Here is a 288,358-nt window from a genome sequence, read left to right as displayed (position 1 = left end):
AATTACTCTGTAGTAAGATTGAAGTTTCTCTAGCTATTCTTTCATGTCCGTAGCTGTCACTGAAGTTTATCAAGATTTTTTTATCTAGAACGATGTATATATTAAAAAATACCATTGTTCAATAGCTGTAAGTCTGTAGAATGAAATAGTTGCAAGGACTCAGCATCCACAGTGCCTGTGTTTTGGAGGTTTTATGTCAGACTACGGTTACTCTGGTCACATGAACTAAATGTCCATTAGAAGTTCAAGTGCACCAAGGCACCCCTGGAGTGCCTTTCCTGGTTTAATTTCACTTGAAAGAAATCCGGTTTCTGTCATCTAAGACCACTCTATGATGCCAGCCTATGCATGATAATCAAAACATTCACTTTAGAATCACATTCCTGACCCAAATGACAATGTTCATGTAGATGCACCCTGGATCTGCTTACTGACTTATTTACATTGATTAAGGGCAACTATCATAACTCCTATGCTGATTCTCTCAATTATCTTCATTTACACAATGAACTATGTCAAGATAGATTCATTCTCCTGCATCTAGTGATGATTCACTGAGGAAGAAGAAAGCCTCCTTCTTTCCGTGGTGATAATTTGCATTATTGCTATAATGAAGAGCCATGGCCGCGTAGCAGGCCTGCATTCTGATAGAAATTATGCAAACCCAGAACAAAAACCTGTCTTCTTCCCCAAAGGCAACTGAGAGTAGTTGAAAACAAGCAATTGAGGCAGAAGAAGGAGACAATATTGATCAGCAGGACAGACTTTAGTCTCAGCACAATGGCAAGTTAACCATTGTCATGCCTTTTTTTATAATTTACAAGAACAATGGAAAGGAGAAAAATGAAATCATGTTGTGCATTCTTATCAGGAGCCCATGTTAGTAATGAAGGGAGCCACTGCAGATTCTCATTTAAATAGTCCATAAATTAGTAAAACAAGCCATGTTTCATAACCTTTCTGCCCTTAGATGTCACCTTCTGCAGACTAACCACCACTTGACTTTACTCACCCTTCATTAGGTCTCATACTAACTATGGTTAATAGGTTTTGGTGGGGGGGAGGTTGTGCAAGAAATTAAGGTGAGAAGGCAAGTGAGAGAAGCTCTATAAATCTATTTTCTAGTATTTGAAATGCTTCCAGTACTTCATAGAGCAAAAGCGACAAGTAGATGTAGATTTGGATCATCTGTTCTAGTCAATGCATTATAAACAATTCAGGTTAATTTAAACTACTTAAAGTTAAATTAAATGGATTATTCAGTATAGCCATGCTTTAAAACACATAATTGTATCAGGCTTTTATGCAAAGGCAATAGTATTTTTTTATTCTTAAGGGTTTACAGTCTTGTTAGCAGTGAGAAGGAAGAAGGAGGTAACAGGCTTCACAAGCTCTTATCACATAGATAATAATGGTTAGTATACGTGATATTTGCTAATAGAGCTAAGTTTTGATGAATTAAAAATATGAAGCACTAAAGTCACACAAAATAAGATCCAGAACTGTGGATATATGATGATCTACCTCATTTGTGAACAGCCTCTAGTCAACTGGCTTCACAAATTACCACATACAACTGAGTCTACAGTTTTCATTTCATACCCAGAAATTCCTCCCATCCACTTCTCTGAGGGTGAAAATTCATACCTTTATTAAAAATAATAACTATATTTCTTCATTTGAACACAAGAAATTTGGAAGATGCCCAATTCTTAGAGTCTGGGGCAAGGCCCTAGAGGAAGTATCCATATGAAAGCTTTCTGCCAATCATCCTACGCCCTTTGTGTAGCACCTTGGGTTCCTCTCAATAACAAACAAAACAAAAAAAAAGCCCAAACAAAAGAAAAAGCAATACTTTCCTGGGGTGGGAGAGGGAAAGAAATGCTGTCATTTAATGGTAATTTCCACTTTCCACCCATGTTGTCTAAAATTACAGGGAGATATCGAACACAAGGAAAAGTTTACAGCATCCTTATGTGACTCAAATGTGTTGCTCAGAAAGCACAGTATGTATCCCAGAAGGGTAGTGTTTGCCTAGCTTTGCCTGGTGTTTGCACTGACAGAACACATCAGTGATCTGCATTTTCTGGAAAACAGTTTTAGAAGCATTTTGTATTTTTCACATATTTAAGTAAAACTTCAGAGATGAACTTCATCATCTGAAGTAAATAACTGCTGTAAAACTTCAAATTCTCTCTTTTAAATTGTATTTCAGAAAATAAATTACATCACTTAAATACTAATAGTTTGCAATTAACTGCTTAAAGCAGTAACTCTTATTTCTCCATTACAGTCTCATAGTATTCATACAACAAAGATTTTGATCAGCAGTATTTTTGCTGCAGATTGATTCTGTGCATATGTTTGGGCGTGCATATAAGTACACAGTGTAATTATACACCCCTAGTGTGATTTCTGTAGATTATCAGTAATCCCAACTATTTATGTCATAAATAGTCATTCCCACAACTTGTTGTTTGCAGAGGTGGTGTTTGCTCTGGGCTGATTAACGCACTTGTGTTCTCAGAACACCCTTTCACTTAAATGCCCTTATCTGCACCACTGGCAGCATTTTATGAATGCCCCAAGAACTGCTCCGGCACCCATGTGTCATTTTAGTAAGATTCAAAGAACCCTTTGGGGAAGGACATCTGGGATTTTTGCTGGGGACTTGCTTTGTTCATGACCCTGCCAGACACCATGACATTTTTGCATAGCCAGACTGTTTACACTGAACAGCGTGTTTAAGGAACCAATCAATGTGCTTTTCCCAATCTATATGGATATTTGACACTGTTTATTCACCAGATATTTATTATATCTACTTTGACAGCATTTTTCTCCCACTTCCTTTTTCCAGGCTGAAGAAAACAAATCTCTCATAACTATCCTTTATGATTCTTCAAAACATTGGAAGACTAGTCACAAGGGAAGTAGGTGTTTTTGAATTGTCTATCATTTACACTGACTTTTTTAAGGGGTTTTTTTGCTTGTTTGTTTGTTTTGGTTTACTTAATAATACTTTCTCTCTCGTCTAAATAAAATTTTCTTCCAAAATCTCTGATTAATTTTTTTACACTGTGCATTTCCTGATAAACGCATTGCTTTCTCAGAAGACCATGAAACTTTTGCACTGTAGATTGAACCTCAGATTGGAACATTGTAAAAAATTTTGAAATTCAATAGCCTAAAAATGCTGATTTTCCCCATGTGCTGACAAGTGCTGCCTATTTGCATATGTTCAGAGCCTTATGCCTGCATTTTAAGATTACTTTGCACAATGGCAGTGTTGAAAAAGGACTTTTTTGTAAAGGGGAATCAATCTTCCATTTTAGGGCCAGCTGGAATGAAGATGATCATTTAGCATGACTATAGAAAAAATCATAGACTTCAGTTATGAAATCTCTGAATTGGACCTGCTGTTCCTAATTAAACTAGAGCACTTCTTTATGGACAGGTATTCAATCACAAAGATTTCAAATGAAGTTTACATCCTTTGGGAAGATGTACCAATGTTTATTTACTCTCATTGTAAAATTACTGTCATTGTTAAAATGCATATCATATTTTCACTTTAAATTTTGCTGACGTCGTACTAATTCCTCTCAAGAGAGCAGTCTTGGCCAAGTGAGAAGGAAACTGGAACAGTTAGAGAATGACAACAAGTACTCACTGACACATTTTCCAATGAAGGGATTCTGTGGCAGGTTTGGACCACTAAGTTTATGTGTCTTAGGCTAACTAGATTCAATGGATGCTGTCTCATATGCCACTACCAAGAAATAAGTACCCTTCAAGTAGCTGTTGGCTCCTTAGCCTTGTCTTCACCTGACTAGACATGTGCAGCTCCCCCAGCCTGGTAGGTCACATTCCAGTAGACTCCCAGATCAACCTCACTTTCCTGGACTCTTCCCTTTTTCTCCAAGGCACTCCTGAACTGGGGTGACCAGAAACTGGACATAGATTTCCAGGTGTGACTTCACCAACACTTTGTGGCATACAATAACTTCTCCTGCCTTACTTGCCATGATCTTCCTAGTAAATCCCAATATGTAGTTTGACTTATTTGTGGTGAAAGCACACTGCTGGCTCATGCTGAGCTTCACTGTAACCTCCAGGTGCCTTTCAGCAGGGTGCTACCCATCCAGTCAGTTCCTAATGTATGCAGCTATTCCTCCACAGGTGAAAAACTTACTTCTCCCTCTTGAACTTTATAGCCCACTCCCCAAGTTTCTCAAGGAACCTCTGAACTGAAGCTCTACTCTCTGGGGTGCCAGCCACCCTCTGTAATCTGCTGAGGGATATTCTGTCTCATCATCCTGGCCATTTATGAAGCTATTGAACAACATCAGCCCCAGTACAGACCATTGTGTTGCTCCTCTTGTTAGCAACTTCCAAAGAGATGTCGAGTAATTAATATCCTTTGAGTCCAGCTGTTTAGACAACTTTAAACCTATCTATCAATCCAGCCACTTCCTCAGCTTCCAAATGTGAATACAGTGGGGGGGAGGGTGTCAAAAGCACTACTAAAGTTTAGTCTTCCCTTGTCCTTTTCACAGCCCTCAAGGGACTTCCCTCAGACTCAATGATTTTGCACAGATTACAGTCAGAGGCTGCACAATCATGTCAGACAGTGCTTTCAGCACCCTTGGGAAATCCCCTACAGTCCCATGGATTTCAACACAAACAGCTTCTCTAGGTGGTCCCTAAACTGCTGTTCCTCAGTTGTTGGTTCTGTCCCTCTTTTCCACCTTCTCCTGGTATATATAGGGATCTGGGAAAAATTAATTTGTCCGCCTGAAATACATTTGATTGGAAAAGTTGTGATCAGCATTAGCAAGTACTATCATTTTTTTCTCCTGCTAAAAGCATTTTTCCCTTGTCAACCCAAAAGGTATATCAAACAAACAGTGATTGCACTTGCAGCTTAATAGTCTTGTAAACAATATAACTCAAGTAGATGATCCAAGTTGCCATCACTTGGTACATTCAAATCAAACAAATTATACAATTTGTCCTTTGCAGAATGATCTTACTGGTTGATACACTCTCTTAGGTAATGTAGTGTACTATATTTAAGGACTACAAGTTTCCATTTTTTTTCCCCAGGATGTTAGTGAATACAGATTATACCTCTTGGTCTACAGATGTGACAGATGAGGTATTCACAAAGAGCTTCAATAGGTGAAGAGTTTTCTAGAAGAGCCTAGGACACAATTTTTTTATATATATAATTTTTGTTTCCTGCCAATACTCCTGCATCTAGAAAAAACAACAACAACAAAATTTTAAAATGCTTGGGTATTGTTTACCTAGCTTCATGAGATTCAGAAAATCTGCCCCATTCTTAAATAGAAAAATGGATATTTAATATACGCTTGTATGACAACAGTGTCTAAGGGAACCAGTGAACTACTCAATACCTGGATACCATTGTGTTAAGTATGGAGTACACAGAAAATCAAAGATTGTCTTTGAGATGAAGACTGTGCAGTCTGCAGGAAAAATTCAGATTCCTGAACATGGTCCTCTAGTGCCATCCCCCCAGTGACACCCCAACATACCTACCAGGCCTCCAGCTGCTGCTCCAGAAGAGCGCAGGTCTCCATAGCTTCTGCCTTAGCCAGACTCACGCCCTAGTGTATCCTTGATGGTATTAACACCTACGTTTACGCTCCTGCTTCCTACACTACATACAGCACATGACATAAGACACACAGCAGAATTCAGCTCAAACGTAATCTAAATTTATGTTATATGCTGTGGCAGTAACAATCCCAGCTCCCATTAGAGTCTGCAGAGATCTAGACAATACATTTAACAAAATTAGGCAGCTGTTCAGTTCAGCCTGTTAGATAAAAGGGCCTCATCCAGTTGTCCACAGGTAAGATCCTGCTGACTTTTGAGGCACCCTTGGGATAGCTGCCACAGGGTTTGCAGAGAGGACACAGCCTGCAGTAGCTCTGTGCCTCTCTAGAGAGACAGCTGCAGGCCATGTCAAAGCATCCACAGCACCTGAAAAAACACTGAAAAACAATGTTTAGGTAACCGTGTCCTTTCCATCATAGGTAAAGCTTGTGAAATACTTCCTTGGGTTAATTTTTTCTGAGTAAGTAGGGATATTTTTAAATATCTCTCTTTTATTGTCGTCATTCTCATTCGATTGGTGCATTAGGCTTCCATTATGTGATGTTATTCTATATTGTATTTTAGCTCTCCATCAACTTGGTTATTCATAAACTCCTACACACAGAAGGAACTAATATTAGTAAATCATTCAGAAGTAATAATGGAATTTGTCAGATTTTGCTAAGCTATTCATGCCACCACAATAAGATGAACATTTATTACTTTTGTAAGGGAGGCATTATGTTAAGTATTGATTAAAAAACAATTGTTGAAAATTTTTTTAAAATAAGAAATCTTAAAACTAGTCTGGTTCCAATTATTGTTACGTGGAACGGATCTAACTTAGGTAAAATATGCTTTCTAATTTTTTTTATTACTGTTTCTTTAGTTACATATTTAATTGAAAGCAAAATACAATCGTTATTTTTGGAGATGAAATTTGTTTATGAAAGTTATTTCATCTAAACTCAGTGAACATAAATCTTACATTGCTGTCTAACTGATTTGATATTGTGTGAGCAGTTGACAGAGTCATTGCCAAAGCCATACAGAAATTCAATTGTGAAAGGCAGCTTTCCTCTTTTGACCTTTATACCCCTCTATATGACAATTTCAGCTTTGCCTTTAACTAATATACTGCACAGTACAATAAAAATAATCAGTTCAAGACACAAGATGACTGCAGGTCATTCCACAAAAGTTTAATGACATTATTTTTCAGGTTGGCTGAGATAACGATCACAATAAAAATTCACCATTTTTATTGGAAAAGCCAAGATATAATTATAACAACATCTATTACAGTTTTTTTATACTGCTTTTCACTTAAAGAGATTTGTGATTTATTAGTTGCAGTACATTAGTTCTTTGTATATCTACAAAGATGTGGCTTGAGCCCCAGTTCGGCTGGATTTTATTAGGAATTAAACTGGTTTTCAGGCTACATATGCAGTCTGCAAAATTTACTAAAGTGAAAATTTTCCTCATCAACTTTGTTTTGAATAAAAGTCTTCTAATCAGTATTTTTGTTTACATGTTTCAAAATATACATTTCAAGACAAAGTTGTATTATGACTTAAACTACACTTTGCTTTGATAGTGGTATTTCCTTGCTTTTCCCGAGAAGTACCAGTAAAGGGTGATTTTAAACAATGTTGTGTAAATACTTTTTAGTATTGCTTATGGCTTTTAATTCATTCACAGAACAGCTCTTAAACTTTCAGCCTGACACATGAAAACATAAACTACTTGGCTTGTGTACTTCCTATCTAATTTCCTAAAATTGCTGTTTTAATTTGTGTTCCCACAATAAGATTTCCTGCTGGAATGTTGAGCTCTATCTATATGTAAATTGAATAATCTTTCAAAGACAGGGAAGAGGAAGCACTATTAAACATGAAACTTCATTTCTGTATGAAATTAAGCACTATGACTTTCTACAATAATAAATTATGACTGTAGAAGGTCATTAAGAAAGAACATGATGCTGTTAAACTGTTTATCAGCAGTAAATAGGTTGTCTTATATTTAATGGAGTCATAAACATGGGAAAAACTTATCTTCATTATCTTCTTTGTTTGTCTTTTACAGAAAATACCATGTAAAAATACCATACCTACTTTAATTCTCCCATTTTAATCTCTTGTATCAATAACTGATTCAAGTTATTGCATACAGTTTGAAATAGTAGATAGCTAATGTCAAAGGCTGTTAAGAAGCACCCTTACTGAATCAAATATACCTATTATGTATAAATATTGGTTATTTCTCTAGCAAAAATGTCCTAACAATATTCAGGAAAAAAAAAAACAGCATACATACATCATATCACAGAAACCCAAGATGATATAAGGTACAGTTAGAAGGAAACACATGCTTACGGTTTAATACTGCAGCAATATTAAGCTTTCCAATACACAACTTTTCTGAAAAAATATAGCCATAACCTGTCTTTCGAGTGCCTGATCATGCAAAAAATTAGTATGCAGATTCCTCTCTGTGAAATAATCTAATTTTGGATATAGATTTGCTATTATTTCCCCTATGTCAAAGAATATAGATGTCTAAAGGAAAAATACAGGCAACGTGACAGGCAACGTCATGAGACCATATGGTCTGCACAAACTATGAAAGTTAAACTGAGATTTGTTTCAGTAATTTAGGCTAAAAACAAGCTATGTACTAAGATTTCCAGCTATTTTCAAAATTATATCAGATTTCAGTAAATGGAATTATTTTGTGAATAAAGTGATCAATCTGACTACACCATGAAAATCTGTGTAGGTGTGCAGGAAATTATGTACTGTGCCCCAATTTACAGTGGGGCAACTTCTTTTCTCAGTTCTGGAGTCAATGAAGCTCTATTATACATTCCCTAGCATACTTCATTTGTCCTTTAATGAGGTTCAGATTTTTTGAACAAAAGTAAAATGGTACGTTCTTTGTAGCCTGAGACATCTTTTTCCAGGGATGAATTGGATGAGATTCACTGGATCTAATATAAATGTCTCTAACGTAAACCTCTGTGTCTGAGCTGCATAGGAAATGAATGGGCTTCTAGAGGATGGCTTATCTCATGCTAAGATAGGTATTTAAATAGATCAGATGAATTGCAGAAAGGCTTAGGTGTGCAGAGAAGTGACTTCCTCTCTTGGTTAATTATAAAGACAACCTAGATGATGGCTCACCTTTAAACATTTTACATGCTTATTGTACCAGACAGATGAGTGGAATTGCATCCATAGCGCCTGGCACCTTAGTATAATCATGAATGGAATTCTCAAATTGAGCTCTTTGAAGATGTTTACTGTGTATTGACCTATATATAAACGTGTTGCATTGCATATAAAACTAGACTCCATTTTAAGGCCAGGCAGTAATGTTCCTCTTCTGTCCCGTAAGACCTCTTTATCCTATTGATTGCTCCTGTATAGTCAGTCTTCTGTATAATATGTATTCCTGGACTTTCTGCACACTTCCACCAATTGTATACCTACATTCAGATAAGTTGTCCCTCTGTGGGTCTTGAAGAAGTGTCAAATACAACTATTACTTTCAGTTTACTATACAAGGAATTAGACACTTACCTTTGGCAAACCAGCTCATTAGGAGTGGGACCCCCATTATGGTCAGTGCAGAAATAAATACACCAAATAAATGATTCATATCATCTGTTCTTGCTGTCTGAGCTAGGATGAGATGGATTGTTCTACGGAACTACCTATTTCTCTCCATTGCCAATAAAAGAGTATAGAATGACTAGGACAGATTAAAATAAATCTACATTTTAAACATCCAGAATTAAGTGGGACAAATCCAAGAAAACTAAAATTTGGTAAAATTCTTAAATTAGGCAAATTAAATCCCAGCCTTAATATGCAATTAAGCACCCAAAAATTGCTGGAGATGAAAGTGTAACTAAAATGTAAGCCTCTATGTAAGGACAGTATCGTAGGTGTATATCCAGCTATCACAACATCTTACTCCAAGTTTGATAATATCAACTTTTTTCTTGCAAAAACCAGGAAGAATTCAAGTTTGCCCATTACTCTCTATAGAAAAACACTGCATGGACATACTGAATTGTGCATTATAGTCCAGAGAACAGACATTTCATATTTCATATTTAAATAATAGGATCATTGTGGATCATTTGAAATAATAGCAATAATAAATAGCACTATGAATTCTTATTATGAAACAGACAGTGCGGTTTCTGGTTTTACTCTTATCTAGACTAAGGTGCATCCTTGATATGACTCCATTGGCTTTATTCATCCATTTGAGTGCCTGTTAATGTAATTTAGCAGTGGAAGCAAAAAGGTGCAACAGCTACTATATAGCTAATAGAATTCACACAAGCCACCAGCTGCCGGCCAATGGATCAAAATATGTTGCTCAACTTGCTAGATGAAAGGCAATTAAAACACAAGTACATATACATTTACATATACACACAAATTAATGGCACTATTTTAAAAGTGCACAACTCAGAAATGAATAGATATATCGTAAAATATCAGAAAATTAAACATGTTTTTAAGAGTACATCTGTAAGATCTGGGAGAAGATTTCTAGTGTTCACTAAAACTGGTTTTGGGACATATGTTGCAAGTGGGATCACTTACAGTGGTACAAACACCAAATAATGTTAATTCTTTGGATTATTTGCTCTGGATGAATAGATGGACAGTGCTAGCAAAAAATTGTAATTGCACAGATTTGTGAGGAATTGTCAAAAGATTAAAGAATCAAAATATCTGAGAAGAATTACATGGCAGCAAAGAAAAAATGCAGTTAAAAGGGATGCGACATACAAAATTAATCAATTTACCTGCAAATTAGTTGAGGGTGCAATAGATCTCACCAAATATAGACATGTACAGTGTTGTATCTATATCAGATCTCAACTACTAAGCTCTCTTAAAGAACTGGAGAAGCAGAGAGAAATAAGCATTTCTGGAGCAAATCTGTCTTGTTTTAAAGTAGACATCCAAAACAGGTCAAAGGAATCATTCCCTGAAAGGCTGATTAGCTCGGATAAAGGCATCCACATTGTTGATAACTAATGTTAAGCAAGATGAATTGAACCTTTTAGTATTTCTTTAAACCTTACGTATGATCAAAAGGTTGGGTAAAGAATAATATCTTCTTTCTAAATGCTATGCATCTTTTATGCTATGACCCATTCCCTTGGGTCCTGGTGTGCTTTATCTGTCAGTGAAGAGAATATTTGAACTTACAAACCTGCATTTTTTTGAAAAGTGGTCATTTTTTGGTTTTGTTTTTGGTTTGGGGTTTTGTTTTGTTTGGATTTGGGGGGATTGCAAGGGGTTTTTGCTTTTCAAGGAAGGTTTTAAAAAAATAACAGTTTCATAATGTGGAGCTATCAGTGTCACAATTAATCTGGAGTGAACAGATGGGCATTCAAATTCACATAACGGATGTTATGTGGATCAGTGCTCATATAATTAGTTGTGTATCAGTGACAGGACATTAGGTCACTGGGTAATTTTTCTCTCCTCCACATGATTTGCCTGCATTCAGAATGAGCATCAATCAAAAAACCACGCATCATATTCTGCTAAAAGGTATAGACAGGCTCCAACAGTCATCACCTAATCTCTGAGTTGCAGCAATAATACTACTTTTTTGGTCTCAAACAGTAGTAGCAGAGAAATGAGATGTTAGCTCTGCAAGGTTTTGGATGCTGATATATGGCTGGGACAGAAAACTCCCTTTACCAGGGACACCAGTGATGTCTTCACAAACACTAATTATAGGAACTGTGCTCTTCTCACCTTCAGATGTCTGTCATCATCTTTTCTCATGTATGCAACAACTGTAAGAAACAAATCACAAAGTGGTGGTTTCCCCTAGTATCAAACATGGAGCTCTATGAGAATAAAGGAAAACAGACTGTTGTGAACTTTTCTTCTTTCCTTTCGCAAGGTTCTTCTTGAGCCACTCTTTTCATTCTGATCAAAAAAATAATCAGCAAATATATTTCCTACAACCTCTTCTGGTCTTCCTTTATTAAAAAAGATTCAATCTGAGTTAATATTACTAGTGTAATTTCTGGGCAAATTGTTGCTTAGAGGAAAGACATTAGGTTCCCTTATCTCACTCTGGCAATAGGCCTTGGGAATGTCAGAATCCAGGTCAGTAAGGTTCAGATGAGTCCACAAGCATTAGCAGCATTTTCTAAATAGAGGTGTCCCAGCAGGCAGGTCTCCAGCCTTACCACAGAAGAAAGGAAGTCAGACAGGAGATGGACAGAGGAATGACATGAGCTTTAAGCAAGGGAAGGTGACCTGGTGCAGGTCCTGGAAAGCAGAAGCTCTGTCTCGTGGACTGGCAGGTACTCTGCTCTTCCATTACGGTCAGCAAGGAACAAATGTACTGTTGTGGAAACCCAGTAGGTGAGAATGTATCCAAACTCCAGTGTTCATGCAAATTGACTTTTCTTCCTCTGACCATTCCTCTTTGCTGCACCAGTGGATAAATCCCCACCTTCCACTTTCACCCAGACTGGGCCAACTGTTGTCTGAAAGTTGAATTTTGCCCAGATACATTTTATGAATGGTCAAATTACAAGATGGGTACTGATTTTCAGTAGGCTTAGGGTTTCTCCTAACTATGGCTACCAAATCACTTAATTAGCCAGGAGAGTTAGGATTCAACCCCTTAAAACTTAGTTTGAATTTAGGTATTTGCAAATATGATATTAACACTGCAATTTCAATATTGTGGAATTGACAAGCCAAATACCTTCACAAAAAGTAAAGTACAAAGCCTAGGAAACAGACCCCTGCTCTCTTCTCAGAGGTTCTTGGGAACATTTACTCAATATATAAATGTCTATTCTGTGTGTTTCCTGTCACCGTGCAGACTGTAGCCATCTCATGCTGTCCTTTTCTTCCATCGGCTACATTTCTTCCAAGGACTCTCAGAGTTTGCAGCATCATATTTAAAGGCGAATGACTTCTTAGCAAACCTTCATCTGTTTGCAGCCCTGGGCTTTCAGTACCTCTTTAATTGTCTTGCAGGTTTGAAAGCTCGGAGTAGCATCTAAGCTCTAATGTTAGTACCCAGAGGTAGCTCAAATAATGTGCAGCTATTTCAGATACTTCTACTGAAAACTCTTAGTTACTAGGTGATCTTTAAACAAAGTACTCCTCTTCATACTTCTAATAAGTAATATACTCTGTCAATAAAGGGCACTTTACAAAGTCCACATGGTCTCTCACATCATGCAGTCATAACAGCATGCCTGTTCTTACAGAACAGCTCCTTCAGAGGTAAAATCCTCATTTTTATTTTGCCGTTCTTCTGCCATCAAGCTGCATAGTCTCCATCTTATTGATGATAAAATTAAATAGAACATAATTTGACTTTTGCTGCTTTGTGTTAAGTTTCTAGCAGTACCAAATTTGATGACGTGCTCTATCTACTCCCTATAGGGTTACCCAGTCACTGTGGGGATCCAATGACTGCTGGGTTATCAAACCACGTGTCTGACGAAGGATTAAATTTTGGTATCGTTTTCATATCTTATTGACTTTGGTTTGAAATTATTCAACGTCTGAAAACGGTACATGGAAACACTGAAGAGTCACAGAAAGCTCAAATTCTTCTCAAACTGAAAACCAGGACTTAAGGACAAAACTCTTCCCTTCATCTAATAAAGCTGCTCACTTTCACTTCCAAACCAGCCTTGACCCTGCGTGACCCAAGTTCCATATCTACAGAAACACACATTTCTTTACAAACACTGAGTGGGAATCTCTGCATCAGTCACTGGTCTAGATGTCTGAAGGTTTAATGTGGATAATGTCTACTGAATTCAGTGGGAGGCTGATGCTTTAAATACTTACAATATCTGGGCTTCTTTCTTTTTATCCTCACTATCCAAGCTTTCAATTGCATACCTGTAAAAACTTGCTAATCCACAGATCAGATTAGAGACAAGAGCTCTGAAAGAATAACACCTTCTCACACTTTGGTCTTTAAGCTTATTCTTTTTCACAAGCCTGGACCTGATAACACTGTGTTTCGACCAAGAAGTGACAAATGAACACACTGTAAATAAAGCGTACAGGCTAAACTGGGAATGAATAAAGGCTTCCTGAGCGTGACAGCCAACAAATCTGAAGAAGCAGAGGTCTCAACACAACAGATAACTTTCTTGCTATCACATTCTGAATATGATTTCTCTTTTAAATCAAGAAGTAAAGCTTAAGCAGAGATAGGTAGAGATGGAAAAGATAGAGCTGAGCAATGGAAGAACAGCAACTATGGACCAAGACCTCCTCTTTTTCTAGCAAAATGAAAATGGAAAGACAATAATATTTTTTAGTATTTTTCTTTGATCCAAGGTGTATAAATTCCATCTCAAAGTAAGCCTGTTTTTCTGAGATTCAGAAAGGAAAAAAGAAGCTAAAATAATTTGTGGACTTTGGATCAGATATTTGGCTGCTTTCCACTCCTGAGAAAGCCTTAGCTTGTCAGAATGAGATCTCCTGATTCCTGTGAGGTCTGCTGCTTTGCCCACACAGGGAAGCAAGCATGCTGCTTACACATCCAAATGTATTACCTGGATCTCTGTTCTGATTGCTGTTACGGCTTGCCAGGAACAGACCCCTAAAGCAGAAAGCAAGTATAGGCTGGACAAGTGCAATTTAGTAAGTGTTTCATGGGAATTGTTGTTTAACAATTTTTCTGTTATTACAAGTATAACATTACCCCTTGAAAGCAAGAAGGAACTCACAGAAAAATACTATTACATATAATGTCACATATTGTCTGAGTTAGGCTTCCCAGGAGTATTCTTGAGCATGTGTGATTTATGCTCATGGCTGTATTTAAAGTGTTCAGCAGAGCTACCTGCAGTGCAAAGCTCCCCTTATTCACTTGCCATCTTATGCAGCTCTGTAAGTAATAACACCATGGTCCCTAAGGACATCGAGACTCCTGAAACTTTTCAGGAGCTTCACCTCACACAGGGGTCTGAAGAATATCATAAACAGCTGTCTGAGAGAAGGAAATTGGTGACAGTTTAAGCACTGCTATGGGCAAAGAGGAAAGCTATTGGCCTTTTCAGACATCTAGTCTGCATGTCTTACATTGGTCAAGACATCTTTGTCTCTTTCATCAAATTTTGTGCGTCTTTCCATGTAACAGTTGTGGATGCCTCCCATGCCTAGCAGAATGAGGCTGAATTGTTCAACATTACCTGCAGGAGCACTGGGGAAACTGCAAACTAGGCAGAAAAGGGTACTGTGTTGTGAAGGCAATTTGCTTCAAAGTTTGTTTATTTGAGAATTTTCATCCATGAGTGGAGCAGGATAGAGTGTAACTAGTTACTCACATTCCTTAGGAGATGACTCAATGTAAAGTGATAAAATAAAATCCCTGGGTGGTGTAAGACCATCATCTGTAAATGGGTATTTTCTGGATTCACCCTCTGCCTTTCATTAAGTGTTACTGCTCATCAGTTCACTCCCTGTCCCCCCATCCAAGGGGCTGTTCCCCTGCCATCTCCTGACACAACTGCTTATACTACTGCTGCTTCATGGAGTGCTGGCAGGAGGATGCCAAGAGCTTTATGTTTCTAGCCCAGATCTTTTTCACAGACTACATCTACTAGAAGATTTGAAATGGCAACAATCAGTCAAAGGGGAAGAAGGGTAAAGGAAGCAGAAAACTCTTATGCCCTTCATCTGCAACCAGAGGGGCTTGTCTGATCAAAAAAAACATGTGCCATGAGCATTACATAGATGTATTAATCTTGAAGTAAGAAAAATCATCAAATTGTTTGTTAACTTTGTCAGTTTTCTTCTACAGATTGGTTATTACCGATTTGCTGCTTCAGCTACATGGCAAAATTAATTGGAAAAGTTGGCATATGCTTTCCAGTGTGACTCCTGAGACTTTTCCTGGTGGAACCTAAACCACTTCTCAAAATAACTTTGTGATTTATGACTGCGATTGTGCTGGTGACCACTGGATACCTGTGCAAATGGGTTCCTGGAGGGAGATCAAGACCACACACAGGCAGCTGTCTGTACCACACGTTACCTGCCCCAAAGCTTTCCTTTGGCTGTGTCACACCTGCACATGCTCCATCATCGCTCAGGTGAAATGCTGCTAACTTGCTGCTAACTTGCAATGCCATGCAATGCTAAGATTATCAGAATTTTATTTAAAAAAAAAAAAAGTTTCCAGTGGAGCCCAACCCCCAAACTTTCCCAAACTGATAGTTTTCTTACATTTTGAAGAACACGCAAACAAAAACATTATTTTTGCTTCCATATCACACGCTCTCAGTTTGCTCAGACACTTCATGATCATTCATTCTGCATTTTTGTCACTGTATTTGTTGTGTTAGAATAATGTTTTCAGAGATTAATATTAACCAAAACACATATGTTAAGTGTGCGTTTTCAACACAGTGGCTAACATTGCATGCAAAAGGGTCATGATACTAGATGACTCCAGTAATAAAGGTGCGTAGTGCGATTTGTTGACAGGTGACATTTCTGCAACCTTTCTTGCACTGGCATATTGTTACATGCCCTGTGCCATAATGTTCTCTGTGCTGCAATTCATCATTCAAACAGGTCAATGCAGTTCCTGACATTTGGAGCTACCTTCCTTTATCCCACAGGTTCATTGATTTGTTAGCTCTCTTCTAACCTCAGAAAACCATCCTTCTCTCTTCTGTACATCTTCATTTCTCTGCCTTACATTGCGTCCCTCCTTTGATATTTTAATTCCTTAATATGCTTAGTAATACTTTTTACATAAAAGGCAATAAAAGCAAGAATAAGTAAATGCTCTGTTGTATTGATTCTATTTTTAATTTTTCATTAGACCATCAGTTTTGTTCCGCTGATAGACACCAATGCTGTTATGTTATCCTGTGCACAACCGGCACCAGCTAATGTATATTGTTTTAAAAATATTAAGAGTGGAAAATTAGTCCTCACCTGGTTCATATCGTCAGTTAATCAGTATAAACTCAGCACCTGAGACAAGGCAGAATTAGAGATAGTCAGGTCAAACTGTGTAGATAATGCTCCCAAAGAACAAGGATTTTTTAGGAAACAGAAGTAGTCTGTGAAAGCTTAGAAACAGGTGGGTTATGAGATGGAGTTCTGGCGTTAACTTGTATTATCCTTACTTACATAATTCACACGGATGTTGAATCACAGGTAACCTGCTATTATGCACCTAAAAATACAGCAATTTATTAAATCTGGTTACTCAGAAGGCACTGCAAAGATAGCACTGGAAATAATTAAGGCCTGACGCCGTGAGAGTTTGAGCAGAGAATGTTGAAAATTTTCCATCAAGTTACAGGTCTTTTCCAACCAAACTTTTCAAGAAAAGAAAGAAAATTAATTTTATTTTTAAAATGAAAAATGTGATGAAAATTGAATGAGGTTAGTTCTAACATTGTTCTGGTACCTCTGTGCAGTTTAGCTCAGGTCTGTTCCCTCCACATACCCTGGCTGGGCAGGGGCGGTGAAGCTGCCACCACATGCAGTTTCTGCACCCCACCAGGCCTGGTCAGGGCACAACTTAGTGCACCTTGAAGTAAATAACTCCTGAAGAGGTCAACAGTGACAGCTACAGTGTCTCCGAAACATCACAGCAACATTTCAGAAAGTAAATATTTAAAGTTTGAGGACAGGAAAAGGAGATTCCCTCCGCAAGCCTTAATGGGAAACTGAGGCACAGGAAAAAACATTTAAGCATTTTCTTAAACTGCTCTCACACTGATTGTCCTCAGCTTTCCCTAAAGATGGTAGAAGCTCACTATTCAGTTCTCCTTGTAGGAAGTGCCCCAAATACTGGTAGATATTAGGGCTTCAATAGTTTGATGAATTTCTAGCCTCTGTACATACAGAGTTGTGCATCAGTCTGGGCACCATCTAGGCATGTGGAGTGAAAACTGCAACAAGTTATGATTGTTTACTACCTGGCATTTTTTCAACCCAATTAACCACATATTCAAATGCATGCTGCCCACCATATTCAAAGATTTTGTAACACACAGAAAGACACTCCTCTCGGTTTCAGATGAACTCATCTTCACACTTAGACTACAAACCTGTAATAGGAACTTTTCCTGTGAATTACAGTAGCATGAAGGATTAAATTTAGAATGATTCCCAATGTTTTCCAACAAAGACAGTAAATTTTTTGCCTTTAGATTCGGGAATAATGGAAGGAGAACTCCATCTCACAAGTGCACTTCTCATTTTGATGTATGTGAGCAGAGAATGAGAATTAATGGGCCATAACATAGTGCTCATTCCAAAGATCCTGCCAAATAAATAATCCTCGATTCTTCTGGATTGCCCCCAATATAAGGCAGCAAGCAGTGAGGTTGAAGCTGCTAGCATAAAGATATGTGCCAAGGAACAAACATGTTAATGAGACAAGTGCCTTCTTCAAGTCCCGGCCTCAGAAAGGGAGCAGCATGTAACCTCGTGTACCCTCACCTCCTTGGTACAGTCACAATTAGCAGCCCAAAGACAGCAGATGAACAAATCAATCAAAGTTGTATTAGATTTCTTCCTTGCTGTAATAAATAAAATTGCTGTGTCTCTGTTTTGGAAAATGAAGTAAATATAACTATTTTACAGAATGAGTTCAGAGCAAGGTGGTGAAGCCTCCCAAGAACTGGGTAGAAAGTGCTGAATGAAGTTATATGTTCATTCTCACAGTTTAATCCCAAAGTCACTTCTGCACAGTCTTGGCCATTTCTGGTGCATCTGGCTTGGTGCTGCCTCAACTCCTGCTTCTTTTTAGAAATATTAGATTGCCAATGATGCTGCTCTGTCACTGTTGTTGTCTTCTACTTTCTCCTTCCCTGTATTTTCCTGTTCTATAATAAACCATGGCAGGAGGGATTAAGAAGTCAAATCTTAGCCATCTGAGGTAATAATAACTAATTACGCTATAATGGTATTTTATTACTTGCCATTTGTATAGCAGCTATCATCTCCAAGGACATTTTACAAACAAACCATGGCAGGAATAACCTTTTCAGTGCTGAGGGTCACACACAAGCTTTGGTCTGTGGCCAGCCTCCAAGCTGCCACAAGTTGCTCTCAAGGTTCCCCAGGCCCTTCTCCCTCACAGGCAGGGTGGCACCTTGCTGGAGCCAAGCTCCCCAGTGAAGACCAGCATTTTAAGAAATGCTGGACCTCCATGGGACCCACAGCTGCTGCTCGATGCTCTCTTTCCCCTGCTGTTCCCATGCAAAGACAACCAAGAGGATGTCATGGGCCAGAACAGAAGCCTCCCCTGAAGCAGAGCTGGCGGAGACGCCACCAGTTGGAGCACACTGAACCAGAGTAAAAGAGGTGGGTTGTCAGAAACTGAGAAGTTGTGTAATCTTCACAGCTATGACAGTCAGCTCTTCAAAGAAGGATGCTGCTATTGACTCTTGCAGACAACACTGAGTACCCCACATCAGGTTTCATATGTAGCTACAGGAGTAATGACCGACAGATGCCTGATGCATAAGGGCAGTCCATAACAACTACCAAAACACAGCTGTCCTTTCCCAGCACTGGGGACGTCTGCATCTCAGAGACAAAGGGCAAGATTTCAGTTCCAAGTCTGGAGCTGAATGTAAGATCTGTGGGCACACTGGTGCCTAAGCTGCCATTGCAGTCAGTGGAGATCTAGTCAAGATTAAATTCACCTAGCACTGCAGGTGAATAAACAGCTTACATGTGAACTCCTACATGTTGACTGCTGTATTTAACTGTCTGAATCTGGAACTGAATCTCACCCAAACTGTTCTGCAAGCACGCAACAGAAAGACAATGATGCACTTGCGTATCCCCTTATAGGTCACTGCTCATTTAACCCCTCCGCCTCACTTGGACATTTATCTGACTTCTGGCACACTCTTTCCTCCTTCTCCATCAGCTGTTACCTTGAATCCGCAGAAAAGTAGCACAAGTCTTTCTAACCTCTTCTGAATGTGAAGGCTTTCACCTGGCCTTCATTAAACCATTTTCCGTGGGTGACTAAAATTCAAAAGATCCTTGCATGTTCTGGGTGGCTGGGAGGAGTGTTTGCTCTACCCATCGAAGGTGTCACATCCAGGTCCACTCAGAAGTGTGCTTTCAAACCCAAGCAAACTGGCAAGACTTTACAAGAGGAAGGCCAAACTGTCATCTCTCCAAGAAGTTCTGTGTAAAGTGGCTCTTTTAGATAGCTATCTGGCATAGCCCACAAATGTTTTGCTGTTTTATTACATTGTATATTAGCCATGTCCAATTAATTGAGTATGACAGTTCTTATTCAAATAATTTTCTGTTTCATCAGTTGTCTAGATATAACTGGGAACCTGGAGGTTTCTCAGATGGCTCTTTAGCATTTATGAAATAACAAGTAACAGTAAAGCAAAACAAGTGCATGGTGCTTAATTATTCGAAGTATTATTGAGACTTACTTCTCCATTTTATCAGAGGATAAATCTGATAAAATAATAGTATTAATGATGAATAGTTAATCACAAATCTGATAACCCTATTTGTCAGAGTAATGATATATAAAATAACCCTATTTTACTCTTGATGCTAAGTGTAAATTTCCTTTTGCCCTAGGTATAAGCTGCTGTAGCTCAAACCAAAGGTCAAGATATAGGCATCATGCATAATTAATTTCCCTAGCAAATAATTAAACCACCTTTTTGTTATTATTACACTTGACCTATCAAGAAAACGGATTTTTCATGCTATGAAAAAAGCCAGCGATGCACTGGCAGGAAATTCACGGAATCACAGAATGGTTGAGGTTGGAAGGGACCTTTGGAGGTCATCTTGTCCAAACTCCTTGCTCAAGTGGGGCCACCTAGGGCCAGTTGCCCAGGACAACGTCTAGACAGTTTTTTAATATCACTAAGGAGGGAGATTCACTCAGCTAATCACGGGGCAAAGACACTACATCAGCTTGCATGTTGCTGAGCAAGATTCAGCAAGAATGTCTTAAGGCTCACGGGCTTATTCTTCTTCTGGTTCCCTCCTGCTGACTAGTCAAAGGCTGTGGCTGCATTAGTGGGGTGCAAAACCCCTCAGATAAAACAAATCCTGCTGAGACATGGGGTTTGTTAGCTCCAGTTCAGCATAACACTATTGCTGTTTCACAGCAATAGACTCTGGTTGGCTCAAAAAATGAGCAAAGCAGCTAACTTTGACCTGGAAAATACTGCTGGAGCCAAAGAGAATAAGCTGGGAAGAGCTGTCTGCAAGGCACAAATCTAATTAAGTCTAGGGGAATGGGACTTGGATTCAGCCATTTCCATGAAATGCTGTGTACATAGAGAAAAGTGGAAGATGGAAGAAATATGTGTAAATTAAAAAAAAACCAAACAACAAACTCTACAACAAAAATCCAGGCAAATCCACATTCATATGCAGCAAATGAAAGGGAAGCAATATTTGTAGAGGAAAGATTTTATTTTTTAATAAATACCCTATTCAGTGGTAAAAGAAAAAGTTACTATTTCTCTGATTCTTCACCACAGTCATATTAATGACTTGTCTATATTGTGGAAAGTTTTTGTAGCTGTAACACTAAGTAAATAGTGTCAGGCCAATCCTTTTCAACTTTACTAATTTTTTTTTTAGTTTTTGCACATTTTCAGTCGGTACACACATATTGGAAATATAAATTAAGAAAAATATGTTTTCTATTAGCACTTACAAAAAGGGCTAAACCTTCCAAACAAACCTGCAGACAGAGAAGCTATACTCATTTCTAATATTAAAACATAAACCTAATAATTAATTTCAAAGATGAAAGTTTCATGCTAAAAGTTGCAAACTATGAGCGCACATGTGTACCTGTTTGTGTGTAATGCAAATTCTACTTCCAAAGTAAACTGACAGGAAAAGGTACAGGAAAGATCTTATTACCGCACACTTCAGAATAACCCAGGAAACGAACATATACCACACACTTCAATTGCCATTCCATACAGTCTACAGACAATGGAGAATACTGACACCACCTCTGCAAGCACCTACCTTTGGTGCCCAGGTTCCCTCTACAGTCAGTAGAGAGAAGTGTGCTCTTCCACACAGCAATTAGAGCTCCTAAATTAGAAACCTAACTCCTTTCACATTTAGGCACCCTGATTTGCCTTCCAGAGACATCTCTTAACCGTACAGACAGCTTCAGCTTCCACCTTAATATCCTCTAAATTTAGGTATTTGGTATTACATGAACTTAATGGTTGGATGTGAAAAAAAAATAATTCAGCAGCAAAAAAAGGACATAGGCAAAATTTGGTTACTTCTGTCCACAGTTGTGATCCAGAAAACACCTGCTCAGTTCTTGCATAATTTCGAGGAGACTTAAATACACCAGGTAAAACCCAGTCTAATTTGAAATGTCCCTCAGCAATGATTGTTTCAGTCCTGCTCACGTCTAGGACTACCAAACCCAAAGAAGACAAAAAATTAAGCACTCCAAAGAAAGCAATGTGACACATGAAATAAACACTGTTCATGGCACATGAGGATTTTCAAGAACGCTATTGTAGCTGAATTAACTTTTTTCAACAAGTCCATAGAAGATACCTATTCTTCTCACATAATATCTGAATGCATGCAGTAGACAATCCAGACATAAAGAGAGATTTGTACTCAAATTCCTCCTTAAAGAGGGAAATGCAGTCTCCAAGCAGCTGCCCTAACCACTAAGTTGCCACCTTGTTAGCTACCATCCCTCCCCTTTTGTTTTTTTTTTCCCTCTCAAGTTCCTTCAGAAAAGTATCATACATAGAAAAGCAGGTAGTTACAAATATAATAATATAATAATAAAAATATTAAAAAAATATAATAATTAAAAATAGAAGATATATTCACCACTGTTTTTGAAAGGTATCTTACATTCAGTTAGTATATTTGAAATAGTAGCTTCTCATAGACATGATGTGAAGGAATCTCTCTGGGAATAATTGTGTGGAAATAATAACATGTATTTAAAAAAGGGAATTGAAATTCCAAGCAAACCATCTTCTATTGATTTTTAGAGCTTTACTTGCATACCAGCTTCCTCAAAGAAATGTTATTCTTCAAGAATTAGTTCTGAATTAATGCCCTTGCATTTCATTTGGGAGAGAATTTGCTCCAGAATAATGTGAATTAAGAAGTATAAGTTGACAACGAATTAGAATTTTTTTTCTAAAATGAGGCCAGAGTCTTTCCAGAACTGATTAAACATGAGATCCTTGGGAAGAAAAGGGTCACATAGGTACACATATAGGAAACCCAGGAATGCTGCGTTCTGTTAAGATCATTTTCCATGTGGCTAGAAGCAAAATATTTGTTGCTCATATTTTCCACCTCCATGCATCTGTTTTCTGTAGGGGATACTGTTGAAAATGTTGCTACAAAAATATATTAACAATAAATCATTAGCTATTATTATAGTTATTAGAAATGTGCCTTTGCATATTAGCAAGTTAAATAAATACTCAATATTTCATGTAACAATGTTGCCATTTGGAGAATGAAATATTACAATTATACAATAAATATTCACTCAGGTGTCACTTAAGATATTTTCCTAAGTATTTAGACTTTTTTGAGAGCAAAATGAGCTTTCTTTTATCTCAACACATTTTGTTTCATTGACTTTTAGTCACATTTAAAACAGAATTTCAGTTCCTATTTCTTCCCTCAAGGACTGAGAAGACACCTGAGAAAAAGGACTGTAAGAAAAAAAATTGAAACTAACCTTAAAGATACTGGTGGAGGGTTTCCTATCACAAGGGCAAAGGCAATTATAACTCTGCTCTATATGCATTAGCAAATTGAATATTCAGCCCACAAATACACAAAAGAACATCCCACGGAGGTGCTTATTCAACTACAGTTGACAGCAGCCAGTATGTCAAACCAAACCACTGAAAGAGATGAGTCCCTGTAATCAGTGTGATCACAGAGAGCCATATGCAGCTCTTCAAGCAAAGAACTAGGAGCAGCAGTAACCAGCCTGCTCAGCCTGTGCTCCTATCACCTCTACTAAAAAAATCCAATAATGTTACAAAACCAGCTAACATCAGCAACACGACAGTAAGAACAAGCTATAAAACTAGATACAAAGAAGCGGTATTACAGCTCAGCACTACCTCTGTGGCTTTATATCAATGAGACTTTAACCTTGGTAAATGGATTTTGCAAAAGCACTACTAGCAGTCCAGATTTCATTTTTTTCTGCAATAATATTAATGAGTTATTGAAATGCTACTGACATTTAAAATACCAACAGCTTTCCTTGTTAGCACCAGATTGGGTGGTTTCTATGTTCCTGGAAAGAGGACATAGATTAATCATGATAAATAGAAGGAAATAGCAGTGTAGCGGTGTTTAATTTAAATTTAAGATGGTTAATCTTCATTATTTTCCCTGTCTCAAGGCCTCTTTTGAAAAGGTTTCCTTTATATTATAGGCTAAAAAGGATTCTTCAGTTTCCAAAGATCTAAGCTCAATAGTTGTTCCCTTTTCATAGGTATTGAAGGTATTTATAATAAAGAATACGGATTTTTTAATAATTCATAAGAAATTTTTATAATTCCATATAAGAATCTCACTTTTACATGTTTTTGATCTATGATGTCCTGAGGTAGGATTCTTCCTCTCATTTTGGAAATAATTTGCTTTTTCTTTTGTTCTGCTTACCCAGCGTTCAGTATGACAGATCCATTCCCAGAGTGAATCCTTTTGAAAGTCATCCAGAGAAATACAGAAGATAGGATTCCCTCTGCCCATATCTTACACTTCAGGGTCAGATATCTTCTTAGCAATTTCCCTAAAGTGAGTGTCCCCTGGTAGTCAATGAAGAGTTGTTGTTCTTTTGTAATAGAGGAAGATTTTCCCGACTAAGTTTAGCTACCCCTGAAAAGACTTTCCCTGTCTACACAAGAAAGTGAGGTGCTTCAGAAGGATTATTTCACCAGGCATATAAGAATTAGGAATAAATTAGGTGCTTCAGTGAAGTAGTCTGAAGCCCACCATATAAAAAAGTGTGACTGGTCTAACTTCTCTTTTCCTTAATCCTCGATCTCTGCATTAATCGGAGATGTAACAAAAATGTCTTTGGTTTCCCTTGTATAACAAATTAAAGAGAAATTTAAAAATAGCAGAAATTAAACAGCACTGGAGGGGTTGAGGTACATTTATCTCTAATGCTATCTGGGGATTTTCTCACTAAACTCCGCAAAAGGTGCTATTTCTCCAGAAACACTGCAAGAAATCAGGATAGTGGGCAGCTAACAGGTACTAGGGAGAAAATCCGTAGCAAAGCAGGGAAAGAAACTCTAAAGATTTTACTGTTTTCCTGTAGCTCCTTTTTCTGTGTTAGACGGAAATGATTTTCTGTGTTTCTTTTTCTTCCAGTAAAATGCTGGGAGGAAGAAAACAGCTCCTTTCTCTGAACTATAGTACTGTGCATAATGTATGTTGTACTGCAGAAAACATACTTCTGGAAAAGAGAAGAAAAGTACAAGAAGTGAGTGCTCACAAAGCCATATAACTAGACCAAGACATGGCTTGGTTTTTTGCCAAGAAATTTCAGTACATTGAAATGTTTGCAGCATGCTCATCCTGCAGTCATGTTCATATAAATCTCTACCCGCCACTTGAACAGCCACAGTGATGCATGGGCCCCACCATGGCAGGTGGGCATGGTGCTGTGGGAGTGGAGCTGTTGCAAGCCAAACAATTTTTGAAGCTTTTCAGGAATTCCACAAATGATATTGGAGAGGTAGATTTGCATCTAGCATTGTGGCAGTGCCAGGGGGAGACAGAGAGATGCCAGTTCTTTCTCAGGTAGGTATAATAAAATTTCTCAGGTAGATATAAAAAGAGATGCAGGGATAAAGACACGGCCAGTAATTATAGGGAGGAAGAAATAGCTATCTTAGCTACTCCCAGAAATTAAGATCTAGTTCCTGAGATTTTTATTTCCCAGGAAAACAATGAGTGGAAGCCTAATGAATGGAGCTCTAACCTGTCAGCTTTGCACGTTCCCCATACACGTACATCCACATAAATTCCCCTTTAGCTAAACACCTTCTTATTTCAGGAGATTCAGCTGAAGTCCCAAGGATCCTAGTGAGTCCACAGCCATAGGACAATCTACATAACCTTTCTTCTCAAAAATGTATTTCTTTTGTGAAAAATAAAAGAGATTTTAAAGAAATCTCAGGCAAACAAAACCTCAAGCAAGAATTTTCCTGTGAAAGAGAGAACTGCCAGATATTGTCAGATGCTCCCTAAAGTCTGCTGTTGCCAGATTTAAAAAAAAAAAAAATATTCAAGAAGCTTGAATGGACAGTGGTAAAAATTCTCAGAGAAGAATAATCATGAACTCTTTCCTCCTGGCTCTATCATGGTCCCATTTCTGACCAGCAGGATAATAGGATTCCATTACCCAGGAAGGCAGGGACTGGTTTTCCTCTGTAAAGGCTGTGTCATACACCCATGCAAATTACCCATACAGCACATTTTTAATTATTTAATGTCTGGATGCTATAACCTCTCTTTTCTCCAAGATACCCCTGGAACTGAGTGGGTACAGTGTAGGCGAACAAAGTGGTAAAGCCAAAAAGTACCAGTGGTGGCAAAGATAATCAAAGCTGCCTTCAGGTTTGATATTGCTAATTTATTTTCCATTCAAAATGTGGAACCTGTGGCTGACTTTGATATCTTAGTCACTCCAGGCACAGAGCTGAATGGAGTCTGAAGTTAAAAGGAAGAGATGTGTAAAACGTAAATTGTTACCGACTGGGGAAATTACTTAGAGTGATATATGGGGCTATAATTAGGATGAAAGGAAAATGTAGGCTGTCTATTAGGAAACAAGTTGAGAAGTGGTAGGCCAGAATATTCTACCCACAAATCAGATTGGAAAACCCTGGAAAACACTCTGCACATAGCGTTACCGTTCACAAGACTCTCTTGTTCATGTCATTATATGTGTTGTGTTTCTCACAGCATCAGCTCCTGGATCCCTATCAGGAGATCACAGGAGATCTAAGTGTTCATTTCCAAAATTGGCTTAACATACCAGAGCACTGAGGGTTAATCAAATAGACTGTACGGGCAGAACAAATGAATGATTTGAACTCAAAAACAAGCAGGCACAAATATTATTTTTAAATATGATTTTTTAAAAGCCAGCTATAATTGGTTTTTGTGCTGACTCACCAGTGTGAGAACACGAGGTTGGCAGTGCAGTATAAGCAATCATGCTGGGAGGACAATCTCTAAGAAGGTGGTAAAATCCATCCTCATCATCATGAGGGCAAACTGCTCATGTCACCTGCCTCCCTGGGCAGAGGAAACTGAGTGAAGCAGGCGGCGGATTACAGTGAAGGAGAGGATGCAGAATGCTCGGCCTACAGCATTATCCATGTTTGTAGAAGTCACAAATGATACAGAATTGCTGATGGTTTAAAGAGTTAAATGATTTGAATTATCATGTTTATACACAGATAACTGCAAGTTGCACATAGAGTTTCCAGTAAGACAACAGATGGTTAGAGCTGATTGAACTCTTCCAAAATTGATTTTTAATAAAAATTTTCCTGGACATTTCAATGGAGATGAAGTTGCACAGAAAAGATTTCCAATATAGGCAGTTATTTTTGTTCATTTTCATTTCATCTCAGTTCTAATAGATCTGTAAAGTTCAGCTTGTATTAATTAGCTGCTGAAACAATTGTATAAAAACATTATATTTTTTTTCTTCATGATGTTTCTCACCAGTGGGTGAGAACCCCTCAGCTTCCAAAACACACAAATGCCAGGTCAATGCAGCTGCACTGCATTTTGTTATGGACCCAGGCAGCTCATCAGTCTCAATGGAAGAAAAGATTTTTTTCTATTTATCCAATACCCATCTTATCCAATGAGGTCTCAGTCCCTAAATACATGTAGATTGTTACCATGATTAAATGTTCTTTCCCTTTCCTCAGCAGGAAGGTCCAGATTTCAGTTGCAATTTATCATGATTCTAAGCATAATTAAGATGTGGAACAGACTAATAAGTCAGGTTATAGAATACTATTATGGTTAATTTTTAAGTAGAGTTTTGATAAGCATCCAGTGAGAATAGCTTCAGTACCCCTCCATCCTGGAAGCTGAACTAGATGATCTCTTGAGGTCTGTGATAGCCCCAAAGTCTAGAGTACTATTAGCTGTCATTTGTTACTGAAAAGGAAAAGCTCAGAATAGAATTACTGAGAGTAAAGAGAATTCTTCTCTGTTTTAACATTTTGTTATACTCCAGTTCATAGCACTTCCTGTATACTCAAGGTCATTTATACCACTGAAACAAACTTCTGTTGATATGGGAGATCTTTCACCCCAGGAAAAGGGAAAGGGACATTTCTAAAATAAGAAATTAATTTTAAAGTGGCAAGAAAATGGAAGTTGTTTTCAGGGACTAGAATAGTACTTACAGATACTTTGATTTCACTGTTTGCAAATTATTAGATTTTTCTCTGAAGTCACTCATTGAGAATGTTTCAAAATGTTTGCATTGGCTTTTTTTGTTTGCTTGTCCTTTTTGTACAGAAAATGTCCACATATGAAAGGCAAAATTTTCTATGGTCAATATTTAACAAAGTTTCATTTTTAAAGGAATGGATGGCTGGAGAGAAGCTTCCCTAAATATCCAACTGCATAATCAAAATATAAGAAGAAAAATCTGCTTCTACACAGTACTAACTGAAAGTCTCCCTTTATATTAACTCATTTACAGTGGTTATCAATGTTAAAAGAGACTAACATTAGTTAAAAATCAGCAGAAGAATTTTAGACTGAAAAATATGTTTAACAAAAATAAAAGATTTTTTAGACCTATAATAACTGTTCTGATGTTTTCAATGGACGTATTTCAACATTTCTGTTTCATCTCATAACATCAAAACACTTTAGAGAGGACTCAATTCTTCTAGTTTTAGCTTTATAGAAGCTAAACATCTAGTCAAAGTTAATTATCTTGGGCAGATATTTGTCTATGTGGGTTTGAACATCTGAAAAAGTAAGCCAAGGTTAACATTATAATTCCCTGTGTGGAAATAAATACTTTCAGAATAAGATCAATCTCTATTCATACAGTAATGAAACAGTTTATTTCCAAAATCAGAACTTTCCAGGATTTCTGTCACATGTTAAAAATGTGTCTAAAAATAAGGCATTTGCTCAAAGTCAAAAAGTATTTTGTTGGTGGTGGTTTTTAAGTATCAATTTTACCTGGGGGATAGGAATTCAGCTTTTAAAACTGGCTCTGATACAGTCTACCAGGTGCTTAATACATTTTACCATGCTCACATATTATTCTTACATTTTTCAACATTTTATTACTCAATTTTACCCTCACTACACAGTGCATGAGATTCAGCTTTGAGAGAATAGAGCCACGTTCTTGTTTTCCTATAAAATACAGCATATGCACCCAGTTGAAAGGCAAGTTACGGATTTGGGAGAGAGAGGAGAGTTTTTCTCCTAAACACAAAAAGACAAACAGAATAATATAACCTACTAATATAATGAATGTGCTAGAAGGAGTTAATAGATTATGTGGCTTAAAATATGAAGTCTTTATGACTGTTTTGACAGGCAAAGCTCAAGAGCAGACTGGACTTAATTTCCTACACAGCAAAATACTCATCCATCTGAAAGCCAAAAGAATTTCTATCTTTCTTCTAAAGTCATTATGGCAGACTTAGTACTGGAGTTAAGTTGAGGCTGATATTTCCACAAGTTCAGCATAAAATTAGCTCCAAGTTGGATGTCATACATAAAATCTCAAGACATATTATTTAAAAAAATCACTTTGCTTCTTTAAATTTTCTAGATATTAAATAAATGTTCCTATATGATATTTTTTGCCTTTAATCTTCTTCAATAATAGCTTCAATTTACTAGGTCTTTTCATATCCTCTTCCTTGCCTCTCCATCCCTTTCTCTGATCTGACCTCACATTTTCAGTCTCCTGACTCACAAAATTGGCTCTTTCAACTCTGAATGGGAAGTTAAGCATGAGCATGTCTGCTTGGTGTGCCATGTTGCGCAAAAGGCATGTTAAACACTCGCATTGGCCACAGACATCTGTGAACTTCAGTGCATTCAATAACAGTCCCATTTTGTTATGTTTGTGAGGAACAATTTAACTTTTCTAGCATTGCATTGTGGGATCAATGTGTAGAGGAGCTTCTGTGCTACCAGTCTTAGTATTTTTAGTATCCATGAGTTCGGTGATTTTGTGTAATAAATTAGAACTAATGTAAAATATGGCAACCTCATTAATTTCTCATGAAGTCATCTTCCTCCTTAAATGAATTTCCATCTGAGAAACCACTTTTCAACAAATACTTCAAATGGGAGAAGGTACAGTATATTATCTATATGTCATTAATGAATAAATCAGGACTCACAACCCACTCATCACTCATCATATGCCTGGCTCAAGGGTGCCCCATATTTGTGTCTTTATTTTAGCACTTGAAAGTTGTTGCATTCATGTCTGTTGTGCCACGAAAGGGAATCAGTCATGAGGAGTTATTCTTAATTTCTGTTTCAATCCCAGATGCCTTTAATCTTGTTACATGGCAAGTTGGCCAGATGGCCTGGGACCAGACTACTTCAGAAAAGCAGGTGGTTTCTAACCCATGGTCTTGGCAGAGATTTAGATAGATATAAATAAAATATATCCTAGATGTTAATAAAGAATCAAAATAACATATTACAAGGGTATCGAGAAGTGTTTGACAATGTGTTGTACATACAGACACATGTTATTGTGCCTTAGTTATATGTGCTTAAAGCTACTTTTTAAAATGCTTGTTAGGAAAAGTGATCTTTTCCTAATGATGAATGGACATCTCAGAATTAGTGATTCTGCCTTACTTTTGTGGGAAGAGAAAGTAGAAGAAAGTAGTAAGTTTGAAATTCTTCCATAATATGAGGCACAGCTGCTGGCAGAGCTTTCTGAAGACAGTAGTTAAAGTGTGGATGTACTTTACAGGGACTTTACTTTGATCCCAGCCCTATCTGTGGTACGGCTGCCATCCAGATGATGGTGTAAGCCAGGGTTCAGATAATATAGCTGGGCATAAGTGTGATGCTCACAGATGCATTCTCGAATGTGTTGGAGTTGCAAGTTCTTCAAAAAAACTTTGTATCAGAGTAAGAATTGAGAAGGAGCTTCAACATGCCAACTTAGGAAATATATTTAGAGATCAGCAGAAACCTCTGAGGTCTGGAGATGAAGGCAACCCAAGTGCAAGGGTTTGACGTTTCTCTCTGCTGGTGGTAGAACAGTAAGTATAGCTTAGAGCAAGGGACCACTTCAAAGCCTTGGGCTTTCAAGTCAGACATGGATGGGGACCAGACTCCCTGCTTATATGAAAGTCAGGAAGGTGAGCCAGTTGGAAACTATCTTTCGAGGTAACCTCTGCAGTCCTCTGTATTATCATTAATGTTGAAGGATTTCACTAGATGCTACAGTAGAAAAGAGTAGCCCAGTGTGTTTCATTCATAGTCTCCTTTGAAGAGTGTGAGAAATACAAAACGAATGCACTTTTAAAGCTGTGCTGAAGATTTGCTGCCAAAGAGAGCTGGGCCAGTTTTCTAGTGTATGTGCTAGGATTTAATTTCTGTAAGACAGGAATGCTATGCTGAGGTGGAGTGCTTCAACCACTGATCTCCTCCTGGAGTTAGTTGCCTGAGTTAAATCAGGCCCTTCTTATGAAAATAGGAAGAAAGGCTCTCTTAAGCCAGTGCAGCAGCAGCAGGTTGTGAAATAAGATTCAAGTCCAAGCATAGGGATGTAAAAAACAGCTTCCCAAACCTGAAGCCTCAGCCCTTCAACCTTTGCACTTACAGAAAACCTCAAAAATCTTATTTCCACCTGTTTGGTTGGCTGTTCGCCAGCTGGGGCCTGAAGATACCTATTATAGAGAGCCTCACAGGTGAAATGAGAGCAGAAGGCCTGGTCTGAGAAACTGCTGAGGTTTAAGGTCAAGCTTCAGGTAGTGTTTGGACACTGCCAAGAATAAGAAGCCACTGTAAATGGGATTTAAAGACTACAGTAGTGTTTAAATGTTCTGCACAGGTGTTTAATGTAGCAGTTTGGACTGGATAAACAAAGAAACTTTCCTTCCTTTGGGTCCTACATCCTTATTTACAGCAAAGACTCCAAAAGCCATAGATTTTAAAGTTCAAAGATGATAGGTTTCCCATTTCCCTTTGAAGAAGGTTGTTAATTCAGCTCTACATACTTACGTAGTTTAGCCAGGCTGCATCAATGAAGACTGGGGATAAATAATGTATTACACTGATCTGACAACTCATATTTCCCTTCAAAATAAAGAAATAAGTTGTGTTTCCTCAGTCTCAAACTACTGTTTCGATTTCATTATAAATAATACAATACTTACGTAAAACACACACTTTTTTTTTTAAAGCTTCCAGGAAGAAACAGTCAGAAGGCAAATCAATAGCATTTTCTACTTTCAAAATGCCAAATTTAATAAATATGCTTCCAGTGGACACACCTGTAAACCCTATTCTGCTCCCTTGCTCCTCATTTCAGTGCCTGTACAGACATTTTGTCAGATTCAAGCAAAGACATAACCCATTGTGATATACACTTTCTGTGTATATCAACAGATTATTCCACCCTAAAAGCCTAAAAAATTAACAAGGTAGACAAGCAAAGGAGATAATGAAATCTTCGTTTTAAGCTGGAAAACTGTGGCAGGGAGCAACATTAAAAGATTGTGCACAAACCTTGTAATAGTTAGGAAATGAATCCATGTTTCTTGAATCCAGCACCCTTAATCATAATACTATATACAGCCCCAAGAAAAGTCAAAAATTTTTCTGCAACTGGGAGCAAATATACACTTCATACTTTGTTAAAAAATAGCAATTGTTATTAATTATATACATACATAAATATATACACATATACACATCAGTTTATTCATACATATTAGCATTCATGTATATTCATTTATATACATAAAAATTGGAATCACAGCAAAAAGTAATTTGTAAAAACAGAAAATGGAGCTATGCCAAATATACATAATGATGATGTCCTACTTTGGGTCATGAAAGAGCTTTGGCAAATGTGAGCAAACAGTTCTAAAGGTTGTGCCTTTATGTTCAAATTAATTTTCAATAATAAAATTAAGTCAATTTAAAATGCATCTTGGGAGGTAGAGCAGGATAGCCAAACCCATATCAACAGCACAACAACACAACTCTAGCAACAGCTGAGTGGCTGCCAAGCTGTATGCCAGTGTGAAACACAACAGAAATGTGTGAACAACAGATTTGGAAAGAAAGGTAGAGAAAAAGACACCTGTGATTACTGTTCTAGCAAGAAGACAACAGAACAAGATATATGGGAATACCTTGGTTGACCTATTTCATTATGTATGGAACACAGCTTTAATGATATCCACAGGCTGTGTAAAACCAGAAAGGATTTCCTCTTCTTTCAGAAAAAATCAGCAAGTTTTGGAACTGAGAACTAAGCAGGTATCCTTTTATTTTATTTTCTTCTTTTGGCAGCAAATCCTCTGCCTTTCACAGTGAACCAGCAAGGATCTCTTAATCTTTCCATTGCAACTGGGACTAATTTAACACACCACAGAAAGCACAAGAGAAATAAACTTTATTTAGAAATCAAGGAGGAGCTGCCATGGAACTTTTGCTTTTCCAGTGCTCGGATCTCCTTGCTCCTGCGCTCCAATGTGCATAGATCCTGTGGGTCCAGCAGAGTCCCAGCACACATTCCAATGCTCTGGAAGCTGTTGAATAGGAGAGGTTTGTATTCCTCTAGACTCAACCTGGCTGGGAGGCTTCCTCTTTTCCTCACTCCTTTCCCTCATCCATGAAGGTCATCTACTTTTGAGTGCTTGATAAATAACATGATTTCTTCCATTGTACCGCTACTGGCTAACACCAAGTGAGAAATACATTTGAATTATTGCACAAGGGAAATAGTCTTGCCATGGATGAGTTTGCCTTACATAACTGGCACTAAGCCACTGGCTTCAGGAGAACGTCAGGTGGAGGTCAAATTGATACTGCTATGTTTTACGACAGTCTCTCTTGTGGATTTCAGTGCTCTCTGCCAAGGCATGGGAACACAACAAGAACCACATTTGCTTCTGTGACTGCAAAACATTTTCAGAGTGCTGGAGATGGCTCAGACACTGGCAGTAGTGTAGTTCAGTATTTACCTGCTTGCCAGACAGCCTCCACTAAATGATATCTGAACAAGCTAATTTGAAGCTAGGTCTAGTGTAGCTTTGTGGCAGTGCCCTAGCAATAGATACAGACAGCTAGACTGGAACCATCTGCAATAAGCATTGGAGTACAACGCAGAGACAACCAAACAAGAAATGTTCACAGTAGTGTGAGAACTGGAATTAAGATAGTCAGTCTATTACAGATATGCTATATTCTGTATGTAATATACAGCTGACTGGAAGATTGGGCCAAAAGAATTGCGTGAGGTTCAACAAAAATAAATGTTAAGTCCTTTATCTGGGACAGAATAATCCCCAGATGGGATTATCAGACTGGGGACTGACTGCCTGGGGAGCAGCTCTGCTCAAAAGGCCCTCAGGGACCTGGGCAACAGCAAACTCAATATGAATCAGCTGTGTGCCCTGGCAGCAGCAGTGAACACAAAGTGTGTCCTGGGCTGCACCACCAAAAGTACAGGCAACAGACTGAGGGGTGTGATTCTCACTCTTTATTTAGCACTTGTCAGGCCACACCTTTGGTCCCCTGGGTTCCAAAAAGACACAGAAAAACTGGAAAGAGTCCAGGGGAAGACTACCAAAATGATCAGGGGGTTGGAGAGCTTGACATGTGAACAATGGCTGATGGAATAGGGTTGTTCAGCCTGGAGAAGACAAGGATCAGGGTGATCTAGTTATAGCTTTCCAAAATAAAAGAAGAGGCAGGTAGGCTCTTCATATGGCTGCATGGTGAGAGGACAAGAGGCAATCAGCACAAGTTGCTGCAGGGGACATTCTGCCTGGATATAGGAAAGAAAACTTTCATTCATCCAGAGTTATCAGCTTCTGTGGGAGGCAGCATACTCCTCGCTTGTGTGATAGAAACTCCCCCAGACCAAGCCCTGTCTCTGCCACTGTCCTGCTGGCATTTTCCTCCTTGTGACTCAGTTTTTCACATCCAAACTATGACTATGAGAGGAAGACAGGCTAAAGTATTACTGTCCTGTGCAAAGTACTTTGAGATCTAAAGATTAAAAATACTGTGCTGGAAATAGGTATGGGGTTTATTGTTATTTATTATTAATGAACAACTTATATCTAAAATTTGAATGTTTCTATCCTCAACAAATATCTATTTAAGAAGCGAGTCAGTAAATTGCTTTAAGTGACATCTATTGTAAGTGGTAACACCCACTACATAAGCATTTGTCCAGCTCAGTCCCAGATGGTTATTCATTTGCACCATTTGTGGGTAACAAGTAGATGTGATTTGGTCATGACCTTGAAACAGCTGGCACCTTTTCCTTTTGCTTTGATACTACTGGCACTGAGAAACACCACAGAACTTGCAACACGTGTACGAAAATGCCAAATATGTATTTATGGCTCTTTATTGAAAAGCACTAAAAATAATACCTATGAACTGGGGAGAGGGAAGGCACCAGTACACTATGGTTTAATACTTCTGAAAAATTTTATTATTGTGTCTAGAGGGATTGAGTTTAATTAAACACTTAGGTTTTGTTTTTTTTCAGAATTTTGAAACTTTTTGCTTAATTTTTCTTGGCTTAAACATAATAGGGAACTAAGATCCCCAAATGACTATGTAAAGTGAGAGCAGGGAAGAACTGAAGCAGCTGTTCTGGGGCTGCCTAGGGCTAAATAACAATTGTGGAAAAGGTACTTGCAATGTAAATTCCACCCCATTTCTGTCTACCTACAATCCTTGATTCAAAGCTCAGCAAAAGCTATATAATTCTACAAGCTTCACCCATTGCATTTATAGTGAAGATCTCATTCTTCAAGCAGATCTGTTTTGAAGACAAGTTTTGCCACTCTACTAAAAGATTTCATCCTTATTGAATGGGTATGTCTTTATACTAAGGAAATTGTTTTCCAGTATTTTGGTACTTTTGATCTTGTTTGTGAATTATTTATTTAAAACGTCCTTAATTTCTTCTGAGTTTTGGATTCACACAGTCTTAGTTTTCTTTGATCATTTGTCCCCAAACACTTCAGTTTCCATCTAGATTACATTAGCAAATCCCACTATATTCCCATAGCTAAACCTCTTTGCTATTTCTTCCAATTGGCTAGGAAGTCAGATAACTTTCCACTTTGTCCTCTGCACATCCTCCCTGCCCTTCAGAGTAGAGGCCCAGATTCAACAGGACAGGTGGAGAACATTCATATTTCAGCTTAGCTTAGACCCCTATAGCTTTGCTTATGGCCCTATACAGGGCACTGTTTTTGTTTTTCTAAATAAAAATATGTGAGTTCGAGTCCTTTGAAGCTAAGACCTAAAACTCAGTTTCCATACTTCCTGGGCTAGTGCTTTACCCCCTGTGAAGTGCAGGAGAGAGAAGCGCTTTCAGAAACACTTCTCCCTTTTTAATCTACCATTTGCAGTCTTAAATATCCTCCTGCTCTACAGTTGTGTATCGCCACGCAGGGCACCTAGATAGACCTATTTTCCATATGTGGATTTTAGGCATTTAACAAGAGCATCTGAATTTCCAGTCTGGTGCAGGGAAGTGTCTGGTAACTCTGAGTATTGTCACACTTAATCCTAGATCCACAAAAGGTTCTTTAAAAATATCCCATAACCCACATGGGACCTCTCCAGTAGAGCAGAGGAATCAGCCCAGCGTAGCAGCTTAACCATGGCTACCTTTACCTCCTTTTCAGTCTTTTCCCTATAGACATGCTTGAATTTGAGTGTGAGGGGCGATAACCATGTCTTCACCTGTGACTGCTATTGTTTGGGAAAAAAATGAAGAAAGAAAAATTGACACAAATCTTCAGATCTGAGGTGACATGTTGCATAAGTAAAGAACAATCATTTCTCCTTCCATTTTGATCTCTGTTAAACAGCAGAGAGTAGGACAAAGAGAATTACATTTAATAACATCAGATTGATGTCTCTTCATGAATGGTAATACACCACTACTTAACAGTCTAGCTTTGCCACAGCATTGCAAATACATTTTTATGCCCATATAATGTCATAAATGCTTTCTATTCTAGTTGATCTTTCTATAACATTTGTTTAATCACGAAGCTCCACTTAGCTGAAACTTTTTCAATAGCTGCTCCTAACTGTGGCTGTTTTGTACTAAATAATGTTGATGATATATGATAAATATAATTTTCTTATGAAATTTCACAGCAAGAATGGTAATTGCTTCCCTTTTTGTTTTTCAGTACAGCAGATCAAGAGTTGTTAGGAATAAAAATCATAGTAATTATATCTGTGGATACTAGCCATGAATGCAAAATTCAGCTTTAGAGAACATTGATCTTTTAGAAATTTTAATTATTTCCAAATTCCCCATAAAAATTCTCTTCAGAGGGTATTTCATATACTTTATACTCTGTCTTGGATGTTTTGGTTCAGATCACAGCTCCCAGTACTGGTAAATTAGCCATCCATATACATTCATCTTTGCTTCAAAGACAAAGGATTGATATCTAATGTGAAAAAATAAGGGTAATTAATAGCAACAGAAGCATCACTACTTTACAGTAGGTCCGTAGCAAAGGGAAAATAATCAGAAGTGGGTAACAATGGCAGCTCTAATCTGTACATTTCTCTAAAAAACTTCCCGCCAGTACAGTGACAGAAGTATCTATTCAGTGTGATCCTAGGGAAATGCAGAAACCTCCGCTCCCGTGGCTCCAGTCGTAACAACATTTAAGGAAGATGCAGATGCAGCTGATGCGGGTGCTGCTTTCACATGCCCTGAAGCTGCACTGTGGCTGTTGTTGCAGCAGTAACAGTGTGCTGTGGGCACTCCGGCTGCATCTGCTGGTGAAATCCGCAGGGACCTGCAGAAAAGCAGACACGTAGAAAAATCTGCCAGTGGTTCAGAATCGCTGCCATGCAACTAAGAAAGAGGGCTATTGCACAAGCACTGAACCCCCATGTTGGAGGTTTTGTACCAATGGATCTCTCTCTTTCCATACTAGAATGTATGATACCTGTCGGGAATCATCCAGCTGCTGCTAATTGCACAGGTTTTGTAGAAAACAGAGAAACAAATGGAGGAGTAATAACTATGCTCAGCCCCACACGTAAAGAAATGCGTGTAATTTCCCTCAGAGTGAATTAGCAGCATTTTGAAGACTCTTTCTTTCTGTTTGTTTTATTAAATGACTTTTTTCCCAGGTATGCTTATACTGCACAGCTCTGGTAGTGTTCACTTTCCTGTAAATCTAAAGCCAATTAGGCAGACTGTTTTAAGCTGCATGTCAGCCCTTCTCTTTTCCCCTCTTCCACTTTCCTCTAGGGTCTTCATTTCCCTGCCTGCTGCCCACTACAGCTCACAAGCTGCAGGCTACCAGAGCCCATTTATTTACACTGCACCTGTGCTTAGTGCTGGTCCTTAGCACAATTTCTCCCTAAAGTGTTAACACTTATACCATGTATAAAAGCTCAGATTTGTCATGTTTAACGTGTCAAGTCTTTACTTCCACTAGCTGCCATTGGCCATGGTTCCCTGGAGGAGAGTGTAAGAAAGAATATCAGGTGTTAGTCAAGTCCTTGAAAACAGTACTAGGAAGTGCTTAGATACTACAGGGCTGAAGCATAATATAAGAACCTGTACAGACTAAGCAAAGCATGAACACATATTCATCAGAAGCAGTAGTATGCACTCCATCCTCCACATACAAGGCCAGAGAACTGGTTTACTCTCACACCATCCATGCAATGCTCATTACAGGTGGTGATGAGGTGACACACGAGTTTCTCATAGAAGATTTGTGTGGTATTGTAATTACCTTAAATATTTGGGAGCTGGTTAAATCTTTGGGGTAAACAGTGCACATTAAAAAACACTAATTGCATAATATACATTTAAAATACATTGTAATTTAAAAATAGCCTAGTTATTAGCATATCTAAATTATGCACATTTATGAACTCTAAGTAGATAATATGAATTTTAATTAGGGCAATTTTTCTGTAATAAAAGGGAAAAGACTTTAAAAAGGACATAACTTTTTACTAATTTGTTTCCTTCATTCTGATTTCTCAGCTAAATAATGAACTATAATAGAAAAATGCTTTATTACATATTTGCCCAAGAGACCTGAATGGCTCAATAGGAACCGCTTGCTCTTTCAAAGAATAGGCAAGTCAAGTTAATTAAATTCCAGGCTAAACTAGCTCGTCCAGGTCAACTCCAGCTGAATTTCTTCTCAGAAGAGAAAGTTCATTAACTCTACTCATTCATGAATAATTCCCATAAATATCATTACTTATACAATGACATTATGCTGTTCCTTAAAAGTGCTATGAAGAATATGAGTGCTGAGGGTCTGCTGATCATTTAGCAACAGATAATGCATCAAGAAAATTAGGTCCATCTGACAGGTCCCACTGCTTGATCTGGTCCAGGTCAACCCCACGCTGATTGTGGAAAAAACCCTAGATATCTCATAAGTTGCCTCCATGATGCAAGTGAGCAGAGCAGAGAAAAGCTTCTGGGAGGCTGAAGCGAAATAAGCAGTGACTCAAGCTCTGATCTCACACTAGGTGAGAGCAACACCATTTAGCACAGATGCTCTCCCACTCTTTTTGATTCCCCCCTGGGAAAAAATTATTATTGGAACTCCTGACTGCCCTGTTCCCAAATAATAATCTTTCAGAAGTTGGTTAAATACACAGCATGTGACAGTTCAAGGAATTGTGTGCCAGGATGCAAATAGCTCCAAAATGGCTATGCCTAAACTCTGAAATATTTCCATTCCTGTGTGTGGCTGGGGTAAGTCCTGACTACCAACTCCTGTAACATCCTTTCCTTTCTCCTCCTTACACCCTGGGAAGAAAGCTCACTGTGTTAGCCAGAGGGAGTTCATCCAGGAAGGAGCCAGTGGGATGAGAAGATGTCCAGGACTCCAAGTAATAACATAGCACAAATTCACAGAACAGCATAGCCAATTGTGTTTAAGCCAATGTTTAAAGCTTTTTTGAACAAGGCTTCTTAATTTGTTGAGAAGTATTGCTAAGGGGCAAAATCATTTTCTGCCTTCAAACTAACTTACTAAAAGGCAAATTCACAAAAACACAACTGGGCTAAGGTAACAAAGCGTCCATTCCTGCAAACTCACTTCATACAGCATAAAGTGAGTTCTTATACTCAAAATAGGGATGAACAACTTTATAAAGATAGCAATAGTAGACTTAATGATCAGGATGGCATTGGAGGTTTTGAGGAACTAGTCCTGTGAAAGAGGGACTTCCAGAACACTGCCCCTTGTTTTACCGCTTCTGATTTCTGAGCAATATATTTGTATCCTTCTGCATCATTACTGTGATATAAATATCTCTTGAATCGGCCTGTGAGATTATCTGCTGTGAGGACATATGTCATTTAGTACAGCAACTGCAAGTGTGAATGTTTTGACCAGACTTAAGCAAAAATAAAATAAAACAAAACAAAATGACACTTTGCCTTTACTATTTAAATTCAGGACCTGGGACAATAGTCTATGTCAATGACAAAGCCCCTATTATCTTCTATCATGAAGAATCAAAATGTTAAATTGTAGAAATTGTGTTAAGAACAGGGTAGAAGAATCATCATGTCATGGTCAACATGGGCTATATCAGGCAATACATCTCTCTGTCTAAGTCCAATGCTGCAGAGTTTTTACCTTTTCAAAGTGTAAAATTCATAATACCCAAGTTAAGTCATTTCTGGATAGATAATTAGTTCCATAAGTGATTAATTGTGGCCTGAAAAGTCTTTCAGGAGAGAAGTACAGCACTCTGAGCAGGACAACAGTAAAGAACTGTGTATGAAGACCAAACATGTTTAGACCTTATAATTGTCTTCTGATGTGTGAATCAAAAATACCATCCTTCTAATCTGACGCTACTACATGGAGTAGCATGGAGTCTCTCTGAGTTAGTTTTTATAGATTTAACGTTCTTATTACTACTTTATCCCATTGGTTCAATTCCTTTTTGTTTTCTCACACCAGAAAGAAAATTGGCCAGTTCTTGCAGCCTGATAAATGTAACTTCTTACATCATAATCACAAGTCATTAGGGCAACAGTGTTGATTATAATTACATTGCCTAGTCTGAGCATCTAAACATTTCTAGATAAGATTTTTAGATATTCCAATAACACTTAAAATAAAGTTGGTAAACCTGTTTTTGTGATTAAAATGGGATGAGATAAGAATTAATCCTTGATTAATATACAGGTAGAAGGAGAAAGGCAATTGGATGAACTCACAATTCAACATAAAACATTGCTCTTAAACTATATATTTTTCTAAAAGGACTTGTGTCCTCAAACATCTCCTAATGCATCCTATTCTCAGAGAGTAACCAGTTATTGACATACAACATAAGTAATTTGACAAAACAGTCTGGAGAAGGTGCAGGGCCAGTTAGAACAACCTTTTTCCCTCTTAGCCGTGCAGTCAAATCTCAGTCATAAACTGCTGGAAAACTTCAACGGTGATACTACTTTTAATTTAATAAATTACTAGACTCATTCTTAGCAAAACTTGCCATTGATCTTCTCATTCACCTGTGTTGGTATGCTTTCATTTAATAGCTCCTCATCCTGAGCACTGTGTTATCGTTGGCTTGATCCAAGGTCCCATGGATTTCTGGCTGAGGTTCTCAAAGCAGTTCCACTGAATTCAGCAAGAAAGGTTGCAGAGCCAGGATATCAGAATTGGGCCACAGAAAGAATAACAGTGAAATTAGCAGAACTACAGATAAAAGTAACACCTTAGAAATTAAAATATCAGAGCTATGACCTCAGTCTGTAATCTCGCTACAGATAGCTGTAAGAAATTATTTCTACAACTTGCTAACGTGGTATGTTATGCTATAGGATGTGCATTCACCATGTTCCTTGAAGGGTACTATTTTTAGTAGATGATGGCACATGTTGTACAAGGACCACCCTGAGCAGCGAGCAATAGCTGGCAGCAGGTGAGACTCATGCTTAGAAAAGCCATCTGTTCCTGTAACCTGCATCAGCACTCACCAAGTGGCATCCTTCTGACTCTGCAGGCAAACGCATGTGAGGTCCAATCCTTCACCAGCACATCTCTCTGTGGAGAGGCCTTACCACCCACTTGCTTAATGATATCAGATTGTTCTTCCAAACTCACCAATGTTTTGTTGTTCTTTTAGTTCTCTGAAGGATGAAAATAGACTAAAGGTGTTTTAGTTCAGGAAGAAAAAACCTGTTGGTAAAAAACTGATGCAACTTCACTGAAATAAGTTAATTTACTGATATGGATGTGACTTTCATTGAGGATTAATTTCAAAAAGAGAGCTGCAGAATACAAATGAAGTGGTGAGAAAGAATAATGAACATTTGCACCATCGCTGGTATCAGAATGATGTAAGAGATCATACCTACATGTCAGGTCCTACCTTGGAAAATGTGAGTTGCTGACTTGGTTTCATCTATTATTCACCAGTAACAACAATTGTATATGACAGTCGTAAGCATCTTAATTGAAACTAATTACTTAAACTCAGGAATGTTTGAAGAACCCATGTTCGCCAATTATCAAGACCATTCAAGATAAAAGGAGTCCTGTACATTACTAATTCTTTTAAGAAGGTAGTTTTAATTAAAGTTGATTCAGGGACTAATTAGGAAACATCCTCACACAATCTCTAAAAATCTATTGTGTGTTCAAAGAATAAGAGCAGTAATTTGGAGGATGTTATTGCAACTCTATGTGAATAGCAAAGACATTGAATCCTGCTCTTGGATCAAAAATCAGAGCAACCCTGTATATGGGGAAGCAAACTCACCATAATAATAAACACATCACAGAGACTGCGTAATATTTGACCCAATAAATAGATGTGTGCTACAATCCAACAGCATTACAATTACTGGAACACAGCAAAGCTGTCGCTTCGTATCACTTGATCATTTTGAAGCCCTGGAGCTTGTGTTGTCTTTATCCATTCTTTTTCCTTACCTTTTTGCTGCAAAAAACACATGAAATCACCACGGTTACACCATATTCCTGTCTCTGTGCTGTATTACAAATGTCAAGCAGGAAATCTGAAATTTATCAAGGGCACTAGTCAAAGCCAAGATGTAAAAATTGGATTGTGTCATATAGACATGAACCACAGAAAGCCATGTCATATAGCTTTAGGGAGTGTATCATTTACAACTCAAGAAAAGAGATCTTAGAGTTATCAATGGCTGGTCTCAGAAAGCATTGGATCTGTGTGCAGCAACAGCTGAAGTAAGACAAAACAGTGAGCAACATAAGGAAGGATATTGAGATGAAAACAGGTACTGAGGGTGCCCCTATCTTGATTATGGTGTGTAGTTCTGGTTTCCACATCTCAAGAAAGACAGAGTGGAGTTAAAGAAACTACAGAGAAGGGTATCTAAAATTATTAGGAGGATGAAGCAGCTGCCTTTTGAGGAGAGACTGGAAATGCTGAGACTTCAGTTTGGCAAGGGGAAGACTGGAGAGTGGCATGGTCAGGATTCACAAAACCCCTGAACAGTAGAATAATTTAGGCTGGAAGATCAACTATATAGAAGTCCTCAGGAGGTCATCTTCTGAATTCAAGAGGTCACCTAGCCCTACCTCTTACTCAAAGCAGGGCAACTTCAAATTTAGAAGACTGTAGATTAGGTGAATGTGGAACTGGCACTCACCAAGTCCAGTAATATTACAAATAGGGAGCACTGAAACTGATTGGCAGTAAGTTTAAAACGGATAAAAGAGAGTCCTTTTTTACACAGATAGTAATGAGAATTTCTGTTAAGATGGGTTATGGAGGCTGATAATCTAAGCATGTTCAAAAAGCTATTAGACAAATTCATGGACAATAGGTGTATAGTCAGATTCCAAAAGGAATATGCAGGGACGGACGCTGTAACATCCCTAATCTCATTCTGGGAGACAGCAAGGGCGACGGCCTGCGGAGAGTGGGGATGCTCACACTCTCTTCCCAAACAGCATCTCCAACAGCCACTCTTGGGAACAGGATAGATGGAGCACTGGAGTCACATTATAGGTAATTCCTTATGTTCCTATGCTCTCTTGAACAGCTGAAAAGCTCTGATTAAGAGCTTATGTGCAAAACAGAGTCAGAACCTTTTTTTTTTTTTTTGCCTCCTGTGCCCTATATGTGTCTGAATCACTATTTATCCTAGAGCTTTAGAAACAGAACAGGCTCGCATGGGACTGTATGATCATAGGTCCATGTCCTTTCCCTGCATTTTTCAGGGCACCAAAAACCATGAGGCTGAGATGATGTAATGCTGTGTTCTCAGTTGCAGGATGTGCAATGTCTCCCTCTCTTATGTAAGTTATGAAAGGACAGCGGATTCATCCCAGCCTTGCTATTTCTGTACCACACTTAAGTACCTGGCAGATTCTAATCCTTAATGAAAGGTGAATGACTCTCCTGCAAAGATTGCCATTTCCTGTTATTTCCAAAATAATATCTTGAAAATTAGTTTCCCAGAGGATTCGGTGAATATTTCTTAATACTGTGAAACCTGGTCATTTCAATTTACATATACAAAACAGATCTGCTCCTTTTAGATACAGCCTAGTCCACACATCAATTGTCTTTTGGATATACATTGACTTGCATCTTAACCGATAAGATTAAAGAGCCTGTTTCTTTCCTTCTTGCAGAAAAATATTTTAAAAGCTGTGATAAATGTTCTGTGTCTCAAACTAAAAATGATAACTCTCCTACATGTGGATAAACAATTTCCTAGGCAACTCACAAAAAATATTACATACAGAGATATTACTGAAGGGTTTTGATTTCTTTAGGACTTTTATGCTTTCTTTCTTTTAAGTAGTGAAAACTTATTTTAATTACATATGGGGAAAAAAGCAATTAAAGGGTAAATCTTGCAGAAATTCTCAATACTGCAATGGAATTTTTAATGTCCCAAATTGTGTTAGATGAGTTAAAGTCCACAGTACTTTGTGGGTGTCACAGAGTACTGCTTAATATCTTATGAATATAATCATTACAGTTAAAATAGATGTCTAATTACTAATAAATATTTTTATGATGAGAAACTAAGTTGAATTACTGGCTAATAGAACAGCGCTTGTGTGTTTGACTGGGGGAACTTGCACCTACTCCTTAGCAATCTCTCGATGCATATCTTCAAAGCCATCGCTGGAAACGTATACTCCTCAGAACACAAAATATATGGGCATTCCCTGAACATTAGGATGTCTCTTTTCCCTTTTCTCTCCTTCACTTGTTCTCTCTATCTCACTGGAGGACAGAAGCCCACTCCCGTTGCTTATGTTAGTTTGCATTTGGGTTGCCGGTGACCTACTTTCCACAGATGGAGAGAGAACAACCCATCTTTATCCTGGTGGTTAGTGTACTCCTCTCTGAAATACACTTTGCATTTAAATCCTGCAAGTTCAGACAGGCCTAAAATGGAGGTCTCACATTCCGGTAAGCGCTTTCAATAGCAGGCTGCACAACCCCTAGGTGGCTGTCACCACCTTACAGGTATCTGTGGAAGTTCAAGCTGTGAATCCCACTTTCACGTAAGCCCCCGCTGCCAGGCTGCCGGTCTGTGCCCGAGCCTGGCAGCAGCTGAGTGCCTGGCCACAGTCCTCAGTCCTGCAACGCCTGTCGGCTGTTTTAGCTTCAGTACCTACCTCAGCAGTATGAATTCTGCTCCAGAGCTCTTAGCTGTCAGGTCTGCAAACTTCACTGCAATAATGCCTACATCTCTTTTTGAATATGGCCCATGGCCTTTGTTGGCTTAAGTTCCCCTCTAAAACATCAGGATAACGTTAGGTTCCTATCACTTAGGTTAACTACATTAAAGACAGTGAGAAATGCAACTATTCTGGTCTTGGTGTTGTACATCCTCAGGACAGCTACAGTGTCTGTCCATTCCTTTTTTGTGCAAAGGAGCTAGCCTACCAAAAAACCCCCTCGGTCCAGCTAGTGGGGGCTAGATAGTCCAGCTAGATAGTGAGACATAATCAGCCACTTCAGTGAAAGAAAGAGGAGCCCACTTTCTGCAGGAAGGCTTGTCACAGATTGAACAAGAGGATGTGTGATTTCCCCAGTGCTAAACCAGCCTGCTCCAGCAGGCTTTTAGCAAGCCCTGTGCTGCTGAAGGTGCCCTCTGGAATTCTGTCATGGTTTAAATCCTATTTCACATGCTGCTCAGTGATAGTCTTTTTGGGTCAGCATAATGCTGTGGGGTTGTTTGGTTTTTTTCCCTGTGGTATCCGTGTTTTGAGTCCTCTTTTTATTCTTTTGGCTCAGCCTTACAAAGCCATCGTGTGCACTTTTATAGCTATGCAGATGTTACTTGATCTAATCTCCTCTTCTGCCTCCTACGCTGCAGTTTCTACTTTGACCAACTGTTCTTATTCAGTAATGTGTATCCTACAGCTCTGTGAAGTGCAAGCTGAATAAAATCAAAGTAGTAACTATAAGATGGTGCGCCTGTTCAGTGGGTGAGGCTTCTGTGATGGTCTTCTGACCCTCTTTACCATTTACCTAGGACTTGGGAAAGAATGATAAAGCTTCTCATGACTTGCTAAAACTGTCATCTGAGAACCGGTTGACATTTATTTATTTGTTTTTTTTAATGTTCCAGTGGAAAAAGGGGACATATTGTGGCCAGCTCAGGCTGCAATCCCCTTTGATTTTTGTTCTCTTTGATCTATGTCCCAACAAAAAGGTCACTCATTAAATATCAGAACTACTGAAGTTTTTTCTTCTCTCAAGCTAGGCAGAAATATATGCATTTAAGGAGCCTGTGGTTTTTACCATATCACAGATGGTTTTTCATCTAGAAGCTCTGTTTGGACTCCTGATATTTCTAGTCAGTAACTACTTATTCTGCAAACATTTCTGTGAATTACAGTGGAAGCAATTCTGGAGTTCGATACCAACTAATGGGAGGATAGAGAACACAGACCTTCATTTTTAAGGACAGTTCTCAGGGAAAGTCCTGAGATGGCTTTTATTTACTGGACTGCCTGAAAACAGCCAAGGAAGCTATGCAGCAGGATTATCACCTGCCTTAGGTTTTAACCAGTTCATGTAACTGAAGAAAAAATAAAATAAAAGCAGCCTTTTCTCCTCCCTCCTGCATGCCACAGTTTTACCTCTCTGCAAGCACAGCCAGCTGAGGTGTCAGAGCTCTGCGGAGCTCTGGGAGCACCAGCAGCCTCCCATGCTCAACAGAGACATGTGCTTCCGAGAGGCCAACCCAGCCCGCATAAACCCTCCTGCGCATCCCGTGGTACCTGCTTCTCCCATGGACTGGAGAGCGAGAGAAAACGACTACAGACTAGGCCCCTAAGGGCCTAAAATTAAGTGAAGGGAATCCATGCCTTAAAGTTCAGAAAGATATTTTCAAAGAGCTCTTGAACTCAGCCTTAACTCGCATTTCAGGGGCTACATTCATTTGCAAGTGTGTGACTGAAATTTACTTGGCAGATAATTCTACTTGAACAACCTACATTTCATAGCAGACTTAAGGAAAGGAAAAAACTTTTGCTCTCTACAGTCTGTCTCTATGAAAAAGATAAATTAACCTCTTTTCAAAGGAGGTTTATAAAAAAGTAAGAAGTTTATTGATATGTTGCAAAACCAACAGCATATTTGTAGCAGTAGCCACAAAAATGGTGTTAGAAATCATTCTCAAAAGTTAGCCACAGAACAGATAATGAAAGGAAACAGGAACAAAGAGTTAAGTAAGCCCAGTTGCTACTTGTATATTGGTCCCTTAAGACCCAGCCGTTAATTAACACTAGATATGAAACAGTCTCTGCAAATATGTTCCTGCAGAATTTTAAAATGAATAATAGCTTCTGTGCTGGGGCAGGCTACAAATTCTGCTTATGGAAACTCCAACTGATTTTAAAGCCTTTCTGAATTATCACTGGATTCTCTCTCATGACTAAGGCCATATGTTAAAGGGGTAAAAAAACTCTATTCCTGGTCTCTGTCATGCTGAGTTCCTGCCAGTCTGAGCAGGTGGATTGCCTCCAAGGATGTCAATGTTCACTGGTATAGTTTATAACATAACTAACAGCAGCCCAAAGGCTGCGGTGAATTACTGCAGGGTTCAGAGGCAATGTATAACCACTTAGACTCAGAAAGACACATTTTTCTGCAGCAGAGAGAACCTGTGCCTCCACCTGCTAGAAATGGAGAGTCTGGGGGTGGGCAGGGAGGGGGAAGAAGGAAAGAAAGGTGTTTGCTCAAACTGTCCCTTAGCTTTGCTGCAAAAGATCATAAGAAAGGGAATTCATCACTGTAAAACAACTGGGTAATCAGAATGTTATTCTTTGTTCAGTGGCGTGAAATTTAGGAGCCCAGAGGCAAATGAGAAAGATAACATCTGTCTTCTTCAGAAGCTTCAATTTCTGTAACCAGGAAAAAGCACTCCACAACTCTCTAGCGTGGGGATCCAGGACATTCAAACCAGCCAGAGCTTTGAAGGGATTTGCTGTTCTCTTTAAGTGAACACACCAAAAATACCAAGAGAGCTTTGAATTGCTAGGTCATGATTTATGACTCTTTAAAGAGAGAAAACCAAAGTGGGACAGACTAAACTAAAGAAAAATATTTGAAAATAAATCTCTTCCCTGCCTGCTATGTCCTTGAAAGTTGTGCCTGTTTCTCCAGTCTTATTTTGAGTACAGCAATTTTCAGAGGCTTCCTGAGCTGCGACAAATTCGACACAGTTCCTGCTGCAGCCTTTGGAAAGTCCCTGAGGTCTAGCTGTGGCCACTCCCAGATCTTCTTAGAAGTTCCCTAGTCTCTGTTTGTGCTTCAGTCTATTTGCTCCTATGATCCACCCCACCTTCCCACCCCATGCTGAACGTCAGAAGTTATTTGTTCCCTCTGCAGAGCAGAGATCCAAACCCTTGTTCAGCAAGGACAACCCTGACACTGCAAAAGCTGGCAATCTGTTCCCAGTTTTTCTCAGGATGTCTGTCTCCTCACCTCATGCTTTACAAGCTTTTCCATGCAGATGTCCAGGTTCATTCCACCTAATAAAAATGCACATGCAGCAGACATTTCCAAAGTCATCGGATCTTACATGGTGTGAAACGTCATCTTGAAGTGCTTTTTCCTTCCCGCTGACTAAAGAGGGAGACACAGATAACTACACTTCTAGCCTAAGCAGTGCATTGCTGTGTCTAACATTAGACGAGATTAATTTGGGCCATATTACTTAAATATTCCATAAAGACATCTCAGCACGAACATTAGTTACATTCTGTGCCACATGGAGTACCCATCCTTTAACCAGCTATTTTCAGAGTTGGGGAGATCCTTCTGGATACATTTATTCTCTCAGAGGTTTAAGTACAGGCATGGCATAACATATCTGTTCCTTTTTTGCAGCATATGGCTTTGATTTGCACATCTTACACATATCTTTGAGAAACCCTGCCTAAGCTTGAATACTGAGGTGTGAGGAATGTGGTAATTTAAGGGTACATATACAAGAATAGCAAACTGTGGTGGCACCTGTCACCTCTCCTGTTGACCCATGCTACAAGAGTTAGTCTTCAGACCATGCAGAAGTACTGTTGATGAAGGTTCACTACACAGATAACATTATAGCACCATCAGAAATACAAATACTTGCTTTTGTCTGATGGGTACTGCTGGCAATAGAAATTGTGTCTAACTCCTCACCAAGTAAATCCACTTTCCCTCAGGAACAAAGTGTCTTTTAAACTAGAGTCTGATGTTATCAGAGGATTCTCCAGTAAGGTCAGCTTTTTTAAGTCAGTAGAATACACCTGTAGGATAACTAGGATTAGTCTCAAAAGGTTAAGTTCAACAAGAGTTTTAGGCATATATCTGACATACATAGAAAAAAAATGTACTTCCAGCATTTACACCCCGGTGTAATCTTCCACTTGCAACTTCCCCAAGTCTGCTGGTGCCTATGTCTATGCTATAATCATAGAAAATATTAATCCTCATTCTGGATTCGCCCTTCCCCATTACCCTTTGATGCCAGGTCAATTGGGTTTTAAAACATTCCTCAGATTAAACTTTCTGCAAAAGATCATGATGATTGACCTTCTAGGATCACATCTGCATCCATTTTACCCAATTGCCAGAGTACTTACCTGGCAGGCAGGATTTTATTTCTTTTCTCCCTGCTGGTTTCAAAGCAGAGACTTGGCCACACACACCAGAACAGGTTTTTAATTCTCCAAATTCTTGGTTTTTTACATTCTTTCACTTAATTTCTTTAATTAGTGATAGAGCCAGAGAGAAAGGTTGACTTTTTAGGCTCTTGATGTAGAAGTACTATCAGTACTGAGACAAAAGAATCAGATTCAAGTCCCTTTTCCAGGGATTAATTAAATACCCAAAGCAGAGCAATTTCCATAGAGTTATTGCGTGCTGTGCATCCCTGCACTTATAGCACTTCCTTACACATACTCTTTTCAGCTATCCAGAAAGTCTGGTCATAATATGCAGAGGTTTCTTATCATCCCCCATGAGCTCCCCCATGAATCACTAGCTGTATACAGATTTTGCTTGGGGGAAAGTTTGTCTTCATGGTTTTTGTTGTGGTTTTTGTTTTCCCCTGCTTTGAACATTGAATTCCAGAAGAATTTTTAAAAGCAGCACTAAGCAGTTCTGGCAAATTTTCACTCATTTTGTTGCTTTTATTTTGCCTAGACTTTTCCCTGTAGATATCAGACATTGGATGCTATACTTCAAGGTTTCCACAGAGCAGAACACCCAAGAGTTAAGCATTTCAGCACTGAGCTTTGTAATGCTGCAGTTCCTTTGCAGATTCATCTTCAGGCGTACTGTGAACTTGAGTCCCCTATAGCCTTTTATAAAAGGCTATAAAGGAAATGCAGTTTGTGAGATGCTGATAAACAAGGAAAGCTGTGTACTAAAATCTGGGCCATGTTGAAATGTGAGCCTCTGGGAATACCATTAAAAAATAAATCTAAGACAAAAAACAAACAGTTCTATAATGCTTAGATATACTTTCTCTTAACACAAATAAAATATCTTTTTAAAAACTCTTGGTCATGGTCTTCTGTAAGTAAATGTGAGAAAGCAATACCACCAAAATCAGCTGGTCTCTGATGAGCTAGAAATGTATAGATATTGTTACTCTGTTCTATACAATGGTGCCTTTAAATATACCTCCTTTAACAATTCTTTAGAGATAACAATAAACAAAAAAATTTTCAAGCAAGCTCTGTGATGAGATATAACAGATGGGCCTGCATAACGATTTTAGCTGACGCTACACAAAAGCACTGCTCCCTGCTTCTTCTGAGCAAGGAGCCCATGCTGCCGCGCAGCTTTGCTGATTTGGCTTCCAGGTGGAAGCGAGGAAATGTTCCTTCCTCGGAAGAAATCCCAGCCTCTATAATTTCAAAACAAAACACTCATTAGTAAGCAGGCTCTGAAAATCTCTTTGCACTGAGTTTTGGTGACTTTCCAAAAGCCATTCCCAAAACTTTGAGTATTTCCTTGTTTGCCTACTCCGAACAGAACGGCAATACATTTTAATTTCAGACAGCACTGGACAGACAGACAATGTACAAGCCAATGTACAGCCAAAATGGCTTTTCAAAGCGTTTAGCTTCTGTGTTGCTACAGCTTGATGCAGATGTCCCTCTGACCCCACTCAATTTTTATAAGCACGACAGCTCATGGGGTACACACTCTGTTCAGATACAGAGGAGAGGTAGAAAGAGGGGTCATGATCTGGAGGCTTCCCCATACCCTGCCTGTGCACTTATTCATCCCTGCACAGAGCTCTATTCTGCCAACATTTCCTATAAAAGAGATGAATCAAACTAAAATCTTTCCAGCTTGCCTCCCTCCCTCCATTTTCTTGTATCCCAGATTTTTGCATTTTTTAAAGTACATCAAGAATGATCTTTCATTCAAGCTATACCTTGTTTTTTAATGCATTAAAAGCTATACTCTAGGACTTGGAAGAAAATATTTTGAACTAAAATGGAGGATTCAAAGTGAGTATTCCAGTGCTTGCTTCTCCTCCCATTTCCTTTGATGTGATCCGGGAATAACTCAAGGGGAATGGAGTTGCATTTTACCAAATTTTGCATAAAAAAGGTCAGAGTCAGAAGGTCTGAAATGAATATATTGGTGCTTAATGTAGCTAGCAGAAAATGTTCAATAGATTCAGGTTATTATAGCAGAAAGGCTTGTGATGACTGTAGATTGTTTGTAATAGAGAAGCTATCAGAAGTTTGTGCCATATGCTTTTAAAGTGTCGGTCCCTTCTTAGCCTCTACCTCTGTTCCAACTGCTGCTCCAATCACACAAGTGTCCTGATCAAAGCACAGTTGGTAGTCAAATAGATACAATTATCTACCACAAACTCTGGGGCCAAACTCTGTGCTGCAAGTGGGATGTTCTGGTAATAACGTCAGATGTGAGAAAATACAGCACAGCCTCAAGGCCAGAGGGACACAGCAGGCTTCAAACCCTTTGGAACAAAACAAACTGTATTATTTCCGTGAGCTGAATGTAAATAAAACAACTCTTAATGGAATAATTACTTCCACATATCTCCAATTTGTAAGTTGACAGTATACTTTCTTTAACAAAAGTCTGTTTCTTCAGATTTCTACAGTCATACATATGTGAGATCAAAGGCAGAAGCTGACCTTTAGATATTGACTGAAGTGACAGTGTAGGAATGGGCTGTGAAGAGACATTAATGAGGATCTTCATTATTTCCTCTGCTACACAGGGTAGGGCAGGCATGCAGAAATCATTCTGCAAAATGTTGATGACTGATGACATTGAACAAGCTCATACATATCCAAGATAATTCTTGTATCCCAGATGAAGCTTTTATTAATGGCTGCTATAAAGACCTTGAGGGTTTCGTGGTGGGTTTTTTTTTTTATTTGCCAGGTAACTTCTCTTGAGAGTGACTAAACATGAACTCATTACTGCCAGTTACCTAGCTGGGATTGAATTCTTAGTTACAGTGAAGTCTTTTCACATTGCTGCAATACAGTGGGGCTATCATACCTGCCTTAGGTCCCTTAAAGGCACCACAGACTGAATGTGAATCCAGCCTTTATTTTTTAATCATTGCATTCCTTCTCACAGAACCGACATATTTAAGACAACTCTGACACACTTCGCTATGCTTGCCTCTCCAAGTGCCCTACTTTTCCCTTTCACCTATAAACTTCCTAAATGCACTATAAACACCTGCTGCCTTTTTTCTTCCTGTTTCATCCCAGTGTATCCCCAATTCATCTTATTCCAATAACATTTAAATTAAATTATTCTTGTCAATAGAAGTTGCCTAAATATCTGTTTCTGAGGGAAGGTATGAGGTAGGTGTCTAAGCTTCCATTATAGACAATGAATTGAATTAGTACAGTCAGTGGAGCCTAAAGAGAAGTTCAGCTGACAAGAAGCTTAATTAAGTTGACTAAAACATAGGTACTGAGTGCTATTTTAGATGCTCTGAGGAAACTGAGACACATTGTTATTAGGCTGTCAGATATGACAAAGTATCTACAAGGCACCACTTTTATCCTTGAGCAGTAGATGGAGACCAGGTAAGATACCATAGAGCATCTCAGATAGATAGCCGTAGATGCCAACATCTGGGCACCTGTATCCTGCCCTAGGAGTCTATTTTACAGTGAAATACGTTCTTTAAGCCATATTTATAATCATGTTGCAGCTTTTTTGTTTTGTTTTAGAAAAACATGTTATATGTCTGTTATCCTAATTTAAATATGAAAGCATACGTGCTTTGAAAATGCTTTGCTAGGATAAAAACTAGAGACAGTTGTCTTGCATCAGTATATTTAGAAGAAGATGAAGGAGAAAAGCTTAATGTCAGAGATGAAATGCAAACTCTGGGCAGATCTGCTCTGACTAACATAGGACCATTGATCACAGAACCAGTCTACATCTCTTTGCTAAACGAAACTGCACCAGGACACATTCCCTCATCCTTTACCTTACTGGTATAGCATGATCATACCCATACATTATCTTACCATTTAGAGCAGGGTAACTGCATCCAAACTGTGAAGAATAGTTCCTGTCCTGTGTTATTTCCCAAATGGTGCCTGAAACTGTGGGACTTGCTAGTTGCCTGACTGTCAAACACTGTTCTAACAGTTCAACGTGATCAAGATCCTTTGTTTAACTGAATTGTGCTGATATTCAAGGGATAAAAGGAACACTCAAGATGACACCAGCACTGCAAAGAAACTAAATTAATTTTTTTCATCAACTTTTGCTCTAGAAGAAATTGGGTGGATTCCCACATGAGAATCCTTGTGGGGGATGGTGGGACTGAGCAGTGAATTTCTCTGAAATTGAAGAAACAGAGGAAGTGCGTATGGTACAAGTAGACCAAATGAACTCAAATAAATCACCAAAACCAGACAATTCATCAAAGTTTTCCAAAAGACCTAAAGGATGGAACAGCTGAACTACTAACAGAGGTGTATAACCTCTCACCGAAAACTTCCTTGATGCCTGAAGAATGGAGGCAAGCCAACATGATGCCAATCTTTAGAAAAGGTTCCTGGGAAGGTCAGGGGAACTACAAGCATGTAAGACTGAGAGCTGAACAAGATAAAGCAGTAGAAGCTATAATAAAAAAACAGATGTGAAAAATAAAACTCTGAGAAGAGTCACCTGTGAAGGGGACACTTGCCCTGCAAACCTCTTGCAGTTCTTTGAATGAGCCAGCTGGCACATGGATAAAGTTGAATTATCTGAAATTCCCCAATCCTTTTTATAAAGTCTCTCACCAAAAGCTTTGTCCTGGTTTCAGCTGAGATACAGTTAATTTTCCTTATAGTGGCTGGTGTGGGGCTGTGTTTTGGATTTGTGCTGAAAACAGTGTTGATAATACAGAGATGTTTTAGTTGTTGCTGCACTAGTCAAGGACTTGTCAGCTTCCCATGCTCTGCCAGGTGCAGAAGAAGCTGGGAGGGGGCACAGCCAGGATAGTTGACCCAAACTGGCCAAAGGGCTATTCCATACCATATGGCGTCATGCTCAGTATATAAAGCTGGGGAAGAAGAAGGAAGGGGGGACATTTGGAGTGATGGCGTTTGTCTTCCCAAGTAACCATTACGTGTGATGGAGCCCTGCTTTCCTGGAGATGGCTGAACACCTGCCTGCCCATGGGAAGTAGTGAATTAATTCCTTGTTTTGCTTTGCTTGCATGCACGGCTTTTGCTTTCCCTATTAAACTGTCTTTATCTCAACCCTCGAGTTTTCTTATTTTTGCTCTTCCGATTCTCTCCCCCATCCCACCAGGGGGGAGTGAGAGAGCGGCTGTGTGGTGCTTAGTTCCCGGCTGGGGCTAAACGACAGTCCTTTTTGGTGCCCAACGTGGGGCTCGAAGGGTTCGAGATAATGACAGATTTGATTGGAATGTGCTAGATAGAATTTATAGCTGTTATTGATGTTTAGCTATTAACTGGCAGGCTTCTGTGCTTGCCATGAGGCTTGCTTGCCTTACTGTATATTAGAGTCCAGTGCTCATTAGTGGCTGCTTTTTGCTTTCACTGCTTGCCGTGCTGCTGTACTGCTGATCATCTTACTGTGCTGTGCCTGGGAACATTTTGATAACAGCAATGGCCTTGCGCCTGGGCTGGCAGATGGCCAGGGCATCGCTGCTGTTTCTGTGCTGCTGTACTGGACAGGCTGGAACTCTGGTGTAAACTCGAGTCGAAGGGACTGTGACCTGTGGATGAATCCATGTGGGAGCAGGACACCCTGAAGCGTCTGTGCCCATGGATAAGCCCATGCCAGAGCAGGTATATCTTGAAACGTCTGTGGCCATGGTTATGTCTGTGCCACAGCAGGTACACCTCTGAAGGGATTGTGGCCCAAGGATAAGGTCACGCTGGATAAGGTGCACCTCGAAGCATCTGTGGCTGTGGATAAAGTCCATGCTGCAGCAGGTACGCCTTGAAGCATCAGTGGCTGTGCATGAGGCCATGTTGGAGCAAGTTTACTTCTGAAGGTACTACATTCTGTGGATAAGTCCAAGCTGGAGCAGGGGCAAGGGGAGGACTTCATTGCAATGTTAAACCTGATGGTCTGGTCCAAAGGGACCAGAGGTGGAGATTGTAATGGAAATACCTTTAAACTGTTGTATCCTGGGATTTGAGTTGCATGTTGTGGGAATTACTATAGCAGGAAACCCTTGTTGCTAGCCAGGCTAGGAGCAAGGGGAGGAGTTCGTTGCAATGTTAAACCCTATATCCTGGTCCAAAGGGACCAGGGGTGGAGATTGTAATGGATATACCTTTAAATTGTTGTAACCCATGATTTGAGTTGCATGTTATAGGAATTACTACAGCCAGAACCACCTGAACCAATGGAGGAGAAGCCTTACAAGAAGCAGTGCAAGTGCAGCAGTGACCTGACCTGAGCTGGCTTTGGTGCCCAATAACTCCAAGAAACACACCACCTCTCCTGTCCTGAGTAACAACCATAAGAGATGAAGCCCAAAGTCATGGACTAAATGAACTCAGTGGACATTTTGTGGACATTTATGGACATTTTACAAATATTTTGTTGGGGTGGTCCATAGACTAAGGGAATTATATGTGTGTATTATATCAAAGGATGGGAAGGGTGACGGTGGGTAATGAGAATGTATTGGATAGTGTGACACCTGAGCATGATGTAAATGGTATGGAATAAGGGGTGGATACTGTCCTGGTTTCAGCTGAGATAGAGTTAATTTTCTTTATAGTGGCTGGTATGGGGCTGTGTTTTGGATTTGTGCTGAAAACAGTGTTGATAACACAGAGATGTTTTAGTTGTTGCTGCACTAGTCAAGGACTTGTCAGCTTCCCATGCTCTGCCAGGTGCAGAAGAAGCTGGGAGGGGACACAGCCAGGATAGTTGATCCAAACTGCCCAAAGGGCTATTCCATACCATATGGCGTCATGCTCAGTATATAAAGCTGGGGAAGAAGAAGGAAGGGGGGACATTTGGAGTGATGGCGTTTGTCTTCCCAAGTAACCACTATGCGTGATGGAGCCCTGCTTTCCTGGAGATAGCTGAACACCTGCCTGCCCATGGGAAGTAGTGAATGAATTCCTTGCTTTGCTTTGCTTTGCTTGCATGCACGGCTTTTGCTTTCCCTATTAAACTGTCTTTATCTCAACCCTCGAGTTTTCTTATTTTTGCTCTTCCGATTCTCTCCCCCATCCCACCAGGGGGGAGTGAGCGAGCGGCTGCGTGGTGCTTAGTTCCCGGCTGGGGCTAAACCACGACAAGCTTTTAAAGAAATTAAGTAGTCACAACAGAAGTGAACATTTGGTAGCAGAAGAGAAAATGTGCTAGCTATTTAATATGGCTAAATAATTGGCTAAAAGATAAGAAACAGTTAAGGTTTCCTAATACTGGAGAGACGTCAACAGTAATAGAGGGCTGTGCTGTTTAATAGTTTTATTAAAAAACTGGAAAAGCAAGTGAGCTGTGCCATGACAAAATTTCATGATGTTACAAAGTTATTAATGCTAGGAAGAACAGGGCCTAATTGTGAAGAATTACACAGGCCTTCACAAGATTCAGTACCTATGCAATTAAATGGCAAATGAAATTCAGTGTTACATAAACGTAAAGCAATGCACATGGGGAAAAACAATCCTAGTTGCTTATAAAAAATGATGGGCTCTGAGCTGAGCATTACCACTCAGCAGTGAGACCTTGGAATTATGATAGATAGTTCCTTGAAAACATCAGCTCAGTACTCAATCAAAAAAAAAACAAGACAACAAAATAACTTTTAAGAATTATTAGTAGTACAATAAAAAATAAGAGAACAAATACCACTATGCCACTATAAGAATCCATTATTCACTCATCCAGGAACACTGTGTTCATTTCTGGTTTGTTTGTCTAAGGAAGGGCATATTCAAGCTAGAAAAGATTTAGAAAAGGCTAATCAATGGTGTGGAAGAGTTTCCATATGTGGAATGACTGGGTAGGCTGGGGGTCTTCAAACCTGAAAAAGAGATTACCTAGGGGCGTATGACAGAGATGTACAAACCATACATGGCACAGAGACTGTGGAGACGAATTGACTGTTTACTATCTCTTCCTGTATGTGTTTAATCCCCAAAGGAACGCAGTCTTTTGGACTGAAAGATTATACAGTTTAGATCAGACTAAAGAGTTAACCAGTGTAAAAACGGCTGCCTAATATTCTTGATTTATTTTGCTTTTTTAGTTCTCAATTTTGCAATACTTAGAAGATCTCCATTTTATTTTTGTGGAGAGATAAAATGAATATATAATTCTTTGCATATTTCTTTTATATAAAAGTCCAATATTTGGGCAATAGGGATCATAAAATGTGCTACATTAAGTTTATATTATGCAGCATCCTTTTGTGTGATGGAGCCACACTGAATTATACAGGAAACTGGAAATGATGAAGCATTATTACTAATAGATTATTATATCATTCTTCAACTTTCCATGTTTCTGATATAATTCTAAAAGCAGAAATAAACCACAAAGGAACGCTATATTTGAGAAAGAAAAATACTGAAAAAATATGCATCATAAGAGGAAATAATACTTTGGTGAGTGTGCATACCTGCCTTTGTGGATAGCTATAGCTATGCTATAGCTATGTTATAGAGGTTCTGTTGCTTTATCTGTGATGCTCCAAGGCAAAACAAATATTATAGGCAGAACTAATAGTTTTTATTAGACCAATAGATATGCTCAGAAAAAGCAGAAAAGCTTTCAGGCACACAAGCCCTACAGATATGAAAGAAGCAGCCAGAAGTCTGCTTCCAACGCTTTGATAAAGCACTGACTTCCTACGAGCTCTGCCTGCTAAAACCTAGACTCAAGCCAGAGTTTCTGGAGCCCAGCAGATGTACACAAATGCTCTAGGGGATAGATGATCAGTGTGGCTACCTCTACAGCTAGGAGAAAATATGGAGGTAAAAAGAATGATGGTTTAATGGAATGGAAGAAGAATCAGACAAAAATCTTTCCTGAAGTCCTCCCATCCCAAAGTCATCCCTTCCATACTCTTTTTTTATTTTTTTCTAGCAGAAGGCATCGTGCACTTTCCCATTAACCTCTCTGAGATTGTCCTGAAGAGTAAGGACACTCATTCTCTGTTATTTCAAATATGATTGTGCTGGAGAGGACACAAGAAACCTGAACAGTATCTTAAAGAAATTATGGGGGGTGGGGAAACACAGACAGGGAAAGAAGGCAAAACAAAATGTATTTGTGCTCCAGAACTATACAACAGCTGGGGGTTTGTTAGAAAGACAATTGTAGCTGAGGATTTATGACTCACAAACAGATATGTGTGAAATCTTTTCAGAAAGGAACATCACTTGGTCATTTTAATGTCCAGTTTTATATATTTCTGCCACAGAATTAGCTTTTTACTACCAAGAGTAGTCAAAATATTCACATTTCTGAAGCTAGTCCTTTGATTTGGCATCAACTTTATGAATACAAATTGCATACAAACAATGAAATTTATACAAAAAAATGCTTGTCAAATACCATGAGAAGTAAACAAGAACATCATCATTTTAATACAGATTTTCAGGACAATTCTTTTTCACAGGATTGCCAGGTGGGACGATGCATTATGCCACACTGACAGAAAGGGAAAAGCATCACCCCTGACCTGAGGAACACACTGTAGGCACCATGTTTTCACTGTAGATAAGTTGTTACACTTTTCAGAGCATTAAACTGTTTAAATTAACCTTTGAAGTTTCTTTGCACATATTTGTCCATAAGCTGTTTAAGCTGCTACAGCTCAGTGCAACAATGAAAGGCAGAACTGTAAATAACATATTTACCATCAGCATTTCCACTCTATCTAATCCTCCAGATGTTTGTTACCTTCCATCCATGTGAATGACAAAGATTTAGCCCTTTCAGAGTTACAGTATTTTGTATGATAAAAGCCATGTAATAAAAACCAGAAAGCTATATTTATTGATATTTATTATTTTGATGCTTTCTTTTGAAGTGCAAAATTTTCATCATTCCAGATCAAGAAATTCAGGTGCCAAAACAGAAGCCTGAGCAATCCCATTCTTCATATTTTATGCCTGTTTTCTTGACTCATGTAGATGAAGATAGGACTTTTCCATAAGCATCAAAGTATGTCTCCCTCTCCTGCATCCTCCCTCTGAAATGATAGTCCTCTCTCAGGACATGATATGGCTCAAAAACTGGGTATTTGGGGAAAATTTCTGTATTTTTGCCCCTGGTTGACCTGGCTCCCTGTTGTGACAGAGTTAAGTGGAAGTGATTCCCACCTCTCTTAACTGCATGGTCTGCTAGACGCCCTGTGCAAGATGGGGTTTCCTTACTTCAGAAACAAATGTATTAAAAACATATGGGGCTTTTTCCTATACTTCCCATATTTTTTAATATGGGACATAGGATGTAAGGCTGAAATAGAGGCAATTCTCTTGCTACCCGTTCCCTTCCCAGCTCTGCTCCTTACAAGCCCAGAAATGTCTCTTGGGCATCAGTAGCGGTGGGCAAGAAGGACAGGTCCCCCATCAGCTTTCCCTTCTCCAGGCTGAGCCACCCTGGTCTCCCAGCAGTGGCACTCCCCCAGATTACTGGTTTTCTTTTAGTAAATGTCACCATGGGCCAGTGGCTGGTCAAAGTCTGGCATGGTCTGTCTATTGGCATTATAAATTCCTTTTGTGGACTGCTGCAGGGATCCTGGCATATTATTATGACGGAGACATACATGCTAGATGCTGCCCTAACACACAGAATTCAGTAGGACAATAGTACCGTAAATGAAAACAGACTTCAAATCGGTTAGTCGCTATGGAAAACTAAGAATGTGCACACCATTTTTGATAAAAATTGAACCTCAACAGCTTTAAATAACTTGTCTGAGGTCAGAATGAACTGAATTATGAAATAAGGCTAGTGAAATGTCAACCCTAATTAGGATTGTTGTTAAAATAATAGCACCACAGATGAAAAATACGTATTCAAAAGTTCAGTGATAAATTCTAACCAGGGAAAACGTATTTGGATACTATGATGTTTTGATGATACTATTTAGAGATAAGTCTTGAAGAACGGCTGCTTTCAGAATAATTTTCTTGACAATTAAGATCGTTTTATGTAAGTATTACTAATGCCACAACAAAAGATAACACAGAAGATAAAGGCGCTTCTGGTTATGAGGAATTTACAGACTAAGTGCTAAAATTAATTTCTAAGTCTCCATTTTTCAATTATGAATAAAATTAATATAGAAGTAGTCAGTGAGCAAGGGCACTGTGCCACAGTAGTTTAAAAGCATTTTATTTCACCTTGCATTTCAGAGCAGTCTAAGCAATTAAATTAACAAAATGTAAAAAGTCTCAAATGGCATTTTATGCTGTTCTGTAAATGTATGCTTTCATATTTTATTTTATTTTAGGGTTATTTGGAAGAAGGGTCATCACTAAAATAATTGAATTACATACTCTTGAATTCTATGGCATACTCTTTTCCTGGTTTTATAATTGCAGATTTGTCTATATAACTCAGGAATACTTCTGTGAAAACTGAACCTGAAATATCTGCTTTGGTGCCTTGGAGTAGCTGATAACCAAACTGTTTCAAGTGTCACATCTTCCTGAAAGCTCCTTCTGCACTGATGGAGTCTTTCACTTGTTTGTTCATTCAAAAGATCAATGTTAATCTTCTTTCTCAACGAGATGAGTAAAAAGATGAACATGGCTCTTGGCAGCCCTTTGAGTGCTGCCACTCTTGCTCATTTCTATACAAATACAGGTAAGACCTTGTTCACCAATATCAGTATGACAGACATATCAACCCAGAAGCTTCCCTTGTTAAAATATTTTTATTTATATATATTCATGGAGAATAGAAGTGGGCTTTAGAAATAAATTTTGCTTCTGGATTACATCAATCTATGATGTAAGACCAAAGTCAGATCAGAGTTAGGCTGAGAATCAGACTGCAATTTCATGACAGGCTCACATGACGTTTGAAACATATATGAAAAAAAATCCATTCCTCTGGTATTCAAAGATTTTAATATTCAATATTATCTCTTTCCCCTCTAAACTAAATTAAAAGAAAAGCATTCAAAGCATATTTAGATTTTTTTGATTGAATTTGTTTCAGTTTGAAAAGGGGAAATATACTCTTAGCTTTAGCTGCTGTCTTGTTTCTTTTATATTTACTTATTGAGGGGCATTTATGCCTATCAATCAGTGTAAAAGACAGTGCTCACTTTCCATACTGATCCCAAAATCGTTCCTGTATACATGGGAATTGCCTCATCTCTGCAGCTTAATCTTAGATACATTTTAAAATAAGTAGTATTGAAGGGCAGAAGGAGAAAGAGCAAGAGAACAAGAACTGGTATGAACAGAAATGTCTGGAGGGATACTATATTTCACTCTTAACCTGGCCAGACCAGGGGTACACACCTTTCCAATTAGCTATAACAAACCATAGAAAGAAATCTGGCTTTCAAACTCACTGGAAAAATTTGGTAGTCCAGGTATCCTCATTCACATACTTTGAAATACAGCTGCAAACTCTGAGGGTAATTGGGTGTGAAAAGGCGGACACATCTATCAGGAGCTTGGGTCACTTTGGGATGTCACACTCTAGGAGAGAGCTGGAGCATTGGATTAGTGAACACTGACAGTTGTTACTTAACAGCTAGGGTTTTATAACCTAGAAAAAAACCCAACCACATGTTGGTGTTAGATTATGTAAAGGAAACTCTTTAACCTCCAGTAGCCACAATGTATTCCCATTCCATTTGATGCCACGGCTTTAACCTTTGCTAAAATGCGAAAGTGATTTGGTCCATATTAATTAAATCATGAACGCCCCACTAATGCGCTAAGGTCCTCACGTGTTTCGCTGTGTTAAATCTTGCCAGACAACACTGCCCTGACAACATACAAAGTTATTTTGCCTTGCTACAGAGCAGTAACACCTCTTACAGAACCACAGAGCAGTAACACCTCTTACAGAACCACAGGCAAGTCTCTGCTAATAAAAGAAACGGGGCTGGGACAAGGGCGCGGGGACTTGATCATCCGTCCTGTTAAACTGTCAGGCTGCTCCCTGACCATTTTGGGCACCGTTCAGAAGTTAGCAGAGGCTGGGCAGTACTTCCAATGTGCAGTCTTCATGTTTTTAAGGGTAAAATGATTTAATAGCACAGATATGGGCTATTCTATGCTACAGAATTGTCCCACACTTGCTTAATTTCCTGGTAGAGACATAGCCACAAGGTCTGCCTCTCTCTTTCCCCTGCACCGCTAGCTAGCTAGCTAGTTATTTCTCTTTCCTTTTAAAACCCTCCTTTCAAAACCTCTCCTGAAAATTGTCAAAATATGTCTTACCCGTTCAAAACAGGCTTGAAATCTGGACTCATCATACTGTGGTGAGATTTCTTAAAATAGTAGAATGAGTATGAACCTGAATGTAAGGAAATTTGAGCTCATTTGCTATCTTCACTAAGGATGCTATTTGAGACACCGAGCAAAATAATTAGGTTGTGGATAAACCTTGTGTAGAACAAGATAAATCTGAAAACAGATTATATTTTTTGTAAATTTCTCTTGAATAAGATACATCGTAATATCGATATGCATTGACAGTATTAATAATACAGATATGTTTTTGTATTTTGGTATTAAGCAATCCCTAATATTTTTAATTTTTTTTTTCTGATTAGTTATTTTCTGGACATTATAAAATATAACATATGGCCTAAATCAACTACAAAATGTATTTTTAAATTTTGTAACTGTTTAAATGACTGCACGAGGGAGCTTCATAGAATAAAAACAGATCAATGATCTCCATCATAAGAGAAGCAGTAGGACTCCGGTGATCTAAACTCTATTGTGCTTTTAAATCCTTTAGAAAAAAATATATATTGCTGGTGAAAAGATAATCTAAGACTCAGCAGATGGTCCTAGTTATGATTTACAGACAATCTCTGTTAAAAATGCATATATTTTTCCAAGTCTGAATTTCTCCACCTAAAATTTCAGTGACAGAGGAGTTTGTTTTCCTTATTTTGTTTATATTCCACACAATATATTTAAAATCTTTAAGTAATTAAAGCAAAACATACTTGTACTTGTTTTAGTCTCTGAGATGTAAATCCAAAGACTAAAAATCCAGTTGTGTGGATTCCCATTGACACTAACAAGACCTACATCCGCAGCCTGGAGAGTTGAGCTGAACCTTTGTGAGAAGAGGAAATAAACGTCATTTATTTCTAAATTAATTCCTCCACCCCGAGAGGCAGAGGACAACCTGCACACCGTACTCATGCCATGCATCTGGTTGTAAGGCACTCAGTTGTCCTTTACATTTCTAATTTCTCATCCTTGAGTTTTTGCTCACACATACAAAGGGAAAACCAAGCAAAGCAGGTTTTGTGTTATCTTTGTATTTTCCAAGTGAAACAAAACAACTGTAGTATAGTGGTTAATCTACTCCAAAATGTGCTGTGATGATACCCTGCAATATTGACTCAGACTACCTTCACACTAGTCAAGTGTGTCTGAGCCAGACCACTGATTAGTTTGGGAAATTGTGAATAACCATAAATACAATAAAAAAGCATGGTTGAACTCAGCTCAGACACAGAGGAAGAACACGACAGTAATCACTCATCAGCACTTTCACCTGCAACTATATGCAAAAGGATTTGTGTTTTATTAGGCATAACAGGCAACTATATGCAAAAGGATTCACCTGCAACTATATGCAAAAGGAGTTGTCTTTCATTAGGTATAACAGGTCTTCCAGGAAAGGAGTGAGGCACCTTGACAGCCCGTGCATGGAGAGTCAGAGCTGTCCCGGGCATGCAGTGCACGTTCAATGGATAAACAGAGGATTTCATTTTCTAGTGCCTGTCAATCTCAGACCTTTCACAAACACAAATATTGTTTTTAAGGATAAAAACACTGAATTATTTAAATCTAAGAAACTGGCTGCCAGTTATGCACATCAATTGCTTATCAATAATAGTTTCATTTAAATATATTATGCTTACAGTGCATAACTGGCAGCTACCTCACCATCACTGCTAGTGTCTCTACTAATTCTTTGTGAAGTTTGTTCTGCAATTACTGATTCTCCAGGTGAGCTGATAAGCAACTGAAGGCCGAACAGCTACAGTGAGAATCCTGAGGCATTCTCTTCTGTTAATAATGTCAGAAACCAATCCAGAAGGCTAACAAATTCTTACAGTAAACTTGGGACTTTTTGCATCCTCTTTTACTAGAAATAAAAATTACTTGAATTTTAGGAGGTTAATATTGAAATTAGAACATGATCTTGATAGAGATAAAAACGTTACTATTGATTGCATCTCTGAAACAGCAAATGATAGACAGAAAAGAATTTTTGGTAGCCAGGTACAAATTTTCTCCAGTTCCTTTCTCTACCAGTTTGAAAAATCTATGAAATACTAGGTAAAGAGCTTCATGCTATGATCTAATCTAATGAAAAGTTTGCAAAAACCTGTGGATAAATTATGACATTTTAAATATATATTAAAAAAAGGAATACCATAGTATCTCTTGCATTTCTATGCCAATCTTGCTTGGTAATATTTTTGTCATTCCAGTGGGGAAAAAAAATGAAAAAAATGATTGGAAAAAGCTGAGAGCTTCATATCCTGCTAGCATAGAGAGGGCAAACCAATTTCCAAGAAATAATCAGAACTAGAGATAAAGCTGGCGGGTTAACCTCATTCATCCTTTTCGCTGTGCCACAGGACAGTGAAAATGGGAAGGGGGAGTGGGAGAGGAGAGGGAATAGAAAAGAGGGTTGCAGAAACAGGCAAATGGCTGTCCATGCTGAGCACCTCATCTCAGTCAGTCACAGGTGCAAACTAAACAACGCTGTGGCTCTTGTACAGGCTTCCTAAACAATAATTAACAAAACCTTAAAAGCAAACAAAACCCCTGAATGATAACATTATCCCTTCAGTAAACAAGGGTCCAAGAAAATATATAAGCTGAAGAGTTTTGACATTCTCAGTGCTTTCCCTGATGTTAAACTGAAAGAGTTCTTGCAAATGCTGTATTTGATACGACAAGACCAGCATGTCCTCTTTTGGGTTTACACCATAGATGAGGAATAAACACCTGGCCTTGTTTTTTTACTTTTTAATATAAAATGATCAACACATCATCTCTGGTTTAATATAAGTGCAAATATATGGTGAGTATGGACTGAGGTTCCAGAGCAGGAAACTACTACTTACCACAAAACCGGAGTGACGGAGTGATGTACTCCAAAAGCGTCAAACTATAACACTAAGGAAGTTAAGAATGCATATAAAAGATAACCTTTATAAAATCTGACTGGTCTGACATCTTTTCATGCTAATTTGGGAGGAGGGAACTTACAAATTGTAAGCAATAGTGGAGCTGAACATAGCAATCTTTTGGGAAGAAAACATTACTAATTATTAAAATACACCTTTTCAACTTTTTTCTCACTTTACCTTTTACCTCACTTTCAAAAAAGGCATGCATGACTTTTAGGAAGTAGTTAATATTTACATATAGCTTGACAAAACTGGATCCCAGTATATAGATAACCAGAATGTTCAGCTTCATTTATTTATCTGAATTAGTCCTTCCCCAGTTCACTCCCACCAGACTGTAAACTCCTAAGGACAGAAGCTGTGGTTCCAGCTCCTCATTTACTTCTACAAAAAGTGGAATAATAATGTCTACCCACACAGCTCTACTAATTTTTCCTTCTATTTTCTCTTTTTAGAAGATCACCAAGGTTTTCTTTTCCACTCTTGCTGGTTATGCACTAGTGTTAGTTCCCTGGGGTCTAGAAAGTGATTTCTGGGTTGCTGTGGAGTTAGTTAGACAAAAGCCAGGCTCATTAATTCCTATAAACTGTTTGAGTGAATCATTTCTCATACACTAAGACAGTTCCTTCCATTGTTATAAGACAAAGTTCAAATATCACATGTAACATTTTATTTTTGTGTGAAATATTAAATTTCAGCAGATATAAAGGATCAAATTAAAGTCTGCTCTAATTTAACTAATTTCACCAAAAGCTCACCAAAGTTCAATTTGCTTTTGGTCTTCAAACGCTAGAAGAGATTGGTGTGATTACATGGACTCATGTCATGGAAAATATATTTATCAAAGCATGTAAGTAAATTACGTGGTTATTCTTGCATTTCAAGATACACTGAATTACAAAGCAGTTTTTAAAGTTGGGTTTTTTTTCAGAAAATACCGGTTTATTGGAACTGAAACTTTTTGCCAGTGTGTGGTCTTTCCCAATCCTTTCATAGGGACAATTTTCACAAATAAAAATTTGAATTACACAGCTCACAACATAAATCCTATCCAGCACTTATATTTTGATTTTTGGAACACTTTTTGGAAGTGTGAGAAAATCCACCTAGATTCCCTTAAGTTAACTGATGTTACATCTACGTGAAAGAGGATTTAGGCACACTCTCTCTTTTTTCCCCATACCCAAGAATGAAAATAACCTTGATTTCATCACAATTCAGAACAGGACTCTTTTTGAAATGCTGAGATTTTATAAGACTATTTTCCACTGAGACCAATAAGCAACATGAAAAGTTTTTAAGAGGAAATTAATAGCACTATGAAAACACACATATCAATATGGGGAATACGTATACCAGTGGAGGAGACGTTTCTCATTCCCTTCACCCATGTAGTATGTTTATTGTCCATGGAGGATAGTAAGATAATTGGGAATTCGTTGCTCTTGCTGACTCCAGAGATATTTCACTTTTTAGTGAAGGTTTAAAATGTATCACGGTAACAAAAGCTTTAGACTTGAAGTCTACATTTTACATATAGTCACAGTAAAATGGAGAACACTGTATTCTTTCCACCTGAGTCAGACAAATACTAAACAGCTATTTCCTATAGCTTTGCAGCAGAGAAGATTTCCACCAGTACAACATGGAATTTGCTTGCACTAGCACTGTAGTTTCAGAATTTCAGTATCCATTACATTGTTAGAAATGTTTACAGAAGAACTTCAACCAAGTAATTTTATTTTCCATTTTTAGGTTTCTAGAATTCAAGTGACTATAGTAGATAGACACCTGAATAATTATTTGACCAACTTTTTGTGCAACTGTGCTGCCTCATTATACAAATTAAATGTATAGCTAAATCAAATGGGACAATATGGATTTATTTTGGGCTCAGTTTTCAACCTAACAGCATCAGTAAATATCTTTTCTGTGCATTTCATTTACTGAATTGGATGAACAATTACCATGTAATGGTTATTAGGCCACACAGACAATAGTTTCCAAACACCAATGCCCAGATCCAGGGCAGTGTTTGATTTGTTTGCATAGATGTAACTTCTGGGTCCGAATCATTCTCAAGATCTCTGTTGATGGTGAAAATAAAATCCCAGTAGATGACTGTTCCATGCCAATGGGTGCTCTTTGACGGTCAATATTATATTTCTTTAGAACAATTTTCCTCCAAAACTCTGAAGGGGAAACAGAACAGAACAGAAACCATTTTGAACATAAGCCAGGGGAGGAAACAGCCAGAAGACTTCTGCCACCTATGCACATGTTAACCTTGTCACAACTTTTGACTGACTCACTAATATTTGACATGTCTTTTCTTATATTCTAGGCTTTCTTTATTGGATGTAAATGCATGTCAGAGAAGTTCCTGGAAACACAAGTTCAACAGAAGCACTGCTTTTATGTGTTTGTCCCTTAAGGACCTCATTCAGTGCCCACTCAATCACATCACACTGCACATTAGCATGGTGTGTCCTTTCTTTCAGGTGAATTGGTATTTTTGCCATTTACATGTAATTGCATAGAAACAGGTTGTTCTTAGCTTCAAAAGAAAAAAACAATCTATTTACCTGGAACATTTACTACTTTGCACTCTCTCCACAAATTATCTGATCACAAAAAAACAGGTTATGATAGATATGCCTTTCACCTTTTTGTGAAAGTAATGTTCATTCATCCCTTTGCAATTTTCCTGCAGTCCCAAGAGTACAGTACAAGAAAATGAAGGATAGCAGCATGAATCACAGCAAACGTAATCTGAAAAAGACAGCAGTGCATGCTTAGGAATTTATTAATTTCTCCAAAGGAAAAATAATTGAAGATCTAGTCAAGAATCTGCTTTTGAAGTAATTCCTTTAATATCCATGATACCTTGTTTGGTACCAAATACATGGTAAAAGTTTACATATGGATATCAAGGGGATCATGCAAAATGAGAGGGCTTAATTGTTGCAACTTAGTGAAACTGCATGATGTGAAGACACAAATTTCGTTATTAGAGAGTGAATCACTTTCCATCTCAGCATTCAGACATTTCCCATCCTTAAAAATAATCCTTTGACCTATTTGCTATAATCCTTGTCTCTAACAACTTTAACTTCATTTAACATCCCATTGTATCCGCTGCCTTTCTCTACAGAACCTCTTTTGCTCTTTTCTCTGTGACCCATTTTGCTCTCTAGCTAATGGCAGTAGCCCTACAGCTTTTATTTTCTTGTTGCCTCTTCTGCCCCTAACTTCTTCCATGCTGTGCTCTGTTCCTGGGAATAATGATCAGTGGTAGTGAGACAGGCTCTCCATTCAAACCCTAGCAATAAAGTTTCATCTATGGCAAAGCTTGCCAAACCCTAATTCATATAAACGTTGCCTCATGACTTACAAAGTTTTCAACTAAACCCTATAAATCTTCTCCCTGAGAGCTTGTCTACTATTTGATATAGGCAATGAATCTATATGCGTGCCCATCATGTTATGTAGCACACTGCCATTGCCTAAGAAATCCAAAGAATTGATAATAGGTATGAGTTAGATGCTATATTAATCTCAGCTGGCTGTAGGTACTTGAAGTTTTTTAGTTAGGAGTTTGATTGCCTTACGTATCTCCTCACGTCAACAGGGATAGATGGACATCGCTGGAAACAAATCAACTCCAGTTTGAATTGTCCTCTGGAGACCCATTCCTGATTTAATGCCTAAATAAGGTAGGATGAATCTGGATTTATGAGACTGTTTGATACCCTAATTGGCAAGTTTGTGGTGAAATAAATAAATGAAATATTAGAGTTTGTGTATCTCAGTTCTTGAACCACCTCACTGTTTCTGAACTGGATGAGCAAACCCTTTGAGTCAGTCCTAGTGCCTCAATAGAAACTCTGCTAACTAAGCAAGAGGCACAATTTAAAAAAAAAAAAAAAATTAGCACAAATTAGCAGCTAATTGTTGTAACAACCTGCAAGGACATAACAATCATTGAACTATTTATATAAATAATAGAGCTATATGATTTCACTATTGGACTGCTAATTCCAGGGACAGAAATAGTTTTTATGCCTAGAAAATTCAATGGGGGGGTAATATTTCTAGCATATTTTGCATTCAAAATAAATTGTATTTATTTAAAATGTTTTATCAGACTTTGTCAGCTGTAGCCTTGTGACGGTGTGCTTCCCCTGCCCCCGACCTTTATCTCCTGTAACCCTGCTTAGGTGATAACCACCAGCAGTGATTGTAATGGATGCATCTGGTCACGATGGCTGCATCAGCTCAAAGTGGATTCAGGAGACAGATAACAACACAATAGCCTAGGGCTATTGTGCAATGCACACACCGAAGAAACTAAAACCTGTGGTCGGCATGCAAATATGACTACGGGTCAATCATCTTATCCCCATAAATAGGGAGCAGCCCAAGAGCCCTTTGAGCTCTCCTGCACAGCAGCGGGCTGCACGCCAGGATCTCCCCTTGAGCAGGGATGCCTCTCATGGTTACTCCTCGAGGCTGAGAGATTCCTTGCCGCAACAGATCCTCGGTAAGTGACTAATAGCATGCTAAACTTTAAAATCTTAGCTAAGTGATATAAAGGATTGATTGTGCATATATAATCCTTTAGATATAAACCGTTGACCAAGTCTGGGACTAGGACTGGATTTAGCCGCACCTAGACTCCTCTCTGAGAAGGAGTTTAGAACGCAAGGGGATCCTTTTCCGAACCTCATGACTCAATGGGAGGGTCTCCCTGACAGTTTTGTCTGACCCTGTCCTCTATGCAGTAAATAATCAAGTGTGCCTCGCCATCGAATCTTGTTAAAACACTGTTGCATTGAACTTTGTTAACTCCCTATTCTGTATCAATAAACTATATTTTTACTTCTCTCTTATGAGTCAAGTGCACGCTCACTCCATCCGCGACAAGCCTATCCCAAACATAGAGATAAAACACCCTAGGCATCTCCCTTTTTTCTTAGAGTTATTTACAGTTCTTCTGCACATATCCAAAACTGCAGTACTCTAAGCAAGTCCTGTTTCCCACCTAGGGCTGATTCAGAATCTGACGTTCCTCTGCTCTGCTGTAGTGCAGCAGACATGATTATGTCTTGTTTAGAGCATATTTACACATATGCACAACACTTAGGGTCTCAAAAGAAGCCTGTGTGGCCACTTAAGCAAACAAAATGCAAAGAAAAAGATGGAGTCTGTCTTTTTTTATAACAACATCATTGTATTTGGAGCACTCATGCAAGATAAATTCAGTTGCCACCTCATCCTGGAAATATGACCCTCTTACACAGCTCAGGCTTTGCCCATTTCTGAAGTCAAGAATGTGACACTATGCAGAAGAGTCTGGACCAGAAAGAGTGCATGTAAGCAGCAATATCATAGAACTAATAACACACAGTGTGATTTGGCTCTGAGCCCAAATTAGGATACATTTCTCAAGTGAGCTCCTAATTCCCCAGCTAAGACTATTTTTTCTTTTTTTCTGCTCTGTTAAAGTGCAATCAGTTTAATTTAAAATCATAGTGGTTTCAGCAGAGAAGCAGCACCAATAGTTGACCTTCCCAACAGAGTTTGTTCTGCAAACATGTCTTTGCTGTAGTGGTGGAAAGTCAAACAGGTTTCAGCTGCCAAAGAGAGAAAAAGGAGAAATCCAGCCAGCAGGCCTCTCCTGCGAGGCAAGAGGACTCACCTGTGTTGTCACTACCCAGCTGATACTGGTGTGTGGCAGCATGAACACTTTTCCTCCTCTGCTCCAGTGCAAGTCAAACAGATTAGTATAAACCAGCTATTTGAAGCCATAATGAAATAAAACAGAAGTCCAGCATTGATTCCAGCTGTATCCAGTTATGGTTTCAACACCCTGCCTATAAAGGGACACCATTCTACAAGCTTAGGATGCTATCTGTGCAAGTGCATGACAAGTTTTATTTGAACCCAGGGAAATGTACAGTGTAAGTGTTCCTTGGGACTGTTAGCTGACAGCTAGCAGCTAGAAGGTTGTGCTGTGTGCTCAAATATATATATATATAGTTTATACATATGTCAATACAAACGTAAATTGCCCCAAGACAACAAAACTCTGTGTTGGTTCTATCCCAAACACCACTGTCTATTGTAAAGGCACTTATAAAATCCAATGGAGGGCAATGACATGATTGAATTCAGACCAGAGAGTTTAATGGATGAAGTTGCAGTTTGGAACTAAAGCTTCCCTAATGTGGAAGAATGGAGCACACCTGAGAGCAATTAATCCTTCTGAGCCAACTTTAATTTAATGTCAGAATGAATGCATACCTTGATATTTACTATGCCAACACCTCAGCAGGTCCCCAGTGGCAAGATAGCATTTCCAGTCATCATAAAATGAAGTTTAATGATTCGAAATACTTTCAAGAAGTTGATTGGGTCAGCTAAAAAAATGAATCTATCTGTGATACATATCACTATGAGGTTTAAAAAATTATCACTATATCTTTGTGAGCCATGTTTAATAAAGGCGGGGGGGAGGAATTCAAGGTCTTTCCTTGCTGTGACAGCAAGGAAGAGAGCAACCAGCAGCTTATTCTCCCTCCTCACAAGTTCATTAATCTTCATTTTTAACTTCCTGTATAAGACTCATTTTTTTGGTGATGGGAAACTACTATCTTTACCATGTTCTTGTATATGAAGTATTGTGCTCCAGCCCACAGAACAGCCTCAACTCAAAGATAATCCCCATTGCAGCGGGTTCAGAGGAGGGCCATGAAAATAATCAGAGGGCTAGAACCTCTCCTGTGAAGAAAGGCTGAGACAGTTGGGGTGGTTCAGCATGGAGAAGAGGAGGCTCCAGGGAGACTATTGCAGCCTTTCAATATACAAAGGGGGCCTATAAGAAAGCTGAAGAGAGAATTTTTACCAGGGCCTGTAGTGACAGGACAAGGGGTAATGGTTTTAAACTAAAAGAAGGTAGATTTAGATTGGACATAAGAAAGAAATTTTTCATGATGAGGGTGGTGAGACACTGGAACAGGTTGACCAGAGAAACTGTGGATGCCCCATCCCTGGAAGTGTTCAAGGTCAGGTTGGACTGGACTTTAAGCAACCTGATCTACTGGAAGATGTCTCTGCCCAAGGCAGGGGGGTTGGAATAGATGATCTTTAAAGGTCCTTTTCGACCCAAACCATTCTGTGATTCTGTGAAAGATCACCGATGTTGATGCAAGTTATACATCTGGCTTTAGTACACGGAGTGAAGCCTGTATGAAGCCAGGTCACCCTTCATGATGACCTGGAACACTGCCTTCACACACTGTCCTCTCTACCCACTATAGGCAGGACATCTAAGCTAACAGGGAGAAGATACACTTCTTCAATGGATGGAGTTTGTTCTCTGCTCCTCATGCTAAAACCATAGCTTGCAGAGTGAAGATATTGAAGAAAGGCAAGACACACTACCAGCAGATCCATGGACTTCGTGCTTCTCCTCTATCCTAGAGAAACCTCCTCAAAAGCTATGAGCAGCATCCACTGAAATATTTTTTGAAACTTGACCTTTGCAGAGGGACAAAGTCACTATTAAATGCTAGAAGTCGCAGTGGCTTTAGGTCCTTTTGCTACGTGCTTTAGAAAGAATAGCCTCTTTCTTCCTCTGTCCAATTTATGTCTCTAATGAATTCCTGCCTGTAACTGCTCAAGTCTTTCTCTGGTGACTTACACCTGGTTGGAATCTGACATGTGCTAACAGCTTCTTTTTTAATCAGGCAGTGAAATGTGTAGCTCTCTGGAGAACTGAATAAAAGATCCTGCATGTACAGCCTGGCAATATGGGTGTAATAACTCCCTCCCTGATCCAGCAACCTGCCGCTGAGCAAAAGGCGCACCTATCTCCCTCAGAGCACTTCTTTCAGATTTACCTGGAGAACTACTCCAAACAAAAGTAAAGGAGCAGCAGTCATTGCTTATACAAAACTTTTGTATTTACAAAGGGGCAGAGGTATTTCAGTTATATTAACTAAATTAACAAGTTTTCCTGAGGTCAGCTAAGGAAAATGAGGCATTCCCGCCCTGATTCAGCTTTCAGACCACTACAGAAAAGGAGTAATGTTATTCCACTTATCTTTTTGGCACCAGGGAAGTAGTGATACAAAGGCTGAGCCCAATGAAGTCGGTAGTGATCCTAGCAGCCATCTGGTCTATTGATTTAAAATGGGCTTAAAATATCTTTTTAAAAAGGCCTTCTGGATCTCTTATTAAGCATAGCCAAACTGGAGATGCCTGCCTGTGGTATTATTTGCAGCAGTCTTGAAGTCTAGTGCCAGGCATTTCAAGTCTAACAGTTATATAACATAGTGCGTGCCTGAAACATGTCACTGAATTTATACAGGATGCCAAATAATTTGTGATTTGCAGCATTAGCTCAATATGACAATACTGTTGCTTTGGTACATGGTAGCACTTTCCATACATGTAGCTGAAAGCCATAGCTCCAAAATGCCTACCTCGACCAGAATATTAATTACCAAATCAATCTGAAGTTTTACAGGGTAGATGTACTGAATCTCTGAATTTGGAGAAATAACCACTTAGTAAAATGGGAGCAGTTTCCTTTTTTACTTTCAATTTTCAATTAACATGGGCAGAAGGAATTATGTATGCTTGTCTGTATTCATCAAATAGATAGGTCTCAATTCCCCTACATTTCCATAAAGGCATTTGCATTTGTTCTTGGCTTGGATTTGAAGTCAGAATCAAACCCCATCTAAATATCCTCACTCCTGTAAAGATTAGAAATATTCAGTTAAACTTTTTACACTAAGCAAAGTTTTGCTACTGCACACTGGTCTTTCTGTCTTCTTATATTGGGGAGTAATCAAAATCTGTAAGAATGGCAGTAGTTTAAGAGAAGGAAGTCAGTCTAATTAATGTGTGATCTTATAACTTACATAAAGTATGAGAGATCCTAGCAAATCTGCAGTGAAAACATACAATAACAAGGAATCTATGGCTTAGATGTTTTGACAGATATGAAGATGTTATTTGCCTGGCCTGAGGAGTGCAGTTTCTGACTGGTTTTGAGACCATGAACAAAATTTATATACCTTAATCATACCAGAAATAAGGTTAGATATCTGAAGAATCATTCTGAATCTTGGTAGTTCCCTGCTTCATCTGGAGGTCTCCAGCCCATAATTAATCAATGGAAGTCTGAAAAATATATAAGAATATAAAAACTTTGCTGGGAAGAGGTGGTAGCTATCACTCATAGCTCATAAGTAAGTCAGGAGTGGTAGACCAGGGTATCGGCCTGATTTTTATTTGCTTATCCTTCCAGACTTGTCAGCAGTGACATCATCTGAATGATGATGAGTAAGATTGTTTTATCCGAGGTCTATCACCTGTAGGCAACCCTACCATTCCAGTCTACATCTGATTTTCCTTACCACAGTGTTACCCAGAACCTTCTGTGGACCACGGCTCCACCTCTGTGCCAGAGTTCCCAGGAATTTAATGCTTGTGGATTCCTAGCTATGACATGGATACTTAATAACAGCATTAATAAGTGCTGGGACTATATGAGAAGTACATTAGCTCAGCCTCTCTTCTTTCATGTCAGGAATAATATGTTACAATAAGCCTGCAGATTCCATAAAAAAAGTGTAACTTAAATTCCATACATCATAAAATTCATTTATGTTCTCCAAATGCATTTAGGATTATTTAAATACTAACTGCTTTACAATCTCAGAGTATGCAGAGGCTCCCCTTTGAATTCTGAGATCAATAAAAATTAACTATGTTTTGTGCCACTATCGCCCAGAAGCTTCTGAGACATAATGTTCATTAAAAAAGGAAGTCAGAAGTTTACTGAAGGAAGTTTATTAAAACTGTCGTATCTTACTAACATAATTTGCTTATCAGCTTTTCACCAAGCTTTTAATTTTCCAGAACAAAAAAATAAATCAGCAAGATCAATTTCTTTTTGGCCATTTAAAATGGCAAGATTAAAAACCAGGCTCAAACAGAAATCATTTGCAACTTTAACTACAGAGGGTGTATCATTAGAGTGTCCTCTAGGCAAAAGAGTCCGTCTTATATCAACATGATGTATGATGCTAAATTGTTGGATTTCAGTTCACAGGGGAAGGTATTCCTCACTGCAGTGATGGGCCCTGAGACAAATGTGAGTTTAGTACGTGTTTCATTTTTAATTCTCCCTAGCAAGAATGTGAAACAGATAGAATAACTCTATTATGACTGGTAGAGTGGATCTTCATTTTAAATGACCCCTTAATACATTAACCTGAGGAGAAACGAGATAACTTGATGACTTCACGTAGAAGTACTTGTTACAGTCCAAAGATTGTTTAATAGCAGCTCATTCTTATGTCACTGTTGTTTCTGGAATGACATTTAGGTCACTGCTATCTTCTACAAGTTAAAAAATGCTTACTCTTTGAGGATAGCTTTGGCCTGTGTGGGATTTACATTTGGCGTTTTTTAAAATCTGCATTCAGGCATCAGTGTATAGTTTTCTTTATTGCCAGCTTCTTCACATTCCTTCGTTTTTCTGACTGTCTTTAAATGCCTGCCCCTGCATCCTCTGCATTGCAGACAGTTGCTGTAGATTGTATTGATTTTAACTGATGCTGGTGGATTGGTTTGCCTTAGTTCCCAATATAAATTACAGAAATGTCATCCACGCCCTGTAAAATATTTGGCATAACATTTCTATATACATAAATACAGGAAAAACAACTTTTATATGAGCAGTAATATCAGAAAACACACTTTTCTTCTTCTTTATTGTATTTATTGTAGTTGCCTCTGTTTTCGTCATCCTTCTTATCCATTTTCACATGAAACAGTTTCTTAATATGGTAAGCCATGCCTAGTGATGAAAGAGTCTGCATTTTAACAGATTTGTTGTTTAAAATGTTAACACCTTCAGCCTTTTGGGGTGATCGGCCTAGTTTTAGCAATTTTCTTGGGGGTCTGCTGAAACTGGTCATATCTTCTATTAGGGAAACTAATTGGTAGCAGCTATAGCAAAGTATCTTTTAAAAACCCAGTGAAATTAATTTACAAGGTAGAGGTATTAAATATAACTATGCTGGATACTTGCTTTACCTTGACTTAAACTTGAAAAGAACAGTTTCATTTATTCGCAGTCTTCATTTTAGATGCTGTTTATTGTTGAAGAAATGAGCAATGTGGGAAACATGCTATCTCTCAGTCTGTGAGACCAAATCAGACCGAATCAGAGACTGATCAGCTTAATTTTATAATTCTTTCCATAAGAGCAGACACATACATTTTAATTTTCTTTTCCAGTAGACCATGCAGAATGCATTATTTTTCTTCAGATACATCTAACTCTTCAGTGACCACAAAATCTCTGCCACACTCAATGTAAGTAGCACCTGACTCATGTCAGATATATGGGGCAGAATGCAGGTTTCAAAATCCACTTTAAGCAGCTGGCTAAACCTAATCTCCCTAGCTGTGTAGCTTTTTTTTATTTTCACTTAAAGCGCTAAAAAAGTACCTCTGTGCATGTCAAGCCACCTGACTGTGGGTAAGTGAATATCAGCTCAGGCCCAAGGTCCCAGAATGAACAAATGTCTCCCTGAGGTGCCTCTGGGATTTGATCTGAAAAGTTTCTCACACCATATTGGATGCTGACAGAAGCAGACACCCTGCAGGACACATTTGTGACAGCACTATCCACCTTTTACCCTGCCGTTTCTGTGTAAAGTGGGATTAAATCTCTTTTCAGCCTTACAAGGACAAATCTCCATTTCCTAACCGCAATAGGTAGCTATTGTTGAAGGTAGAAAGAGGATGGAGGAATGATATCCTACTCCTCCCCACTGAAATGGTCTCACCACGAGAAACTATCTCAAATTTCTTTAGACCACAGTGTCAATAACAATTAAGTAAAATTATGATTAGGAGATTCACCTGGGAGCATAGTTGGGTCCCGGTCCACTTCCAGAACACTATTTGTGCATTTTTTAATAAATATAAAAACAATTCTAGGAACAGGAACTAGACCCAAAACCATCGATGGTTCCTTTTCAGCTGAGTGCCTACTGGTCAAATTATTAAAAAAAATAATCCTTCTAAACCCTTCCTTTCTGGCCCAGTGAGCTCTGTGAGGGACCTGTCTTCCTACATGTAAAAATGGCCTCCTCAAGGACTGGGAAGCCCTCACTGTTAAGGTACTTTCAAGTGAGATAGGAAAAGTTGGTTTAGATCTAAGGCAAAGCAACAAATTGAAATGTTCTAATTTCTGAGTTCTGTATATGTAAGTGTATATATGCAAAGGTATGTGTCACCACATTCAAACGTACATTTACTGAGCTGGGAGGAAAGTAAGAGTTGGTCTCTGGGATCCTGTCAACATATCACATCAGCGGTCACAAGTTGTACGTTTCCTCCTTCAGCCCTGCTAACTGCCTTCTTGTAGATAAAATATTTCCTGCACAGTTGCTTCCAGAAAGAAATTGTGAGCACCTCTTCCCAGGCTGGGGAGCAAAAAGGACAAAGGTGCTCTGTAGACCAATGTGAGACATCTGAGACCAAAAAAGAGGACCAAGACCTAAGAGGTGCCCTTGTTGTCAGCTTTTTCTCACCAGCTCTAGGTAGTTTTGCTCAGCATCATAACTGTTTTGGGTCTGTTCTGATGTAACATTTGATAGGAAATTAGAAATTGAGTTTCTTTGAAAGAAAGATTAAATAACTTCTTTTGGGGGGAATTTTAACATTTGACCAGGGCCTTTGCAAGCCCAAAAAACAGTTTTGCCAAAAGAATGTGATGGTGCTCTGCAACTGCTAAGTTGTAAAAACTTTTTCCTACCTGTCTGCCTTAAATTTCTTCCATCATGATTTACAGAGGGAGAATGGATTCAGCAGCACTCAGTGCCACTGTGGCACAGTGAGATTTAAGGAATTCAAGCAAGTTCAGTTGGGCAGCTCCTGGCAGTTAACTAGTTTGGTTAGCGTGTTCACAACACTCACAGAAAAAGGGTAAGTCTGAATAAGCTGATTTGTGAGCCTCTGGTCTGCCAGACTTACAGAACTGCCTCACGTTTTCCTTAAGGCGATCACCAAAGGTATCAGGAAGCTCTGAATCTCCAATGCTGTTTGAGCTGAATGAAAACTAACACAAATTCACTTTTCAGGTGCAGGACACAGGTCTGGTCAGTGAGACCAATTCAAATAAAAGCAAATTTTTCTCCTGTTCTCCTTGTCTTTCTTATTCTTGTTTTCAGTGTATTTGGCATGAAAAAGCTCTGTGCAGTCCTATGAAAGTCTCCTTGCCGTCACCTTGAAGCCTGGTCATGTGCCTGCTCCTCTAAGGAATCTCACAGCTCCTCCTGCAGCAAAATTGCTCCCAGTGTGGTCTCTGCCTCTTTCTCCGTCAGCTCCAGAAGTTTCTCCCTTCCACAAACACTCAATTTCTCCCCAGGAAAGAGCAATCTCACCTCTGTCTAGGGAGCTCCTCCTGAGGGCACCAGCCACAGAAAGGTAAACTGGGGCCTCCCCTGCTGTGCAGACACTGCCATGCCAGACCAGATCATACACTATACCTAGGATAAAACACCAACAAAAAGTGAAATACTATCCATTGCTCTTGGGCTGAAGTAGTGATGATACACCAGCTTGAGTTAGCAGCATAAATTCAATCTGTAATTGTCCCCTAGGGTTAAACTTGAACTTTTAAGACAAGCTTAAAACCAGGTAGCTCTTTATAATAAATAACAATTGACTATTATTTTGAGCCTGAGTTGAGGCCATTCCTTGTTATACAATGCTGACATGCCCTTTATGTTCAGGTTTAACTTTTTGGCTGAAATGTTAAGTCAGCACACTTCTATTCCTTAATGCTCTTCTATTCCTTAATGTTCGTTCATTAATTCCTTAATGCTCAAGTACTACTTCTTTAAAAGTAAGGTTTTTGCTGCAGTGCCCTGGCCAAACACCAATTTGGCGCTTGGAAAATTTTGCCTAACTCAACTGGAGTTTCTGCGTGATACGATGTGATTACCTCGATGTGATTACCTGCGTGATACGATGTGATTACCTGCTGTCTCAAACTGCTGCGTGGTGCTCTTCGCCACAGTCCACAGCTAGCTGCTCTTCAGTGGTGCTGGTAATTCCCCACATCAGTGTAAATTCACAACACTGTTGGGAACCTTACAGAATGTATATGAGTGTGCATGTGTGTCTGCAGTAGATAAAATATCTAAAAGGTTGTCTTGGAGTAAGAGAGATCTGATAGAGCCAGTAAGTCCTCTTTCAATTCAGTTTTACAGAAGTAAAAGAAAAACATTTGGTTTAAAATGTACAGAAAGTTCCAGGGAAAGGTATTCAGTCCTCACACAATTGCCTTTTGGCTGACCTTTGCTAGATTTTAGTGAATGAATATTAACGAATCTCCAGCACAAAAGTAATTTAATGAGAAAAACTTACTTAACACAGTATTTTGGCCACTGGAAAGCTATTTCCTAGTTGCCTAACAAAGCTATCTGCTAAAATTCAGAGTAAAAACACAAATGTAAATTTAATGTTAACATATTATAATGGGATTTTTGTTACAGATCATGCTAAATTGGGAGCTTCAAGTTGAAATAGGCTTCTTTTAAGAGAGATGCAAATTATTTCATTCAAACCACAATTAGACTTCGTTTGGTTTACAAATATTGTTTCCTGTGATCTTCATAGTTTCTAATATTAGTTTCATTTTCTCACTCATAAACCCAAAATTATAGTACCCCAAAATAATTTTCCCCTCAAGGTACTATTAGATGATTTTCCGTTACTGTTATTTAAGTAGGAATTCTCATTAATAACTTTTGTCATGTTTTTATTATATATACTTTATGTTTTAATTACAAGAAGAACTAAGAGTTTACAGCTTGATCCCAGGTAATGCTGGTTTCACTCTGTTACAAAATCAGTGGCAGTGAAGAGCAGCCTAGAAGAAAAGATCGGTTATTCTGATTACGTGTCGGGCCTGATCCAAAGTACTCAAACTAAATTATTGATGTCCTACTGACTTCAAAAGGCTTTGAATCAGACCCTTTGAGAAGCCAATCAATAGCGTCAATCACAATTGGGAATGAATAGCCACATCAGTTGGTTAATCAAGAAATAGCATTTTAAAAATGTTTAGATAGTTACAGAAAAGTTGAACAATTCCAAGGAATTTGATAGATTAACATTTTGATGAGTCACATTCCTGTGCTGACAAAACCATTCTGATTGTTTTATTTTGTTAATTTTAGAAAAAAGTCTTTAAGATTAGAATAAATTTGTCTATGCTACACAGAGAAAGTGTAGGATTTAAAAGCCTTTTTTACAAGAAATGTGTTGAAATTGCTGTGTGTTTAAAAACAGTGGAAACATTGTAGCTGCAGAATGATGGGTCTGCAGAGAAAATAATGATTTATATTGACTGTATTGACAACATCCTTTTTCATGGCATTTCTTTGTTTGTATATCCTCATCTCCTCTCACAACAATTTCAGGTTCTCAACCTTCATATTTGTGGGATCAAAACCAAATTTATTCTTATCAAGTAAATTGTATTAGTGTATTATGACTGAAAAGAAAATCAGGCTTTTTAATCTACTGTAAAATAACATATAAGCCACCTATGAATCTATATGAAATTGAAAAAAAAAAAGATACCTTCATCTTAAATTTAAGAATAGTTTATGACAGCTGACAAGTACTACATCTCTCGTGAAACTTAATTTTGGTAAAATAAACCGCTGGATGATACCAGTTACCTTCATCTGCTAAATAGTGTTATTTTCTTATTATAAATATGTGTGTTTATGTGGCTGACTTCTGTGAAATTGCAGATCTATGAACAGGTGAATAATTACAGAATATTTCTCTGTTTACTGGGTTTCAGTGTTACGCAAAAAAGGTCCCAAACAGCGTAAGCAGCATTCACATCTGCCCCCACTCAGAAAGTGCAGCCTGCCAGCAAGAGAGCACGAACAAAATGCTTCACTGCTCTCTTTGTCCAAATAGTACATTCAAAAAAAGCATGTATTTTTCAGAAGTTTGTGCAAATATGTTGAGTTTTACTCTTCTGGAAAGATTAATATGAGCCAGTCTTTTGAAATCTTATTTGCCTGATATTTATTTTGCCCCTCTTCCTTTTTTCAGATTGATTGTACGATTCCCAGATCTACATTGTATAATCTTATCATCTCATTATTCATAATTTTTACACAATGTCATTATTCATGGCAGCAATCCTGTAGCTGATATGAGGAACCAGATAATAATACAGGGAATCCAGCAGCTTGAGAAAACACGTTAGAGTGCATCTTCTAAAAGTGCGCCTTGGTGTGGGTTCCTGAGGTAATGTTAAGTAAAGGTTATCAATAAAAAATAAGGTTTCAAATCATATTTGCTTGGGCTTCTCCCCAAGGAAGGATGATAATCATTCACAACAAGCTGCCCAATGCTGCCAGTGCAGGTTCAGGAGCACTGTCTGTCTCAGACTGCTTCAACGAGAGAGACTGAGGACATCAGTGCCGATACCCCATTGTGAATGATTTGGGGATCATTAAATGGACATCATGAATTTCTTGTCTTTCATAGAAAAGAACATTTTCTGTTGGAGTGTCTTAGATTCTACCCAGATAAACAATCAGGAAAAATAGCATTAGCATATGCTCTATGTGACAAATAGATGAGAAAATAAATAAAACAGTCCATCTCCCTCTTTTTTTAAGGAAAATACAAAAGGATCCAGACTCTGAAAGTGCTTGTATAGGCATGTCTGCGTGGCTAGGAAGTGCTGCAGAGACTGCGGCTGCTGCCCCTTTCACCTGGATTGCAATCTGGCAGCTCTCCTAGAACTGGTTTACTAAATTGAGAAAATGACAGAGAAGGTGACTAGTGGTTGATAGGACTGACAGTAGGGAGCTCGACAATCAAATCAGTTTAATCCCAGTCTTCATAATAAAAAGAGTGGTCTGAAGCATGATGTTCCATCTGACAATAAACAAATTATAATACTTTCAGCAGTTTCCACAAGACCAGTACAAATTCAGCACAGCATTCAACTGTAGATACAAAAGCATTTGATACAGGCAAAGGAAAAAAAAAGTAAAAAATCTTGCAATAAAAGCAAAATGAAAATAACATCCTTGTGGACAAAGATGATAATGTGAAGTAGGAAATACAAGGACGGAAGAAAAGAACTTGAAGGTTTTTTTCTAAATTAATTAAAACACTGAAGGCAGTGTGAGAGAGAAAGCTTCTAATAGACTCAGTACGATTTCATAGAGAGATGTAATCCCACATGCTGCAGTTTATCACCTGATATTGCTGGATTAAATACATTCATAAAGAGGACCTTTACTCCTCTAGACATCTCAGCTCATGAGAGGGGCAGCACTTCTGCTTCAAAACACTCATTGACAAGAGGACTTGCCTTTCAACTCTAAGTTTTTTCTGTCACTGGAAGAGAATAATAATGCTTCATAATGAGATTTTTTTAACTTACCATTAGTCGTCTTACACTAACCATTTAGATGGGTGAGATGTTGCCGGAAGAAAGCTTTAGTTTGAGCAGTGAACAAGTGTTGCCCATGCCAATGGGTCAGAATCAGATTTATCCCACAGATGTGGTTGACAAGAGAAGCAGTCTGGGCATATGACTGCAAAGCAACAAAGATATTGGCATCATGACAGCTAGCAGAAATAGGATGGCTCAGAAGACCATTTCTAGTTTACTTCTATCTAAGCTTAACAGCTTCATTTTTGTACTACCATACTGAAACAAGGAGAAAGTTTTGGAGACTCTCTGCTAGGTAAGAATCTATCGCCAGTTTTTCCAACAGTAATGTACCATTATGACAACAGAAATCATATCTTTTCTAAACAGATATACTTGGATTTGATTTGTCTGTGGAGTGGATTTCAGTGAAACTGAGACTGAGTACTTAGTTGCACATCCTTCAACATTTACAGTAGTCTAGGAACTGAAGTGATGAAACAGTCAGTAAGAAGTCAATTATTCTTCAAGAATCACAACTCATTACTAATGTAATCATCTCAGAGATTAATCCTCCTTCAAGAACTGATACTAATCTGAGATTAAGATGGAGAACAAATTCTCTTGGTACATGCATAGCTCCTGCTCCAAGAGTCACTGCACCCTCTGCAGAGTTGAGCTCAGTGACATAGGAATACTAAAACTTTTTGTGTACAAACAAAACCATTTGGAATTATGTTCAACAAGGCCATGTGGAGATAACAACAGCAGTTATTACAGTGTGCATTTAAGTACTGGGATCTCAGAAACAGTATCTCAGAACAGAGTATATAGACTGTATAGCTGCAGTGACTGTAATGCATGCCAGCAGAATTTGTTCCAATTTCTTCTTCTTTTGAAGCTCTTCCATCTTGTACCAATACTTAAATATTCATGAGGGAGGAGATGAGAATGATGTAACAGATTAAAAGCTCACGCACTTATCGAGAAGGTGGAACAAGCAGCTGTCAGTTCCTGGTAAAATAATTACACAAAGTAGAATGTCTCCAGCTGAATGGTTGAGTAAGGGTACACCCACACAATACAACACCTAGAACATGCGTCAGGCAGGCAGAAGGTGAAGAAGTGATGTTTCTTGAGGGAGGATTTGAACTTAACCCTCCCACATATTGTATAAGTGTCCTGACTACTCACTGAGAGCAATGCTCCTAGCCAGTGTTGTAACTGGTGCTTAGAATTTAGTGCTGTATTTCTATTGTTTTATTTTGTTAGAAGTATCTACACTAGAAACAAAATGTTATGTTTGATACTGAACTAAATGTTTCCTCAATCCAGAATGAATGTTTTTCAGCCTTTCATTACTATGAGAAAAACCTAAAGAAAAAATCTGCTCCAAAAAGAATATCTTAAACAAAAAAATAATCCAATTCAGGCATTACTTTTCATGTTTTCTCAGCCACTGAGCAAAAAATAATCTATTGCACAGTCTTAAGAGAGATCACCCTTCTTAAAAGGAGCCAACATGACATAAATTGTCAGTAACTCACAGGAGCACAGTAAGAACTGCCACAGTAGAGTGGGACAAGCATGGCAACTACAGACGCAGCGTCTTGCCATGGATACAAAGTCAGTACCACAATAGACAGCCTGGCAATGTCAACAGGCTACAGCAGGGTTGGCTTGAAAAGCCATTAGCAGCCAAGCATCAGCAGCAGGAAGCACAGCAATGATAGATGAGTGAGCAAGAGGCAGAAGAAAATAGTAGTTTAAGCTTTTAAAAATCACAGTTTTTTTCAGAACAGTAAAGCCAGGAGACAGAGACTTGCATGGCAACATGGGAATCAAGATGGTTATTTGTAAGGTCATCACCTCCCCGAATTTCAGATTGCTCAGTGCCAATGAAATGATATCAATTGTTATCAAATTGGGAAGCCAAATATCACCTCCTTGACACACGGCGATTGCGTTTGGTAGTCCAGAAAAATTGATGATAATAGAAAATCTCTGATATCACATCTTTGGACTATCCTGAATGAGTTGTTAGTATTTCTGAGAGATTTCTACCCCAGTATTGTCCAAAAGTGTCCATCTGCTGTTACAGAGATATTCCTGAGCTCTTTGGAAAAGACCGTGAAAGGCAAAGCTGTAAATGACTGCGTACGTAGATATTAGGTGCAAAGACTGACAGACTCCCACCACTCCTGCTTGTGGTTGTCCAGGAAGTATCACATACCTCCCTGTCCTATAGACTAGTATCTCAAGGAATCCTTAAGGACCATAACTAGGAATCAGGCTGAATTAGAATTTTTTCCAGTATTTTCTTCGCCAGAGAAAAATAGGTCAATGTAAAAAAATACTACAAGATTTGGCCCTAAGAAGATCTGGCAATAGTCAAACAACGTCATATTTGACCTAACAATAAAAAAAAGGATATAAAAAAAAGGACTTATTTCTCTCTCTTTTTCCCCACCTCTCTTTCCTTGGAAGCTTCAGAAAAACAGGAGCCTTAATAGGATAAGTGGGAGTGCATGAAATATTGCTGTGCTTTGGATTATTCTGTGCCATTAATGACATAGTTCATGCAGGTAAAGATTCATTCTAGAAATAAAAGCAATTACAAATAAAATTCTGTGTTCAATATTATTAGTTCAGCATTTTAGCAAACGTTAAGATTCCCATAATGAGTCCTAACATTGAACTATTTTTATTCCCTGTAAAATCTAATTTCATTAACTTATCTGGGAAATGCAGGAAATATATTATTCCTTTGTTATTGAATGTGAAAATACATTCAGCAGTGTGCAGCTGGAAACTTGTTTGTACATATTCCTGGGGCAAAATGAAAAGTAGGTGGAGAATGAGTATAATGAAAGACTTGATACAAGCTTGGACTGCTGATTTTTTTAATGGAAATTTTTTTAATAGAAGAGCACAAACATGTATTTTTAAAAGCTGGATGAACAAATAAGAATAGCTCTGGGCAGATCTAATCTGCACAGCTAGCACTTACAGTATGCATTAAAGAATTCAAGCTGACATTGACCTTGGCAGCACTTACAAAGGAAGAATTTTCACAAGGATGAACACGTCCTATGCTGTGTCTTCAGTTTTGTGAACAGTCTTGTATTTATTTTTTCAGTGTTAACTATACTTATTTCTCATACCTCCATTCTTTGTACCCTATAATTATTTTCAAGAAATAACATACTAAATACATGGGATAAAAGAAGTGTAGTATAGTGTAGTATACAAGCATATTCAAGCCTTCATCATCTTTTAAAAGATCCTCTTCTGAAAATATGTCAAAACATTTTTTCTACAGCTTTCCCCCATCCTGAAAGCTTTTTTACAGATATATTGCTAATGACAGGGTTTTTAAAAAACAAATAATAAAATATACATGTAAAATAGAAAGATACACAAAAAATGAGCATACGACTATCCACAAATACTTATTTCGTAGGGAGCAAAAGAAGAATTATAGTTTTAATTCTCACGGCACTATCCTTATGATACTGGCTCCAGAATCAATACCATGTTCAAGTTCAAGCATCCATCCATTCCCAAGGAACCTCTCCCCAAGTGCAAATGGTAACAAGACCAGTAGTTCACCACAACTGGTCAGTTATGGCGTACTTCTGAGGCACAAGCATACAACAGGTGAACTTTGGCAAGCCCAAGCAGGTCAGTTTTGCTGTAGCTAGGCTGATCATAGGAAAGTCCAGCTCTAGTTGCTTTCCACCATGCTGCCAGAACCTCAGCAAATTCCATGAGAAAAGCAGCTATGGAGAGGGAAGAAAGTGAGGCAGAAAGAAGAATGAGTTGATACATAGGGTAGGGGGCACAAGGAGCTGGCTCCAATGGCACATAAAACATTGATTGTTTTCTCAAGGAAAAGACTGCTCCAGAAAGGGTGGGAATGTTTAGTGAGTGAGAAGAATAAAACTCAAGATCCATCTTCAGACTAATCTATAAGACATTACATTTCCCATGGTCAGCTCCCTGCCTGCTGCATATGTATAACCCATCCCTCCACTCATGCGTCCAGCAACATACTCCTCCAAATAAACAAAATTATTTTAAAATTGAAAAGATTCCCTTATCTACAGTGTAGAAGTAAATCGAAGATCGCTCTCTTTGAACAGGTTTTTTTTTTTGGTCATTTTGCCTTCATTACATGTCATAGTAATAAGCAATAAATAAATTAAAGGCACATTGACAGACTGAAAAAATGAATTGTAAGATCTTTGGGACAGGAATCAAATCTTTGTTGCAAGAGTTCTCAGTAAATAGTGAGTTTGTGACCAGAGGTCCTGGATGCTGTTGGAATACAAACCTTAGAATAACAGAATTTCAATGCTGGAAAACACTTTAAATAGCTATCTATTTCACCCTTAGCTACAAATAATAAATAAAAAAGATTTTTCATATCTTGCAGTCCATTGAAAACACTGACTTCGGCACATGCTTTCCCTAAGTTTCCTCACTAATCAACAGAGAGAGAGGCAATTCAGGTCACCTTAGAGCCTACCATACTCTACTGACTGGGGTTTCCCAAGCCAATTCAATCTGTTTCCCATCTCTCCATGTGTAGCCATAACCTGTATTCAAAATTGTGAAATATATAATTGCCAATATGTTGCGTTAGAGGCTCCAAAATGTCATTGCTAATGAGAATACATTTTGATTATACTTTAAAACACGGTAGGTTATACATGTACATATACATATATATATATCCATGCTGATGCACTTATTTTTCACATTTCTTTGGTAAGCTTTGCATATTTTTGCATATTTAAGCTTTGACAGAAAGTATTTTAACAAAGAATTAGTCTAGGCATCTTTCTTAGTGCATACACCAAATATAATTTGTATTGAATTTTCATTATGACTCCTAGCTAAAAATATTTCGATAATTCAAGGGGCATTTTGCAGGGAAGATGTTAAAAAACAAAATGGAACATACACTTCTTTTTAGCTATCAACACTTAATCTCTTCTACCACAGCATTGACTCAGATCAAATAACGAATGGTAGCATATATTTTATAAGATGACTATTTACTTTGGTTACCTTATCAAATCATGATGAACTAATTTTGCTTATGAAATTAATCATAACTTGTAAATGTTAAATTGCTCCATTTCATACAGATGGCTGTCAGCCTTTCATCTATCACCCAGACTGTCAACGGACAAATGTTGAAACCAGTGTCCTTATTTCCATTTTCACCTGAACCATAATTAATAGAAATAATTTTGAACAAAATTAACTTTTATTTTCCCAGGTATTTTTAAAAGGTATTTTGAGTTTACCTGACACTCCGTCTAGAAATGCTCTACTGATGGCTCAGCAGGAACACAGTAGGTAAAGAGACCTCAGTGGCTTGGCTAGGCGACAATGGCAGGTACGTTCTCCAATAGTGTGTGGGACTACCATGGTGAGATGCCCATGTTGGGAGCAGAGCATTAAGATCAAAACTGGATGTGAATTCTAAGAGCAAAAGTTCAGCTCATCCTTAATCACATGAAGCTTCTGGGTAATGTATATTCACAAAATGCCCTGGCATCACCTTGCTTGATGAAGAACCTTTTATTATATACCATCATTCCAGCCCTTTCTCCAATGACTTCCCTCAAAAGTTTGTAATCTGTTCTTGTTTGGAAACTGTCTTCCAACAGTAGAATGAGTAACAGAGCGTCATCATCTGTTTCAATTCAATTCCCTAAAAGAGACAATAGCTATACTTCTACTATACGGGTGCTGTTATTAAGCTGGATTTTAACGATCTTGCATTTATTCACCTATTAATCACCCACATTTATCCAAAATATGCTGAGAAGAGCAGTGTTAGCTTTGCATCCAGTCTTTCGAAAGGCAGACAAAAAAGATACATTCAATTACTATTAAAAAGTCACATGTATTTGTGCATATAACAGAATTCAAGGCTTTCAGTAGGCTATAATTGAATCCTTTTGTATTAAATAAGCCGTAGCTATATCTATTGTTCTAGCAGCTGATAAAAATTATTCAGAAATTATATTTAAGCTTTTCTGCATAATTATTAAAGTATAATGGCACTTAACATCTGCATTTCTGTTAAGAGTCAGCATTACTAAGCTTAGCTAATTCAAAAAATATCACCAGATACTGTGTCTGCAATGACAAAATTCAAAATCTATACACATTGCTTCAATAAAATATGCAAAGATATATGGCGGGATCTTTGCTTGGTATATACCCACACAGCTCCGAAAGTCAATGGAACAATGCCAATTTATATCACTGATTTACGCAGCTGAACGCTCATGTGCTTCTCTCCAGTGTAACAAGGTACCTGAGCTTTTCCAGTTGACGGTGGCTGGGGAAGCTAAAGTTGGCAGAAGGCCAGTCTAGCACTCCCAGTGCCAACCCTTCCTCTGTTATTTAAGATGAGGGCCTGTTGCGAGCAGCTATCTCCAGCTGAATGATCAGTGAAGCATAAAGTTTACGTAATATCTCAGCTAGACTATTCTTTCTATTTGTCTGCATGGTCCGATTTTTGTTCTTTTACTTGATTGATTGTCTGGGTTTTTGTGTTTGGGTATTTTTTAAGTTTGAGAATAGAATTTTGTATTTCCAGTGTATTTTCCAGGATATTTTGGCACATTCTTGCACAAGCTTTGCACCATTAAACACAAGGAAGTTTGCCACTGAGTATAAATTCAGTGAACTAAGACTTTGTCTCTTGTCCTGGAAAAGTGGCCTGTTTACCTCTGTATTCTGCACACAGCATTGTAGTATTTTCATATAAAAGCATCAGATAAAGAGACTTTTTTTAAAAAACAGGGGAGTTCATTGATTTAAAAATAAGCAAGTTTCTCAATTCTAAAAATTGTATATAATATAGACAGTTACCACCTAACTCTTGAATATTTTAAAGATATTTCCTACCTTGTATCAGACTTTGTATCTTAACTTTTTACTAGACAGCAAAGTTCTTCAGTGGAAGTATGATTTGCTGTATAAACAATGATGAGGTAATGTAATGGAATCTTTCCTTCAGATTGATTCCTGTAGATTTTAGTACAATCTGAGTTTCCAGGCATCCCAAAGTTTAGTATAAGGCAGAACAAAATTACCTAGGTATTTCAAGGAACAGTCTATTCTTTCATTTCAGAATGAGCTATGTGAACGATCATTACAAGTACCCTTTGGTGGGGCCACATCATCTCCGTACATGACTTCACAACTTTTGTTGATGTAACTGATTCCACAATGACGAAGGCCATTTCATGACTCCATGTTGGACACTAATAACAAAGAAACAGCGTTATGAGGCCTCCATCCTAGACATTTAAGGCTTTGACCCCTGGACATCACAAACTCTGATCAGTCTGTGGTGTGGAAGCTGGTGGTAGACACACGTGCTCTGGTTGTCATCCTTGCACTGATCTGTAAAGTTCTATGGCTAGTGGCATTTTTAAGATGGTTTACACCCAGTATCACCATGCTCTGAACACTGGGAGTGCCTGGTTGTGCTAGGACAGAGATGGTATGCGTATTTCCAAGCCATGGCCATCAGAGCTGCCCCATAATTATTGTATAAATGCCATGTTTTCATTGTGTTTCCAAGTTTAATTAATGATCACAGGCCAACGCAGGAGGAGGATATGTGGAGAAAATGGCTCTGTGGAGTAAAGATATCTTTTCCCTCTAGAGCTATAGCACAGGGGCTATAGCTCTAGAGGGAATAGCTCTATATATTCAATATAGCTCTATATACACAGACAGAGGCTTTCTGAGAGATCAGAGAATATGTTGTAAATACAAAAGTATCACTCCCAAATTGTAAGGCATCCTCCTACTGTAAACACTGACATTTACAAACCTGAGATAGAGAAGCTATTGGTAAGACATCATTCCTGAAAGCTAATTCATGTTAGGCAGCACTCAAGAAACTGTTTGCCCAACTGTGAGAACAAAACTCCCAGGGGGGACATTCAGATACCTATAGACCAGCTCTCCTTGCTCTGCGCCGGGTACACAATACAGAATGCTTAGCTAAAGAATTTTGATCAGTTGCTACTTACTGGGATCCAGAGAAACTTAAGCAGATATTTCTTACAGAGCACTGAGAAATCAGCATCCCTTCACTGTCTGTTCACAACTGATAAAACCTGAAGACCTCACACTTACAAGGGCTAAAATGAAGTACAAGGAAGACAAAGTATCGATGCTCAGTTGCCATTTAGGGGTTGCTACCAACCACAAGTCCACAAGCTCCTCCACACTGTCACCCTGATCCATAACGCCAGGTTATCCTCTCTGAGACAGAGTGGCTGCTGCTGATGGTGAAGGTGTTACAAAGCCTAGTCCATCCTGTGTCTGTTCAGCTGCCTGACTGGACTCCTCAGGCTCATTTGCACGTTCCCAAGGGAGTTGACTAATGGCCCTGACTTAGGAACTGCTTCTGAATTGCTTCTGAATTTGTTTTCTAGTTGCCCATTTGTTTAGCCCTTTTAAACTTTTACCTAGATTAAGACTACTGATAAAGGAAGGATAATTTCTTGTCCTGTGACCTCCAGAAATATGCTTTCCATTAGCATGGACTGTCTTACACTTGCATCATCACTTTTTAAATGGAAAGTTAGTAAGTTTTACTGTTTAAAATTATTTTTTAGACCAGGTGCATAGCACTTACTACACCTTGTGGACAACCTATGGTCCACAGGTAAGTTTCTAAAACCGCTGGTTTTAGAACCAGCGGTTCCTTGAAACAAATATTCATCCAACATTTTTGCTATTTCATATGAGAATAACAAAAATTGTAAACTGAACTATAAACATTTTGTTAGATTTTATTGTGTCATTGATTTCTCTCAACATTGTGTACTGAACTTCCTTTTCTTATTTAGGCTCCCATAGGATAAGCATACTGATATATTTACTATTATATATGACAGAGTCTGAAGGTTGCTGCTAAATAGATTAAACTGTGTAGTGACTTAATCTTTGCACTGTTGCTATAGATTCTATAGAATAATTTATCTATAGATGTATTTCCCTACCAATTCAGCTTGCTCAGTTTTCCTTGTGTCAGCTGCAACCAAGTATTATTATTTGTACTGGGGTTTATCATCATTCCATCACTATTCTGTAATGCTCGTTATGCTGAAATTCCCATCCACTGCCATGTAAAATATGCTCTTTCTAAAAAACTTTGTGCAGCGCATACAGAGGGTTAAAAGCTTTCTTCTTGGTACCTGTTATTGGATTACTCTTGTTCTGACACTTTAGTGATTTTTTTTCAGACTTCACCCATGTTTGTTTCTTTCTGTGCTCTTATTCAATTGAAACTGTCACTGTTCTTTATTAGATAACACAGATATCAGTATATTAACAATTATTAATAGATGTCCCTAACCAATATCTGTATACTTCAGATCAGCCCAAGTTTCCCCATTTTTTGAGATATATAGTCTCCAGAATCTACATACTGGTATTTTGCCTCCATGTTGTATGCAACGCAATCAGTACCCTCAGAATAAGACATTCTGTCTGTAACATTTATACTTTTCTTCCTTCCCAACTCTGTACTGAAATTCAAGAGTTTCCTTTGTCTAATGGGACAAGTGCATGGAACTGAAAGTACACCAGAGGAATTGACCTCTGAAGCCTAAACCACAATCTTCCTATTTAGTAATTTAAATTTAGCTTCCTGAAATTCTCTTCCACACCTCTCTAAACATTTGTAACAAATCCCCTTAAAAATACTAATTGAGTTGTGAGAACTATATAAACACACAGAGAGGATTCTAAGAACGTCTGAGTATGACAGCAAATTTCAACTGTGTATTTTAATAGATAAGAAATACATGGCAAATTTTATTAATATTACATAAACTTTAAAAGGGCCTCATTTTTCCACTAAAACTTCTACTAGTAAACATTCATTATAAATCCCTTTGCTATCAAATATTCACAGGAGTATTCCTAAATAAATCATTAGCAAATACTGCAGTATTAATATCTAAAAAAACCATAGACCACAAAGATCAAACTACCAACAAAAAAACTTAACGTAAAAACATTTCAACAGTTTTCAGGCAGAGTGATTCTATTTGAAGACCAGTGAAAGAATCCAGTAAGTCATTTCAGATACGGATGAAGCTGTTTGGGCCGAGCTTTTCTTGACAGCCCAATCCTGATGGGGCCCTTGCATGTTTTAAGAGGCTGTACTCTTATAACTTCACGTGACAGACAGTATCCTGTATTAAATAAAAAGGAAACAAAAAGTGAAAGTAAAACCATAATTAAATATGACATCCACCGGAATTACATACTGCCAAGATATGTACATTAAATGAACATTAATTGCAGCTTCTCAGTCCTTTACTACATTCTGTCCCATCTCCATTTTGTTCAGCAGTAGAGCGTCTAACATATTCTTCTGGGTTGAAATTGAAATGCTAACAGCTGGTTCACACGTAGATTCCTTCTAATTAGAAGGATCCTCAACATTACATAACTTTCCTAACAGACCAGCAAAGGCATATAGTCTGATACCAGTTACCATTCTGGGACAGAGGGGACATGCTGAGAGGACTATGCTTTAGTATTTACCACTGGCCTGAGGGGTTTAGATGTACAAATCCAAATTGCACAGCCGGGCATCACTCTACTGGTGATAATAATCATGATGCCTCATCATGCGCCACTCATTTCACAGAAAGTAAGACAGCAGGATGTGGATTCCATAGCCTATTAGGTAAGGTATACACCATCTAGTAATCTGGAGCATGATTCGGTCATCCTTTAGAAGCTGCTCTGTTTTGCATAAAATAACACACTCATTGGGGAAGAATGGAAGACCATGACCTTGTAAAGTAGAGATTAGGACAACGAGTCATCAGAAGAAGTAATAATCACACGAGAAGGTGTCACATTTCTCAAGATCCTTTCCAGTTCTATTTTCCATTATTGTATAAAATGATGAAGCACTGAGCAATTAGCTAGGGTATCAAATAGTGAGCCCATCACTCAGGCACTCAGCTGGAATCCTACTAAAGGGAGAAAAAAATTCTCTAAGCCTTTCACAAGAATTTTAAATGATGGGATGAGAAAAAACCCAAAGTTCCATTCTTAAGTCAATGATGAGATAGTAGTGCTGCTATGCCTTTTATAAGACTCATAAGAGTCAGTTGGAAGAAGAACTGCATGCACTAAAAGTCAGTCAAGCGTTATGGGTTTATATGTAGCCAGTAAATTGTGGTAGTTAGTCATGCTGAGTTGTAAAACTGCTGAAGTATGAATCCTCTTGTGCCATCTAGGTATCTCCTTTCCAAAACAGTCACAGTTCCTGAGGCAATGGTCACTTCATGTGGCCAAACAGTGGGATGCAAAACAAAGAACTCATTGATACCAGGAAGTATAAAACCTGTAGCTCCTAATCTTCTAACTATGGGAGCAATATGCTGGATTAAGCCACAGAGTTTTGGCAACTAAATTGGCTAAATTAACAGGCTTGGATTCCATCGCAGAAACAGAGTGATCATATCCAAGATACATAACCAACCCAAATCATGTAAGACCACATGTGATGGCTCAGAATCCTACTGAAAAAGAGGGAGACAGCCACACATCAGCAAAACTTCTGACATTAACTCCTATTAGTACAGTAAATACAGTATTCCCCCTGACAAAAACAGCTATAGTCCTTGCTTCAGAATAATCTCTAAGGCAATGTCGAGTGTAAATGGAAGAGAACTGTCTCTGCCAACCATAGATTACAGCACAGCAGCAATATACCTCCTCAAGGAAAGAAGATACTTAGCAGTTCCCTGTTTGCTATCAACTGAGAATGAAGATGAGGGGAACATTACATTTTTTCAGCTGCTTCTACTGGAAGTATATTAGGTGCCCGTGATTCTGACAAAATGATTCTGACAAAGCTCTGGAAATAAGGTATAGAATGCCTTAGAAATCTGCTATTGCCCCAGAAATTTGCCACTGCCCTAGAAATCTGCACAATTTCTCAGCAATCATGGGGAAAAAAGAAGTCACTCATTGCTAAGGTTTCCTTCCAAACATTTCTGGAGAAGCTCAGATGGGAACTTAAAAAGACTAGGAAGCAATGTAAAGGGAATAGTTACTGCTAATAGCAATAGAGAAAATGTCTGGTTTTCTTTGCCCTTGGCCCTGTGGCCTAAAACAACAGGGAAAGAAGAAAGGGAAGATGATCCAGGTTCAGCCATCTTCTGATCTTCTGCAGGAGCTACAATGTTCCATCTATCAAGCTTCAACACCATCTGAACAAAACTTCCAAGAATAAGATGTTAATGATGTTAATATCAACCACCTTGTGCTGTTATGCACAAAACAGCATTCTGGAATTTGAATTTTCCCTAAGCAAAAACAACACCTACTACGAAAGTCAGAAACTAGAATCCACTTGCCACAAAAAAAAAAAAAAAAACCCAAACCAACACCTTATAGAGCAGTGATAAACAGTAAAAAAGCAGACCAGTATTCTCTGTAACATTTTGTATTTGGTATATGAAATATTATCAAAAGATGACATATCTTCAATAAAAAAACAGGTGAAAAGAACACCAGAGGTCATCCGTAAATGTTCGAGATTTTCAGTCTCATTATTTCACAGAATGGCCTGAATGAAGGAAACGACTTTCTGAATTCTGAGAACAGCAAAGTGTGCATCAGTTTTAAGAGGTGCAATGGGGAATAAAAGTGAAAATACCTGTACATGATTTGACTTAGTGAAACGGAAGTTATCTATAGCCTTTCCCTTACAATGTTTTAGTATTTCATTTCAGAATAAACCAATAGCCTTGTTTTACTAAATGTTTCCAAGTGTTGGAAAAAATGCAAAAGCGTACTTTTTTAAATCCTAACAGATCAATTGGCGATATCATTCTGAATTTCCTTCCATAATGTGTCCAAAACTACAACTCTTCCAAGAAAAGTATATCAAATCACGTTCTCCTTGTAGTATATCTTGGCTATATCACAATGACTGGAGGCCCAAAGATGTTTGTTCCAAATGGCTCCAAAACAAGCAGAAAAGGAAACCCCACATTGTTACAGTTCTTTTCTTCTAACAAAGAACAAAAAGGCTCATCTGCATGACTTGCTCTGTGACCCAAGTCAAAGATAGGACAGCTTTCTAGTAACCTACAATTAAACAAAATGTGATTGCCATGGAGAAGGAGCTAAAAATGGAAGAAATAAATACAAATGTTTGAGAAATAAGTTTATTAGCACTGGTATTTGTGGTATAAATAACAGAGTAACATTACTCTTACCTCCCTCTTTCTGTAAATTATAGTTTTGTTCCTTAAGAAGTGTGCAGGATAAAAAAGCAGGGTCCCATGTGTATGGCTTTGTATAAGCTGCATGAAAATAGCCTTAAAACAGAAGCATCAATACAACATTTAAGCTTTTCACTAATTTCTATAAACAAATAACTAAGTTTGTTTCATCTAGTTATTACTTTGTGGTTCTTGTTGATGTCAGTAAAACATATATGTGCATGTTATGGAAAATATTAATGAAGCTACAAAGTTTCACTCTCAGAGGCTTGTCAAAAGCTATCTATACACCTCATGAAGTTCTTTGCATAGATGCAAAGATGCAGTCTTTAACCCTCTGACGATACACCATTTTTTCCACTTGGATCTTCTTATTCCAGACTTAGGCAGAAAAATGATCACTTAGTAAGCAATTTATCCAGTATCTAGCTAGGTTTTCGTTCTCTGGGGCAAGGCATTCAGGTATAACTTGCAGCACGTTACACTGTTAAAATTCTACTGAACAGAATTCCCTCTGGGGCTTTTCTGGGACACTTTTCTAATTGCTTCACAAACACTAATTACCTTCACAAAACCCCTGGAATCTTCACTTTATAAATTTAGAGCTGTGTCCCTGAGAAATTGATTTCAGACTCCAAATTTGAGATGGTTGCATTTTTCTCAGAGAATTTACCAAATATGACCAAAGCTTATCTCTTATTGATTTTATTTGCAGCTGTGAGAACTCATCACTTCTGCAAACTGAATTTCAGGTACAAAATCTGATAAACACGCTGTTTGAAAAGTGGCTGAATAATTTACCTATCACATAGGAGCTATTTATAAAAGAAGGTACAGCATTCAACTCGTTTTCTTCTTGGTGTCCTTCCCTTACTCATCAAATACCTCTTGACTCTGTGGCAAATGGGGTAGGAGTGTTAGAGTTTACAAAGTAGATTTCCCACATACTGTTTGAAGTGGGGATTCGGTTTCTTCAAGAAAAAAATAAGATTAAAAAAGGCAGCATCTAAACTTTGAACAAACATGACTTTAAGTACTGCCTAAGTTTTGTGAGTGCCTGGCCTGGAAGCCAGAATCGTAAGTGAGGTACATATGCTCCCTTTATGGTGGATGGAAAAAGTTAGGTCCTTCAAAATAGGATGCTATACAAACAATGAACCAGGCAAGAACTGCTTAGGGCAATGCCATAAGAAAGATTAAGTGCAGAATATGTTTAGAAGCCTACTGCCGCTTTCTGAGCTTAAGATCCTCAGTGCAGCAAACTGCCTTCACCTGTTTGGGATCTATGGCCCAGAATTAACTACTGAGGACAGATAACTAGCAGACACTTTAGAGAAATATGCAAGTATCACACATGATGACTAGTGCCTACCACTCATGAACATACTCATATGTATCTTTATTTATCTATTACATGAACTTGTATTAAACTGCTTATTTTCCCAAACTAATGTTCTTTAAATAGAAGATATTAGTATCTGTGTCAGATGCAAAAACATGTAAAGGTTGCAGGACTAGCTGTTGTGTTCACTTACAGGTCTTAAACAAACCAGAGAGATTTAACAGGTGACTGTCACCACTGATCACCTAACTCCAAAAGAATTTTTTGTGACCATTCAACTCCTCATTAATATGGCCTTATGAATATTATGCAAAATCCATTTGGAAAAGATGAAGTTGATTTTCATGACACTACAGAAGTTTTCAGTAGAACGCATCCCTGGAGACATTCAAGGTCAGGTTGGACGAGGCTGTGAGCAACCTGCTGCAGTTGAAGATGTCCCTGCTCATTGCAGGGGGGTTGGACTGGATGACCTTTAAAGCTCCCTTCTAACACTAACCATCCTATGATTCTGTGATTCTATGACTTCACTTGTAAGGAAACAGTTGTCTCCTTTGTGAATATTCTATCGTGTTTTTATTGAGCCTTTTCTCTCTGTAAATGTGCATCTTATGGAGTTTTTTACTCTTTTAGGGATTTTAGGGCTTATTATGAGGAAATCCAAGACAAAAGAAATAATCTGTAATGAAATTTGCATTAAGACAGGTTTGAGCAAGCCTGAAACTGACTGACTGAATTCTGAGCTACAATTGCTACAGCACAGTGTGCAGGCAGCAGTAGTAGTGTAGGTTTTTTGCATTTGGCTACTCATAGGCAAGTACCTTTTGTCCAACAAATGTTGCACAATTCAGTGAAAACTCAGTTATAGTTATGAAATTATTTGAGTTGAGAAACACACCTTTAAAGCAAACCAAATATTGCCTAAAATTTAAATTTGCTTATTAACATAATAGCCAATAATTCCATGTACTTACCTTCTGCAATAGGTGAATGCAGCAATTCTTCACTTGACAGTCTTGAAATACAACATTCCTTAGATACTTTTCGGTCTTCACTTTCATTTGATATCTTTTTGTTTAATGAACTTTTATTACTGTCAGCTATGTTTTGCCCTTCTACAATACCATCAATTGGAGAAGAAATACATATTTTCTTTTGAGAAACACTTGTCACATTTTCATCTATCCCCTCAGAATTATTTAATTCACAATAATTGTTGTGTGAGTTTGTTTCCAAACTAGATAAATTGTTTTCATTTCCCTTGCTAATTTCATGAAATATATGTAGCTCTTCTAGCACTAAATCAAATTTTCTCTTCAGTTCAAATTCATATGTGATTTTATTTTCTAAAGGTAAATACTTATCTTTTACATCTTCAAGACATCCATTGTTCATTACGGATAAATGCATTTTTAATTTCTCTTCTGCAGCAATGAATGTTTTAGATTCATCTCCTGAATATGACATAATCAAGTCATTCATTACAGTCTCACATTGACTTTCATTAGTTACATGCATTTGTGCATCACTTATCTCTTCCTGTTCTTTTACATATTCAAGATGCCGTTTCAAAGTTGCTGGCTCTAAACTGACTGCCTTATTTGTCTGTGTATGCCCTTGTAAAGAAAACTGCACTGCTTCTTTAGCCTGTAATTGCAAGTATGTATCTGTCATGGTAGGACTTCCTGTGGATGGATACTGTATAGTGGCATTAATTTTTTCACTTTGTGTTTGTTTGTCTGCACTTGAGGAACTCCTGCAGTGTCCATCTTCACTTACTACTCTATCGTTATTGACAAAAGACCTGCTATCTAATGGCAAAGTGACAGACTGATAAACACTTGAGGAACTAGGAAATAAATTTTGAAAGTCTAAATAAGTATTTCTGTCTTCTACTTTTTCTTTTTTATTTGCTAAATGTGGGCTATATGTATCTATTTTTTTGCAATACTCAGGTTCGGGGTTTTGGCTATCTTGTAACAAGAGAGAATTACATTTTTCCATAGTTGTTTTTGACTGCTCAGGTAGAATTAAGACAGCATTTGATTTAGCAGGCAAATTATGAACCTCTTTTGAACTAGTGACTGCATTTTCTTCAGACAGCTTTTTTTTGACAGAATTGTCTTGGTTTACAACTGCGATCTGGTCAAAGTCTTCAGAATCAGTAGAAAGGGGAATTTTTTCATACATGTCAAAAATAGAAAAAGATATTTTAGAAATAAAATTATGATAATTTATTTGCAACTCTTTTGACTTAACACATTCTTTTCTATCAGCATTTTTATAACTAGAAGTACCCAAGTATTTTTTCATGGTATATGTGACTTTATTTGTGACTTCATTTGTAGATGTTATGCAATTTCTACAGCCGGTTGTTTCGTGTTTCTTATTTTCACATAAAACAAAAGGGAAACTTTCTCCATGAGAAGAACTATTAAACATTTTACTTGGTTTCTTCTTCTCCTGCTCTACTGTAGTTACCAATATATTCTGATTTGTACATTCACTATTTACCTCTTCAAATTTCAGTTGTGAATGGGCGGGAAAGTAACTCCAAAATCTAGGACTTGCTCCTATCAAATACTGCATTTTTGTGACATTGCAGCAATACATCCTGCCTAGTGAAGAACAATCAAAAGTGCCCTGCAGCAAGATCAAGCATTTAGCAACTAAAATTTGCTTTTCCATACCGTGTTTGTGACTGACTGACCTCAAATAGGTGCTAAACCCTTTGATCCCTCTGGATAAGAGGTGGTGCTTTCTGACACGTCTTCCCTTACACAATGCGCTTTTCTGGTTATGAAAGAGGGTTCCTCTTTTTAGGAAAGTGGACTCTTCTTCACCTAAAGATCTAGAAAAATGTCTTCTCTGCCATTCATTATGTAATTCAAAACCAATGCTTTCCACAAATTTAGAACTTACAAAGCCTGGATAAGTTTCATTTTTTTTATGAAATTCTGTGTTTTGCCTCAAAGTATTCTGTGTGTATGAGTTTAACTGATCTTGCTTTCTGCCACATAAAGGGCATTTCTCCACTCGCATAGACTTTCCTTCTGTTGGCAATAAAGCATCTGTGCTATTGAAAGAGGAAGCAAGGATTGTCTTTAGTAGTTCCACCTTCAGATGCTTTGAAATAATAGCCAGCAAACAAATGCGTATTTTATTGTTGTGGTTCCTGTTTATATCGCTCTTTACTAACTCTTGAGCATCACACTGCTCATTTAATATTTCATGAAAATGAAACCAATGTGTAACATTGGTATCCTGACACGTGGGCATATCTTTATATAAAGATTCAATCCGTGTCCTGACCCATCCAAACAACATGTTTTGAAATAAAAACTTCAATTTGAACATTTCTTTCTCCCTAAATATATTGCAGCTCACTTTCTTATCAGGAAAATTCTGCACAAGAATGCGAGGACAATTACTTTCAAATATAATGGTTTTAGTTAAATATCTTTTGAAATCAAGTATTTCTTTTGTAGAGAGTTTTGATTCTGACAAACTAATATCACTGCTGGAATTATGCACACCACAGTGTATGTCTAACTTATTTTTCTCTAATGCTTCTGTCATTGCTGGAATACTTGTCTGTATATTAAATGTTCCTGCGTTCTCAGTACTGCTCTTCCTCCCCACTCTCTTCAGAAGATCATTACAGCTGATACATTTCTCATTCTGAACATTTTTAGCACTAATGTGAATGTGAATCTTTGACTTCTGGTCATCATCACCATCTGAATTCTCCAGCATTTTATCTTTGAAATCATTTGAGCATTGATTGCAATTGCAATCATTGAAAGCAAGTATTTGATTACATTTAACATCAGTGCTGTTGACTCTGAAATAAGTTACAGATACTTTTCCTCCTTCTGCCAAAGCACTGTGCTCTTGTTTGCTAATTGATGGGTAATTCTTTTCTTTAAATTCAGAACCAACAGTTGAAGCTTTTACACTGCTTTTATCATTTTGCAGTTCTTGTTTCCCTATCTCAGACATTTTTTGCACACCATATATCTGTTTGGGTTGCATCAAAGATGGTTGGCCTTTAAAATTCTTCCAATCTGTCTCCTTCAAGTTAGTTGATGGCATTTTCCTATTTATTTTATTTGAAATGCTAGGAAGTTGAAAATTAGGGATTTCCAGTGGTTGTATACTTTTAAAAGGTTTTAAAGTTTGAATTATATATGATGAATTACTTTTTTCTTTATTTTCTCCTTCTGCAGTAGTTTCAGTATCACTACTGGAATAATCTTTATCTTCTGTAGAACATACTTTCTTCAGAAAATTATTTTTCTCATGTTCTATGTGTGAAAACACAGAACTGGTACCACACAAAAAAGGAATTTGCAAAAGCTGGTATTGTTTCCACTTTTTATCAGAGACAGACTTATGACTTAACAATTCCATCTGAAACAAGTCTCTGCTGAAGGGTGTAACTGAAGAATTTTGTTTTATTTCATTATCACAATTTCTTTTATTACTTTGTTCTATATTGTTGGTCTGCTGCACTTGGGGTAGATTTAGTACATGAAGATTTTTACATGTGTTACCGGCATTCCACACATTGCACAATTCTGTTTCAAGAGGCCATCCATGTACATTCAATGAAATGTCATCTTCCATAGTAATTTGGTTTTCATTTTCAGGACTCCATTTTTTGGTGGACAGTTTATTTTCTGATACTCTACATGGTAATCTTTCACTCCTACAAGTTTGAAAATGGAAACACTCTCTCATACAAGTTTTTCTTGCTGCATCACAACTCTGCTTTCCTAATGACCAGCTGTTTTGTCTTTCTGATAAATATATAGGTTCATGTGGTGATGTTTGGTATCTATTCACACAATGTATGCTTTGTTCTAACTTTTGCTGCTCCTCTTTCTCTGTGCTTTTTTGATTACTTTCTATCTTAATTCGCTTTGGATATAGGTAGCATTCAGTTTCATCTGATAATGCAGATAAAAATCTTTCAGAACATGTACTTTCCATGCTCACAAAAATAAGTTCTATACTTGCCGAGACAGTCCTGAAAATTAAAGAAGTATTAAAGTATTAGGCATAAACGATCTTTTAACGATTTCCAAATGTATAAAATTAGTAATTATCTCATCTATACATGTTACTACATTGATTTGTTCTGTATACATTACAGGCCTGAGATAAAGGCAGGATCATTGAACAACATTTAAAACCAAGATCTAGACTTTAAGATAGAAGTTATTTACTAAAGTGTCAGGTGTATGCAAAATTAAAATGGGTGATAATTTCACTGTGTCAACCAGTTACACAGATTAATTGCATTTTTCATGCATTTGTCACACTGTATTTTTGCCAAATATGAATACTGAGAACAAATATCAAGACAATTATGCCCACTGATGAACTCTTCTGAATCAGAGGAGTGGACCCTTTAAAATTGTTAAAAGCTGAAAGAAATTGCCAGTCTTGACTTCACTGTGTGATAATTTGTAATGTGGAACTGTAGGCAAGTTTATCAAAAGTCCTCAGGTATGACAAAACACTGTATCAGATTGTATCTTCATATACAAAGAAACAGTGGTGTCATGGGCACAAATCTAGACTGTTAAATGTACTGGTGCTCATGATGTTTAAGTGCACATCTCTTCAAGTTAAGTACACACAGCAGCTTCACTTAAGAAGTGACCTACCTAGTGTGTGGAACACAATTTGAGCAAAATGAAATTTGATATCCTGATTGAAGGAATTTAGTATACTTGTAACAGACTGGTTCACCAGTATCTCTGAACAATCCAGTCACTGTGCAGGGTTGGTCTCAGAGAGCCAACAGGAAGGTGTTCAAAACATTTTGTGAAGTATATAATTAACATAATTAATTTTTTAACCAGGACTGCATGATTCAAGAATCAAGTAGCATTCCTAATCGGACAGGTTTACTTCTTTAATTACACAGGAAAATGCATTTTGGTAAGGAACACTTTCGTGATTGCAGGATGTACCTGTGAAATGCAGAGCACAAATGAATCCTTGTGGCTTTTTTGCCTCCCTCCACAAGGCTGCTCTCTCCCCTCCCTGAGGAGGCTTCCCCCCTGCTGAAGGTGACAGGTCCCCTCTGTCCTGTCCCTGAGGTGGCTTCCCTCTCTGGCAGATAGCCACCCTCCTCCCTCCTCTTTGAATCAAGTTTTACCGTGAGGGATGCCGTCTCTCCCTGTTGGTTCGTACAACCGCTTGTAAGCTTTTTTTTTTTTAAAAGTCTTCCACAGTGTTTGCTTTTCCGCTCTCTGCAGCAGGCTCGCTCCTCTCTCACACCCCCGATCCCGCCCTGAGGTGCTTCCCCTCGGTGCACCCCTCAGGAGCGAGGGGATCCCCCTCGGCCAACTTGCCCATCCCGCCTCAGCCGCCCTCTTCGGGGGCTGCCTCCTCCCAGGGCTCTGACTGCCCAGCACGCCGGCTGCCCTCTGAGCACGGGACACAGGTCCCTTTCAGCTGGAAACCTGGAGAAGCGGAGCACGACCCTCGCGGTGACCTGACGGGGCGATCAGCCACCGGCAGTGCCCGCGGCACCGCCTCTCGCCGCCGCTTCCACTCGCCGGCTCCACCGCTCCAGGCGCCCCAAGGCGGGAAGAGCCGCGGCGGGCGGGAAGAATCCCTCCGCCCCGACCTCCGAAGCACCTCGCTAGTGAGAGAAGAGTCTCAGTGCCCAAGTGTCCCTCCGCCCGAAAGGAAAGAGGCCGGTGGCTTCTCCTCGCCCCCGGGCTCCCAACGAGAAAGACGAGTTGGAATTTATGCACCAAAGGCTGCAGGTTGAGGCGCATGGCTGCCAAAACGCTGCAGAAACTGCGGTTTGGTTGGAAAATCCTTTCTTTGGTGCCTGAGCAAGAAGGGTCACCGACTAGGGCTAAGCAACCTGCCACCAATTATTTCTACAAGCTGGATGCATTTTTCTAAATTGCCTAAATCCAAAAGCATGAGGTCCTGCATGTGCAAAAGCTCGTGTCCGCAGCCCTTTTCCACAATCCTTCCCTGATGAACACACAGCAGAAAAGACATCGCTTCCCTTATCTTTTTTTTTCACAGTAGCAAGCGTTGATTCAGCCAAGGACTTTATTCCAAAAATAACAAGTATTCATTCAGCTTCGTGCTTTTGAAATAGGTGTTTCCTCTTCAACCACTGAAATTCCATTTCCAAAAGGTTATTTTTTAAAGTTTGTGCTAAACCAGCAGGCTGCTTTAATACTGTTAAGAATGGGCAATAAAAATAGAAACATCCTTAGGGCCTGTTGCTGCAAATATTTTTTTTAAGGTTTATCATCCATACTACGGTGAACAAATCTACTGAAGCCCAACAGATCCATTGTTCCTGGTAGTAAATGTTACACACAGGAATTGTATAGAACATAGCCTTGGAATAGTTTTCTCTTCAATATTTCTGCTTTTGCAAATAAATCTAGCTAATAACTGCTTTCTAATACTTAAGAAATAGTATTAACTGAATCAATCTTTTGTTAACAAGATACGGTTCCTGTCTATTTTTAGGCAACAAATAGTCTGGCTGAAATCAATTAGATTACACTCACATTTTAAAATATTTTAAAAAACATATGCAATGAGGGTCATGATATAAACTAGAAACAGGATTTTAAGGCATGTAAGAGAGCAGCAGATTCACCACGGCACTTATGTTTGCTACTCCTCTGCACTGGAAAAGCATCTAGGAAGCATTCCTGGAAGACATTATTGTATTTTTCTGAGGTGGAAATGCTGTAGTGTTCACAACGGTTTCTAACGTCTTCTGAATAGAGTATTCCCCCGCTTGCCTGTCAGTGTGAAGTCCCTTAGTATGCATGGCAGGTTGCAAGTAAATAGGAGTCAGTTTAAAATTACTCATGTCTTTGAACAGTGAAAACAACAAGAATTACATGAAAAATAAAGAAAACTGCTTTTTCTTGCATCTACACAGCTATAAATCAAGATTGTTTATTAAACCCATCCAGTTGTTTCACATCTATGGCTTACTTTGTTGTATATAACTTAGATACCTAGCATAAGCTGACAGACTGCCACTGAAGCATACCCTGCATGCTCTGCACTTTTCAATTTGCAACTCATGAAAAATCTTATTCATATGACTTGTTTACTGACAGTACAAACTGAATATAGCATATTTCTTCTAATGGAGTGGAAAAAAGACATAATTGCTTTCCCTGCTACTCAGTTCAATAATATTTTAGTAAGAGGTAAACACCACATTTTTGTTGTAGAATTTTGATAATTTTAAACTTTCACTTTCTGTCAATTGGTTACATCGCCATCACACTTATCAGGTATATAACTATTATTATACTATGTTTGCAAGTTGACCAAGTGGCTTGTAGAGCAGCTTCTTGATGAAGTCAGCAAAGAAGTTTTGGGTTCTGATGCAGCGACCAATTCTCAGAAACATTCCTTCACTTCAAACCGTTATTTAAGACTTACAAAAGGTTTTGTAGCTCTCATTCTCTTTTTTCTCTTTTTTTTCCTTTTTATTGAAAACTAGAAAAGAAAAACATTGCAAAATATTAAAAAAGAAAGGTCAGGAATAAATATTAGGAAATTAAGTTAAATATCAACAAAGCACCAAAAATAATTATGCTACTCTATGTGATCAGTAAGACACTAAAATTTGACAATCTTGATTTGTCAAGTGAAACAGTGCAATTTGGCTCAAGTCCTTTACCTCAATTTAGCTGTGCTAGCTTAATGATTGCAGCCTTGCCCGTACATTTCATTGTAAGTAAACTGCCTTTTTAGAACGTGAAATTTCAAGACTGAAGGACTGTTGTAATCCATCGTGTTTCTGTCATGAACTGTAATGCTAAAAATTTCCACTCTGAAAGTAGCTCACATTGTAACACTGATTCATCAAAGGTTGTAATTAAGATTCAAAGGGAATTTACTGCTTTACTAGGAAGAAGTTCATTTTGATACTTGTCTTATGAACAGGATACTGGTCATTAACATTCTTAAAACTGTATTTTACAAATTACCTTTTTTGTCATCTTACTCTCACGTCACACAACCACTTCATCATTAAAAGTATTCATAAAAAAAGTTGGTGTGTGAAAATACTTTTTCTACTTTCTGTCACAACTGCTGTATCTGCAGCCCTAACCCACATACTTCCTATCTATCCATGTAATTTTGAAATAGCTTAAATAGAAGCTTCAGTCCTTCCCTCTGTTCCAGAGTAATCTATATTGTCCCCAATAACTAATACTAACTGTTAAGCTTGCTAAATATTCTTTGCTATAATAAAGACAGAACTTCAACTTTACCCAATGTACTTTAAATCATAAGGAAGCTAATATCTCTCTGTATGCATTGCATGTATTAATTCCATATTCTCAGCAGAGTGTCCATCCTGACTAACAAAGAAAAAGCATCACGTAGGAGGTACACTGTGTTACCATCAGCTTCCATGTGTATGCAAGCAACAGTCCTAGAGTGATTCAGTGATATGTTAGTCCTTCAAAGCTAGACCTGGAATAAAACTGCCCTGAAAATCACAGACTCCCTGAAAAGTTATTTAGTAAAAGTTTACTAACTCCTGAGTAGCATTTCTTGAGATGCTATTCTTTTTATATTTCCTCCCATTTTTGTACTCCATTTTTTATTTTCCTTTTTGTTTCTGCCATTATAAATGGTGACAACTCTTTCATGACCAACACAAAGTAGCCCTCATAAAAGAAGGAAGCTGTTGTGAAAAACAATTTTTTTTCACTTGTAGCCTGATACAGAGCTAAATTGAAAGAAAAATACTGCTGTAGAACAAGGGGAACAAGGTGTGTGAAGATCCACTGGGAGAGATCCAGAAGGCATTGTACCTAAAGCTAAGAGTAACAGGGAGGTGCAAAGCAAAGCCCCCCTCTTTAGCTCTTGGGAAAGGGAGTGCACCTGACACACATCATCTGCTCCCTGCACAGGTCTGTCACTGCTGCCTGACTGCCACGACGACGACTTGATTTCTTTGAAGATGGTTTGGTGCTCTGATTTCCGCTGGTAATAGACTCTTCTGTTGCTTTCAAAGGCAGTTCTTTTACATCTTGAGGGATATGAAAGAGGCTTGCTTAAGAGGCATATAAGAACTTAAGCCAGCCCTATTTGTCTGTAGGGTGAATCATACCCCTCTATGACCCCTTTATTTTGTCTGCTGCAATGAAGTCACTGCTTGACTGCCTCATGTCCTACGCATTTGACAGCTGTCACTTTGAATAAGAACTGCTGTTTATTGGACTTGATATTTTGGACACATTCTTTTCCTATCACCTGATACACTGTTTGATCATACCGCTCCATTGCTGTGACTGTATCATTCTCTATTATATTAACTCTCTGTACAGTCCCAAAGATGTTCTCATTTTCCAGCTGAAATACCTTGTTTGCAGCTTAATTCCAAAACAGAAGTAGCAAAAAAGGCATTTTGTATACAGAGCACTAAACACAGAGATACAAAGGATCTTCATCCAATTTTATCTGCCACTATCCATCTTCTTCATAAAGGGCAGTGAAAATAGTTCTGTCTGCCAGACAGTTCAAAACCTCTTTGTTGAATGTCTGCAGTGCTGCTGAATTCAGGTCACACACATCCGAAGGTACTCAGAATGCGGTGTTCTTCTTTTCATGCTAGCAGGGCAATTAACTCAGTCCATATGATCCCTAATCCTGATTTACTTTTGCTCAAGATATTGCATAGAACATACAGGCTTGTTCATAGAGCCACAGAAGAATTTAGGTTGGAAGGGACCTCTGGAGATCACCTGGACCGCTCTCCTCAGAGCAGAGCCAGCCTTCTAGTTGCATCTAACTTCAGTCCTTGATCAGGCTGCTCGGGGCTTTTCTAGTCAAGCTCTGAATATCTCTAAGGTTGGAGATTCCCTGGTGCCTCTGGAGTGCATGCTATCAAAAGCTAGTTATAGCACTAAATTTTAAGCAGTCTATCTTCCCTTTTCCAGTGTTGCTGTCTTCTTTTAGTCTCTGTGCTTATCATGCACAGACTAACTAAACCATGTGTAACACGTGAGTAACATGCATAGTGATTCACTGAGTCTTACAGTAGTATCTATTTCTGATAAAAAGCTAGTTAAGAATAACAGATTACATTTAAATAAACAAATCTTCAATGTTGATTTCTTCTTTAAACACAATGTGAAGATGCAATGCTTTCCTCTTCCTGCTTTCCTCTTGAATTCCGTTTACAGAGAAGAAGTTATGTTTGAGATTCACATGGTAAAGCTACGTGTTAGCTGTATCTGCTTATCAGTAGTTTTTAATGTCCTTGAAAATAAGCCTGGTTAACAACAAATGCAGCACCCCTTCTGCCATTACTAACTGGGTATATTGTAGAAGTTGCAGGGCTTAGCTGATCAGGCAGCTTCTCAGACAAGTGGAGCCATTTAAGAGGTGATAACGTATTGCAGAAACTATAGTAGTTTCTGTAGGAAGTATAGTCTTTGTTGGGAAGTCCACAGGGTAAAAGCTAAGTGTGAGCTGCACCCACCTAACATTCTGCCAAAGCATATAATCAAAGTGCAAAATATCCATGGGAAAACTGAGAAGTTTCATAAGATAGTTTTCCCTATATCGATTGCACCTCGGTTCCTGTATAAAGAAAAAGACAACTAAAATAAGTACTCTACTGTCTTATGGCAATAAAAGCAGTGCACATTACTGATTTTGGTTCCTGAACTTTCACACAGAGGTATTTAGCAAAGTGCATGATGTATCATTTCATGATAGTTTGGGGATGTATCAGAAGCAGGAAAATAATAAACTCTTCTAGTTCTCCTATCAGGGGAATCCTGAAGCCTTGTTCAGCCACTTCCCATCTAGCTTCTTAAAATTACCCAGATTATAATGCCTTTTTCATTGGTAAGAACAGATGAAAATTAAATGTGCAAGATGAAAGTGCCTTTTGAAGCAGAAAATCAAAAACTGAAGTGCACTTTTGCATAGTGTGTATTTAGTCTTTACCTATGGCCATCAAACTTTATATGAAAACAAACTGATGGGCTTGACAAAGCCTTTATTTGTTCTGTTTTTATTTCTGAAAAACCTGTGCTGGGAACTATGCTGTTCGACGTAGTCATAAATTACCTGGAAAACTACGTAAAACAGATCACAGTTATTGGAGGTACTCAAAGTTATAGTTGATTGCGAAGAATCCCAGAATCATCCTGCAGTACTAAATGACTGCATAATAAAACTAAAGATAAATTTCATTATTGATAAATGCGAGCTAATATGTAGAAGGAAAATAACCCTAACTGTATATGTACATTTAGTATTTATTTACAAGCAATTACTACTCAGAAAAAAAGATACGGGGGGAATCTGCCGACAGTCTCTGAAAACAGTAATTCAACATTCACCAGCAGTGAAAAAAAGGAGAAGAAGTAAGAAATTATCGGGAAAACCCTACCAATATTGTATTTCTATAATCCACAGTATGTCCAAATCTTTAATAATGAGTGGTACTCTGGTCATCCCACCTGAAAAAAAAAGATATAATAGAACTGGAAAATGTAGAAAAAGCAATAGTGATGATCAATGTAAAACAACTTTCATATGAGAAAAAAACAAATATACTGGGACTTTTAACTGAAGAAAGGGGATGATTAATGAGGAACAAGATATGATTCTATGAAGTCACTGGTAATATAAAAGAGGGAAAAAGAAAAGGACTATTCATAGAAACTTAAGAGTGGCCATACTGGGTCGTACTCAGGTCAGTCCAGCCCAGCGTCTTATCTGACAGCAACCAAAAGCTCAGGCATGTTGTAAAGAGAAAAAGAATGGGATAAAACATGTGCATCTCCTATGAAGTCTCAGTCTGCAACCATTTCTAGTTTGGTCACTGTTTACGTATTCAGGATTTCCATGGATTTCTTTTCCATATTCAATAGATTTCTTTCCAGTCTCCCTTTAATTCCATGTAAACTTTCAGCACCCACAGAATTTGGGAACAAAGAATTTCACAGCTTAACCTCAATACTTTTAAGAAAAATCCCTTTTTATTTATTTGGAACCAGTGCTCTGCTTTGATGCCTCCCTTTCTTGTGCTGAAAGACACAGTAAACAATCAATCCCTATATACCCCTGCCATGCTATTCATGTTTTTCAGACCTGTATCACATCCTAATCAGGCATCTGTTTTCCAGATTGAAGAAGAGTCTTACTTGGTTGATCCCACTACAGAAGCAATTCCATACCTGTGATCATCCTTGGTGCCCTTCTCTGACCCTTTTTTAATTCTACCATATCCTCTGTAAGATGAGGGATCAGAAGTGCTCATAGTGGTCAAGTTGCAGGTGCTTCACATATTTATGCAGCAGCATACCAATATTCTTTGGTTTGTTTTTTACTCCTTTCCTAATAATTTTAATATTTAGCTTTTTTTTTGACTGCTGCTGATCACTGACATTTTCATTGAATCATCTATCATAACTTGAAGAGCTGGCTCCTCTGTAATAAAGGTCATTTCAGAGCCCATCATTTTAAATGTGAAGCTAGGACTCTTTTTTTCCCCCTCTGCAGCAGTTCACATTACTCCAAATTGAATTTCAACTGCCAGTTTATTGCCCCATCTCACAAGCTCCTTCTACAGTTCTTCACATGTGGTTCTCATTTTTACTACTCTAAATAAGTCAGTAAACTTTGTCACCTTGCTATGCATTCCATTTTCCAGATCATTTTTAGATGTGTCGAATATGGTATGAGAAATTCCTTGCAGGACAAGAACTGGGACATATCACTAAAATTACTGTTCCAGAAGCTTATCACAAACAAAATATAGTACTTTTCATATATTATTAAATTGTAGAACTCATGGTAGCATGTAGTGATGAGTCTCAGAGGTATAAGAGGTTTCAAAACTAATTAAGGTAAAATTCAGGAAAGATACCTCCATAACCTATTAAGCACAATGCCTTAATCATAGAATCATAGAATCATTTAGGTTGGAAAAGACCTTTAAGATCATCGAGTCCAACCGTTAACCTAGCACTGCCAAGTCCACCACCCTAAGCACCACATCTACACGTCTTTTAAATACTTCCAGGAATGGTGACTCAACCACTTCCCTGGGCAGCCTGTTCCAATGCTTGATTGCAAACTAAGATTCAGAAAATTGCAAAACGCTGATTGTCAGAAGCTAGAGGGTACTAAGTGAAGGATTATTTTCTATTTGCATCATTTCTTATACACTTTCTCTAGGCATCAGCTACTGGCCAGTGTTGGAGACAATATGCTGTGCCATCTGTATACAGCTCAGACATACACATCTGATCCACTATGGCCATTTTTACATTCTTTTATTAGATATACATTTCAGATTGTTATTAATGCTTCAAAAATATGCTGTATTTTTACATTTTCAAGAAGGTACTGTATTCTGAAATGTGCTACTAATGAAGAGTAATCAAGCCTAAATATTCATGAAATAATAAATGACTGGCCTTACGAACTCAATGCCCATTATGCAGGTTGAATATCCATCTCTCTTTAAATCTGTTGAAGATTTTTGAATGAATTCTTCCTTTCTTTTTTTATTATTCCTCTCTGAACTATTTCCAAAAAGTATATCTGTCCAGTGATAAAAAGGAAGATATGTTGATCTTTCAACAGGCAGAACAGCATAATGGTATGTTTTGTTCTAATGACAGAAGGTTTTGACTTTGAGAGCAATTGACTGGAATTTGAGGAGCACATTACTCCATGGCAAATGTTTCAGAGGGTGCTTTCATTCCACATTAACATCCCATAAGTTCTTCAAAATTCAAACATTTGATTTGGACATCAGAAACTGTTTGCTGTAATGAGATCACAACTGAAGACATCATATTTCTTAGCAAAACGTCTACTCCCAATTATTCACATATGCAGTCCATGACTCTAAAGGTCTCCTCCAGACATGTTTCTCTGTTCCTATTATCAGCCATGATAAATAAATATTTTCTGAATTCTTTAATTTAGAGTGATTATGACGTATTTGCCAATCACGAAGCAAGATTTCAATACCAATAAATCAAATACATTGCTTGCATACAGTGTAAGGGAATCAGCCCACTGTAATCAATAGATACATTATTTTTTCTTTTTTATAATCCTCCACCATCCTGATCTAATAAATAGTATTGTGGACATCAGATGTGGGCATAAAACACACTCGTCTAGTCAGGTGTCACAATGTGGTTGTCGGGGGTTCACTTTTGGCAGGCACACAGAGCTAATCAGAAGTAGCTGAAGTGTGTCATCGAGTGTGTGGGCAACCTATGTGTTCCCTGTTCATTTTGTAAAGTCTCCAGATGTCGTGGTTGTTAATATAAATACTGTGGGTGGAAGCTGATTCCTGGTTTTCCAAAAATTGGAAAAGATTGAGCTTCTGAACTACTGAAAATACTGTTCTCCTAGGTCTCAATTGCCATCCCAAAATATAATTTACTATCATCATACCAACATGAAAACATTTTTATAATATATGGATCACATCTGTATGAGTCATGTATTTTGGAAACTGAAATTCTTATGTTTCTTTGGTTCTAGGTTGGAAAACATCTAACAAAGAGGCACATCTGGGACATCTAGATGAGGTACATCTAGTACATCAGAATATCTAGTAATGCGCTCATTTAACGTACTGGATCCTCACTTTTTATGACATAGTTTGCATAACTGGGCATTTCACAGAATCACAGAATCGTATAGGTTGGAAAAGACCTTTAAGATCATCGAGTCCAACCATAAACCTAACACTACCAAGACCACCACTAAACCATGTCCCTAAGCACCTCATCCAAAGGTCTTTTAAATACTTCCAAGGATGGCGACTCAACCACTTCCCTGGGCAGCCTGTTCCAATGCTTGACAACCCCTTCAGTGAAGTAAAATTTCCTAATATCCAGCCTAAACCTCCCCTGGTGCAACTTGAGGCCATTTCCTCTCGTCCTATCACTTGTTACCTGGGAGAAGAGACCAACAACCACCTCTCTACAACCTCCTTTCAGGTAGTTGTAGAGAGCAATAAGGTCTCCCCTCAGCCTCCTTTTCTCCAGGCTAAACAACCCCAGTTCCCTCAGCCGCTCCTCATCAGACTTGTTCTCCAGACCCTTCATCAGCTTCATTGCCCTTCTCTGGACACACTCCAGCACCTCAATGTCTCTCTTGTAGTGAGGGGCCCAAAACTGAACACAGTGTTTGAGGTGCGGCCTCACCAGTGCTGAGTACAGGGGCACGATCACTTCCCTAGTCCTGCTGGCCACACTATTCCTGATACAAGCCAGGATGCCATTGGCTTTCTTGGCCACCTGGGCACACTGCTGGCTCATATTCAGGCGGCTGTCAACCAACACCCCGAGGTCCTTTTCTGCCTGACAGCTTTCCAGCCACTCTTCCCCAAGCCTGTAGCATTGCATGGGGTTGCTGTGACCCAAGTGCAGGACCTTGCACTTAGCTTTCTTGAACCCCATACAATTGGCCTTGGCCCATCGATCCAGCCTGTCCAGATCCCTCTGCAGAGCCTTCCTCCCCTCAAGCAGATCAACACTCCCGCACAACTTGGTGTCATCTGCAAACTTACTGAGGGTGCACTCGATCCCTTCATCCAGATCATTGATAAAGATATTAAACAGAACTGGCCCCAAGACAGAGCCCTGGGGGACACCGCTTGTGATCGGCTGCCAACTGGAGTAAACTCCATTCACCACCATTCTTTGGGCCCAGCCATCCAGCCAGTTCTTATCCAGTGAAGAGTACACCCATCCAAGCCATGAGCAGCCAGTTTCTCCAGGAGAATGCTGTGGGAACAGTGTCAAAGGCTTTACTGAAGTCCAGGTAGACAACATCCACAGCCTTTCCCTCATCCACTAGGCGGGTCACCTTGTCGTAGAAGGAGATCAGGTTGGTGAAGCAGGACCTGCCTTTCCTGAACCCATGCTGGCTGGGCTTGATTTAAAACTGTCTTTTCATGCATTTAATATGGAACCATTAGGAGCTGATTATGTCTATTGTGAATAAATTATCTACGATATTTAAAATGATGATTAAAAGATGAATGATGTAAACAATGTTGACAAAGCTGAAACTCACTTAATGGAGAATCACAAAAGCAGGAATACTGTTGCTTGTATTTGAGGAAACTGTAGGTTATAATGATGAAATACTCTAAACGGCTGATAATCGAAAAAAATTTTCGCTGTGGAAGCACAGCTCACAATTATCTGTTGAATTTGGATTATTCAATAATACTTAGACATCTTGTGCAGTATTTGTAAGGTGAAACCAAGTGAACCTAAAGTATTTTATCCAAGTTAATTTTAAATATTACGGATGGCACTTTCCTCTTAGTATCTTTTAACGTTATCTTAGTCTGAGTGAGATTCTCTAATTATAACACCATATATAAAATACTGTAGATCAAGATGCATATTTTAATTTGTTAGCATGTAAGACTGCAAATAGGAAAAATTAATAACATGATACGTTAAAGCATTGGAGTGATGATGAAAAATGTTATGTGACCATTAATATGAGCAATCCTCTACCTGTTAAAAATAAATACAAAATAAATAAAAATAAATAAACAAATAACAAAAAAGCTATTTTTATTTTTAGGAAGGGAACAGTGTAGAATGCTGCTGTTAGGCACTGATTGTCCAACACAAAACCAATATAGAATTCTCCCTTTTTATTTCTTTATAGCTTCAACAGTCGGACAATAGGTTATTATAAAAACAATGACTGTCTTTTTCTCATCGTGAAAAACATAGCGGCCCTTTGTTCATGTAGTTTCATGTAAAAGATGCTTTCTGACATATATGATGAAGTCACAGTGTAGCTACAGTGTTAATTTATACACAAATATTTATTTACAAAAATCTCCACAGACACAGAAAGACACTCGAAGAAGGGAAAAATACCTAAAGTAGGCAAACACAGGGCTAAAATGTCCCTTCATCGGCACTCAGTTCTGCCCATCCTGTTGGGTGGGCTGGATGGGAGTATATTTTCCTGTGATCCTGGGCTTTCCTGACACTGCTGTAAATTGCAAGAGCATTGTATCTGTCTTCAGCAAGCCCCAGGAATCAGGCATAGTGTACAGGTAGGTAGGCTATTCCTCTCCACTGTTTCACAGCATGTAGTGATTTGATATAGCTGAAGGTCAACACTATAAATGAGACATCCTAGCAACTGGTAAATGGTTTCCACACTGACTGCTTACTAAAACAACTGCTAGACTATGTTGATTTAATAAGCAGTTTGCTTTTAAATTCAGCAATTATTCTTTCTAATCTATTTTCATATATTCAGGTGTTGCTAGTTTGAAAGAGATATGGAATTTCAGTAATACTCATGGTATGAATAGAGAGCAGTTAATTATTTTGATCAAAATCTCCCTTTTAAATGTTTTTCACAGCCTTGGGGGGGGGGGGGTAGGAAATTACAGGTGGAGGAAAGAAGAAATTGAACAAGGTCTATTGGGTCCATAAATCCAGGAAGAATTTAATGTCCTTTTTTCAAGAATATGAATCAGAAATTTGTGTTCAATAAAAACCTTAGGGGGAAAAAATTCTTTAAGAACATGGAGCTTTTCTTGAGGTTCATGCTGAATGACTGCAAAATTAGATAGGTTCCAGCTCCTGCTTGGCCCAGTCTTAAACATGGTCAACTATCAACATATGACATGAGAAAGACTACAGGTGTTTCTTTATTATAAAGTATCTTGCAAACTGATCACATTGTTCTCACATAAAAGATACACCAATTACACACATACATAAAATTGTTATATATTTTATTGTATATCACTTATGTATGTTTATACAATTTTATATAAAATGCATTCTTATGTGTAGCCACAGGTATACATTAAAAATGACAGTTCTGTAGGTCTTTACAAAACCCCTCCATTCAAACCCCATTTCAACTATGGATAGAAATTTAGAATAGACTCAAGATGCAGAAAGAAAGCTGATTAAACATCTATGAAATAGCTCAGATGTCCTATTAAACATCAACGAATCGGTAAAAGGGACCATTCCGTAAAAAGGCTAAAAAAATCAAACTACCCAGCTGCCTAAAAAATAACTAAGAGGCAGGTAAGTAACAGTCTAAAAATTTTATAAACAAATTTTGTAAAGAAGACAATAAATAATTTAACACATTAGATTGGGCAGTAAACAATGTAGATTTAACATAGAGTGTGTGTGTGTGTGTGTAGTTGCATATATACACACAAATTACGTATATATACTAACCCACAATAAAACAACTTGGATAGACCATAAGATGAATTTCTCAAGAGAAACAATAGAATCTCAGTTATGCTACTGTTCACATAAAATTAAATGGGACAAAACACTTATTAGTCTACAATTAGTTTGAAATGGCATCAGAGTGAAGGATCATGAAGTACTAGCTGTTTTGCAAAGACAAGGAATCTAGAACACAATATGACATTAAAACCTAAACCACCGCTTTCTTAGAATATTGCACCTGAAAGGGATCATCCTGGTAATAAACAAATGAGCTCCAAACTCTGGGTCCTTTCACTGTGTAGCTAATTATCACCTCACTTCTGTAATTTAGAAGTTAAATGTCCAGTGTGGGAGACTGTCATCTAGATGGTGATTCATCTAAGTCTCTAAATGTGTTGCCATGTAGTGGTATCTCCCCAACTACAGAGAGAGTGTAAAATGATTTGCAGTAACAGTGATTTCTTTATAATAAAGATTAAATTAGGTACAATTATTTCCATCTGAACTGCTGAAAGATCAACATGCTGTAGGTCCAAGAGGTAAATCTGCAATTGACCTGTTACCCATTTCTTAACGAATTTATCTAAAAGATAAGATTAAAACCAGAGTACTGATTAACAGATTATTAGACTCAAATGATGGCACATGGACTGGATCTCCCTATGTTTTCTAAAATACATTATGTCTGCAGAAGAGGAAATATAATCTAAATTAATGCAAATTCAACAGTGAAGCAACTGGCTCAGCAGTGTAGATCCCACAGATCTGAGCAGCAGGACTGCCATTTTTACAATTAGCGATATTTCTTATCAGTCTGAAAACTACAGGGTGCTTTTCATGTAACCTAATTTAGGACATCTGCATCTGAGCTAATCACTCAAGGTTCCCTTTATAGACAGTGGGAAAAAATAGGTACTTCTGGGCTGACATTAAGTCTCAAGAATTTTAGGTGTTTAGGAAGAGGTAAACAATTAAAAATGCCTATTTGTTTCAACTGACTATACTGGCAACACAGTGTGGCTAACTCAAATGTAGAGGGCTACTCCAGTGTCTAAATTCAGTTAAGTGAATCTTAGCTCACATGTTTGCAATTAGATGTTAATCATTTCAGAAGGTAGTAAAGTATTGCTTCAGAAAAGGCTGGAGAGAAAATAATGCGACAAAAGATTGTGTAATGAACTGCATTGCAGAATGCAAGGTCATGAACTTCAAAAAATTTTGCATATAAGAAACAGTTATAGGGGGGGTAAATAAATCTGGACTCAGGGATGCATTAGCATGACTGTCCTATTGCTGGAACCTACGTAAGCTCATTCAGGATTAGGTGTCTCTATCTGGAATAGCATTATGAAGCACAGACATGTCTTTTGACCAACACTATTCTTTTATTGACTGTTAACTAATAGAGCTAATAAATAAGTTAACTAATAGAGTTAATAAAGCTGTCACATTTCCACTAGGCAAGGTCAGCGGGATCACAGGGGGAAACATCTTCACTGAGACTGATGCTTGCAACAGAGATTTAGGCTGAACTGTCTAGGCTTCCTCTTGAGTTTCTAGATTGTGCATGCCTGCAGAGTTGCTCTACTTGGAAATGAGAGAGCAGAACACGCTCTGCATTTATTAGTGGACAGCTCTTCAGAGCAAAAGGAATGCGGAACTGCCTCCTTCCTCTGTCTTGTCCCTTCATAAAACAACTAGTTAAGAGCACAGGAACTGTATGTTGTAATCAGCTTCTGGAAAGGTCATGGTTAAGGTACTGAAGACATGTGAAGAAAGGATCTATCTTACCTATATACACCACATAAACACATACACATCCTAGTATATATGTACAGGGTATGATGAATCTTTGTCTAACAATGTATGCCAAAGTACAGTAAAATAAAGAGAACAGGTCTAAATAGGTTTGCTGTGTTCATAGACCTACTCAGTTCTTGTTTAGTTATTTGAAAATTATTTCTGCTCACAAATTTTTAACTGGGAAGATATTAGTTCTTTCGACTTAGAACATCCTTCAGAGTGAACCATTTTCCTTATAAAATTCTTTTTAAAATCATTATCCAAGGCAATGGATGACAGGCGTATTATAGAGACATTCTTTAGCTACTCACCTAACACTTCTGATCTGGAGAGACAAATTACTGCTCAAAAACTCAGGACTGTTGGGTCTAATAACATTACATGAAGTAAAATATACTCAGCATTTGCCTAGACCTTGTTAAATCTGATGAAAAGATATTATAAATAATGATAAGTTAAAATAGCTAGTCTAAGGCCTCTATTAGTTTCTAGGTTTATTAAAACTCATCCAACTCAATATTGCTTTCATTTCTTTGCTGTTCATGCTGTGGTACAGTGGTTATATTACAATACACTACCCAGTTAGCAGCAGCCTGCTGTCATATAATAATGAGCTAGGGGCAATCTTTTTTTTGCAGTGAGTTGATTTTAAATTAATTTCAACTTACTCCATGATTTTTGGTTCACCTCCCAAATTCCAAACACTGATGGCCTCATTATTGAACAAAACAGCACCTGGGAATGACTTGAAGTATGCTGACCAGTAGTTTAGACATCACGTAGAAATTATCTATGGGTACAAAAATCATGATCAGTAAAGAATCTGAAAATTGGAGGAAGATTGTACAGTTTACAGTACTGTATAACATGAAATAAGCTACCAAATTGTTAAAAATAAATAAAAATCCATGTTAAAAATGAAAAAATATTATATGCACATAGCAAACATTTATTATTGATATATTATACCTCATTTGGATAAGCTAACAAGTGTATGGAATAATGCATGAATATTTTTCATTAATCTCCAGATAGATAGATATTTCAGGCAACCACAGAATAATAAACATAGCTAGAAAAGTTGATAATGCTTATTTGAGACAACAGTGTTGCAAAGTATCTGCTGCATTTGTTTGAAGTGTTCTGGCTTCAAGTCTGCATTGCTACAGAATCATTTGTTTATGACAGCCACACCAGACTGTTCCCCCTTTACTTAGTTTACTTTTCTATCAATGCTAAACACATCACAAGAGCAAGTAAAAATAATAAAATGATCTTTCTCTTAAATAAGATAATAAGCCACATTTGAACTTTAAAATATAATACGTAGACAGCTACCCTCTCTTATTTTTGGTACAACCCTTCTCTGGGAGCAACCTGCCATTCTGGAAGAGGGCTTGTGCCCCAGGTAACAGGCTATTCAATGCAGCAGAGTATAGTAGATTCCAGGGATGAAGGTGAAAACAGTGAGGCAGGATGGTCAGACAGGGACCTGAGAGGGAAGACAGAATGCATGGAAATTTAACAATAAGTGCTAACCACGGGGCTTCAAAAGGGAGTGGAAATTACTCAGAAAAGCTCAGGGAAGCATAAACACTTCAGAACAGTATCTGATGTTGGGCTAAACCACCTAGGATGGTTCTTACATGTAAGTGGCTTTCAAGTTCTTAGAGTTTTAGGAGGCAGGTTCTGAGAATACCACCCCTCTTCATCCTCCCCCATCAAATGTAACAATACATCAGCACATGCATACCCCAGGTGCTCCCTGAGGTCTGACTTTTTGGGAAGGCCCTTGAATTCTGCAGCAAGCACACATGATGATAGGATATGTTACAGAATATTTGGTTACAATCTTAAAAAGTGTTTTGGGTTTTTTTTTGTTTGTTTTTATCACAGAGAAGCATGAAAATCAGTACCGTTATCTCAGTATTAATAATTTTTCATTTTAAAATATTTTATATTATCTATTTTTATAAATAATTATAAAATTGTATTTTAAAAGTTACTTCAAATTTATACGCTGATATTGCACAGGTTGCTTTCAGTGTGGCAATATATTTCTCACCACTGAATGTGAAATACAGTGGGGTTCTGTATCACTGCTATGGGTGAATATTTTTTGAAATATGTAAAGCATAGTTAAAGGTGGAACTCATCGCAATAGGAAGTTACAGAAACCACAGATATAAATTACTAAATAAGAACAAATTCATGACTAAGAGGCTCATCAATCATAGAATCATAGAATCACAGAATCATAGAATAGTTCGGGTTGGAACGGACCTTTACAGGTCATCCAGTCCAACCTCCCTGCAATGAGCAGGGACATCTTCAACTAGATCAGGTTGCTCAGAGCCCCGTCCAACCTGACCTTGAATGTTTCCAGGGATGGGGCATCCACCACCTCTCTGGGCAACCTGTTCCAGTGTTTCACCGCCCTCATCGTAAAAAATGTCTTCCTTATATCTAGTCTAAATTTACCCTTTTTTAGTTTAAAACCATTACGCCTTGTCCTATCGCAACAAGACCTGCTATGAAGTCTGTCCCCATCTTTCTTATAGGCCCCCTTTAGTACTGAAAGGCTGCAATAAGGTGTCCTCAGAGCCTTCTCTTCTCCAGGCTGAACAACCCCAACTCTCTCAGCCTTTCTTCATAGGAGAGGTGTTCCATCCCTCTGATCATTTTTGTGGCCCTAACAATGCCTGTTAAGTGTCCTGATCCAAATATAAACTCCAGCTCTGCATGTTCCTAACCTCGAAACTACTAGAAAGGGAGGTGTTCTTGTGAAAGAAACATTGTGTAACTGCTTTGCTTTTAATAAGCTTTTCTTAAACTGACATGTCTGATACCGGGTACCAGACTAGATGCTCTGCAATGCATTTTGGGGAGAGAAGCAGCGGCATGATTTTGAGAAGTAGAGATGTTGGCAATTAGAAAGGTATGTGTAGAGGACTGGCACTTATTTTAGGGGTTAATAGATATAGAAAAAGATGACCTAGCATTACAGATGGAAAGATTTCATTGCAAATTAAATTACAAAATAATTTTTTAATGTTTTGTTTAACATCTCTTTTGTCTGATGAGCACCTCTGTCTCTTGGTTTTGAACTTATTTTATGTCCAGTAGCCTACTTTCTGAGATGTATCTCCACTCTTAGCAGTACATCCTGCTTTTGCGATTATGGTCCAAGAGTGCTGATTCACTGCTGTTTTCTCAAACCAAATTATATTAAAAAGTATTACTTCTGAAATAAAGACTATTATGAGAAGTCATCGTGTCTCACAGTGCAGTTTAATTATAAAAAGATAACTACCTAAATGTCCACCAAGATTTGAGTACATTTTGTCCATAAGCAAGTAAACAGTCCTGCTGCAACCTTTATCCTTCATCTACTCTCCCCGCCATTTTTTAGTAGAAAGTACATACATATCAAAGTGTAGAAGTGTATTATTAATCATACGGAACTGTATGACAAACATTAATAATAAAAATAATGACAAAAATGAAAGCAAACTGAGTAAGATAATCTGGTGTCCAAAAAAAACGTTAGGTAGCATCTTGTTTGTTTTGATGTGTGTTGATAAAATTAAGTACTTCATTATTAATAAATCTGCTAATATATCTGAAATTTGTGGCCTATTCCTTTATTTTTATTTCCTTTATTATTTACTATTATTTCTACAGCTGTGTTCCAAATTTTTTACATGTCACCATTATAATATTTTAGCTAAGGACAATCACTTGTGGATCAAATAAGCAAAGCCCTCTTGGAACATCTCAAGACTGCATGACCGTTTTGACTTCACAGGAATTATTTTGTATATGTAAGAGCTCTGCCTTGAGCTAAATGGCAGATGAAAGCATGATGATATGTTTAGGACATTTGTAGAAAATAAAATGCTTCTAAGTTTTGTCATTCGTATCCTCCTAAACAACCATTATTTACTTGAAGCTTATATTTCTCAGGTCCAGAACGTCAACCTTTAATTTCCACTTCAGCAAATGCCTCACATAAGAAGAACAACTGGAGCAGCTTCTGTGGGAAACAGCCTACTGGGGTAAAACCTGGGCTCATGCCATTTAGCTTTAGACACTTCATTTAGGTGCCTAAACTGAAATATGATTTTTCTTGACTAGGTAGCCAGGTTCCCGGTCTGAATTGCCCTGTCAGGGCTTCTTTTTATTTTCATTGAAACCAGAGGCAATGCAAGGAAATAGGCAAGTAATTCAGCTATCAAATTTAGGTATCTAAAGTTAGGCATCGCATGTACTCCCCAGTTGTGACTGTATTATACAACATCAGAGATGATGTTACGTAAATGCTACTTTCTTTACATTTCATTCCATGAGCCTGAGAAATTGAAGACTAATAAATAATCTCATTAATAAAAAGACTGAATTATAAATTATTTGGTTTGACACACACAAAAATGGTCTGTATACATAAAATCACTACATTTCATAGAGAAGAAAAGTTGGATTTATTAGTAAAGTAAGTACATTGTGTTTTATCTATATTCTTAGGGGCATGATTTAAAAATGAATGAGAGATGAATGTGAAAGATAATACATATACATAAAAATGTAATTTTCATATAATTATATGCCCATTAAAGAAGCAAGACAATCTACAGTCATTTTGAAACTGATAATCTCGGTCACACTCATTGTTTGCCGTTGAGTATCAAGAATCTCACCTTTTTCCAACTGCAGTGTGTTGCAGCAGCTTCATTTAATCATAAAGCCTTGAAGCAGCTCCCTTCTGCCAATCCTTGCAGCCGCATTGCTGCTTGCAGTTCCCCATGTAACAGACAAGTGTATTTCAGCGTGCAGAAACTGCATGAAGGGAACACAGAAGGGAGAAAGGAAACACCTCCTTCAAAAGGCCTGGCAGATCGTAAAGTATACAGCTATAGATGTAAATATAGACTCAAATTCCTTCCCATTACATTTATTCTGCTGTTGTTTCTCGTAAAATAGATACACAAATATATTCTTAGCAAGTATTGAGCATAAAAAGGAGAGGGGAAAATGCTACTCCTGAAATGGCATTCTGCAATTAAATTCGTGTCTGTAAAACAGGAGGTCATGCTAAAAAAAAGAATAAAACATCTCATTACCAGTAAGCCACCTGCTGAGATAGTGACTCCTCTCAGAGACTACTGTGTCTTTTAATATCGAATTCTCTACTCTGGAGCAAAGAAGGAAGCGAAAAAAGGAGAGGAAGATCCTCGATTTCATTAGATTTTGAATTTCCCTCTGGAGATGCCTATCTATCTCCCTTGACAAGATCAGAGGCTTAGGGCATCACTTGCCTTCTTTTAAAGGCATAAGCAGAACCTTTAGGATTCAAAGCCTAAAGCAGACCCATGTAAGCCATGGCGGACTGTAAAAGGAGCATGTACCTACATTTTTGTGCTATTCATTCTGAAGCTAAGAATTCTTATATTTACACTGTTCATTCTGACACTGAAATAAAAAATATACAATAAATAGGAAACTTTGGGTCAGATCCTGACATTGTTTAAATTGCTGTAACTCCATTATGAGCAATCTGTTCTCTAGGTTCAAAAACCATTTAAAGCTGCTAAATAGCAACAATTAGTTTCATTTGCAAAATCCAAAGAACTGAATAGCAAGAAAATGAAAAATCCTACAATTATCTATATGATAAACAAGTGCAGTGGGTCTAATTCTCCACAGCCTAAAATACAATATTATCATTTACATAGATTAAAAATGAATGTTAAGTGGCTGAAAATGCCAACGGTCTGAACTGGTAAACTTTTATACCCAGCTTACAAAAGCGTTCAGTAATTGCATAAGGTGAAGGACAGCACAGTGTACGACGTGTCACAACAGCACAATTGCTGATAATGTCATTATTACCTTTTTAATGATAACCCTATGCATGGTTTAATAGGCAACATTTATTAAATTGTTGATGTACAGCAAAATGAAGCTTCTTCATGGGCATTTTGGACTCAGCAGTAATACTATGGAATGGGGAGGTTTTATATATATTTACTTTTCAAATGGGATTTTGTATTGCATCGTTACTGTGATGTAGTACATGAAAAAATAAGCCAAAGTTTTCTCTAATAATACCTCAGAGTGCTTCTTTTTTTGAATGAGCATCATGTTGTCAAATGCATTTGAAAACACAGTCTAAGTAACCTGATTTTATACAGAATTATCTAAACGTAGGCCAGGAAAGTCATACATGAAAACACACTACACAATACCTTCTGCTTAATCTACACTTTTTTATAGTAGATGTGAATTCTGCCACTGAATTCAATGAAAAAAAATTACCACATATGAAAAGATCTATTCAAATATGCAGTAGCCAAAATGTTTTAAAATTCAACCTATACTTTTTGCTTTTTGAGGGCAAGCAAATGCTCAGCACCTTTTTGAAAAGCATGCCCCTCAACAATATTGAAAGGCACGCCATCTGTAAGTGCCAGTCACCCGGTAGGCAAACTTAAGCAAGCTTTTCAACCAGCTGAGATATTGTTACCTCGGTAGCTGTGGCAGAATGAAATGGCAGCAAAACCCAACTAAGACACCAAGTAAATACCTGGTCTTACAGCCAACACAGAGCTCTGCACTCTCATAGCTACACTGCTGCCACTAGAAGTGTTCCCAAGATGAGATAAAGTCAGGCAGTAACTGCAATATGGACACAATCAAAATAGGTCACGCAGAATTAGTGTTGCACTGTGATGGTGAAATACAAACTTATAAAGAACTGAACAAGAGACAGAAAATATGAGGGAACAATGTGGTTAAAACTTATCAAGCAGGTGCCACAGCACTCTAACTTTCATCATGTTAAAGATTACTATTAATGATCTGGCAGGCCGAGCAAGCAATGAGGTAGCAAAATATGAAGATGATGGGAAATAATTTAAATTAATCAGAACAAATAAAACAGGAATTTCAGAAATACTCAGTGAAGTGAATCACCTCCTAACTGTTTGTTTGTGCTAAGGCTTGAATTAACCTAAATGTTTAGCATTTTCAGGACACATTTTTGCATGTATAGAAAATCAAAATATGATCTAAGGAAGAGGAATGCTCTGGGAAATTCCAAAAAAACATAAAGTCATAAAATTATTGTCTTATGGCAAAAAAAGTAAATCTGGGTGTAAAATTAGTGATTTTTGCTTATCACACAGATAACTAATGAATTCAACTGCCTATATTAGCAAAGTGAAAATACCGTATCTTCATGTGCATTTGTACAATACCTAACGCATCAGCTTGAGTTATGATTTAATTCTTTGGGCATTTCGACAATCAACTAAAAGCTATTACCATCTATCATGTATTATACAATCTTCATGTTTTTATTTTTTTCTGAAATAGTGAGTAGCAAGCTAAAAATGGGCATGGCTTGATTTATATACTCTTTTTTTTATATGTCATTATTTTGCCCTCCTTTCACCTCCTTGCTGTATCCATCTGCTTTCTCTAGTGTTACGCTTAGGACATGCTAAATATGCTTAATTTATGTATTGTAAACAGTCAGCGACAGAACTTGCCATGCATGAAAGTAAACATTTATGTACATCTTTGCCTTAGAAGGGGCCTACCAATTAGTTGTATGCTGTGCAATGCCTAGTGAAAGAGCCCCGATCTTTACTCGTACCAGAACAGCAACTACCGCGACGGCCGTGCCAACAGCGAGGGAAGGGCAATGTCAGTTGGATTTTATATTGAAGGGCAAGCTCAGCTGGGTTTTCATCAACGGGCTGAACAACGTTACGCAAGTTAAACTACCTAGCATTAACTTTCACGGCATTGTAAGAAGCTTGTGGAAAAGAGCCACCAAGGAAAGCGTGGCTTGCAATGCAAGATGATGGTTCCACGCGTGCATGATGGCCACAGGTGGCTCCACGCACGGGATACCAGTGCCATCAACCCCAGTGCAGCCTGCACCACAAGGCGTTGTCCCCCACGTGCACGACAGGTACGGACGGCTCCACGCGCTGGATAAGGAAGCCGCCAACTGAAGCGCAGCCCCTCAAGGCGAGGCCACGTCCCCGCGCATGCATGACAGCTCCAGACGACGCCGGGCACCGGGAGCGCCCGGGCAGGCCGCGGGCTGTGCCGGCGTTTTGCTCCGAGTCACGGGGGAGCGACAAGAGAGGCCACCCCGCTAGGGCGGCGGCAGCAGCCCCGACCGCCGCAGGGGGTCCTGCCCCCTCTCCCCGTGGCCCCCTCTCCCCGCGCTCCCCTCCGTTCCCGCCCCCCCCCCGTTCCGCCCGCCCGGGCCTTCGCCCCCGCCGCCCCCGCCAACGCGCCGCCTCGACCCGCCGCGCCCGCGCTCCCCCTCCCTCGCGCCCGCGCTCCCCCTCCCTCACGCCCGCGGCGGCGGCGGCGGCGGGCGGCCGCGCGCATGCTCGGGGCGCGGGGCGGCGCGTGCGCGGGGCGGCGCGGGGCGGCGGTCTGCAGTGCGGGGCGGGCGGGCGGCGCGCGGGGCGGAGTGGGGGCGCGCGCGGCGGCGGCGGCGCGGAGTGAGCTGCGGCGCGAGCGGCGGGCGGGCGCGCACCGAGCCGCCGTCCCTCCGGCCCCAGCACCCCGGCGGGACCCCGCGGCCCAGCGCCCTCCTCCGCACCGCGGACAGCTCTCGGCGCCCTCTGTAAGTGCCGGCGCCCCGGGGGAAAGCCGGGGGGCTCCGGGCTCGGCGCCCGCCGGGCTCGGTGCGGGCGGGAGCCTTTCCCGGCGCGCCGGCGGCGGAGCTGACGCCGGGCGGCGAGGTCGGGAGGGACGAGGCTGTCTCGGGGAGCCCCGCGCGGGGCTTTTCCTCCCGGGAGGGCGGCGGGGGTGCGTGCGAGTGCGGCGGGATGGAGGCGCGGCGGGGGCTGAGGCAGGGGCTGCCGGCGGCGGTGCGGTCAGCGCGGCCGCTCCTTCGCGCTCGGGGCCCGTCCTCAGCGGGAAAGTTGATGTGCGCGGTTGGTCTTCGCCGCTCCGTGCGCGGGAGTTGTCGTTTCACGGGCGAGATGGAGGGAAATTGTGTCGGCGGCGATTTGCCGTGAACTGTGGCGAGATAAGAGACCGAACCCCGCATCGGTCCGGGTAGAAATAGCGAGGACAGCAAAAGGAAGCGTTGATCTGTGGCTTAGTGATTCGCGCTTGGGAATGTTTTGGTGAAAGTGGAAGTCTTTGGCGTTCTTGCTCGTTTGAAAAGAGGTAGCGAAAAGGTCGTTGTTTTTTTTTCCAGCAGGGGAAAACAAACAAACAAAAAAGACCGTGTGAAACCGAAGAGCAAGGTCATCGCACTCACTGGGAAGGCAGAAGTGCTCCCGATCCTTGCGATCGCTTTATTGATATTCTTACTGCCTGTACGAGATTCTTTATCATTCCGCTTTAGGTCACACGCGGGGTGTTTGCAGGGTAAGCCTTGCGTTGCATTTGCAAGCGGCTGCGCTCGCCTCGCCCCTCCGGCGGGGTAGGTGCGGGGTGGAGGTGCCGCGCTCCTGCTATTTACTTGGGCATCAGTCGGAGTGAAAATGGAGGTGGGAGGAGATCACCAAAGCTGGTGTGCGATCCAAGTCATTTCCCACACGAAGGCGTGAGAAGGAGGAGGGAGAGGAGACGACAGGAGAGAGAATTGCATTTCCAGAGATCAAAACAAAAGGAGGAGCAGGTTGAGGCAGAGCGTGAGCAGCCGTGGGGGGAAGCGAGGCGTTTTCCGCGCTGACCTGGGCGGAGAGGAGTGCGGGGGCTCCGCGGGGGCCGGGGGCGTGCGCGGCCGCGGAAGGAGGGAGGGAGCGCGGGCGGGGGGCGGCCTGGCCGGCGCAACTTTGCGCGCAAGCATCGCTTGAAAAAGAGTTGTCCGCCCCGGGGAGATGTGCTGTGTGTGCGGGGGCGAGGGGCAGGCATGCATGCCGGTGCCCCGGGGGGCTGCTTCTCCCTCCTCTGCCCAGCCCCCCCGTGAAGGGCTCTTTAGCCGTCGGCCCCCGCCGGGAAGGGCCGGGTCCCGGTCGTGCGGTGCCGGGGGAGCGCGCTGGGCACCGCGCTGCGGCGGGGACGCTTCCCCAGGGCGCGGGGGTGCCGCGCCGGGACACGGGGGCTCTGCGCCGGGCGGGGCGGGCTTCCCGCCGGCGGGGGCTGCTGGAAGGGCCCCCCCAGCGCTGCCTTCCCCCCCGCACAGCCCACTCCCCGTGCGCCGCGAGGCCCGCGCCCCCCTCATTCCTCGGTGCCCTCTGCGGGGCTGCCCGTGCCGGCGGGCCCTCCGGTGCACGGCTCACCCCCCCCGCCCCCGGCGGTGTCCCCAGCCCTCCGGAATCGCCCGCTCTCCCCGCTGCCCCCACCGGGGTACGTGTCGTGTGTGTGTCGCCCCCCAGCCGGGCCGTCTCCTTGTGCATGAAGCCACTTGCAAGGTCCCCCACACACCCCTTCTGCATCCTGTCCCCAACCCCATGAGCGCTGCTGGGGTGTCCCCCCCGGCACTCCCCTTCCTCGCCCAGCCCGGGTTGGCTGCTCCGGCCCCCGACGTGAGGAGAAGCGGTCGGAGACTGACGGGGGGAAGGCGGGGCGGGGGGAAGCTTGATCTTACGCAACCGCAGCCCCCCCTCCCCGCCCCTGAGGAGCCTGTTCAGGGGCTTTTCGGAGGTGGGACGGGGCTCTCCGCCTTCCTAGGGCACGGTTGGGGAGCCCGAGCCCGGCCGTGCGGAGCCCTCGGGGCAGCCGGAGCTCCCGCCCGCTGCCGAGGGACCGCCGGGGGGAACCGCGCTCCCAAATCCCGCATCGCCCGGAACGGTGCAGCAAGGCTGGGGGAGGGGGGCGGCGATTACCTACACCACCAGGCTTTTCGGCTGACAAAGAAACCGTGCAGATAACAGGGTAATTAAAAAACCCTGCCCTTTCATTAACATTGAAATGTGATTGCTTGCACGCCGGAGCCTTGGCCAATTAGCAGAAGGCCAAATGTATGAATTAATTCCGTGTTCTTGTACAGAAGATGTTAATGTAACAGATGTGTTTAAGAGATACAGGTACTTCTCCCAAAAATTCCGCTAGAAAAATATTTTTAGCAATATTTTGTAGCAAGCGTTTCTGTGGATAGGTGTTCTCTTCCTTCATATATTAGAAAGTTCAGCTCTCAGAGGTACCACCACCTCTTTATGAAGAAGAAAAGGATGCTCATATTTACTAACCGGAATATGATAAAGAACAGAATCCTCACATTCAGAGAAAAATTAGTATGCGAGGAAGCTCAGTCTTTGTAAAATATATATTCACTGGCCCTTTCAGAATACATGCTTACTAGTAGTTTGTTTCTATGACACATTTTCAGACTCATTAGTTTTCACTACTACGCTTTTACTTGACAGAATGCCTTTTTTTTTTTTTTTTTAAAGAACGCAGTTCATTTAAGAACATCAGTTTACTTGAAAGGTCTTCCAGTACAGTGTTAGAACAGCACTATCCATTTCAGGTTTGTGGACTGCGATCAATTTTAATTAAAACTTTAATTACATTTTGCCTCTCCATTCAAACAAAGCATAAAGTAGTCTGGGCTAATGCTTCTGTCAAGGAAAAATAAGGAAACATGTTCTTAATCTTCATTGTGTATTATTCCTGCCTTTTAATTAAGGACTGAATCCTTATCCCGTTGGGCTGAAAAGGAATTTAGCCACAAACTTTCCTGACATAAAACTGCAATATTTAATCAGTTTTCTAGGTTGCCCTATCTTCTTGCCCCATACAAGTGCATACCCGTACATAGAATCACACCACTGATTTTCCCCTGATTTTTTCGACGTGCCTTGTGTTCTGGAATGTCCAGCTATTGACAGCACATCAGCTGTGTCATCGAGCAACATCTTCAGACTATGACAGCATTATGTAACCTCACAACCACGGAGCAAATGCCAGAGATGTGCCCGCTGCTGTCAGTCCCGTTTTACAGTGCCCTGTGTGCACTCCCCTGGTGTAATATACCACAAGAGTCATAGCTGATATCACACTACAGTACCAACCAGAAGAAAAATCATGCTCTGGCCAGAATGGTAAGGCAAAGTGTAACTGGGATGTAATGGGATGGGCAGGGCAGAGCAGAACAGAAGGCTGCTGATTCAGCTTGCAGAAATTAGGCTGGCTGTGTAGGATGGAAGCGATGCAATGAAGCTGGCTTTGGTGCTGTTTGGAAAAGGCGCCGCATGTATTCTAGGGTGCGACATCTCGCTGACTGCAGCATGTCCGGGGGTGCGCTGGGGATCCCGGCGTGCCTTCCAGCACGGTCCTGCTCGAGGGCATGGGGAAAGGGCTGCACTACCGCACTCCCGAAGCTCCATTTCTTCTCTTTTCAGTGTGTTGGGATGGTATAGCCCTCTTGACTTTTCTTTCTCTCTGTACTCTCAATATAGCTGCAGGCAGGATCTAAATCTGAGAATATAGATTCCTTTTATTGAGCACATGAATATGGTGAACTTTGTTATGGGAGCTTCCAAAATTGTTTACTTTTCAAGCTGTTGTTTTGGTTCTGTTTTTCAGTTTTGGAATTCTAATTTCATGTCTGGCTGCACTGTGCATTCCTGTGTTTTTTGTATTATATCTGTGCCTCACGCTCGTACTTTAGGTATTCAGTTCTGTAAATTTTGCAGATTCCTGTGGATTTCCAGAAGTTTATGTCACTTGGGCAAATAATGCTGGTTCATCCTCTAATTGTGAATTAAACAGCAATGTAGACTAATTGAAATCAGGGTTAGAAAATTTAAAACGTAGTAGGCAAATTTGTTTTTAAAGTACTTAGAATTGAAACACATAGCACTTACCATGAGAAACTGTGCTTCTTGTCTGTGTTGTAACCATGTTCAGCACTCCCTTTGTTTTTAATGCATATTGTTTTACCAGTGTGGATTGGGGCTACATACCCTTTGTCGTTAGAGTGGTCTAAAAAGAAGCTTGTTTCAGAGTGTTTTTGATTGCCAATGGATTCTGCACTTCCCTTTAATTTTGTCTGTCACTAATAGAGAAGAGCAACCGTGTGGTCTTCCTGCATTATTCCTTATGACTAATTATGACTCATACTTCACTGGAATGAACCTAGACCATTTAATCTGTCCCCATTTTCTTGTGGGTCCACATTACCTGCATTTGCATACCTTTCGCTATTCTATACATCCTTTGCCTTTTTCTTCATTCCTTTGGAGTGTAATTTTGTTTCTTCTCTGATCTTTGTGTGCCTTAATTGCATCTTTGGATCGCTTTTCTCTTTACCAATTATCTCCTTCACTGTTTATTTCCCTTGATCATTGGGAAAGATCATGACTTACTCTATAGGCTCTCTACATGGCATCGCTGAAAGCATTGCCTGAGACAAGAATACAGCACAAGTAGGGAAGGCTATGAGCATATGTAGTGCTGCAAGATGTAAAGATACAGATGGGCTCCCATCACAGGGAGGCGCTTTCTTACCTCAGGTCCCACTCTTGTCTTTATTCATAGAAAGAGAGAATGTTATCTTTTGAATTTTATAGTATTGCTCTGAGATTAATAGCTATAATCCTTTTCAAAGATAATGAAACAGATGATAAAAAGGATACTTGTTCATGGAATACAAAATCTCTGGGTAGTGCTTCAAATCCATATTGCTTTTTAAGTTATGATTTAAATTGCTAAGAATATATATGTATTTTTTCAATTTGTGTTTTAAACTTTATGTGGACGTTATCCACAGGGTCTCTGCTTTCAGGAGCTTTTCCACATTTAGGTATGAATATGACCCAATGGACAATAATACACATGTAGGAAATTAAGGCAGATTATTAGAGATGGTCTCGTAGCTGAAAGTTGTAAAAAGTAAGTAAGTAGTTTCAAGGAGGCAGTTGAAGGAGAAGGAAAAGATAGAAATCACTTGATGCTCAATTCACTGATGTGTTTATAAAAATATCAAGCTGTTTTTCGTTGTGATTATTCCCCCGAGGAAGGTAAGGAACGGAATATGTTTTGTAAAATAACTTGTAAAACCACAGTTAATTGAAATAAACAGTGTTCATTGGGAGTGAGATGACAAATGCATCTTTTGTTGACCTAAATATGAAACTGATCTCGAGGACAAAGGAAGAAGTATTACAGATCTTATTGAAGATTTTCTGCCTGGAACAAACCCCATTAAGACGCATTTTCAATCCCAGACTACAAATGTAACAGAACATATCATACTTCCCTAATTTCACTGTTTTGAAAGAGCAAGAGTTTGAGACATTCTTGAGTTTGTCAACAACTTACGATTTTTGAAGTCATGAGAAGTGATAATTTGAGGTAATCAAGTGGCTCTTTTAAGATAATTATAATAAAATAATTTCCTACTAGAAATATTCTAAAATCACTTTCTTTATCATCACAGAGCCATTAGAGGAAGAATGTCTACACAATCAGCATTACGAGAGTCTAAATTGATGTGCAGGAAAAAAACAAGCTGTAATGGTGATTTTTATAGCTAAACTTTTTGATTAAAATGACCTTTAATCACTTTTGACTTAAAGCTGATTGAATTGATGATTTCACACAAGCATTATTGTTTTATGCATCTCTACTATATAGTTTACTAAATACCAGAAAGAATAATTTTACCTATTTCTTGTTCACTAACTTAGACCTTCTCAAAGTTCATTGATGAAAAGATGTAAAAACTGAGATCCATGATGGTAAGACTTACAAATGGCATATTAACTTTTTTTTGTGGTCCTACCGAGCTATTTTCATGCCATAGTTAGGCATAAGAAAATAGTGGAATTTTGTTTAACTCCGATGAGTTCAATCAACCGGTATAATAACAACAACGGGATTGCCTTGGTTGTTCAAACTTTGATGAAGAATACACTGTCAGCACTGTACAAGTCAAAATGTATACTCAGGAAGAAAACAAACTGTGATGGTAGTTTAAAGAGCTTTTAGACTAATAAATATAAGGCTCTAAACCTTTTGATGAAAATTACTTTACTTAGTTTTTACTTGTAGCTAAATAGGAAGTTGTGTTCTAGAGATGAAAGCCTTCAGATTCATAAATGTTTAACTCTACAAGGGATAATAATGAGAATTTTAGCCAAGTGTCTGGCAGAGTCCATAACATTTGACTCAGTGATACCTCTATCTAGTCTCCTGTTCATGAACCACATACATATTTTCAGGGAAAAGAAAATCAGTCTTGATTTAAAAACCACAGGTAATGGCAAATTTATCTCAGTTCTCCCTAAGTTTTTCTGATGGTTAATTATCTTAGTGTTAAAATGTACACCTCACGTCTTGGTTCTGGACTTCATTACCAGTTCTTGAGCCAATCAATCCCTGAAGTAGTTGAAAGAATATTAATCTTAAATACATCAGCTGTTGAGCCAGGTGTGTGTAAAGTATCTATGATTTGATTTTAGTATCTAAAAATAATTTCACAAAGGCAGTATGTTACTGGAAATTATTTTTTTTTAATAAAAGATTAGTGTTCCACTTAATAGAAGACATTTTTACTCAGAAGTAGATACTAAATCATTCGCTATAAGATGGAATTAAATGGCGGTGAGGAGAGCTGAATATTATCCTTTTTGTGGACTGCATTTGAGAATATCTGTGTATTTAATTAGACTTTATTCAGAATGGAGTCCTCTAAAATTAGAACATCTTGTTTATAAAAGCTCTTAGAATACAGCATATTTCTGCGTACCCTTATCTGCTATATTTAGAAATACAAAGTAACTGAAGACTCTTAGAGAATGAATTTTGGGATATTAGTTAGTAGTTTGAAAGAAAATGCTTTTGTTTTTTAATAGAAATTGATACACATAGAAAAAAAATGTGATTTTGAAAAGTTATTAAAAATGAACATTTTTACAAGGCTGTAGCACTGAAAATAAAATCAGCTTACATAATGAATAATGCTGCAAAAATGTATTTGTGAAAGTATTGCTAATATCCAGCACATATCCAGTCGATTATCACTATAGTCGATGTGTTTTCATTACAAGAGAACATATACCGTACTCTTTTAAAGCAGTCCTTTTTCATTTTAAACATATTTTTTTTTAAATGATACAAATGAGTACCGACATTCAGGAATGGTCTTGAAATATCTGTCTTGAATTGCATGAAAGGCTTTCAGTTTGGAAGGATGATAGCCTGAAAAGGAATTTTAGTTTGATACGTAAAACGTCGGATCATACTGATGATTTTTGCAAACCAGACTGATTTATACAAAAGGACTGTATCTTCAAATGCCCTTTAATGAAGTTTGACCTGCATTTTTCACGTGGGGTTTTTTTGCATCTGACTTGGATATGTTACTACTCTTGGATCTGGTCACATCAATTACATCATAAGATCAAAGGATGCTCTGCTATGTGCTCCAGTGGGCTTGGAATCTGGTCCTTGGCATCCATGCTGAATAAGGAAATTTAGATTAGCATGCTTTGTGGCCTTGAAATCAGAATGTTAGATGTTTTACCTTGTTAAAACTTTTATATTACGCATCTTTAAAGGAGAGTCAAAGAATCACAAACTGTTTTTTTCCATATAAGTACATAAAATATGCCTGCCGCCTTCTGTCAATGAATTTCTAATGATACAACTGTATTACTGAAATGCCAGAGTGTTTAAGAAAAGTAGCTACTAAGGCTCCATTTTCCTCCTCAGGTATGGTAAGTAGATCACAAAGTAGCCTTTATCATTCTTCATCAAAAAGTTTTGTTTACAAGAGCTGTCTCTTGCTATGGTACACATTGGGCAAATGCTTAGCCATTTAGTTCAATGGCTATTTTTTATTTATTTTAATTCTTGTCTGGGGAAATAAGGAGGGTTGGAAGGGATTGTGATTCTTTGTATTTTTCTCAAGTGCCTGCCACAAAGAGGTGTGACTGAAACAGATCAATAAGCAATACTAGTTTCTACATGGTTTAAGAAGTGAACATTACTCATCTGGGCTTCCCACTCTGTTATATGAGAATGTAATCCTGAAGTGTCAGCAGGTACTAACTCTGCCTTGCATCTTATCTCATCCTTCAGCTTTTACTGATCCCTTTTTCCTCCCTCTCTGTCTCTGCTTCCTCTCTTCTTTGATTCTGCTCCAACAGTCCTCTGTTGCCTAAGAGTCTCCCTTTCCTTAACAATACCTTGGCTGTGCATGTTTCACTGTGGTGGATGCTTTCTTCATCTTGCGTTTGAACTGTGGTTTTGTGTTTGCTTTTTAAACTGTGAGCTTTATAAAACAAGGATCTGGCCTTTGTATATGTTCCAGGAAGTGCAGCTATATGTATATTTACAGTGCTATAAAGGTAAATATTTTAACGAAAATTTTAACAACATATAGGAAATGTTGTAAATACAACCTGTGCAGAAAGATAAGGTGCATGTTCAGGGATTTCATGGAGTGACTTTGAACCAATCTGTGTCTGATAGCAGTGACAGTCCATCTCCTGCAAAGCTAATTAGGATACATTTATTCTGCAGTCACTAGGTTGTGAATGAAGTATGCTGACATATTCAAACTAGCCCTAAACCAAGTATATGATGTACCTGCAGCAAGCCAGACACAGCAGTACAGCGCTTAGCATGGCTTATGTACGCAGGTCTTCATCCTGCCCTTGAGCAGGTTATGCAGCCTACACCGCATTCTGCTTTGCCCCGGCGGGGCTGTTCGCAGTGGCAAAGCCAGCGAGTTAAAAGCTGGCTCAGGCACGCACCCTGCTCCAGCTGCAGGGGCTGCAATGTAGATAGATACACCCTAGAACACGTTCTAAACAGCTGGGTTTGTATCCAGATATCTCTAGACTGATATTTTCAGAGCAGTCTGTAAGAAGTCACAGTACAATGTGAACAGATGTTGAATACAGCTGTGTTCTTTCTATATGTCTATCTGCTTTGTCCATTGAATCACTGTCTTCAGTGCCCTAACTCCCCGTATCTTAGTGCAAGGCCCAATATGTAGCTTCTTGTAAATCTGTGCAGTAGGATTGGACCCTATGTATTTCTTTTAATTTTTTTTTCTGGGTTGTGTAATGTCGGGATAGGAAGATGTAGGAGACTGAAAATGTTACAATAATTTAACATAACATATTCTGCGTTTTTTATTTCTACATACTGTTATCAATGGTCCTCCTATCAGTATATATACATCACGTAATGCCATAACATCTATGTTATTAATTAGCTTAACAAAATCTATTAATGCAAGTTCTTCAGTCACAAAGCAGTTTGCTTTCTTTAGCCAAGAATGAGCTAGAGAACTCTTTGCAAGTTAATTGCTATTACTCATGAGATACATTACTTTAGATTAGTACCTCCTTCAAATATTTTTCACTGAATGTAGATTTTTTTCATCATATGCAACTATAAATAAATGAGGAACAATTCAACAAACTTCTGAATTGTTGCATGAGAAATCCATGGCAAATATAAAATAGTAAAGTAATTCATATTTCAGTATGAAATGGTCCTATCATTGCCTTGTATTGCTGTTGTTTTAATAAAAAAAAAAAATCCTGCAACTTCATCTGCTTCAAATATGTGAAAAATACCTATGTCCAACTATAGCTTGAGTTTTAGTGGGTGTCTTATATTCCATAGTCAGCTAAGGACGAGACAGAAAGATATTTTGAAAATTCCACTTTCTTCCATATAAATCGCAAGGTGTTGCAATATGTGATATATATGTATGCACCTCCCTGTTGCCAACAGGAATGTATTAGTGATGACCAATAACAATATATCGATGTCAGCTCATCTCCAGATAAAAGAAGGGGTTTATGAAACAGTCAAGGTTGTTCTGGGATTATATGTAATAGAGATATCTGGAGATTGTAATTCTCAGTGTTGCCCAGTAAACCCAACCATTTACTGTTGTCAGCATTGATATACTCGGAAGGGCTTCAACATCTGGAGCTGTGCGAGACAAGTAACATATTCCCTATTTCTGCAACTCTGCATTTTGTCACTCAAAACAGTAATTTATGAAATTGTCGATTCTAGTAAGGCCTACACAGCAGCTAATAGCCATTTCAGTCTTGTACTTTTGTTTTCCATTGAAAATACCTTCAAGAAGTCTGCAGAAATTAGCAGTTTTTCATTTGTTCTCAGTGATCAAAGTTAGTGATATCACTCTGGACACTTGAGTAATGAAGTATTCTTTTACAAATGTTGAACCTAGGAGAATGAAAAAAATAAAAGCGAGATCGAATTCACACAAGTTATAGGGGCAAAGTCACTGCATGTCAACTGTGCTATGGTAATTGGCCATGGTGCAAAAATGCAAATTACATGAAAAGTGACTTAGATGTGGTTGTATGATGAAAGGAAACGTATGCCATCTGTGGGCAGTGGCATTAGCAGTGATGTTGACAAGCACAGACATCAGGAAATATTTAGGAGAAAATGGAAGGATGACTTGATGGTGCTTCATTATTAAAAATTCCCATAGAGTTGAATGTGAACGGGAAATTTCTTTTCTGAATCAATCCCACCCTGAAGCAGCTGGACCAAAGTCCAATGCCATACAAATATAAGGACTCATTCTGTGATCTGATCTGTCAGATCTGTACTGGAAAGATTGGATCAAGGAATGGATTTGAATAGTGAAAAGTACATCCTGAACCACCAAAACACTTCTGCGAATGATTAGATTTAACTACATGGGAAAATCTGTTGGTTTGAACACATAGAGTTGACTAGAAATGTAGGTGTAAGTGTTCAGCAAGCTCATAGCCTAAAGGAGATGATACTTGGAGAAAAGGAGAAGGTGTGATCATGAATCATGTCAGAGATGTAGGCAGGACCAGCTCTGTGAGGATTTCAGTGCTCGGGAGAAGACATTATAAATCAATCAATAAGGAAGGGGGAAGTGAGGAAAAGGAGAACAGCATTTGAAGATAGCAGAAGGTAAAGGTATCAGCATCTAAGAGAGACTGAGAGACTGAGGAGTGGATGTGATTCACAAAAGAGGTGATTAATTAGAAATGGAAAAATTACTGACAGTTTCACCACTTTTCAAGATTTATAAGTGGTGTGAGAAAACTTTGCTGGGAAAAATTGAGTTGCTAGAAAAAATTGAATTTAGTTATAAATCCTACTGATTCTTGCCACTTTTCTCTGAACTGCTTCTTCATATGTAATGGTAGCCAAGCTGTACCAGAACTGTAGTAGGGCAGAAGCATTCACTGAGTTAGGTGCTTAGAGGAGGCCTTACCGAGATGCCAGTAGCTACCTAGCTGAGCTGTGATAACTTTGTTTATATGTATGTTTAAGTGAGATGGGTGATAGATGTAGCTGTAGGGGGAGAAGGGGAATTGAGATGGTTTTAAGTCACATACAAGTTAAGTCCTAAAAATGACCAGAGAAGCACCCCCAGTGCAGGCTCTGTCTGGCAGTGAGTTCTGTGTGGGTGCAGGGGAATTTGCTCGTCTAGAGGTGTTTGGGACATGAAACTAAGTGGGGAGAAGGATTGAAAAATAAAATGTGAAGCACTTGCCTAAGACTTTATATGTTCTCTCATCATATGATTCATTGATCTTATGACTGAACTGCTGCTTTTAAAAATCCTGCTTTTCTGCAGTAAAAAGCTGTTAGTTTGGGGCCCTGATTTTGAAGTATTTAAATGACAAGTTGCTCATTGTTTTGCATTTGTATTTATGTGCCATGTAGTTTTTCACTGCTGATGTCAGTTTTGAATGGGATATGACACCTACAGTATTGGCCAATTTATAGAATTTGACATGATTTCGTTCACATCGTATTACATGACGAAGCAGGAGGCAGAAACGTGACTTGTGCAAGAGCTTTTAGAAAATTGATGGCAAAGCAGAGGATGGAGTCCAAGATCCTGATTCTCATAGTGAATTGTAGACCATGTTTTATCTATTTGCTTGATCACAGTGCTATAGTGAAGTTCCTTTCATGGGAGGAACTCAGTTTGCACTGCTAATTTGAAAGAGGTTGGGCAAAACCTCAAAAATCCTATTTCTAGTTCTTACAAGTCAAGGTGGAAAAATGTTCGGCATTTGTGTAAACCTTTCACCGATAAGCTACAAGTGTTTCAGTCCCGTACATCAGCGAAGGCCAATCTCTTCCTCAAAAGAGTTGCCCATGCAGTTCAAGTATCTTTCCCATATTGATGATTGTCTTCTGCATCTGACAGTGAGACAAGTAATACAAGATCTGCTGGTGGGGTGACCACATTTGAGGTTTAAAAAGAATGAGGATGCAGACCTAGAAATTTGGATGAAAACAGTGTCCCGTTGGACTTTTGGTGTGACACTGGTCTGTCCCGAGTGAAACGCGATGTCTGATTACCCCAGCACCAGGTGATCTACACTCCTGGCAGCGGGAGGATGAATGGTGTCACCAGCTTGGGCTGAGCTCTCCATCCAGCCCAACCCAGCCTTTCCTGGCTGGGTCGATATGGTCACTGAATCACATGCATCTGCTAGAAAGGGAAGCTTTCCCTGTTGCCTTGCTTCCCTATTACCACCTACTCCTTTGTGGTTTATCTCACCGAAATGACCTTTTTTTCTTTTCTGGGGTGAAGGGGCATGGCCAGTTTTCTCTTATCCTGCCTTGCACATGGCCATACAAATCCTAGGGTATACACAAGACATTAAGCAAGGAGCTGTTTCCAAAACTGAGAAGTTTTCTTTGGAGGGTATAACCCTTTTTGGCAGCAGAATTGGATTATGTCAGGTTAAAATCACTATGTAATCATCCTCCCATGGAGTAGTGGGACCAATACGGAGCTGTGATCATTGTCTGCCTGTGACCTGTTCCTGAGGCTTCTCTTTCTCTTGGCTCCCTCAGGTACTTGGTATGAAGCTAAACAGTGCAGCTTAGAAATAGTGGCTATCCTTATAAATCATTACAGAAGCAAGTGCTTGTGTGTAGGTGATGAACTAAAAATGAAATAAAAGTATTAATGAACTAAAAGTAATAATTATTGTATGCCTTAAATTTAAATGATCAGGCCACCACCTGTCTAATTTTGGAATATTTATAAAGTGGAAATAAACAGGTATTTACATCTCTCCCTGGTTCCTATGCTTTTGCTGACATCTGAGTTGGGTGGTGTTGTGATAATGATGATCCACTTGGACTAGAGCTGATGAGGAAGTGGGCTGCAGAGCACAGATTGAGCTCTTTAAGTAGATAGTGAGGAGATGCGTGTCTGTTATCTCTGAGTTTTAATTGCATTGGGTTAATTACATCACTATATTACATTTACATACAATTATTACATCAGTTTTAATTATCAGTTTAGCTGTAGTCTTAGGTTTTTGGATAATAAAATACAGGTGTCAGCACTCCACTAAACACATGCAAATTGCTCCTGTACACACGGTTGTCAAAGTACTATGAAAAAATAAGGTCCCAGATCAGTTTCTTGTCTGGATTTGGAGTTATCCTTTAGAAAGAAGCCAGCAACTGACCTCTTCTCAGTTGTATGCTTTATGGCAGATTATAAAATGGTAGAGCTCTTCTATAATTTATAGCTGAATTCCATTTTAGACAGGCTTTTTGGCTTTTCCCCTTGGACATGTGAAGCATTAACTAGAAGTCAGTTTGTGAATAAACTGAAATGTGAAGATTCTCAATATAGTGCAGTAAACTGGCATAACCAGTTACATTCTGCTAATCTATGGGTTGTGCCCAAGATTTGTCACTACAGTAAGAGTTGGCAGAAGTGGCTATTATCTGTTCTTGCTTGTTTCAGAGGAGAATGGGTGTGACACTATAAAGACTGACACCTGGTAAAAATAGTTCTTTAAAAAGTACTAGAGCAGAAGAAAAGGAAAGATACGTATTTTATGTGGAATGGTCCAGAAGTTGCATATTCCCTGTTTTTCCTTTGAAAAATCTCTATTTCTTTGGCCAACTGTGGGTGATCATTACTTCCCATTTAGTATTATGGCAAAATATTTAAAAGTGGAGTCATTTGAGCACCAGTCACGCAGGATATAAGCCAATTCAACTCCATCAGGCTCCATGGAGTTGTTATTAAGTGCTGTCAGCCAAGTCCACATTATGGAAGACAAAAGATTAAAATCTGCCATATGTAAGAGTTGGTTGTACAATTTTTTTTTCAGCATAGCGACTCTGGAGCTCGTACAGCAAACTTTTCAGCTTAGTGTGTATTCTCAAAGTAGAACTCCACAGTCTGGTGGTTTTTCAGCAAAATAGCTTGCCAGTTTTATTCTGCTCCTGTAGCTTCAGACCGTTCAACGGGACTTTTTATCACTCTAAATGAAAAATTTAAAGGTATGGTTTAGCTGTAGTGGGACTTTGGCTGGAACAGCCCTACATCCCATGGCTAGCTGAAGAGGCTAGGTCACTTGATACTTCGCTTATTTTTCTGCCTGAGGCACTTTGACAGCACATGCCTTAATGTGTGACTGCAGTTTTGCATGTTCCCAGGGGGCAGATGAACAAGCAGGGAGGAAACAGTGCTCATCCTGCCTCTCTTCCTGGGCAGCATGCATCGATTAGTAGGCAAGGCAGCTCCCTGCACTCTGCCATTCCTGCAAGGATTTCTGCAAATGTTCCTTCCACTCAGCCAAAATAAAAGCAAGCCTCAAGTAGTGGAAAGGCAGAATACGGCTGGTGGGAAGCAGCAAGCAGCGCTTTCTGTGGTGAGCAGATGAAGTAGCTGTTCAAAAAGGAGATTATGATAGGAATATATGCACTAGCATGAAGCTTACTCAACCTGTCTAAACTTTTTCTAAGTTTATCAGATGGTTTCTTCTGGTTTTGTGTCAGGTAATAATCTCCTGTGCATCTGCATTGTATATATATTAGCTCATGTCTAGACTGCTTTGGAGTGAAATAAGTACTTCCTTCGTTGGGGAATGGATGGTGTGGAGTAGGGTGCAGAGGATGCTGCTGGGGTCCTGCTTCTACATCTGGTGTGGGCACAGCCTGCTGACACCAAGCCTGTGCCTTGGGCGGGTTGGGGAGAGCCATCCTGGGGATGTGCCGGGGAGCTGGAGCGCCTTAGCCCTCCAGTGCACAACTCGCCTCAGCACCCACTGGTTTAATGACAACTGGCACCGACCACGAAGACACTCGAAGTGAATAAAGACCTGAAGACACCAGGGACAGCTTGAATGATAACCTATTTTTTCCTAAGAAATAAACATCCCACATCAGTTATGCGCAGGTCACAAGTTTAACCTCACATTTCCCCAAGGTCTGTGTGAAGCTTTGAGGAAAAGTTTCTTACTCAGCTATTTCACACACAGACTAAGGATATCGTGCCATTACCTCTGCTCTGTCAGTTGGCTCCAGAAGAACCAACTTACTTTTCTCTACATTATTCATGAAGAAATTTGCAAAGCTACCTTCTACCTCTGTGCAGAATCTCTATACACTATACTATGGAGTATATAAAGTTTATAAAGTATTCAGCACCAGTGTGCATAGCTTTTGTGGGGATCTGGGGATCTGTGGGGAATTTTTAAAAATAGATTTAATTAATTTAATTTAAATCTTTTAAAAATAATTCTACAGCTCACTGCAGAATCTTTAACAATTTTGATTATTTTTATGTGGTAATTCTCCTTCCAGTGCACTTCCGATAAAATCCCATAGTAGAATCAATTCTACTATTGATTATCCATTATAATCAATAATAAAAACTGTAAGATTTCTTTCTGTAGGTATCTAGGTCCATGGATCATATACCTTCTATGTAAAACGAGAGATCACTTTTAAGTAGTGAAGTGAATAGCAAAGAGGAGCTCTCCTGTTCCTGATGTTCTTTGGGAAAAGCTATTTCGAAATAGTTCTATGTGGAGATACTCTTAGTCTAGAAATTTGTTTTTCTCTGGAAACATAGCTATGTTAATAAGATGCTTTTGTGAAGAGTAAGAAAGGGATGAGAGTATTATTACCTTGAATTTCTCAGGAATACCTTTTGTAGTTCATATCCACCACTGATTTTAGTCTGAACTAATATGCGAGTATAGGCATGTCCATAGTGATTGAATCATTAGAAGAGTTTGGAAGAATTACAGAAACTTGAAAGATGGCAGTTATCAAGGCACTGAAAGCAACTCTCTATAAGGAAGAATAGAAAGCTAAGCCTGAGACTGAAACCACAGCTCCATAAATGGACTTACTGCACATCGTGTTCCTACCTACAAAATCCAGGAGACAATTACCTGGCTTAATCAGGCACAAAAGAAGGGCTGTCACAGGAAGAAATTACCTCATCCTGAAGTTGGAACTAGGACAAAACTTCCTGGCCCTGAGAAAGGTGTATTTACCTTTCTCAGGGTTTCCATGCTGTGACAGTCCGCTCATGAGGCAGTTGGTGGTTAATATCTCTGTTTTGTCTCAGTGACGCAACCAGCCACAATTCTTTTTCCAAAAGCTCAACGTTGTCTGAAATGCCACCGTGTGACCCATGGAGCTTGCTGCTTGGGTAAGTGAAGCTTGAAGGACAGCCTACGCAGTTTCCAGGGTGTAGGAAACATCAGGAAATACTGACAAAATCAGTGTGATGAAATAAATAGTGTTCTCCGGCTGCTTTTTGTCTTATTTTGAAAACATTACTTTTTATGGCAACAGATTTTCCAGTGGGAAACACTGAATGCAGTTCAGGACCAGCTTTGTCTAGACTTCCCCTGGTCCTAATTCCAAGAAACTATTTAGCTCCTTGTTCACTGTAACAGTGCTAGAATTAAATTCTGTTTTCTGACAGAAAATCACCCCCTGATTTTGTGCCTAAGGCTGTTAATGCTAGTGCTACATTAGAGATCCACATCAGCATTTTTTGATGGATAAATAACTGTTGCATTACTTGTATCTGTATCTAATATCATAACTCAGGTATAGCATTTGTGGCACAGTTAATGGTATTTAGTTATCTAAAAAGTGCTCTGTCAGAGCATAGTGCAGATATCTAGGTGGTGGATGCAGTTTTGCTATTTATATCATAGTGTTCTACAAATATTAATAACACTGTGCTTCAGAGTGAGCTATAGCCACAAACCTGTAAAATAACTCCCAACAGTTCATCTTGATACTCTGTTGAAATTGGACTGCTCTGACTATACCCCCTTCAGGCTGACTGCCAATCTCATATTTTATCCTGAAATTCCACAAGGAGACACTCAAAATAAACACTACACTAGCAACAGCTTGCATTATCTTTAAGGTGGTAGCTAGCATCGGTTTCACTTTAGCCTCTCTGTGGCTTTCTTCATTTGAAAATCCATGAAGTTTGACCTTCTGGATACATTTTGCTCTTATTTATTCGCCCTGTTGACTACAGTTGGAACTGAATGGATGTAGCTGAGAAGAGAATGGGTATATCCTAGATGCTAACCTGTTATGACTAAATTATCCCTGTTAGTCCCATGTTGCCCAGCATCAGCCACTTTATATAGTGCATATCTCCTCACTAGCTTGTTTTCAGGATAGAAAAATACAGCTATTAGATTTGGTTTTCAGTTTTCTTAGGAGGGGAAAAAAAAGCAACCTGGAAATTACAGGATTATTCCAGGCACCATTTCAGAGATGTTCAGCTTTTTTTTTCTGCAAATGCTTTTTCTTTGCTACTGCTTTTGAAAATAAGATGATCTTGTAATTCACTGTTAAAGCCTAAAGGTGAATGTGATCAAAATAACTGATCACCAAGGTCAGTATACCCTTGAATCAGAGAGGTTTGCTAATTTTAAACCTCAGTGTTTTTCAGAAAGTAGTGTGTTTCACAAGAATAGAAGAGGTAGAATGTAGGATTGGGACAATATGAATGCTCACACATTGCTGCCAATGAAAGCAAAGCTTGCAGGTCTAATTTTAGGCTTTTCAGCCTTGGTATTGTTCCTTACAGCACAGTTATTTTCCATATGACACAAAGCACCCCTTTTTTCAAGTTTTATAAACTGCTTTAGAGAGCAAAAGCAAGGACAAAGTGAGTGTATGTCATGGTTGAAAGCAAATCAAAGAAGCTTAACTAAGGCTGAGGTTAACGACGATTGCATGTCATTTCTATATTCAGAGGACAATTCTTTAAGAAAAGCAAGAATCTACAGAAACATCTCATGAGACCTAGAAGTAAAGAGAGTTATACAGTGTCTGAACTGGGACCCTGGGACTGGATTTGCTTCAACCCGTTTAATTAATTTACACTGTGCTTAGATGCCTATTAGCTTAGTCCTCTTAAAATGTCAAAATGACCTGTGCTGTTTGGAGAAGTAGGACTTACAGGATATCTGCCTGTCTCCGGGTGCTTGAACCTAAGCATTGTAGATGCAGTGGGGATGTTACAACTAATTCTTTATGTAACACCAGATGGGTGCTGTTTTCTAAAGTTACCTTTTACTGATACATTCATACAACATGAGTTTATAGAATTACAGAAATGTAATACTGTAGAAATGCTTGTGTTCTTTCCTGTATATGAATTACCAAGGACTGGAGCCGGTTGGTACTAAGCCGTTCCCCATGGAAGTGTCAGCAAGTCAATGGTACTAACCTGTCAAAACTATTAAAAATACCTTTAAAAATAATTAAGTTAACATAGTCCCCATTTTTCATCCAAGAGAAGCTTATTAACTGAATGAACATATGACAATGGCCATACAAGGGTCAGAGAAATGGGAGAACATAAAGCTGTGTGATTTTTGTTAGTAAATCTGGACCCCAAAAAAGAGCTGTTTGAAACAGGTTGGTAACTGGCTGTATTGGCAGAAAGACAATTTCTTGGGAAGAGTCTGCGCAGGGGCTGCTGTAATGTTGAGCTGGTATTTTCTCCCACAAGTTCAGCCAAGATCCACTGCCTCCTCACTGGACTTTGCCAGCCAGGTAGTACCTAGGTTTGGGTCATGAGGACTGAAGCACAGTTTGGCTGTAGGCTCTGCAGTGGTTCCCGAGCTGGGAGAGTCAGCTCAGGCTGAGCTCAAGGGGTGGAATTTTTTTTCATGCCATTCTAGCTGTCTAGAAGTTAAATGTTTACCCTAAACTAATTGTGTAAGCTTTATCGTTAGTCAAACAAGAGTAGGCATCTCCAGAAAGCAATTAATTCCACTTATCTTGTATATATACTTTTAGCATGGGATGTATTGCCTCTTGGTGAATTGGGTGCCTGTTTCTCTCCATTGTGCATTGGAGCCTTGATGACTAGTTTAGATTAGATATCCAGCTTCTAATGGCTACCACCCAGGTAGAAATAACCTGGATTAATCAAGTTCCCTGCTACTGACTATATAATAACTTCCCTGTTATTATTCTGTGCATGATTTGTGGATGCTGTGTTAGAGAAAAAGAGTCTTCTCTTGGTTTTTTTTGCAATCATTTCAAGTAGTTTGGCATTAATAGTACAATTGCTCAGTTTTCTGTTGTCCCTCGCCATACAAAAGTTTTAAAAATTGTGACTGATTTTTGTTATTTACTGTCATCATTAATAATAATAAAAAAGTTTTCATTCAGTTTCTTGAGGAATAGATTAAGTTACAGACTGGCAGTTTGATGTCCTTCTGGATTCTGGCCAGGTTCTTGGAATCATAAATCAACCTAAGTCCTTTCAAGTTAGGGAAAAATAATGCTTCTAAAAAAGTTTGGAGCACCGATACTGGAATAGGGTGGAAGTATGATGTCAGCGAAGAATGAGCAAACTGTCGAGTGGCTTTATTTGGTGGCAGGCACTAATATGGAAACTTCCAAGACAGTAATTGGTTGTTTGGGGGATTGCAGCTCCTCAGGGGTTTCCCATGCCTGTCAGATTTAAGATTTTTTTTCCTCTTTTTTTTGGCAACAGATCTATATGGCAAGCAGAGCACAGGAACAAATTGATTGTTGCTCTTAACCTTAAAAAAGGTTTTTCCTAGATGTTCTGAAAAGTTTTTTTGAGACGTATAGCTATTTTTTAAAAAAGTACAAATGCAAGTGACGTCTCTGACCCCAGTGCCTTTTCCGTTTCCATTTTATCCTTTTATCAGGGGCAGACTGGCAACAGCAAGAGTCAGGTTCATTTCTGCATTTGTTCTGGGAAAAACAGACAAACAAACAAACAAACCCAGTTCAAGCCTCCACCTAGAAACCTAGGTGATGACATGAGTGGACAGTGATGTCTGCCACAAGTGACACACAAATAGGTTTACTTGATACTGCTTTGTTAGGGTTGAGGAGAGAAGAAGGGATATAGAATAACATGTAGAAAATATAAGTAACAAGTTCTCTCCCTGGTAGTGTGAATTCTCTTTTTCTATTTGAGGATAACAAAATTAATCTCTTCCCTTAGGGATATCAACTCCTCCCACACTTCTTCCTGCTATCCCACTTTTTAGGTGATTAGATTCACCAAGACCCTTTAAGGATCTGAAAACGTTGTGCTGCGTGTCTCACTCGCTGTTAGTGCTAATGAACATAGCTGGTTCTCCTGCTCTTCTGCTCGCTGGCAGCTCCTCTCTATGAGTGTCTTCTCCTCCGACTAGTCCACAGTGATTTCGGGTAGTCGGAGGAGTACACATACACATACAAACCCCGCACGTTTGCCCACATGTGAGGGAGACGTTTGTATCAGTCTTGCCTTCCTCCCCACATCTGCATCTCATGTGTGTAAATCACGGTGTTTCTCGGATGGCTGCCTTGGGTTGTTTAAGCTTTACACAACATAATTATAAGATGCATAATTCACTTAGCTTTACAACCTGTTTTTTAACATGAAATGCTCTCAAGTATTGTATAGCGTGCAGCATCTTTTAAACATGCTGAGGCCTGCCCCCGGTCCCTCCTGTTCAGCGGCTGCCCCTCTGCGAGATGCTGACAGCCCTGCTGGCAGGCCGGGCATCCACCTCTCTCCACATCTTGGGAGTGGTTGTGTTATCTTTGTGCCTGAAGATGCCAAGATTGTTTAAGTGTCAATAAGATGTTGCCCAGATGAATTTCTCTGCAGCTTAAGCAAGCCTACCTCTTTTTTTTTCCTTATGCATACACCTTGCGTGCTATGAACATAGCTGCTGTCATTGCTTTTGCTGATGAAAAGCCAAAAAAGGAAAAGGAAAAGTGCATGCAAAACAACAGGGGTGATGAGAATTGGCATTGGGTAGGGAATAAGAGCCAGGTAGGAAGGAGGGAGGGAAGGAAAGTGGGAGAAAGTCAGGATGAGCTGGTACAGATTTACTGGGACTGACTTGGTAAATGTGCTGCCAGGGAGGGGAGGAAGCCAAAGGTACAGGAGAAAAATTGGATGAGGAGGAAGAAGAGGGACAACTTGGGGCTGAGATTCACAATCAATTTACTGTTACCTAACCGTCTGTCTGACAGCAGAGCCGTGGTAATGCTGTGTAGGCACTCTTAACGCTAAGCACGTCTGCATAATAAAACCAGCTTAGCCTATATTTATTGTGTGTGTACATCTATATATGTGTCGGTACATCTATATATGTGTTCTCAGCAACGTTATAGCCAGTAATTTCACTGCGCTATTCAGGCACATTCCTTACCCCACTCTGTTACTGTGCGCTCACAGCTTGGCACTCAGCTCCCCAGGACTAATGTTAATATGACATACGATTATTCATGCGCCTGGCTATTTTTATGAAGAATCAAATGTCAAGCTGAATGTTTCACAGTGGCAGTGTGTGAGAAATTGGGACCTTCAAAATGCTAAGAAGTGGTACCATGTAAAACAAGGCATGGATGCACAGGCTAGCATTATGAAGCTCTGTGCCTGGCCTGCTTTGTATGCTGGTGTCATATTCTTAGAAAGTAGAGGTGACAGAGTTTAAGTTGCATTTTGAGCGGGGAATGCAGCAACTAAATACTTCAGACGAGATTTGCATAGCTATTTAGGTACTTGGTGAGATTTCGTAAGAGCACTCCAGCTGCCAGAGAGACGGTTGATACATTTATACTGAACATCACCTTGACTTACTTGAATAGAAATGAACCAAGGCAATTAGATAACAGCATCTACGTTAGCCAGTAGTCCAGACCCATAGAAGTACTTAATATGTCTTTGTAAATCTGGCTACTTATACCACTTGCCTTGAAGTCTACATTTTGCCGTTCCAAGATACACACATTTTCCCACAGAATATAATACAGTTTTTTGTAAGTGAGAAAAGAGATTTTTGATCCTTTTCGCTGAATCTGTTTCTTGACACACGCTCACTCCCCTCCCCTTTTGCTTGGCCTTAGTAACGGGGCTGCTCTGGTCAGGAAAGATGAAGGGATTTTTTCCACCATGAAAAAGCAGGCAGATTTCCTGAATATCATTTGTTCTGCATTCCCTTTTGTCTTGGAGATTGAAAAATGCTGCTACTAAAAATCCATCATTTGGAGTCTTGTTCAGTTCCAGAGGGGCTTCTGTAACGGGTTCTCTTCATACTGAGTCTTTTTGGAGTAATTTAGGAAAAAAAAAGAAAGAAAAAAAAAAGTGCTACAACTATAACCAGCTCAAAGAATTCTTTGCCTTCTGGCAGCCAACAGTTTTTATATTGTGTCCTCTGATTTGATTTACTAGCTGTTCCAAGCTCCTGGCAAGTGCCACAATAGCTTTTAAGATTGCTCTGTTTCTTGCTGCTGGGTTTTGGGGATTTGGGAATTTTTTGTTATTATTTTATTTTATTCCACTATTTACCTTACTACTAAGCTGTATCCTTCATTTCCTTTAACTTTTCCCCTGTAATGTTACACCAGAGAGAGTTAACAGCTCTACCAGTGCAGCATTTAGCATAAGCCAGGCCTGATCCAACTCCAGACCTGGTAGATTATCTGTTGTTTTAAAGCTTTAAATCAAGACCAGGTGCCTATCTAAAAACTGTACTCTTGTTCAATGACAAAGATTGGAGATAAACCAGGAATTTGTGTGTGAAATTCTACTATTTCCATCCTAAACAATCACAACACTTCTTCCCAGGTTGTTAAAGTACATTAATCTATGAAATATTTTATCAAGTTTTTAGCCTTTAATGATAGCAACGTGTTTAAGCCATCTTCTATCTAGTTTTGAATTTTCTAAGTAATTTGTAGTACTTATATATGCATAATATGGTAAGAGATAGTAGGCATAAAAATAGTTATTACACATTTTTACAATTTATGGAGAGTGGGGAAAAAAGTGAAATGTATTCATAAATGACTTGTGGAGTTGACTAGTGAAGTGAGAAAGTTTGCACGTGATTTGAGATTACCCATAACAGATTTAAATCTGACTATAAAGTGCTGCAGCATTATTATGTAATACTGAATATTGGGAAGATAAAAAGGCAGGTGAATTTGTTGGCAATAAGAGGAAAGTAATGTCCGTGGGACAAAATATATTGATGATTATAGATTAACTAGTAGAAATCAGGAGAGGAACTGGGCATTACTGAGGAAAGGTATCTGAAATGACCAGTTCATGACAAATAGCAGTTAAAATGGCTAGGAAATACTCGGACAGAAGTAGAAAAATATTCTACTGTATAAGCATGTGGAGCATCCTATCTGTAATTATAGCCACTTGTATGATAAAGACTTAGTAAAATCATAAAAAGTCTAGAAAAAGGGAGTAAAGTTGGTTAGGAGCATGGAGCATAGGCTAGGCAGAGTCTGGCTCTTTCATGACTGATGAGGAGCAGGTAAATAAGAAATAGTCACTGTTTCTCACAGTACGAGAAATAGGGTCACCAATGAAATTATTGTATAACGTTTAACTAAATTATGAAACTGATTTCCACAGGATGTTGTGGAGACCAAGATATAAATGTGGTCAAAAAGGGATCAGACAAATTCAGGAAAGCTAATTTAATCAGTGATTATTAGACATGATAGTCTGGAGAGTCAATGGAGAGAGAACAGCACCTCCAAAGTATGACTCATCCCATCCTGGGAGAAATGTCTCAGATCAACTTGCTGAATCGCTATCTGGAGATGACTGTGTCTGTGTTGGCCTAAATGACTATGTTAGTGTAGACACCAAAATCTGAGAGCATTAAAGCCAGGTGATTTTGATCCCACTGTAGATGTTACATTCATATACTAAAGTTGTAGGGCATTTTTGCAATTAAAAAAGCTGTGGATACAATTAAATGGTGAAGATGGCATTGACTATAAAGAAAGGATATTTTTCTATTTGTCATCTAAGATATTTTTGTTCTTTCTTAGCAGCAGTTTAATTTGTGTTCCTTATTGCAGAAGTATAAGAAATATGAAAGAGATTATATCATCCTTAAAGTCACTCCCAGCCTCTGGAATAATTAGAGTGAGCAACAACCATTTTTTATCGTAAACCTTTTCACCACCACATTCTTCAGTGATGAGTGAAGTAATCATGAGGTAATGCCAAAGAAGGCAGTGTTTGATATTTCTAGCTTTCCAGATTCTACAGTCTTAAGTAGTCCATGGTAGCCGTCAATGCAGTTGCAGCTGCTTAGTATCATGGTTGGAAATAAAAATATTTCACCCACTGCTGTCTCCTGTCACCTGGGAGCAGCAGTTATTGTGAAAGGCACAGCCGTGTGAATGCTGTCCAGGCTGTTCATCCTTGCCTGTTACCTCCAACAATTCCCCCTCGACTTGGAGAGATACTCCCTGATCAACTTCAGCAAGACCCTCAAGGTTGTCTCAGCAAGTGCAACTCAGCTTTAAAATGGAACTGCCTTTTTATGGTTATTTTTTCTTTTTTGTCCAGCACCTTTGTAGTCCAGCTCTGTGGGCCTCAAATATTCCCATGAACAATTCAGCGACAGACAGCCCTAAGTTAGGAAAAAACATCTTGCCCCTTGACAATTAGAGTTATACGTCATGCTTTCCAGGATTCGTAGCCTATAATTATGTCTTTTTCTCGCTAGGTTTTCTGAAGTAGTTTTTCTGGGGCGTCTTTATCTACCAGAGGTAGGCAGTGAATCAGAATAAAATTTTATTTTCCTAGACCATTTAATGGAACTGCAGACTAGTATTTTGGATTTGCAATTTTGAGACCTTTGAAAAGATTTCTGAGTCAGCTAGTCTGTGCTTAGCAACCTCTATCAATTGCTTTACCCTGGTGGATGATAAACTCAAGTAATTCAGCCAGTATTTTTGGTGAAATTCATAATTTCATAATTTAAATGTTTATATAGCTTTCATTTGTTTTCTTTCATACGTTTATCTGCATCACCATTGCTTTTTTCTGTTTTGTTGGATGTATTGCTGTGGCCTGTTCCAGAGCTGTTCCTTTGTAACAGCTTCCTGTGTGCTTTTCTGAAGGAATTTTGCATGCAATCAAAAATGTTGCTAGCATTTTTTTTGCTCACCTTCTTCTGTCATCACCATAAAGATAACTCCTGAACTGTGTGTCCTAGAAAAACAGCATTTTAGAAAGTGTTCTGAAAAGCAAGTATCTCTTTAAAGTAAAAAAAAAGAACCCCAATAGACTGTCCTTTGCAGGTTGAGGCACTGAAGTTCTCATGGATGTTGTGGTACTACAAATGTGTGATGCGTTGTACAGGTCTCCTCTGTTCCCTCCTCCTTCCTCAGTATAGATTTTATTATTCTTGGCCATGGTAAATACTACTGAAATTTAGACTCCATCTCTCTCTTTTTTTTTTTTTTTTGGTCTATCTTTTATTATTTCACCAAAAAAAAGCATGTGTGCACACACATGGATTCAGCTGAGCAAGTATATCAGTTTTATTAGCACAGCCACAATAACCAGTTGTTATAAAAATTTATTCCAGTAGAGCTCTCATTGAAAAACAGTTGGAAGAAATTGTTCCAATTATTTTTAATGTAAGAAATTATAAAATTGTGCAGTCCTTTAGCATGAGAGGCTTTCTCTCTCTCCCTGCCTCCCTCTGGATTATCTTTTAACAGAAAGACCATATGCCGTGATTCATATTTGGGACTTATGAAAAGTCATATGTTTTACCTTGCTGTCTCTCAGAACTATTGCACCATATAAATGAAGTCAAAACTAAAAGAAATAGCTAACAGCTTTCAGTTATTGCATATCTGAGATTTTCTGTTTTGTGCTTGTAATTAATTTTTTGTTATGAAGAACAAACACAAGGCTTAGAGGCTTGCCATTAAGGTCATGAAATAATAATGAAGTTCCTGTACTGGGGACAGTCTCCTCAGAGAGAGCCAGCTTTCCTTTTGCTTTGTCCTTTTTGCTCATTTTGCAGTTTCTGTCAATATTAATGTCAGAGTGCATTCTTTTTTTCCCTCAATATATAACCTTGCTAGGAGCTCTGTCATCTGTAAAAATACGTAAATTTTTACAGGAAGAAGGATTTGTGAGACTCATCTATATTATCTGTCAGTCTGATTTCAAATAGCAGTATTACTGGTGTGTGCTAATTAATGAGGAAATACTAGGTAATGATTATGTGCATTATTGCTTTTTGATGCTGCGTTTGCCCGTGTAACAGAGATACTCTGTACTGAAGAACTCATGTTCTTAACCTGCATTAAAGCCCTTTTTACATTTTTAATTAATTGTGTGCTTTATGACAGAAATTGGATTGGCAGCTCTGGAAAGTGAAGTTCCTAAAGGAGGAAGCACAATGACTATTTCTAAATTCAGTCCTGGCAGGAGCAGTTCAGTTTCACACTTTCCCAGCCTTGACCTTTTTGCTCCAATGTCCATCAAGGATACTGGTCAAGGGCAACAAATGACTTGAAGATCAACTATGATTTGGACCTCTTACGCATTATTCTATAAAATAGCAAAGGGGATGGTGTATATGAACAGACATGAACAACAGGTGAGCTTAGCAGCTCTCCTTTTGGCATTGCTGACATGACAGCTGACTCCACGTGCGCTCCTTGCTGGTTGCATGTGTGCTAGGATGAATAGACGGGAAGGCTGACCGCTTGTTGGTTAATACAGCATAGCACACCAACATCAGCGTGTTAAGCTAGATCAGAAACACTTTATTTCCCACCTAACCTTCAGGTGCATAACAAAACCGTCCTCCTAGCATAAGTGGGGTGTAAGGGAAGGCGGGTGTTTTTCATGGACTCCAGAGGGAGAGCCTACAGATATAAGCTTGATGAATTTAGGTGAGCAGGGTTTGTCTGTGATGGCTTTTCTCTGTTGACAGAACAGGACACTTTGGCACTTAGCTGGTTTGTTAGGCTCAAGTTAGCTGCCTAAATTAGGTGGGCAAGATCTCATTCAGCTGATTCAGCTGCTTAAGCAGGGGTGTCTAGTGCCATCTGAAAGGCCCTAAGGTGTCTGGGACATCCACATGGAGCTAGTAGATACTGACGCAGGGACCAACCGGGACACCCTGTGTCTAGGCAGCTGAGTTGACCTGAGTGGCTTTAGTCATGCCGACCGATACTCGCTGAGGCATCTCATCCTCTTGTTGCTGTGAGATGGTTACCAACCTGCCTGCTTAGAATTAGATTGAAGGAACTAAAATGTTATTTCAAATGAGCCATCAAACCACTCTAAGTAAAATTATTACATTTACTCCAAACCATAAAAATCAAAAGTGATGGAAAAACTTTGCATTTCATAGTAGTGCGATTAAGGAATTTTTGTTTGAAGATTCTACCTTAAGAAAACATTTTCAGGTATTCTTTTGTGTTTCTTTGATAGTCAGTGTTACTGCCGGTCAAATTTTAAGAATATTTTTCTTGTCCAAGCTGTTTACGTGATTCATTTGCTCACTTGTTTGTATGAGTAACATTTTTGACCACCCCTCAATGTCCAACTCAAAAGTGTAAAGCCATTGATTTCATTCTGCAGAATTATGATTCATCTTCTCAGTAATGTATTTCCTCTGCATTTTATCATGCTCCATCTGAAGCAGTCACAAGGGATAGTTCTGACGATTGGTTTATAATGAATTTGGGGTGAGCGTTGCACCAATGGATCACTAGCCACAATGATGTAAACACTTTGTTTTGACTTTGAAAGGTTTTTAGTGAAATAAAAAGCTGTAATCTGCTTTCCTGCTAACCAATTTTGTTACTATCTGTCATAATATAGTCATGTGGTTTGTAGTAATGTAGTTTTAGCACATAGGTCAAAACCATCAGTTGAAATCAGCTCATTCACAGCTGTCATAGGTGCGCGTGCAAAAGCGACCTGACTCCAGAGTCTTAAGTGTTCCTTTTTCATGTAGAAATTGAATGGAAGCAAAAGATTTATGTGTTAGCTTAGATTTATTTCAGTTATCACTACACTGCTTATAGACCATATGCTAATATCCCTACTCAAGAGTTTTACTCCATCCTTTGTCAGTCATAGTTGTCATCACAGGACACAGGAGCACGAACAAGATGAAAAAGAGATCCTATTGCTGCTTTGTGTGTTGGGAACAGAGAAGAAACAATCTAGGCACTGATCTTGCTGCCATTACTCCCAGCAGAGACTGGAGGAAGGCCATACAGTGCTCACCATATCCGCCTCTCCCTGTGAATCCAGAGCTATGGGACAGTATCTTGCACTGCTGGACATGGCTGCTAAGGAGTCTGTGGTGGATAAAGAGGGAACTGGGTATTAGAAATGGGTTGGAGAAGACCAAACTTTAATACAGAGTCAGAGTGAAATTTCTTCTAAAGAATATTGTATTTAATAATAATAAATGTTCTTACTCCTTGAGGCCAAGACTTTACTTGGCTAAGAACTATACTAAGGAAAAAGCAGGGAATGACAAGGGCATGATGAAACAATCTTGAGCAGCCTGATCTCTACAGTTCAGCTACTTAAAACTATTTTGGTTTTGGGGTGGCTGGAAAAGGGTGGAAAAGAGTTAATTTTTCCACTGTTTTGATGGAATTAAATAGCAGTTCAGGAAAGACTGCCTGTATTCGGTAGACCAGCATGTTGTACTTGTAATGGCATTAATCACACCTGAATACAGGTTCTGATACCTAGGAATAACAATCAACCTCAGCAAATGTATGTGCTTCCTAGTGAGATCAGGAACGGCATTTTGATTCTAGGTTATCCACTGTCAATGAGCAAGGTAGGATTTTTGTTGCTTCACTTTAAGCATTTGGAAATCCAGTTTCAGATCTAAGCAAGTTTACAAGGCTGCCTCTACAATCAGCAGAAAGAAAGAGACACTTGTAGAAGGTGATTCATCCTGCCTTAAAATAAGCATGCATATATTCATCCTGCCTCCTTCAGACATCTCTCTCTTCATGGGGTAAATCACTGAAATTTCTGGCCATCTCCATTGACTGCAGAGGGACCAAAGTCAACTGACTTTTTAAACAGCTAACGTTTGATGCGATTAATCCACCTTTGCAGAAAAGTAGGGCAGTATTGTTTAAGAGCTGTAATGAGGAATATGGATATAAATGAAGAGTGAAGCTTGTACCGTTAAGTGGAGCCCAATGACTTATGAGTCAGAGATGTGGTCCAAAAAAGGCATGTGATGGATTCAAACCCAAATTAAAATGAGGCTGGAAGGTTAGCAGTGAAAGTACCTCTTGGTGAGCATACCAGTTTAGAGAATTTGGCTTTGCACATATCAAACATAAGGGTACAGTGACATTTCAAACTAGCAATAAAGCAAACTGATAGCAAATAAGACCTGCTGTAACACAAGTGGAGAGAAAGCATGTATTACTTTTTTCTAGGCAATTACAACAGAATAAATTAGTATTTATTTAAAACCAAACAAAAAACGAAGAAAAAAAATTGGTGCATATATGTAAATGTGGTCAAGGCAATGGCTAAAGTCTAAAAACCCTTATCCCCAAGCATGAACCATCAATAGTGTTTCTCTCAAAGAAAAGCAGCATTTTAATTAACACTAGTCTCTACAAACTGACAAAAAATCTGTATCTCAGGCAGCAGAAATGTTGATCTAGTTTGGCATAAGAAAACTAGATGGATGTTTACAGTCTACATAAATGTTGTCCCATGATTGCAGAAGACTGGAACCTACTCAGGGAATCTATGATCTGCAGGGATCCCTTGTCAGTGTTCCTCCCAAAACAGCAAAGTTTGCAGCAACTATCCCAGAAGACGTGGAATACTGAATAGTAGATAGATCTCTGAAATATCTAAAAATGGTATAAGCCACTCTTTTGAAATGCAAGGCTTGGAAAGCGATCATCAGTGCTGACGTGTAACTTGTTCCAGTGGCCACTCTGAACTAGTGATGTCCAGGAGGTTATCTGGATTTCTGTTAACATATCAGGGCATCTCATGAGGGGAAGCCTATTGGAAACCATATTCTAGAATAAAACTTCAGAGAAAGCATCGAAAACTGTTATATTTGGTATAAGGCATATGACAAACTTGTCACAGCAATCAAGGCTCTGATGTTGGAGCATTCTGGATAATCAGACTAACCATCACTCAGGTGATTGGAATGGTATTCAGCATATGAATTATTACAAAAAGGTACAGTAAGTGTACTGCATGCATTTTAAGATTATTTACGGGGAAAAAATTTAAGAGAATAGACCGGTCAAGAAAATACTAATTTCACTGCTGAAAAATGAGGCTTCTTCCTCAACTCACACCTCCTTGTTACTTACTGATCACCACAGCTGATAGAAGCTGGGCCAATAGCAAAATGAAACAATGGCAACAGATGTACTTACGTGTTAGTCCGACACTCAGCATTAACAAGCATATTGTTCTCTTCAGAAATTAATCACTAAATTCTCTAGAACATTTAAGTCACCAAATTCTGTGAAAATATTGGAGAAGTGGACATGAAAAAAAACCCCAGTTTGAGTTACGGCATGCAACAAAGCCAAATGACGGAGTTAAGGAGGAAGTAAAAATTTTCTTTCTTTCTGATTATCCAGAGCCTAAGCTTTCTGTAGAAATATGGACACACTCCTCCTAGTGGTCTAAAAAGATACTGAGAGAAAGAGCAAGCAAAAGAGGGATTTTGTCCCTGTCTCTCCAGGTCTAAAGCTAAGTGGTAGAGCCTGGAAGCTCTTCTGAGCACTTGTGTCTTGTTGAACAACCCAGATAAGTCTCTGCTTTATGCTATGTACCTTCTATGTCCACTTGCAAAGGAGGAAGGCTAGCTGTGGCATGCTGTAAGCAGTTTCCCAATCCAAATGAGAAGACGGGGTAGAAATAAGACCCTGCGATGTACTTCAGACCATGTGTCTGCAGGTTAGTTTATACACATGCTGCCAGCTTCAGCATTGGGCGTTGAATAGGGCCCTACTGTGACCCACAGGGGTGCATCAACAGTGGAGTTACTGGTGAGTCTGGTATTGCCCTTGCTTTTAATGTTGGAAAATGTAGAGAACTCCCTTTTTGTTTTATTCCAGACTCAACAGAAAACAAATCCACACTTTTAATGAAATAAATTCATGTAGAGAAAAAAAGCCCAACTTACCAGTCATTATGTTAGAGCATCCTCCTGCACAGCTTTTACCCTTTCAAATGTTTTTTTTATTGCTTGAATCTAATTGAATATCCATCTCATTTCAAATAAAATTTAAAAATATATCTCTCTTCTTTTGCTTAAACCTCTTCTCTCCATTTATTATTCAATTCAGTTGGATAATTGCATTCCTTAATGTCATTACTCTCTATTTTTCCCCATTTCTTTTACACGGAGAGATTGCAGGCCTGGATCTGATCTTTGGTAAAGCCAGGAAAGTAATCTGAAATCACTGGATTTATTCCAGTTTTTGCTGTAGTGTAATATAAATCAGAACCTAGCCTATTTGTTTCACCCTTAGTTTGAGGTTTATGTTATCAGCAGTAAATTATGACTGCTTCTAACTTCAGTATGGTTGTTACACAAAGACACAAATTCTTCTTACTTTTCACTGATGGACTTCTCATCATTTTGGGATGGGAAGTGTAAGTTTGGTTAAAATCTCTGAATAGAGCCCTATATGTTGTGTGAAGGAGAAAGCTGGTACTTCAGGGTGAGTTTTGCTTCTGAGTGGGGAGAACATGTTCCTGAGATCACTGATGGGCAATATACCAGTATCATGAAAGTATATTAACTCTACCTATACCTGATAATCAATTTCTCCCAAAATTACTACTGAAAGGATGTCCACAGTTCTTGAGTCACAGAACTGCGGAGGTTGGCAGGGACCTCTGAAGACCGCAAGGCCCTGCTCAGAGCAGGGTCAGCTAGAGCAGGTCCACAGTGCTTGGCATTGCCTGGCCCCGTTTGGCTTTCACCGTGTCTGGTACTCTCTGCCCTCGTGCCTCTGCCCGTGTCTGGGGTGGTGTTCCTTGCCTGGCTTTTCTGCCCTGATAGTAAACATCTGGAGGTGGATTGCTTTAATCTTCCACTCCTACAGGTTGTCACAACCCTTTTTCCTTGCTGGCAAAGTGCAGTTGTGGAGCTGCCGTGTGTTTGGATCTATGGGTTTTGAGAGAGGGTGGGACTGAGCTGAGTGAGGGAGTCTTTCACCCGTGGGGATTTTGGAGAGCCGCAGATGCCATGACACGATGCAGTGTCCATCGTGAAGTACAAGCTCCTGATCACTGAAGAGGACCCAGTTGGCTGGCTTAGAGGAGAGACAGTGAAGGGAGAAAGACAACTGCTGCCACCACTAGTTCCTTCTAAGCTGACTGACCCCTTTTTCAAAAGGTTTAATAGTTGTGCGGTACTTACTTTGTGTCAGCATGTTAAAAGATCTGTGTGGCTCCTATATTGGGTTTGTGTGGCAAGGTTTTAGTAGCCGGGGGGACTACAGGGGTGGCTTCTGCTAGAAGCTTCTCCTGTGTCCAATAGAGCCAATGCCAGCTGGCTCCAGGATGGACCCACCGCTGTCCAAGGCCGAGCCAGTCAGCAATGGTGGTAGTGCCTCTGGGATAACATAGTTAAGAAGGGGAAAAAGTTGCTGTACAACAGCAATTGCAGCCGAAGAGAGGAGTGAGAATATGTGAGAGAAACAACCCTACAGAAACCAAGGTCAGTGAAGAAGGAGGGGGAGGAGGTGCTCCAGGTGCCAGAGCAGAGATTCCCCTGCAGCCCCTGGTGAAGACCATGGTGAGGCAGGCTGTCCCTCTGCAGCCCATGGAGGTCCATGGTGGAGCAGATATCCACCTGCAGCCCATGGAGGACCCCACGCTGGAGCAGGTGGATGTGCCCGAAGGAGGCTGTGGCCCTGTGGGAAGCCCGCACTGGAGCAGGCTCCTGGCAGGACCTATGGACCCATGGAGAGAGAAGCCCACGCTGGAGCAGGTTTTCTGGCAGGACTTGTGACCCCGTGGGGGACCCAAGCTGGAGCAGTCTGTTCCTGAAGGACTGCACCCTGTGGAAGGGACCCACGCTGGAGCAGTTTGTGAAGAACTGTAGCCTGTGGGAAGGACTCATGTTGGAGAAGTTCGTGGAGGACTGTCTCCTGTGGGAGGGACCCCACGCTGGAGCAGGGGAAGACCGTGAGGAGTCTTCCCCCTGAGGAAGAAACAACATGTGATTAAGTGACCGCAACCCCCATTCCCCATCCCCCTGTGCTGCTGGCAGGGGAGGAGGCAGAGAAATCAGGAGTGAAGTTGAGTCTAGGAGGAGCGAGGGGTGGGGGGAAGGTGTTTTAAGATTTAGTTTTTATTTCTCATTATCCTACTCTGATTTGATTGGTAATAAATTAAACTAATTTCCCCAAGTCAAGTCTGTTTTGCCCATGATGGTAATTGTTGAATGATCTCTCTCTGTCCTTATCTTGACCCACGAGCCTTTCGTTATATTTTCTCTCCCCTGTCCAACTGAGGAGGGGAGTGATAGAGTGGCTTTCGTGGGCACCTGGTGTCCAGCCAAGGTCAACCCACCACCAGTATCATACAAGAGTACCAGAACTTTCTCCTCTAAAATACCTTCATCTTTGGCACAGAAAAAAGGGCTTTCCTTTGGGGAGAAAAGGGCTTTCCCTGTCCAATGTGGTTCTGCTATGCAAGGTATAGGACAGAGCTCGGGGTCATCCCTGTTTCATGCAAGCTGGCTTAGAAATTGTGTGACAACTGATGTGAGGAGGTGCTTCACAAGTTGCCTAGGAAGCATAGAATCATCAAATAGTTTGGGTTGGAAGGGACCTTTAAAGATCATGTAGTCCAACTTCCCTGCCATGGGCAGGGACATCTTTCACTAGATCAGGTTGCTCAAAGCCTCATCCGACCTGACCTTGAACACTTCCAGGGATGGGGCATCCACAGCTTCTCTGGGCAACCTGTTCCAGTGTCTCACCACCCTCATCATGAAAAAAAGATCTTCCTTATATCCAATCTAAATCTGTCCTCTTTCAGTTTAAAACCGTTGCCCCTTGTACTGTCACTATAGGTAAAAAGTGTCTCTCCATCTTTCTTACAAGCCCCCTTTATATAGTCAAAGACTGCAAGAAAGTTTCCCTAGAGCCTTCTCTTCTCCAGGCTGAACAACCCCAACTCTCTCAGCCTTTCTTCATAGGAGAGGTGTTCCAGCCTTCTGATCATTTTTTATGGCCCTCCTCTGGAGCCGCTCCAACAGGTCCATGTCTTTCTTGTGCTGGGGACACCAGTATCACCAGGTCCTTCTCTGCAGAGATTCATTTCCCAGTCTGTATTGGTACTGAGGATTGCCCCGACCCAGGTGCAGGACCTTGTATTTGGCCTTGCTGAACTTCATGAGATTTGCATGGGCCCACTTCTCCAGCCTGCCAAGGTCCCTCTGGATGGCATCCCTTCCCTCTAGCGTATCAACTGCACCACGCAGCTTGGTGTCATCCGCTGTTGAAGCACTGCTGTTGGACAAGGTCATTTTAGTTGTAGCTTTTGGTTCGGATGGGAAAATTCCTCTTCTCTTCCACATGTACTGTTGCTTGGGTACTTACTCCCATGGAGCTTTGCATATGAGATCGTTGGGGTTTTTGTGTGTGAAAGACAGGCTCTGGCTCCGTCTTTCTTCTTCTGTGAAACGATAAGTGTGTTTGAAGGAACGAAGCATCTGTGTGGCTTGATAGCCTGCTTCTGTCTATCCTTCATGCTGACATTAGTAGAGAAAGGGCAGTGTCAGAAGTAGCCTGAGGAGAAAGGAACAATGCTGGGAGTTGTCAGGAGTTATAGTTATTATCAGCACACAGCTGGAAATTTGATAAACAGCTTGCTCAAAAATAATATGAAAATTATTCTGTTACTGTAGATTATACACATAGTTCTCTGCTTTCCCCAGCATTTAATTGTTTTGGGTTTTGTTACCCCTATATATGTATGTGTGTTGGAGTCTATACAGTGTTTAATGTACCGTTTATAGATTTGTATTGTGTCAAAGATTGCAAAGACACCCACCACACTTGCCTGCTCAATGCCTGCATTTCACATGTAGTCCCCAGGAGTCAGCATGTTCCTGTGGGAGCTTGTGGGCTGGGAGTGGGCAGAGGGGTGGGGATGAAGCACAGCTTTCCTTCCAACCTAATGAGTGCCTGCCAGCACAGCTGAGCTGGCAAAGTGAGTGTTGTCATCTGCTTCTGGCATAGTCCACACGACTCATTCCCGTTTCCCAGAGCCAGGGAAGAGCAAGAAAAACATGCACCATACAAGGGAACTCATTTAATGCATGGACCTCATGAGGCTGCAGAGATGTTGGTTGACTAACCCCTTCAGCTCATGCAGGATTACTGGGAAAACAAGAGCATGAACATGGGCAGATGTCAAAGCAGCCAAAATATACTGAGATAAGTTGGGGTAGCCCCGTTCGGTTAGGTGCCTGTGCCCAGGGACATAAGGCAAATCTCCCTGCACTCCTGGAGTCAGTGAGGGGAGGGAGGTGACTGCAGTCACCAGCACATCTTCTCCAGATGATCCTTTGGATGAGCCCTTTTTCTCTCAGCTACCCATGGAGGGAGTTTAGTGAAACTAGGCAGCTACTGTGGATACCAAAAGTTAGGTGGTATGACTGCCCTATTTCCACGTAATTGTTTCACAGAATCACAGAGTGACTGAGGTTGGAGAGGGCCTTTGGAGATGCTCTAGTCCAACCCCCTGCTCAAGCAGGGTCAGCTAGAGATGATTGCTCAGAGCTGTGTCCAGTTGGGTTTTGAGTATCTTCAAGGATGGAGACTCCACAATTTTTCTGGGTACCCTGTTCCAGTGTTTGATCACCTGCACAGTAAAAAAGCGTTTTCTTACATTCAGACAGAATTTCCTGAATTTCAGTTTGTGCCCATTGTGTCTCTGGGCACCCCTGAGAGGAGGCAGGCTCTGCCATCTTTGTTCCCCCTGTTGGGTATTTAAACACACATTGATAAGACCCCCTGAGCCTTCTCTTCTCCAGGCTGAATAGTCCCAGCTCTCTCAGCCTTTTCTTGTATGATGGATGCTCCAGTCCCTTCATCACCTTTGTGGCCCTTTGCTGAACTCACTCCAGTAAGTCCATGTCTGTCTGGTACGGGGAGCCCACTACTGGACCCAGCACTCCAGATTTGTCTCACCAGTACTGAGCAGAAGGGAAGGATCACCTCCCTCAACCTGCTGGCAACAGTTTTCCTAATGCAACTTGAAAAGAAAATGCTTTTATATAACTGGGTTGAAGGAAAGCAAGCAAAACGACACAGAACTGGTTTTTTAGGGACATGGTTGGACATTATTGGGGCTGTCTTCTCAAAGGAATTTGGGTCCCTTTTCAGCACAAACATGAGGTCTTCGGCAGCACTCAGTTTACTCTTCCTTAGGAACAGCCAGAGTTATATTTATTTGCACTTGGTCCCTTCGAACATTGAACACTTGCCGAGGAGGCCAAAGGGGAACAGAGAGGAGGGGAAAAAGGAAGCAGGTGGGAACGGAGCTGTGTTAGCAACAGTTGGGGGTGTTCTGAAATCGTTAAGCAGCAAGCAAACGAGCTTCCGTAAGTCATGTTTTGCTGTTGAACTTTAACTTTTTTTTTTCCCTTCTTCTTCTTAGGTCTTTAATAAAAGTTTGGTCTGTAAAACTGTGCTCACACTGGCAGTTTAGTACTGGCAAGCCAAGTGGGAGAGGCAGACCTGATAAACCTGTGCAGGAATTGCTGTAGAATATTCCAGGGAAAAAAACCTTGCCATTGGTCAGGAGGGTTGGATGATGATTGTGTGGAGAGCAGAGAGCTTTTGAAACAGCACAAGCATGTGTGGGACATGTGATAGCATTGCAGGAAAGATATCAAACAAAAGATATAAACAGGGACAAACTGTTTTAAAACCAGGTATGGTCTTAAAACTGGAGGAACTGTCTTCTTGCTGCCTGTGACTTAATTCCCATTACCTCCAAAGCCCCCAGTAAATCATACAAAATCAGTTTGCTAAGCCATGCTGCTGAGTCATTTTAGAGTAACTTCCAGCTGCTGCTGCAGCCCTTTCCTGCTTCCTGGGCTGGCTGGCGTGGACCTCCTGAGGTCCAGTGGGGCAAAGAGCAGGCAAATACATCCTCATATTGTCTTTGCCTGCTGCTGGCACAGCCCAGACTGCTTCAGGTTGGGGATCGGTTGTTTAATAAAATTCCATCTTTTAAATCTGATCCTCCTATGGACCTGTAAAAGCAGCAATTAAGGTGTTACTTAATGAATTATACTAAGCATTTCTGAAAAGCTTATTTCTCTGGGTAGCTGACGGCCTCTTTGCAGCATTTCAGCCAAGAGGATGTGGTTTTAAACTCAACCTTCATTCCTGTTGCTACTTGTGGCACAGCAGTAGAGTTTTAGTGTTTTTCTTCATCTCTAATACGGCTTGTGTTGCCCTTGCTAATATTAATAAGCATTCTCCTGCCAGAGTAATCTCATTGGGAACAGACTTGACACCTTTACTGATGCTAAGTGCCACCCACATACCTTGTTTATCATGAATCTCTGCCCCACGATGGTTTGGAATCAAAGTGTGTTGCTTTTTTCTTTTTTTCTTTTTTTCTTTTTTTCTTTTTTTCTTTTTTTCTTTTTTTCTTTTTGTTTGTTTTTTGTTTGTTTGTTTGTTTTTTCCCTTTCATGATTTTTGCCAATCAGAAAATGCAACAGAAGATGAATAACAGTGCTTGGATTGTCACATTGCATGGTTGGAAGCATGGAAGTTGGAAGCAAATTTGTAGTTTAAAAGAATAAAATTTACTAAACAAAGAAGTGCTTGCAGAGTGACCTTGCCTCCTCTTGAAAACTTAGTGATTGTGCAGCTGTTCTCTCCTGTCTTTTCCTAATGCATATTCATAGATTTTCACAAGGAAAAAACATGTTTGGGAAACCATGATTATAAGTTAATTAAAAATAGTTTTCATTTTAGAAAATTAAATGTGTTGGCAGTGGCACACTCATTGCTAATGGGTGATTGTACTTTTTCAATAATAATAAGAGATTCAATGAAACTCTAGAAGATGTTAGAATATGATTAACTAGATAATCTATGTATTTGAGTTTTTATTCCCAAATAAGCCGGATCTCCCAGAGCCAGAAGTGTGAGTTTATATTTGATAATTATATGAGACTCTTGAGTTTTCTTGCAGATCGTAATTCAATTCCATAAGAAAAGAACTTTAAAACAAGAAGAAAGAATGAGTGTCTAATTACAGGAAGGCATTGTGACCGGCTTGGTCAGCTTGTTCAGTCACTCATCTCAAACAGAGCCTGGCAGGTTATGCACCGTACTGTGCTGGAGCAGCAAATAAGAGTACAGAACCCAGCAGTCCCAAATTATACCTTCCTCAAATACTGGTTTGGTTCTGCGGAAAAAATAGTTTCTGAAAGTGTTTATCAAGATGTCAGCTGTGGTTTTCATTTACTAGAGGATATTACATGGCAAGGTACATCAGGGATGGCTGGAAGGTGTGTGGGACTTACTGGACAACCTATGGCAGAACAAGCAGCTGACCAAAACAAGGGACCTGTGTCACAGAGGCAGAAAACTGGTGTCTTTTATTTCTCTGAATCTGATAACAGAAAAGGTTATGTGTAGATATATTTGTCCAGCTCTTTATTCATGTATTCTTATATACGTGTGGACCGACTCCATTTTTTATAGTGATTTACATCCACATTACTGGAAACAACATAGCTAACTTGGGAAGATGGTGCTGAGATTCACAGTTCTATCTGCTTCCACCCTGTAGTGCCAGGTTCTTCCACCTGTGTAGTGCCAGGTCCAAGGGCTGTAAAGCTAACATGATAAATACAGAAAAGTTGGTATTACAGAAAATTTTTCAGTCAAAACCACCCAGTTTTTGCCCATTGAAGATTCTTTTTTTAATGTGTAAGTGTCGTTAAGTTAAATATTAATGGTGATAAGAATCCAGGTGAAAAGAGCCAAGTAAAAGCACACTTGACTAAATTAAGAGAGCCAGAAGATGCCTTATGAATCTACCTAAGGTAGTTACTATAATTGCTGAGAATCTTTGAGGGTCCTCTGGGTCCTAAGCAAAGCACCTTATGACTGCAAAGGGTAACACAGTTTAAAGGAGAAAAAAGAAAAAAGGGGAAATAAACAGGCCCCTTAAAGATTAAAACAAATAAAACAGTCTATTATTTCACGTAAAAGCCATCTGAGTTGGAGCTAGAGAAATAACTGTATTAGTATACTTTAGTCTCTATGGGATTTAAATTCAGATTATGCCAAATTAGGTCAATGTCATACATGAAAAGATGGGGACTTCAAAGATAAGGCTGGGGCAATTGTTCTAAATACTATAAATTGCAAACCCGTCGTTTAGTCAAAACAGCTAATTTCTGGACATCTGCATGTACAGTTAGGCCTGTGGCAATTAACTGAAAGGTTGAACTCTCCCATGTTTGTGCTAAATTTACCAAAACGTGTGGATGGGAGCTTGGCAAAGCTTCAAAGTAAGTTTAGAGCAAGCAGTGTGCTGCCCTTAATTAACAGCTGGGTGAGTCCTTGTATCGGGTTCTTGTAGTTCAGAGGATGCAGGGCCTTGAGCAAGAAAGCCTTGCGGCATCTTGCAGCATTGGTAGAGCAAGGATGTGCAGAGCCTGGGGAAGGAGGATCTGCTTGCTGGAAGCACCCCAAGAAATGGTGCCCCACTTCCACCTCCAGTTACATCTGTGCACAGCACAGTGCACTTGTCTAACAGCCGTGTCCCGAAGGTGTTGAGGCATTTCTGGCTGGAGTTTCTAGCCTGATGGGTTGTGGCATTTTGTACTTTCTGATGACCAAATTTCCCAACTTTGTACCAGCTGAATGCTTTGACCAAAGATACCTTCCTTCTCAGCGTCGGGGATATTTGTGCAGCCAAGTCATGTGCTGTCTTGGCAAAGGGGTTTGCTGCCAGCCCTGGTTGTCCTGGTGGGCTGGGGGCTGTGGGAGGGGGTGAGGACAGACTGGAGAGGGACGTTTCAGGAAGAGACCTGGTGCTGCTGGTAGTATGGCACTGGGGGATGTGTTGGTCACACACAAACCAGGAGGAATGATTAACTTTGTGCCTGCTCAAAGAAGTTTCCCTTAAAGGAAGTTATATAAATACATTGATTCATTGGAACAGAGCAAAGTATGTCCTTCTGAGGAGAAAGAAACTTCCCCTTCAAAATAGGGGAAGATGCCAAAACCAATAGATTAATATCAGGAATGGGGGGTGATATGGACTAGAAATCGATGCATTCAATGTGGTGCTGTCATTAGAGATAGATGCTATATTGGAAGATAAAAATGGAAATGCTAAGCTAGGCTCAGGAAAGAAATTATCCATCACTTTGCAGTTCTGTACAGGACAAGTTAAGTACTGTCTGTTATTTGATTAAAAAATAACTGAAAGACATCTCCTGTCGTGAAATAAACTGCAGTAGAATGGGAAAAAGCTCAAAAAAAGGATTTCTCAAAAGTTCTCTCAAAGGACATCTTTGGTCAAAAGTCAAAGGACCTGGAAATATCTCAAAGGGTCAACATGAGTAGTACTGAAATTACTGTATTTATCTATATACACATGCATATTTTGTGTTTCTCTATGTTTTATGTTTAATATTTGTAAGTATGTATATAAAATGTGTATAACAAATGCACTGGACACCTCCAGTGTCAACAGTGATGGGATATAAACCATCTATTGTGAATCAACTATACAGTAAATATATTCATATAAATATATGTCTATATATGTATATATACACATATATGTGCATATATATAAAAATTACATTTGTTTTCCAGTTTGGTTTCATCATTTTTTGAGACCAAGTGTGTGGACTCTCGCGTTGCTTCCTCACAGTGGATCATCTGGTGCTGTACGTTACAAGCCTGTCTGTCCACAGCCTTGTACCTGTGAGGAGCAGCTGCTAACATGGGTGTCGTATTAGGAGAGATTTTCAAGAGAAAGATAAAGAGGGATTCTGTGGACATCCCTGAATCTGTGAAAAGTTTTTGTTAAATTCAAAGAAAAAGTGAAGTCATCTTTTTCAGCCTTAGTGTAAAGAAAAGCTAGAATTTACCTAACTTGAAGGCAAATGAGTAGTCTGTCTCCAGGCTTTAAGACTCCTAAATATTGACTTTTTCATAATTTCAGCCTCTAATATTCAAACATAGCTTAGGTTCCTGTTTACTAGTGAGTCTGTGAAGTTGCGTTTGACTAAAAGCAGCAGTGAGTATGAAATAAGTGATGCATTCAAGCTTTGTCGCTAATTCCAGTTTAAAATGTTCACAGCAACTTGGCTAATTGTATTAATTTATTTCTTCTTAAGGCAGAATGGGGAAACAGAATAGCAAGCTGGCCCCTGAGGTGATGGAGGATCTGGTGAAGAGCACGGAGTTCAATGAGCACGAGCTAAAACAGTGGTACAAAGGATTTCTAAAGGACTGTCCAAGTGGTAGACTGAACCTTGAGGAGTTTCAGCAGCTCTACGTAAAAGTAAGTTATTTATTAAGCTCCTATTATATGGCCATAGAAAAGGTTGCAAAGTAATGTAAAGCAAACATACGGTCAAGAGCTGCCATTCATTTAGATTAAGGAATGCCTTTGCTAGAAGAAGCAATGGTGAAGGTGAGGAGGTAAATGGGAAGTGCTACCCTCATCATACCAGTGATTCGTATAGCTACAGTGACCAGAACCAAAAGTTTAGGAAAAACGCTGTGATTTACTCACAAGAAATATACTCTCTGCACTCTGTAATTTACGGTCCTCTTTCACCTTCAAAGAGTAGTTGTGGTCCTGTTCAATAAACTGCACTGTACCTGTGTAATACCACTGGAATATAACTGTGTGGTTGCTGGACCTACTCATATAAAAGACTGTCCTTCTTTTAGTTTCAGCAAAAGTGGTGAAGTTTTGTGGCAGTATGTCTCAATAAATTATGCACTGTGCACAAAGGATTTATTTCTCTAAATTTTAGTATTGCCTTTCTTTTTTCCCTACTGTCTCTTTGCCCTCATTATATATGAAAGGAAAATCAGGCTGCTTGGTTTATTTTCTTCTTATTTTTCATTATTTTATTAAGTTCAATATAGTCTTTTCCTTACATTTATTGTGTATTTATTCTCTAACAAGAAGAGCATGGGGGCAGCATAAGAAGTGTATTCATGTTACAAAGATAATTTTATTTTAATTCAGAATCGAGTGTCTGCCTTAAGGTCAGATACTTCAAAGTAATTTTAATTTGGAAAAATATTGGATGGTGATGATGAACAGTAGGATCAGAATGGTTCATAAATACAATGTGAGGCTGAATAAAAAAGCCTTTCAAATGTAAGTAAATATTGAGCACACTGACAGTTTCTGCAGACAAGTGGGACTGTCTTTTCCCTTAAATGTATGCTACAGTCCTTTCCTAAATTTCTTCAGCCTTGAACCAGCTCACTCTGCAAATCATTACCTAGCCCCTTTTTCCTCCTAATGGATGGTCTAACAAAAACTGCTAACTCCAGCTTACATAAATAAGCTTCTGTCTTCATATTTTAATATTTATGGCTCAAGATGTTGCCTCACAATCCTTTTCTTAAGAAATGACTGACTTTGTAATAACTGTTAGTTTCAGATGAAGGAATTTGTACTGCCTCAGGTATTGCGCTTGTTATTGACTGATAATTTATAGCTTCCATTTTAAACAGTACTTGGTGCACATCCACCAAGATCAGACATCTAATAATTTCTCTTGCATGTTTCTGAGGAAAGTAAATGGTCTTTACAAAATATATGCTTCTAATAAAGTATGTCAACTGTTTAACTCTTTAGAAATCATTATTTTCTTTTTGGCAAATCACAGTAAAGGGATTAAATTTTTTTTTTTTATGATTTTGTGTGTTGTGGGGAAAGGTATCTTGTGAAAATAGCTCAAAACTGTTAGGACATCCTCCCTTCAAAGGGATGTTTGAAGTGTTCACCGATATTTCACAAGATACTTTACTCATGAAGAAATACCAGAGAGTAAGTTCAAGATCATGTTTACAAAAATAGTAGTGCAAAAAACAACATGAAGAGCACAGCAGTATTTTGCTCTTGAAATTTGGAGACAGCTCTGTAGTCTTACTAAGCTGCATATCTGGCTTTTAGTTTTATGGCCTCATATATTTTTAGATATGCACATCAAATAAGATTGTCTCCCTTGCTTTGGTAGTTATGGGTTTTGAGATCTGCTCTGTAATGGTACTGTTATATATTTAGTCCCGTTTGTTGTCATTCTATATATAAGGTCTATATACAGGGCTAAATACTAATTTTGTAGAGGAGAAATACAATTAGCTGTAGTAAATCCAGAGCTTTACTTCTTCTGTCACAGAAATGCTTGTAAAATAATGGCCCTGGGCTCTCCAAGGAGCTAATAGTCCAAGTGCTGTCAGTGGTGGCGACTTCTCCTATGTAGGACGTTCTGCATGCCCCGGCTCCTGGCTGCAGACAGAACCCCAGATGCGAAATCTGATCTTTCCAGGAGGAGCCACCAGCAGGAGACCCAAATCATTATGATTACATTAACAGCATTTCAGTTCCTTTAATGCATATTCAGGGTGAAAATGTATGAAGCGTATATTGATTAATAATTCCTCTGCATGAACTTATAGTTGAAAGGGATGACATTTTATCTCTTGGTCAGAACTGTATTTTACTGAAGAAGATGTCCATCAATAAATATATTTGGAAAAGAAATACAAGACTTATCTTCAGTTCAGATTTACATTTTCTTAAGATGACACTGTTTCTTTGTTCATGAGAGTTGTGTGGTGTGCTTTCCTGTGGATTGATAAAAGGATGTCGGTCATCAGACTAAGATGCAAAAATGCTCTTCTTTTCTCACACACAATAGAAAATATCCTTAGCTTAAAGAGCAAAAACATTTTAGGCTATATCAGGAGCATTATTTTGAGGTGAATTTCCTGATTATCTCCACTTATTGCTCTTCCATCGTAATTACAGAGTGGGGTGCACTATCTTGGGGCACAGAAACTGCATTTTTTTTCATGAAATGTAACCAAATGATGTGTTCTGGGATCACACCCAAGGTATTACTATGTCTAATGCCTGCTAATAAGCTAGAGTTAGTCTGAAGTAAAACATCCCGAACGTGTGATGTGGATGTCAGGTCCTCAACACTAACTCTTCCACTCTACATATTTGCATCAATTGTACTTTGCTGTTTACTGATGTAGATGAAGACTGTATTGACTAAAGGGGGAATTACTCTAGCTTGGCTTGGAAACCTTTGCTATTGAAGTTTCCATTATGAATACAAATCATACAGTGCTTAAAATAAATAGCAGTTATACAAATGGACTCTACAGAAAAATTATTTGCAGCACTTTTAGTGGAAGTGTCTATAAAAATATTTATTCAAGAACACCTCTTTTAAATAAGCAGCTAATAGGCAGAAAAATACTTTATACTGTTGCATATTTAGCATTGTCTGCAATCTAACAGGTTCAGTAAGAAATATTGGTACATTTTTGGGTGGATGGATGCTTCTTGGGATCCAGAATCTGTGTCAAGATATTAGGGCTCGTGTTTCCCTCCATGTTACTGAATGAGGTGAATGCTTCAGCAGGTTTTGAAATAGTTTATTGAAGAATAGTTTCTATACTATAAGCCCAGAGCCACAAAGAGACCTAAATGCTGAAACACTGAGTTAGCTGCCCCAACAGTCTGCACAGCTTGGGAGGGGGAGAAATTTGTGGATACCACTCTGAGAAAGCTGAAAATCAAGCCAGCATGTTGTAAACAAATGTGCCAATGCAAAACCACAAGGTAATGCTCAGGACAGGAATTTGTATTAAATTCTACATTTCTCCAGGGTATACGCATCTGTTTTCCTATGGGAGTTGCATCTTTCAAACCTCTCCTGCAGAGAAGTATTTAGGACATTAGAAGTCAAAGCAAAATCAAGTGGCTGGAGTCCTTTTTCTTTCTCTCTTAAGTAGCAAAGATAATGTGAATGACTTATCTTTACCACAGTGATTTAAGTACTCATCAAGCTGTAGGAAACTCTGAATCAATTATCATGTCCCTGTAAAGAGTTTGAATCTGCACTGCTCACCCTCTCATTGCTCTACCTGTGATGAGATAGGCCCTTCTGGGCTGCTGGCAATATCCCAATTAACCTCTTTTTCTGCAGGAAATCGTGATAAGTAGTATGGGACAGTCTGGAACCTACAGTTTCCATCTTCAAAGTGAATATCCTAACTATTAAGCTTAATCCTTGCTTGCTTTCTTCATTTTCCTTTTTTCTATCCTAAGAAGTCCTTAATTCTCTTATCTTACATAAAACATCATTAGCATTGTGGGCAGAGAGCTGAAGGAATTAATCTGCAAAAGTGTCATTAAAATAAAATATACCAATAAAACATTCTGGACTGTTCCTATCATTCTTTAGGATTTCTTGCAGTCTAGAGGGCCAAATATATTTTCCTTCAGATCTTTTGAATTCACTGGGTTTAGATGGATATGCCCTAGAGTGTGTAAGTGTGCATAATCAGTGCTAATGTTCACAGGAATTATGCATGTTTATTAAGTGGAAAATAGGCTTCTATATTGTGATACTTCTTGGAACTGGGTCACTGAACATGAGAAGCATATCCTCTGGATTAATAACAGAAACAAGCACCAATGGTCCTTTAACTGGGAGGGTAGGGTTGGGAGCGTTCGTGGTATAATGCTAGCATTAAACAGTCATTTGCTTTGTGAATTTATTGCACATCTATTATTTAGCTATGTTTTGGGGTTTTATAGACAACGTTTAAATAAAAAAAATAGTAATGCCATTTGATTAATTACAAACAAATGGTTTGTCATATTTTTGGCTTCTATCTCACATTTCCTGCCTTGAAGGGAATTGATTTCTAGTCCCTCATTTTAATATGTGTAGAACAAAAGAATCTCAAAAATCTATTGAAATTTAAGTGGGTATATTTGCAGCCTCTTTTTCTCTATCCAGATTTTCAAGACAGACTAGCATCTTTCTAAAGATGGCAGAGAGCTCCTCAAAATTTTAGGTTAGAGCTGCGTTTCAGGCTTTCAGTGGCTGTGAAGAAGTGGGATTCCAGAACAGCACAGCTGTGTTTACAGATGCCTCTAACATAGATGCAGTTGCACTGGCAGAAACTGATCTTCCTGGGATCATCTCTTTTAACTGGAAGAGCTGTGCTGGTTTTACGAGTACGGTTTGGCCACTTAAGTTCTCCCTATAATAGGAGTACTTTTTAGTTATATTATACTAATGTTAGGTAAATTATACCTAATATAATTAATATATTTAGGTTTATTGTACCAATCCTGTATTGCTAAAGAACAACAGCATGTTTTGAAATCAGGCAGATTATTGAAAATACTGATGTATCTACTCATACAATGATTTTAGCCCATGCTGTTGCTCCCTTCCAGAAGATCACTTCTGGGGTGCTAGCAGTCTTCCTGGACAATATGACAGTATGTTTGTCGGATGCACCACCTAAAATTAACTGCAACACAGAAAACATGGTATGTATTTATTTATAAACATGACTCTAAAAAATCCTTAAGCAGGTTAATAGTGCTGCTGTGTTACTGAATTTTTAAAACTGATATGGAATAATAAAACTGTTATTGTTATGTTAGAGGCAATTAGAAATAGCATTGCATGCAAATGAGTAAAGCAACAAATAGCTCTGATCCAGGGACATTACAAGGTGGCTCTATAAGAAGCAGCACATACGTAGGTAGACAAATAAAGGCTAGAAAGAAATAACAGTAACATTATTGACATCAGTGGAAGTTTTGCTTTGGCGGGGTTTGTAGAATAATCTACGAAGTAAAGATTCTTAATGCCTTCCTTAAGCACTTGATACAAATCTGCACATTTGAGACAATTACAGTAAAATCATTAGAAACAAATGCTCCTAAAGAGTAAAAAACCTTTCACCAGAAGTACAGCGAAAGTTCCTGTGAAAAAAAAATTAATATAGCAGAATCCAAAAGGCAATATGCTGAAAAGCAAATGTATTTGCGGTCCAGCATTATCACAGGGGAGTGCTTTTCAGAATGAAGTATATGTTTAGTGCTCCAAAGCTGTATTAAAACTGGGTTCTGATAACTTTAAAAAGATCACAATTGCTTTTCATACAGGACTTGGTTTAAAAAAAAGGCATGGTCTTGTTGCCTAGATGTTTTCCATGCAAAACTGCTTATGCCATTATTCCTCCTCCTTCTCCTTACAAACATGAATAGGCAGGTGCTGTGCCAAAATGCAGGTCTACTAGAAAACCACATAAGAGGCTTATTTTATGTTTCAAACAGAAGCTGAGATTGTGCTGCATGAATTTTCAAACAAAGGGCCAGACTGCTTCTTACCAAAACCAAAATGAAACAAACCCCAAAGGCAGTGTTAACTTTGAAGCTGACTTTGAATGATTTGGGGAAGGGAAGGATACTGGTAACGTGCCCTTCTCCTGCATTTCTTTCTCTGCACTGTTCCCAGCAAAAATAATGGCTGGACATAATATTTTATGGAACATCTTTTAAAATCTGGTTTTGGTAAGTAGAGCTTTAAAGATCAGCAACCATATTGAAAAATAAAATACAGTAAATAAACATGGATTCTCATTTAAGCTGCAAAGCAAATGAAAAGAGTAATTTTCACAAGAGGACCAGCACACTGGGTAGTGAACTGTTCTGGAAATATAGCTGTAAATCACAACACTGGATACTAAGAGCCTTTAACAATGCAGAATGGAGTCAGTTTAGATTGAAATCCTAATCTCACTGAAGCTAATGATCCTGATCCTTGTTTAAGTGCTTAGAACTGCTCTTGAAATTGTTTATCATTGTGAGACTCAGGTCCTGTGAATTCTGATGCAAGCTCCATTAACGTCCAGTCCTACAATCCAGATCTCGAGTCTGGAGAGCTCCTCTCATCACGTGTAAAGAACGTACACATTGCTAGCTGTCATTTAAAGGCAGCAGTTATTTAAAAACTAAGTCTGTGCAGATGAGTGGTGACAGTTAAGTGTCCTGAAGTTAGTAGAAAAACAGTTTCAGAGGCAAAGAAGGACAAGTCCTTTTCTTTTTGCAGCATTATGGCTAGCGGCTAATTTTAAAGGCTAAAATATATTTTTCTTTGCTTCTGTTGCAGAGCACATAATGGCCCATATCTTTCAAACAATCTCTGGAGACTGTAAATCTAGAAAATTAGGAAGTTGGACAATTCTAAGAGATGAAATCTAAATAGCTAAATCTTAATTGCTCCAAATAGCAGCTTGTGGAGTGTCCAGGCTTGTGGGATGAATCTTCGTGATGCTTGAACAATTCAGTAACATATGCTGACACCCTCTCCATGAGAGGCAGGAATGATGGTCACATGAATCCATAAAGCAGTCCAACTGTCCAAAGGCATGTCCAGGGCTTACAGAGTCAGCAGATGTGTGGGGTTGTGAAGGTTTAGTCAAAACCTCTGATTATTACTAAGTATTGAATAGTTCTGTAATTCTGTGGTTATATGTGGTTTCTGGAGGCACTCTAAGCTAACATCAAGTCCAAAGCATTGAAGAGAGTATGTCCGGCCAGGGCAAGGCGATCCAGCCTGGAATGCTTAAAAATCTCACCATGTACATGCATGCCCTAGTTTCCAACATAGCCTGATAAAAGAATCCAGGCTGGGTAAATTTTCCAACGATAACATGCAAATTATTTGTAATTCATCTTTTATTTTGAAGGAAGCTCACCAGTTCCAAAAACTGCCATGCATTTTTATAAGGGACCTTGTTCCTTTACAGCTCACCTTTGCTCTGTGTTGGATTCTTCAGAGAAATCCAAACAATGAATTTGGGATACTGTAATTATTTCTGTAGCAAAATGCTGAATTCATTAATATGGTTGTGATTTCCCTGAAGGGTATACAGAAAGAGTGGTGCAGCTTGGATGCAGATAGCCATTGTTAACACAAAGTATCAAAGACCTCAAAGGGAAAAAAACCCAACAAATTGTCAGTGCCAAGTCCTATAGCTGTTACGGTGTTCAGGTCTACTATTTGTTGCAACAGTACTTATTTCACTATTGTTAAGTAGTCCTCAGAGCAGTCATCAAGACTGATCAGTGGTTCACAACCATTACCCAACCTGTTGCAAAAGTCAAGTGTTTGGGACTTCTTTCCTCCTGAAACTTCCTATTTCCTAGCTCCCTTCATACCACCTCAGTGCTTTCCTTCTCATCACAAGGAAGGGTGTTCGTGAAGCCAGTGAAAACCCTTGAGGATGTGCAGTGGAGGGAGGGAGCGGTGATAATGACTGTACTTTTTTCAGAGATATTCCCTTCTCTTGCAATCTAAATAAAATAACCATGAATGGAGCAAGTAAAGTCTCTATATTATGTATGGATAGGTGAGATACAAAAAGGTTAAACCACTTGCTTGATGTCTTTGGTAAGGTCGGGGTTGCAATTATTTCACAGGTCAAAATATCAATGTCCCTTATTTTATTTCTTTGGAGTGAGACCTTTTCCCTACAGAATGGCATGGGATGGGGTTTCTTTGACTTGCTGTGTTCGTACATGCACATTAGTATGGCAATTCTGGCCAGACTTTAATGAAATGTCTACTCTAGATCTACACTGTGATCTGCAGTCTACAGTTAAGCTGTGACCACATCTTAGTGGAAACCTGTATTTTACATTTTCCGTAACATTGATTTGGAAAACTGGATCATCCTAAAACTTGTTCTGAAGGCTAGTAAGCATGTGTTTTTGTTACTTGAGACAAAGTGAACTAAGGTCTTTCAGGGACTTTAGCTTGTCACATTTCTTGAACTGTAAACTTTTCTGTTTGTTTAAAATATAAAAAAAGCTGGTGTTGAGCCTTTGAAACCAGGGCACTTTATTTCAGCACTGGAGTAAACTAATATGATGTATTTTGTTTTAAAACTTAGAAGTGTTTTCCTCTAGTATCAAAGTCTGCTTCCAATATCTCACTTGCACACAAGGCCTTGGGCTGAAAACAGCATTCTTGTTTCGTAAGGTATAAACGGGAACTTGGTGCTCTGAACCAAGTCCCTTCACCCTGATGCGATGTCTCTGACTCCATGTCCCAGCTTCACTTCCCCCTCTCCTCCCGGGCAACTCATCAGTCCTTCAGAAAATTAAATTACCTTAGTGATAGGTACTTCCAGAGCTTCCCAGATGGACAGTTGTGAGTCACTGTAGCTGGGTATGAATACTCCAAAAATTAAAGGGGCACGATTAGTCTGGGCCATGGGTCTCACAGCCATGCATTGCATCTCAGCCTGCTCCATCTGCTTGTGGTACTTTGAGATGGCAAATCACTATTACCACTGCAACGCACACTGCTGTGGGTAGCTATAGCTATGCAGGTAATGAAACATCAGGTGTTTTTGCAGGGTTCTGTGGTATGGAGAGACATTTGGGAGCTCACTTAGTTACCAAATTACATGTAGTTTTTATTATCATGTAGACATTAGTTGATATTCCAGTCAGGTTTCTACTAATCATAGTCTGAACGTTTCCAGTACCTTGGGATATCAACTTCATTTTTCTTCAATGAGAGTAAATTTCCATCTTTTCATGTTTAATTAAGGCTCATAGGAATAGGCTATTTGCACCGACAAACCTATTGATTGCTGAATTGAGATGACTTACCGCATGAGAATTAGCTAGCTATCTTAATTTTATATTCAATCACAAACAAAACAAAATGAGAAAAACTTGTGGTTTGGAAGATAAAGTAATCAACACAAGGAAATTCAGACTGGAGGAGATTTTGCCATTTTGCTGAAATACATATGAAACATTTTCAGAAGAGGTTGGTATGAAATCCACCTGTATGAGAAGTTTTGAAGTTTGGCTATCTGGTTGGATGGATAGCCCAGAACTGAATATGCAGCTTTAAAGAAAATCTCCCTGTAGTCCAGGAAACAGCAGTATAAGCAGAAGTGTAAATCAACACTACAGTTCACCTCAAAGTGAGTATCAAAGTCAGCTGGGGATTATTTTCATGTTAACAAAGCTATTAAAAAAAAAAAAGGAATTAAAAATTCTTGGGTCATTAATTGAAATAAGATTTTACATGAACCTTGTCAGCAGCTTTCAACAGAAGTATATTCAATTACAAAGTTATTTCTAGATGCCGGTGTCCCCTTTCATTTGGAAGGGTATACCCTAGAATTACTCTTATTCCTTACTAGGAAATTACACACCTGTATGCACACTCATGACTTTTCACAGCTTTCTTTGAAAGGTATTCACTAATTTGCTCCTCCCTGTTAAACGGATCAGTGTGGGAGACGGTTAAAGCCCTATTCCAAGATACATGAGTTTTGGCTATGTGATTCCTGTCCCTAGTGCTAATACACAAGAACTGATTAAAAGGAACGGTCCTTGAATTTGCTTTTGTGTTTGCAGACTCCAGCTACCACTACTTCTTGTGTCCACGTTGACTAGATTGTGTCCCTCTTCTAAATACTTTTTGGTACTGGAAACATTTTTAATTGTGTTGGTGTTTATTAATGTAGTAATTACAGTGCCTAATTTTATAATATGTGTCAGTGCAGATAATTATGTAATTAAACCATGTAACTGAAATGATGAGTTGTCTAAGAATGGACCAATTAAGACAAGAAATTTTGCTGTGAAAGCCTCACAGGACACCACAGGTAAAGCCTGTGGATGACTTCAGGAGATGTCCTCCCTCCTAGCATGGATCTGTTTTCACCAGAATAAACTCCAGCCAACTGCTTTTCAGCCAGCTCCTAAACACGGGTAGCTGGAAGGTGATGCTCTTTGGATGCAGTCCCAGTGAAATGCAGATGCCCTCAGTTCCTTTCAGAGTCTCCCTACCGACACACACATCCCTCACCCCAGTGGGAGAGGAGGCAGTTGTTCCTCCCAGTAAATCACTGCTTCCCACTTTCTCTGTCACAGATGCTGGTGTCACTTTGGCAGGTCAGGTGCCGTCCCCTGGACTCCATTAACACTGCTAATTTCATTCAGGAGTAAAACACATCTCCTTTCCTCAGGGTCCAATTTCTCCGTTTCAGTATAAAGCATCTTCAGGTCACTGAGTCTTATATTACACGTGGGTTGGTAAACTTCATACAAACATTATAGACACACATTAAACTTCTCCTGGTTTCTTGATTAGGACAAGACACTTAGGTGGTAATCCACTGCTCTGAGTTCACAGTTGCTTAGTGCTGACCAAATCCCAAAGTTTTCTTGGAGGAATACATCATACCATTTCATGCATATCTGAAGCCACAGAAAGGTACAGCTGAGCATCAGCTTCACAGTAATGGTACTGCACACCAATTTTCTTCTTATCATCTCTTCCGTTGCTCATTTGTGCAGAAAAGTGATGCCTTAACACTTCATTTATTGCTTTAGGAAGTCATAGTTCCCAGTATTTGACTTTTTAAAATATAATATCCATACATGGAATTTATTTGGTTTTTTGTTTGTTTTGGGGGTTTTTTTTGGAAGAAAAGTAATAATTCGGATAATACTTGGCCTGAGAAAGGTAAATTTTCCGATGTCCAGTATATGGTGGTTCTTAAAAAGTCAGCAAGAAACCTGTGGTTAAAGTCTAGAACAGCTCTTTAAAGCTTATCTAATGTCTTTTTTTCTTTTTTTTTTTTTAGCTGGAAGAAATGCTGGTATATGAAATAGGATTCTGAAAATAGGAGTTTATAATAGTAATAGTCATATTTAATTGTAAAGATGCTATATTAATCTTGGCTTGAAGAAGCAATTATTTATTTATCAATTAGCTCTTGCTACAATTAAATACGGTATGTGACAAGGGAAGCCCAACAAATTAGTGGCCTTGTGTTAGAATTGCAAACTCCATGCCGCAAATTAGCCCCTATGGTGTATTAGTCTATCCGCTCATTTATTTTTAAGATTCTTTTCCCCTGGAGTTTTTCTGGAAATGGTGTTTAATGGGCCTGATGTTATTTTCACAGAGACATAAATTCTGGGGTTATTCTAATGTACGGCCAAGAGTAGAGAGAATAAGGACAGTTTCTGCTTCCTGTATCTACTATCCTGGGGAATCTTTGAAACATGAAAAATCATGAAAGAGAGCACATGCTGTAAAACAACATGTAAAGAAACCCTATTTTCACTCTCAGAAAATTAAGTTGCTCATATAGAAAATCACCAGCAGGTCCAGGGCAATAAAGCTGAGTTAAAAAATAATGCTAACAAAAAGTAAATGGTGGAAATAAGAAGTCATCTTTGTATTCAGCAGTTTCTTTTAAAGTGATGTACCTCTTTGTTACCCCTCTGTAAGAATAATGACATTTTGCCAAAGAAATCTAATCTGTTTCTAAAGGCGGAATTTAACACATTCAGTATAAAAATTACATTAACACGTAGCCAAATTTATTAAAGACTTTTGAAAATTATTAATTTGGCACACAGACTTCTAATAGGCATCCTATAGAAGTGGACTATCAGTGGGAAATTAGCTCTTGAGCTCTATCCAGCGGGCAATTGTCAGTATGAGATAAAAGAACTGCATTCTGGCTATCCAAGGGTGGAATTTTTCCTGCACAGGGACAATAAATAGTTTTGCTAGCAATAAAGAGGCTGCCAAATCAACCTATCTGAATAAAAAGCATGTTGTGCTTTACACATGGGAAAAGTGCTCCAGAACAGTTAATCCCTATGAAAACATTATCCCTGCATTATTGCCAATAGTACTTGCCTTCAGGCAGTTTTCAGTTATTTGTTTCCATTTTCTATACATGTACCCAGTGTTCTTTATTTCCATGTGATTGTTCATCTCAATCGTTTTCTTTGCTCTCATCCATTCTGGGCTCATGCACATGCATTTTACATATTGCCAGAATACTTTGGGCTATATTTAAGTTTCCAGATTCATAGGAATATTGTTCTATATACAATGCTATGAAAGCAAGTACATGGTCCTAAGAGGACCACTGATTTCTGTGGAATGGCCCACGTCACTACAAAGTACACCAGTGTGCAAGAACAGTTTTTACCTTTTCTCCTTCCCTTTTACGTAGAGTAAAAGCCTGGAATGGTATAAAAATTCCATGGAAGTCCTGTATATGTGTGGTGTGAGTGAGTTCACGTAGCTCGCTGGTTGAAGAAGTCTCTCCCAGGTTTTATTGCAAGCACGTTAGTGTAATAGCTGGGTCAAGGGACAGCTGAAGTCATGTTACTGTGCAGACAAGAATGCATATCTTGGAGCCAAAAGAACAACAAAGGGAAAAAAACTCTTTACAAGAAAAGCAATCCCTAGTTACTGTGTAGATCATTTTACTGTGTAACAAAAGAGAGCTGTAACAGTGCACAAGTTACAGGTGTAGTGAAGTGGAAGCATTATGATGGAGGGTAAGAGTTTGACCAAAGTAAGAATACTTATTTAGTATAGTTCATGATGGACTAAAAATGCACTTTTTGAATTGTTAAAACCCATTTATTGTATTAGGACTTCAATTCTTGTTATCACTAGGTAAATTCACAGAATGCAATATAATAAGAAAGCAAAAGTTTTCTCTCCCAAGGAGCAAAGTGCCCTCTTTCTTCCTGGAGTGGGCCAGAAGATGCAACCTTGGCATCTCCAAGGTTCTGCACAATCCTGACTGTCAGGCATGCAGAGGTTTGAGCTACATCCCCATCTTTTTCTTAACCATAATGTGCTTTGCTTTACTTTTCTTCTCAGCTAGCTCCGCTCCGTCTTTCCTAGGGCGCTGGCTAGATGAATGGTGAAGCCTGATGCAATATGTGTACCTTTGTCTTTTTGTTTTCCAGCTTCGAATTACTGCAACTCTGCCTTGTTGGGCAAGGGATGCTGTGACTTCAACATAATGAGCAGCTTGCTGTTGGTTGTGCTCATTCGGCCTATGATGTGGGCTTGGTCATTTTATTTTAATTTGCCTCTCCCTTTACCTTAAGAAAAGGGCAGTCCAACATCAGAAAGCCAGCCCAATACTTTATGCAAAGGAGGACTCTATAGCTGAAAACTTTTCTAAAATATGAGTCTACAAGCTCTGGCAAGATTCTGCATAGCAAAGCAAAATGAGTGGGCATAGCTGAGTGTTCGTTATTCACTGTTAATGGAGCTGAGAAACACTTTAAGAAATGGAACTATCCAGAATCTTTTACTTGAACTAAAATGAAATGTCTTCAGAAAGATTTTTGAAATGCCTTCCTTTTAATCTTTGAACATATACTTTTCTAATTTACTGTGTCAGACGTTTGGGGTTTTTTTCACTGTTGTTTTTTTATTTTTAAAATTTTTTTTGAGTGCCTCCAGTTATATGAATGGTGGTGGTATCAAACAGTATAGGTTTGAGAAATGAAAGGAAATTAAAAAGAGAAGAAATTGAGGCTGGATAAATGTAAACTTGTGGTAGACTTTGGAAGATTTAAAATTACATATATTTTTATAAACATAAGGGTTTTAAACCTTAAGACAGATGATGAATAGACTGTTAACAGGGGGACATTATCTAGACAATCTGTTTCATGCTGAAGGTTATACATCTGTAATAAAATACATGGTTCTGCGAAGAACTGTACTGCAGTCTTTAAATAAGGTTATAAATGAACAGCTTGAATAGCCCTGTTCAAATCCATGGGAGATTTGACACCTTCTGTGGGACCAAGTCCTGACTTGCATTTTACCAGTTTCTTGTTTTATAACATATGATATACTCTGCAAAAGAATGACAGATGGCCTTAAAACTAATTTTTTTGTGATGAGAATATGTTCACCTCTTTTTGTCTTTTGTATGGAAATTCCTTCTCTCTTGGTAACTTCTACAAGCAAATAATCTGTTACCAAGCTCATCCTGAAATGACAGATACAGTATCTGGAAGTGCACAAGAGCAGATGCTGGACTAGGCACTCCTGGGAACTCCCATTCAAGCCATTGTGGGTTTTTTCAGTTCATTGGCCAAACAAATCAGATTACCACATCTGTTTAGCCAGATGGTCTTTCTAGTGTCATGAGGCAAGTACAGTCAAAATACTATCTACAACTAGCACAAGGACTTCATTGACAACTTGCTGCAGAAAAGGAGTTACATTATGCAAGACCACTGTTGATGGCATTTGATGGTGATTTCCTTTTCTAATAGGCAGATTAACTGAGCACCATGTCCAGCCATGGTTGGGGTATGCAGGTAGTAGGTGGCAACCTAGAATACTGAGTAGTGCTCTGGTTGGTTTCTGGATTGCAAGTTAGGAACATTAATCTTCCTATTAGTCTTCTATTAATCTTGGCCTGACCTGCTTGATATTATCAGATTTTTTTACTTCTTTGTTTCTTTTTCCAGCAGCTATCAGCAAAATAGTATTGTGTGTATTTTGGGTTCATTAGACTACTTCTCTTTCTTCTCTTCTGCTGGATCCACTGTACATACATTAGTAGTGTTAGGTCTATACTCTGTAATTAAAAAAGAAGAAGAAAGAAATTATCACAACTGCTTGCTTCCAGTGAAAAGAAACTACCTGAGATCCTTTTCCAAATTATCATTAAGTTGATTATGGCCTTATAAGGAAGCTTCTCCCAGAGGCTGATCCAGCTGTGGTTAACTCCTAAGAATTTGCAGTGACTGGCTATTATGATGGAGCCTATTGAAAGTTCAAATGTTGTATGACACTTTTGTATAGTTAATAAAACGGATTTTGTCCCCATACACCATGAAAATTCCAGTATTATAGGAGAAACATATGGGACTATGTTATTACTGGAGAGCAAAGGCATCTCCAGTGGGCAAATCATCTCGTTATAGATGTATGATAGAGATGGCAGAAACTGTTCTTTGAAGGAACCTATTTACCTGTATCTAAAGGGTGCCAGTGAGCTGTTAGAAGGATAGAATTGGGAAGAGGAATCCAGACACTGGTGAGGGGTATTTGAGAGAAACACAATTTTACATAATAAATTAAAAATTAATCCCAATCACAAGATATTATAGAGACTTTATAATGTTATTTGGAATGTATAAGAATGTTTTCTATCAAGATCTCATACTGTTTTCTTAGCAAATATTAAAAATCACAGAGATAAAGTCACTTCACACACTCTTTTTTTATTGTTGTTAAAATCAAAGATCCACTGTGGTCATTGGCAAGATTTTTTTCCCCTTTGGTGGAAGCAAGATCAAGTCCTGGGGACTCAGATGGACAAAGGGAAAATAGAAGCTGAGATACATGAAGACAAAGTGTGCTTTTAGGCATTTGTGAACTCTTTATTTGCTTAGCTTAGAGCACATTCATACTGAAAAAAAAAAAGTTGTCTCTGACTTTTTATTAGTTTTATGATAATTATAATAATTACTTTAAAAGTCACAAGCCAGGAAATTCTAAATGAGACAGTATAATTATAATATATAACTGTAATAATGCTTCCTTCCATTCCTCACTTGGGTATTGTGAGGCTTAATTAGTTAATGTTTGTACAGCAGTAAAATGCAAAACACCATAAAAGTATTAAGCATTTTTCCTGTTTCGGTTCTTCAGTGTAACTGATTATCTTTCACAAGGTTCTTAAAGGGGATAATTTAAAAAGATCTATATAAACCAAACTGTATTTTATATCTGTCTTGCTGGTAGTTGGAGTGGCAAATCAGTGTTTAATTGCATCAGTATTTCTCATGAACACGCTGACACTGTGGCAATGGATTTGACCTAGAAATATTTGTTGATTATCATATTTCTGGGCCTTGCAACAAAACTGAAGTGTTCTCATGGAAGCCAGAGAGACAGCTGAGGGAAATGAATAGAGAATGAGTGACACAAGCTGACAAACCATCATATTTAGAAGGGAGAAAAAATCACAAATAAATGGTGTTCAGTTGGAATAAATAAAACCTTTTGTCAAATATTCAGAATAGGAAAATCTGTTATTTCTTCCTTTCTGCTGTACAAAGTTCAGTGAAGAAAAAACCCTTGTGCAATGTGTAAATCTGCAACGTATAAACAACAAATGGAGTTAGAGCTCAGGCAATGTGGCACTGTAGACTAAAATATGATGTTTTAAATTATGTTTCGGTTGAAGGAGTCCCAAACAAGATCTGGGTATCAAAATAACTGCTTTACAGACTGTAAGAATCAGTCTGGGTTAGACGTGGAAATGGATTTAAGTTAATTTTCAGGAGATTATTAGCACCTCTGGGGATAGTGCTCAGATTCTGTGAGTTAAAATACAGGACGTTCTCCACTAGGTCATTGCTTATTTAGTGACCCTCATCCCTGCCGTTGAGCTTCGGCACAGAGGTAAGGGTTGGGATTAATTTTGCCATTTGGAGGCTAGTTTGTCATTTAGGCTGCACTAGAGTCAATGGAAAGAGAGAGGCATTTCCAGAGGTTTATTCATTTTGTCTGCCTTATACAAAACCACCTTCATTTATTTAATAGCTAATGGACTGAAAGAGAGTTCTCAAAGGAATTAATCTGATCTTAAACATTTATTTTTGGAAGAAATTAGTGATGCTATGGAAATGCTGTTCTCCATTCACTGTTAAGGAATTCTCAAGTTTCATAGCTGTCTTTTAGACTTAGACAATTTAGATGCCTAAGATAAATTGCATCCTACATGTGCAGAGTATTAAGCCTTAAGTCTGTAATGATAAGCATGGGCACAGCCCTCCAGCATGCTACATGCCAGCAATGCAGAAGATACTTAAGCACATGTAGGAAGGGACAGTCCTCATCATTGACCAGGGTCATTCTCAAATTCATTTCTTTCAGTTTGGAGACCATTTTAGGTTCCTTCTTGCTGATGGTACCATTGAATTAAGAAGCTTCAGTTGTAATCAACGTGTTTCGTGGACCTGTCAAACACAGATTAAAACAGGTATTTTTTTAAGCAGAGATGGAGTGCTAAGCAGTTGGCTTTGGATTCACATGGACACTTGCATCAGTGCTTTTAAAAATAAGTCTTAATGAAAAAAATGGAGATAATATGAAATCACAGTTCTATCAAGGCAGTGAAAGTTTTTTTGCAGTTGATTTTCATGAATCCATCATTTCACCCATTAAATGAAATGGAGTGTGGTCTGTTTTACTGGTAATCATATGATGGTTAAAATACTAGAGTAATCAATACATAAAAACAGTCATAATTAAATATTGACTCTTGCTTTTTTAACCTCAGTCTCTCTGTTATTTAGGTTGTGTCAGGCTGGTTGGCTTTGTATTCAAGACTGTATTTTGTTTGGAAAGAATTTTTCTAATCTAATATTGCCACTTACTCTGCTTCCAGCCGATTTATAAACATCCGCTTTTAGCAGGCAAGAGCTTTCCACTTTTGTAACCGCGAGAATTTCCATTATTGCATTTACATGTGTCTCAGCCGCTGCTAAGCAACAGGGCTGAGTTACCTGCCAAAGCTTGGATTTAAATCCCAGGTCTGTTAAAAGGATGGATAGAAATATAGATGTGTAATATACTTAAAATAACAAGTGAGGAATGTGTTTTTGGAAATATGTAGAAATGTGGAGGTATAAGAGGAATACAGTTCCATTCTAGAAACAGGTAAATAAGGGTAATATAGTGTGTTAGAGAAAATTTAGGGAGTCTACCAATTTGTTATATTTAGGTGATTTGTTCTTGAAAATAAAGTGTTGTCAGATTGTTTTTGCTTTGCCAAATCTTACCACGAAGTGTTAGGTCTACATGCAACGTTAGATAATGGGGAGCAAGGATTAGGGAGAACATCAAGAATAAAATTTAACTGAATGCATATAGTATTCCTAAATAGATCGAGTTCGATTCATAGTATTTTGTATAGTGGTTTTGCTTCTTCTTTTAAAGACAGATGTATTTATATTTGCGTAAGAAATGAGTCAGTCTCAAATGCTTTTCAAAGACTTGATTGACTTTCTTTTCTGTTGGTGTTTTTGGTCTCATGCCTTTGGCTTGACAGGGTGGGACTGTTTCTAAGAAATGGTTTGGATGTTAGAAATGCTGTTGCAGTTAATAACATTAGCATTTAAGTCTAAGGGTGCACGATGAGTGATGTTGTACCAACACAACTCATAAAGTTGGTTTTTACCCTGCAGGCCTTACAGTCTGCATTTAAGGCGGGGGTGGTAGATGGGGGGAAATGGACCACGAGAGTAAATGTGAATAGTGAAACAATAAGAAAAAAAAGAGCCCCAGAAGTCACAACCCAAAAGCCAACTGACCATTTTCAACCCTTGGGTAGCCATAGACAGATTTCAAGAAGACATTTTGAAGAGGAGGAAATACCCTGCAGTGAGCATGCACTGGAAGAACATGTAATGCTGTTTGCTCCGAAACTGTAGATAGTTACAGGCAACATCACTGCTTGAAGTGAAGAGCTGGTCTACATTTGTGCCTTAGTACAGTGAAGAAAGAGGTACCACGAAGGCTGCAGGTTGAAGTGACAAGACAGGTAAATGAATTTTGCAGCAGTGTTGGCATGGTGTTAACAGTGGGAAGACAAATTTTTGTAGGACAAAGAACGTTGCCAACGAGCAAGTTCAAACTGTTTGGACAGAGAAAATGTCAGATTTTCATCATGTACAACAGAAGCAGAAGTTCTTTATTCTCCTCTGAAGTTTGTTCATATTTTTCCCTGCTTTTGAAGGCATTTTATAATTCTTTAAGGCGTTCCCTCCTTTAGAATAACACTACAAGCCAAGGAAAGCATTTAACTGTCTTTATTAAAGCATTTAAGAGAAGTTTCCTGCAAAGTGGTTACTCTTTCCTGCACTTAAGACACAATCTGATGAGAATATAACATTATAAAATGTCATTTTAGACAGGCAGTTTATGCAGTAAATTCCTAATACTTTCTTTAGTTCTCTTGGTTTGCTTGGAAATTACGTGTATACATGTAATCCCTTAACACTAGAGTTGTAAGAAGTAAAGCATTTTCACATGTATTGCTTGTACATTGGTACACACTGTTTTACTAACAAAACCGTTGAAATGAAGCAACAAAACTGTTGTGCCATTTGGGGCAAAATATTTAGGCTGTGAAAAATAATGAAACAAAATGCTGCAGAAAAAATTATACTAACACATTTATGACTGTGGAAAACAAGAATAGAACAACTGAATTTGTAACATAATTTAAAAAAATTAGGACTAGTTTATCTTTCTGTAATAAAACTGCACTGTTTTTAGAAATAGTTTTTAGAAAAATATTGGCAAGTGACATGGAAAAAGTGACATACAAGAACTCAGTTTAAAACAATGGTTCAGTCTAACGGAACACAGATATTTTTTTCTTCAGCACTCAGGTAACTATGTCCAGTTTAGCTATATTTCCCCTGTCAGCATCACTCATATGAAGTCTGCAATTTATCCATTGGGATTTATGTATTTACAGTCTCCTGGGGAAGAGTCAACACCATGTATTCCTTCCTCACCTCTTAGAGATCTCTGAAGGGGTAGTTGGGCATGTGTATAAAGAGAATCTGGTTGATACCGTTTACTTGACTTTCCAAAGAATTTGACAAAGCCTTTCACCAAAATGAGAACTGAGTGTCTCCAAGATTTTGTCAAGTTACAGAAAAGAGATAGGCTCCTCCCCAGGATCACCCAGAACAAGGATCTCATTTAAGCTCTCTGATTTGACCCCATGTGAAACCTGTCACTCTCTGTTGACTACAGAGGACCTTTGGGAAACAAGTACCCCTTGGATAACCCCAGCCTTTGCAACTGCTCCCTTTAATGTCCATGCTGGGTCTTTAACTGGATTTTCTAGATTCCTGTGTCTCACAATGCTTTATTATTTTTGTTGAATATAATATGTTAATACAGTTTTAAAGGGCAATGTATTCTCAGCCTTAACTGTCTTTTCTTCTGGGGATATATTTAAAGCTGTGAGGAGAAGCAATGGTTATCTCATTTGAAAATCTTATTGCTATTCTCAGAACAGTAATTGATACCTCACAAAGTATGGCTACCTTTTTCTTTTCTCATGTGTATTATGATTCATAAAGGGGGATCTTATTACTCCTTGAATAGCAGTGCCTGAAGGCGCCAACCTGAAGTGCTTGGAATAAAGAGATTGTATCATTGACACCAGTGGAGAAAAGCCATGGGAAGAAAAATAAACCTCTAAATAATTTGATTACTTCTCATGCCAGCACTTCCATTAAAGCTCTCACCTGGGCTCATGTGTTTTAACTTAACTGAAAGAATTTGAGCTAACATACCCAGGGAGAAGTTGAAATGCAAGATAAGACTAAGACTAAATAGCATCACGGGTCACAAATAAAAGACTTGTAAGTAAAACAAAAACAAAACAGCCAAAAAAAGACGTGTAGATGTGGTGCTTAGGGACATGGTTTAGTGGTGGACTTGGCAGTGTTAGGTTTACGGTTGGACTCGATCTTAAGGGTCTTTTCCAACCTAAATGATTCTATGCCTCTATAAAAAACACATCTGGATGACATCAGTCAAGGCAACCACTTACCGTTCTTTTCAGTAGTCCTGTTGAAGTGGAGAATGGAGGAAATGTGTCCCTAGGTTAACTAGCCAAGAGGATGAACCCCTTAATCCCACTGATTTTGGATGAGAGCAGAGCCTCTATTGCATCTGGTCTGACAGCAGGGAGTTGTGTGCCAATGGTTGTGCTGGCAGCTGTGCTCGCAGTGACCCCAGCTGGGACTTCCCGGGGCACAGGCATTATGTTATCACTCCTGAACCAGCAGCTTTAGAAGCTGGGACCGTAGGGCAGATCTAGAAAAAGCAGGTCTTCAAACTGTCACCCCAAAGTGTCCTTGCCAATTGCTATTCTGTGTTGAAGGAGTAAGAAACAGTGCTGTGAAGCTGGCAGTGCTGTTTCACTTTTACAGATAAAATAGGAGCAGTCTACTGCTAAAATAGTCTACTGGTAAAATAGGAACAGTCGACTAATAGAGGGAGAAGTCATAGTCAGATGGACAGTTCTGGTAATGGACAGATAGAAGGAAAAAATAGTCCAAAGGCTGTGATGGTTTCACTCAGCTGTCAAAACAACCTTTAATTCCTCTGGAGGACCACCTATCACTAAATCAAGAAGAAATAAATCATTGGCTGGTCTTGTGAAGCAGTATTTGAACTCATTAAGGACATGTCTTCCTCTCATTGGCTTAATCTTTAAAAGACATCTTCCTTTTGTATGTAAAAGCACTTTTCCGGCAAGAAGACTTACTGATGTCAGTGAGCTATCCCTCCACAATGTTGCACAACCAAGAACACGTGGTTGTTATTTTGCCCTCTGTTGCTAGCGGAGGGCTCAATATGTGACGTGTGTAATCAATAAACTGTGTGAGCAGTGGCTGTTCTGCATGGCAAACCTGATTTTTTACAAGTCAGGGTCCCATTTATTACAGTGGGTTGGCTTGGGTTTGATCTCTTTCTCTGTGCTAACTTGTGAGAAAAACCGTACTTTATCTGCCTTGGACAAGAAAGAGGGACCTGGGATGCATGATTCAGTGCTATGTCTTAAACATCCCTGTGTTATACGCTGGCTTCAGAAGTGAAATCCAGGTGCAAACAATCTGCATAAAGCAGATGAAGCACTTCCTAAGCAAGAGCTGCCAATTGCTTGTGAGTGGTCTGATTTGGAAAAAGTAACATGAACAGTTTGCATAGAAGGAAAGTACTGTTGGAGAACATTTGTGCAAATGACATGTGCACAAGACATCCTGGGTGTACCAGCATAATATAAATGTTAAAGGAACAAAAAATGTACAATTGACCTAACCAGACAGATTCAACAGGAGTTAATTTTTCTTTTTTAATTCACACAAGGTGTGTGTCTAGGTGCCTGCTCAATGGGTAGGGCGAGCTGAGACACTTGAGCCAATGTTTTAAGTGGAGAGCTGCTTCTCCAGTGAGAAATGTCCAGGAGAGGGTTTTAGGTTAAGCCCTGTTCCCAGGAAACATTGCATCCAGTGACCTGGGCTGAAGACCTCTGTGTCCCTTACTTCTTGATTCCCAGAGTGGAGAGCCCTTCCTGGAGCAAGGCACCAAAGCAAATTCAAGCCTTTCCACGAAAGCAGTGTTTCTGCCTCCTTTACAGCCCCCAGCATAGTGCCTGAAGTATACTGGGGGTTGAGGTGTAGTCTTACCCCTACTTAAGAAGATTTAAACTTAGTTTTCCAAAACTCCCATTAAGGTACCTTGACACTTGGTGTTAATGTGTCTGTCAGTCTCCCTCAACCTCTTCTACATTCTGCTGAACAAAGGGGAGCAGCACTGGTCTGTCCTGTGTCAGAGCTTCTGGCCGAGTTCACTAGTTGGTCCTAGAGTTAGTCAGTCATTTTATACCTGTCTGGACAATATTTGCTGTCTCCTTTCTTAAGGAAATAAAGATGATGTGATTGAGCTGTGTGCATGTTTGCATCTGTCTTTCTGACTTCCCCTAATGAGGTTTGAATCTATGACCATGATTCATGCAATTTGGACAGATGAATAAAAGTCTCAATGCAAAAAAAACCCCAAAATTCCTACAAGTTTTATATAACAAATATCCATATGAGGCCAGGCACGCCTATTAATACCCTCATGGAGGAAAGACACCAACATGCACTGAAACCTTCTTAGATACCAGAGAATTCACATGGGCACTTGATTGTGAGATGCAGTGATGAGCTTCTCTGAGTCTGCTGCTCAAGAGGTTATCTGTCCCCTGTTTAACAAGTTTAATAGCTTATTCAATATTGTACTTAATAATGAAACTCAATTATTAAAGAGCTTAATAAAGTATTTGATATTAACTCATTAAGATTATGAAGCCTATGGAAGCAATCAAGTTCTTGTTTTTCTCCCATTCTCTTAATAATTTAAAATAAGATAAAAATGTATTAAATTATTTTTGTCTTATCATTCTGATTTTAAATTTATTGCTTAAAATCTAGTAGATTGTAATTAATAGCCTTACATACAGATCTTGATAAACCTCCCTGTCTACTATAAGTTTGTAAATCAAGGCTTCAGGTATGCGCTGCAAACTATTTTCATGGCTTTTGAGTTGTGGTGTATCCCTTAACGCTCCAGTGATGTGATACAGTGATTGTGTGTGTGTAAGAGGACTTCATTAATAAAGGTAATAGCTCTTTTTAATAACTGAATTTGCTCAAATGCCCCCACATTTTAGAAGCATTGTTAGGTGAACATTTATCTGAGGTTCCTGTCTGATTTCCGAGGAATTAACAGTTCAGTGCCTCAGATGATAGCATCATGTATGTTCATTTATTCCGGTCATGAATCAACAGATGAAATCTAGCGACTTCACTCCCAAGCATTCCCCATCAGTGATATCTTGAGCAGCGTGACCCAGTTCACTACCGGCTGAGCTGTATACCCTGTATTAGAAAAGAACCTCTTATAAAAGCAATATAACTAGGGCTTAAATAGAAATATTGGCAGGCAATATCATATAATCATTAGAAACCATGACCTTGCTAAATGACTTTTGTTTGCATGATAGCTGAGTTTAATAGGTGCTTCACTACAACACATCAGTATTTTAGTACAGAATAATCCCTATCCCTTCCACTGCCAGACATCAAGTCTATTAGTCCCCATTTAAATTCAAGTGGTTGAAAGATATGCCAGAAGAGACTGGGCTATGTTTTCTGCATCACTTGTCCATCAGTGTCATGTCATAAATGTACATCCCTCTTTGTAAAACTACCCAAATGATCTTTTCTCAGGTTAGATCGTTAAAATAATCTTCTTTCTTTCTAATCTGAGATGATCAGCTTTAAATGAGGTTTGGGGGGTAGGGCTTTCCATTTACCTCTTGTTATCAGCTGGTTGTGATTCTATTGAAATTCAAAGTCTCTAGAGCTAAGCTGTTAATGCCATAAATGATTGATTTATTATCACTCTTTGGAAATGAGTTCATCATGGAAGGGAGGTCGAGAAATCTGAAATATCTCCGTTGCAGACCAAAGGGGACAGGTTCTCGGTTAAAAAAATAAATAATAAAAAAGAAGCTAAGTGTGGATGTTGCAGTTAGTAGACTGCTGATTGTCAGGAGCACTCAGAAGGGCTGGGGCTCTGTGTGTGCCTTTGCAGCCCACTCACAGGCAGGGGAGGGAGCAGGAGGGTCCTGTGGGTGCACTTTGCGCCGGGGTGTTGTGGGCAATATCCCAGCTGCTCGGGTGGAGCAGCTGCCAGTGAGGGTGATGCACTAAAGGGCCCCTCTCTATGTCCTTGTCCTTACAGACAGCCTAAACACGAGGGAGGAATAATGCCAGGTCTTAGTGCAGGTGGGAGAGCTGCTCTTGGCGGGGGATGACCGCAGCTGGTCCAAGGGGTCATGCAGGAGCAGAGGTCCCAGCTGCTCCCTGTGGGAACGTGTTCCTCCCTCCCTGTTCCCTCAGTGTTCCTCTGGTTGGCTGTGCAGGACTGACTGTAATATTCCCTTTAACATCTAAAATGCCGTGTTGTTTCAGATCAGGTTGGGGTGAGGATTTTTGAGGAAGATAAGTCAATTTCAGCAAAAAGTCTTCAACATGGAAGCTCTTGACTACACAGCCTCCCTCTGCTCAGAGGCTGGATACTTTGGGGGACGTGGTTTGCAGAATGAGCTGTATAATCTAGGTCTACTTCAGCAGCACAACTCAGAACTGGGCTGCCAATTGTAGCACCTTTCAAAATGAAGAGCTTTTAAAATGTGAAATGCAAGAAATTGATATACAGGAGACTCTAGATTACAGTATGCTTGAAGAAGTAGTTTCACTTAATGCTGAAAAAGCCTTTGGGATACAAGCCCATTTCATCCAACGTGTCTGCAAATTAATTATGCTAAGCAGGCTCTTTTAATTACATTGCTTGAAGGAAGAGCAGCAGAACATGTAAATTCCATAAGAGAGAAAGCAAAGGTTTCCACTGCCAATTATGGTGCTAAATTCAACAAAGGCAGCTGTAGCATGATGGGGCAGAATGTGATTATTTTAAATGAAGGCTAGAGAAACTCCTGAATTCCTCATTTTTGTTTTTGTCAATGTCCTGCAGTGCTCAATTGCATCACACCGGGCATGACATTTTTCCAAAGTAGTAAGACTTTCTGTTATGCAGCTTTTGGGACACAACAGCCTGCAGCAAGTTAAAGCACTTGGCTCTTGCTTGGGAAGCATCAAGGATATTGTTTGACTTACACCGCAGTGGAGGTCTGGACAGCGTGCCGAAATGTTTCTCCTTCCTCGAGGTTTCTGAGAAAGCCAAGCAAAAAGTGTCAGGTACTCCGTGTGTGGTATACACCACCACCATCTAGTGGTTACCTTACAGCTTGCTGGATAGCTGGCTGGAAAGTACTAAGCAGAATTATCCTGGAAATCGGGAAAACTCTCACCTGGGGCTGTTCTACCTCAGTACATTTCTGTATCGTTTATTTGTTAACTTAGGGGAAGTATGCAAAGAAAAAAACAAATAATTCTGTTGATAAGTCTGTCCCTGTTTAACAGCTGGAGAGGCTGCTGAATGATCAGTATAGAATTTGCACAATTCTAAAATGCCATGTGAAAGAGCACTGTTTTTTATAAGAAATTGCTGAATGCTAAATACTTGGAAATGTGACTCTTGCATGTCACTTACACAGTTCCAAAAGCAAGTGGAGGAGTTTTAAAAGGAAAACACTTAAAAAAAAATAAGCATGACTCCTTTTTTGCCATGTTTCTTACACTGAGCAGATAAAACAGCACTGGTAGTTGTGAGGAAGAAGGACTTAAAAAACATAATTTTTAACTCTAAGCTATTCTTTTTTAGGCACATATTTGATTTGTCATTTTTGCAAACAAGTATCTTCAGATAATTTGACTACTGCATGTAAAAATGTTGTGCTTTATGTAATAGCATCAAGACTGCATTGTTCAAGGCAGAACCCAAAATATCCATGCAGAATGTCCATAAAATGCTCAAAGAGTCACTCTGGTTACAAAAGATTGTGTTCAACTCACTTGACCTTTGCCATGTTGGAGTCTAAGCTAGTTATCCATTGGGCACCTCCAGCAACTGCCTCCTGAGAGGAGAATTCATCCTACCTATTCCAAGCATCCTCCTATTTTAAGACAGACAAGTCTTCTGTTGGAGGTGATTGCTTCTCTTCAGTCACTGTTGAGGGAACCTTGATAACTAGGTTAGATGGAATACCTGGTTTTGGGACAGATAAAGTGAGATAAATCTCGTCCAAAAAAATAAAGGCACAGTTATTAGAGAAAAAGAAAAAAATCACCATTTGCTCTTATGAATCAAAGTTGAATTTTTAAACTTAACCTTTACTAAAAAAAAAATATTAAAAAAGTATTATTTTTTAGTTAAACATAGACATCAGAGATCTCTATTCTGATCTGCAATGGGGAGGATCTGTCTTGCAAGCTGTTTTAAAGCTGTTTAATCTCTTCTCCTGATGTCAATGTTAGATATTTCACATGGGCTTTGGAAATTCAGGCCTTTCTGTTATTGTAAAGAAAAGGTTTTGAAAAGGCAGCAGTAAGGAGTTCTGTTTCTTATTCATCATTTCTGGATGGACCCTTTATTCCGATTATGTGAATTACAACTTCATCCTCTCCCCACACCTTACTTCTTGGTTGGCATATTGCTGTGACTCTGAGAGGGACCTTGGGCTGAGGGACAGCATGAGTTAGTGAGACGTGGCCACGTGGGCTGTTCCTGCAGTCAGTGGTGTCCGTTGTGACCCACCTCAGAGACAGTAGTTGGACCAACAGTGTACATAATAAACTCTTCACTGGACCAAGATGTGAAAACCAGGGTGCTCCATGTGGGGAAAGACCCATGCTAAGGTTGTCTTCTGTGTTGTCATCCTCTAAGCTTGTTCAGAGCTCCTTCTTCCCTCTCAGTCTCCTTTTTGTGGCCTTGGTCTGCTCTCTGCCTTCCTTCCCTGGCTCCATGGCTCCATGTGTCTGCCCTCTCATCGGCTGCTCCTGGCTTCTGTGCTGCCCGTGTTGAAAATATCAGGGAGAAGCCCTGGGCCAATGTGAACTGGTGTAGCGCTAGCACTTCAGTGGAAGCACCAGCTGGGGAGCTGGCCCTTGATCTGGGTTCAAGGCAGCAGAGTTTCCACAGCTCTCTTTGAACTGTTTTTTGCTTTCTTTATCCTCTGTTCCCTCACAAAGATTTATTACCCTTGAGATATCTCAAGTTGACACTCATAGAAAATGAAGCTTTTCGGTAAGGGGGTAGAGGTCCTCTCTCAATGCCCAGTGAGTCCTTGACCTTCCTGCCTAGACTTTTAACAGCATTACAGTTCTGTTGATATGCTTTATTTTGCAGATACCACTAGCAATTAAACCAGGACCACCATCTCATTCTATGTTGTCTGCCAGACAGCTGTCAGATATTAATGACTGGAGTTTGCTATGACCAGAGCTGGATTAAAACTGGTGACCTACATGTGAAAGACTTTGTATCTCATTACCTCAAGCTATTCACCCTTAGATTTCTTTGAAATTTAATGCTGTTTTCTGGCTTGCTGTTATTAATCATGTTTGCTGGTGTCTGCCTGCTTTATTCAGTGAAATGTCTGGGGATCGATATTTCATGGTCCTCTCTCTTGTATTGCACACAGTTTTCACCTATCCTGATTTTTGTTCACTCTGATTGACCTTAGGAGATCTAGAAACTGGATAATAACCCAGGAGTAAGAAGATCAAAGCTTTTTACATCTAGGTCACTACTAATAATCCAGTGGTGGTCATTAGAGCATATGTTTAGCAGCTGATGTAAATTCTTTCAATCTCCTTCCTTGTGGTCACAAAATAAAATGTGCCTTCATTTTATTGGCACTTATGGTGACTTCTGTGGGTGTTTGGCTAATTAAGAACAAATCTGTGAGCAAGGCGTCTATTCAGGATTGACCCCGGTTTAGTAAGCTGCTTGGTAACTGCAGTCATTTCTGTAAGATGGGAAGCAAATAAAGATCCAGTGTTGGAAAATTAAGATGCTCCAGGCTGTCAGTACAGTTTAGACCCTGCCTTGCCATGTGCTTCCATTCTGGGGGAAGATTGTTGGTGTGGGGGTCCTACAGAAAGCCTGCAGCTGCTGCATGTTTCCAGAGAATACTGAATATGAAGAAATAAAGGTTCTAGGCAGAGATCCAAAGCAGGGACGTTGCCAGGGTTCAGTCTGCATTTTAATCCGCTAGCATACAAATTTTCCAGACAGACTGGTTCAGCAATTCAAATGGTCCCACCCCGACTCCTGGACAAAGCAACTGAGACACATGACACATACACGTGTAAGAGGGAGCTCTGTATGCTGCATAGCTACTTCCAGATACGAAATACTGTGAAGGAACAGAGAAATGCTTTGAATTCTGTCATGCATGCTTTTGGAAGGAGAGATGTTATTAGCAGTGAGATTGTCTCCTGAAATGGAAATACATAATTCAGTTTGTGGTTCAGTTAGTCCTATTAAAACTTTGTCTTTATTTCTGCTGTCAAAATACATTTAGAACAAAACCTTCAAGTCAAAGGCAGGAAAGATTAAATTGTTCTTATCTTCTCAAGTTAACCTGAAAAGAGATGTTGGTGGAAGGGGGTTCTGGAGGTAGAGCAGTGCCATAGCCTCTTTGTATCTGCTCCCCAGGTGGACGGAGAACAAACCTACAGGATTTCTGTGCAAGCTAAGGAACACAGGGGAATCTTCCTTCCAATGTCATAAATGTTTCCAGTTAAAACGGTCACTATTTTCAGGGCCCCGGAGCTCTGCCAGTTCCCTGAAGCTTATTTGGATGCTGCCTAGCTTTTAGCAGCCCAGAAATGTTAAGTGGTGTTAGACACAGGGACAGTATGAAACTGGCCCCCCACTGTGGAAGCTCCTACAAGGTCCTTCATGCTTCATACTCTTTCTCAGCTTTGGACAGTCTTTAAGTAAAGTTGAAAATCTGGCTTTAAATAGTGCAATGTAAAGCAATGAATGATGCAGTATTCAAATGTGAATGACTAACTTTAAGTAAATGGTTGGGACTTGTTCGGAAACATAACACAGACATAAAAACCTCATCTTAGCTCATTGGTTGGCCTTGGCATCTGTTTCTAATGCCTAAAACCAAAAACCAAGCTTTCCATGGAGAATTTGGAAGCAGATCAGATTCACAATCCAAGGTATTTAGAAACCAAGATCTCACCTGCTTTACATGGAAACTGTAATTCCTGGGCTTTTGGGAGCAGCCAGAAACTTGCCGGCCCTCTCAGTAGTGCTCTGTCTGCTCTCATGGCTCGAGAGCTGTAGATGATTCAGCCATGGTAATTCTTGCCAATATCCAAAATTCAAAAAAATGCTGTTTCTCATAGTTGTGTCTGGACTTCTTGGTAGTCTTCCTGGGGAGAGTTACGTGCTTCCACACCATGCAGTGTGAATAACAGGTCAACACCTCCTAATGTCTGTCTGTTGTATAACTAATGTCTGTATGTTGTATAACTCGTTTGCACTGAAACAATGAGCTTTGCACCTTCTCGTGTCAGCCCTGGGCATATTGTACGTGTGCAGATTGACTCTGCAGTGCATGGGCAGCCACTCTGATGCTCCTGGTACATGTCAGCCTGTGCTTCACTGGGGACTCAGTCCGCAAATGCAGGGTGGCCCTTTATCTGGGAATTTGACTTTTTCTAAAGGCTACTTAAAGCAAATATTCCACGCTGTTTTCTACCCAAAAGTCCCAAGCAGATGGACCCAAAAAGTAATAACGTGGTAGGTCAGGCATAAAAGTGGTAGAGTTGGTAGGTGGCTTATTTCTGTAAGATCTCGCAAGCTTGTTTGTTTTGTTGCCTTGCTTTGGATACTCTGGTGTCCACCCATGTGGGTAGGTTGTGGGATTAGATTGATGCTAGCAAAGCACTTTGGGATCACTCAGATTTCTGTAGGTGTGAAAACAGCTCTTTTTAAAATTGAAAACCTGTTATTAACCACACATCTTACAAATTGGTATAGCTAGCTTAATCTACAGATTGTTACCTTTCCTGAGGCAATGGGAGTGTTGACATCTGTCAAAGGAAAAGCACAAACTAGTTTGCTGTGACTAGAAAACTTACATTGCCCTCTTGTGAAAACACAGCTCCGCTGCAGCAATAGAAATATCCAAGGATACATTTCAGTTGAAAAGTCAACATATTCTGCCACTCTATAAATATAGCACAGGTCAGTCGTTGCTTTAGACTGACATCTCAGAGAGTGTACTCATAGGACAACAGAACCAAGTCTTTCCTATTTATGTACACAGGGTAGGAAAAAACCCAGCTTTTTTCCCTTGGCTCTGCAGTCATTCTGAATTTTAGTCACTTCATCAGCATGCTGAACTGTACTGTCACTGTATCGCTGTGACAGCTTCACTTGTATTTCAGCTTCATGACAGGTCTCAAACACATGATATTGTGACCTCAAATTTGCATCGCGTTCAAGCTTCAGTGCCACACCATCCCTTTCTCTCCCTATCATTTCATATCAGCAGTTAGAATAGTTTGTTGTAGATTGCAGATATTTATGAATTTCACTGGAAATGCAACAGGACTGTCTAGTTCACTAGTAAATCTGGAAAGGTTATAGGTACGTCATCGTTAAAGACAGCATGAGGAAGTTGCACTTTATATTTCAGTTGAGAATGAAACTCTTGTTCTTCACGGAGCTATTAATGTATTCAGCCTATAGTCATGCAATCCTTCATAACCCAAGAAATCACAAGGTGCTCACCTGGAGTGGGATTCAGGTCACGCCTGCTGTTGGGATATATAATCTGTTTTGGGCTATATCACCCCATCGAGATGCAGCATCTCTTTCCGTTGATGAAGAGGAATGAAGCAGTGAGCTTTGAATTAGTGTTTGTCAGGCTGGCTGTTAACCTAAACGTGACAGAACATTTAAACACATCGGCTCGCAAAAATATTTTTTCAGCAAACAGTGCTACCAGAATAGAGATAGTATATTCACAGATGACAAATGTAGGTACTGTGGTAGCGGTTAGATATCAGGACTGTCCACAGCTGAGTGGCGGTCAGAAGTCTAGTGAATAAGAGAACCAGACATAAACATTTTTTGGGGTGGGGCTGGAAGAAGTATTGATGCTTGATGTTGAAAGACCTTCTTTCTCTGCCAGCAGGGCTTTATTTAGATTGAATTTATATGGTTTTCTTCATTAATAACCTGGACAGCTGTGAAAAATCTACCTTCTTCTGTGCTTTCTTTGAGTGTACTCTCACTGTTCCCCAAATGAAAAGAGCCAAAACCTTGACACAGGAAGTCTTCAACTGGCAGACTTCTGTGAAAATACCGTTGAGCTCTGGGAGCTTCCTAAGAGTTGGTGGTCTGCTTACACTCTAGTAGGAGAGACTGAGCTATCAGAGGTACAGACTCTTTCTGACACTTGTGTAAGAAAGGAAGAACAGAGCTACCTCAGAAAGCAGTTTCTGGTTGACCTTCATAGATTTTGGTGCTTTCAGACTTCTCCCTCCAGCGTACTCAGACAACCCAAACTACTGCTGCTGACTGCTAATGGTGTTTGCTTGGGTGAGTGCTTAAAATGTTCAATTTGAGAGCTCTGGTGCTGTGGTTTAGGATTTTACCTTCTTTCTCATGAGTTGTCTCTACCCAGGGTCATGGCAGATGCTGCTGCTAAATCTGCCCTGGCAGCTGGACTAGGTATCCTCTGGGCTGCATCCCAGGTGCAGGAAGAAATGCCAGTGTTGTTTTTTCTAGTTGGACCCTAGACCCCAGCCCGGAAGACAAGCTTCTCCATATTTTGACAGCACTAAAAAGCACTGGCGCCCATTAGCTTGGTAGGCTATTATTTTTCTTTAGACATGTCCTGTCTAAGGCATATTTCAACTTTCTTCTCTCCTATTGTTTAACAGTGACTATATACAATTCTCCTGTGTTTCTTGTTCAGTAAGTATTTGTTACATCCTCAGAGACTGAATTCCCTGGCTGGTTTGTTGAAGGTCTTTGCCTGGGCAGTATTATCACCCTTAGGTATTTGGCTTGTCACTGTGGAAAGATGCAAAGAATTTTGAGACTTCTTTACAAGGAAATCTGGTTGTAACCTTAGTTGTGAAGATGCTTCCACCTCTGCATAAAGAACTCATGCTATGAGAAGGGTGGCTTTGCTCTGTTTTCATGAGAGCATGAATTCTAAAACAGACGAAATGCCAACTCTGTCATATATTTTAAATAAGATGCCACATGGAGTCTCTGTGAAACTAGTTGCATTATAGAGACAGCTGCCTTCAGAGAGTGGTTGTTCACTGAATGCCTCTCGCAGATGATTTATGAAGTGTTTAGAGGCTTGAAAATCCTTTGACCATCAAGAAGACTCTTTAAGCCAGGAGTGTGTTGAGAAAGGAATGCAATTGGAGGACAAACTCAGAAAAGTCCCCATGCTGGAGAAGATGCCTACCTGTTACTTGTGTGATAATAACAACCAGTCGAGAGAATGCTGTCTTGTTTTCTTCTCATCTTCTTTTAACTTTGGTTTTGATTTTTTTTTTTTGTTTGAGAATTTAACATCTTACTAGAACTAGCTCATTATTTTTCATCCTTAATTACATCTGTTATGAAATGTGAGTCTATCAAATAAGTGTGAAATATATGTTATTACTGTTCCTCTAGAAATAACTTGTCTCTAGAGAGTATTATATGTGGTCAACTCATAGAGGAGATATGAAGGATGTCAGGATGACAGGAATTGGGCTGTATCTCCCAGCTGTAAACTTTAAAAGGATGTTTTGGGAACTGGCATCACCAAGAACAGTGTTCCTGGGAGGACTCCTCTTGGCAAGCATAAACCAGCATCCTTCTGAAAAGCAGTTGGTAGCATAATAGTTTGGTCATGATTACATAGTTTATTGTTCAACCATTAATGTCTATAGGGCTTTTTGTTCATCTTTATTGACTCTGGGGTACAAGAATATTAAAGATCATACGATCTGCTGCTCTCATAAATTAAGAGAGCTAACCTATCCAAAGGCATGTATGACTAATCCTCCTTCGAATTCTCACCCCAATACTGAACTCTTTTTTTGCCATTATTGTTATTGTATTGTTGTGTGCTTGCTAAGGACTGAGTAGTTGTTGTGTATTCATGAAAACCTACAACCTGATTTATTTAACATGTTTACCAGAATACTTGGGGGAAAAAGTCAAATCTATTACTCATATTCATTACTCAGTGTGGAAAAGCAACAGTTGTTCCCCAGTGTGAGCTAGTTACCATAATTATACTGCTGGGCAGTTCAAATTGCATCAGTCTACATTTTTGAGCGTATTTTTGAGGTAATGTTTATTAATGGGAAACATTGATTTTGATACATCCCTCTAGTTATGCTTTGCCATGTCTATAAATAGACCTTGTATTTTGCTCCTTGCAAGTGGATTTAGTTGGGCTTTTAGGTTTTCAGAGATTTTTTTGTAGCTGAGGGGAAGAATTCAAATAGATCTGATTTTGAAACGAAATTGCATTCACCACTACAGTGAAGACATCGGTTTTACATTTGTCATGCTCAGAATTTTATGCGCAGTTGATGTGGTACGTGTATCTTCAGTTGGTCTGGTGCACAGAGGGTAACTTAATCCAAAGGAGAATGTGCAGCTACACTAAGCTTGTGTGATAAATAAAGCAGCAAGGAATCAGCATTAGAGAAGTGTATTGCTTAAGTGCTTTTTATTGTGTCTTCTTTTCATCTGACTCCTAATTACATTATTGAAATTTCAGTCATTGTAATGATGTCAAACAGTGCATGCAATGAGGTATCGTGATGTTGGAAAAACAGGCATGGATGGCAGCTTTCTCTTCAGTATGCATATTGATGTATCTTTTTTGTTAGTATAGGTTTGTTCACCCTTTTAGATAAAGGTAATTTTTAATTAAACATGACTCATTCTCTACAGATTTTAGAATTTATTTTATACTATCCCTTTGTATGGTTGTTTATGGCAGGTCTTATTGCATTCTAGCATTAAGTCATTTATAGACTAAGTATATGAATAATTATAAGTTCTTAAAGGAACCAGGTGGCAGGTAAACTCTTAGCTGCTTGATTTATCTGTAACAGAAGAGGCTGCTCTACTCATTGTAGCTTTTTGCTTCAGTGCAGCACATGTATGATGGTGGTTTTCTCATGGCAGAAAGGAGCTGAAATTCAAAGGTACCATGTGCTGAAGGATTTAAGTTACTCAAGCAGGCAAATGCAGGAGAGAAGGCAACCCTGCCCCTCGCTTGCAGTGCTTTAAATCAACAAGCAGCATGTTCCAGTTTATACTAACAGGTTTACGGATTTCTCTAAAATGAGCCCTTGTGGTCACATCTGGTACCAGGAAGAGTGGATAAAACCACAGAAACCTACTGGAAGGTGATAATACAAAGTTACAGTACTGAGGAAACAGAATCTGTGGGTAATTTCCCCCCTCCAAACATCCAGTTCATTTAAGTTAATCTTATAGAAGAAGTCTGCATCCCCCAAGAGCTGGTTGGAGTAGGAGGCATGAAACTGGGGGGAAGCTGTACTCTGTGGGATGATACTGTCTTCTTTAGCTGGCCAGTTGCCTAAAAAATAGACACCTTTGGGAAACATCTAGTGCTAAGTATCACTGGTATCGATATCCACATTTTATCTGCATTGGCTCATGAGCACAGTCGGTACTAGCACAGTAACAGCATATCCAGGGAGATGGCATCTCTGTGTGAAAGCAGTGATCTATATGGCTCACAGGGAGTTTTTCTACATCTTTCTACAGATGGCAAAGAACATAACTGATGGAAAAAAACTAATTTGTATACAAAGAGGATTTTCCCTTCTTGCACCATTTTAGACAAGAAACAAGAATGCAATGCTCCTTTACATCCTTCCATTCATCCTTTGAAAGTCTTTGTTCAAGATCTCTTCCCCTTAGGTGAGTTGATCTGTGAAGCTAAGAGACAGGGAGACAGTGTACCCGAGAGCTGTCATTGTTTGAATACCTGTGGTTTATTCTAGACCTGCCCATACTTCTTCTTAATTCCCAGAAGGTGACACAATGGGCTGTGTCATTCCCTTCTCCTTTCCCACCCTTGGGAAAATCCATTGGAGTCTTCCAGGCTCCTTGCACTGAGTTTTCCTCTTCCCCCATTCTTGTTCTTCTGTATTGAGCTTTAGGTTTTATCCAAATGCTGCTTATCCAAGATTCCTAGATATCATGACTATCGATAACAGCAATAATAATACTGTTATTCACATGGAACTACAAATGTGCCCAACACTTGACATAAATAAAACCGGGTTTTTTAAATGTCAGTGAGCTCAAGAGTGTTGTCTTCCAAGACATTTTTTCTAAGCATGAACTGATTTAGTCCACTCCCTATATATAGGTGTATATGTAAATATACGCATGATCCTTTGCACCAGAATGCTGGTATTTCAAGGTTTTTGTGTACTATTGGACTTGTAAGTCTTGGCATTGACCTTTCAAAAGGTTTGTGTTATAAAAGAAAGCCTAGATATGGAAGAAAATACATTATCTTGCAAAGCTGGAATCTTAAAACTGCACTGTGTTTAGAGAGTCCTTTTTCTATTATGATTATTCTCCATAAGAATGGAATTGGAAGGATTACAGATGGATGGATCTCCTAAGTAGGGCTGTACAAAATTTTCAGAAGGAAACCTGAAAACCTATCTGCTCACAGCTTCATTGCAAAAGAAAAGCTTTGAGACAGGCCTTGTAGCAGTTAGAAATGTGGGCCCATTTCCAATTTCAAATGATTAGAAACTTCATTTTAGTACAGTTGCTCTGTGAGTTGTTGTATTGTTTTGAAACTCAGTACTGAAAATAAAAGTCAATAGGATATGCCTAGGGACAACAGGGAAAAGAAGGATGATACCAAGTTATTGCCCACCTGCCCCTTAGCCGTTATGCTAAATATTGCTGCTATTGCTACCATCCTTCCTGCCTCTCGCCTCTAACTTTGGGGTCTTTTCCACTCCCTTAGCAATTCCCCCTTTTGTCCCGCATGGAAACCTTATTCTCCTGTTACCAACTTTAATCAGGTATCTGTTTGTGTGCCAAGACCACAGGAGCTTAGGGACAGATGTTGTGTGGTCTCCAAGCAAAGAGATGTCAGGATTTACCCAGGTGGGTTCCCCAGTACTGTGTGTCACTAACTCTGCCTAGCCCTTAGGCGTTGTTAAACGTTTTGGGTACCACACAAAAAATAGCCACTCCCAGTCCATTGCCTAGGGCTGGCTGGGCACAGAGGGATGAAGTGCACACATCAACTGACCTAGAGACTGTGGTTGTAGTCCGGTTACTTATCCTGTTACATGTGTTCCTATTGGGACCGAGCTGCCTGGAGTTGCAGGCTGGGGTTCCCTTTTCTGCCCTGTGATGGCAACGAGCAGCAGGGCACAGCAATTTTGGGAGCAGTCAGCCCTTCCCATTTTCTCTCCTTGAATACTCAATGCTTTTCTCAGCAGACCAAGTTCTCTCAAGGTGCCTGTGGTACCATACAGCTTTCCACTCCTTTGGTCTTTCTGGACTTCAGGTTGTAGTTTCCTTCCTTGGATGGAAAGGTTTATGGACTGCTCTATGGCCAAAGGTTTTATGAACTGAAAAAGATATCCGAGTCCACCAATTCCCAGCTCACTGGAATGAGCTGTGCTTGTAAGGGAATTGATAGTTCTCCCCAGAACTTAAAGCTCTTTGTTGGTAACTCCTGAATTAGCAGGTTTTGCACTCAATATCAAGAAAAGGGATTTTGTAGTTTAGCACTCACTGAGATCTTGAGGTTCAAATCCTCAGTTCTCTGATACTCGCAGCTACAGCCATTTTCCTTCTTTTTCTGCAGTTTCCTTTCTGCAGTACTGAGCTATAACAACTCCATATGTATAAGAATTTTAGGAGGACATATTACATAAGTATATGAGACAGTCAGATATTTCAGGCACGAGAATTTTCTCTGCAGTTCTATCTGTATATTCATAAGATGGTTGTCTCAGACTTTAGTGACTCGTGTTTCAAATCCCTTTTTGGCTAGAAATAGCACTTACCGATGCTTCTATAGTCCTGTTCCTTTGGAAAATTTGCACTAAGGACTTCACAACACAGCAGGCACAGCATTCAAGCTAATACTCTGAACCTTTGCAGCCAAAACTCACTGGGAAAATAAAGCCTTTTTCAGAAATAAAAAGGAGTCAGATGATCTTTACTGGGGAAAGAAAAAAAAAGGAGAAGAAAAAGAAAAGAAATGTCCCAGATCAGTGTAGTCTCCATCTGGTATGTTCCCAGATTCCTAAAGAGATAACATGGTGTCAGGAAAAAGGATGTTGTAATTAGGCTGGGGCATAGCTACAGCACAGCAGGATCCTGACATTGTCATAGCTCCGTGCTATCGCTGACCTTGGGGTAGTGGAAGACTGTGCCAAACTTAAAATAAATAAAGTGTTCCAGTGCTGCTGCTCAGTTAAGGAAGATCAAAGGGAAATAACATTTAATCAGTGGAAGTCGTGGTGTTATGCACTAGCAATACTAATTGTTTTGACAACAATTCTCTCTGAAGATTTTTTTTGTTAGCACTGAGTAATAACTGATCTGCTATTGTATTGACCTATAGCACTACCATAGCTCAATTAAGTTTCTTATTGTCCAAATCTAATCAGAGAAAAACTGAGATTGAAAATCGATTCATTTCCTGCTAGTTAATGACTAATTCCCCACAAATGTGAATATAGAGATTAACTTTTCAGGTTGAAAGGCTTTTTTAGAGGTAGACCCTGCCAGAGGGATGTTTGAGAAGAAGCAGCGTGGCTTCTCTTTTCCCATCCATCTTCCTCCAACCTCTTGGCATATGCTGACTGTAGCTTTTGTTTTTTTTACTGTGGGTCTTGCTTTATAATAGCCTGTAGTGTGCGCTTGTTTTCTGGTCTCTTAACCCATGTCTCACACAATTGCAAGGAACTGGTATTGATAATTCAAGGTCACCTCCAAAATTCTCATATATTTCTTCTCCATATGTTTCAAATGAGCATTTCTGCAGTGACTAAAAACATCTGCAAGACAGGGTGACTTAGTCCTTAATAATAATGTAAGAGCTAGTCACTGTCCTTGGGGGTCTGGGAAACACATAGACTGTTCTCTGATCCCACTTCAGCCTCTACAAGTTGTGAATTTTCCCTGTGAAAGGGAGACATGAGATTTTTTGGCTCTTCTGAGTATTTCTTCTTTATGTGAAGAACTAACAACTGCTTATAAGCCTCCCTATGTGTCTATGCATAGTGTTCACAGCATTAAAGCTACTGAGCACAGACATAAGCAGTAAACATCTATGAGGTTTGGCAGTTCTCCCCAGTTCTTGCTAGTTGTATGACTCCCGCTGCAGCAGTATCTGAAATAGTCGCAATCCTTTGTTGTGTTTATCCTCACAGTGTGCCTCTGAGGTGGGGACATCTCATGAATTTACACATGGAGAACTGAGACCTGGACCTAAATAGTCATTTAGACTCTTGTCTTTGGTGGTCCTTGAGATTATCCTTACCAGAGGCTCATCCCCATGGCTCAGCTGCTGCTGAAACCTATAGACCCATGGCTGTGGATGCTGCCCACTGCATTGGTACCCTCTGGCAAGCTGAAGCCAGGTGGCTGGAGGCAGTTTTCCTAGGTGGGACATTTCTATCTTACACTGCAGGTGTGCTTAAGAGTGCAGCTATACCAGACTCGGCATCTATGGGGGCAAAAGGCTGGAGGGCTTTTACCAAGAAGATTAGCTTTTGGACAGTGTATAAGGGGTTTTTTCTCATGTTTCTGTATCGTTCCTGCTCTGCAACTGATGCTTTATCCCTTATGTCTTTTTTTAATTCACCTTGCTGCAGAAAATACCATGCTGGTTTCTGCTTTGCAGCAATGAATTTTGCCAGTGTTGAAAGGTTCAGGTCTGTATCCTGTCAGCCCGAAGCCCAGATTCATGTGTATCGATCCATTGTAATCCTATGGGGTAATCTCTCTCCTGATACTCAGCAAAACATAATCAGACTCATTTTTTTGGCTGACCTGAGCGAAAAACTTGATTGCTCCGAAGGAATCTGGCTGGTAAAACCCATGCAGACCTGCAGTACTGGGTTGTGGTATTGCATGCTCCGATCCTACATTTTTCCAGTGGGTTAGCCCAGTGGACCTTTTGTTTGTGTAAAACACAATAAAAAGGCTAGAGTCGAGCCAGAAAATGGCCTTTCTCCCAGATACCGAGCAGGGACTCACATGCTTTGGGTGTGAAGCGCTTTGGTACATGTATGACAAGCTGGAAGGAGATAATAAACCTTCAAAGATTGATTGGGAGAAGAGGGAGAAACAGGAAAACTGGTAATGTTTTGCTCCCAGTAGAGGCAGCTGTAGGAAGAACACAAAATGAATCTGACTTCTGAAGCGGTGTAGCTATATTAGCATGCGAGAGAAAAAAATACATTGATGCAGTTGCTTCATTGCATATTCCACCAGCAAAAGCTGCAGTCCTACACATGGACAGTCTAAATATCATCGTCTGCTTTGATAATCTTGCTGTTTCTTGGGTTACTTTAGTGCCTAAGAATAATACATGGAGCTTGGATTTCAAAAGGTACAAACTCTGACACAGTAGTTTCATTTTTATTCATTTATTTGTATTTTGGAAGAGAGAGGAAATACAATTCACTAACCATGAACAGAGTTTGTTAGGACTATGCTCACTCTTTCTAGCTTCATCTGCAAAGTAAAAATATCTTAGCAAAAGAAATTTTTAAGCTAACTAGCCTGGTCATACACACAAGATGTGGTCGGGCAAGGCTCTCAGCTTTGAAACATTTTCCACAAACCCCTCCTGCTATTCCAGGCAGTTTTTACACACATCATTAACCTGTAAGACGCAACCAACCTCCCCATTTTCCTGTGGCTGTACCGTGGTGGAGCAGAGACCCAGGATCCCCATCAGTCCCATTAGTGCAGCACTTGCTTCAGCTCATGTGGAGATCAGTGGCATCCGTGCTGTAGCTGGGGGTGAGCTACTGCAAGAGCTTTTAGACCTCTCCTAGGATTTCTCTGCATAATGGAGTGATAACGTAGGGTGGGGATGAACAGAGGATAAGGAGAAGGTTGAGAAGAGGGTCCCATCTGTACCACACATAGAATCACAGAATCGTATAGGTTGGAAAAGACCTTTAAAAGCATCAAGTCCAATCGTTAACCTAACACTACCAAGACCACCACTAAACCATGTTCCTAAGCACCTCATCTACACATCTTTTAAATACCTCCAGGGATGGTGACTCAACCACTTCCCCAGGCAGCCTGTTTCAATGCTTGACAACCCCTCTTTCGGTGAAGAAATTTTTCCTAATATCCAGACTAAACCTCCCCTGGCACAACTTGAGGCCATTTCCTCTCGTCCTATCACTTGTTACCTGGGAGAAGAGACCGACCCCCACCTCTCTACAACCTCCTTTCAGGTAGTTGTAGAGAGCAATAAGGTCTGCCCTGAGCTTCCTCTTCTCCAGGCTAAACAACTCCAGTTCCCTCAGCCGCTCCTCATCAGACTTGTTCTCCAGACCCTTCACCAGCTTCGTTGCCCTTCTCTGGACACACTCCAGCACCTCAATGTCTCTCTTGTAGTGAGGGGCCCAAAACTGAACACAGTATTTGAGGTGCGGCCTCACCAGTGCTGAGTACAGGAGGACAATCACTTCCCTACTCCTGCTGGCCACACTATTTCTGATACAAGCCAGGATGCTATTTGCCTTCTTGGCCACCTGGGCACACTGCTGGCTCATATTCAGGCAGCTGTCAACCAACACCCCCAGCTCTTTTTCTGCTGGGCAGCTTTCCAGCCACTCTTCCCCAAGCCTATAGCATTGCATGGGGTTGCTGTGACCCAAGTGCAGGACCTGACACTTAGCCTTGTTGAACCTCATCTGTGAAGGAGTGTCTGGACGACGCTTTTAGTCATATGGTTTAGTTTTAGGTAGTCCTGTGAGGAGCAGGGAGTTGGACTTGATGATCCTTATGGGTCTCTTCCAACTCGAGATATACTATGATTCTATGATTCTGTGAACATCATGTCTGAATCTGTTATAGCATCCCATCTCTAGGACATGGAGAGACATGATCCAGTTCCACCCCCTGGAATTTCAGCAGTGAAATTAAATCGTTGTAATCCTCACTTTATTTTCAATGCATATGAACAAGACGGCCCCAGACCTTTCGAAGGCACGTGATGTGCCTTTCTGTGCTGATATGCTGCTACTCTGAGGCTAAGAGCTGGGAACAGGACGGGAACATCTGTATCTCTGGGATCCAAATCCCTTAACATTTGATTAAATTGTTAATGGAAGCATTCATAGCTGCTGAAATTATTTCTGCTTCTGTGGAGTCAAATTCTTGGGTGCTCGTTCATTGCCTGTTATGTCTCTGCAGTAAACTTCTGCCTCGGAGAGCTCTGAGACTCAAATCCTCAGTGGTTATCTAAATGCATCTAAATGCTTTTCATTTAAAGGGCAGTTGGGGATAGGAGCCACAGAACGACTTCGGCACAGTAAGGTGTGGTTAATTGCCTCTGGGAAGAGGATCTCCAAAGTTTAGACAGAAGAGTTGTGTGAGGAAAGCCCTTGGAAATCCACAGCCAAAACATTTGGATGCCTTGAAGTGGTGAGAGACCTGGCTATGAAGGCGATCATTCAGTACCCTTCATTGCCTGTGTCCCTTTGTGGGTTTTGCCTTGGTTGCCTAAAGGCCCTTGGGGGGTCTGGACTTCAATAACAACATTTGGATGTGTTTCAGTTCATTAAAGATCTCATCCATTGAATAGTAACTCAGGGAAAAACCTTTGACAGAACTAGAAAGTGGTATGGAAATGCTTTCAGATTTAGCATGATCAGAGGCCCAGTTCAAAACCCACTGAAGTAATTGGATCGTTTGCATTGGCCCATACTGCTAATAATATACATTGTGCTTAGTATCCTAGCGGTTCAGATGCAGATGAGAGGAAAGGAGAATTGTGAAAATTACCTGAGTTAAAGTACACTTTTAAATATATTTAGTGGGGGAAATGCTAGAATACAAATCTTCTCTCTCCTAAAGGAGTCCATCAGCCACTGATTTGTTAAAAAAAAGTTTGCTTTCTTTCTGATGCCTTTAATATTAGCTGACACAAGCTGTTCCCAGTTTGGGAACTCATCGTTCCCTGATCCGTACTATGCCGTAGCCGGTGCTTTCTCCTGAGTTGCCCATTTGGCTTGGCTTAGAGAGGGGAGGGAAGTGAGTGTGGGGTTTCCACATCCAAGCTGAGACCTTTCAGCAGGGAAAGGATGTTGCATCATCCCACTGCTATGATTTTGGAAAGCCTGTTTTGTAGGCAAGCACTGAAAACACTTGTTCAGCCAAAAGTATGTAGAAGATAGCTGGGAAGAGGCCTACTCTGAGAATTACAAGGAGTAGAAGTCTTCCCGCTTAGAACTGTGAAGACTGACTTTGCAATAAGAAACATAATTTAAGCTTAATGATCCCTCTGCTCCTCCTACAGCCAGTCAAGGGAGAAGTCTCTGACACCTAATTCGACCGCTTCAGGTGGCTCTTTGGAGAAAGAGCAATGCACGGCACTGACCCAGGGCAATGCTGTGGCTCTCACACCCACAGGCATTTCTGCTCACAGCCACGTCCTGCTCGGCCTTGCCCTGGTCCCTGGCCTCTGGCCCCTGGCCCCTGGCCCCACTGCTCCTCATCACCCTTGGCGGGATGCTCTCTGCCAGCTCTCTCTGCTCCAGCGCTGGGCATGGAGGCAGCTCACAACATTTCACATGCATTTCACTGGCATTACTCCAGAGAATAAGGGTGAGACATAACATGAATAAGAGGGGCACATTGTGCCTTATCCAGTCTTAATCCACACATCTTCAGGAAGTCTTGAAAATGTGTCTTTATCTATTTTAAAGGTGTATCTGTCCTGACCTGCCCTTGAGCTGTGTATTCCCAGGGCAGTCAAATCTCTTCCAGAAGAAGGACAAATGCACTGGCTGTGTCTTTTTGTGCTGCTGTGGTTATGCTCCTGTTACATTTGTTTTCAGTTTTGTACAAAGAGGTGCTGGCAGGCACAGGCTGCAGCCCCGCAGGTCACCCTGGTGCCAGAGCGGCACAACCTTCCCGACAGGTCCCGATGGTCGCAGCCTGTACATCTCTTTCCCTTCTCATGCCTTAACACATAAACTGCAAGAGTACAGTATGTTATAGTAATTTACAAATTTTTTTTTTCTAAAGGAGAGAATTAAAAAGTATTCTTTTTTCTTATCTCCTCGACTCCAGCGTTTGTACTGCTGGCAGGAGCCCAGACCTTTGTCCTCTTGAAAAACTAGTGAGCAGCAACCTGCTCCCCGGTCATCGCAGGCATCCTCCTCAGTGACCAAAATATCGCCAGAGCTTTATCTCATGGTGAAAATATCCACAGCATTCATGTACTGTAGTTTCAAACAGATTTAACGCTGTGGCTCTGCAGAGTGGGAGACCGTATCTGATGGATGACGTATGAAGCTGGGGATAAAACTTCAAGTCTGAACTTGGTCCCTCTACAAAAAGGATTGTGGGTAACAGCTGTTACACCTGTTGAGCAAATACACTTCAAAGGGCTTCTCACTTCTGAGGATCTGCAAGATGGGGCTTGACCAGCAGCTATCAGCGTCTGGGTTCAAATTTAAGAGGTTTGCTATAAAAAATACCAGTCTGAGCTTCTACCAGCAGCCAAACTTTCTGATTCTCAAAGTGTTCATGTTCTCCACTCACAAAGGTGAACTGGGTGCCTAGCAAACTTATTAAAGGGAGGAAAGAAAGCCCTAACAAAGTAGATAAAAAGGGTAAGTAACTCCTTCCTAAAATGTAACAGAAACAATTGTGTAAGGTGTTTCCCATGGGAGCCAGCTGCTAGGCTTGTGTCCACGTGCTGGCCCCTGATGCTGCTCATGCTGCTCCTTGCACGGGCTGTGCCCCTCTCGTCCCTCTTCGCTGCTTCAGTCCTCGGCAGAGCGTGGCTGTGCTGAGCTCCAAACGGGGTGTCTCAGCTCCTGGGGCAATCGGCAGCTGCTTCTTCCATCTTCTCCAAGCCTGGGATACAGAAGCCCCGAACCACCTCGTGCTCTCCCGCCTCCCGTGCTGCACTCCAGCTCCCACTTTGGTGCTGGAAGCTGTGACCTTACATCAGTGACCGAGTCGTCACCTGGGCATGTGTAGGCGGCGTGTTCAGCTTTCTGTACACTACTTTAATTCTGGTTTTCTCCGTTTTATAGCAGAATTTCCATTTTAATAGAAATGCATCTCAAAACATGATCAAACATCACATGAAAAACAAAGCACCTCTCAGGCCTGTCCGTAGAGTCTCTCTGCCCCATCCCACCAGTCAAGGAGAGACCCTTCTTTTTTGGACCCCCCCATCACTGGGGAATTTGGGGAAGTGTATTGCTTTTGGTTTTGTTTTTTTCTTTATGTTTTGGCCATATGCTTTAGCCATATGCTTTAGCATATGCTTTATGCTTTTTCAATAACTCTGTCCCAGATATTTCTAGATATTTGATCAGTTTCCCCAAGAGTTATGTACAATTTGTAGATGCTATTCGCTAGATATTCTTATTCCAGGACCCTTTGAAGGCCCCCCATATACCAGAAAGGTGTCCAGAAACACTCTGCGAGCTAAGAATCTGCAAGACAATCTTCTCCAAAATTTAGAAGCAGAATAAGGGGCATTTTTTTTTCCTCTTCCTTTTTCCTTTCCTAATTGGTAGTTGTCTGTAGAGATAACACTTTCTTCACACACCAGCATGTTGATCTAACCGGTCAGAAAACACACAGGCTAAGCAAGAGATGAGACTAGAGAAGCAGAAACAAAGGAATGACCAGTGTGTGGTCACCCGTGGAACTGACTGCTGTAAAAAGCCCAGGCAGGTATAGTTTGCCTTGATTTTTGGATGAAAAGGGTAAAGCAGGAGGCAATGCTGGTGAGCAGAGTGCACTTTTCAGTGGTACTGTTGCGGCAGAAGGGAACTAGTTGCATTCGTATGTAGATTGATCACCTGGACATGGGTTTGCAGAGGAGGCTGAAGGCACTGACTTGCCCAGTGGCTGTAGCCTCTGAAAATCCCAGTTGTATTTCTTTCATTTCTGAGGCATTCACTGAGCTCATGCCAGAGTGCCATATGAAGCGAACTAAACCACCCTCCTCATATGCCCCCTGCCAAAAATGGGTGTTTGTCTTCCAAAGATCCCTGTCTCCCATTGCCACTTGGCTCAGACTAGTCTTAAAGTAGTTAAAATCTGTGCCTTTACACCTTGCTAAGGCCTCACTGTATTTTAATAGTCAAATAATGCTTTACCAGAGCTGGCTTCTTTTGCTCTGTAATTGTTTTGGTTTTCTTTTAGTCTATTTCTTATTTATGAATCATTTCAAAATGGGCCAATGGAAGTCTTCAAGTAGGTTTTTAAACAAGTTTTGACAATGTTTTTTAGTCATTCTGAGCTAAAAATAATACAAATCAGCAGGTACAGACTGGAGAAGAGTGCCTTCAGTCCCTAAAGGACCTTTTACTGCATTTGCTCCCTAGAGGGAGGCCAATAGAGAGAGAGAAAAAAAAAGGCATCAGTTCCATTTGTTCACCTTACTAGGCTGAAAATGCCAAGGCTTAGCTCTGAGCAGTGCCACGGCCTTGCTCACCTCAGAAGAGAAAAAGTTGTTGTCTTGTCTGTGATGAAAAATTTAGAAGGATGCTTTTCTCCCCACTACGTGAGGTTAATGGTATGACTCGCACAAGAGGTAGGCACAGCTTGCTTATGCTCCTCTGATGGGAGACTGAATAATATACTTGTGTTTCCCCAAGAATAATTTAGAAATGATCTTTGGCATCTCCAGCCACTGACCCCTCCTAATCTGCCACTTCGTTCTTGGGCTCTTGAGTATTTTTGGGTATCTGCCACTTCTTAGCCATTTTTGTAGGTGAGCTTCTTCATTGTAGTTTAGTTCTTTCGTCCCACCAGTACATTTGTACCATTTCTCAGTCTGGATCATAGGAGAAAGCACCTGAATGTGTTTTGTTTCTCTGGACAGGGAAAAGGACAACCCCATTTCCCTCTGGCTGCTTGCCTTTCTGTTACAGAGACTGCAGAGTGACAGTCACAGAAATAGCAATCGGGCCGCATCCTCAGCAATAGTCAGCTCTTAACCGAAACACTTGGAAGACTAAAATTTTGAAGTATTTTGTTTTGTAACCTATACGTCACAGGACAGTGATCGGTACAGATTTAAAAAGCAAGAGATTATTCTAGTTGTCTTTTTGGCTTTGAACAGCCAGCAAGCTCCCAAGAAATAGGAAGGGGAGGGCAGTGGAGTCCCAGTGGAGCTACAGGGCACAAGAGCCACTTCTTAACTTCCCACCAGTGATCTGCAGAAGCGTACTTATATTTATACATGTACACACGTGAAATTAAATATCACCTATGTTAACATCTCCAGTTGATACAGAAGTTGGGGGAAAGGTAGATCATGAAGAAGAGAAAGCAATGACCAAGATTTTCAATAACCTGAAAATAACGTTCAGGTTTTGGATAACATTCACATAACTTTGTACTAACAGAGCCAAACCTAGAATTGTGAGCCCGAAGAGCCTTCCTGCAGAGGGAGCTCTATTTGCTTTGACAAAAGGTTGAGGTTTGCACTAGAAGAGCAATTCAGCAAGGTCTGGTAGCTGCAGTCACTGCAGTCCTGAATTGTATCAGAGAATCCATATCTCTTTGTATGTGTTTACGAGGAGCCGTTTGGATTATCAAAACAGAAGCAGGGGCTGGGTTGAGTACAGGCACATAAGTTGCATTTTCAGGAAGAGATGATACCAAATGCCTCTTTCAGCTATTGGAGAAGGGGTGTAGAAGCAGCAGCTGGATGCGACTCATACAAAGTCAAATGAGGAAATAGCAACTTTTAACAGCAATGTTAACCTGGACAAAATAGCACTGGAACGGGTACAGCATCCCTCTTTCTTGATGGCTCCACACCATGTTCAAATATCTTCTGGAAAAAGATACTTGGGAACAGAGATGGGCATATTTGATACCTCTTCTGGGATAACACAGAGATTTGCATCCCTTTGGGGGTAATTCACAGCAGGGCAATACTCTGACTGGATGGAGGTGGGCAAAATTTAAGGAAGATTTTGCATTAACTATAATGCCACTGAGCCAGAGAAGAGATTGTATAGCAATCATACCTCTGCAGCAATGCAAAGGTTATCCGGAATTGTGTCTGAAAAGCATCAGAGTAAACAGAGTAAACAGTAAGTTTAAAGGAAACTTTCAGGTTAGGACCCCTTTGGCAATGCAGCAGTGGCTCCTGACATGGCCCACATGGCCACAAATTTGTTGCAAGCAGCAGGCTGTGCACCAAGCCTTGCATTTTTTGGGGCAAGACACAGTATCCAAATGGTCAAAGGAAAAGCAGCAAAGGCTTGCCATGTTCTACATCTGTATTTAGTCAGACAAGTAGTAGCACCCATTTCTGTATATGCTGTGAGATCCCCAAGATCCTCTATGAAATCTGAGTGTATGAAATGTGTGAGTTCAGGAGCTTTCACAGCTGACCACAGCAACCATCAGTGTGCAGTGAAAGCTCTGGACAGGGAGATGGAAAATTGTAAAATGCAGATCCACTTCTTCGGCTGCCACTGAAGTCTTTCCTTCAAACTTACATTATTAAATGCAATACTTACTAAGAATTGGAATTTTAAAAAGCACAAAATGAGATGGCTCTCAGATTGGGAGTAATGCACGTTTATATTTTAGGAGCATGAAAACCTCCATGAAATTGTGCTGGAAATATAGAAACAAACATTCTTTGTGTACAGTCCCTTCACTGCAATGGGACTTCAGCACTGGTTTAAAACTCCCTTTCTTAAGAGGCACGTTTTCTTGAGTCTGGGCCCACAGAAGGAACAACTACTGTCTCAAATGTCTTAAATCAAACACTTCTTGAGGGAAAAAATATCACCTGAAAACCTACATGTTATGGTCATTTAAAGTATTTTGTTAAGCTACAGTCAGTTGCAGTGTTCACTGATAATGGATATTAAACATGACAAGCATTGCCTTGTATTGTTTAACTGAATCTCAGTTCTTATCTCACGTACTTGCATTATGTTGGTTGGCAGAAGAGAACATGTTCCTGGTTTTTTATGCTATGTGTGGATTTTTTTTTTAATAAAGTTACATAACAACAAGCCCACACATCTACTTGGTTGCAACATGCCAAGGGCTCCCAGGCAGAAAAAATACTGCTAAAATGCACCTTGGTTGCTGTATTTCATAGTCAGGGAGTATTATAGAACCTCGCATTTGCACCCAACTTCGTTTTAAAGCTAAACTAGATGAACCTTAAGTTAGGGTTAAATATATTTGTAATATAGTTTGTGGTAAGCTAAGAGATTTTTGTAGAAATAAGTTTTTAATAACCATTACACTGTAACTGTTACGGAACCTTACATTGTGTATCTTCAGTTTCACACAAAGCCCATCAGCAACTCTTCACAAATACCTCACTTCAGTATTTTGCAGGCAGGTACATAGCTTGCTCCCTTGCCTTCCCCACAGTTCTATTTATTATTTTATTTTGCAGTTCTTTCCATATGGAGATGCTTCAAAGTTTGCCCAGCACGCCTTCCGAACCTTTGATAAAAACGGAGATGGGACCATCGACTTCAGAGAGTTCATTTGTGCACTGTCCATCACCTCACGAGGCAGTTTCGAGCAAAAGCTGAACTGGGCCTTCAACATGTACGACCTGGATGGTGACGGTAAAATTACAAGAGTGGAAATGCTGGAAATTATAGAGGTGAGATCAATATGACACTTAAAAATAACATGTCTGAACATTAATAAAATGTGATTACTTGTTCACATACCTTTTAGATTTTAAGCACACAAGAGGCTGTACTGTATCATTAAAAACATACATTACATAAATTCATCCTATACTGACTCATGCCTAACTGATGCAAGCACACTAACATTTTAATAGATGTAATCTTTGAGAATTGCAGAGAGTACATATGTGCATATAAGCTTTTAAATATCAAGCGGTATTTTTTTTTTTTTTTTTCGATGAATGGATTAACCAGAAGAGCAGCACAGCAAAGGATTTACAAAGCCCATCTCAAAATCACTTGACATCCATGAAATTACTGGTTTGTAGCTCAAGTAGCCGAAACCTTACTGGAGATTAACTTTAGATGATTACAGAAATTTACATGGATAACACCACACTATTTAAGTGAGATCTCACAGATGGGCTTTAAGATGATCACAGTGTATAACAGGAAGGATAAAGTTTACTGCTCTCATCATCTGACGGCTACTCGCCATAGTAGTTAATATCAGATTTTGCTCACATGTACACACAGAAAGCTATTAAAAGGTGACGACTTCTAAACTGATTATTCAGAATTTATGTGAAATATTTCAATGGAGTGACTAAAAGCCAAATAAACAGTTGATGCAGAAAATAGGTTACAACAGTTTTGCACTGTGAAACAGAAAGCCAAAGAAATTCATTCCAGGATGCAAAATGCAACCACCAAAATAAATCTAAAGAACATAAAACACATTCTTCCTTATCTTAAGTATATGGACCTCGGATTCTAAGAAAAAAAAGAAAAAAATCTTCAGGGAAACTGGCAATCATTTTATTGTTGGAATAGCTTTCCAGAATTTGATCACATCAAAAAAATCAGGTTAATTCATATGCTGAATTTTCTATTTGGTTTCTTTCCAAAGGCCATCTACAAAATGGTGGGCACGGTGATAATGATGAAAATGAATGAGGATGGTCTGACGCCCGAGCAACGGGTAGACAAGATCTTCAGCAAGATGGATAAGAACAAAGACGACCAGATCACACTGGATGAATTCAAAGAAGCTGCAAAGAGTGATCCTTCCATTGTATTACTCCTGCAGTGTGACATTCAAAAATGAGCTTGTGTACAATGTGTCATAGACTGCACAGAAGTTTAATGTTCCATTCAGTTTGCAGCTATTTCCACACACACAAAAATTTGCTTGGACTACCTATAAATGGACTTGCTTCTTGTGTTTGAAACACTTGTGTGCATGAGAATGTCATTTGCTAAAGAATTTTAAAAGTATATATTATAAAAATAAACTGCCACAACGTGATGTGTGCAATGTCATTTCATAACAACCCTATTCCTCTGAAGCCTGTGCAGCAGTCCTGTGCTGCAGTGAATTCTATTATTTATTGTTCATGTTTTACTGATGCTAGCTCTGTGTCTCCTAGACTGAGTAATGTTAGTGACACTGAATTCCCATGGTAATGTTAACTGTTTATTATAAATCATGTCACCATTCTGCTGTAAAGTAGTACTGGACAGACAGAGGGGAAGAGTTCCTCAGCTCTTAAGTCTGATCCACACATGTGCTTGTATTGTCAGTGGATATAAATGTACTTCATTTGCATGCCTTTTAGGTTTGCCTTAATTCTTACCTCATTTGCATCCCTTCAATCTGGAAAGAGCTATGTCAGAGGAATGCAGTATTAAAAAAAAAAAAAGAAAATCCTGCTAAAATGATCCCTTTAATTAAAAATATATATAAATATATATATATAATGTTTAAAATATTGTTTTATTGGAAGTTTAAAGGTTTTATTGGAAGTGTATTGATCTTTGCCTGAATTTTCAAAAGCTTCCACAGAGGTTGCAATATATATGTCCCAAAATAAATTTATAACATTTGACCTTTTCCCCTAATTCTTATTTCATGTCTTCAGCACGGTAATAGAGAAAAAAAAAAAGGCTCAATCTCTTTAATCATCCATCACTGTACTACTGGAAAATATATATTTCATTACAAAAGCATGAAGAAAACTTCTTTGCACTCACTCACTCACTAGAAGAGTCATATTACACGAAACCAAAAGTTGTACATCTTGTATTTACCAACAGAGCAGCTGTTTGTCCTCCAAGATGCTAACGCTAAGGTTTAACAGTATACCTACTAGACCCGTGCTTACGTAGCTTTTTAAGCTAGCGGGAAGTCAAATACAGTTTATCTGCTTGGCTTAAACCTGGTCTTCTAATATTTTTCCCTCCCTAAGAGTCTTTCCTCTTACCATATGACACTAAACTACCCTGGGTTTAATATAAACAGACATGTTGTTAAAAGTCATTACTGATAAGTTAACCACAAAGTATGATGATTGAGAAGGGATAGTGAAGAGAACCACCTTCCTTCTCAATTCTATGTGTATCAATCAAGTTTATCTCTATACTGTGGCAAGTACAAGTTCTGCACAGCCCTGGGAAAGCACTGAGAACTAGCAGACTGCAGAAATTGCAGATAAAAATCTTTCCTACACTACATTTCCCAGTTGCTTTTAACAGTTGGTTGCTTGCAGGATTACCAAAAAAAAAAAGTCTGAACATCTTACAATTGCATGTTTGATATTTCTTCTTTATTTTCTGAAGAAACGAGACGGTACTCTTAATAGCTAAAAATCAAACAATAAAACATGACACAAACCAAATCATTCTCTGTATTTTCAAATTTAAAAAGTGAAGCTCATCTTAAAATTGAGGGAAAAAACCCCAACAAAAACCAGTTTTACACATTTTGCTAACAAACATGGTGGGAGGAACACAGAGTCAGTTGTTGCCACAACCACAGCCATCCTCTCATATTTAAGTTTCTTTGTATTCCAAACAAACAGCAAAAGGCAGAAATTTCAACTACGTTTTTAAATACATGAATTTTACTTAGACTACACAGGTAACAAATCTTAGCAATATAGAGAGTGGTCTACTTTGTACATTTTGGCTGTAACAAAAATAAAACACACATTCTGAAAATGTTACATACTTCTGAGAATGATATGCCCATTGTTTCCACTTAGGCTTAAATTACTAGTTGTAGAGAGGATGTTGAATATTCCTGGGAATTTATGCCAGTTTGGTTTACATATGCTTATTAAAGAAGCAGTACATCATTCTACATTTCCCTGCACCTGGAATTTATATAGCTGGACAAGGTCCATTTACTTTAATGCAGCATTAAGCAATGCATTGCCATCCAAAATGGCCAACAGCTCAAACACAATCACAGAATGTAACATCAGCACTGCAATTCTCTCTCTAGGTAGCCAGTATAGTAAACTCTGTAGTTAAAGTACCAAGAATAAGATAGCTTTGAGACCTTAGTAGAATCACGGCAAAAATAAGTGCATCCAAGCAAGTGCTTCAGTAATTGTTTATTCAGAACTAATCCTATACCATGAAAACAGTTGCTTGTAATAATTATACAGTCAGGCACACATCTTCATCGAGGACAGTGGTAGATTAGAATAAATACAATATATTGGTTTGAACCAAAGACCAGAATTGTTGCCAACTGCTCCAATATTTCAAGTAAGTCTATAGAAAACTTGGGAGAAAGCTGAAGCGTTAGCTCAGTAGGAATGTGATAATTTTCCTTAAGCTCTTTTCTCCACACAACTCATTATAGAAGTACCAAGGAAGATAAATGCTTTTCTCTCTCCTGCCTCTGCACTCTTGCTTTATTTTTTGCATGCTGAAGAAAATGAGGAGGAAATAGTACAATGCCAGTCTATCATTTCATATTGTAAAAGGGTCTGAAACATATTCTAGTTTCATCATAAAATCAAGTCAAACCGAACATGTGGTTCATGATCATGTAATAGTATCAAGGACTCCCAGTACAAACAAACTGGGCTTGTGCTCCAGGCAAGTTTTGCCAAGTGTCCACTTTGTGTGGTGTGTGTGCGTCCCCCCCACCCCCAGTATTTTCACATAATCCTAAACAAGTTGTAAGTTTCTTTAATACATATTCCATCAAATCACAGGATTATGGAATTGTTCAGTTTGGTAGGGACCTCCAGAGGTCTCTTGTCCAACCCTCTGCTTGAAGGAGGTGCAGCAGCCTATTCAGACCCCAAAAGCCTCCAAGGATGGAGATTCTACAGCCTGTCAAGACAAGATGCTCAAATGCCTCCTATCTTCATCATGAACAATCCCTCCCCCCGGTTTATCCAGCCAGAACCTCCCCACTTCAGTTTATGACCACGGTCTGTCTCTCTTCTGCCACGCACTTCAACAAAAAGCCTGGCCCTGTTTTGTCAGTAACCTCCTCAAGGCTGCTAAGAGTCTGTTGGCCCATTACCCTGGGCTTTCAGAAGTACACATCAGAAGAAGCCTTTAAAAGATCACTAGACTTAATTCCTACAGTTAGAATGCACTAGAACTGCAGTTAGCTTTCTCAGTGTATTTCCTTCAATTCTGCACTAGCTTCCATATTTTAGAGACACCTACAAGTTTAACACACGCTTGTGTAAAAACTAAACAACATTAAAGAATGCAAAATACCGTGCAGCAGCTAGAAACAAAACAAATTTGGCTACGAAGTTAAGTTAAAACTTACACTGCAATGAGGTTTTATTGAGGAATTGCTATTCAGTAAATAACTGTAGAAACTGCAGAACTGTTCTCTGAATAATCTCAGTGGCTCTTGTATCCCCATAACATAAAAAAAATTAGGTCTAATGACTGAACTTTAAAAAGTGATTTTTTTGGAAAAGCTCCCAACAATTTCAAGTTCCTCGAGAAAGGAGAGCAGAAGAGAAAAAAAGATAATTTGTGGCAGTTTGAAAAAATCTGGTTCTTCTTTCTCCCTCTTATCCCCAATAAATGCTTGTATTATTTTAATGAAGCAAGTTTATTTTATTTTAACTATTCTAGTTTAGTCCCAGGGGAGGGGAGGAAGGTAAGGGAGGAAGGTAGGGGAGGTGGGGATGCCCAAAACGCAGGCCTAAAATGCTATAGAAAAGTCACTCTATTATTTCCCAAAATTCTTATTCCACGTCATTCCTCTGTATTGGAAGGACTTCTGTCACTTTAGTTTGTTATAATGTAACGAGTATCTACAGACTTAGTCTATACCTGCAAACTCAGACTGTGCAAGAGCTTAGTTTATTGGAATTCAGAATTTAAGTTTATGAAGCCACAATTTGCTAGGTTCTGTAAGCTCATGTCCAAAGAAACTCAAACTCTTTCCTACAAACTCTTTAGGAATAAATAAATGCACGTTTTTCCTGCCCAGAGAATATACTGCAAATAAATTTTTCACTTATTATGAAAGTATACACTGTAAGTACTAATAACTTCTCATGTTCAGCTGCTGTGGTTCCACTGGAAAAAAATGAAACGTTTTACTGCATGTATTAGTTAGCACATGTTTAAGAAATAAAGCAGAGCTAGGAAGAAACCAACATTTTTAACTTAATGCTAATTTTAAGTGTGTAGAGACACTAAAACATTACCACAAGTATCAGTTCTCACTGTTTATTAAAATATTACTCCATAGTTATACAAAATATATTTCATATTTTCCAGAAGACAAAACAGAACAACTGATAAAAAATTCTACTAGTTGGTAGTTAAAAATATCAACTGAACATTCAGGATTTTCTCATCATCAAAACTGTGCTTATTCTTGGTCTGTACACATACACTCACTCTTAAAAAAAAAAAAATACAGGAACCTCTTCTTTTCCTGAGAGTATCTAACAAAAGATCCTCTTACGCAGCATCAGGAAGTAGTAACTTTACACCCATCATTACACATTTATCCTCAATAGTATGCCATATTCATACAAAGAGATATTTATTGATCATCTTCTTTGTCATTCCTATTTTGGAAATTCAGTGTTCTTTGGCCTCTTTCAGGGTCTTGCATTCGGAGGATTCGAATATGGGAACTCATAGGCAGAGAACTAAAAATAAAATATGCATCATTTAAATGGTGTTTCTTCTCCACAAATTTTAGTATTTCTATTTGATTCTTTCCATTACATATTTTCCTTTAAATAACTCCATCTTTTTTCTTTGACAGTTTTAAAAAACAGTGACGTGGGGTGAAGTTCTGGCTTCACTGAACTGATACTGGAGGCAGACTTTAATAAAAGAAATCATGTGGTTTCTAACAATTAGACTACCTTGACTATAGAAAAGGTACTTTTAAGAGAAACTCCAAATCAAATAATGATCGAATACAGTTCATACTTGCCTTACAGATCCTGAAGTGGCACACACTTTATACATGTATAATCACTCACATCACACTAAGAATGAGCAAAGTTATTAAACATGCATTTATACAGGCTTCACCACCGATTATCCTAAATGTATTTTTTCTGAAGGTGCCTCCATACTTTTGTTAAATTAAATGTTTGCTGAACGTGCAAAACATGTAACAAAATATAACAAACCCAAGCGGCACTTGAATTACTAAACAGTAACCATACAGAAAATTCCTACGTGTTTATTTAATACGGTTTCAGAAATTCCCCCCAAAGCATTTCCACTTAAATAACAAGAGAATACCATTATTCTTCTTTTTATAGGTTTTAGTAAGGGTAGACAATTAAGAGTGAATCAACTTCATTTTCAAGACTGCTTAATTATCCTATGCAGGCTTCACTGATTACATTTGGCTAACAGAGAGAAGAGTTGGCTGCATAAGGTTAGACAGTGACTGTCCCCTTAAGCTGGGCATGGCTTTACCAGGGACTCATATAGAGGTTTTTAAAGAATTTCGGGCTACTAGATCAGCTTCTTCCTTGTTTTCTTTTTTTTATCAGTTTCTAGATCAGTGATATTTAAAAAAAAAAAAAATCAACTCAAATGACAAACTTATTGAAAGTACTGTAGTATTAATAGGAAAAATGGAAAAACGTAAAGTCTTCTGTTAATTTTGGGAGGGGAGAGGGAGATACAGGGCTAAAAGCTACCAGGAGCCTACTTTACACAATAAAACATTTCAAAAAACTGTTCTACTCAAGATAAACTGATTTGAGTCCCACTGAACTACTATATTAAGAGATATTACATTAAAAAAGAGTGAAAAACCTATTAAATTCCCAGAACCATCAGCAATGAACAGTTTAATTGTTGATGTTCTACTGCTACAAACAGCAAAATTTCTTTCTCCTCATGTTTACTTTTTTCAAGTTCTACTCCTCGCAATAGAACTTCCTTGCAATTCTTGTACCAGGAAACATAACACAACATTACCTCATGCTTTGTGGGGTGAGCAAAATGAACTGTTGATGATGCTGAGAGTCAGCCACCTTAAGAATCATATCCATTGCGATCCTTCTGTTAACCATGTCCTAAAGACAAAAGATTTATCAGGTGGTGATACTGACTGTGTACTTCACTGGCCTATTATTGCACAAATTAGGACAAATGCTTAAGAATAAATTAATTAGAAAATACCTTAATAGAAAAACCTACCTGAATTAATTCATATACAGTAAAACTTAGTTAAAGAAAAGTCTAATAAAAACTAAGCTGGAAAAACATTAGGGTTAAATTCTAAAAGCTACAAACTATAGTCTGGGAAATTCTTAAACTCTACTTTTTAGTATACATGCACAATAGAAAGCTTCTATTGGAACAATCACACACTCCTTCTCACAATGTTTTTCTATCAGCTTTGACATACACGTAGTACTTCTTACTTTATTGGTATGCTGAGATGAACTGTATTTTAGTAGAATAGTGTTTCCTATAAAATCCTGACTCAAAGTTACCTGAAAGGATTTAAGGGCTGCATGAAACCTACGATATTATGTAGCTTGTTTTTATTATGATTATTATTGTTATTATTATGCTATACTATTTTGAACACAACCTTATGCGTTAGGCTTACTGAAAAAGATGTGTAATGGGAAGCTATTATTGGCAAGGGTTAAACAAAGCTCTGCTGCTATGTATTGTTACACATGAAACCAGGTATCTCCCTTGCAAATATGCTGGTGGAGTCCTCTTGTGGTGGGTCTGCAGGATTACACTAAAAGGAACTCCTGAACGTGGAGATGGTAGGGTTGCACTTAATGGCACAGCAGTGGAAAGACAAATTGTGTGGAATTATTTATGGAGCAGATGACATGAAAGCTCTCTGCAGGGCCTACGGTTCTGAGTATCTACCCTCTTCTGGACAGATGGATAAACTTCTGTACAACTAACTTGTAAAAGAGGACCTAAGCTTTGGAAGTCAGCTGACAAACGACTGCTTGACCACCTCAGATGCACACTTTCCTTTTTGGAATTCTTTATATACAAAGTAGATTATCTTTCTTCCCCCTCTAGGTCTGTGATTCCCAGTAAATAAATCATTGAAGGGGAGGGACACTGAAGGCAAAATGAAATAATCTCTCAGTATCAACTCGTTGTCTCACAGAACTGATTCTTTTCTCAAACCATACCACACTGCATATTAATAAGGATGAAATATAATAAAAAGATATAAAAAAATTGGTGAATCACCTATCCAGGGAAGCTGTACACAAAGATGAGGTTTATAAGTTTTAGCTGACATTAGTATTTACTGTTCATTATTCTGCATTTCAGCATCTTGGAAAGAGGCTACTAGGTGAAGTATAAAACAAGTTTCTGAGTAGCAGCAGTGAACTCCATTGCTATACTTGCTCTGAAAAAAACCACATTGATCTCAAAATTGGTAGAAGCCAAAGCACCTGCTAAGCCCAGAACTGTCACAGCAATATGCAGAGGCAACCTGTGACAAACACAATAACAACTGCTTGGGGAACTAATTTAAAGTTATATTTTATTATTTTTGCGCTTAAGCGTGTTTAGTAACAGAGGTTTAAGCGTGTAAAGTAACAGAGATGCTCATAGCTCTAGGTACCAACTTCAGAAACAGAATAAACTTCAAAAGTCACTAAGCAAAGTGAACAAGATCCCTAATAAGTTTCATTTTGGCATTTTGGGGGATTTGGGTTTTGGTTTGGGTTTTTTTTTTATTTATTATTTACAGTTAACCATAGTGTTTTAAAATCTAACCAAATACAGATAACAACCCAACTGTTTCACCAATTTATACAAATCAGAATGGCAAATGGAGTTTAAGTTTAAACTATACCATGTAGACATCAAATTCATCCAAGCATCTGAAAGGAGATTCGGTAATGGACCACAGAGAAAGAATGAAACAAACTGTTGAGAAGGAACGTTCACCTCCTGATAAAGATCTCACATCATTAAGGGCAGCTTGGTCTTCCTCTCGAGGCTGAACCTTGAAATAAAAATATTAGAACAATTTTTAAACCTGAGATAGAGACTTACTAACAGAATCATAATTTTAATGGCAAACACACTACACATGAACAGATAGACATCACCTGAGAACAATTTTATGCACTTCACTGCCACTGCCATTCTGGAATAGGATGGCTCCTAACGATTTCATAACACATTTCTAGGATGGCTGCAACTTTCTCCACCACAGTAAAATATATTGAACAGATTGAATGACTCTGCCAGTGTTTTCTTATTCAATTCTCTATTTTTAATAGCTATTAAACAATGTTTAATAAATGTCAGCCAGTGTAGTTACATTACAGTGAAATCCAGTAGTTACCAGCTACAATAGAAAAGCAGGTAATTAATTTACAGCAGGAGTTTAAAGGAGGAACAAGTTTCTTTACCAGAATACATGAAACATTGTGACCAGTCCTTTGGTTCCATTGATCATGATGACACCTTGTGGCACTCCCCCTTTAAGATTAAACTTAAGCATTTTCTTGTCCTGTTAATTATACTAACTTTAACAAGCTAAGCAGGAAAATAAGAATTATTTTGGAGTGGGCTCTTTTGGTGGTGGTTTTTTTTTGGGGGGGTGGGGGTGGGGGTGGTGGTGTTTTCTTTTTTTTAATTTACCTTCCTTGACTAAATACAGAACTCTTGTATGAGAAACATAAAACATCAGCTACAAAAAAAAGTATTCTGATAAAGCCAGGTAATGATTTGGAGTTTTATGGATCGAGTCTGAGTTCTTCAGATACATATCCTTCACCTGTTTAATTAGGACTGTATCAACACATATTTATGTTGTCACTACACATTTTTCCCTTCAATTCCTAAAACTGAAGTCTCCCACAGAAATAAAAGTAAATACCCCCATGACTGGAACTTTTTGGGAGGTATGTTAAAAGATACAACCTTACTGAATACACAGAAAAAACATAATATTGAAGCTTTCAGCCATTAAATTTTGTTTAAATAACAACTAGAGCCATTACACAATCCACAAGTAAAGGCAAACTTCCTATCAATGAAATAGGAATGAGTAATTTTGAAAAAGACTGAGTATGATGACTGGGTAGTGAATTCTTATCTTCAGCATAAGACAAAAGTCCAAATTTATGCCATGTAATCTAGCAACCTGCCCATATAAAGTGGTAATACGGTTTTTGTTCTCACTTGTTTTCAACAGCATCCTACATATCACATTCTGGAGAGGGAAGAACAATTTATTCTATCCTTTACAATGCATGTTATAGCAGCTGATATTAAAAAAAAAATTCATTACATATTATGATAAATTAAAGCAATATAAAATAACTTACTATTATTGAAAGTGTCTCATTCTTGTGATCAAAAAGTATTGATCCAGAGCAAGCTCGAATACGTAATAAATGGTCAAAGTAGAGTTTGCATCGTAAAGAAAGGAGCCTTAAATCAGTTAAATCAAGCAAATAAACATCAGGTCAGTCGGTTTTAAAACACATGAAAAAAATGACAACAGTTTTTTATCAACAGTTCCACATCATAACATTTTCCCAAATCAATTACACTCTTGAGCAGTTGACATTCAGAACTGGACATATTGCAGAGAATCGCTGACACAAAGTAACAAGGTAAGAAATCCAGAAGCACAGGCTTTGTATTTTCTAGAAGTCTGTTTCAATAGACTGGAAGCTTTTTACACCCTTCTTCCACAACTTCAACAGAAAATGACCACATTCCACTTCTTTCCTATCCAGTTTAGAACTGCACAGTAAGTATAGTAAAGAATTTATGTGGACTCTTCTAGAGTCCAGGAATTAAAGTGTTGAATACTGATTTCTTCTCCCACCACCTTCCCCCCCAATTCTAGCATACAATTCCCCAACAGAGAATACAGCTCCTTCAAGAAACACCTATGGTTCTTTAACATACCTTAGAGAGGGATTCATACTCAAACCTGGGCACTAGGAACAAGATTCAGTTTGACGTACATAGGCACCATAGGGCAAGCATCAGGTAAATCTTGCCGACTAGTATTTCTAGACGTCCACCTGCAAAGGCTGGGATTCTCCTGATCATTACTATTTGTCAGGATCATACTGACACCCGCTCCAAATCCCAGATTAAAAAGTACAAAAAGCAGAGCCAACACAGGTATCCCTCAATTTTTGCTGAAGGGAATGATAAACGACAAAGGACTGCACTGGAAAACAGACTGTCAGTCCTTTTGAAGGGAGGCCATCACAAAATCTTCATTGATAGGTATAGGATACTAAGGGACTGAAGCAAGAAAGAAGGGGTGCACTCCCAGTACAGACACTCCATGACAGAAGCAAGCTGTCAAACTGCAGAATCTGAATAAAGATCTTGAAACTTTTTCAGCACAGGGCAGAGAAAAATTGTTTGGCCCACAGTGAAACTACGTGAGCACAGCACCACTAATTATACTCAATGAAAATGAGTGATAGTCCAGATGATTTCAATGCTAGTATGTTGCTGATATTTTACTGACCAAAACCAGCACTAAAACAGAACTGCCTTGGAAGAAGTCAGCACAGTCAAGGCCTTTGGTATGAACAAAATAGAGCCTCCACTGATCATGTTGTTTTTCCAGATGTCAGTCCAGGCTGCCTCCAAACTGTCAGGAGTGATAGTATCGGATCTGGGAGCAAGATTAAGTTAGAAAGATCGCTGTGTATACCACCTTAAAGATAACTCATCCTCACAAGTCTGCTCTATAATTTTCATCCTGAAATATAGGCACATACTTAGATCTATATATTAGTTTATCTGACACCTGAAATTACAGTAAAATTAACTCACCTTAAGAACTGCCGATATATTTTGAATCTCTGTGTCATTATTTCTTCCAGCAGCCTAATAAATTTCTTTAAATTCTTTACTTTACTGTTTGCATCCTCATATCTTTCCTTTGCATCGTGAAATTGCCTGTTATAATTAACAGAAAGTCTAAGATCAACATGCATTACATTAAAACCAAGCTACTGTAAATGCTGAAAATCAATTTGATAATCAAAACATTCAAATAAAAACTTTCTTGGGAGGATCTATGTTAAAGCCAAAAGCATTTGATGAGTCAAGAAAGACACTGTTCACAAATGAAAAGCGGTCAAAAATTAAATTTTACTTCTATTTTTAATTCTTTTGAAAGGAAACTCTTACACCAAGGAGAATTAATTGACTGGGCTCCCCATGCTCAAGAATATCTGAGGTAAGTGATTCCTTGAAATACACTGCAGTCAAAACCTCAAGTAACTGCCTAACTTCTGCAATAATTATTCAAACTAGAAGTATGCTTAATGCTCACTGCATCCCAGAACAATGGCGGGTTATGTTTGCACCACGTAGTCGTAATTGGGATACCTCCAAACACCAAGAGGGTATCTGATTATTGGTAACTTCATATATATAGTACAGACACCACCTAGAATCACTAGAGGGTAGTTCAATACTCCTAAGCCTGTTCAGTACTGGTTGACTCAGCAATCAGCACAGCATGTTTCCATACCTTCATACATGGTTTAAGTACTAAAACCACATATAAACACACTGTGAATAAGAAAACTATTCTTTACCCTATCTTTTCCATCTTACCTGAACTACTTTAGACATTAAAGATGACTTACTGTACAATTTCTTCTCTGTTTCCATGGCGATCATTTTCTGAATTTATCCTCTCTCGCAAGCGATTCATTTCTGCATCAAGACTCTTAACAGTTCTGCTGACCTCTATGCGCTCTGAGTAGATTTGCCTAGCTTGTGCAATTTTTTCCTAAAGTAATGTTTGAAACTCAATTAATTGTTACATTTTTAAAAAAATCTGTTTAGTCTTCACAACAAATATTTTGTGCTATGGAAGGTGATATATAATATCCTAAACAAGGTCTTCAAGCAAGAACAATGTTTTTGTATTGTTCTTTGTGTGCATATCACAGCAAACCTAGTTATTAACAATCTTACTAACAACATTTATAGGTAGGTAGTTATTTCAGTGCTAAGAACTGTATCCATCTGAGATCTTTAACTTATTCACAGTTATTTAGCTAATACAGATAAATAAGGAACCAAATTCACCATATTTAAATAGGACAGTCTTTCAAAAGTCTTTGTGGGTGTGATTTCAGAGTTAGTTAATAAAGCTTGATTAGAAAAGTCTTCAAAAGATCAGGCATGAGGTCTGTACAAGGAAAAACCTAGCATCCAAAAAACCAAAACAGTATTATTCAATTGAACTTAAAACACAAATTTTAAGGTTAAGTCATTTCAATCTTTTCATTGCAAAATACAGAAGAAAGAGTCCTAGAAGGATAACCCCTAACTCATCTGTCAAGACAGAAATTATGCTCTGCCAGACAAAAAGAGGCCTAGATTCATTTATACAACATTAGTTTTACTTGGTTTAGATGCAGTCAGCTTAAGACATACATGAGAGAATACTCAGTGTAGCTGAGTATTAATATGGTCTGTAAGTTGTACAAGTGGAATGATTTATTATTAAATATTAGAAGGATCATGACCATCTGACTTCAATAAAGAAAAAACCCACACCTACCTCTAATTCTTTTTCTTTGGCGTCTAGTAATTCTTTATGTCTTTTTATGCAAGCCAAGTGTTCTTTCCGTTTCTCTTCATAGTGCTGCAAACGGCGTTTACTGTTTTCCACTTCTGAGTCAGCTTGGTTTAATTCATCCTGTTTGGAATAAATTAAGATGTGGTAAGTGAGCTGTTTGGGATAGATTCCTAAGTATCTCTCTAATGTTTACTGACTTATCACAGGTAATTATGTTGTTTTTAACACTGTCTAATTTATTTTGCTTTCAGTAAGACTACTCCTAAAGCCCAGAAGCTTTAACAGCAACTTATCAGAAAGTTTATACTCAATTCTTACAAGAACATAATAAATGCTTGTAAAAGTTTTCAGGAATCATATCTTGAGGGGATGTTTTAATCTTTGAAAAAAAGCCATCCTTTCTCCCAAACCTCCAAAAACTAAATTTATTTTATACACTACATTCTAGCCAGAACTTCTGATGCCTGTGCGACATCAGCCAGAACTGCATTTCTGTGTGAAAATTCAGTGTCCTGCTATACCTAAACATAAATATACCTGGAAACATAAAGATACCTGGAAACAAACTCTCTTTAAACATAAAACACTATAGCAACTATACTTAATCATCATCTTCAAAATATTGCCAAGCTTATTTCTTGACATGCTCTAGATGGAATGCTCTATTTCGATTTTCATAGGTAGACCTTAAATGTATCAGGAAGGACCATACTCTTTTCTCCTGCCTTTATTTAACCTCATTCCCCTTGCCATAGAAAGGGAACAAATTGAAATTATTGCTACCTTAATTGGTCCGGCAATTTCTTCTACTTGATGAATTTTTTCTTTCATTTCTTCAAAGTTTTTTTCAGCTACTTGGAGAATATTTTTCAGTTCTTCCATTTTTCTGCTTTGTTGCTGCATGTCTTTTTTTACAGATTCCATCTTACCCTTATTTTCTTCAGCTTCATCTTCCTGTCAAAATATATTAAAATGAAGAATAATAAAAGGAGACATACATTTGCAGACTCCTGTACAAGATTTTAATTTTGTTATCACTATTAGGGTACAAGATTACGTGCAATACTCTGTAACTCTAGTAAGAATACAAGCAGCTCAATGTATTTGTCACTAAAGCCCAAAACAGGAGACTGACAGATCTTGTAGGAGACCACTAAAGCAAATTGCAAAGTAAAAAGTGGAATTTCCTAATTATCCGACTTAAAATTAAAAGGACTTTATTTGGGAGTTGTGATGAAAAGACTAAAGGGGCTAGGATTTTGTGAAGACTTAGCCATGCTAATATTTTACTACAGTAATTTTTTAAACAAAAGAACAAGGTAACTTCCCTCTGGATCTGTGACAGAGTATATACATCCAATACACAAAGGAATACAGGAAGAGTCAGTGGATTGTCACTGTTCCCTAGAAAATTACACCATTCCTAATGAATTATCATCATACATAGTTTCTGATTCAAAAAGACAAATATTCCAAAACCTGGGAAAGATATGTAAATGAAACCTTGTATTGCTAAGATTCTTTTTCATGATCAAACAGTTGTGAAATCCAGGTAGCAATGAAAGACAGATACCAAGTGATAGAACAGCAATTAATCCACAGTAGTGGTCAGAAAGTGCAGAAAACAGAAAAACAACAAAAATCCAAGAAAGGAATACGGAGAAGCAAACATAAATCTACCAGTTGCCTAAGACCATTATCAGAAGGCAATGGTTAAAATGTTGATGTTGAAAAAGCAAGCGTCCAATAATTTTGAAACAGGAAGATATTCTCCTACAAAAAGGTAATAGACTATTATTCCATCTCACCAAAAGGACAAAGAATATACTTTTTTTTAAACCAACAGAACTAGACTATCTGGAAAAGAGAAACCCTACAAGAGTTTACAGAATCTGTACTAATCCCTTACTTTTTGAGTAAATTTTGAAATGTTTTCTTACATGCATGTGTGTGCACACACACTGAAAGACAGACTACTGAAAAAACTGAGTTTGCGCCAACATCAGAAGAGACAAAAAAATAAATTCTGGGCAACTTAGCCTCTTGCTGATCCCAGATAAAACAGTGGGAAAACTGGCATAGATTTTAACCAAAACAACTGCAGTCAGGATTATTAACAACACTGATCAGCATGATTCTCAGAATTTAAATCTTGGCCATCTATACATCGGCTTATTACAGAGCAACAGTTGAAATTCATTGCCACCATCATACAACTCACAATAGACTATCAAACTTTTTTTTCTGTTCTCAAACTACTACGCATACATTTTAAGAACACATGGATAAGAATAAGAACTTTGAAGAAACCATCATACTACCATGATCCTTCCCTAGGGCAATAGATGAACTTTAAAACTTCTGCATGGTGAAGCTACAGCAAAGCAAGAAACTGTGGATTCAGGGCAGAGCGGCAGTGCTGTGACATAAATTATGCTCCAGAGTGGCTTTTACCTATGCTTTGACAGTACCACTTCTGACCTCTAAACCCACAGCACCATTTCTCCCTAACCAGAGTTTTACAGCGGTGCAGGTCTGGAATGAGGAAAGAAAATGCATGGAATATCTCTTTGCAACACCACTTTGCCTTCCATAAACCTGCAGTGCTATTGGTTTGAAAAAGGGCAGAAGTAAGAGAGAAGAAGAAGGAAAAAACCTACTAAACAAAAACTCACCAAAAATAAATAAAATCATGCCACTGCCATAATTGTAGACATTTTGTAAAGTGTTAACATACTTCACTATTTATCCAACTTGTACACTAGTTGAAAATCTACACTACTCGCTTATTTCAAAGCACTGCCAACATTAGAAGACATTATTTCATATCCTTATTAGACATAATTTGATAATCCATTCTTACTAATGTATGGATGTCCACTGACTGGTGTTCTTCCATATTTTCAAGATCTGCTATTTCTGCATTTGTTGTTCTTATTTTTATCTGAAAAGAAAAAGGAAATAATATTCTTAAGCTTATCTAAAGAGAAAAGTTCACATTTGTTCATTTAAGTCAACACAGAAAGCAAGATATTTGGTTTTTTAGTTTCATTAGTGCCTACAAAAGACAGAACTCTTCCCGCTTACCTATGGAATCCAGTTTTATAAGATACAACTTGTTCTGGAAGTCATATGCACTTTAAATAATTAAGTTATTATTGTATTTCAATTCAACATGACAATTGAATAAAATAAATATTTGAAGGAAAAAAATGTATCTTCATCAATCTGAGTCCACATGCCAGGTTTTTTTGCTGGTTTTTATTTGTAATTTACTGCATATAACCTCATACAGTATGTATGATCTTACACTGCCTAACTGTAACACCGTTGGCCTCCACGAATATATATCCTACCTAGAAGTACTAGAAAACAAAGAAAGATGACTAATAGTTGTAAAATTGTTTATAAAGAAATTAAAATGAAGAAAACTTAAAGGTGAAATATTCAGCATATTAAAACAGGTTAAGAATATAAATGAAGAGCATAAAGAGAAACAAGATTCTGGGAATGAAGAGGCAAGGCTCAACAGAAATAAAGGAGGGGGAAGCAGGGAAAAGAAACTTGCATCAAATATTGCAACAACTTCCTATTTGTTTCCAAAAAAGCAGTAGAAATTTGTGAGATTTAGCACAAGAGGGGGAAAAAAAAGCTCCAAACAAAACCATACAGAAACAAACAGCATATGCTAGGACTGATGTGGCCTCTATCGTTCTGTCCTAAATGATGAAAGCATACTACAGAAGTAAACAACATGAAAGCAAACAACAAAAGTAAGGATAAACATTAAAAATGATCAGCCACTCTAAATATATTGCAGAAGTAAAAATGAAATAGGGAAAGACTGACCAGTTTCTAAAAGTTAACACTGTACTTATTTTTACCTGTAGTTCTTTTTGGTGTCGTCGATGACCATGAAGATGATCTTCATTCTGCCTAATCTCATTTTCAATGGAATATAAATGTTGCTGAAATGCTGTCAACTGTGCCCTTTTGCTTTCAATTTCTTCCTCCAAGTGACTTTATAAACAAAGTGATATTGAGATATTATATATTAAACTGATACTATTACACACACACAGAAATACACAAATAAAAATTAAATGCATGACAAGACAAAGGGTAAAAATGTACTCCCCTAAAAAGAAAAAAAAAATCTTAAGTTTTTTATGCATTGGATGGTTTTAACAATCAATAAAGAAAGACCAAAGCTCTACAGCAGAACTCTCAGTTAACCAGCAGATAGCTGCTTGATGGTCCTAGTTCAATGCCTAGCAGGTAAACCATTCATGTAATTTGAACCATCTGTAACCTCTGTTAGTAATTTTCATGAACAGGCCAAATCTTTGAACTAAACAGTGGTGTTACTTCTAATGAACTAACAGTGGCGTTACAAATACTTTGACTAGGACAAAACACTTCCAGTCAGAGAGAAAATATATTAACAGAGATGTGAAAAAAATATTTCATATAGTCTCATACTTTTCCTTCTACAAAGGAGGTCATGTCCAGAGATTTCTATAATTAATTCTTTCAGTTTGTGGTAAAACTATTTGAAATGCAAAACAAAGTTATTTTTTATTTATAGATGGCAAAACTTTGATAGTGTCTTTCACCCCTGCAAAAGAAAAGGGAAGCTTTACTAATATTACAGTAAAAAAACCCCCATAATCTTAATACAAGTGTTTAATCCAACTTTTTTTATAGATGTATGAAATGGACTGATTAAATCCAATCCCAGAATCAGTGTTTAATAAATTGCATATACTATTCCACATAAATGTGTCATTGCTTTAGGCTAAGTTCTGAATGGGGCTGGGGGGAGGTGGGAAGACATTTTTCCTTTTTAACTGGCCTACATCACTCCCCCATAGAAATATTGGTAATCAAATGCCTGTAACACTTTGAAAGTTAAGTTAATCTTTGAGTGAAGTTCATTATACACTGACATGAACAAAGTATAGTTAACTGACATATTTACAACTTTTGAGTTTACAGAAATAAATTTTTAACATTCAATTCAGTCTACACTATCAGCCATTAATACCAAAATTAGAGTATTTACTTAATAGGTCTGTAATATAATCTAAGCCTCAAAATAAAAGTATCCTATTGTCACTAACTGGTTTGGTGACAGTTCAAGTTTGTAAACTTTGAAATATATTTGGCTTTTTAAACTACCATTTTGAAAGTAATGTAAAAAATAAAATGAGGATGGAGTCAAGTTTATCACAGATACCTACCATGAGTGAAGTCAAAAGCCTGAGAAAACAGAGATGTAAAGTTTTAAACCACTAGTACTACATGTGCCAGAGTAACTTTGGTTTGAATAATCAGGCTTCTTTTGTAGTAAGCTACAATACCACTGTTCAGGTATTAGATTTTTAAAGAAACAGTTGACTCCATACTCTTTTTCAGCAAGTGTAAAATAAAAAGAAAGGTAGCTAGATTTCCTGGAGTATTCAGCCCAGCGAATCCCTGCTTGCTGGGCAAGATTTACGTGCCACAAACTGAAAAACATCTCGGTACAACTGAGGTTTGTACCTATCACAGAAAGGCATTGAAATAAAGAGGTTTTCCAGAATTCTCAGAAAGGAAGCGTAAATCTCAGAAAGAAAATGGAGAGACTGGAGAGTAGTGTACATGCAAATAGACAAATATGCAATTCCACTACTCATGCCAACAAGTGCACTTTTTACAAATACAACATTACAAGATGCTAACCTTATTTCTGCTTCAACATCTTTGCTTAGGAACTTGGGTCTGACGTAATCAGAAGAGTAATACCGCCTTTCAAATACTTGATCACCTTCAGCAGTGAAAGCTTCTCTACAATTTTTTGGGGGCCGATTAAACTGCATTACTTCACGAGCTTTACGGCTACTCTGAAAAATACAATGGCCTTATCATACCAGTAGAAAAGCAACCATTATTAAAGATATCAATTTAAAACTTGTCTAGAAGTTCTTGCCCAGAAATAATTCCAATTCCTAATAAAAATAAGAAATACAGTAATGAAAGAATGTTAAAAAAAAATCTATAATGTCAAGAATCTGCTTTTCTTAGTTGAATGAGACATTTATGTTCTCCCAAAAAACATCCACTTAGTTTAGCAGCCCATTTCTTTTATTCTATTACAAATTTATCTGCACTCTAAGTTCCATAGTCTCATCAGTCCCTCACAATTTGCCATGGGGGAAAAAAAAAAAAAAAAAAAATCACTAACCAAAAGGTCACTATGCACAGGTATATTTAACTATCAGAAGTAGAATACACATACAGGAAACAATCTTCCAAAGAAAGCTGTGAAGTACATCAAACAATATTCAATTAAAGTTTGGGGAAACATGCTGGTAAGAAAAAAAGAAATAAATAAACAAAACAAAACATTGCCAGTGCCAGACTAAGTGGTCACAAGTGCCTTGTCCGAGGCAATCATGTTATCCATTCAGAAGTATCATTTCTTCCAGACAATGCCTCTTCAACTTCTTTCAGATTCAGTTGAAATTGTTCAGGTAGGGCTCAATGATAGTAACGTTACGAAAATCAGTGATTAGGTAAGGCAGAGGGGGAAGAACAAAACTAGCACTCCTGCCATGAGAAAAGCCTAGAAAGTTCAGCTGTTACATATCCCATTCAGTAACAGCCACATTTGCCAGTCAGTCAGCTCTGCACTAGACAAAGCATAAACTGCCTCTTTTCCAGTAGGAATGTCAGAGGGCAAACTGGGACAAGTAGCTTTGGAGAAAAAGAAAATCCACAAAAAGTAAGCATCATTAGTTCTGCTGCTTATAGAATACCCTGCTTTATTTAAATAAAAAATATATATGTCTTATTTTTATCTTTGAACATTTTACCTGTAATCTTATCTGCAGGAGCTGGTATCTTCAGTAGTACCAGAAAATCAAAAATCAATTAAGGTCAGAAATCAAAGTGGCACAAAACAGTTCTTTAACATGTTTTTATGGTGATCAAAAAATAGATTCCTATCAAAATAGTATGTAATCTTAATTTAATGCCATTTGCTAATCATCTCATTCAAATCCTACTTAATAAACAATTATTGATTATTTTTTTTTTTATGTTACCAGACTATCCACACCCGTGTTTCTTTGCACTCTCTCATCTCAAATGCTTTAACACTGCAGAGTCCAAAGGGGCTCTGGTTGTTGTGGTAGGTGAAAAATAAGTTAGGCTGTGAATGCTAACAGGCAGCTGATAATTTAATGTAAGAGTGGCTGGTTGAATATCCGAAAGGGAACCTTTGAACTCTCAAGCACAAGCCTGCTACGGCTACAACCGATACCTAGCTACCAGTCACTAGGTACAACTGGTAGGGGCTGGTTGCAAATTTGGTAACACCTGGACTACGCAAAACCGACACATCCTGAACCCACCAATTAATAAAGAGACATGAGACAGACACAGCAGTTAGGAGGCTGATCACATACACATGGACTATTTAGACTGAGAAACTAGATCATGTAGGGGCCCAGAAAGGCGGTGGTGAACATCCCAGAAACAAACAGGTAAGGTCCTGGAAACACATAGGGGAGAGATCTGTAGAGAGAAATCCCAGGGAATGCCGAGGGACCTTGGCCAGTAACAGCCCAAAGAGGTATCTGTGAGCAGCTGCACAGCAGGAACTGCTAAGATTTTCTGCCTGACCTTCCCGGACCAGCAGCGATCTCCCTGCTGGGGACAGAAGTTGAGACCTGTAAAGGTAGTGTTGTGGGGGACAGGAAAACAAGCGTGTGGAAAACAGAGTAAAAGCTCTAACCTTGCTGATTCTTAAATAAATCCAAGTATCTAAATCCACTATGGGTTGTCAGTTTACTCTGTGTTGCCCATGATAGAAAATAGTGTTTGAAGTGGGATACCGATAGTTTATTGAATGCCAAGGGGGCCTTTCCACTGGGAGCCCTCCAGTGGAAACGTACCTGTGTGTACTGCACTATAACACTGGTAACTGATACAGTTGGGGTCTACTGAGCCATCAGGGTCCTCACCTCTCCTCAGAGGGGCAAAAAGAAAGATAAAATAATCTTTCTCTACCTCTTTTGTCCATTACAAACACTATCAGTGAAGGTATCGTACGTGCTCCATACAAAGAGAAAACACTTTTCTTTAAAGACCAATAGGGAGCGTAAAGCCTTACTTTAATCAGCAGGATTGTTTCTATACCCCTCACGTCAATCAAACAATTGGCAACCACTGGATGATCTATTTCCAATGCTGTGAGGACCGATGGGAACTCTGGATGATTAACTCCTCTGAAGAAAAGAAGAAAAAACCACCATTCATAAAGCTCAAGTGAGATTCTTTAAAAAAAAAAAAAAAAACACAACAAAAAACAACCAACCTAACAAAAAAACCCAAATAGTTCTTTTCAACTCATAATAATTTGAGCCATCAAGGCTAAGCAATAAAATTCAAAACATAAAACTTACCTGTGTCTAACATCATAAATGTTATTCTGAAATTTATTTACAATTATTTGAGGTCTAAATCCATGGGGATAATATTTTGACATCAGTAGCTGAAGAGTTCTTTCATCACTATGATTATCACAGCAAAATGCCTGAACTAGGCTCTTTAAACAAGATTCAACAGCCAAGGTCAGTTCAGCATCTCTTGGATGAATGAAAGCACCTAAAAAAGCATAAGAGACACAGCTTTAGGAGCTGTGTTCCATAACAAAGCATCCAGTAGTGCATTTTTACCACTCAAGGTTTTTGTTTTGTTGTGTTATGGGTTTTTTTTAAGAGTCTAAAATAAACCTTTCTTACAAGAAGAAAAAAAAAATTCAGAAGTTAACTAAAAGATAAAAACCAGACAAGCTACCCTGAGAACACACACATAGAATTTCTCTTCCTATAGAGACACCTATACATATTTGGAGGCCTACATTTTCTTCCAAGACCTTTGACAGGTCACTACCAACTTCCATTAGCATACTGATTTTGTGGCAGCTCAGCAGGAGTATATCAATGCAAAGATTGCTTATCAACAACTTAATGCTTTAAGGGTGAAGGCAGAGGAACAACTATGCTGGAAGTTAAACAAACACGAAGATTTCTATTATATCACCTGTCTTCAGTAGTACATGTGTTTGCATGTTCTAACCCTGCAGTAAATGCCAAGTACTTAAGTACTTGGCCTTTACACTTACATCAAGAATTTCCTGAAGCCATTACTCCCATTCACAAACTGAAAATAGCGTTCACTGTCAGAGCTGGTCAAAAAACTAATGAAACCAAACTTTCCAAGAAAATCTCAATTGGTTCTGCGTTGCTCCATGCAAAACATCTCAAGTTTGACAAGCCCACAAGTCAGCCACTGGATATTTTGAACAAAATCTGTCTAAGAGCTGGACAATGCCAAGGAACAAACAGCCAAAGCACAGTAGTCTGATGCTTAGAGGGTGTGGGGGAGTCAGAGGGGTGCATTGAAAGTTTACCGTTGTAACTACATAAAATATCTTAACAAAAACAGCTGGAAAATGAGGAAAAACAGTAGATGTTAGCTAGTTCATGTGATAAAAAGGACAGAAGCAAAAAAGATAACCTACCAGGATAAAACCTTTAGTCCAGGAAGTAAAGAAATACATATCTGAAGCTCCTTAAAGAACAGTTTTTCTAAAAGGTCACCGTTTATATTAGCAGCCATGCAATAAAGCCCATGAGGAAATATTATAAAGACTGTCTTTTTCAGCAGTCATTCTTACCTAAAGGTCCGACAGGTTTGTGTTTAAAGTGCCCTTGCCTATAGGCTGATTCAACTGCTTCAAGAAATGCTGGTATATGTGGCCCAAATCTTTTCAAGGTATTTGTTTTACTATCTTTCAGCTCTCTCAGCTGTTTCTGCTTGACATCCAGTGCTTGTTTCGCATTACAGTCTTCTCTCCTAAGAGAACAGAATTTATTTTCAGTAGCAACAGCTTATGAAGCCTCAATTTGATTAAAATAATTATAAAGTCTCATTTTTCAAGTACTAATAGGACAGTGTATCAAGACCTCAATACTTCAATGTACAGCTAGCTACACACATTTAACAATATTTTTACAATTTCAAGAAACATGAGTCAAAAAAGCAAGAAAGAAAAATTACTACTTTGCAACAGTTTTACAAGACTTTTATTTCTAACAATTTATAATAAATTTATTTTATTTCTAATTATGTGCTTCAGTTTCACTGTCTTCTACAAAGGTCTTCAACAGAACACAATGTAACTGTCAGTTACAAAAATTGATAAAAGACGTGTAAACTAATACATCAAGTGCAACAAGCAACATTTCTCAAATGTCTAAAGACAATAAATGACAACATCGCCATAATCGCCTCCGGTAATCATTGTTCAAGTTCAGGTTTCCAAATCAAAGCCAAAGCATGCTTTGTTTTTCTAGTTCAGGTATGGGTTAAATTAGTATTTGAACCACTTGCTTCAAAGTCTCTATAAATTTGCCTTTAACTATAGATAAAATAATTACCCCTAAGTGTATCTATTTCCTTATATCGTGTTATATATCTTGTGACATCATATCAGGATGTACTAGTGTATTAAACAACATGAAAAAATTTAAATCATAGTCTGCCCACAGGATGATAAATGAATAAGGGACAGATGGTGGAAGGAAGAAAGAAGGGCATTAAACTGACAGTACAGATTTATATCAGGCTTTAAATTAGTAATACCTTTCACCTTTAATAACAAAACAGTTTTCTTAATTTTCCAAAAGTTTCTAAATTAAGTCATGTTGTGCCAAAGACAAAAGTTTAGCAAGTCCTAAGATAAACTGGGGGGGGCTGCGGGGAATAGAAACTGAAGCCTAATACCTCAGGGAATGATGGTATATAAGAAGGGACCTCTTATAAACTTGAAACAAAGGAAAACAGTTACATTCAAAAAGCGTAACTTACCTAAGTCTACCATGTTCTTCCTTACACTTATATATAGCCTGCTGAAACTGATCCACCTGTTGACCAATCATTATTTCTTCATCACGGAATGCCTTTAACTGTTCCCTTAAGTGTGAGATTTTCCTTTGTCTTTCCAATTTTTCAGGCTCTGAAACCTGATTAGCACTAGAAAAGATCATACTTCAATATTTTAAAACCACACTGATGATTTTTAAGTGACACAAACTTTATTACCTGTATCATACAAAAGATTTATGCGTCAGAAAGTTTTATTTAAGATTCTGTGCATTTACAAGATCTACAAAGCATAAATACAAATTTTATTTTTTTTTTAAATTATTTGTAATCACACGTAAGTCTCCCCAGTTACGTTCCTATTACATTTAGCTTAAGGTATATTTGCTTTGCAACACCATGGAAGCTAGAAAATGTATATTACCACCAACAAAAAATAAAAGTTTTTCTTCTGCCCAATTACCTCACCACCTTCTAGTCAAAATCTTGGTACACAAAGAAGCAGGATCAGAAATATTTAAGTATTTAACTGGACCCTGCTTAAATTTCAATAAATATTTTCTGTTACTGCAGATTTTCTCATTAATCAGAAGAGCTCACTCCCCACATACCTGTTCCTTAATAACATACACCCTGCATACCCTGTAATCACTATATGTGTATTTACCTGCTTTTCAGTTCTTCAATTCGTTTACGTAGCTGTTCATCATCTTTTCCCAGACGTTTTAACTCAGTTTTGAAACGATTATAAAGTACCTATGAAGGAAATAGGATACAGTAGTTTAATAAATAGAAGCAAGAAATAATCTCAAAAAGAACTACAGTTTTAAGTAAATAAACACTGAACTGCATCAAAGTAGACAAACATAACTTGAATGTCAAAAACGTTAAAAAGAAGGAATAACACAGTTAACTTGAAACATATTTATTTTGACCTAAGCTTAATGTTGCTTAACATCTGTGTAAAGATATAAACGCTATGGCCCCCTGAACAAAAACTACTTGCATGTCAGGCAGGAAATTGCACCTATTTTGAACTGCACTATGGGTTCAAAAAGCCTAGACACAGATGGAGAAGCACCTATGGGTAGAGCATAGACAAGAATAAAGCTTTAAACTGGAATGAACTTTGAAAGTTCTTCACACCTACCTCAGCTTCATTGACCGCTTTTCTTCTTGCCTGCACATCGGCCTTCAAAGAAATACACTGAGGACGCAGGGCTTGCGCTTCTTCACTTATTGTTATTAGCTTGTCTTGTATTGCTTTGTACTTTTCTTCTGCTTCATTCAATTTTACCTTTGGTGCAAAAAGAGAATGATACACAAGTAGTAATGAAACAAAATTTTATTTAAAACCTCTTAATGCTACAGAAAAAATAGCTCTCAAAAGAATCCATCCAACATGTCTCATTTGCTTTTTTTCGTTAAAAAATAAAGTCATTGCTACTATGGACATGCTAAGATGAAAATTAATAAAGGAAAATACTCAGAAAACCAACAGACTACCAAATCTGTAAAGTAAACAGCAACCTTCTTTTCTAACTCATGGTTTACTCAAACACAGGGCTCTTACTACAATAAGGCCAAGTACCATGATATGGAAAGAAGTGAAACCAGTATCTGGACAATGTTCCTTCAACACTACACATGTTCAGCCATAAAGTAAAACCGCCTCAAATATAAAACAAATACATACTTCTTTTTTTAAACATTAAAAAAAAAAATCAATGAAAAATGACTGCCAATTCAGAAAGTTTCTAGAAGGATTTTTAATAGACTAAAAAGTTCAAAATAATGACACCTAATGTTTCTCTGCAAAAGATCTATTTCATACGTGAATCTGAATGTTTGGCAAAATTATTCTTTCTTGCTACCTACAGAAGTCTTCAGTACCATCCAAAGAGTCTGTTAAATTTCCAGATGTCTCCTGAAATCAGACACTGAGATTTTCTACAGGCAATGATACCCAAGGAAACCTACACAACAGATCTCTGAAAGATGCTCCAGCATTACAGAAATAGGCACCAAGTAAGTATCCTCAACAATAAAACAGTTTAAATTACTGTTCACTGGTATATGCAACACTGGTCATCTCAATTCCCAGTCAAATATAAACTTTACCTGAAACAAAAGCATCAGCATGAAAACTACACACACATGCCCCTACTAAACAACAGAAAACAAAATGTCCTAATATTATTATCCAATTAAATTGTGGAACACAAATGTTACTGTTAAGTTTTAGATGGCTACAAAGGTGTATAAATGGGAAGGTTCTTAGCTGCTTGTGAAAAGCTAAGACGGCCAGTTTTAACAGCTTACAAGCTAAAGGACAGTCACAGTTTAAATATTATTTTTATTCTTGAGTCAAGAAGCCAAAACTAGAGTGACATATGGTTTAAACCATATATGTACCTGGCATTCTTCTAGCTTCTGAACAAACTTTTCTGTATTTCCTTCTTCAGCTCTGATGCCTTCTTTGATTGGCTGTATTTCTTTTTCCATCTCACCCACCTAAATAGAAGCATGTATTAGCATATACCAGAAACTCCGCAGCAGATTGGGAGTAATTTAAAGTATGTTTCATATGAGGAAACATATTTTAGCAAGACATTTACCACTGCCCACGCCATTTTATGTTTCAAATCTTCAAGATGATTTCGCATGTCATTCACAAACCCAATGCTTTTGTAACGTTCCTTTTTTTCAGAATAAAGCAGCTTAAGTTCTTGAAGACGCTTAAAAAAAAGAGAGGTTCAATCGTGAGTGCAAAAAGCTTATTTTTTTAAATTTAATGTCACTGAGACCTAATCAAATCTAAACTATGTAGGTTTAACTCCCATAGTAATCTCAGTGCTCAGATCTGTACTATTAATTACTTTTTTACATACCTCTACTCCTTGTTCTATCTGAATACACGTATTTTCTTTCGTTTTCATAATAGATGAATAATCTTCTCTCATTTGTTCCAGCTGAGTTGCCTTCATAAAAAACTAAAAAGGAATAAAAAGATGCAGATGTCAGATTCAGCAGCTTATCTAAGTGAACTTTAAATAATTACCATAGAAAGACCACTCATCCCAACCTCTATGCATGCTGAATGATACCCAAAGTAAAATAACTGGTGTGGTATTTCTGAATAATTAACTAACTCAGCAGTGTCCTAATTTTTATTTTTAATTTATCAATGTCTTTAGAGAAAAGAAACTTCAAAAACTTGTTTTTGCAAGTAGGTGACTGCTACAATCAGAAAGTGTACTGGGTCTGGCTGGGATGGAGTTAAGTTTCCTCATAGCAACTATTATGGTGCTCTGTTTTAGATGTGTGACCAAGACAATGCTGATAACACACTAGAATAGCGTTTGTATAGCATCGAGGCCTCCTCTGTTTCTCACTCTGGCCTCCCAGTGAATAGACTGGCAGGGTGTGCAAGAGGCTGGGACGGGATACAGCCAGGTAGATGACTCCAACTAACCAAAGAGATATTCCATCCCATAAGACCTCATTGTCGTGGTTTAACCCCAGCCGACAAGTAAGCACCACACAGCCGCTTGCTCACTCCTTCACAGTGGGATGGGGGAGAGAATCAGAAGAGTAAAAGTGAGAAAACTCATGGGTTGAGATAAGGACACTTTAATAGGTAAAGCAAAAGACACACACACATGCAAAGAAAAAATAAGGAATTCATTCACTACTTCCCATCGGCAGGCAGGTGTTCAGCCATCTCCAGGAAAGCAGGGCTCCATCACGCCTAACGGTTACTTGGGAAGACAAATGCCATCACTTCGAACATCCCCCCCTTCCTCCATCTTGCCCCAGCTTTATATGCTGAGCATGATGTCATATGGTATGGAATAGCCCTTTGGTCAGTTGGGGTCAGCGGTCCCAGCTGTGTCCCCTCCCAGCTTCTTGTGCACCCCCTGCCTATTCGCTGGTGGGGTGGGGTGAGAAGCAGAAAAGGCCTTGACTCTGTGTAAGCACTGCTCAGCAGTAATGAAAACATCCCTGTATTATCAACACTGTTTCCAGCACAAATCCAAAACACAGCCCCATACTAGCTACTATGAAGAAAATTAACTCTACCCCAGCCAAAACCAGCACAGTCATGCTCAGCAATAAAAAGGGAGAGGAGACGGTTTAGGGGGGTTGGCCACCTTTCGCTCGGGAACTGCCTGGGCATCGGTCTACCCATGGGAGGTGGCGAGTGATTGCCTTTGCATCTCTTGTTTTGTTTCGCTTTCTTCCTCTCTTCTTCCAGCTTTTCCTTCATTTTTTAAACAATTTTTATCTCAACCCACAAATTTTATTGCTTTTACTCTTCTTTTCTTCTTCCACCATCCCAAGCGGGGAGCAGCAGGGAAGTGAGCGAGTAGCTGTGTGGTGCTTAGCTGTTTACCTGAGTTAATCCACAACAGGTAATTAAAATTAAGAATTCTGAATTTTTTTTCCTCCAAATGCCACCTCTAAAAATTTGGAATCAGTATTTTAATGTTTAATCAAAATGTTAAATGATTTTTCTTACCTTGTACTTGTCACCTTCATTTTTAGACTGTAAAAAGTGCTTACTCATCTCTTGAGTTAAAACAGACACAGGATTATCTACCTGGAAAAATAAATTACTTCCTTTTTATTTTAAGTTAAAAAGCTTTTGTGTAACTGCATATCCATGAAAGTGAGCAAACCATCTCCCTGTTCCATGCCCAGCAATTCAGTAATAAGCAGAGAGAAGCAGATCCAGAAATTAAGATTTCTATTCCTCTCATCCTTTTTTTTTTTTTTTTCAAAAAAACAAAAAAAAACCCAACAACAAACAAACAAGAAATTAAAAAATCCAACTCCATCAAGTACAAATTAGAACCATAACAAGGACAACTAAGGAACTATTTCCAGGAGGGTAACTGACTTCTAGAAAGACAGTGACTGTTTTTTCCATTTATTTAACAAAATCAGCATTAGGAATTTTGTTCAATGCTGTTTAATTTCTCATTATTTAATTGATGAAATTATTGCATTAAATGTAATATATTGCCCCATACATTCTTACAGAAGTTTCCACAAAATATAAACTTCTGTTAGTATGTATTAATTTTATTATTTGAAAGGCTGAGTATGTTGAATTTTTTAAACTTCATGTGCACTACCTGATCTTTCCTTAATCACTTAAGCAGCAAAAACACACTCAAGTTTCTGCAACAGCAAAAACTGAAATAATGAGCAGGAAAAAAAAAAGCTCCAGGTATGAAAGAAACATAACATATACTAAGACTTTCATTAACAAGATACATGACTCACGGCTCACAGATCATAGCAAATATTCTGTCTGGGACAGAATCTTATTCTGCATTGTATGAGGTATAAATTTCAATTTTCTTTTGCCATTGCATTTGGTCTTGAAAGAACACAGAAGAGGTGAACGTGTCTCATTTAATGAAATGGAACATTGCTTTTTAACTGAAGAATTATAACATCATATGCTTATGTCTTAAATTGCACAGAATTTAAGCACTATAACAATTACCTGTATGTTAAAGTGATCCAGTATTCCTATGAGTTCCTCCTTCTTTGAAGAAATTAAGGTCCCTAATGGTAAAAAAAGAAAGGAAAAATACCAATAGGTCCAAAGTAGAGAGACATATAATGCCCTAGCTTTTTATTCAATCTAGTGGTTCTTAGTGTAAAAAATCAGATTAGTATTTTTGTAACATAGATTTAGTTCTAAATGAGAAACACTGTTTGGTTGGGTTTTTTAATCTTTACAATATATTTGCATTTGTACAGAAAGACTTCTAATTAAAGTCCCTCCTTGCCTCATAAACCCTCTGTGACAGAATTTAGGTAAATCAGCAAATTCAACAAAAACTCAAAAAGACTAAAAACTATGTTCACCCTCATCACACAAGCAGATTTTCATAAAGACAAATACTGTATGGCCTCACATCATGCAGAACCTGACAGAATTGCTTTTGACATGCTAAAATATTCTTAGTCTAAGGTAAACACAAAAAAATTGACATCATCATCGTTGAATAATGAATGAAATGAGAGACATCATTCTTTACTAACATCAAGGCATTTAAAGCAATGAAAACATTTAAAGAGCTTCTAAGATCAAGAACAAAAACTACCACCAACCAGATTTGCTTTTCAGTCTATAACTTCTGCTTCCATCCAGATTAATGTGCTGATTCACAATAATAGAGTCACCATACACTTCTGGTTTAAATGCATCTCTACCTCGGTTTCGCAATGTTATGGAAATATCTGCAGAACTAAAAAGTAAAAATAATTAAAAAAAGACAACTGAAACAAGTTCATAATCTAAAAACAAACAAACAAAAAAAACCCCAAACCCAGAACATTCTGATTTTCTATAAAAATTGTCATGTCTTGTACAGATCACAACTGGAAGTCAGTCATAGTACCAATCAGAATAAGATATATTTATGTTGTTTGAGCCAAAACAGTATCAGAGACACATGGCCTGAAATGCTGCCATACACTGACCTGTTTGCACCTTCTATGCTTCAGATAAATCATGAGCCAAAAGGAAACAGTTGCGAGAGCAGATTTCCCCCACCTTCCCTTCCCATCTGAGTGCCCCCACCTCTAGGTTGCAGAATCAAGTTGCTTTTTGGTTGTTCTCCTGTCCCCAAACTGTCTTCTGTAGAAAACAGTTGCTTAGCTTCTACAGCCATCCCTAACCAAAGTAATCTATAGCAGAAAGCTTAAGGCATTCTTCTAGAAAATATGAGATGTGGTTTCAGTTCTGAATTCGATTTTCTGTTTCTTAAGTGAATGCTGAAACATTAAGTTATTATACATAAGGCAAGTACTGCCAACAACTTTACTCCAAGCACCTCTGAAAGGAAAAGCCTGGGGCTCCAAGTTACAGATTTATGTAAACTTTTAAACCTGCTCTCCTATCTTGTTATTGATTCCCCTAAACATGTCATCTCCACTCTTGCAGCAGACATGAATCCACTTCCTGCATACTTAATAATCCACCTGTATGTCAACGTCTTTATATTGTACATTCAGTCATTCAGAAAGACACAAAAAGAATTCACCTCACTGCTTGCAGAACAATGATAACTAGTTTTCTATGAATTTTTTGAATTCAATTCTTCTATAGGATATTCAAGTACATCGTGGAAGTAATACACAAGAACTGGGCAATACGCAGGACATACCACTATGTTAACTAGTTCAGAGATAATGGTATACTACTGGTAAATTACTGGTAAAATTTCTAATGTGATTTTTGTTTGTGGTTTTGGGGATTTTTGTTTAAATATGGTCTGTTCAGTGTTACGTGTTTAATTCAAAACTTGTAGATCCAGAAAGAGAACAGAGAAAACAAAGGTGAACAGAAAACTGATCAGCTAACCTGAATCACAATCACTAAACGACATGTTCTACCATGAAACTAAAAATGTTTTACTTACGTCTCTCCATCTCGTACAAACATTTTTAATGAGGAACCTCTATTAGTTGCAGTGGCTTTTCCGCCAAGTCCAACAATAAGAGCAGTTAGTACAGAACTTTTTCCACCTGTAATAGAAGCATTAAACTTTTTTTAAAAGACGTTCTTATAACTCTTTATCTAGTTCACTCATTTTACAGATTTTTGTTCAACTGCTTATATATTCATGTACTTAAAGTCCAAATTCTGTCTTTATTGAACAAACATATAAAATAGCAATAACTCTAGGAAAACATCCACCACTTCCAAGCTTCTCCAAAAAAAACCCCAAACCATGCTGAGCCATACTTCTGTTACTTCTATTTAGCAATTTGCATTCAACAAGATGTCCTATCTCAGGAGGAAAGAATCTCCCCTTCCTTACAAGCATACAGAAAACACATAAACAACAAAAGAAATCAAACACACATTACCATTTATATAACTATCAGAAAGGTTTTAAGCTCTCTTTCAAAATTTATGTTTAATTTTTGAAATTCTCTCTCCAAAATAAGTGAACTTGCATAAATAAGTATAATTTCCTTCTCCTACAATAGTTTCTACATGACATATACTTGGACAATTACTGTGCATTTAATAATGAACATATGAGTATATTTAGTTTAAATATAAATTTATGTACAATTGAGCTATAAAAAGATTTATAGTCACATTATCTTTTGCAAATCTCCAAATTTAAGACCTAACTTTTTCACCAGCCTTGAACTGCTGGGATAGACCTCTGTGGTTCCCAAGTCCAAAAGTGAATCCATCTCCATACCTAAAAGATGGCTAGCAATTATTTTTCAAATAAAAATGACATCTTCTAAATTATTAACAAAAGCATTCTTTGACAAAGAAATGATGCAATTAATACTTACTTCCATTATTTCCAACAACAAAATTGAGATTTGATCCAAACTGAAAAGGCCCCAACATCGAATGGCACATGAAGTTCTTCAGCTGGATACTTTCAATTATCCCAACTTCCCCTATGGTCTAAAGAATTAACAATTAAAACTGCTGTTACGTATGCATTTTAATGAGGTACAGTTTACCTATTTTAAATATAACGAGAATTCAAACGACAGTATGACATAAAACATCAATGGTTACAAACTACAAGGAAATCAGAAGGGTTTCATGGCGCAATGAAAAGTTGCTTGCTACAGAGCAGTTACATAATAAAATAATAGGAAAACAGTAACCAAAGCTGATCACTCACCCATAGTAACTTTCAATTCTCCCCATAACCAACTTATAATTAATACAATATCAAATATTAAGATCATCGATTCTATACAGTTGTCAGAGCAGTAATAAAGAGCATCATAGAAAGACTTTTTTGTTACTTGAATGACACTATTTGGGAGAATTCTTAGCACAGCTTAGAAGGAGGGAAATTAAATTAGATCAGGAAGAAGGAAATTAAACTAGAAATGGGACAGCCCACTGTTCAGCTGGTGAAGTATTGTTTTGACAAGAAACTTTAGTTTTATCGCCAGTGCTTCAGAAAAGCAATGTTTTCTAAGAGAGGAAAGTCCTCAGGAAAAATAAAGAAACCAATGACACAGACCAGCTGCTGTTCAAGAAAATGAAGTGAGGAATAATGCTTCTGTGTACCAAAAAAATCAACCATGGTGTCTTATAATACAGAAGACAGTATCTGCAATCTCAGAACTTATTTTTTTAAAAAATCCTTCATCAAATTAGAATTCAACTATTACAGAAAAGCAGAAAAAAAATGGTATTCCTGTTTTCAAGTTTCATTTCTATCACGATATGCATTTCAAACCCTAGATTTTTTTAGTCATTTGAAAGTGTCAGCTGTGCAAAACAATCAAGTATTTGGTGCTTCTTTTAGTAAATAATTTGTTTCCTAAATATTTTCTCTGATTTTACTACAACCATAAACCAAATATACCATACTTCTATCAAACAAAATCTGTTTCCTTTATTTGGTCATTTGACAACTTCAGTAGTATTCATTCTATAAAACAAGAATACTGTTATAATCAACTGTTATAACTACATGACCCAAAAGATATAAGGTAAGAATGAACTCGTGCAGAAATCCTCATCACAGACATTACCTCTAGTTTCTTTTATATTGGTTCCACTGAAGCCTACGTGCAAAACATTTATTTCAATGTCAACCAAAAGCACAGAACTTTTTTATATCAACTTTTTCTTACATCTCTGCCCCCCCAACTTTTTAAACAACTTACCGACAGTAAAGATAAATTACTATCAGCTGATGACTGTGAATTTTCCTCTTCATTAGACTCATCGCTATGTTCATCTGTGTATTCTTGTCTCTGCCTTTTGTGGGATCCAGGCTTTGAAATACTTTCTTCCTTTCTCTTACCCATGAGTACTGAAAAAAGAAAGTAATGAAAGACTGCAGGTTTCAGTCTTCTAGATGAAAACATACCTACAGATGGTGGCACAGACATACCAATTTATTTACTTTCATAAAAGAAATATTAAGATCATAGCAAACATTGCAACAATTTAAGCCTAAGCTTATTATGAATAAGTTGTATTAGAACAAAAGAAACAACTTCATTATTCTAATCAAGCTGAATTTGTTTGTTGATTAAAAATAAAAACAGTCTTGATTCTTTTTTCCTTGGTACATTAGACTTCGGGATATTTGCTAGAATTGTTTTTGGTTAATAATGGAGTTGAAGATTAAGTTGTAAGAAGTACATAACTATCATAGTATGATCAGCAGCATCAATGCAGGTTTGATTAAAGTGAGCTGCGCAGCCAAAAAGAAAATGTATTAATTACATGTGGTTGACAAATGCCTAGAAAATGCAGAATGCGTAGAAGTAAAATATAGTAAAATTTAGATTCATAGCACTGTTCCTGTGCTGTTTCTTGCACACAGCCACCCTGCTTTTGTGAGGCAGTGTAATGTGATCACCGTAAACAAAATGCTGTTATTTTACTAATGAAGGATAACAATTCTCTAATATAGAGAATATATGTATATATTTCCTCTACAAATTAATAAATAAAGCACAGACTTCCCGCACTGATGACTGGTCAGAAATGAATCTTGCAAAAGTAACAAGGTCTACTGAAGTCACATAAAACTGAAACAACAGGTATCAAGACTAGTCAAAATCTCACGTTCTGTAACTGTACCCTTAAGGCATGGCTTTTATTCCCCCAAAAGCACATATTACATTCTTCATACATAGGGTCCCAAAGCACTACAGAAAACATGGAAGTTCACATACTTTTGCCCAAAGTAGAAGCAAGGTCCTGTTTATGCAAAGGCAATGCACAATATTTTTATTTGCCAGTTGTTAAATCACCTACTGGTGAGTGTCCAAAACAGGCTAAAACTGACATCAGATGCATAGTTTTCTGACATCAAAAAGTTTCTGAAATGGAGTATGTTCTCCTACTCAGACAACATGGTTTACTAAAATTTAATCTCGAGCTCCCTTCTAGGAAAGATGACAACCAACTTAAATGCATCTCACCAGTTTGAGCAAAATTCAGAGGCATTAAATGCAATTAATATCCACTGCTATAGAAAGATCACTGCATGACACACGGCCTAAGAGTAGGCCAAGTTTATTTATAAGAATAAATAAATAAATAAAAATAATAATATATAAAAAAAAATGGGGTGGGGTGCAGGAAAGCAAAGAATGACCAGCATCAGTTGATACCATGTGTCATGGTTTGAGACCAAATTGACTGTATGGAGACTAAACACACTAAACACCAGTGTTTTTAGTCTCCATACAGAAGTGGATACCAGGACACTTCTAGTCACAGATACATTTAACTATAACGAGTGACCACTTCCTTGTCCCACAGGACAGATGGGACAATCCAGGAGAGAAGGCAAGCAGGTCAGCCAAACAGTTCCTAACATGATCTCCTGTGTCCTGCGGGGGAGACGACATGGTCCATGAGAAAGCTGGGTGGATCAGCACAGTGGTTCGAGCTGTGCAATGCACAGCCTCAAGGCCCATGGGGCCCCGTCATTAAAGCCTTCAGGCCCTCCCAGAGCTTCTCTGTGGGTCTTGCTCCACATTCTCTCTTTAAATGTTTTAAGATTAATAACTTGAAGAATCTACAGAGAACTCAGTGAAATAAAGACTGTTAAATTACAACTTTAGACATAAGAACTAGCGCTGCAACGGAGAGAAGCAGTCTTTCCTCCCTCTGCCTCTTCTGTTTCTGTCTCATCCCCAAGTTCAAGCAGCTCTTTACACAGCAGAATAATAAACTGACTCAAGGCACTGATTCTACTGCAAATTAATGCAGGAAAAAGCTTTTTTCTTTTTAAATAAGTTCCCCAACCATTTCACCATGCAGATCTGTACATTTGGATGATTGTGGAGAAAGAGAGTGCTTCTTTGAGCAGCTGCTTTTACTTGTGTCAGCCTAATGTTCTGGTCAAACCATAGCCTGTTTTCAACTGACAAAGGTCAGATAGCTCATACTACCAAGCATCACAGACAATAGCAATTTATTATACGAAATCACAGACAATTTATTATACGAAACATGACAAACATTAAAATTTGCTACATCATTACAAAGAGTATTTAATTTCTATTCTAGATATTCGTTGACTGTTTTATAAGATAGTGTCTAATAATTCCCTCATTAATTTTCTTTGACACAGCATCTAAAAGATAAAGAAAAAATATTATTCATCTCTTTCCATTAAGTGCAATGAACAAAATTCAAAGCAAATGCAGAAATGCAATAAAATTCCCATCTGAGATTCCTGCAATATTTTTGTATGGCAGGGATTTCAGATCAAATACTGGATTATTATTATGTCCATTAAGTATTCACAGGGAATATGTAATTTCTGTTTTATGTCATGTAGTTTAATAACATACACATAGAAACCAAGGAGCAAATACACTTCGTGATTCAGTTACATACCTTTTGCTACGCCACTTTCGGTTTCCTACATAAACACACCTCTCTGCTTAAATTACTCAGACCAAGATTGAGTCACTTGTATGGTCTTGGAACTTAGCCATCACCCAAATATGAAGACAAGCATTCATTCGATCTGCTGTTTCATTGAAATCTCTCTCTAGAAAGAAGGGAAAACAAAAGATTTAAATGTTGCAATTATTAATGTCTGAACTAAAGATGAGGGCTATGAGTTCCATCGCTATAACATTTGGACATTTAAGACAAAGAGAGTATAAGAGTGGGAAACAGAACAAAATAACCTAGAAGATAACACTCATGTAATCTAAATGTGACAAAGGCAAAGGACAGAATAGTCTGCACCCTGGAACTCTTGAAGAGCTAGTACTGTAAACAAAACTTAACTGGAACCACAAGCAAACTTCACTGAAGTAGCCTCAGAAATTATTATGACAAGTACCAGTAGATGTAATATCTACACTGAGTACAAAAAAGCCAGAAGGAAAGAGAAACTGACTGCAGCAACAAGGAATCCACTAATAAGACTTCACAAGAAACAAAGCTTTAAAAGCTAAAAGGAAGAAATAATTAAAAAAAAAAAAAAACACTGAAAATGACACACACATTCGAATTTTATCTTTAGATCATCTTGACATTTTTGACAGGAAAAGTTCTTTTTTTTTTTTTTTTTTTTTTACATTAATTGCTCCCAAAACTCTTGCACCAAGACACCCCTAATTTTCTTCATTAAGTTTTTAATTGAAAAAATAGTTGATTTCAGTCTCAACACCACTTACCATGACTTCAACAACAGTTTGGGAATAACTATTTAAAGGCAAAGGAAAAGCAGCCGATTTGACCTATCTGAAGGTTATTAAAATGTGCAATTCTATACTGGAAACAAACTGGCAGAAACATACATTAGTACAAGTATTTTAAGATAGGTAATAGACTAGGCGGAAGCCAAAAATGGACACCCTTGACAAACGTTAACAGAAGGGTTTTTTTAATGGACCAGGCATCATATTTAAAAACTGAAGTCTAAGTTGATGTTTATATTGCAATATAAAGTAGGACTATGTTAATGGAAACTCGTGATGACAAGTCAGGAACATCAACAATTCAAACGAGAACCTAACTGTTACTGAGAAAGACAAAACAAAAGTACTGATTTAATAGAGAAAATGAACCTTACTATCATGGAATGTAAAAGCATACAGTTAGGAATAAAAACTGGAGCTATAAATTGGGAACAAATAAGGGCAAGACAGATCCAATTATACAAACATCACAGGATCACTACAAATTGTTACAAGTAATTGTTATGCCTGTAATGAGAGCACAAAAGAAAAACGCAATCCCCAAATGTGCTGTATAAAACTATTAGGGCTATTACATGTTATAGTAGAAAAGTATTTACCCTGTTAACATCAAAGCATAGGAAAACAGAGGCTGCATCCACTGGAAGCAACATGCACTGGTGCCCACCCATGTTCCAACTTAACCAATGGCATATCTTTCCACAGTTTCCATTGCAATGCAGTTCTACAACTGTTTTCCCCTTTCCCTACCTGGCTAGTCACAGTCAGCCTCATCCAGAGCAGACACAACCAACCTACTGCCACCAAAACCACTCCACTGGCTTTCTAGCAGCCTTGTGTTGGCCTGGTGTCCGCGTAACATAGGAAGCAGCTGCCACCCAAAACATCCACTTGAACCACTCTGCACCCAGACCAGTTACAACCTGGATTGCCTTTCATCCAGTTAGCAAAACAGAGGTAGAGAGAAGACATCAGAGCAGACCTACGGCAGGATGAATGCAAGACATGGGAGGAAGGACAGGGTGGAAGAAGAGGAAGAAAAGAGTTGTGGTCTTCTGCTGATGTATCGCACACTACAGTTGTTTAAACAGACACAACGATAGTGATAAATAAATCACAAATTAACTCTAGTGGTTTATAATAACAAAGGAGGGGAATGTACACTATCTGTTGTACTCAAAAGGCACGTATTTCAGAGAATCGAAGTCAGAAGCCTAGCTTCATACACAGCAGTAGAGTGTCGTATATCTTTCAGGGCTATCCGAGACAGACATCCCATGTTATCGACTACATGACTCTGACATTCACCACTCCCCTCCGAATATATCCACAGCCAATGCATAAGAAATCCATACCATCCCATCTAGACACTGGAGAAGCACTGAGACAAACAGCGGCACAGAAGGCAGCTCCACTGCCTGGATGGGGAGGCACAAAGGAAAGAGGGGGCAGAAACCTCCACCACTCGCACCTCCAACCCCACGGTTACCTCTTGCTTGGCCCAACAGTTTCTCCGGACGACCTGGAAGGATCCACTCACCTCCCAGAGAAGAGACACCGGCCCCTCCGTGGCTGGAAAGCCCGGGAAGCAGTCGCTCCCCGGTCCCTACCAGCTTCCTGCCTGCCTTCGCGGCGCCGGCTGCCGTCGGCAAAGCCGGGCACCCGGCGGGGAGCCCCCATACCAGGCAGAGCAACCATGCCGGAGAGCGAGTGACGGAAGCCCGCTCCGAGCGCTAACGTGCCCCCGCAAAACCACCTGCGTGAACCACTCCGCGGCGCGGGCAGGATCAGCGCGGCGGGGCGCGGGGCTCCCGGCCCGACCCGGCACCACGCTGCCCTGACACAGCGCGCCGGGGCGGGGGCAGACGCCGCCACTACCCTGCAACCTCCCTTCCTCCCTCCCAGCCGCCCCCCGCTCCCAGAGAGTAGAAGCGCGCCCAGCCACTGCAGCACCGGCCTCCAGGGCCCCTCACCCCACACAGACCGTCAGCCCCTCACCCTACCTCTCCTCAGCGCCAACGCCGCCGGCGGCAGCAGGGCCGTTACAACCGCCGCAAGCTCAGACCCCGGGAAGGTCCCGAGCCCCGCACAGCGGCACACTCAGGCCAGAGGCAGCCCCGCTACCCGGGCGCGACGGAAGGGCCGCCGCAGGGCGGGGCGCGGCGCCTGCGCGCTCCCGCCCCCCGCCCTGAGGGGGCCGTTTCCGTGCGCCCGCCATTTTCGAGAGGGTGGAGCCGCTTCGAGGGCTGTGCTCGCCGTTGGGGTGCGGAGAGCGGCGCGGGTGAGCGGCCCCGGCCGTTTCTCTTCCTCCCCTTCTCTCTGCTGTGGGGGCCTCGGGAATTAGCGGCTGGGCCTCCTACGGTCTCAAACCGGGATGTAAGTTTCTACTAATGCTTGACTAGAGACCGGTTCCCACCTTGCCCGGCCGCGCTTCCCACCCCCTCCCCCCCCCGCCCTTCCTTCATGCAGCCGCCTTCGCTGAGGAGGCGTCGGGAGCCTCAAGGCGCCACGGCCTCGGCTCTGTAGGCGTCCGCTCGCGGGAGGGAGCGTTGCGGGAGAGGAGGCTCCCAGCCCCAAATCGGACTCAGGATGTGAGGCCTGCAGTCCTCTTAGCGGGCAGGGAGCGCCCTCCAGAAGGCTGTTCGCCTCACAGCGGGCCAGGGAAATGTCTGTTCCTGTCTGCGTGGTGCATTATTATCTCTCGCTCGCATCAAGGCGGGAATTTTAAATGCCTGTACTCAAGATGGCTGTGTGTCTTGTTATTTCGCTTTCAGGCAACTTATCGCTTTTGTTTTCTTCTCGGGGAAAAAAAACGTAGGAGGTTGAGGAGGATTCTGTGAATGCTGAAGCATGCCACTGCTGTGCTTCAGGTGCTCGGGTTTATTGGCAAAGCTGTGCCAGGTGCTGGCGTGTCGCAGTAGGGCAGAGAGGGAGTGGGAGAGTTGTTAAAAACGTGTCGTGGGCTTTCTTTTTTTTTTTTTTTCCTTTTTTTTAAAGGCATCTGGGTCAGACATAAAGCATATGTTTGGCAGTTTTTTGCAAGCTACCTTGGCAAGGAGTGAAAGCATATCTGTCTGAACTAAACTTCAGTGGTAAATGTCTTCTGTAGTTATTTTCAAGTAGCTGGCTTACTTTTCTGGCTGTGTAAAAAAGCTTTGTGGAGTAGAATATAGTCTTAAAACATGATTTATAAAACATAAAAGCTATATAGCTATAGCACATCCTGGCCCAATGAGAAATTGAGAAGGTTTTGTGTGGGGTTTTTTTAGTTTATATTTCCTGTCAATGATCTTGTAATAGCATGGTGTCTTCAGTGATTTGTAAGTATATGAAAAAAATCAGGTTCAGTCTCCCTTCTTTGGAAGTTACCATCTTTCTAAGAAGACTGGAGGCTTGTGATGAACGAAGCTCCTCAATAGACAGATCGCTCCTATTGAAAGTAGTAGATCTGTTTGCATACAGGATCCAGATCTAAATATTTTACAGAATACGCTCAAAAAAGCAAAGACTGGTAGGTCTGACAGGCTTTCATAACTGAACCTTAGATGTATATTGAATGGGAGTAAAGAAAACTTCTGTCCTCAAATAACAATACTTTATTATCTCATAATGAAAAAAAGTGGGGGTTTTGTAGTTTTCAATTTTTTATACTTATTTTTTTCTTTATTATTTGTAATCTTATGGAGCATTAAGTGTTTGTATTGTATTCATCTTTCCTGTTAATTAAGTACCATGTGCCATTCCGTAACAGTATTTAGAAACCAACTAACACAGTTTTTATACAAATGTGTATTGATGTAGACTGGCAGAAACCAAATGATAACATCAAAAAAGACATTTCCCTTTTTTTGCTAGGTGTTCTCTTGTTAAACCCCCCTGAAGATGAATATCACACTTGTCTTTTGAGAAGGTTTGGATACCTTTTGTTAGCCTCCCCTATGCATCAGAGAAGTTGATCATCCTGGACTTCAAGAAACTATGCCATGTCTTTGCATGCTTTATTTGTATTTTTAACTCATTTTATGTGCTTCAGGTATAACAACAACAAAAGCAATACATTATGCCTTGTATGCATACTACTAAAATAGGTTGAGTGATTGACGTAGTTAAAAAAATGGATTAGAGAAACATGACTTCCTTTGAAAGTAAATCTTAACATGAGAACTTGATTTAAAAACAACCTGGAATTTCTGCAGTGGCAGAAATGACGTATCATTGATTAGCTACCTTGCTTTAAAACAGTTATAGATTATAAAGCAACACACCCTACAAAGACAGGCTTGCTGTTCTGACAGGCTGCGATGGTGTTCAATGTGGAAGATTGCTGAATTTAACATGGCCGTGTTCACTAGAGGCCGCAAGGTGGCATGGCTCCTCATGTGTCTTAAGCAGATCTCAGAGCACAGGTAGTTAGCTCGTCTAGTCATTTATTCAAAGGAGGGTTTTATTTTATCAGAGTATACAGTAGTTTCAAACTCAGGATGACAGAAATACAAAGAATTCCAGATTTTATTTGATTTTTATCTTCTAATATTGAGGAAGAAGAGGGAAAAGTAGAGAAATCAGCATGAGGCAAACTTTGTACGATAAGACAGTGCAGGCATAGATTGGTATTGTGAGGGGGAAAAGCAGAGTACATGTTAGAGGCCTTGTATAGAAGTGCAAGGTATGAAAAGCAGAAGAATGATGAAAAAGGAACGAAGGAAAGGAAGAAAATTAAATCCAGTAATGGGGTGGCATGGAGAATAGAGGTATATAAGTAAAGTTAAAGAAGAGACCAAGGGATATACCACCTAACAGGTGCATGTTTTCAGCTGGTGTTCATTATAGGTAGTGCCAGTCACACAATACCAACATTAAAATAGTAAAAACATACACACTGGTGTGTTTCTGGAATCGCAGTGTTATAATTGTCAAAATGTTTGCTGGAAGGGACCTCCAGAGGTCAGTAATGCTGCTTCCCTGCTCAGAGGGCGACTTCCACCAGTATTGAATTAAACCAGTAAGACAGTACGCTGACTGGATGTTGAAAATCTCCAAGAATGGAGATTCTGCAACCTCTGGGCAACCAGTGCTGCTGTACCCTCTCTCATTTTTTTTCCTGAAGTCCGACTTGAATTTCCTAAGCCATAATCTGTGGCTGTTGACCCTTCTTATATCATCTTGGAATACTAAGGAGAGTTTAAGTTCTGTCATCACTTTAAATATTCCTCAAGTAGCTCAAATACTTCTATTTGAACAGAAACATTTTTAATGTGAATCCTACCACTTCAGATGAGGAAGTAATTCCCTTGATAGATGTGGTTTTTCTTTGTTTTTAAATAAAGCTTGGGTTGTGCATATGTAAGGGACACATGAGACTTGGAAATGAATGGGGTTTTTTTCTTCCTTTTTTTGCCCCCAACTGAGTTTGCTTTTATTTATGTTCAGGCTATTAGCAATGAAAATGTGCAGTCCAAAGAAGGTATTTAGTAATAAACCATCTGTGAACTGGAGTCACTACACACTTAGAAGGCTTGATTGCAAGTGTTCTTGGCTCATAAAAGTAAAACTGTTAATGACTAAATATTTATTTTCCAAACCTCACATTCATGTTATGTCATACGTCATGTTATATTCTGAAAGTATTTTATTTTGCTTGGTCTTCATAGCTAAAACCTTCGTGCTGACAACAAAGAAGCTAGAACAATGGGAGTGACTAATCTGTGGCAAATCCTTGAGCCTGTGAGACAACCTGTCAACTTGAGCAGTCTCAAAGGAAAAACGCTTGCTGTTGATTTAAGTCTGTGGGTTTGTGAAGCACAGACTGTTAAAAAGATGATTGGAGTAGTTAGCAAGCCACATCTGAGGTATGGTATCCATAGAAATTATTGCAGCCAAAAATCGTGGAGCTGTATATTTTAGGTATCGTACTTATTCCAAATTTAAGACTACCTCCGGAATTGATATGACTATGTTGTTTTGATTCTGTTGTTATAGCTTGTGCTATGTATGTAAAGGGCTTGAAGCGAAGACTCAGTCATACTGGCTGAACTCAACTTTATGCTTGTGTACAAATAGAAGTTCTTGGGCCCAGCCTACCTTGGCCTTGAAGCCTTAACTGTAGATAAGGATTAGACGGATATCAGCAGAACCATGTTTGTCTTACTGTGACATAGCACTGTGTGATATACAGATTATCAAGGAACACAAATCAACATGCTAATTCCTAGATATTTCTGAGGCTGTGTGATAGAAGGTAGTATGGGAGTTTCAACTGTTTATCATAGCAGTTTGGATGCTAGTCAATTCAGAGCATAGTGAGAGTCATGCATACTCTAGCCTGATATGGCTTATAAATTAAAATTCTAGTTAGACCTCATGTTGAATTCCATATGTTTAAATCATTCTTCAGGCTTATGAGCAACCTTGAAGAATATGTATATTTTTAATTTAAATGAATCACATACTTAAGGGATGAGCAAGTATAAGCAGCTGTAATTTCAGAGCACTGTTTTCTGCAAATGATGCTGACAAAAATGAAAATATATACAAATTTTCATAAATGAGCTGTTGTTGATTAGCTCAAGAATACTGAGTTACTAGCTGCTCTTAGATGTTCCTCTGGCTTCTGTTGAATTCAGCTGATATGAAATACCAGCATCTTCTGAGAATAATTTCTTAATAGGTTACGCTTATGACCTCAAATGGTTAATTAACTAAAACTTGAAGCATGACCAAAGTAATTACTTCCCTCTGATAGGATGTCCTGTGTGCAGCAGAATGGAAGTATCAATCCAGATCTCTTATGCTGTCTTTCCAAAGCAAGACAAAGGGATGAACAGATTTCTACCAAAAAAAGAAATGTTTTCAGTCAGCTCGAAATTAAATTGTTTTGCTAAGTATTTTAGGGAAACTTATTGCAAGTGATTGATTTTTGTATCATTTGTGAAAATAGAACTAGCCTCAAAAGATCAACTTATCCTTTTTTACCAATAGCAAATGTACAAAATTAAATCTAGAGTAATGGTCTTTCCATGTCAGTTGAAGAGATATAAATGTTTGGTCTACTCTTTTTGAAAGATTGATCCTGGAATTACTGGAAAAAGCATATGCTGTCTGATATTACTGCTCTCAATTTTACTGTTATAGACCAAATAGTTGTTATTGCTCCCTTGCAAAATTCCACCTGTCAGTGATGCTGGTTTGCATATGAAATAAATTGGCATGGTAATGGTATCTAAGGATCTCTCTAATACCACAGCATTCAGTCACTTCAGAATCTGATGTACCTGTATTGATAGACTTGGGATTAAAATCTGATGCAAAAGAATCAATGTGGATATATGTTTGGAAGCAGACTTTGGATATTGAATGTTTTTTATTAAGCCTTTTACATTTGCTTACATCATTACACCTAGAAAAGATCTTTCTTGTCCTTGCGTGGTATTTTCTTGGGAATTTTGTAAAGCTGTTACAAGTTCATAGTAAAACAACTTCAACCGAAGACAGGGATACAGATAAAAGGTTTGTTAGCTTGGGGGTGAGGGAATCATAAAAGGTGGAGGGAAAGGTAGGATTGTTCCTGGGGTAGGCTGAGGGATATAAGGAAAACATCAGAAGAAATTGGGCTGTGCTAATTCTGCAGCTTATGGAATACCTTGCTTTATTACAGAAACCTATTTTTTCGGTTCTCTTTCTTAACATCAATGGGAATTAAACTAGTGTTTGTCATGGAAGGAGAGGCCCCCAAGTTGAAAGCAGACACCATGAGTAAGAGGAACGAGATGCGCTATGGACCTTCGAAGAAAGCTGGAGCTGCAAGAACAGGAAGATCTTTATTTAAGGCCATTTTAAAAGAGGTGAGTAATTGAGGGCTATGTTTCAGTATTTTTAATGTGATAGGAAGAAATCTTAACCAAATTAAATACAAGAACTTGAAAGAATTAATAGTTTTCTACACAACAAATTTCAACAGTATTTTGAGTTTTGAGGGAACATGTGCCTTCAAAATTGGGCGTTACACCATCTGTTAACTGTTGTTGTAGAAGAGAGAGAATGTCAGTTAGAATAATTTTCTTGTTTGATGTGTTCCTGTGCATGTTATGCTGTAGTGAGCCACAGTCATAATTGAGTGTTTATTACAGAAATTCATCTTCCTTGTTCTTTTCTAGTGTTAGTATTGATACTTTTTTTTTTTCCTAAATTGGGGTAAACGTGAAAATAGCAATGTGTTGTGTACCTATGCAAGCTAAGCTAGTGTGTTTTGAAGGGGAACACACAATTGTTTTGTAACCTAGAGCTATGATTTGGTAAACTAGCTGAGTAGCTAAGAGGATACACTTGTTGGAAACCTACTGAATTTAGGATAAAAGGAAGATCATATAGTCGTCTTGGTATAGATGGTTGAGACAACTCTGGTTGCAAAGACCTCCTATTCAGTAATTTTCTTCATTCATTGTTGCAGATATTTAACCATTTTTGTCTATTCAGAATTTTATGAAATAGAATTTATAGATGCTCATGGCTTCAGTAGGTTGAATGTATCAATTCATGTTTTATTCTTAAATTCTAAAATAAATTATTTTTTCTGAAATTTGTAAGCAGTATATATGAGTATATATCAGAATGTCTTATACTGTGGTCCAGTCTTACTAGGCCAAAAGTACTGTACTTTCATGCTTGATGTTCTTGGGGAGTCTGGCATCTGTTGAGAGATGCCTGTGCTAGCCCAGTATTACTACTTGAGTAAACAGTGTTGCTTTACAAAGGTAAATATTCCTTTGTTATTCTTCTTTTGAAAACATCCTAAATATCTATTTAAAGTGTAAAGATTTTTGTGAAGGAGTAACCATTAATCATGCTGTGTTCAAGTCCTGTAACTAATACTTTGCTTTTAGTTGGGTATTTCTTTTGACTGTTACGATAAACTATATTTCTCCTAAAGCAGTGCTTGTATTGATGTAGTGTTCTATAGGCAGTGCAACAGTAGCGGTTTTTGTATACACTTGTGTCTGAGAAAATGCGTGCTAATAAGTGGATCTAATTCAGCATTCAATCTCTTTCCTTTTGAATTCTTTCTTTTAGTGTCTGGAACTGCTGGAGTGTTTAGGTGTCCCTTGGGTTCAAGCAGCTGGGGAAGCAGAGGCAATGTGTGCCTACCTAAATGCAAAAGGACATGTTGATGGCTGCATTACCAATGATGGAGATGTCTTCTTATATGGAGCTCAAACAGTTTATAGGAACTTTGCCATGAATGCGAAGGTAATGTACCTCATCCCGTTCCCACCCTCTCTTTAGACTCGTCCCAAAAATGTAAACAGAAAAAAGGAACTTGAAACAATTACTTAGATTGTTATTGCACTTACCCTCTAGTAGCTGGGTTTGTTTAAAATAGTACTTTTAAGATAGGGACCTGTTGTTTGATTCACTGGCAATCCATGTATTGGATGTGAGAGCAAAAGAACTGAAGAACATTATGGTATTGCTGTCTGTGTTTGTGGTGTCCTGTGATGTGTAATAGAAAGCTAAGTAGCAAACTTTTTCCTTCCCCTTTCCTTCTCTACAGTGGAGAATTTGAGTGAAATAATTGATTCCTATAAGTTTACTGTTAGGTCATATGGGAGTCGTCAGCCTCCTAGGTCTAATAACGGTGTTCACACACTTGCATCTTACAGGTTTGTTTTATTATGAGTATACTTACAATTAATACTGTTAGTCTCTAGTTGAACATGAATAGGGTAGGGATTGTACATCTATATCATAATCAATTGTCGTGATCATTCAAAAAACCAAATCAATTTATGACCTTGAGCTGAAGCGTTCACTTGTTAGGAATGCAATTTTCCAGAACTGGCGAAAGGTAACCTCAGATTTCCATAATTTGTATTTTCTCTATAAATCAGAGAAAGGAATGCATGTGTTCTGTCTGGTGAACCTAACAAAAGTAGAGGAAAAATGGTACTGGGGTTGGAATTTTAAAAAATGTTAATCTGAAAGACTTGTCCAGAAAATACTTCAGTAATAGGAGAAAATCAATAGAACAGAAAAAAAGCACTACGAACAAGTAATTTTTTAAAAAATAATTAAAGTTGATGGAAGATTATTTGCTTTGATGGCACCGTGTTTGGGTTTTGTCTTGACCCGGTTCTTTTCTTTCATTCAACTTCCTTGTCATTTATCACCAAAAATGAAGGTGGCCTCAATCTTTCAGGTGTACTTTGTCACATATCTAAGTCAACATAAAAAAGAAAATTCTGTGAGTGTGTGTCTGTCAGGTGTATCTGTTCCAGAAAACTGAATTATTTTGGGTTGTTGGGTTGTGTGGTTTTTTTGGTTGGTTTTTTTTTTTTGGGGGGGGGGGGGTGAGGGGGGTGAAGCGGTGTTCTATGCTTTGATTCATGTTAATCTTGATTTCATGTTGGTGTGTTAGAGTCCCTCTACCCTTCAAAGCTTCAGGTGTTCCTTTAGCTCATGTCTAATATGCTAGGTAACATTTTAGTTTTTTTTTTTAACTCAAGTAGCACATTAAAATGTTTACATTGATTTCAAAAACTGTAGTTCCTGAGGTGACTTACACAGCCGCTATGACTAGATAATGTTCATTACGCCACACTTTTTCTACAGGTAGTAAACAATAAAAACACCCCTTGGCTTGTTTAGGTTCTTTCAACAGTTGATGCCCATACTTACAACTTGAAATTCCAGAACTGTAGTTATTCATGTGGTGTCCATGCATTACATTATAAATTTTAATTGCTGCTTTATTTTTTTTTTACTATCAGACGCATCTTATGGGATAGACCCGTTTCCTGCAGATGTGGGTGAACAGGGGTGGGTAAGCAATCACAACTGAATGGTTCTCAGGGCAGTTCCTTCCCTGATGTTAGAGAAATAAAACGTGTGATAAATTTCTTCTGCAGGATCCACTTCTTGACTGTTACACAGTGTCCTCTATTAAGGAGAAGCTTGGTTGTGACAGAGAGTCTTTGATTGGGCTAGCTGTTCTTCTGGGTTGTGATTATCTTCCGAAGGTAAGCAATATAATTATTTTTTATTCGGTACTTATAGTTTATTGTTTTTCAAGATAGTGTATCGAGGGAGACTTGTGCATGCTGATAAAACTGTATGCAATGCATGATTACTGAGATCTAGTTGAAGATGATGCTTAGTGAGTTACTGTAAATTTTATTTGTGAAGGCTTAAAGATAATCAAAATGTTTCATGAACATTAATCTTTCAAAACTGCTATCTATTATTCCAAACTTTTATATAATGGAGGTGAAGACAGAAGTTTAGATGTTGATTACTTTGAGCAAACATGAGAACTGAGTTGTCTGCCAGGATACTTTTAACCCATTCCCGTTAAAGTACATCCCTGGCAGATGAGCTGTGGAGAATGAGAAAAAGCAGCTTTGTCTGGTCTGTTTGGAATAGTTAGTAGTGGTGGTTTTGAATCGTAGTTATTAGTAAAGCCAGTTCTGGATGCAGTTTGGATATATCCCTTTTTAGTTCTATCATTTGTAAATATATGATTTATGAAGAAGTGGAAGTCACCCGTTTGAAAGTTTGCCTAATGAATGAAGTGAGAGGTATCTCACTTGTTACTACTTTACTTCTGAGAGGGTGTGTGTGGTGTGTGTGTGTGTGTCCATCCCCATAAGCTCTTGAATTTTTTTGGAGACTCTGAACAGAAGCTGTTGTAATGGCTATTTGAAACAGAAAGGAAGTGGGATGAAACTTGATTTCCATACAGATCATCATACGGTGACTTCAGGCAACAGTTGCTCCCATTCAGGCTTGCAGTGGATATCTAGTTATTCTTAAATCTTGTCTTAAAAATTGTCTTCCAATTTGATAAAACTGTCCTTTTAAACAACTGATACTGCTGGAAGAGCAAATAGCTCTATTTTTTTTTTTTCCTTGAAAGACTTGCTTCTGTTATAGGAATCTTTAAAGAGTTCATTATTATTATTAATATTACAAAATAAATGTATGAAGAGAGAGGGAGTAGAAAAAATAGTGGCTAATCAGTGGTTATTGTAATGGAACTAGCAGGAATGCCAAGCTCCTGGAATGCCAAGTTCTTGCATAGTCCTAAAGCAACACGACTATGTGATGCCAGATAGGTCTTTTGAGTTACTGCAGCCCAGCAAAGTGGATAAAGATAGAAACTTCTAAGGAAAGCTGAGTTACAGGAGTGCATTAGGAATGGGGACTGGCAGAACAGATAAACCAGAATGCCACTCTATAACTGCACTTACTTTGTTGAATATATATCAAAACAATGCTTTCCTTGCAGAAGCTGAATATCTGATTCTCTGCCTGGGTGTCTGGCTGCAGTCCAATGTGAACTTCTGATTAGTTTTGAATGTACGTTTATTTCATATGGTTGCATATATTCAGTTCAGCTATTACAACTGAATAAAAATAAGCTATAGATTTATTTGCAATAATGCTGTAGAAAGCACACTCAATACGATCTTTATATTCACCTGTACTGATTTGTGGCAAAATAGGGTAAGGATTGAAAAAGGAACTGGAAAAGCAGTATGTACATTTTAAATCATTATGGTTGTTTTGAATCAACTGACTTTCACTCTTCAGTATGTCTAGGGGTTACTACAAAGTTCTGGACTTCAGCCCATGAGCTAGGTTCCAGAAAATGTTTGCTGTTCCTATCTAACTATTATCCATAGTGGTAGTCCCTTTTCCTATAAAGGACACGCATACTACGGATGTAATAATGGAATAAATATCAAAATCAAACAAGCAATTATTGAAAGGGAGAGCAGGAATTTTTTGGGTTTGTGGTTTTATTGGGATTTTTAATTATTTTTCAGAAAATGCTCTTGCACTTTTTGTCACCTCTCAGAACCGATTTTGCATAAGTGCTTGAGGTCTTCAAATTTTCAAGTTGTTTCTGTTGCCGTAAAGCATCTCTTTCCTGCAAGTGAAAGCTTTTTGCCAGGTTTCTTCTGTCTCTTAAGTTCCAGCTTTTTGACTCTAAAATCCAAAAGATCTGTCTTTGTCTTGTCTTTCCCAGAAAATTCTGAAAAGTTTCAGCTGTCTGGCAGTTAGCTGGCCATTCAGTTATATTGTTGTACTGTTGCAGATAGCAAGAAGGAAAACAAAACAAGCAAAACCTCTCTTCCTATTGTTTTCTACTACCTTCTTTCTCTACCTTGTTTTATCTGAGCTACTATTGAGCGTAAGAACATTTTATGCAGCTTGTGTGTTACACTGGTAGTACAGCTGTAATCTGTCACCTTCTCTGACTTTAGAACATGGTCAAAAATTATTTTTCTCAATTTATTCTCAACATCTGGGATCATTCTTGTCATTTCTCTACATAATGTTATGAAGGCAGTTTTTATGAAAATCTGAATTCTTTGTTTTTCATTAAATAATGTTTCATATTTCCGTCTCTGTAGGGTGTTCCAGGAGTTGGGAAAGAACAAGCTTTAAAGTTAATTGAGACTTTGCGAGGTCAAAACTTATTGCAAAGGTAAAGTGAAAATTTATGTTGTCTGATGAAATACTTTGATTTTATTCAAAGACTTGCTGGTATGTACTTCAACTCCAACAATGTTTGTAATACTTTAATTTGTGGGGAAAGGGGGAAGAGATTACCACATTCCTTACTTTATATTTGCTAAATGAATTATGTGTTTTGCTAGGCAAGCTTCTTAACTGTTTTAAACATTAGCTGGCTCCTAGCTCTTGAGCTAGCAGATCTACGTTGATATATTGGAAAGGAAGTCATAGGGACTGATGAGAGACTTCTGCTGATTTTTGATGGGGTTGTGGATCAGGACATGAGATACCAAATGCTTTCTATGTTTGTTATCATAATGTATGATTGTTGGATTTCTAGTATTGACATACACAATGTACTTTAAATCTATTTCATAAATTAGAAAACTCTGTTTCTTGGGTAGATGCCTGAAAAGTATAAAGGGAGTATTTTTCAGTGTTTTATTTTAAGTATGAAAGTTAAAAATATTTCTTAATCCTTTTACTATCATCCTCTTAGGTTTGAGCAATGGAAAGAACAATTTCAGTATGATAATAATCCACCTTTGGTGGTTAAAAGGGTAACTCACTGTTCTGAGTGCTGTCATCCAGGTCAGTGTGAAAAGCGCTGAATTTTATTTTTAGCCCAATTGTTTACTTTTTATTCTGGGTGTGTGGGGTGGGGGTGGTGGGTTTTTTTGTTTGGTTGGGTTTTAGGGTTTTTTATGACTAGCATTAGAAACTTTTCTTGTCATTCAGCTTCTGGGCTATCTTCACATTTTCAGTATTGTGTATGTGTATCTTTATATAAATATTTTTGAGGCTGGGGACTACCTTTCTTCAAATGTGAAACTAGTTGATAGCAGATGGAATGTTATCACAGTGCTGTTGTGTGTTGCCATATATTTGCCTTTTTAACATTATCAGTAAAGAAAGTATGCTGTATGGACAAGCAACTATTTTTTCAGTTGCCTGAATTGGGCTTGCATCAAGAGTACTGAATCCATTAGCATTGCTGGCTTTTGCTGCTGTGTTTTCTTAAAAATAAATTAGTTTAAGGAACCTCACTTTGATAGCATCTTTGATCAGTGAACTCATTCAAACCCATCACTTGGAGAAGGAAAAACTTGTTTCAAATATGTTACTTATATACATTTGTCAGGATGTCACAGACTACTTCTGTAGTTTTTAGTTAATAAAGTCTTCAGCGTAAGGTCTGAAACTGTTGGGAGAAAAGTCTTGGGAAAAAAAAAAGTAAGCTTGTTTGTATTTGTTATTTTTTTTGCTGTAGATATATAGATACAGCTAATGCACTCAGATCTGCTTACAGCTACTATTCGTGTCAGATTCATATGTGTTCTGAGTTTTGTATTTGTACTATTAGCTTTGTATATTTGGAGATTTTGGAAACCTCTTTTCTCATGCTTGTGCATCTGCTTCTGTAGGATCTTACAAGGAACATGAACGCAGTGGATGTAAACTCTGTGAAAGCACTAGATACTGCAAACCCAATGACTCCAAATACTGCTGCCCTTGTGAATGGCATCACTTAGAGCGAGTGAAACAAGCAAGTGCAGTGGAGGACAATATCAGAAAGTAGGAATGTCTTGCAAATTGAACTGCTTTTCCCTGCATTCATGTGCAGGGTGAGCGTTTAAATTCTGCATTTTTCCCATGTGTATTCAGTTCCTAACACATTTGTTTTACCTGCAGAAAAGCTAACAGTTGTGAGGGCTTTCCATTCTCTGAGGTAACAAACAAGCCTATTTAAAGATTAATGTTTCCAATCAATTAATTGAAATTTCAGTTTTCTGCCCTCTCTTAAACTCTTTTTTGTTTTGTCTCAAGGTTATCCAAGAATTTCTTGTAAACAAGAATAAATTGGTCAAGATAAAGGAATGCCAAAGGCCAAATTTATTGTCCTTTCAGGTATGTAACAAAATAGTGGTTATTCAGCTCTGTAGTTTTTTGTTTATTGGTAAGGAAGGCATCTATGATAATTTTGATCTTCATTGGTAATTTTACTGGAAATAAGAATTAAAGAATCTTACTACAATCTTAATATACCTCAGTTTTTGAAAGTCTAAAATTGGAGACTTTGAAGAAAATCACTTGACGTAAATAGGTATGTAGAAAAGTGGAAGAAAGAGAACTCAGAAAAAAGGTCACTTGCCATTGCTTTGTTTTTGTGCAGTATGACTAGATTGGGTTGCTGAGTGCTGCATTATCTATATAGTGTAGAAAGTACTATATAGTTATATAAGATAATATTTATAGAATCACAGAATCGTATAGGTTGGAAAAGACCTTTAAGATCATCGAGTCCAATCGTAAACCTAACACTACCAAGACCACCACTACACCATGTCCCTAAGCACCTCCTCCAAACGCCTTAAGATACTTCCAGGGATGGCGACTCAACCCCTTCCCTGGGCAGCCTGTTCCAATGCTTGACAACCCTTTCAGTGAAGTAAAATTTCCTAATATCCAGTCTAAACCTCCCCTGGTGCAACTTGAGGCCATTTCCTCTTGTCCTATCACTTGTTACCTGGGAGAAGAGACTGACCCCCACCTCACTACAACCTCCTTTCAGGTAGTTGTAGAGAGCGATAAGGTCTCCCCTGAGCTTCCTCTTCTCCAGGCTAAACAACTCCAGTTCCCTCAGCCGCTCCTCATCAGACTTGTTCTCCAGACCCTTCACCAGCTTCGTTGCCCTTCTCTGGACACGCTCCAGCACCTCAATGTCTCTCTTGTAGTGAGGGGCCCAAAACTGAACACAGTGTTTGAGGTGCGGCCTCACCAGTGCTGAGTACAGGGGCACGATCACTTCCCTACTCCTGCTGGCCACACTATTTTTGATACAAGCCAGGATGCCATTGGCCTTCTTGGCCACCTGGGCACACTGCTGGCTCATATTCAGGTGGCTGTCAACCAACACCCCCAGGTCCTTTTCTGCCTGACAGCTTTCCAGCCACTCTTCCCCAAGCCTGTAGCGTTGCATGGGGTTGCTGTGGCCCAAGTGCAGGACCTGGCACTTAGCCTTGTTAAACCTCATACAATTGGCCTTGGCCCATCAATCCAGCCTGTCCAGATCCCTCTGCAGAGCCTTCCTCCCCTCAAGCAGATCAACACTCCCGCACAACTTGGTGTCATCTGCAAACTTACTGAGGGTGCACTCGATCCCTTCATCCAGATCATTGATAAAGATATTAAACAGAACTGGCCCCAACACAGAGCCCTGGGGGACACCACTTGAGACTGGCCGCCAACTGGAGTAAACTCCATTCACCACCACTCTTTGGGCCCGGCCATCCAGCCAGAATGGCTGTATGTTTACTTCAGGGATGTTACCTTTTTTGTTTTCATCCACCTTTCATTGAGGTATTGACAGGTACAGCTCTTGTTTTTACTTGTGCTTGTTTCATACTGACACAGTGCATATAGGGTAACTAACTTTGGGTATTATAGCACGTAATGATTGTGGACTTTTTCTTACATTAAACTTTCTTTTCAATTATTTTTTTGGTATGGAGATAACTAGCTTCTGTATATAACAAGCAGAAGCGGCTTTTATTCTGAATGTTGCCTGTTTTCCCAAAAACAGATAGCAGGCTTATGTTTAGCACAGTACTACCAGCTTTCAAGTTCAGAAGCCCTTTAATTCGAAGTGCATAAAGCTCAAAAGTGGTTTAGCTTATTTCTCTGTCCATAGAAGGAAGGATAAATATCCTGTGGGACTTCTTTTGGGGGGAGGAAGGGGGGTTGGGGGGCTGATATTAATATATACATGTTAGCATTGTTTTCTAACAATGATTTTTGTTTGCTGATATTAATATATGCATGTTAGCATTGTTTTCTAAGAATGATTTTTATTTGTTTTTTATTGGTGAAAGCAGATCTTTTTCCTTTTCAGGGATTGATGACAGTGTGAGAATTGTGTAGCATAATAGACCACTGTTGAGCAATGTAGCTTTAATGAAAATCCGTGTTCATCCTTCTCTCACATGCAAAATCCATAATTTTCACAGCTCCTTGCATAGCTGATCTGAATCTGATCAGGTGTTTAGCAACTGTCTTATTCCTGCTGCTGCACTACACAACTGTTCCCTTGGCTTCTTGCTGACAGCTGATGAATCTGCCCTGTTACAGATGATTGTTCCCTCCCTTGGCAGTGAGATATCGTTAGGCATTACACTAATGTATAGAAGTGTTCTAGATATTTTAAGTATTTAGTCATTTTAAGTATTTAGTCCTGTGTCCGTACTACATATCTGTCTAAGCATGATATCTAACAAAATAATAAAGTTTTAAAGTTTGGGGTTGTTTTTTTATACTAACAGATATTTGCTTCTGAGAAGATGGAATGGACCAAACATTACGCTTGTAAGAAACTATTAGCACTATTGACACGTTATGATATGATCCAGAGAAAATCTGGATACATTGATTCAAAACAACTGCAGGCAATACGGTAATGTAGCTTGATTTCTGGAATTTAATATGTTTACTTCTGCTGGAGGAAAATCACGGGTTTTTTTCCTTTTTTACGGAAAAATAATGGGTTTCTTCCATCTCAGTTTTAAGCCTTGTGCTTATTTTGAGTAGAGGTAAAAATTTAGATCAGTACACCAATTCTTACACTACTGCTGCATAAAGTAATACATATAGCACTTTCCTTTCATTCTAACTGACAAAGCCTGCTTTTTCCTGTGCTTACTTTTCATTCTGTTTCTTTGGAACTGCAAAGGAGATTTAGCATTACAGGTTTGATCCTCTGCTTAGGTTCTTAGCAGAAGTTTAGGTGACCTCTGTGATTCAAAAAAGAGCCTAGGCTTAGAAATGAGCATCTGCAGATTCAGTCATGGTCTCTGATTTTTTATTAGACCTACCAACTGTTGTAGTATATCTCTGATGAAATCATTGGCTTACAGTTCTATTCTGCTTCCCCTTCTTCTCAAAACAACATTTTCATTCAGAACTGCTTCATTTAGGAATATAAAAATGTCCCAGTATCCTGTTACTAAAAATGGATATGCAGGGGAAAAAAACAAGATGAGCATGTAGAACAACTTTCTCTTAGAATATTTTCTCACCATCCAGGTTTCTGTTACTCAGGGGTGTTCTGAGCCAGAATTAGTACCTTCTTATTCTATCAGCCCTCAATTTTTTTTTCTAATGATCTAATCTTTTCTTGAACGTATGTAAACTTTTAGAATGTACAGTGCCTGTTGGCAAATCTGAACTTAACAATTCCCTTCCCACAGTGAAGTTACTGATTTTAACTTTAGTGTCTGACAGTTTCATTTCCCAAATGAAACCCAAATTCCCCCAAAAAAATTCTTGTATTGCAAGAAGTAATACAAATTCTTGTATTACAAATTAGAGTATTGCTTAGTAGTTTTTCCATGTTCCTTGATGCTGTTCAAGATTTTATAGACCTTAATTTTGGGGGACAGAAAGACAGTCAGTAGCAATGTGATAGTATCTCTTCTGGGTTGATGTGTCATAGTCTGTTAAATTATTACTCGCAGAGAAGCTGTTCTATTCAGTGTTGTCTTTCAAAAGAGTGGAGAGACTGTTTGGGGGCTGCTTTTTAAACGGGTTGGCTAGATAAATTACCAGCATTTACCTTGATGAATGAATTAATTGACATCCTCTGTTTATAAGACTTTCTAGTGTTTCAAGAGTTTAAAAGACAGATGCATGCTCTAGAAGATTTATTTTGTTAACAAGTGTTTAAAAACGCAGTAATGATTCAGCAGGACCTTCTTCACACGTAGGAACCTATTAAACTGGGGTGTAGATGTTTTCAGAAAAATCTCATAAAAGCTGTCTGTCCCTACTCAGTTCATGTCTTATCTTCCTTCATGCTCTCATGCAAGAGATATAAATGACCCTGTCTGGACATTCAGAAAATTACTGTCCATGGCAACAGCCTTCTCTGTGGCATTAGTTGAAGATATCAAACTGATGCTTGTAGGAGTCTGTGTTACGGTTGTCTGTTACAGAATAGCTTTTTGATTTCTTGTTATGCTCCTCTGAGCTGTATCATTAAAAAAAAAAGTTTCAGTACTCAAATCTAGACCCAAAATTTTACTGTATAACTTATACAAAGAAATAGTGTATTTTTTAAAAGGTGTATTATTTCACTATTACAAGAATATTTTTTCCTCCGAATCATTACAGATTCGAGTATTGAAATATTTTTAGATAACTTAGATTTTTCATTTCCTGTTTAAACAAAAATCATTTAATGAGCTTTTTTGTTCTTACAGGATAGTCAAGACACGTGTTAAAAACGGAATTCCTTGTTTTGAAATTGAGTGGCAAAAACCAGGTTGGTCTGGTTTCTATGTACATTATGGAACAAAACAGTTCATAGAAAAAGAGAAAAGCATTCTTTAAAGAGGAAAAGAGTTTGACAACATTATGAGGAAATGAAATGTGGGTGAGATTGGAAACTGTTCTATGAAAACAATAGAAAATGTGCATCAAATTTCACATACCCTGAAAGTAAAAGCAATGCTTTTAAAAAAAAAAAAAAAAATCTACCTAGAAAGCAAGGGACTCTGTCTTCAGGTACTTTTTCTGGTACATGTTAATAAGACCTAGACTCTGTATTTCATATCTTATTTCACTATGTACCCAAAGCTGTGACTGTTTACTAGCTAGAAATTCTTATATGCTGACAGACTTCTACCTTTAATGTGCCCATTTGTGTGAGGAGACTGGCAGAAAGAAAAAGACTTCACTTGTAGCTAAATCTCAAACATTGTACTATTGACCTTTTTATGTACCTTCTTTGTACTCAAATCTTTTGTTCTTTGTTTTTCTTTTTCCCTGCTTTGATATATGCGTGTATACACGTCTAACGTACATTCATTAATTTTTTAGAACATTATGTTGATGCAGAAGATGAGCCTGTGGAGTTGTTTGTAGTCACAGTAGAAGAGGAGTCTTTGTTTCAGGCTGCTTATCCTGATGTTGTTGCCCTTTATCAAGTGGAAAAGTCAGAAGTTCTGAAGAAGAAACAGAAAAGTAAGTCCAAAAGCTTATTTCTTACCGAACTTACGGGTTTTGCCAGAATACAAGAAGCAAAAGCAAAAAACATTTCTCCCACTGTTGAGCAGTAGTGTTTTGTCAAGATCAGGGCATGATATCTTGCAGGGACTGTGCTTTTATCTTGCCATTTTATCCTTTAGCACTTAGGAAATCTGAACTGTGGTTAATATGCCATTTTGATATGCCCTTTTTTTTTTTTTCCTCCAGACAGGAAAGACAGACCAAAAGAAAAGGAATTACCAAATGTTTATGATGAAGTTAGCGATCTTCTATCTCAAATGAATTTAAAATCTAGGTGTGGAATTCTTCCTGTGCAAGACTCCATGTCAGATATAAAAACTCCCCCAGAAGATGAGATATGCCAGAGAAGTACTGAATCGGAAGATGTAGTGTTAGCTGCAGCTTCCTGCATAACAACTGTTCATATGCCAGTGTCGGCAGCTGCTCTTCCTCTGACTGCATCGCCTTACTTGCTCTTACAGAGTACATTGGCTAACTCATCTGTATTGCCAGCACGATTTACTAAAAGTTCAGGGATATCATCCTCTTCCTCTGTAACAGCTGGTCTACAACTGAGCAGTATTGATTGGGAAGGAACCTTCTTCAGTGCTTCACCAGCCCATGGGGGTGATACCCATGATCCTGCAGCTGACTTAACTACCTGCATAAAACACTTGCATCCACTAGGTCATGAAACAGTAAGAAATAGCTCAGAATATTCTGATGCTCTGCAGTCTGATCAACATAATTCTGATAGTGCGGATGATTTGGTTTCAGATGGTGCTATGGGACAACTTCAGCAGTGGTCTTTAAGTGAGCGAATACTTAAGGAGACTTCCATTCCATCAAAACCTTTGTTGTCCGAAGATGTAATGCACCTGGAGTCTTTGAAATGTTTTAAACAAACAAAAGAAACATTGAATCCAGATAAAGATTATGTCTCTTCCTCATGTCAGTTAAATAAACTAGTGCAGAAAAGTAAAAATGTGCTATCGGAAAACTATGCAAGGGAATCCAGCGTACACATTTATCAAGATCAGTACAAAAAAGCTGACAACCTGGCTGAAATGATGCAAAAAGACCATAATATAAGCAGTTCAACATCTCTAGCACTCGGTGGGCAAACAACAGAGACAGTGCATCCTGGGTGTGAAATGCTTCCAGTGTCTCAAAAGCCAGCAGATGTTGTAACTGGCTGTCACATTAAAAAAGCTTGTACTCAAACTACTTGGAAAACTTCTTTTAAAAAGAGTGTGTGTCAGAACAGATGTTCTTCTAGTGAAGACAGTGATGACGGGAACAGGAATAAAAATCTAATTTATGCACAGCAGAAAAGGCAACTGAACCCTGCTCAGTTTAAAAAATGTTTTACAAAGAAAAGCAATAACACTACTAGCAAAAGAACAAACAGTGACTCAGCCCTTATAATTAAAGGGAAGAAGAAAAAGACTAATTTAAAAAAAGCTGGTAATAGTTTCTCATTGCAAGATTCTCCAAAACCATCATCTGTAGGGGAAGTTAATTGTTCCCAAACTCCAGGGCAACCATTTGAGAGCTCAGGTTCTGGTCCCACACAGCAAGCCGAAAGTGCTGTTCTGACTTACGCTTGGGCAGACAGTCCTCTTCCCCTGTCTGAAAGACTAAAAGGAAGAATCAAAATCAATTAGGTTCTCCATAAAATAGATTATGATAACAATTAACTCTGAACCTTCTTACAGAGTTCTTTCTCAAAGTTTCTGCAATATGCTCTATCAATTTTAAGTGGACACAGTTTTGATTAATAAGGAGTGCTGTGAAATACTGCATACTGGAGCTAAAGTTTGAAATGAAAATGTTAGCAAAAGTACCAAATAGCTGATTGTAGGAAAGTGCCAGTTATTCTGGACTTGATTACACTCTGAACTTGATACATAAGCATCAGGATGTAGTATACAAGGGAGCAGGGAGGTTTATTTATGAAATAAGAAAGGTTTTTTCCCAGCAAATTGAGGATTTTGTGTACAGCTATTAGTCCTTCTGCTTATAAAGCAGACTTATTAAAATAGTGTCTGCACTGCTGTTGGATATTCTTAATAAGGTAAAGTGATACAGCTCTTTCCAACTGAAATTATCCATTCTGCTCCACTAACTTAATTTTGCTAGTTTTAAAATGGGTTTTCAAGTCCTGGGATGCTGGTTGTGTTGATTATCTCTGAAGGACCAGACAGAGACACACAGCAGATGTACCTTGCAGGGTAGATAAATTTATATCTGCCATGCCCTATAATAAACTGTTGTTTGAGTGCATGCATCTTCCAAAGAATGGAATAAGCCATGGAAGGATATTCTAGTTTTGTAACTGTCATATCTAATATTTAAGGAAATTTGATAGCTGTTTGATTAAAACATTTATAGTTTGGGGCATTTTTTTCTTAAAGATGATATAAAATCCCATCTAACACTGACTTCTACTTATAATAGAATGAAGGTTAAATTACAGAAAATCAAAATCTAATTATGATATCACAGATTGTTTGAATGATATCATGTAATATTTGTTTTTAAAGGGGGAATACAATTACATTTTGAAGGTGTTCTTCCTACCTCTTTAATATAGAAGCAATCTCTGTTCATACACAAAAAAAAGTTGTATTCAACAGCTTATTAGAAAATGCCTCCTTGCCTGCGTTTAAGTGTTCATAACTTCTTCTATGGACCAACCAGAAGGAAGGTCACTCTTAACAAGATAAGGGTTAACAATGGAAATTTAGAATATCCACACCTTAATAAAGATATCAATTCTTTCTTCATAAAGGCCAAGGCTTTAAAAGTTAGGAAGCTAAATTCCAGATGTGTTTAAGGAAGAAATAGGTAGTCTATAGATAATACAATCTGGAATTAGCCAAAATGGTAGTTTCTTATTTTCCCTACATGGGCAGATGGAGAAAGTTTGTTTATAGTTGATTTTCCAAATGAGAAATCTATTACGGAAATGAGCAAAAAATCCAAAATTTTGGAAACTTATTTTCAGTTTTGAAGGTGGTCTCTCTCTTCTGGAGACTCTTGACCACCCGCCTCACTGATGGGTAGCGAGAAGAATAGAATAGTTAAGGAGAAGAGTAGTAGTCACCTGGGGACCATAAATGGAGAGATTCCTTATTCAGTGGTCAGTATTGGAGAGATCAGACCATTTTTTGTGGAAAAACATTGTTATTGGTTATGTATGATTCTTTTTCCTTGCTCCTGACTTTGAATACTGAAAGTTGGGATCAAGAGTTTGAATTTTCATTAATAAAAATGCCAACATCATTTGAATGACCTCACTTTTGTTCCCTCCCAGTGTACAAGAATGCACTCTCTTGTTGGAGGGATCATAAAGTTTCACCCACAGTGAAATGTTTCTGTGTTTTAGGGTTTTGTTTAGAATTGGGGGGCAAGGTTTGAAGGGCTTTTGTTTGTTTTCCAAATCTGGCTGGGATGACTGCTTTAATGGATGATTCTCTGAAAATACAGTGCCAGAATTATGACAAGTTCATGTTTTGCAGATGATGGAAACCAGAAATGAGATATAAGACATTAAGAACTGCAGAAGAAAAAAGAGATACTATGTTGGTGATACTGCTACAAATTAATTTGGTTTCATAAGTACAGTTCAATCATGAAAAGCAGAAAAATTTCAATTTTTTCATTTGCAATGCATCTCAATTTTGTGCCAGTCTTCTGCTGTTATAGAAGCGGCAATAGATGTGAAAACAACTGTATAGGCTGCCCTCTCTCATTTAGGCTGTAGCTGCTCACTGCAGCAAATAAACACAAGACCTTTTATCATTGGGCGTGACCGTTGCTTGAATTAAACTTGTGATTTGTTACAGAAGGGATATTATGGTGTTTAAAGTGTTTTGATTTCTCATCTTTCTGTAATTTACTCAGTCTAAGGATTAGGGGTGATTTTTCTTCTTTGGAACTGTTTTTACCGTGCCAAAGCTGACTGCTTTGCAACCTCTCACACTTGTGAAGGTGATGTTTAAATAAATTGAGTGGGTGTAACAGGTAACTTTCTTTCTGTAATATTCCTACAAGATTATGTTAAACTGGCCCTAAGTATAATTGAATGTGATGCATTAGCCTGATGACCCTGTCTTCATTTATCAGCTGTTTGGTCATCCCAAACAGGCTCTATCAAGGTGCTTCATCTAAAGTAATAAAACCATACCTACTATGGAGGTGGAGCAAGTAAAGGATGCATTATTCTTCAAGTACTTTTCTGAAAGTTTTTCTGCAGAACTACTGTACCAGCCTGAGTACTTTACCTGGTCTATCACTCCTCATGTCAGCATCCCTCTAGCTTGAATGATTCCTGCAGAGATATAGAGCAGAACCATAGGTTCTGTCTTAACAGTATAAATATCACTATTTCCACTTATAAACAGTATTAAACATCTACTTAAATGTAGCAAATTTATTTAGTGTAGCTTAACAAAGGGAAACATTTATTTGGTGTTCCTTGTGCTAGTAATCACTATTTCAGGTCCATGGGGAATGAACCAGAAAGGAAAATAAATACTGTTTACATGGAATAGATATAGAGTGTGCTACAAAAAATATAATGTAAAAAAAAAAAACAAAAACACCACTACCCCTCAATTTCTATATGTCTCACTATCAAGCTACACATGCACTTACTTTCTTCACTGGAAGGTATTACTGAAATACTCATCAACATGTGTGAACGTGCTTAACGAAAGGAAAAAATCATTCTCATTGCATTTACCAATTTCTGCTTTATTGGTAGAACTGATGAACTTGATAAATCTTTTGCTAGTTAACAGAGAAATTTCTGAATTTGAGAAGGGGATTATTTAACTTTGAGGCTTTGCACGGGCTTGGCTCTGTGCTCTTATGTCAAGAAAGATACTTGGAAATATAGTGGTTAAAGAGACGGATGGCAGCTGTTACTTGAGACAAGATAAAGTCTTTTCATGTCTAAAAAGGTGTCAAGCCCTGCCGTATTATATCAGCAGATAAAAGGAAACTGCAGTTAGAATATTATTGAGAGTTGTTATAAACCGAAGTGCTACTGGCAAAACAGTAAACTCAGCGCTAGATTTAGCGCTTTTTCCTTCAGGAAAAAAAAACACTTTAACGGTTTCAAGAAAACAAAATTACAATGGGTGACAGAACCACTCTTTGCACAGTTCTCTTGTTCACGTATCCTGCATCGTAGCTACTATCAGTACTGAACTTAGTAAGATTAATCACATATCAAACTTTAAAAGTTCTTTAAACCCAAGCCTTGTCTCCACCCCTAACCCAATTTCCCTTGACAGAGTTGGAGAGATTTTGTCACTACAAAGACTGAGCACAGCTGGAAAAAGGGACATACCTTTGAAACTTTTGCTCCAGGAAAACAGCTACCTGTACTAAAATTCTACCTGATGGATATTTAATTAGCTTCCTGACTAAAAGACAATCAAGATAAAGAAGCTAAACCAGGGTTATTTTTAATGCCAAGATAGTGCAGAAATAGCTGTACATTAGCATTTATGTTATTTTAATATTATAAAATGCAATTTGCTCTACTCGAGCCCCTCCCTAGCCAAGCTCAAAGCCAAGTTAGTTGTCCTACCAAACATTTTTGACAAAGGTTGGATCTGTGGCAAGCTATGGGTATTCTTTAGGACATGGTGGGAGGAACCGTGAGCATCGTCTGCTTCAAATAAATTTGTGGGCAAACTTACTAGGTGAACCCTTATGTGCCGCTTTCTTCCTCCATCCCAACGTCCCAGTGCTGCCCTGGCAGTGATAGCACATAACAAATAACAGACAAGATAGCCCAAACCCTAGAAACTGTCCAAGTTTTATCTGCTGCAAAAAGATGAAATTTGTGGCCTCATTTCAGGTCAAATTCAGGCTGTCTTCCAGTCCAACAGGAATGCCAGGTCTCAGAGCAGCTTTGGCCTTTAAACCCCTCTGTTGCTCAGCGCACTGTGATGTGTTGTAGACATTTTCTTTGAATCTTTTGCACTCATGAGCTAAATTTGCTGCTTGATCTGCAGCTGGGTGGAAAAGAGCCCTGTGCCCAGGCTCAGATTCCGAAAAGCCTGGAGTTTAATGGAATCAAGGGCTTCAGGAAGTTACAGCCCCATGCACACCTACTGTACAAGGGCTTTATAAGACGTTTCATCCAGACTACAATGTTGCTAGTTTTTGTAATTATTGAATGGCCTCTTTACCAAATAAGACCTGACAGTTAGAAATGTGGGAGATGGTCTGTTTTCGTCTAATTAGTTACAGGGCTGATGTCTCAGTATGACCTAGGAAGGCACTGCTGAGAAGGACAGCATCTTTCATATGAGATGCTGCTGAAGGAATGGACAATTAGCAGTTCATAGATGACTATATGGCACTGGGCCAGTTTTATTAATTGCATTTTTCTATACCTGAATTGCTTTTGTGATTTAACTGTGCATACTACTTCTCTCTGGAAAGCTTGCTTAGCGGTACAGGCTGCCAGTCTCTTACATCCATTTGAGTTTATAGAAATCTGAAAGTTTTCCAAGAGTGGGCAACCAGAACTATTGCCTTAGTGGACTTTATCAGGCCTCTCTTATTCTGTTGGGTAGACCAGAAAAATGTGAAGTGTCTTTTTCATAGAAGTTCTTAATAACTAGAAAATTTCAGCTGGAAAAGGAAAAAGACTGGTTCAGTGCCTTGGATGTGTTCTTGGCCTGGATGGGTTCAAATCATCTGTCTTCTGGGAGAGTAGACATACCACCCAGTTATGGGCATGGATCCTTACAGAAAGATGTCTTGTGTGCGCTGTGTGACTTCTTTCCCTTTCTCCTTCACTGATATTTTTTAACAACTGGCCAATTTCAAATAAATTTGGTGGTTTCAGGCCTATAAATTTTTAATAATCAATTGCTCAGGGAAGGGAGAAAGACTTTATGCCTCTCTGAGAGAAGAAAATCGGCAGTAGCTCTGATGACAGCCAGCTGGCCAGTCAGCTCACACATATTTCCCTAAGCTGTGACACAGGCTATCTTTTGGCTATCAGGCAGAGCAAAAAAGATGGAGGATGCATGGGGGGACATGAGGATGTAAAGGTAGTTTTGCCATGACGGGTTATCAAAGACCTGAGATAGGTGCTGCTGATATTATAGAGAAGCTTAGGAGATACACCAGAGGAGCAGGAGATACTACAGTGGGGTGGCATATTAATCCCAAATTCCCAAACACTTGTGTTACAAGTTTTGGAATAACCTCCTGTGAGAGCCCGAGGCATGCAGTTCAGCAGCTCTGCCTTTGTCCAAACCTGTGCCAAACTACTGTCCTCTCCATGTCTGGCTCCTACCATAGTTTTTAGTAAGGCATGTACAGCCCAACATCTACTTCTGCTTCTCTGTTACCTTTTTAAACTGAAAATACTAGCTTTTACAGCATGGTTTCAGATACTGGTTTGTGTTCTCTGTGTATTTATTTTGAACATCATGAGATGCGTGGGATTTGTAGGTCTTCTTACCGTCTAGTCCAAGTGGAGGTGATGGGGTTGTGCCCACGCATCTCCAAGCACAAATATACCTTTGTTCTGGTGTCTGCTGATACGCCATCGTCAAAGAGGATGTTACTCTGTTTTCTGGACTTTTCTTAGCTTACCTTTCTAAGAATCCCAAATCTTACTGCTTCCAGATTGCTTAGAATTTGTAAGATAGGTATTTGGGAAAAATTGCAGCCTCATGATTTTTGTTTGTCATTTCTGTTTGTCATTTCAAAATACTGTTTTCAGTTGATGGTATATTTATATTTTCCCATAGCATTACTGTCAGTTGCTAACTGTTATGGTTGTTAGTACACTAACTGTAAAAACTCATAGAATATGTTGTTCTGTTTTTCTGTTTTATGAATATTCTTTTTGGCAATACCATAAGAAAGCACTATGATAACCACATGCTTAAGAGGTTCTGAGATATAATGTAGAAAGAAAGCAGGATTCACAATGACACTTTCCATTTCGGTTTGGGTGGCTGTTTTTTTTTCCACCTACAAAGGCCAAGTTTGATTCTATTTAAAAAAACAAAACAAAACAAAACAACCTTATCCAGCACCATCCATGTTGCAGTCTCTGGTGTTAGTGGTTTGGAAGGTGGGCTGGAAGGTATCCCATAATAGTTAATTGATTTTCGTATAGCAACCTAGCAGATTTTATAAATCATTTTTAAAAAGCCACTGGTCCTTTGCTTGTTCTGTTACCTATAGCCCACCATTGAGGTCTTACAGAGAGAACATTCCTCTCCCCACATTGATAATCTGAAGATTATAACTAAAATGGGCATGTGGGTCTGACACTGAAAGTGTCTGAATTTGTATACAGAACTGAAAAATTCCTTCAAGAAAATTATATTCCTTCCAATAATAGCGGTGTGTATCTTGCAACAACTTCTTTGTGATAGCATATTTATCTTGTAAGATACCAGCAACTTGTTTGGCGTTTTTTTCTTTTTTTTGTTTCTTATTAAAAACACAAACAAACATTTTGTGCTGGGAGGCCATGAATTAGAGATACAGAAAAAATTACTATCATCAACAATCAAAAATGTCTTCCAACTGCCAGGCCACTCCCACCACAGAAGCCCAAAACTTGGAACTGCTTTGACATGACAGTGAATGGGGAAAAGCTTTCAAAGCTGTAGGCTTCTCATGGTGTGACATCCATGTAGGTATCTATATAACCTTGTATAGCCTTCTTGCATGAAGTCATATAACCTCATTACTTGCCCCTGGGGAAAAGACCCTAGTGTGTATATTGTGTTTAACCAATCATATAATTCAGAATATAGCCCAAGTAGGCGACTGTGAAGGGATGAATGTTTCAGAGGGGGAATATATCAAAACTTTGACCAACAGAAGAGCCAGTGAGGTACAAAATGTCCCTAGTGCAGATAAAAGATACCAGCACAGATGTTCCACGGATTCTTGCCAGACCCAGGCAAGGACACATTCTGAAGATCCTTGCTGAGCTCAGGGTCCCCATTCAGCTCCCCTCAGACAATCCCTTGTCCATCCTGACCGAGAGCTTTCTGATCAAGGCATATCCTCCTTCAAAGATCCCAATAAAGCTCACTCACTTAACAAAACCTCTCTGCAGTTGTTCATTTAACAAAACAGAGTGCTGGATTTCCCCTTATAAAAAAGGATTAGGTGTAGTGCAATTTTTTTTTTTAACTCTTGCTCTTCTAGTCGATTAAATCAATCAAATATTCTCTTACATCACTAAAACTATCTCTAAAAAAACCCAGACATAGTACCTTTTAAAAAGTAATTATGTTTTCAGAATAATGACAGCCTAAAATAAGGGTGAGTATGGCATCTATCTGGAGAACATACAGTTTAGGAAATGCACATTAAAAAATTTCCCTAAATGTAATTCAAGCTAAGAAGCCAGTTGATAATTGTTAGTACATAAATCACAGTAGCTCATAGTTTGGCAGTTAAAAAGAGTGGCTTATTGTAAGGACTCTTTTAATAACCTGTTGTCACAGATCCTGGTTTAACTTTAATAGCAACATTATGTGATCACATATTTTATTTATGGATCATTTGAAGAATTTGTTATGCAGATGTTCTGATTAGTGGGCTATTGGACCATTAGCCAAATAAATCTAAAGGTAATAAAACTCACAGGAAGATAAATGGCTTTCTTTTTCTTGTTCTTTTCAGCCAATTCAGGCTAATTTAAGCCTTTCACAGAATGGTGATAATGAAGGATTTGTTCTCAGCAGCGTTATGGCAGGTGATTTGCATTTGAAAGTTTGACACATTTATAGGCCTTTGATCCTTTCCCTCCATCACTTGTGCCCCTGGCCAGACACCTACATGCACGTTTTACCAGGTGGAAGATCTAGGAGGAAAAGTAGCTCTGAGAGTCACTCTGAAGATGTACGCTAGAAAAAATAATTATACAATTTGTGTCCAGAAAATATTCTATTGCTGAATTTGAGTGGCCTTTATATAATGCAAGACAAAAGATATTTGAACTTCTTTTATTAGAGTTTCTTTTAAACTAGAGAAAGTCCTCATGGAAGATTTTACAGGAATACGGAGTCTGATGTAAAGCCCACTGAGCCGTAAAGATTGGCTTCTTCTGTAGGTTTGAATTTATTGTTGAAATGGAACTTCTCACTGTAGGACACTTCAAGAATTTTGGCACCAAATGAATTCAAGAAAAGACTGTGACAGCCATGGAG

At 38.7% G+C, this 288,358-nt stretch overlaps 3 protein-coding genes across 9 annotated transcripts; 2 read left to right on the top strand and 1 right to left on the bottom strand.

Annotated features, from left to right (window-relative positions):
• The first annotated feature begins 128,074 nt into the window (after positions 1-128,074).
• VSNL1 (visinin like 1) lies at positions 128,075-221,540 on the top strand. Of its 4 annotated transcripts, none has more exons than XM_072858528.1 (4): positions 128,075-128,224; positions 170,044-170,206; positions 219,343-219,558; positions 220,500-221,540. In XM_072858528.1, the coding sequence occupies exons 2-4, from the start codon at positions 170,045-170,047 to the stop codon at positions 220,695-220,697; spliced, it is 576 nt and encodes a 191-aa protein (XP_072714629.1). In that variant the 5' UTR covers positions 128,075-128,224; position 170,044; the 3' UTR covers positions 220,698-221,540. The 4 variants fall into 4 exon arrangements, with proteins under 4 accessions (XP_072714629.1, XP_072714626.1, XP_072714627.1 ...); XM_072858525.1 differs by having other exon boundaries at positions 170,040-170,206; positions 220,500-221,538; XM_072858526.1 differs by lacking the exon at positions 128,075-128,224 and adding an exon at positions 128,879-128,979 and having other exon boundaries at positions 170,040-170,206.
• Positions 221,541-222,238: 698 nt separating this feature from the next.
• SMC6 (structural maintenance of chromosomes 6) lies at positions 222,239-259,756 on the bottom strand. The gene is made up of 28 exons (XM_072858520.1): positions 259,583-259,756; positions 256,762-256,918; positions 254,061-254,209; positions 252,714-252,831; positions 251,816-251,921; positions 250,503-250,639; positions 249,889-249,950; positions 248,893-248,973; positions 247,262-247,363; positions 246,989-247,108; positions 246,786-246,884; positions 245,521-245,667; positions 245,038-245,126; positions 244,356-244,520; positions 243,163-243,341; positions 241,886-242,087; positions 241,594-241,708; positions 239,160-239,320; positions 237,320-237,455; positions 236,299-236,379; positions 234,219-234,389; positions 233,418-233,555; positions 232,492-232,637; positions 231,668-231,793; positions 230,185-230,290; positions 228,699-228,851; positions 226,826-226,923; positions 222,239-225,525 (listed from the first exon to the last, which is right to left on the bottom strand). Exons 3-28 carry the CDS (start codon positions 254,202-254,204, stop codon positions 225,417-225,419), a joined length of 3,291 nt encoding a protein of 1,096 aa, XP_072714621.1. The 5' UTR covers positions 254,205-254,209; positions 256,762-256,918; positions 259,583-259,756; the 3' UTR covers positions 222,239-225,416.
• A 40-nt stretch (positions 259,757-259,796) lies between these two features.
• On the top strand, positions 259,797-282,176 carry GEN1 (GEN1 Holliday junction 5' flap endonuclease). Of its 4 annotated transcripts, XM_072858521.1 has the most exons (14): positions 259,797-259,955; positions 263,231-263,428; positions 265,234-265,420; positions 266,646-266,822; positions 268,481-268,591; positions 270,992-271,065; positions 271,594-271,685; positions 272,519-272,669; positions 272,787-272,823; positions 272,922-273,002; positions 275,414-275,544; positions 277,349-277,410; positions 277,968-278,111; positions 278,343-282,176. In XM_072858521.1, the coding sequence occupies exons 2-14, from the start codon at positions 263,268-263,270 to the stop codon at positions 279,800-279,802; spliced, it is 2,868 nt and encodes a 955-aa protein (XP_072714622.1). In that variant the 5' UTR covers positions 259,797-259,955; positions 263,231-263,267; the 3' UTR covers positions 279,803-282,176. The 4 variants fall into 4 exon arrangements, with proteins under 4 accessions (XP_072714622.1, XP_072714623.1, XP_072714624.1 ...); XM_072858522.1 differs by lacking the exon at positions 259,797-259,955 and having other exon boundaries at positions 263,290-263,428; positions 265,284-265,420; XM_072858523.1 differs by lacking the exons at positions 259,797-259,955; positions 263,231-263,428 and adding an exon at positions 263,432-263,483 and having other exon boundaries at positions 265,284-265,420.
• Positions 282,177-288,358: the final 6,182 nt, after the last annotated feature.

The sequence above is a fragment of the Ciconia boyciana genome, chromosome 3 (genome assembly GCF_034638445.1).
Source record: "Ciconia boyciana chromosome 3, ASM3463844v1, whole genome shotgun sequence".
In the NCBI taxonomy this organism is placed as follows: Eukaryota; Metazoa; Chordata; class Aves; order Ciconiiformes; family Ciconiidae; genus Ciconia; species Ciconia boyciana.
The sequence above is the reverse complement of the archived record's forward strand: the minus strand, read 5'-3'. Positions and strand labels throughout refer to the sequence as shown.

Excerpts from the sequence above, each read along its gene's own strand:
- VSNL1 (XM_072858528.1), top strand. The coding sequence starts at position 170,045 with ATGGGGAAACAGAATAGCAAGCTGGCCCCTGAGGTGATGGAGGATCTG. Across the intron at positions 170,207-219,342 it reads TTCAGCAGCTCTACGTAAAA|TTCTTTCCATATGGAGATGC; the intron begins GTAAGTTATTTA and ends TTTATTTTGCAG. Across the intron at positions 219,559-220,499 it reads AAATGCTGGAAATTATAGAG|GCCATCTACAAAATGGTGGG; the intron begins GTGAGATCAATA and ends TTCTTTCCAAAG.
- SMC6 (XM_072858520.1), bottom strand. The coding sequence starts at position 254,204 with ATGGGTAAGAGAAAGGAAGAAAGTATTTCAAAGCCTGGATCCCACAAA. Across the intron at positions 250,640-251,815 it reads TTTGTACGAGATGGAGAGAC|TTCTGCAGATATTTCCATAA; the intron begins GTAAGTAAAACA and ends TTTACTTTTTAG. Across the intron at positions 248,974-249,888 it reads TGGATCACTTTAACATACAG|GTAGATAATCCTGTGTCTGT; the intron begins GTAATTGTTATA and ends TTATTTTTCCAG.
- GEN1 (XM_072858521.1), top strand. The coding sequence starts at position 263,268 with ATGGGAGTGACTAATCTGTGGCAAATCCTTGAGCCTGTGAGACAACCT. Across the intron at positions 266,823-268,480 it reads ACTTTGCCATGAATGCGAAG|GATCCACTTCTTGACTGTTA; the intron begins GTAATGTACCTC and ends TTTCTTCTGCAG. Across the intron at positions 271,066-271,593 it reads GGTCAAAACTTATTGCAAAG|GTTTGAGCAATGGAAAGAAC; the intron begins GTAAAGTGAAAA and ends TCATCCTCTTAG.